A 288,358-nucleotide genomic window follows, 5' to 3' on the forward strand; every position below is an offset into this window, starting at 1 on the left:
CTACACGAAGTAGAGCTGCTTGCTGGACTCACCCATGTGAATGGTGCCTGCTGAAATTCAATCCAGGTCCCTGCCAGATGCAGAGCAACGTTGTCCCTCCATGTGAGTGGTAGTAGAAGTTGTCAAGTCCTTCTTTTACTCAAAAATAGCATGGAGGGTGTTGTTCCAGCTCTTATTGAGGCTTGATGCTAGCACCATAACCACTTGGCCAAAGGCTGGGGGCTGAAGTACTGGTGTTTGACATTGTACTTGAGGCTCCTGCTGGGGCAACTTGTTCTCTATGATGGGTGAGAATTAAGTTGCATTCAGTGACACACTGAGAGAGATTTACAAGAGCACATGGTTGAAATCTTGTCACCAAGTCATAAGCAAAGACTTGATCTCTAATGGGTGCTGAATTTCACAGTTTGTGTAGTTCAAGTCTGTCTTTTCCTATGTCACGTGCTTCATGGAGGGTGTCTTATGGGCTTAACTTCTGCTTCATCAACCCAAGGTTATACAAATCCCTGCCTAACTGCAGATGACCATGATGTTTTTTCAGTTACCTCAAACCTCATTGAAGCACCACAGACATTTTCAAAATCAAACTGATGTCCAAAGTCAGAAGAGATGTAGAGCAAAAAAAAGTCTGATGAACCTTCTGTGCTAGGTGCACAGTGTGCCCTTGCATAGGGGGTTCCCACAGACCAGCCAGAAGACCTGACTGCCAACGGATGAGTGTTGAGCTTGGCAAGAATTAGAGAGGCGCCTGGATTTCATCCTAGCATTAGTGAAGCAAGACTGACTAGAAAGTTCAGTTTGGACAGCCTTGACAGAGTGCAATGTTTTTATAGTAAGGCTGTTGGTAAAATTTACTGGGGACTCATGTTTACACCCTTGAAATCATTGATGTGCTTAAAAGCCCTAAGGAACAGGGACCTCTGTCCTTTCACCTCCCTTCAGTGAGGGCAGTGCTCACTTATTTGAGGATAGCTTGGAGGTGCCTATCAGATAGGAGAGGTTCACCTCTCCCATTTCTCTGAAGAGTACTTCTTCACAACTAGTAACTGAGCTACACAGTAGCCATGCGGGACTGATATATAAGCTCTAGCTGAGCCTGGTACAGGGAGGGGCAGAAAGCCTGTGATCACACAGCCAAGCTTTGGGAGGGCCAGTTGGAGAACCAGACTATCCTTGGCTCTTGAAGTTGTTTTTGTGGTATCTCCAGGCAGATGAGTTTGCTTTGCCCTTGCAAAGATGGGAAAGAAGGGGTGTGAATGTATTACTGCAGCTGATGAGCTCTGTAGTTCAGGGGGGTGTTGCACCGGTCATGCAGCTCTTCCTCCTCTGCAGGAGCCACCAGGGCCAGCCCCTGCCTGCCCAAAATCTACCTTCTGCCTTTAGCTCCACTGGTTGAGGCAAACCTTTCTTGTCTGTCTGGTGGTGTTTTGTCAGTGTCTTTTGCAATGATAGGGAGATTAATAGACACTTTACACATGTGGTTAGAGGCAAATGGCTCTGCTCTGTGCCTGGCTGGCCTCAGCCTCTGAAGAGGCACATATGTGCAAGAGGCAGCTGAAAACAGCTTTCTCTGAGCTGACCTTCAGGGATCCTTAATCCCTGATGGGCATGCCTGCCTCCCCTGAGCATCGGGCTTTCAGCAGGCTTTGACCCAAAGGAGTCAGGGTGAAGTATCTGGGCTGTTTACTCCCTTAGACTGAGTGTGTGTGCCCCTGTGCACATGTGCAGGGGCAAGTGCTGCCACAACCACCCGTGTTTTGGAGCTGAGGTGCCAGACCATGGCAGAGGCAGGATGCTGTGCAGGGAGATCAAAGAGGAGAGCTGAAATTAAAAGGTGACTAGTAGTGGGTGAAAAATCCTTGAATTACAGTTTGAAGTTTGCTCCTTTCTTTCAAATCTGAGCACTGTTTAGGACATGCATAAGCCATATGTTAAAGGTGTTAAAGGGATGAATGTGGAGCACATGTGTCTGCCTGAGCCATTACCCAGGGGTGAACTGACTGGAGGGAAGGATAAGCACACTGGCAGCTCCTGAGAACGAGACATCAGCCACTTTGCTTAGGTTGCTGTAGGGGACTGTCTGTACACAGGAGTTTGGATTATTTTCTCCTATTGATTCAACTCCCAGAGCAAAATATCACCTCCCATAATAAATGGTCCAGTAACCATTACAGTTTTAGAGGCAAAACTTGAAGCTTACCAATATCTTTTGTGAAAGATAAGCAGGCTCTGTTATCAATTTATGGGGAAAGTGAATAGAGAAATCCCTGAATGATTGTCCCCCTGGCCTCAATATATCTTCTGGGAAGAACTTTCTAAAGCTTGAGAACTAAGGCTGCAGAAGAGACATAAACCAGGCCTCGTGATTTATTTATCTTTCACAAGACAACATTGCTAGACAACATTGCTGCTTCATTTTTTTTCTGCTACAGATCTTCTTTATTTTAATAGGATTATTAAGCGTTGACATTTAAGCAGACACAATCAATATTACATTTCCAATTCAGGATAATAAAAAACATGCACAGTAGAAAGAAGGAAATAAAGCTGGTGATGCCTTAGTGTTCCTGTGCTGTAAGTAGGGAGTATTACTGTATTGGAAGAGCTGCCGTCTGTTGCTGTCTTCTGTTCACGATGCTAGGGAGAGGTTTCAAGGGGAGCTGGGGATTTGGTACAGCTGTAGCACGTATTCACTCAAAGAATTTGGGGCACTTGATGGGAAGACAAAGAAGAAATGTTTTCCATCAGGGTTAACAGAGAGAGACTGGCTTCACTTGCTACAGCTCATTATAGTAAGTTATCAATGACAAATCACGTATGGCTGTGAGAGCCAGGGTGCTCTTTTCACCTTTTCCTTCTCATTTAATGAAAACAAGTGGTTGATCAAATGCTGGCACCATGAGCCAAGACAAGCAATGCTGATGGCTATGGTGCTGGTTGGGTTTCTTTGGGTTTAGGTCTTTTGCAGAGGATGTTGCACAGTGGTGCAAAGAGCTGTGCTGCCTCTTAGACAAGTGTAGCGTGACTGCTGCGGCACTGCCCCAGCTCCCCAGCCACCAAGTCTGGTGCCAGCATCACCCCATCCTGCTTGGTGCTGCAGTGTGAAATGTGCCCCCAGCCCTGTTTAATTTGCCTGCCCCTGGGAGGGAGGAAATTTGGCTTCAAACCCTAGGTTTCTGCTTAGTCAGGCTGTGAACCATTTTGTAATAGCTTCAGTCTTGGCATCCCAGGAAAGATTTACAATAAGCCTTTCCTTAACGTTTGGTTTCACTTGCCCTTTTGAGCTAAGGTCAAGATCAGAGAGTGGGTAAACAGTTTTCCAACTTGCAGACACCCAGCTGCCCTGTCCTCCAACTCCACCTCTGCAGCTAAACAACACTTTATCAAAGCATTTCTTCTTTCTGTGCCTTTTTTTCAAGCCATTAAGGAAAATACCTATATTTAAGGTAAAGCACTGTGACTATTCCTCAGTGCCATATGTATCATGCAGGCTGTACAAACCTGTGTTGTGGTGTTTTCTGAATCAAGTGTGTGACATCTGGAATGCAGGAGGGCTTTCTTATCCCAAGCTTGCTTTAACTTTGACAGACAGAGTTTATTGCTCCAACAGTCAATTATTCTCCCTGCTAGAAATGTCTCATTTTTCTGTTGTAGAGGATTCTGCTAGACGAAACGGTCAATAGGCACTGGAAATCTTTCCCCCTGTAAATACTAAAGTTCATGACTGGGTCACCTTTTGGTCTTCAGTTAACTAAGTTATTTGTGCTGAGCTTTGCTGGTCTTCTGTTGTAAGGAAGTCAGGTTTTTCCTAACCATTTTTGTACATCTTTTCCTGAAACCTTGTCTGCTTTTACTTTTTGGGGGCAGCGGAGTTGGCAGCGCTGAAAGTCTTGTCAGTGCCGTGTGAGGATGGCAATGCTATGTTCCTGCTCTTCAACATTGCCCAGCTAAGTGGGGGAAATAGCCTGGTCAACCAGCCAGCTACTGCTCCAGGAACTCACGTTATTGAAAGCAAAGTAGTATGCTATGATCCAGACTCATGAGATAACAGCCAAGAACAAATAGGTCTCGTTGCTTGACCTTACTGTGTTTGAGCCAGGAGAAATTAAACAATCCTGGTCCTTCTAAATTTCAGGTCATGGAGGATGCATGAGGAACTTTCTGAAAATATACTTTAAAGCAAAAACAATAGGAAAAGAGAACTTTTAACTTTCTGAAGGAGCACATAATAGTAAGATGGATGTGTCCCTATCATGACCTGAGCCCCCAAGGAGTGGAACAGGTTGGCCCTGGTATCTCTAACCCAGTCCCTGTGACACGGACTCCCAGCACAGTCCTCAAGGAGCTCCTACACACAGAGCTGTGCTTGGCTCCAGGCTGCTGCTCCCAAGTCTTGCACTGGGGCTGCTCCTACAAGGAAGCCTGAAAGTGGTCACAAAGCTCTATGTTTTCGGATTGAGATGATGATACACTTAAAGTCTTTAGCCTACTGAGCAAGAAAACCTTGAGGGGATACCTTTGGTGTTTCATAGTCTTATTGTCAGAAAAGTAATAAATTTGAGATTTTCTTCCCCTTCTAAACTGGATTGTTGCTGTGGACAAGTCTCTTAATTTTCTATATCTCCAGTGAGATTCTATCGTGTGTCTCCTAGTTGTGACTCTGGTTATTTTCATATTCTCTCTCCACCTAACATTCATGCATGGCTGCTTATTATTATAAAGTATTTGTTCAACTTTGCTGGCGATTATATGAACAAATTGCCTAGTGATGTATTGACTTTGTGTTTGTCTCTGACAATGCCCCAACACCCCTTTGCCTAACACACTCCTCTTCCAGACAAGAAGACAGTGACTGAATACCATGCATGTGAAGAACTCTGACATTTCCTTACTCACTCAACCCCAGATGTTCTTTTCCCAGGCCTCATATTCAAGCCTTCATTAGAAATTAGAGAGAAATGCTTTACTGTGGCTGCTGGCTTGGCTGCTTTTCTAGTTCAGAAAGAATCTCCTATATTCACAGGTCCTTTTTTCTTTTTCTTTTTCTTTTTTTTTAAATATTGCTCTAGAAACTTGTATTATCTTCCTTAACAGTGCAGAAAAATATCCACATGTGCATAATATTTTAGAGCTTCTTTGTAGTGTGTTAATCCCTGAGCCTAAAAAAAACCATCTCTTGGTCCCAGTCTTATTTTTAATAGGATAGCAAACTAAGAGGATACATGAGGATTATTCTAATCTCACCCTGGAGCTCCTTCCAGCACTACTGTCTATCTGGGACCCATTATTGAACTGCCTTCTCCAGTGCTCTAGAAAAGATGTGCTTATCTTGATTTAACAAGTAATGATAGAGAAAGTAAGCCTGAGCTGTCATGCTTTAGAAAGAAGAGATTAGCTAATTGATTGTGGGGGAAAAAAAAAAAATATTAGGCTGGAGCTAAACACCCTTTGGGTGCTGTCTCCTCCTCACTTTCTTCTTTAGTACCTTGAGAATATGTTTGTACACTGGGGCTGTGTGTGTATTAAACACAATCAATTACTTCTCCAAAGCACGTGCAATGGACTGCTCGAGGTGAGCTATCCTCATCTCACAGCTCTGCTTGAGCAGTCTATTGCATGTGCTTAGGAAAAGCAATGAATCTGGTAAAGGGTCTAGAGCTCAAGCCTTATAGGAGCAGCTGTGGGAACTGGATTTGTTTCACCTGGAGAAGAGGAGGCTGAGGGGAGACCTCATAGCTCTCTACAGCTACCTGAAAGGAGGTTGTAGTGAGGTGGGTCTTTGTCTCTTCTTCCAAGTAACAAGTGATAGGTTGAGAGCAAATAGCCTCAAGTCTGTGCCACAGGAGGTTTAGATTGGACAGTAGGAAAAATTTCTTCACTGAGAGGGTTCTCAAGCATTGGAACAGGCTGCCCAGGGAAGTGCTGGAGTCGCCATCCCTGGAGGTATTTAAAAGATGTGTAGGTGTGGTGCTTAGGGACATGGTTCAGTGGTGGACTTGGCAGCGCTGGGTTAACAGTGGGACTTGACCTTAAGGGTCTTTTCCAAGCTGAATGATTCTATGATTCCTTGCTGTGTCGGAGGTTTTTGCACACAAAGCCTAGCTGCCTCTCTATTCTTCAAAACTCGGACAGCTGGGGTCTTAGGGAGAGCATGTCCCAGGAAGAAACAGGGCTAATTTCTGGTGAGATTCATTGTTTGCAGGTGGTGGGAGGCCAGTCCGCCTGGAGGTGGCAGTGTCCTAGCAAGCATGTGTGAAACTGGTCCTTGGGACACTACATGCACTCTCTCCTACCTCTCCTCATGGCCATGAGGGTGTGTGAGAGCATGACTTCGAACCTCAGATAGTGCTGTAGCCAGTATGCAGTCATACTTCCCTTCCCTTAACCCTTTTCTATGGGTGAGGGACTGAGGGAGGGTGGGCAGGAAGGATTTGGTTGCACAGCAAGACTGGCTGAGTCAAGCCAGGGCTCAAGCACAGGTTTTACCTGTCTGTACAGCTCACTGTATTTTATTTCTCTCCCTTTCACACTGAAAATAGCTACATTTCACTGTGAGACTCTAGTCTTGGATGCATCTTTAGACTGTTTCCAGAAGGCATCACAGAATTTGCCAAGCAGAGGAATTGCTGCTGTTGACAGAACAGTAATAGTCACACACATGGTTTCTCCTTTCCTCTCCTCCCCTCCCCATCTGCCCCCCTGCTCCAGAACGAAATTTATAAAATCTTGCACACTGCACAGAATGCAAACAGACATTGGGCTAGTTAAAAACATACTTCTCTTTATTTGAAAGCTTTCTCTCCACAGATAAAAGGCAGCCGATACATTGCATAGTCCACTTTTTCTTTTTAGTATGCTTATTATTCAGCATGTCTGAGAAAAGGAATGATTACTAGCTCTAACTTCCCACAACAAACAGTGAAGTTAATGGAATAATAAATTAAAGTAGTAGTAGTCCATATATTGTAAAAAATAAATGTTAACAGATACAAATATGACATGAATGATGACTAATTCAGTTTCCCTTCTCCTTGGGAGTTCAGTGTCTTATTAGAGTGGTTGCATAAGTTGAGTTTTTATTAAAATGCAGCAGTTCTCTGAAGCTGTGAAACACAAACCACAGGTTTGTGGTTTTTTTTTTTAATTGAATGGGAATGTCTTCAAGAAACCTTTCTAGTGAGAATGAGGGTGCTGTTCTGCAATGGCTGGTTACTATCGCTGTTGTTGAGTCCTTGCTGCTGCAAGGAGGCAGACTTTGCGCTTCAGCTGTGCCTGATCCTGGCTCTAAGGCACTTAATAGTTGGTGAGCCCTACTTACAGTGCAGGCACTAGTTACTCAAAGGACAAAACTCCACCCACCCCTCAGTGTGTGGGAGAGGTGGGGGTATGTAACCTTAGCATACTGGCCCTCATCTCTGGGAGTGTCCTCATCATCCTGTATAAATGGTCATTTCTGGAAACTCAGTACCTGTGGTGTTAAGCCACAAGGAGCTTCTACAGGTCTTAAGGAAACAGCTATAAGAGACTTATTTTGTCAGTGTGCTTTCTTTTCTGTTTACTTGATTCACACGGGTTTCCATGAGTGCTTTCTGGCTGACAGTTGTCCCCAGGCAGCCAGGCTACGTGTGCCCAGCCAGGGTTTCCCAGGGAATGCCGGTCCAGTGCGAGGGCTGAATGTCAGGATACCACAGGCTGCTGCCTGTGTTTGTTGGGCTGCCTTGAGCTGGAGACAAATGGCTTGCCAATCTACCTCGGGCAGTTCTAGAAAGCACCAAATCTACTATGGGGAGGTAGGTATTGAACAGGGACTGTCCAAAAAAGCTTGGAGAAAGAAACTTGTCAAATAGAGCAGCAGCAGAGCAGCAGGAGATCTCCATTTGACACTGGTGATGGGAATAGAGTAGCAGAACCCATGCACGGTGGAGATCCAAGTTTACTGCAACACGGATGCTGGCCCATACATTACACAATGAGAAAAGTCAACCGTGTTCTGAATTACAGGGTTGTAATTCCACCCTGAGGATCCGATGACTACAGAAACCACCTGAACTCTGCTCCCCAGTTTGACAACTGTATGTGCCTGGATGCAATTACAACCTTTTTTTTTTTTCCTTTCTTCTTATGTATTTAACATTGAGGTAGAAGTTTCAACTACTGTTAAGAAAATGAACAGAATCTTAGTGGGCGAGTAGTCCCATGACCTTCAAAGTTTGCAAAAACCTTCACAATGTGGTTATAAAATGAGTAATTGAAGTAGCAGGAAAAAAAAGTAATTCTAAAAAAAGTCAGAAAAATAGTATTAGAAAGTACAGTACTGAGTTGCAAGTCATTTCCTTCACCTATTGGCTTAAAAAATTTTCTTTTTTAAATTCTACCTCAGCAACAAATGGCAGAAGCAGAATTTTTTATGACACCAGCAATATATTGGTATCCAAGTAAGGGTATACAATGAATTCCTAAAAGCATTAACTGTTTTGAATAATGATCTAAATATAGTTCATTTACATTAGTTGGCTTCAGTTAAGCATTGCTTTTATTTCCTATAAAAATACATGTTTAAGTATATGTATATATACATGTATGTGTCTCTGGCAAAAAAAAATCTGCACTCTTTCTGAAGTTTATAAGGAAGATCAAAGTAATATAATAGTAGCAATAAACTTTACAAGGAGACTTAAATGACTTATTATTCATACAATATTTAAATACAAGGAACACAAATCACCAACATAGTCATTTTTTGTGCCTTACAACCCCTTCAATGCTAAAGCATACCTAAACGGAGAGAGGTAAACTACTGCTACAGGGGCTGCTGTTAGTTACCTCCACTGTACTCAATACCACAGAGTAAATGAGGTCCAAATTTCACTTGAAAGAACTTGGGTTAGTTTGAATTTCATCCTATTGATTTAATTATTGACAGGAATGCAAAAATACATTCAGTGTAGGAAAGCTGTTAAAAGCCAAAGGAAAAAAAGTTCTTATTAGTCTTACAGCTATTTTTCAAGAAATACTAGATGTTCCAGATTTAACACTACATTTTTAAATCAGGAAAAAAAATAATCCATGAGTAAGGAAGACAGATACTGTTTACGAGTCTTCAAGGAGAACATTTCACTGACATTAGAGGCAACTTTGCAGACTCACTTGGAATGTATCAATTTGTAATCTACACATTTACAGGGGCTGCTCTGCTCTGAAAGCTGTTTCCCAATCTGTGCCAAAACTTGTGAGGCTGTGTAGAGTATTTCTGATGATAGACCTCCAGGCTCTGTTTCTCCATAATTGATTTAGTTATTAGTTATGCAGGGAGAGAAGAGATCCCTGAGGCTTGGTAAAACAGTATTCAGTTACTAATAGCAGCCCTTTGCGAATTAATGTCATCCTACCAGCTCTTTCTGCTCATTATTCCTTCAAGTCTTGTTTTCCTGGACACCAGCTGTCACAGGGGAAGTCTCCAGCCTTTTCTTCTCCTGCCTCCCTGGCTGGCTGAAGTTGCACCAGCACGGTCTGGAGTGTCTCCTTCACCACCTGGATCTCCCTCTGCAGAGCCTGTGCAAGCTTTATTAAGGAATAAATCTATAGGTGATTGGCAGTCCCTTTTCTCTTTCCAAGTTATTAAATAAATTTTTGTTCTGCTGCTCACAACAGATGGCTATGGCTATCTAATTGTAGCTTCAAGTTCTTCCAAATTATTTGGATTAAATATTAATACATTTCTCACTTGCTTTCAAAAAAAAAAAAAAAAACCCAGGCAAGCTGAAGTTCTCAAGTAGCATTATTTAGCACTTTAAAAAAGGGAGGGGATGGGGGATACTGCTTGGATGCTGTTCTCATAGGAAGGAGATGAAGAAATTGTACCAGAGAGGCAGCAGCACTAGCTGCAAGTTCCCTGCTGGAGGGAGGACACAGACCTGGGTGGATCAGATCCCAGGTGAAGGCAACAGAGAAGCAGGAGCAGTCTGAGACATAAACCAAGTGATCACAGCTCGCAATGTGTGCAATGTAAGGTGGGGTGGGAATCTAGGTAAGTAGCAAAATTAGCTCATAGCAGAGAAAGTGTTTCTGCTCTATTTACTTACCTCCAGAAGACTTTAATCTTAGCTGAATTATCAGTATAATTATAGCACAGGAAACACAAAGGTATATGAGGCTCCACAGTGAATGCTTTGAACAAGCTGAAAAGCAAAGAGATTAGCGGTAGCAAGGTCATGCTATCGTGCATTAAAAGGAAAGAGGCCACCTGAAAAGCATCTGATAATTCAGTAAAAATACTTCATTTGATTAAGAAAGAGTTTTCCACATTTTATTTGCCATTGTCTGGTTCAGGTTTCCTGCAAGGCACTCAGGAAGAAAAAGATGGCTAATAGCTCACCCTCCTAAGAGACCTTCTACACTCCTCTTTCCCCAGCTCAGGTAGTGGCAGCAAGAATATGAGGGGGTGCAGAAGTGAACAGACTGGAGAGATGAAGGTAGGACATGTACAGAGATAGGGGCAACTGCTAGGCACGCACAAGTTTTTAAGTGGCTGGGCTTCCTAGGCAGTACAGCTTTTTGTTCTGACAACTAGTCCCTCCTGGAAATAAGCACAGTTTGTTCTACCAATACAATTTGCCTTTCTGCTGATAATCTGTCAGTGAGACTATCCACTGTTGAATCAAGTGCAAGGACTGGGTGTAGCTCAGTGAGACAACCAACCTTATCTTCTCTTCCATAGCTTACACTACACATGGAGAGCAAAGCAAGCACAAGACAAGTCAGAGCCCACTGAAGCTCTGAAACAACAACCAAGTCTACGTGAACTAGCCCTAGGGCCCACCGAATCCACAGTGAGGCCCTCCTGTACAGGTATGGTGAAGGGCAAGGACCCCCAAGTGGGTCAAGGGAGAGTGAAACAAGTTCATTTCTAGCAGTAGTTCATCAAATGATCTCTGAGAGCGCCAGAAACCCACTTCAAGGGAAATAAAACAGGCTGACACTGAAACAACTCAATTTCAAAAATACAACACACAGGAAGGATAATGCACAAGGACAGGCTTTATCCTTTACAGAGCTCATCCATTATGAAATGTTGTTCTACTCGACCCTGATGTCAATGCAATGTCAAGAAAAAAAAGACACCCTCAGGTTATGTGACTGTAAAAAGTGAGCTGCTAGTTTTTCAAAACTGACTAGAGAGGACCATGGGAAGGCTATACAAATCACCACTATTTCAGGCACAGTTATGCCTTTGAAAAGCCTTTTGGCTGCTTTTGATTCTGTTATCAGTTCATCAAGATTTCATCTTTGTGTATTTACATACATTTACCATGATGTTTTACTCTTAATACATTCACCAGGAATATTCATGCCTACTTCTAATTTCTGGACAGCTCAATTTAAAGGGATTATATTTCTAATTACAAGTAATAACAGTACACAAAATTTCTCCTATCCTAGGACCTAAAAGCACTGTACAAGGACAAATTAATTATGCTTTGCATCTTCTCTGAAGTAAGAAACATTATTATCCTCTTAAAAGCAGTCCTGGACTGTCCACCCCTCTGCAATTTAATCACAAGGCTCTGCTGAAAACCTAACTGGTACAACAGAAATTCTTCAGTTTATGAACACCATGAAGCCTCTGAAATTTAATTACTTCTGATGCACAGTTTCTGACTACATGCTGTTATTTGTAATATCCCAAGAGATTACAAAATTCTTTTCAGGTAGAGAGAAAAAGCAAAATGGAAACATTTCACTGTAGAGGAGAAATTTTGAAGGATGGAGGAAAATGAAAACGATGGGGAAAGAAACTCTTAACCACAGAAAGATGGAGCAACAAGAAAGATGACTGCATAGTTTATCTACAGCAAGTTTTCAATAACCTCATTAATAATACCACAACCAGCTATAGACCAGTAAGTGTCCAACGAGCCTTTACGGCCAGGCAAAATACATGGTATATGGCTGAGCATGGAATCTCTAGCCATGTACAGAGGTTATGTCTGGGCAAACAGCTTCACCCATTTTAAAAGTGAAAAAAACTTAGTTTTGCATGGGTCTAGGTGCAAATGTGTCCTTCATGCTTAAATTCTCTATCCAGTGCTGCAGATATTGAGCCAGTATCAAAGGCAGGAGACAAAACAAGTTTCAGCTAGGATCATTTTCCAGTCCTGCTGACTTCCTGCGAAAACCTGGCAAAATCTCCTCAAAGCCTCATAAGCAGTAAATTACTTGGGAACAGGGTGGTCAAACACTGGAACATGTTGCACAGAAAGGCTGTGGAGTCACTGTACTTGGAGATATTCAAAATCTGACTGGACATGATCCTGGGCAACCTGCTCTAGGTGACCCTGCTTGAGCAGGGAGTTGGACCAGATAATCTCAAGGGGTTACTTCAAACTAAATGATTCTATGATCCTGCTATGTGCCAAAGGACCAGAGAAGAGGGAAGACCATTCAGTGCTAATTTGGAATGACATGGGGTTTGGCCTTTTAGAAGTGCACTCTTGGGAGTGAAGTAAAGACACTGAGCAAGTCCCTACTGCTCCTATATGAGGCCTGTATGGTCTCACAGCAGGAGAGCAAAACAGCCTTTGGAAGTCCATCACTTCTCCTTAAAAAACACAGGTGTGCTTGTCGTACTGAAACCAGATTAGGAATTTCCCATTTCCCCGCTCCATTACTGTCTCCCTCCTTCACATCCATGAATGTGTTTCTACAAACTAACATAATACCCCTCCCACATAAAAATCAAAATACTCCCCCCAAAAACTCTAAAAAAAAACCAACAGAATGACTGCAACAATTTGAAAAGTGGATCACTTCAGTGGTCTGGATATCAGCTGTTTCCAAATCACTTGTTCCAGCAGAAAATGGAAGGCAAAGAAGCTGCAGCACATGGGTGCAAATACACTGACCTACCTCCATCACAGCACAAACAATACAAGTGGAACCACGTTCTCTCAAAGTGACACACACTGGGAAGGGCTAACTCTCCTGTCATCTGAAATGAAATCAGAGAGGGCACCATTGCCACCTCTCACTTTTGTGGGATCCCAGAATTTCTTACAGGTTCATCCAGGGTGAGATTCCTCGGTGAGGTACAGTCAGGACTAAACTCCACACTCCTGATTCTGACAAAAACCTACGCTGATGTAAAGCAACACTTGTGTAACAGCCTGCCATATGATAAAGGTGAAGGTTTTTCAAAGTGACCTGCAATACCTAACGAATGTTTAGGCACAATATTCTATTTTCAAAATAACCATTTAAAATGCCCATTTTAGGGCAAGGAATGGAGATTGCTTTTATAATAATAGTCCAGCCAGGTTTTCTTCCAACAAAAGCATTTTCACCAAGAGGAACTATTACATGCATTCAGATTGTCTATCAAAATGTAACTGCTAATTAAGAACAAAAATGACTGTGAAATTGCAATATAGGCTCCATTTAATTTTACTGGAAATTCCAGGCCTTTACTGTCAGGAAAGTAATACCTCTCATCAGCTCTGTAGACACCAGAATGAGTCACTTCTTGTCCTTTGGTTTTTTCAATTAATGATGTGGACTGTTTTCATACACTCACCAATGATTAACTATAATTGAATGTTTTGTGGGTTTACTTGGTTATACTACATAGAATTTAGCAAATACATCATAGTACTACAAAGGAGCTCTTCCCCACCCCTTATTTGATGCTTTTTGTACAAAAGTACAGTTTACTGTTTGTTGTGAAAGGCTTCCATAATAAATGAGAATCTCATGTGGGTTGTGCTTATACTCCAGACCAAAAACTATCACCGATTTCTCCTTTGTTCAAGTGGTGCTGGCAACTGTGACAAGCAGCATGGTTCATTTAAGTGTGCTATACCATCAAAACATAGAATAAAAACAATGACATCTGGGATTTTTCTTCTAATACAAACTTAATTATTAATCAAAGCTATGACACACACTAAACATTGGCAAATGGCTCGAGAGCGTCATTGGAATTTGGAGAGGAATTTATTTTTCTCAGTGGAGTCTTTAAAAGTCTTTTAATAATCAGATGACAGGACTAATTTACATCTCTGCAGCCTCCGGTTAGATTTTTGACCTAATACAGTTTGTAACATTCGTGTGTAAGGCAGTTCTTTGAGGGATGAGGAGAAGGGCAAAAATAATCAGTTAACAAGAGTCTGAAAAATTCATCCTGCTTTCATTGCAATTCCAGATCTTTAAGCTCCTGCTCTCAGAGTTCTACAGATTTTTAAGGAAGACTGCATAATTGTCCAATATTTGGGATAAGAAATTGTGTTATTTCAAACCAAATAAACTATCGAGCAAACAATAGATCAATTTATTAATAATAAATTCTTCTACTGAAGCCAATTATTGGCACCAATCTCAGTGCTAGTTCCTGCAATATAAGAAAGTTACCAACGAGCGAAAGTTTATTTTATAGGCCCTAAGCAGTTTTTATTTAAAAACCCCACAATCTACAGGTCTATATCACTATGGTAGCTATTTTTCTTATTCCTTTTCGAAGTATAGCACAGAGACACACATACCAGATGGTAACATTTTATGCACATTGATATGATCTGGACTACCTCTGAAATACCAACTGAATGTTAATGAGGGGTAGCTGAATTGCTGAACCGCTTCACTGTATGTCCCTATGTTTTAAACATGGTTTCTTATTTTGTGACTGATGGTCTTGCTAGGACCAGGATATCACACAGTGTGCATTTCTGTATTTAGATAACGTGAGCTGAATTTTACTGACAGAGGAAACTAGATCTGTATCAGACCACTGTGGCTTAGAACAAGCTCACAACCCTTCTCAAACTTTCAGTGATTAGATTTTGTTTTTTCAACTACTCTTGCAGTTTCAACAGCTACAAAGAAATATGCACTCTCCACAGAAATTACAAATACTACTATCATACACACGTGTGTATTTTCTTCAGGAATCAAAAAATCAGTTTTTCAGCTTATTTCACCTTACCTAGTAAACTGTAACTATGATCAGACCTCTTTGGTTTGAATATGAACTTAAGTCCACTGCAAAGAACTCGTAACTCCAACCTTCAGTGTTCTATTTGGGTCAATCAGAAAAGCTCATTTGAGAGACCATATACGTCAGGGAGGAAGGAATTAGATGCTCTGCACACACTCAAGACACACACAACCATATAGCTCTGAAAAGAATGCTCACAAAGAGCATCGGGGAAACACAACTGCAACTGAGCACATATGCTGTAAGTATAATTAAAAAAATATTGCAAACTGGCCTATGGTAAATACAAGAAAATAACCTTTCTGTTCATTGAAATGCTTAGAAAGAAAGATTTGAAGTAGTAACAAATTAGTGACTGGATTTCTTCCCTCCCAACCCCCTTAAAGTTTATTATTCTGATACCTTTAAAGAAACCAAGTTTTTAGAATAGCAATTTTACAATGAGCTGGCAATAGATGCCAAATTACCTAAACCACAGTGATATTTCCACACATTCCATTTATTATCCTTTCTCTAAACTCTCTTGCAGGACTGCCTGCCTCAGCTCAGGAGGAACTGAATCCTTTCTAGTACCATCATCATCTCAACTTACCTTCAGGTGTCTGTAAGGGCTTCTCTGCTAATCTCTCCAACCTCAATTTATTCATCTTTCTTCATTACCTTGTCGCCTGCTGCCTCTTCTCCATTAAAATTTAACCAGCTAAGTACTCTCATCTTCCTTAGCCGCACTGGTTCTTACTCTCTTTCCCCTTTCTTAGAAAAACAAAATCCCTTTTATGATACATTTTTCAATGAAAGTTACAAATAAAACAATACTCTGTGCTCTTAAATTTTGAAAAATGTCCACAGATGTAGACCCAACGAATGCCTCAAAGGTTAAGCAATCTTCAATCAGATACTGAATGACAGATGAAGCACAGAAAGAGATGAGGGTGTTTTATAAGACAACATCTCATCTGGTGACTTGCACTACAGTGTTAGAGGCAGATTAAATTGCATAGGATGCCACATAATGCATCCCCTGCCCATTTTTTTCAAAGGAAAAAAACCAAATTAAAGCAACAATATACACAGTTTAAGTCATTGATGTATCATTTAATTTAGCTAAATCATGGTGGGAAATGCAGGATGTTTGTATCCATGCAACATTTCGTGCACTAGGTATTTACTTATATGAGCATCACAAACAAAAGGATTTTGACAGTAGAATAAAGGCTTTTCAGTGCCTAATCTCAATTTGCAAAGAACTAACTTCTGTTTAAATCAATTAATGCTGGATCAGACCCAGTGAAAATGCACTGTAGGAAAACTTGCTACAGCAAGAACAGTCACTTCAACAAGACAATCAGTTCTCCCCCTCTTAATGTATTCAATCTACATTAAGAACTAGTATTCCATGTGAATCTGAAAGGCGAGTATTTCACATACATGCTTACACAGATTGATACATACCTATAACTATATCAAAAAGGATATGAATAACTCCTTCGTCAACTCTGCAGGCAGAAGTTTGCAACTGATCTTCCAGATGCACCAATTTCTCACTTATTGCTTCACATTTTTCTCCCAACTCTGCAGAAAATATGAAGAACTCCTACAGAAAGTTGAAAAAGAAAGGAGGCATGTTTGCTGCTGACTGCACTTTTCTGCATCAAATTTGCATCAAATTAAGGGGAAAATAAAACATTAGTAGGGGATATGATATTTTGCAGCGCTAAGACAGTGCCTGAAAGCAAATTCCCATTAGAGAGACAAAAAGTTGTTACAATATAATAAATTAGAGATTTATATAACATGGAATGAGCTTGTGGTCTCACTATTTCCCAGCAGAAAAAGAGTCATCATCTCACTTTCAACAGAGGATTAAAGGGGTGTGAAGACTGAACTGCTCTCCCTCTTCCCTGTTGTCTCACCACAGCAGGGGAGGGAAATCTCATGTTGACTACACCATTTAGGTTCCTAAATTTCAAGTTATTCATGTAAATATGATTTACACTTCTAGGCCACTTAAATATTTCAAGAAGCATCACTTTTGGTATCTCTTATAAACACAAAATGTACCTACTTTTTTGAGGAAAAAATCTGGCTAGAATACTTAGGGACTTTGCGCAACAGATCAGAGAAAATGCATCAAAGCCTTAGACGTTACAAGATGAAACTACACATTTTTACTGTATTATCATGAAACAAGACTAAATTTTCAAAACTAATGCTTCTCTACTTAGAACTTAAACAGACAAATATTTTTTCTATTTTAAACTATTACATCAGTTACAAAGTCCTTCCCATAAGTTTGTCTGCTTTCAGATATATTGCACAAGGGTAATTTGTATATTTTATATTTTGTATTGAGTACTTCTTTCAGAAAGGACCTAAATAAGCAGCAAATATGAGAGGAAGAGGGGGGGGAAAAAAATTCAATGAATTTCTGCAGCACTGAGACAAGCCTCTCCTCTCCCTTCCAAGGCATCATAGTTCTGTCTACAGTGAATGACAGAGATTATCTATTAAAAAAAAGATTATGGTACCAAGATGAAGTTCTGCATGAGCCATGTTGAAAAACTTGGGAGTCATTTATCAGCTGGAATCCAGAAAATTGGATTTTCTCTAGACCTAGTCTATGGGCTTGTCCATAAAGCCAGCTGTACATGTGGCCATATACAATCTTGAGAAAGTTTTTCTGCTTTAAAAAAGTACTTGTAGTCCTTCGCACTGCTCTGTTGCTGTAATAGCAGCCATCAGTGGTTGTTTAAGAGAAATCAAGCATTCAATCAAAGACCTTTCAAAAGAAATCCTACTAATGCTTGTTGGAACACTGCCCATTGTGAAACAATCTGATTTTTTGGTAAACGCATTTACCAGACGTCAGTTCTGTGCTATCCTTACACTTTGCATCACATCGTGCACACACAGAGTCAAATGTCAGAAGAGCTCTGCTTGCTGGCACATCCTCTGTTACAGCACAAAGCTTTGACCTTTCTGCTTTCCTACATCTTCTGCCAGACATGGGTATCCAGCAGGTCGCACGGGTATGCAACCAGCTGCATTTTGAATCCTGGACAAGGGAGCTGGTTAAGAGAAGTCACATTGCAAATGCCCAGAGCTGAGAAAGAGAAGCACAACATGAGAACCAGCTGGCTGAGTCCCTGGCTCTGTGCACAAGACCTGAGCAGCCATCTGCAGTCATTACCAAACATCAGAATTTACAGCAGTGCTCCACAGAATTTATAGACATAAAAATGACCCATTGTTTTTAAAATAAGAACGGGGAGAAGGTACACATTGTCCCTAGGGCAACCAGGAACATCCTTCTCTCAAGACCAGGAACAGGATATGAGGAACAAGTCTTCCATCCAGCTGCTAAATCACTATTCAGTACACCAGCAGGACTCCATATGCTGTCAGGGAGTGGGATAACCCAGGCAATTTATATCAATAGAAAGCTCTTAGGGAATCATTCTGTGATACATGTGCAAGAACAGATGACAGTTGTCTAAAAGAACTTGCGTCTTGGGCTAGAGAAATCAGTAAATTACAAAAACCTAGTATTCTGAAAGCACACCTAAAATTACAACCACCTAGAGACAGCACCACCTCTGAATGCTGATTTTTCTCTAATAGTTAATTACACGTAAGAAAATCAGGGCTTCACATAAACATCATATCATACACGAGAAAACAAGGCAAAAAACATTCAGTGCTATACAATCATCGAACAGTTAATTTAGGAAGAACAGCTTTTAATTAATGCACTAACTCCTAAGTATTGCTCTAACAAACAAAAGCCATAAGTGAAGTTTTCAAACCAGACTTTTTCTACAGACTGTGTACTTTGACAAAGTAAATTAGTCCTGTATGGATCCTGAAGAACTGCTATCTTATAGGGACACATAAAAAGAAGATTCTTGCTCTTATAATATCAAGATATTGAGTACTTTAGTCTCATCCAGTCACTACTTTTATCAAGAGCTGTTACTATATGAGATTTTGGATCACATCCATGCTGGCAAGAAGGATGATACGTCTAGGCCTGATTTGAAATTACTACAGTTACTACAGACAGCAAAATAAAAAAAAAAAAAGTACATGTCAGAGTACACTCCTGAACACCTGTGACATTAAGTATATTTAAATACAAAAAGCATTATAAAGACATGCATTACAGCAGGGTATCCCTTTCTTTTTTAGGGTACTGTTAATGTCAGGAACATTTATCCAGATAATTGGTCACCCAATTAGCACTATCATCAGTTGCTGTAAGAGAAGATCCATTTCCTCCACTTTAAAACTGCCCTCACGTTTCCTGTCTCATATATGCAAATACAAGGAGTTCATCGGGCAGCTCATCTAAACGATGCCCACTGGCTGGACTTGCGTGGCCCTGCTGTGAAGATCCACAGCGGAAAATTTTTCCCTATTCACTGTGTCAGTGAATGTACAGGGCAAAACCAGCCATTCAGACCTATCCCCTCACTGAATGTCAGATGGGTTGAAAGATGCTGGAGACAGCATTTAGATACTTGGTTGGCAAAACAGGCTCCAAGTTGCAAGCATGGCCTAGCTCTAACATGTTCAGATCCTGAAAACCTGAGATAAAATATAACTGCAGCTTGAAATCCACAGTCACAGTGCAGCTGGATGACTACACTTCTTGGTGTACTGCTACATCATCTGATTTCACCTTTGAGGACTTCTTTTCCCTTTCAAAATAAAAGTTTACAGCCAAATAATGAAAGGTCCCAGGAAGGACAGAAGGAAGGAATCCAGTGAACAAGCCCCCAAGACTCTAGGACTTCAGATGAACGCTCATTCTGTAGCAAAGACATCTCATGGTGCTTTGCATCAGCACTAACCTGTATTTTGGGGTTCTAAACTTTGGCTAGTAGCTTCTACCCCACTGCAATTACAGGCAAGGACTTCATTGGTGCATTGGTCTCGCACTAAAAATAAGAGACTATAGTTTTAAACTCACTGGCTCCAATTCCTCTGTCAACTGAATACTCAAGATTCCCACTTAAGTAAAATGTCCATTCTATCTCATGGGAAAAAATAGAGCGTATTCTTCCTGAATGATCACATTTTGAGTATGTAATGAATTGTCTAAAAAAGTAACAAAAATCCTGTTTACTTTGGAAATTAAGATAAACAAACAATGAGTACTAGGAAAATGTGCCTAATGCAGAATTTTTACAACAAAATGGGAAGGCAGGGAAATCTGAGCAAGTAAAAATTGGATCAAACTTGTTTAGGTCTTTAAAGACTTGAAATCCATTTAACTGTAACTATATGCCTATGGTTGCACTACAGTGTAAAACAGCTCCATCAGGGAGGGGTTATATTCTATTAATCTTAAACTCCTAATAGGTATTTTGCAGTTTAATTCCTCTTTAATACAGCAGTAAGAGTGTATGGATAAACTATTTTTGCACCTACATGACACAGCTGCCTTTTTAGTTGAAATGAGAAGTTCCTCCATAGTATAGACAAGCATCATCTCTCAGGAACTTAATTCCAGGTGTCACCTGAAGAATGCAGGAGGGTCATCATATAAATTAAGGTTTTCCAGAACACACACACACATATATATATATATATATATATATATATATATACACACATGACCTTTCTTACTTTGGATTGGAAAGATGTGGTTGTGCAGAGAACTCTCTTAGTTTAACATCAAGAAGAGTTACAAATGAAATGGAAAAAAAAAATATACTGCTCTAAAAAAATACACAAGAATAATTCTAAATACTCAACCAATTCCACAGCTTCTGCTCCCAGGCCCTCAATTTAAAAAAGAGTTGGATAACCCAGAGAAATAGATATGAAAGATTTCTCTCAGTGCCTTTCACGCCTTGTAACGTCACTGGTATCATTTTTATTTTACATTTGTCTATGTAGGCAGGGAAACTGCTGCCAGTGACACACAAACTATTCAGAACAGCTCCCAGTTGGAAAGTGCCACTTTACACTGATCAACAACATCTCTGAGAGGAGAGTGGACTCTGCCTCCAGCTCAACATATTAATAAAATACAACTCATCCAAGCTTGTAGGTTATGTCAATACTACAAGCTATTGTAATTCTTAAGACTTCTTCAGTTATTTTTGCACTAACAGCACTTTTAGGAAGCAGCTAGGAGAGGTTGCAGGAGTCAGAAAAGAGCTGAGATGCAATATTGCTTTATGGATTTCTCTGTGAACAGGGGATGTATCTGGTTGGGATTTTTTTTTTTTTTTTTTTCTCTCTAAACCCTTAGGTGAAAACAGCACAAGTATGGGTGCGCTTTGTTATTTTTTTAAGGTGAAATTCTTCTGCCTTCTCATGCAAAGTAGAAATTCTCATTCTCTCCCAGAGATGTGAGAATCTGATGCAAGAAACAGGAAGAACAATGTCCCAGCTGATGCACAGCTGGAGCATCAGCATACTGAATTAAGAGCAGAGGGAATAGCTTCCCTTCAGTCTTCTGCATTTAATTTTACCCTTTTACAAGTCATTTTAGTCAACTACGAGCAACAGCTTCTCAACAGCATTAGTCAAGGAAAATGTTTGATCAGCTTTTCCGGTGCAAACACCTTCTGTGCTCTCTTGGATTTCTAGTTCAGCAATTTTACATAGAAAATAAGTGTTGTAGTATGTCCTGGTTTCGGCTGGGATAGAGTTTATTTTCTTCCTAGTAGCTGGTGCAGTGCTGTGTTTTGGATTTAGTGTGAGAATAACGCTGATAACACACTGATGTTTTAGTTGTTGCTAAGTAGCGCTCATCCTAAGTCAAGGATTTTTCAGTTCCCATGCTCTGGGAAGATGTGTACAAGAAGCTGGGGGGAGCATGGCCTGGACAGCTGACCCAAACTAGCCAAAGCGATATTCCATACCATAGGATGTCATGCCCAGTATAAAAACTGGGGGCAGTTGGCTGGGGCAGGGGGCGGATCACTGCTCAGGCATCAGTCAGCCAGTGGTGAGCAATTGCATTGTGCATCATTTGTCATTTCTTGGGGTTAATTTCTCTCTTTGTTATATTCCTTTTCATTACTATTATTTTATTATTATTGCTTTATTTTAGCTATTAAACTGTTCTTAACCCATGAGTTTTACTTTTTTTTCAATTCTCCTCCCCATCCCACTGGGAGTGGGGAGCAGTGAGTGAGCAGATGTGTGGTGTTTAGTTGCTGGCTGGGATTAAACCATGACAAGTAGCTAGATTAATCTAACCCTGTTAGGGATTAGAGTTGCTATTAGAGTCTTTGGTGGTTGTGCTGAGAAGCAGGACGCCCAGCTATATCCTTAAAATTTATTCTTCCTACAGAGGAATTTTTGTAAAAAGGCATTGCCTTACTTCCAACTAGCAGTATCATAACCTCAATAAGATAAAAGCCTTAGAAGACCTTCTGCAGAACATCAAACACAGATTTCTTTCACCTGTACTAAATCCTCTCTCTCCTCCAATAGCTAAAATCTCTCAAACTAACATAAATAACAACTATGAAACGTTGCCCTTGAAGACAAATACTTCACATTATGACACAAGGTTTAGAACAGTGACTTATTGTTGGCAGAAGTGCTGCATGCTTACCCTCACCCCTTGCAGAAGGTAATGGGAATTGTGAGGACTTGAAACTCCAGAATGTCAGGCCAGGGCATCTCTTAAATAATTTCTGGAAACAAAATACAACCATTTGTATGTTTGTCCTGCTTGAGTAGATGCTTTGGTCACATGCAGGTTAAGTGCACATGCCCTCAGATAATGAGCTACACAGCCACAAAGTGTCCCAAGTGCAGGTGGAGGAAGCATTTGCCCTTGCTCTGCGTCCCAGATTTCCTGCCCCATGTGCGTTGTCCTGGGCAGGTGTTATAGACAAGAAAGGCAAAGTGGACACAGAGAACAGGCCTAATCTCTCACTCTGAAAATAACGCATGTTACTCACGACCAACACCATCATTGCAAGCCTATACAGGAGGCAACTAGGGAACACCAAAGTCCACTCCGTGACTTGCAGTGCGATCAAGCTGTCTACACAGCTCTTAGCAGCTGACAGGGATTTTGTGGTTCTGGTTGCAGGGTAGAGCCTCTTCCAGTGCTAACCTGCCCTTGCAGTAAGCAAATTTTCCTACTGCAAACTTCCTTTGCTACAAACCAAGACAGTTACATTTCATTTTACCCTTGTATAGCACACAATGATAACTAATAATTGTCCTCTCTATCATTATTTGTTATGTGATTGAAGACTTTGACTTTCAACCAGACTAGGATTTCTAAACCTTTCATTTCTATTCCTTTCCTTCTTTTCTTCAGTGTGTTCCTGTCGTCTACAGAGTGAGGTGCCCAGACCAGTACCATAGTCCTCTGGAGGCTTTGACATTCTCAGCTAAGCACAGTAATTATTTCTGTCTTACAACTGACATTCCCATTAATGAGGCTGCAAATGACATTTGCTCTTTCTTGCAATAGGATGAAGGTAATGAATCCCACTCTATTTGTAGTCCACTATAACCCTAGATTCTGCTTCTGCAGTATTGTCATCTTAGCTGCTATTTACCATCTGTATACATAAATCCAACTTTTTTTCTTCTTTAAATGTAATTTGCACCTGTCTTTTAACATATCACATCTTATTGATTTCAGGCTATTCTTTCAATCTATCAAGAGCATTTGGAATTCTAATCCTAATTGAAATTATGTTGACTGGCACATAAACTCCTGGCCTACCTCCTTTTAAAAAGCAAATACCAAGTCTGCCTTTTACTGATCCCCTGGGACTTCAAGCTTCCTCCAGGAGTTTTCAAAGAAGCTTGTTAATGGTTTAGAGATTGTTTTTCTTGGCTCCTATGCACTCAGAAGAAATTTCATCAGTCTAGCCTGACTTGAGTACATCTCACTTGCCACAGGATCCTTTACTGTGTTGGTCTCTTGCTACCTTGTTTTGAATATTAACAGCACTACATATGTGGACATAGTTTGTCACTTTTAGAAAGATCAAAAGCAAAGAAAATAAGGGAAAAAAAATATTCCTACCCTCTGCTGTCATTTCATTATTTTCTCATTCACCTTTCTTACTAGAAGGCACATATGCTTTCTTTTTCCTATCCCTTACAAACAGCTTATCCCTGAACTCCATTGCCATGTTGCAGGTCTTTTGATTACAGTAGCTTAGTGTGTTCAGTGGTCTTGCTGGTTCACTGTTACGCTGTACAGTGCCCTTTTAGGTTTATCCTTAGGAATATTTTTGCCCTTTCTTTTTCAAAATTCTTTAGGGCCACTGAAGAGTTGGTGACATAGATATGTAGTCTATTACTGCATTTTCTCTTTTCTGTACCAAAAGAAGATGGTGCTGGACTATAAACACGTCTTCTGAAGGGTACCAATGATCATCTGCTGATTCCTCCTCCTACAGAGTTTGTCCCTCAGAAACACCTGTTGCTTCCCTGATTTTGTTTAGGTGAGGTTTGTTTTTTTTTTTTCACGGACGTCGTTATCCACCTTTTCTCAGAAGATGGATTCAGGTTGTTTCCCAATTATTTTTGCCCTTATCACCTTCCACTTAGAGACTGCTAGCCTGTTCCATCAGCCTGTCTATAAATATTTAGGAGACCATAGCACTACAGTACGCTCCTCAGTTTCTCCTATGCAACAATTCAGACAAAGCTTTCCAGACAGCTGTTTTGCAACTGTGACCTACCTTCTCCCCACCATCACACGCTTTTCCCACATTCCCTTTTCTTTCACTGATCCCCTCCCCTCCTCTGCAGGGATACAACAACACACAGGAGTGTTAAATGACTCATCAAAACTACAGCCTGATGTTGGCAATTCTTCCCCTCATGTATCTTCCATTACAGCTATGGAGGACCATCCTTGGAAAAGCATCTGTGGAGGAATAGAGCTTTCCACTGCCTTCCAGCACCCTGCTGTGGTCTGGGTGACAGCAGTCTTCCCATTTTCATCTCTAGTAGACTGAAGATCTTCCCCAAGTGCAGACTTCCTAAAATGAGTACACACTACTGCACTGGCTCATTTAATTAAACTGGGACAATTCCAGTTCCTGCTGTGGAAGGATGAGGCTCTTTACTGACTTACCAATAAAAATTCACAGTGGGCCAGGAGCTGGAAATGAAACAAAAGCACCAAACTGTTTCCTAGTATCCCCCCCCTGCTGTGCTAGGAGTCAGCGTAGCTGGGTATCATTTATAGGTGGTTCCTAGTATTGTTCACTCCGATCTCTGCTCCCGAGTCACTAAGATGCAACAATCTGGAATGACTAACAGGGTGCTCTCCTGCAGGCAGAGAGGAGACTGACAAGAGTGGATTATGGGACCAGAGCATCAAAGGAACATTTAGGCAAAGCCTTGACATGGTGCAGGGTGCTGACAGTTTCATAGAGCTTTTATAGAGCTGTCTACAAGTCAACATCAATCCAGCTGTGGCAGTGTGGTAGAGCCTGGCTTTCTACCAAATTTCCGTTTCCTTTATTTGTATTGTTGCTCTCTATTCTCTTTATGCCTTTTCCCCCTTAAAACTTCAAAAGGACAAAGTTCCTCTACTTGCAAGGACACTAAGATATTAAGCTCTCAGTGAATACTTCTACAGTGGCTGCCCTCTATGCCTGTGAGCTCTGGTGTGTTTGTAAACCCAGCACAGACATCGCACTCGCATCACACCCTGGGCACATCTCCTCTTAAGTAAAAGAACAACTTCAGTCAAGGGCTGGGCTGTGCTACAGCTTTCAGTGCAGGTCACTGCTGGACACAAACATGCAGTTCTGCTCTCATTCGCTTTGGTCCAGACCACACGTAATTTTTAGTTTCCAGCAAATATTCTGCTGTCTTGGAAGCTATCACTACCAACGTGCCCTCAATATTTTGCCCTGCTAGCAGTAGGGCTTTTTGCTACTTTTATCCCATGGGACTACCTGCCCCTGTTTCATGTCATCTGCAGACACAAGCACCTGGACAGTTTTGCTTTAATTCACAGCAAAGTTCACTGATAAGAAAGGCTATTTGCATTTTCTGCAAAGTTCACCTTCACTCTCAAGGCTTCCTGTTTATTATTTATGCTGAACTCACACACAGCCAAACAGTCTTATCCTAGGCACGCTCTCATGTCACAGTCTCCTTCCACACAAGGTCAACAACCTGAGTTTGTCTTGCAGTTAGATTATTTTTCCTAGAGCATTCCAGCTGCTCCACAGTCTTTGGATTCATTGGTGGGAATCCAAAGAAATGCCTCATCTGAACATTCATCCCAAATGGCAATTTCTATTTATTTACTTATTTGCTTGGCTGAGCACTTGTCACTTGTACTTGACAGGTGGCATGTATGCTATTATGGAAGGTGAACTGGGGGTTGCTTACCTGTGCAATTAATTTGGTGGCTGGGCACGACGCTTGGATACTAAACTTCCTTAATATGTAAGTTGTAACCCAAGGCATACCAATATAAAAATGGACCAGACTGAATCAGTACAGTTCTTAGAACCGGTATAACGCTCCTTACACATATATTACCTAAACTCTTAGTTTATATGTAGACAGATTTTGGTATGTAAGCAGATTTTTCTCATCACTTACTCTCACAGGAAATGCATCTCATGTTATTCAAGTATCCTAGAGTTTTTTAAATATATAGACTAGGATCTGACATTTGTATTTATGAAAGCAGTGTAAAGTGACAAACACCCAGATTTTTATTCAGATTAAATTCCTATTACCCTGTATTATGCTGCAGTATGCTTTTATTCTTCAAAAGTATTCAAACGTATTTTTAGCGGTACACAAGGAAGCAAGTAAAGCATCATGATTTCGTTCCATTCCTAAGCATCATTACAGTGCTACAGTGAGGCTGGCTAAATATTATTGGTCCTACTTTTCCTCAATATACTCATCCTGTTGTTCGTATGTATGAAAAGCACTAGCACAGCATTTAACTATAAATCCCCCGAAATACACAGCAAGTTTGCCATTACCTTCAACTGAAAAAAAAAGAATGGGCCCACTCTAGTTGTGCCTGTGTTGCTTTTCTAAGTACTTGAACACTCTCTAGCAATTTTTACGCAAAGGTCATACTATAAAAACAAGTGTCATTAGTTCTAATTGAGACCCAGAAAAATCTGTACAATATCACCACTTTATACTGCCTAGAAAACACTTACCTCAGATAAATGACCCTCTGCTCCAAATGAAATGTCTTCCATAACCTGTTAGAGACAATTTATTAAGTATATGATAGATACGTGCTATATAAACAGTGAGATTTCAATGGAACTTATAAAAACAATATAGCACATTAAAAAGTTATATAAGCTGAACAATTACATCATTTTGCTTCATACGCACAAAACATTTCAATTGCATTTATAATGGAGCAGTGGCAGCCGCCCAATATTTGAAGCTAAATTTGAATAGACTTTATTAAAGCCTGCCTTTGGCTTCCCAGTTAAAACCCACAAGGAATACTGCCTCTAAAGCTATGGATTGAAACAAACTCTTCTATCAAGCTCTTGTGGATCTATACACCATTCAAGAGTCTACAGAATTTTTTCTGGCACAAACCCTGCAAGTGATTTCTTCTGCAAGAAGAAACATGAGAACCCACTGATGCTTTGTATTGGTAACACATGCTAACTATAGTCAGTACCTCTTCCAAAACTGGCTTAATCTGCAAAGTCTATAAGAAATTAGCCAACATTTCATTGATTGGCTGAGGAGCAAAGAAATTTAATGTTAACAGTATTGGAAAATCATCAATACTTATCACACATAACAGTATTGATAACCTTTAAATACACTGAGATCGGGATATTGCTTTGGTAGGGTAATAGGGATCACAAGCATGTACATAGATATCTATACATATAAAATAAAGAGCAAAATCATTACTCTGCCATAAGATCATTATTATTAGTGGGTAATATTTTCAGTAATCTATCTGAAAAAAGATTGGTTAGATTTCTTTTAGCTGCAATATTAATTTCCTGATTATATTTTTACTGAAAAACACACGTAAGCATTAAGCTTAGTGAAATGCTATGATTCCTAGCTAAAGCGTTGACATTTTTACCAGTAGATACTACACAACAGTATCACATGCAGCTAAGGGGCATCTTACTGCACAACGTGTGTGACTGTACAACGATGATCTGATCACTGTGTACAAGCCAACTGCTTGTTGCTACAGAAATCCTTTCCAGCTTGGATCAATACAAAAAAACACTCAAATGGTGACTTTCACTGATGCTTAATGCTGACATTTAAATGGAAGGTTAAAGTTTTCAAATTATATTAGAAGCTCCACAAATACAACATTTAATTAAAACTCAAATGCATGCACAGTTTATTTAGCTTTCTAAAGGCTTTGTCCTTCACACATTGCATATTTGCCTCCTGGACCACAGGCTATCTCAATGCACAGTAATGAGTTACAGCCTGCTAACAGAGGCTTTCTTGGTGCTTGCTATCGCTAAATTCTGAAAAATGTTGTGTCGTATCCTGTGAAGACTTCTTTTTAATGACAGACACCACATTAGATATTAATTATTATTTTTTCATGATTCTCCACTTAGTATCACTTAGAACATTCAGTATCTTTAAAAAAGTTAACCAAATGAAGGCTTTGCAATTATAGAACATCCTCCCAGCACCAGAGTGCTCTACAAAAGACCCTGAAACACCGCCCCAGATGGCAAAGCCGAAGTATACAGAGGTTAGGAAAAGACAGCAGCCCTTACTCTTCCCCCTGGTCTCTGCTCCTTTTATGGTGAAAAACTGAGAAGTGATCTACAAAGAATTCTGATGGGATAACTACCAAAAATGCAGACTTACAAAAGGTAACACTACTGAGTTTTGCTTTTTACCTCGTAACTTTAGTCACCTCAATTTTCTTGAAATCTAGTAGGTATTTCTTTCCTTCATAGTGATTAAGAGGGAGCACTGCACAGCATGTCAGACAGCAAAAGAAGAAGAAAAAAGGATAGGTCAGGAACTGAAGCCTGCAGGTGCACACATACTCATGTTCATCATGATACTTGGTGTGAGGGAGCTCCCAGCACACACACATCTCTGTTTATTAGTTATCACTGGTGTTTCTGGTGTTGTAAAAAGGTTTTGTTTACACATGCATTATCAACAAGCAAAAAATAAAGCCAGATATCATAAGGAGTGAAACAAGCAGGTGTTAGTGTCTGAAAAGAAATGAAATGTTATTGTATATTTTTAAACTATGCAATAATGATCACAGTGACTTCCACCTCATTCACATGTCACCTGGGCAAAATAATTTGCAGTCAATTTAAAAGCATGGGCATTTCTGGGATGAAAAGTAGAACACATATTTAATTCCCCAGAGACCTGAGAGAAAATCAAGCCCAAATAGCCATGGAAAGACAAACTAGAACTGCAATGATGGGGCACCCTATTTTCATCAAAATAAAAAAATGTAAGATCACAGGATGATTTTTACTGGCCTCAATTCAGTTAGTTTTGACCAAAAAATTAGTAGTGATGTTTCAACAAGATGAGCTACCAAAGCATGTGAGTGTCTTCCCTGGTTCACAGTCAGTGTTACAAAGGAAACCTGATTTACCCCATTATTTTGGGATGCCACAATCAACCACATAAACTGGGGAAAAAAAAAAATCTGCACTGTCTTAGAAAACACAGTTATGAAGACTATAAAGTAACTGTTGACAGTTCATAAACCTGTGCTCACACAAGACAGTAAAATATCTGAACTTTCAAAGAATTTATACCTTATATATTTTATACCAGAACTTGTCATATTTTATGATCTAGTGAGGATATTTAACTAAAAATGAAAAATGGCTCCTCTGCAAAGCAGTATCTGAGAGTCTAAGTGAAGAGTTCTTCCCATTCATCTGCTTTCCTTTTCTTACTATTGTTGTGTTTCCTATTCGTTTCTTTGTCTTCTAGTGAAACTAGAATGGTAAGATACAGTTATATGCAAGAAAACTGTATTTATAGTTACAGCAGCAAAACCAATACTAACTCCACAGTAATACTTAGCCAGATATGGCATGATAAGTAACTGGAGAGCTTCATTTATAGCATTTGCCCATGAAACAACTCAGTCACCTGGGAATGAAATGTACCTTCCAAGGCGAATATGCGCATATGGTATTATTACCCTTTGCTATACCGTTTTGAAGCAAGTAATTCAGTAACCTCTCCACACAGAGAATGCCACTCTTTCCTTCTACTTTGGTGACCAACAGTGCTCTCTAGAAATTCCCCAATGGGGAACAGAAGTGACACAGTTGAAGAGAATAGTCATTCCAGAAACATAACAACCATATCAAGCTACTCCTTTCACAGGGACACCACAGCCTTGTTAAATAATATCAAATCAAGTATTTTGACAAATACATGCTTTTCTATTAGGTATCCCCACTTGCTGATACATGGCTATAAAAACGTTCACTACTAATGGACAACAGTAAGTTTTTCCATGAAAGCACATGGATGGCTACATTGGAGACTAAAAGCCACACCACTTTTTTTTTTTTTTGCCACAAATGCTAAATTATCTTTAAATAATAAAAAAATACCATATAACAGAGCATTTAAACGCTACAGAAGGGTTTTGTGTTTCAATTAAGTTCATTTACAAATCCAGACATTCTCTCTTGCACTTCAACATGTTCAAAACTAGCAGTTAGCATGATTCGTAAGTAATATGTCAGGCTTTTTGTTTGTTTTCCTATTCTGCCTTGTGATGAACTACTAGATGATGTTAGGAAATGTTATGCTATAGCTCTTCTCTAAAAGTTTGGATAGTGACTGTCATTTCTACTGTGATCCTACCAGCTTTACTATCTAAAGTGTACTCATTTGGGTAAAACTTCTAAACCGCATAACAAGTCAAAAATCCCAGCTCCTGAAAGTATAAAAGCAAGCAGACCAACCCTAATTCCAGAACCAGAATACAGGCTATATGTTGGGGTTTTTTTATGGTTGCAATGAGTTGCAGTCATCACTGATACACAACTTCGCATCAACAGTCAAGGCTGTAGGCAGCACGAGTAACCCATGATAAAACATAGCTGTGTTGCTCAGCTCCTCCTAAAAGCTGGAAAATGAATGAACGTTCTTATACTAACACAACTCTTCTTTTTTTCGTTCAAGTTTGTCAGTCCTAGGAGCGCTGTGGGAATAGATGCAGGAGTACCTCCACAGGTACTTCACTAATGGGCACTTTCACATTTATATTTACACATCAGCTTCTGATTGGATTTTGGCATGTTCTCAAAATGGAGTTTGTTCAGGATACCAGGATAGGCCAGATCCCAGGCAAAGGCATTTACACCACGAAGTTTAAGCACCTAAATGAAGAGCTGAAGTTAGAGGGATAGTCTCTGTAAGTTCCCTCTACGGTTGATAGAGGAGAGACAGAGAGGAAATCATGCAAAGGCAAGTTCAAAAGGAGGAGCTTAATGGAAGCACTGCAAATACGCTTTCCTCTTCCATTAAACACATGGGGAACCTGTCCCTCACGAGTCCTGTATCTCTCTCCAGCTGCCTAGGTGTCATTCTAGAATAGCAATGATGATTTCCAGGGAAACAATCTGGACTTGCAGGGGTGAAAACGGTGGTCATCTACAGCACAAGTCTCAAGGAGTGCTACAATGCAGGCGGGTGGAAGAGGGGGAAAAAAAAAAAAATTCAAAGCCGCAGCTGACCGTTTACAATAAAAATGCTCTCTATGCGGAGTCACATAAACCATTTTCCCTAGGAAAAGGCTGCAAGTATTATTGAAGCCCATCTTAAAACCAGAATCTTCTAACAAGAGGAGATTTTACAGTAAGGTAAGGGCCTACTTTCTGCTAAGTCTCAGCCAGTATAAATGCAAAATTAGGCATCACCTTTCAATGTTAATTTTTGTCAACCAAATTCTAAGGTAATAAAACTGACAACTCCTGCTGTAGGGTCTTCTTGTTTCAGTAGTGCTGCTGGGGATGAAGCTTTTTAACAGCTTGTTTACCTTGGCAGTGCAGTTAAAAGATTATTCGGTAGCTGCACATTTTTCAAGCAAGGATGGCATTCCAGCACAGAACATGAAAACTTAAAAGAAATCTGTCAAACCTTTTAAGCCTCATGATTTTTTTCCTCTTTTTAATATTTGTTGGATGCTGAAAGCCTACCAGCATCTGAGCTAGGAAGCCTTCGACCATTTCACTAGTGGAGGAAAGCTTACTCTCTCCCTGCTTCAGCTAACAGATTCAGGGTAACAGGTCAGCAGAACTAACTCAGAGTGAAACTCGTCAGTGAGATGAGGAACAGATGACAACTTGTGTTAAATACTTAATAATTTTTCATTTAAGTCCTCATGTACATTCTGTATTTATAGCCTGAATAATTTCCATATTTTAAAAAGACTGATGGTGAAAGGAAAAAGGGTTGAAGGGCTTCTGAGAATCTAATAAACTACTTTATTCATGTCCCAGATCAGTGGCCAGATGTTAAGTTCATACTTAACCTGCCCTGCTGACCCGTCACCCAGATTCAACTCTTTCTCTCAAAAGAAAAAACAGCAGCATCACTTGAAATGCAGCTGTAAAATATTTCAGATACCTCTTTTAGCTCGCTGTGTTTTGGGCAAGGAACAGTGCCCCAGTCTGTACCCTTCAGACCTCCTTTTCTTTTTTCAGAATCAGACGGGCCATCAGTGGTTGTCTCCATGTCATCCATTTGGTCCTCCTCTTCCTCAAAAACACAGCAACTGGTTTCTTTCAGTTGAAACCCTCGGATCAACAGCTGACAGGCCTCCAAGTCAGCTTCCCACACTCTTTGGAGCAGCTGGCTCCTGCAGCTGAAATAAAAGCCAAAAGAAAATAAAACAGCAGTTCAGGGAGAATAGTTGCTATTTCAAGTAACTTTTGGGGTGACTGCTTATTATTAGATAGGAAAATAAAAACAATAAAAAAACAACAGCAGCTAAAATACTTCCACAGAGATAACACAAGCTATTTCAAACTGGAAAGCAGTCAAATTATGGCCCTACTGCAAAGCTGATGCTATTAAAAAAAATAAAAATCTTTGTGACAAGATGCTGCTTCCAAATGTACGGCGTACACTGGCTACATGTGACCTTCTCCTGATCTTGTCCAGGGGGTCTTGTGATCACAACCAGAGCTTCCTTCATGCTATCAGTACACGTCTATCATCCTAAAAGCAGTCATGGGGTTTTCCTGATTTTGATGTAGAAGATCATGTATGAACAATCACACTATTTACTGCATTAAATCAACTCTAATTTTTAGAAAATAGGTACACCAAATTTCATGTTAGACTGAAATATACTTGCTTCAATTCTGGTGAGTCAGATTAAACTACAACATTCTTCCTTTCCTTCAGTCATACTTTTGAGTGTTGTGCTTATCTCTCACTAATGTGCTTTGTTTTTTTTTTTTTCCTACTTCATTATCCCACCATAGAAAAAACAAAAGTATTAGGAAATTCAAGATACGAAACTTCTTCAAACTTTTAACCCATTGATCATCTCTCAGAGATATGCATGTACGTTACAAATACTGCTCCTGAGATCTGTCTAATAGATATTTTCACCTGAAGTAAATGGGAATTCTAGGCATAGATAGATTTTCAGAACAAGACACTAAACGCTAACATCACACTGCTCATAAGAGATGTGGTCACATCTCCATTTAATACATGTTGTTTCTAAGGAACCAAAAGATTAGGTTGCCTGCTAAAATACAGCATATCAATGGCAGAGCCTGGGATGGGGCTCAGAAGCACCAGTTCCCAAGGCAATACACATTTCCAGACAGTTTTGAATGCTAATATCTAACAATCGCAATACTTTTTTCACAGTGCTTTTCGAATGCTATCATTTACTATATAATTGTAAGCAATTATAAGTGACTAAAAAAAGGAAAATAACTATTTGACTTTAACTTTTCTGACTAAATTAAATACCATCTTATCTTTTATTCTAAATGAAGGACAAAGGAGCTCCACTGCCCACAATGAATTCATTAATCTAACAAAGGCACATTTTTAACTCTACAAACTCTACAAGATGCCAAGCTGTAACATTCACAGAGCAACAGTTTAAGACTGAGAGCAAAATTAAGCTCCAGAAGCTACTTATCTGTGCTTCGAGTCAGTATATATGTTTATTCAATGCAGAATGCAGCATGAGGTCCACAAATTGGCCTCCCCCAGGGAGTTCAGAGTATCACTAATTAGAAAGGGAAAAAATCACCACTGGATTACATCTCTGTGTTCCATCCAGGTAGTATTTCACTTACCAAGCCAGAAAAATAAAATACTCCCCACTGTTTCTCTACTTGTCAGTCACATCATCATAGTTACAGGCTAAACATTTCCCTGCAGACATACATAAGCCCATTTACTGGCTTTTTAAAAATGTTTTTTGCAGCTATATATGGCCTATTATTAAAGGCTCAGAAAATACACTGGAGACCTAAATCATAATTTCCAGTGGATAGCTTGTTTTGGCTATTCAATTTAATGAAGAACTTTATTGACAAAACTAGGGCAGAGACAGTGATGTATGTAGTATTTACAGTGGAGAAGATGAATAGCATACATAAAAGTACAGCTCAATATTGCCTGGGCTGCTGTTATTCAGCCATGACTCAGTTCATCGGTCAACATGCTTTTGATTGCATCTAAGTTTTACACCCAGTTTAGCGATCAGCAGTTACTGAACACACCGCTAATAGCTTGCTTTTGTTTCAAGGACTTGTTTTATCACTGTATCTGTAAAACTCTGATACATCTTGAAGTAAGATATTACGCTGAACTTTTCAACTGAAATCAGAGAATGCACATATACTTGGATATTCTGAACATACTAAGCCCAAGGACTCCACATCTTTCAGTCTGTATTTTGATATTCAGTGCCTAGAAGCATTTTTCAAACACACTTTTTGAACAAAAATTACTTGAAAGCTACAAATAGCTCACACAGAAACACATACCAAGTAATTACTAAGAATTATGTTGTCCCCAGCACGTAAAAATCTATAGCTTTTACATCAGGTGGAAAATCAAGCTCAACTGAATTTCAGAGTTTGGTTTCTTCATGTTCAATCACACTAAAAATGCATTTGCAGTCTCCATGAAGCCAAAAGCATATGGGTGCCTGTACTGAACACAGTGAATTTTAACAGGTATGCAACTTTTCAAAATGACAGAATGAGATTGGATCAGATTTTGTATTATTCCTACACTTATAAATATTTCACAATGAATCAAGCTCTAGATGTTACACGCCTCTCTGTACACTACTATCAAAGCGGCATATGTGGGAAGCTCAATAGAGATGGCAGGAACAATGTGCTGGAACAATCCATCAACCACTTATATACACCCAGCAGCAAAGCATACCTTAATCACCTACTGACTGTGAAATTACAAGTGCCAGAGTGCTCATGAGTCCAAAACACCAGGCTTCGCACCAACACCAGATTACAATGATGGTCCTTTTCTCAGAAAGACTTTTAAGTTTAAAACAAGTAACAAGAGCCCCTACAGACAAGGATGTTCAAAGAAACAGTGAGACAACAGTGGACCGAACATGGCACATTAGTTACAGGACAACAGTTTAATTACTTACATCAGTAACTAATTAGTCTAATCACTGTCGAGCACACTGACGTATCACAGTGAATGATCATTTTAAGGACTTGCAGGCCAATGAAACAGGTCAGTGGATATCGAAGATCTCCATCCTTCCATAAAGGAATCATACAAGAAAGGAAAAGATGCTACTGTAAAGTATAAAAACGTAACAAGCAAGTGATTGATACCAACATGGTTTAACATCTGTAGATGGAAGTCAGTCTTTTGATACAAAAAAAACCCTAATGAGTAGGTAGTAAAAGATTGTGCACAGCCTTGACATCAAAGGCTAGTAGTTATGTTTGGTGTGACAGGGCAGAGGGAACCAATGGAGAAATGCAAACAAAGTGAAATGATCAGAAACATGGAATTAAAAAAAAACAAAACAAAACAACCAAAACCAGTCATAGCAGTGGCAACAGCACTTTGAATAGATGAGAGCAGGGCAAGAGTGCTTTTGTCAAGTCATTGCCAGGGAAATGGATGTTGAAGCAAGTGAGATGCAAAACTCAACCTGAGTAATTTTTTAGCTGGATGGATAGCTGGGACAGGTTTTATCTCAAGGATACTATGCAGAAAGAATCTACAAGAGCCGGCCTAAGTTGACTTGAAGCATGGCTGAGATATCCACAGCAACACAAAAGGACGCAGGAGGGAGAAATTGGATTAGGTCAAATTGATGATGATGAAGGAGCTGTCAGAGAAACAGAGCTGTTTATGGACAGGAGGAAATGAATGTGGAACAGGGAGGTTTATCCTTGAGTTCTCTTCATAAAGTGGCAATTGAAATTGTAATTGCAGATGCCTTTACCAAGTCTCAAGTAGTTTTCTAGGAAACAACACAGGAGACCAGAGGGTACAAGGAAACTAGAGGATATTTTCAATCTACATGTTACGTTGGGTGAAATTCATGTCAAGGGTCGTATCCAGCAAGGATTCTCTCTCTCTTCCTTGAAGTCCAAAGAACATTGCTTCTCTGTCTTTTCACAAGATTCCCAGAGATATCAATGGGGGCTCTCTATGTGGCTCTCAGCACAACATTATTCTAAAGCTATTTATAGTGCTAACTGAAACTATGAGAACATGACTTTCCTATTGAGGGCTCTGCATACATACAAAAGGCACATTCAGTTCCTTAACATTACAGCCTAAATGAAAACATGCCCATGTAAAAATAGGCCAAAGATTTTATATTAAACCCTATTTAAAACAAAACAAAATGTCCCCCAAAATCTCCTCAAAAGCAAACCAAAATCAACATCTCATAATCTCTAGTTTTTAGGAATGCCCCTTGGTGAGTGAATTGTTAAAAGTGGTTTATAACACCCTGAGGTCAACACTGTGTTTTGATAGAAGATGTTGCTTATTTTAAGGGAAATCTCTGCAAGAAGGTACATCTTGAAAGCCAAGAGAGTGAGGCTAAAGCTAAAAGGCTACATAGTAAGACTTCTATTTAGAAACTGCATAAACAAAAACTAACTTACGAGGGGAGATTAACCATCACTAAGAAGAAATACTCTAGACAACTTCCTTCTAATAGTGTGGCTCACTAAGGTGTAGATTCAGGAAAGCACGTACTTACCTTTCCCAGTACCTGGCACATGTTAACACTGCATTCACTGACCCTGAAGTCAGTCTTCTCTGACAAGAAAGCAAATGAAATGCAACAGAAATAGTCTGGCAGGAACAGGGATTTTCATTACAATTAAAGTGATTGGAAAGTTGAGGCTCGCAGAAAACGGCAAAGTGAATCGAAAGACTTTGCTCTATATCCCCATTCTTTGTTGATCTACTGCACAAGCCAGGGAAAGTTTCTCTGTATTTTGGTCAGTCACTCTTATCTATATTTTGCACCACAGGGAAGGAACTAGCTCTTCTTACTCTACATTTAGCTATGTCTTTGTTGCCTTTTCTTAAGGCAACAGCCATGCAGTGAACAAAGGAAGCAAGTAAAGGAAAGTATGGAGTAATAATACTTAAAGCAGGAAACTATATTGCTTTACTGTTAGCAGAAATTCACCCCTCTGATTTGTTTTATCGTGTTAATTCACAGTCATGCATTAATAGCCCTTCTTACATTTAACAAGTGTTTACTACTTCAGGAATATGCTTTGCTTCTCTCCTTCATAAAAAAAGGTTTCCAGCCTGATCAGTTCTTGATCTCTAACCTTAGCTGTTATATTTTAAGATGCCTACAACCTATCTGTTGAACTACAATATTCCTACCAGAGGTCAAATAAGCCTGTGTTCCCCACCTGGTTGGTGTTCAATAGTAGACTGATAAGGGAGAAGGCACAGCTAGTTCTCACCAGTTCACAGCTCTCGGCTGATGACATAAAAGAGAAAAGAAAGAAGGTGCAAGAAGGACAAAGAAAACCAGGATTCTGCCCAAACAGCAAAACTTTTTTTTTCCTTTGCCTGTGCACTTTTCTAAATATCTGAAATCAAAACCTTTTGGGTATTTTATCTTGCAAGTCTCCCTAATCCTATAAACCCCTTCACACAACCTCAATTTCACAATTCAATTCTTTGCATTGTAACTCTTCTCTCCAATCTCCTCAGGAGCCAAAAATCTCATGAATTGACTTCGTATTGTTCCGATCATGTGGTTGTTGTCCCCCAGTGCGGGAGACATTGTTCCTACTCCCTTATTTTAAAGCTCACTGACAACACTTGTTTGCTGTTCAGCACTATTATTGCACTTCTCCACATAAAAACAAAACTCACTTCTAGAAGGTCAAGAGACTCCACACTCCCCTGTCCGATGACAACCTGCTCTAACATCTACCTTGGAGACTATAGAACTCCTACTGAAGCTTGCAGTACTTTTCTCTGGCACAAGAAATTTGTTTCTCTGACCTTGCCTTCTCCCTTACAAAACATACAATAATATCTAGAAAACAACAAATAGCTGACCCTCTTTAAACATGATGTTTGACCTACTGGAAAATACTCTGGACCAGAACCACATGAGCCCAAAAAAGCAATCACAGTCCCCATCTAACTTCTAGACTCCTACATATTCAACACCTGAAAATTGCTCTGGGCAGACTTTTGTAGTATCTAATTTTACAAGTCATAGACAAGTCCTCTGCACAACAGTCCTATCCACAAGACATCCAGCACACCCAGACAGGACATGATAATGCAGCACAGAGATGTGGATGCTACTTTCATGCAGCTGGAAGAATGGGTGATAGCAGTGGCTCTGCTTTCTACAGCACCCCAGGAACAGAGGCAAGCGTGCAGAAAGGGCCAGATTTGAGGAAACTGGTAAGCAGAGCCCCCAGCCCTCAATGTGGTGGCTCTAGCATCCTCCTCTCCTCTCCTCATGGATGTAGCAGGGCAGCCTATACCTGGAGGTGTGGTTGGTAGAGGACCTTGAGCTAGGTCTCCTGTGTCTTTGTTGAGTGATCTAACCTCTGCAATACTGCTAGGGAACATGCACCACAGTCTTTTAAGTTGTGTTGGGATTAGGAGCTATCGCTTCTTGGCTTTGTGAGCAAAAAGAAGAACAACAGTTCAATTCCTTCCTTGCCCACCAAAGTTTGGACCAGTCCTAGTGGAGAACCCCAAATACGAGCAGACACCTGCTTATCTGAGATACTTAACACTGTAAGACACCCTAGGCCCAGTATAAAACATACAGAATGGAACTGAAACGTAACAAAATTGCTTTGGAAAGAAAAATGCCACACTGGAATACAACCACTCAAATGCTGCACAGTCTTGCTCAGACTGATGTTGCCTGTTGTATGGACCTTGCTTCTTTTACATCTCTTTTTGCCCCTGGCCAAACTTTCACTCCAGGGACACTGTATTTCTGCAGGTCTCACAACAGGGACCATATCCACAGGTCTTTATACTCCTTTCAGCTGGAAACTTTTCTTCTCTGCTTCTATTTTCTCCCCGTCTCTGTGCTGTTACCTAGCAGGTAACACTGCCATTTTATAACTTGTTGTAGCTCCAGGTAGTGTCTTTAGATGAAGATCCTATGAAAGACCATGCACAGAACAAGCATATGCTGCACTATAGAATTAACTAGCTGAGAACATCTAAATTACATGTTATGTTCATGTATTATGTTCTATTTGTAAACAATTCTAATTGTACTGTTTTATCCTTGTGTGAAAGGCTTCATAGCGTGTGAAGATGGATGTACGGATGGATGTGAAGATGTATGTGAAGGAAGTAAGACGTTTTAACTGTATAAACACATTCCTTTTAACATAACGGTAGTGACATTGAAGCAAAATCAAGGTACCATATAACTTATGTATTTCACAGTGCTACAGAATGAGGGACAGAGTTTTCAAAAGTGCGTACTGAATTATCTGCACAGGGTAAACAAAGGGGAGCTGGAGCGTAGGCAGTTTCCTACTTCGGATTTGTAGCTGAACGATTTCTATCAGCAGCTGAGACATGTTATTGAGAATACAGCCTTTGGTGCAGAAGGCAAGACAAACTGTGCTTTAGGAGGGAAGGCTGGAAGGAAACCACTGCTCGGGACCAAATGCAAGTTTGACCAGCATATCTGATCTCCTTCCAGAATTCCATTTTACTCTCTAGTTCTGCAGATTTTGGTTGAACGAGCATTATGTTTTAGAGCAGTAACTGTATGGTAACAAAGTGATGAACCAGACGTAAGTTGTACCCTCTCCCATAAATTCTACTATCCCTGCTTCCCCAAAGAAAATCTAAATTATATGTAATGTGACAAAATATTTCTTATGTGAAGAGTCATTACATTCTCACATTAATGTTTTAAATCAGTTTAGGGCATTTTGTACATATGCATAATGAGGTTACATGACCAATTCTATAAATTGTATAATTAAAAAAATGGATAAATGCATTCTATTATGACGGATGGATTCTAAAATTCCTAAGGAATTTTCTTAGACTTTTCAAATGAATTAACTTTATAAAATATTTCTTAAAAAATTCCTTCCCATTAAGACATTTAGAATTTTTTTTACAGAAAGAGGCTAACAGCAACAAATAAGAAATAACATCCATGTAAAAATACATGGCCCGTCAAAGTGATCTCAGTAAACAGAAAAACATAAATATCCGACGATATTTTCTACCAAATGTTTTAAAAAAAAAAATGAAGCCTCCCAGCTATGCTCGTTATCCACAAATTCTCCCACTCAATAAAATATTACCTAATGCATCCAGGATACTGAAAGATTAGAATCTAAACTGAAATCTAAAAGCAATCTGCTAAGAATCATGGCATCTTTCCCTCGCCCATAGAAAAAAAAAAACTGGTATCAGCATCTTAAAGACAGAACTATCACCTTGTATTTTATATGAAATATATGCACTTTATGTCTAATTTTCTTTCCTGAAAGGCCCATTCAAAACAAGGAGGAAGAACAATTTTTCTAGTGCTTAAAACCAATAATGGACATTTGATTAGTGCTATTAAAAAACAAGATACCACACAATACCAAACAATATTTTTGTCATTTTCTCTTCGATCGTCCAGCCATTTATTTTACCCGGCACAAAACTTTAATCACAGCCTGTCATCTCTCTATCAATATTCAACAACACCATGTTATACTTAAATTATCTCCACTGGAAGCACAAAATGATAGACTGCTGCAGCTGATGGTTTTCACTTTGATTCTTAATGCAAGGTGGATGCGGGAATAGGATCGACATGTTGAACACAGGAAATTAAGTAATTTACAAGGGAAGAAGGAAGGCACCTTGTAGTAAGAATTTACTACTCAATTTTGTCCCTACATTTACTGTACAGTTTATTTTTACTATATTACCTAATCTATAATGTAAAAATTTACTACCTGCTTTCAGGGCTATTTATTTCTCTTTAAAAAAAGGAATAGAGTAATGGTCCTTTGCCCCTACCTCCATTGAAACATCTATTATAAATAATCTATTCAAAGAGTAAAATACTTAACTTTGATAGATGAGAAGAAAGCTACCAGGGAATTCTTCTTATTAAGCAGACCACATAAAGACAGCTTCTCAACCCTAGTTTATCATTCACCTCATTCATAATCTGATAAAGCACCTTCAAGTTTGGTACTAACTCTGATAACTCAGTCTGTATCCTGCTTGCCTTTGGCTCAATAACAGCAAAGCCCCACAATGTCATTGAAGAGTTGGGGGTTTTTTTGACTAGATGGGAATTGCTGGAATGAGATAATTTTCTTGCACTATTTACTATTTGATTCCCAAATCAGAGTAAAAGGAGAGGCAGGAATTAGGCCCTGATTTTGGAAAGCATGCTTTCAGGATCTATGTATTCATCTAAGCTCTGTTCAAACAGTTGAGGTGCTGCATAACCCTAAATACATTCATGATTCAACTTCTAGTGACTTCCACTGAAACTGAAGCAATTCGGTGGCTTTCAAAGTCACAGTCAGTTCTAATCCAAGAAAATACATTTGTTTCCAAAAGGACGCCAGGAAGAAAGCGCAGCATTTGCATTGAGGCCACATTCTCAGCTGCCACAAATCAGTACTGCTGCTATACCAGCAATGGCTATTTACACCAAGAGAAGAATCCATTCTTACTGCAAAGCAATTAGCATAATGAGCCTGATCTCTTACTGTTTATTACAGACTCTGACCATAAGTGCTAGGAAGCATATAGAAGGACTTTACAATTCTCCTATCATTTTTATTCACCTCTGTTCTCCAATACAAACCTCAACAGTTTATAATATATTCCCCTCTCTGAAAGGATAATAGATTTAGACTTTCAGTGTCAAGTGAATTTGGGAATGTGAATCATCCTGTGTATTACTGACCAAGCAGGAGTTAAGCATCCATAACAATTAAAAACAACAGGACAAAGAAATGCCCTTTTAGAAGAGATACAATTGGAAAAGATGATACATTGTCATCATGTGGAAACCTATCTTGAAATTCAACCTTTGTAACCAGGAAGACACACCTGGAAAAATGAGAGTGCTGGCCAAATACTGATGTCAATAGCTGCATGCTTACGGAGTTCCTCTGAAACGTCCGAGGGCATGATAGGACCCACTGTTGTTGCAGGACCAAATAAGGTCAGGAGCCAAATCCTGTTCTGGCTCAAAACCAGCAAGAGCAGGGTCCCCAGATCCTCCCTGGTTGGACCCTGTTAGCTTCAAAGAACCCTGCGCTGCTGCTGACAGCACACTTTAAAGTGCTGGGGCCTGTGTGTCTTCCCAAACCGGCAGAGCACGTTCCCAGCAGTAAGTACATTAAGTAATGAATGCTTCCAAATGCTAGAGGGAAAGACTGTCCCAGCTGCATGCAATATAGAGCTATCCTACATCTTCATACTCGTGCTATGGAGGTGGTGATACTTCATTTATTTTCTACTTGTTTAATTATCATGATGCTTGTATCTAATTGGCCAGTCAGGACTTTGTGCAAAGTATTGTCCAGAGGACAAGAGGATTTAGCAGCACTGCTGGACAGTAGGCAGATGATGTCAGATGTCCATCCTCATCTTCCTTGATTGTTCTACACCCATTACTACTGTTGATAGCAATCCTGCTCAAGAGAGATGACAAAGCTTCTGAGAAATGCACAAACTGGTTTGAAGTTTCCTCAGGGGTACACTCAAAAACAGTGGCAGCAGGAAAATACACATCCACCTCTGAACAATTTTCTTGCCAAGTCCAGAAGGGATCAGGTCTTTCTCACCATGTGTATTCACCTACGTGCAGACACCAAGGGGACCTGGTAGAGCAAAAGCTTAATGCCATGGACACAGAGGTGACAAACAGCTTTTGCACATCCCTCCCTCCCCTCACTGTCATTATCTCCATGACCAAGGTTGAGGTTTGCATGAAATCAGCTCAGAGACACAGCAACAGTAGGGCAGAGCCAGGCAAGGCACAGGTGATGCTGATGGGCAAAGAGGAGCACTTTGAAGAGTTTACAGCCATGATGCACTCCCCTTTTTCTCAGTAAAAATAAAAGACATGGAAAAGTCCCACAAAACTACTGGAAACAATCTTCTGCTTAAGCAGATGTCTTTTTATCAAATTTTCCCAAACTCAGTCCCTAGAGCGCCTCTCTCCTGACACTATGCTCTTACTAAATATCTGCACATAACGCTAACACCTCCTGTTGTTCATTTTCTCTATTATCTGGATGGGACAATGAAACCACTGTCCTTTAGCTTGACAGAGTATCCAAAGGTAACTCCTCAGCAGCTCCAGCACACTGCAAATGCAACCTCATGTTGATGATCTCAGACCTTATCTTCAAATAACCTCTGAAAACCATAGGGTGAGGCCAGTGGCTCAACACTCTGAAGCGCAACGGAGCTATGAGATATTTCTATCTCACAAAGCATTTTGCACAGGAAATGGAAAACTATGAAAAGCAAATGACCGAAACTCATTGTATCAGCCTCCCCTTCATTAATGCAAACATACATTACCATAGATATCTACAAGAAAAATTGTACAGGCTTCCAGGTCAAAAAGCCATGCAGCCTACTCTTAGTGAAGAGGAAGCCAGTATGACTGATGTCAGCCATGTTAGACATTCATCATTCACAAAATGGGATCCTCTCTGTATTCACAAGTATCACTGGTTAAGAAACAAAAAAAATTTACGAATGTGAATTTAAAACTCTTAATAAAATTCATGTAACTCAATCAAATAGAAAGAGATGAGAAAACAGGGAAAAGCACAAGTAGGGGGGGAGGAAAACATTACTCCTGCTCCAAAATAGGGATATCTCAGCAGCAAAGTGATGTAGAATTACTTATTCTTGATGAGGCAAGAGTTTGCAGTGGAGAGGACTACCGTGACATTAATGAGTTTCAGCAAAGTATTGAACCCTAGCTTTGCAGGCATGACTGACCAGCACAGGAACAATGTAGTGTAAGAAAAAGGCATACAGAATAAGAAATGATCCTAACAAAATCCACAATTACTAACCTGCTAGAGAAGCTGTGAACTTTCAGCACATTTTCTTTTTAAGCAAGGACAATACTTTCTGTTTTTAGAAGGGGAGACCCAGCCTTGCCCTCTGATGATTTTTGCTATGCTAAGTATAAAATGAATGGAAGACAAAGAGCCTGGAGGGAAGCAGGGGGAGGCAGGCAAGCTTTTCCCTGAATAAGCGGCAAAATCCCCTGTCACCTTGTCTTTGCCAATGCTGCACACTAACTACTGAAGTTAATTCAGTAACTTTGAAAAAGCCCTAGCCTGGATGAAGCCTGAATTAATATGGACAGAGAGTTACTAAAGGCTGTGTGATCATATGCTTCACTTTTTCTAAAGCTTTAAGAGAAACTGGAAACTAGCTCCAAATCTGACCTCTTTTTTTTTTTTTCTAGAACTATCTAGTTTCAATGCTGAGACTAGATTTAAAAAGAACAGTGCTTTCCCCTACTTCTTATAAAACAGCACAGTCACGTGCCGCAGTTCCCTTACCTCCCAATTAAAAAGGAAAAAAAGAAATCAGTATTTGTGACCCAGCATCCCTGAACAGGCAAAATGCCAAAAAAAGAAAAAAAGACAACAATTGCTATGCTTGTAATTCTTGTGTCCTTCTTCACTTCTTACCATCTCATACAGAAGCCAAACAGTCATAAAAAAATGTTCAGGGCACAATATATACCAAATATACATTAGTGCAATACTAAGTCTCTACTAGGACTTAAAGTGGAAAAGTACATTTTGTATTATGTCCCCTTCTCCCAGACAACTGTTGGACCCAAAAGCCTCCCCCCATCACATTCCTCCCTTTGTGCAAAAATCTCCCTCCACACTTCAGCCAGCAGATTGTTCCTCGGGAATTAAAACAAAGTCCTCCTTGCCTTGCAGCAAGCATTCATTTTATCACTGCAGACTCAGAAGATCCTTGCTACTGCCACAAAAGACATCAATGCAATTATCTCCTATCTTGTGGGGGCAACAGAAGCAACAGGGTTGGTTGGTTGGTTTGTTTACATTTTCTCACTTGGTGGAAGAAGCAGATTGCATTCTTCGCCCTCCTCCATTTTTACTGCTTGTGCAATGTGCATTTCATCTATAGATGGGTGTAAGTATTAGTTCAGCCAGTGCTGCAAGATGCAAGTTACAGGCTGGGAACCAAGAGTTGCATCCTGGCCCGAGACAGGAGTTTGTCTGTCAAAGGATATCCACTAGCACATGGCACCAGATCACCCTGAAGATGAAATGTGCATTATGCTGCAGAGACATGATTACAAACTCTGATCTACTGCACTTCCAGAGAGATGATTTCAGCTTCCACCCCCTGTGGGCATTGGCTACACTTTCCACATCCAGAAACAAAAGGAATAGAAAAGATTCTCCCCTTTCCTCCAGACCCAGTTAATCCAGGCTAATCCATTACCATGAAGCAATACCATAAAATTTCTGGTGAGATTATTTAAATTTAAATTTACTAAGACCTTCCAAGATACTATACTGTCAGGACATCACAGACATTTTTAAATATATTGCAAGTGATTGTGAAGACAATAAGAACATTGAGTGAGAACCTGCATTGTGGTCATGCAGTCTAAGATATCTTGAAAAATAATCTACCATGTTTTAAAGGCAAGAATAGGTTTTCTGTGAATCAAGTGCTTTCTTATATTCCTACTACCTAACTCCAGCCCTCCCATGATATACAGAGAGGAGATACACACAAATAGGTGTGCTAAGGAATAAAACTGGAAACAAAAGAAAGGTAAGAATAAAATTTACAAAGCTGAAATGAGACAAGTGGAAAGAAGGGAGACAGAGAAGCCACAATAAAGGAAAGACCAGGAGGAGAAGCAAGAAGCCCCCTCTCTAAGAACGCCAACTTCAAGAAAGAATAATTAAAAGAACAGCAAACAAGAAAGCACACAAACATTTAACTTAAAGCAGAGGAAAAGAAAGAAATAGTCATTTTTTCTTCTTTGTTAACTCGAGTCACCATTGTGGAAATTACATTTCCAAACTACTGAAAAAGAGGATGTATCTCCCAAATAAGGCTGGGCCAATGCAGCAACCAAATAATCACCTGTAATTTATTAACTAGCACACTTAGCAGTTTTCTTTTCATTATTCACAGCTCCTTTTATTCACAAATATTTGGGCAAGTAAACTTCCCTCACCACAATACTATCAAAACAAAAGATCAGTGGGATCTTGCCAATTTTTCCCTCCCGTATAGAAATCTATTCAAAAATGGTATTTTTATTCACAAGTTCCTATGTTCTTGTTACCAGTTAGACAGCTGAAGTGATAATCCTTCAATTCATGATATCATAACCTTTCCACAGCAAAGTGCTATGACATAAGTTTCTCTTTTCAGGCTGGAAAACAATAACAGGAAAAAGTGAGTCTTTTTAGAAACAATAATCCTGTTTTCATGACAGTCTCTCACGTAGACTGAAGAATAAGGTAACTGAAACAAAGAAAATGTATTGTTCACAACAAGAACTGATTCTCCAAAGCAAACTGTTTGATCGTCCTCACATGGGTTTGGTGACACTGCAATGCTTTTTCAACATTCCTGAAACCAGACAAGTTTTTTGTTGGCAGTGGTGGTTGAAGGCTTCTTGGGAAGCCATCAGTATGATAAAACTACACAGCATGTTCAAAAGAGTCTGTTTTACTCTAAAGGACAGCAAACCATGGTTGAGGCAGAATGGCTTCAGATGTCACAGAAGCGTGCAAAACTTTCTTCCAGTTTTGCAAATCTGATAAGTTATTTACTATATCCAGTGGCATCAACTTCTAACCTTGTTCCTAATTTTCAGTATTTAAGAAAAATCACACCAGGCCTAGTCCTGTAGCCCATTGTTGCAAGCGCAAGCAACACAAGTGATTTCACTGCCATCCAAGGGCACTTCTTCAGGGATCACTCATAAGCAACAGCTTGAAGTCACAGGCAAACACCCCTATATAATCAGTTATATTAAAAAGAAGAAATATCCCAATACAGACAGGAACAGTAGAGAAATAGTAACCAGATGAGAGTGCGCTATGCATCCGCAAGGACACACAGCACTTTTGACATGCTCTAAGACCATCTTAGATCAGCTTTAAGACCATCAGCCATATGAAACACTGTCCCTTCAGTGTGCCATGCTATTCAGAGCGTTCATACCCAGCTCTGCTCCCAAAAACATTTCTGAAACGTAGTATGCTATAAAGGAGACTCAAGACACGTGGTATGTAAGCTAACAGGACAAATAATAAGAGAAAAGATCAACTGTTTTAAGACTGTTCATGTTCACATAAACTGGAATGCAATGTGGTGGCAATGTGGTGGCAATTAATCCTGACTTGTCCTCTTATGGCATGGGACCCTCAGGGCTTTGGCCATCTTGTCTGAAGGGATGGAGCTCAGAGAAGATGACATGTTGAAATGCATTAAAAACTCTGCCTGCATGAGAAAACCACAAGTTTCTGATAAAGAATGCATGCATGCATTAGCAGTCTGAGCAAACAGGTTGCGGTCACATTGGTTCTGAACTAGTCAAGTGCTATTTGATTGAAAGCCTCAAAAAAAATAATCACAAATATATGATATCAACTAATACACTCCTTGGGTTCGCTTTCTGCTTCTTCAGTAAATGCAAGTTGCCCTAATCACAGACAAGCCCCTTCACACCTCAGCGAACAAGGAGCCATGCAGGTGAGCACACCTTACACCAGAGTAAGACTCCACAACATTTCCTGTACTGTGCATCCATGAGTTGAAAAAAGCCACCATTAATGTGAAAACAAACATTGTTGAACAGAAAATGAAATAAGACAAACAGCGAAAGAGAGTCAATTAAAGAAGAAAGGTTTCGCATACATTTGCAAAGTTACCAGGTGCTGTATCATTCAACAATAGCAAAGCACAGTCGTTGCAATATTACATCTTGCTAGCAGACGTACTTATTCATTTCCCCATTCTTGCAGAATAGCATAGAAAATAGCTCAATAAAACACCTCTGTGTAATTGTCACCAGTTATTCTTGAACAATATTATTCCTCCAAAATAATTTCATGAGTCCTATCTGAGAATTAGAAAATGCCACTAAAAAGCCCCATTTTTGTGATGAATGGAAGTCACAGCATAATCTTTTGAGGCCTGGAGAACAATGCAATCACATTAAATTCCCTCAGCTCAAGAAATGTCATCTTTACATCGGCTAGTACAAAAAAAATTGCTTCCAGCCTGAGGCAGTTATGATAAGGGATTTAGAAGCCATCACCGTGTGGGCCATGAGACATAAAGGAATGCATCACTGCATATGAAATGTCTGCTGCTCACAATTTCAGAGCTAATGTTCTCACAGCTGTGTATTACTTAGACCAGCTGGGAAGAAGAAAGGGACTAAATGAGTCACTAGAAGGATCCAGTATTTTGTCTAACCTGCATTTAACACTCCTGCAGCAGAACCGTTGGTAAGCAAAGTAAGATCAGATAATTATCCAGCAAGGAACGTAGCTGCGTGCTCTCTTGGAAGCACAGTAAAAAACACATAGTCTTGAGGCGAGCTAGGCAAAGATGGCATTTCAGTCCCATCTGTGCACTCCTAAGATACTACCAGCAGCTGAAACAGCCCTCAGTGCAACTGAGGCAGGTCACAGGTTACACAAAATTACCGCAGACCATCTGGCACTCCCAAGCATACCTGCGCTGCTGCATGTAGGAGGGAAAAGGTTCTGGAAAGCCTTATTCAGCAGCCTTAGCACAGCAGTTCTCCTCTAGCAGACACAATGACATACAGGACACAAACCGCCCAAGATGAAATCTTACCCTTACAGAAGATAAGCCACAGAGGGTCATTAAAGTGTTCAATATTTGCAAGCTTGTACTTGTAGGCTCACATACCACAGCCTGCTCTTCAACAGCAGAGTCTCAGACTTCAAACAGGGTTCTGGTGGGTGTGGGAGGCTAAAAAGCTCCAGTTGGATGCAAGGACCTCATCTCACTACAGAAATTCATTACAGTTGAGAAATGTTTAAATGCCTAATTAATTGCTTAATTAGTGATGAGGGTAGGTCCTTCTGGGGTTTCTGCTGCCTTGGGGGTTCAATTCTCCATGACAGGTCTGACTCTTACCTTCTGAGTGCTGGCAGAAGGATGAACGATGGTCACTGAATATCATCTGTATCATTAATTGCTCAGGCTATGGTTCAGGCTTAACTTTCATGTTAACATGCAACACTACTCAGGAAATATTTGCTATGCCAAAAAAAAAAACAGTTCTTAGGGCAAATGTCAAATCATTCACAGCATACGAAAGCAAAATCTTCAGACGACACTCTCTTCTAACAATTCCACCACATTTACTCCATCTGCTTAAGAGTGCAAACTTTCGCAGATCACCAGTTTCTAATAAGTTTCACAAGGGCAATGTATTCCAAATATGTTTCCATCAATACCTAGCAGATGGACACTTGAAAAATAAAAGCATTGTTATTTTATCCTAAATCTTATGAAGCTGATTTGCACCATTTATTCAATCTTAGTTTTCTTTGTTATAAATAAATACTAAAAAAGAAAAATTATAGAAAGAAAAGTTTATTGTTTAAAACAAAAAATGGCTTATTTCCCTCTGCTACTGCAAGAATAGCACAGTAGTGTCTCTAAAAGTAAGACTGAGCTGAAAGAATGAAAGCCTCTTGCTGCATGTTTCAGTGACGTAACGGAATTTGTGGTTTTGCACAGCCCTTTATAAGATAACTATTTACTGGGGAACATCTACTAGCTTCTGCAAGGGCAAGGATCTGAAAGATAATTTTTTTTTTTTTTTTTTTAATTTTACCTTGTTCCACACATTTGTTTTCATTTCTTCAGCTATCAAATACAGTTCTCACACAGATCAATCTTTCTACACACATGCAGTCTCACAACCCCCCCTCTGCAATGGAAAGGAAATAGACTGAAGCTAGGGCAGAGATTTAATGAGATACAGGGCGCATATAAAATGTGACAGATGCACAATTGCTTATGTCACATGACTTTCATTGAGATATGTAAAAGCTAGAAATAACTCAGAAGATGAATTCATGCAGAAATACATATCAAAGCTTTCTTAGCCATTTAAAAGGCATATGATCTTTTTGCTGTCTTCAAAAACAAGTGAGTACTTACAAACCCCAAATCTAGACTTGGATTCCCACATCTCAGTACCTAAACAAATGTAACTTGGTACTCTCCCTCCATCTCCATTGATTTCAAAGGGGTTTATTGGTACTCCACACACTTTGCAAAATCTGTCCACTTCTATTTAAGTATTTACTTAGGAGACAGCATTTAAGCATGAAATCCCAACCCAAACCTTCTGCTCTTATGGCTTTATAGCACTCTATCCTGGGCTCAATTCATGACCCTCAACCATTTACATGACTTAAGCTCACTTATGGCAGAACTTGGTGGTTCTTGAAAGAGTTGGATTGTTGAAGCCCACTTTAGTCATAGTAATGATAAAAAGCCCCAGAAGAACCTTCACTTGGAGTGGAAAGAAGTGAGATGAAGAAACACACTTTCTGTGGAAGAACAAGGGTCCCACGAGAAGATGCTCAGCTGACTTTCAATGAGCTAGATCAGACTATTGTAAACTTCTGTACAATCCCTCTTCAATGGCTCATAATGAGCTGAAGTTACCTAAGCAAAACTTCTTGCACTTCAGATATTCATACAGACAGATGTCTTCACTGAACACAGTTTCATTATCCTAACTGACCACTTTCGCACATCTCCTGTTTACTAACAAAAGCTAAGCCAAAAGGTAAGCATTTGTCTACCATGGAAGTGACAGCAATGGTATTTACAATCTCAAAAGAGCAGCTAAGGATTGAATGTTCAAACTCTAGGACTGGCTTGATGTATACTGGTGACTGGAAAAGAGACAGCCTGCAGGATCATTAAACATGCTATTTACTTATTCTTTTCTTGAAGGATACTGTCCTCAACAACTGTCAATCCACTGCTCAGAATAAGGAAAAACGAAAAAACAATGTCTTGTAACCTATATATTTAATGGGTGGTTAGTCATCTTCGGGGTGAAATTATTAGATACCGAACATAATTTCTTTTTTGTCAATGCATATTTTCCCTTTGTTTTCTATAAGTGCAAAGCTATTAAAAGAGTATTGTTCTTAATCAAACAGATTAACATTCTATTAAGCTGCTTGAGAACAGATACATTTTGTAGGCTGCAGTCAAAATCATTGCATTTGTTTTTTTCCAAAAAAAAAACCAAAACAAAACAAAAAACAACAAACCAACAAGAGACTCCAGTGAGTAAGTTGGGTTCTCTCCCCCCCCCAAAAAAAGAACAAAACAAAACAACAAAATCACGAGAGGAATATTTCCAAACTTCTCTTAAGAAAATAAATAAAAGAGAAAGGGGGGGGGGGGGGGGGGGGGGAACAACGACACACGACCATTTTAATTTATAAAATTAATACTTTAACTTTAATCTTCATTAAAGCTGTTTTGGTCTGAGTTTTCTTCATTAACTCTCTTCTACTATAACAGTGGTCAAAAATTACATTTCTAACAGTTCTACCTTATTTTGAAGCTATACCTTAAATTGAAGCATTTTGAATCTAGGTTGTTTCTATTTGAAATATTAGCTAGTAAAATGATATGTTTCATCTGGATAAAAACTTTAGAAGTTTATTTTAATTCATGCTGCACAGTCTTGATCCTCTACTGGTTTCAAAGGCATCCAAAAATTGCATCCATAAGCCAGAAGCAAATTTTACTTCTGTCTACAATGCAAATGTAAAACAAACTTTAAACTTTCCTCAGAGAGCCCTTCTTTAGGTTATAAGATATAAAAAGTAATCTGAGCATCTATATGAAGACCTAAAAAAAAGAGAAACAGTCTCTTAAGTTTAAGTCTTTAAGAGGGAAGAGGGGAAAAAAAGTGCCTCTTAGGCTCTTGCTTATTTTTTTTAATTACTGAAGCTGTAAAGCAGGTGGAGTTAATTACTTAAAGTCCAAAGAACCTTTAAAAAACAGGCACCTATAACCACTTTATTAGCATAAAAGAAAAAAGATTTTAAAGATGTAGTATCTTAAGAATATCTTTCTGGTAAAACCATTAAAGATTTTCTCTTCCCACCAATATTAAAGGAAAGCTCTTAATTACTTGTGATAAACTATTTTTAGAATAATACCATTTGTACATATTGCAAAACTGTCACTGGTTCAGGACTGAATCTTCACCATCTGGGGGCTTGGCCAGCACTGCAGTGGGTTTTAGGGGGGGAGTTTTTTGTTGGATTTAGATGGTGATTTTTAAGTGGTTTTGCTGTTGTGGCTTTTTTGTTGGGTTTTGGGGTTTTTTTTTAATTCTTAAGGGCAGGAAGGGAAATTTTAGAAGCTTGACAACACCACAACAGTCTGTTAGAGACAGAGAAGCTAACTGCAGGCTCTGAAGAGCATGTTAAATGCACCAGTAAGACTGAAACAATACACTTGGACTTCATCATCTGAAAGAATAAGCCCCTGGGTTGTAACAGCTCACACTGAAGGATATTAAGACAATGACAAGAGAAGGGGAAGTACAGCAGCCATATACCTTTAAACTATCTGCTATCAAAGCATGTGCTGATAGGTTGGGAAGAATGCTTGTCTCAACAGCAAAGCTTTGAAGCCTGTAGCATGGTTGCAATAGAGAACCTAGACTGACACAGGCCCAGGTCTATGTGGTACTGAGGAAGTCAACCCTTGCATACAAAAGCAACGAATTATATTACAATATTCGACAACTCTTAAATCTGCTAAAGGATGTTTGAAATGATCAATGACTGTTCATTAAAAAATGCTTTCAAAATACAAAGCAGTGCCAAAAAGAGGCTTTAACTTTTAATACCTCCCCTGAAATGATACTCCCCACAGAAGCAGGATGAATACCAGCAGTTCAGCATGGAAAGTTCTCCTACAAATAGCAGGAAGAGGGGAAAAAAGCACACTGCAAGCTTATTAACAACACCTATCAAGGCACACAAAAATGTGTTCCAATTTAAGACACTGGTGCAGAAAAGTCCAGGTAGGCAACTCAAAAATTATACAGAAAGGCATAAACAAACTAAAACAAGCCACAACTGCAAATCCTAGCTGATAAATTCTCGGAAGAAGAAAGAAGTCTACACAGATTCTCCAAGTATTTAATTGTTAAACAGAAATTTACTTCTTTCTGGAAGCCTGGTATGTCAGTTAAATCCATACAGCCTAGAAGCATCAATACATGTTGTTATACCTCATATTTTATTTTTTAACAAAGAGTATGATTTTCAAAAAGATAACCCACAGAAAGTTCTTAAGACTTCTCTTACACTTATGGGTTGGGGTATATCATAGAATGGTTTTGGTTGGAAGTGACCTTAAAGATCACCTAGTTCCAACCCCCCTGCCATGGGCAGGGACACCTTCCACCAGACCAGGTTGCTCAAAGCCCCAACCAGCCTGGTCTTGGACACTGCCAGGGAGGGGGCATCCCCTATGGAGTATAAATGTTATTAAGCGGGGGTTAGGCAGGACACAGACACATAGCTTGATCTTCAAGGTCTGTTTCCATATTTTTCACTCATCTCTCTAAATTACTTTTAAATTTAAGAGTTATGCAAAATAAGTACTTCTGTATTCAAAAGTATGAGTGAGCAAACCTAAAGATGTAGAACCCTCTCTTTATCAATACCACAAAAAATAATGAGGGCAACAAGTTTATCTATTATACCTGCTTAGTAATAGAAAAGGAAGGGATGCTAATTTGGTGGGCTGCATTTTATCAAGTCACAGACTCCAATTACTTCCTATGAAGTCTTTTTCTGACATAAATATACAAGGCAAAGTCCACTATCATAGAAGATTCCATTACAGCAGCAGAGCAAAATTTACTAACTTTATTTCAAGGAACAGCCTAAAACTTGAGGGTGATCTAGAGCCCCCTTCACACAGCAAAAGAAGGAAATATAAATGCCAGCATTCGGTTAAAAAAGAAAAAAAAGAAAGACAAAAATAAGCATATTCTGCATGAGGATTCAGTTCTTAAAATATCTCCATTGTTGTCTTGGTTTATATTTGCTTTTCACAATCCCCCAAAATGGTATTCTTTCAAAACTGTTATATAGAGTCATTACTTTAAAAATGCCCAGAATTCTGGTAAGGGATCTCTTGGCTCTGCTCAGAGTTGTTTTTTTTCCATAGGAACAGGGCGGTAATTGTTTCAGTCACCTACCACATCCCCAATACTTCAGGGCTTCTGAGTGTTCAAGAGCTCACACCACAGACTACAGCACCTGCAGGCAGAGCTGGAGCAATGCACGCCAAGCACAGGCACACTCTCTTTTCTCTGGCTGTACCACCACTGCTCCAAAGAAGTTCTACACACAGCAATTCTTTCTTTTACCTGCATCCATTGGCAGGATTGTGGCAAAGCTTCTGAACATAGCCATGAACAGAGATCTTAACAATAACGCATATGGGATTTCCCACTTTGAACTATTTTCGGTATTATTCTAATGCAAGTTCCAAAACATTCCGTAACACTCTTATGCATGTCAATCTGCATTAACAAGCATTTTAAGCTTTCAGAGGTTTCCATGCTATCAACCTTACCTATGTAGTTTATCCTCCAGCATCTCCATGTACTTTTCAGCATTTTCTTTTACACTGGTCACTGCAAAATAAAAGTTTGGTAATGGTATAACTATACAGTTTGTTGGTTTGTTTGTTGGGGTTTTTTTGTTTTAACCAGCTCATCTCTTACCCATAAATCTTCCATATATCAGTTAGAAATGAAAATTCTATTAATCATTTCCACATTCAAATCACAGTGTGGGTGTCTTTCCCCTTTTTTCTTGAAAGTCTATTGTATCTGTATCACATTAATGTATCTAGTAATTAATGCATTAACCTCTTGGTCGTGCCAGAAAAATGGTGAGACTAACAAAGGCACAATTTCTAGAAGTTTCCTCTTGACACAAAAAAAAACCCAAACCCCAACCAATGAAAATATCCTCCCCAAAATCCCAGAAAACCCCCAAAAAACACCACACAAAAAAGGACAGGAAACCCACACACCTAGGTCCTCCCCGTTACCTTCAGGAGAAGAAAGCAAGCCTAACAAATTATTCAGTCCATGTACAAGAGTCCTTTAAAATGTTATGAGTCTTGTATCAAATTTCTCCTGGCAAAACTGAAACACTGCAAAATGGAAAGAATTACCACTCATGATTGTTATGAGATTTGAGGAAGTTTTTTGTAGTTTGATGTTTTGGGGTTTTCTGTTTGTTTTTAAACTTGGGACCTAGATATTGCCTGCATATGAGTCCCTACAACTTAGTGACTCACAAAAAACTCCAATAAACTACTTACCATAACACACAATAGTAAAGCCATTCTTTTTGATGACCCTTGGTACTCCATCATGTGTATGAATGAGTGAAAAGGTAAACCTCCTCGAGGAAAATGGAGGCTTTTAGAGAATAATCATTTTCACATTATAACCTTGGTTTTCCCCTCACTAAGAGGTGCTTGTCAACTCCAAGTCTAGTAGGTCTGATAATCAGCTGGTCACTCTTAAACTTTTAACTCATTGTTCATTGATTAAATATGTATTTCACTCAAAGATGCATCACTTTTTACGGGCAAAGCTTGCTACATGGATCAGGTACCCTGTGAAGTTGCCCACCCATCTCCCTCTATTTTCCCTATAATACAATGCCTCCAAGCACAGCTTACACATATGAAGCTTTTCACATATTTCTCACTTTCCTCTTACTTTTTGTATTTTTATTTCTTCACAAAGTAGAATGTCACACACTAAAGCCTAATCTGAAAACTCAGCATTAACTAAATCAGCTGTGCTAAAGTTGTGTTCACACACACATGCAAACACACAAGAGTTCACTAACTGAAACCACTTAGGTAATACCATTAGCAGCAAGCCTCAGGATCAATGTAACATCAACTGTCTGCAGAAGGTGGTGTTCACCTGCTCACACAGCAGTCAAATCACCAAAGCAGTCTGCATCCCAATAGCAAATTCAGGGCACATTTTGCAAAGCTGATTTCCTTTTGGGTTTTGTTTGTTTGTTTGTTTTATGAGAGAGTTTATCGGATTAGCAAGGAAAAAAAACAAACCCAAACCAAACAAAAAAAACAAAACCCACCACAACCCTAGTACTCTGGAAAGCATCACAATTTTGTCTATAACATCTTTAATCCAGGTTCACCATCAGAACAGGTTCTGCAACACAACATATTGAGCCAGCAGGATCCTGGAAGATTATATTGTACATAGGCAACTGCATTTGTTTATAGATTCACAGACTCATCTCACCATTAGAAGAGTGCTAGTGAATGTTATGCAAGAGGTTATATAAGGATTTTTGCAATGGCGCTGGAGACTAAATAAATTTCCCTAGCTTGTAGCCATTCTGTTCATTGTTTCCATACCATGCTTTTATGCCTATGCTTCCTGTGGAACTGCGGAGAGTCTGAAAGACTGCAAGTCTTCTTTTAATGACACACTACAGCTTTATATAAACTACCACCACTTTTTCCAAACTCCTTATCCGTCAATCCCCAATGCACTGACCTGAGGTTCAGCACATGCTTTGATAGCAAATAGTTTAAAGGTGTATGGCTGCTGTACTTCCCCTTCTCTTGCCGTTGTCCTAATATCCTTCAACATGAGCTGTTACAACTCAGGCACTTATTCTTTCAGATAATGAAGTCAGCAGATACTATTAATTTTTGGAAAGGGACGAGAAGAGGTAAAGAATCTGTTTCACACTCACTTTGTTTCTAACTGATATAGTGACTTCTTATGTTACATGAAAGATAAACCTTGCTTTCAATTTCTCCTGCTGTGCTTGTCACTTTTTAATTGTGTATGATCTGATAGAGTAATTCACACTTTCACAGTTCAGTCCTGCCCCTACATGCAATTTTACAATGCCCTTGAAGCACACAGCTTAATATATCAGCATTATTCAATGACAAAAAGTAATGGACAAGAATACACCACTAGTCAAAAGTAGGTCAGTAAAAAGCTAACACTCATTTGGAAATCACCTCACATCACTAAACCCTACTCTCTCCTGTCAAATGTTTTAACTACATTAAAAGAAATGCAAACTTTGCTGCTGAAAGAGAAAGCTCCCCAGACTAGCTTTGTCTCCTTGTCTTCTTCTGCATGTAATTGAAAGAGCTGTGACCTGGAGATTTTGCTGGGAGGAAAACACTGCTTAAATGGAGGTTACTTTCCTCATAACAAACTGCAAGCAGCACTGCAACAAGTACTTTCAGCCATTTAGATCATCCATTTGAAACAGAAGACAAGCAACAAATTAGCGGATTTTTTGTTCAAATTTAATGAATCTATTCACCATCACTTCAAAGCAAAAAAACACAAACAGGAAGTTGTGCGTGCCTTCAATCTAGTTCAGAAAGTACTAGACGACAAAGAAAAAGAAGTAGTAATAATAATTTATGAGATTCTTTTCTTCATAAACATGCCAAATGGTTTATTTTTACATTTAAGTGAATGGGATTGCTTTTTTCATCAGTTCTCTGGGGATTTACATGCTTAGCGCATCTTGGCCTTGAGGGGAGTTATTAAAATAAAGAAGTATAAATACTCACAGAAGATCAGACACCAGGGTATTTGCTAAGATTAAAAATAGACTTTTTTGTGAAGCCTTAATTGAAGAAAAGTGATTCAGCATTTCTTTCTCTTATTTTACCATATGGGTTTTTTTCTCCTTACAGCAGCAAAGTCCAGTCTTGGAATCAGTCCCGGTCAGACAGAGCTGAGGGGCAGCGATGAGCTCCTGCAGTGGCCTTTCAGTTGTTACAGAGAATAAATCTGCCATTTTATAAGCTGCATAAATATCTTCCAATAATTAACCTACACAGTGTTCTTTTAAAATAACACCACATGTAAGTTTCTCATCTGAAAGCAGCCCCACTGAGGTAACGTTATTTCTACTACTTAAAAACATTATTTGAGCCTGCACATGAAGGTGTATCATTTTATTCTTCAGTCTTGGTCCTCACAAATTGAGCTTATAAAAGACCTATGGACTACAACATACGCTTTGGATTCTAGGATTAAAATTTTCAAGAACTTTCTAAAACTGAGCATCTGACTGGAGACATCTTGAACCCAGTGTCCATATGAAAACTCCAGATGTAGATGCTGGGCACCTCAGAAGAATAAGTTTTCAAAATTTAATTAGGTGCCTCAAAAAATTGGTAGCCACTATCACAGCAGTTTCTAAGTGCTAGCCTACAGGTCTGTAGTTCTCTACCAGACAAGTGATCCACACCTTGCGTTCCAGGGATACAAAGTCCAAAGTAAGTATTTTGCCTTCCACTCTAAAAGGCTTTTTTTTTTTTTCCTTTTCTTTTTTTAGGGGATGTAGGTGGAGAGTGGGGGTGAATAGTGACACACATTTTTTTTTACACAAAATTAAAGGTTGTAACAGCAGCAATGGCTGCTAGCAGATCCAGACCCAGCATGAAAAGAACTGCCAAACATTATCTGCCTGCAGAACAAACCTGAAGACTATACAATTAGCCTCTCCGATCCGCAAGCATGACATTCCTTCTCAAATACTTCATTAGGCAGGCAGAGCAAAAATCCCACTGGCTTCAATGAGATTTTTGCCTTACTTAAGGCTCAAGGATGAGATTTGGCTCTTAAGAATGATATAAAAATAGAAGTAACTGCATGGACATGCGCTGATCCACCTGGGGTAAACTCTGAGGGCAAAATTAGGTGTGAACAAGGTTGACAGGTTGTTTGTCCTGTCACTATTCTATTTTTTAAATGCAGAAATTATTATTATCGCTAAGAAAAAAGCAAAAGCAGAATGTGACTAGTTGAAAGTATCTGATCTTTTCTGTCGTGGAAGATGTGCTGCATTAATGTGTGAAGTTGGGATCTGAAAAAGTGCAGAATGGCTTCAATATATTTAAAGGTTAACTTGAAAAGCCAGTCAAACTTCAGAGACAATATCTCAGCTGCTCAACTACATGTCAAGATGATTTATCAAGGACCGGTAACAAGATTTTGGATTACAGAATGGTAAGGCATTTCGCATCTTGCAGACAGACAGGGGAAAAATCCAAAGAACAAGCTCTGTGCAAAAAAAACAATGGCCCCTCTCCAGTGCATTATTCCCAGGGAACTCAAGTAGGAAGAACAGAAAAGGCCAGGATTAGAGAGGAAAATAGATGCCTTGATAAAGACGTGCAAATACTCCAAAAAAAGCTAACACTCAGGGATAAGTCAATCAACCAAATTCTATGCTGGTTCACAACTGTCTTCCAGTAGAGAAGTAAATACAGAGATACATAGTTACTACCTGCCTTTTCCAGAAATTGTGGTGTGTTCTAAGGAGCGCGCTAATCCTCTAAATATCACTGCTGAACAGCACAAAATTAGCCTGAGGAAATACAGCCACCAGAGATGAGGTGGCCAAAATTTAAGAGTAGTTGAAATGGATTGGCTATTTTGTGATTAGGAAGACTACATAAAGGTAAACTAGTAATTAACACCTATGAAATTAAAGTCACATATTTAAAGACATAACCCAATCTTACTTGATTGAGCTGACGATACTATCTACCTAATTGGAGATGATTCTACAACTCAACCACAAGGTTTTTTCCTCCTTCTGAAAACAGCTGGCCTAGAGAACAGGATACTGTCCTGCTACACAAATGCAAAGCTGTGTTTTGTGGTGACATGCCACCAGCAGGTAGTTCAAGCACAGCAGTTCTGCTGAGACTGAGTTACATGAATGAAGCAGGGCTGCTCTATACGGGGCTACTAGACAACCTCAATCCCTCTGGACAGAAGAGAGTCTGCAGCAATTGCTGGGTGATTTGGTTATGCTGATCTCATCATAATACCATCCCACAAGAGGACAGGGGGCTTTCAGGGATCTGCATTTCAGAGGGATACAGTATGCTGCATCTTGTCTATATGATGATCTCCACCATCAGCTTCAGCTGCCTCTCCAGCACTAAATGGTCAACTGCTCTGATACCATAGGACAACTCTTCTGATACACAGAAACAAAGGTTCTAGCTTGAACATCATTGGCTTAAAATACTTTGCTCTCTCTTACATTTAAAATCTTATACTATACTGCCACTTCATACCCTCAACCTTTGTAAAAATACAGGAAGTAATAAAAATATATGAATAAAGAAAAAAAAACCTGGCAGAACACAGGCCAGCATAGCATTTTCCCACTTATGCTTCAGTGAAACAGGAAGAGGAAAAGTACAGAGTGAACAATTCATCTTCCTCAGGAAGTTCCCTTTGGGGTTGTTGATACAGAAGGTCTACTGTTAACTTTCTCTCAAACATGTGGGTACATCCTGAACAGGAGGAAGCATACGGTCTAACCTCTAGACATGCTGGGAGTGGGTGGGCACTGCAATACCCAAGACAACCAGCTTCCTCTCTTTAGGAGACCCCATAAAGGACAAGTACCAGCTCACTTGGAGAGACAGCAGCATTTTACACACAGCAGAAGCAGGCGAAGAACGTGTGCCATCTGCTTATGTCTCTGCCTACAAGGCTCTCAACATATTTACAGCTGGCTTAATTTGTAGGCCTTGATGCACAATGAATTTGAGCATGCAATGAGTCAAGTGATACCTTGTCTTTGATGTAAAAAATTACAGCTAAACATACATAGTATATAGAAAATATTGATTTTAATAAAGAAGCCACATCCTGCCCTCAAGTTATCTGTCAGGGCAGATAAAAGGTATAGAAAATCTCCGCATGAACAGAACTTTGACAAAGAAAAAAACCAGAAAACTAGATCTTATAAAGGGAAATGACAGGAGGTGCCAGCAGCTCTGCCTATAACAACTTACAATTCTGTCTCTCTAGGCATGACATAAAAGGTTTGCAGAGCAGAAAAGCGGGGGGGAACCACCCTAAGGCACATTTGAAAAACAGACATTCCCAGAATTTACCTCCTGAACCTTCTCCATTGTATGTGGTACTTTTCATCCAAAGAGGCAGGTGACCCTTCAAGTTCTGTGGTGATTAAATTGCCTAAATTGAAGAGAATTACAATACTTTCTAACCTCATTTCAGATTTCTGTAATGTCTGGTGAGCCTGACACACACTGGTTCCTCCTGTACTACATGTGGGAGACAGCAGGGGGAAGGAAGAAAATAGGTTTTAAATACTTTCAGTAAATAATCTACCTTTTTTTAAAAAATCAGCTGAAATTTTACAAATTGTTTTATCCTGTAGTATCAAAGCAAGCGTACTGCTTCTGAATTAAAGGGTTGGTAGGTAAAATGTTGGTCCAGCAGTGACCAGAGCACTGAAGTTACATGACAACAGGCCTGCCTTAACACTTTAAGAGACTATATAAAGTGTAGGGAGGAAAGTGATTAGTGCAAGACCACCCACCTGTCCAGCCACAGGTCTGGAAGCAGCCTCCAGGCCTCCACATACCACTGCAGTAACCACAGGCCGGGTGCAGACCCTCTGTCACAGGTTTGGTTACTTTTCTGCAAACGATTCAAAAGCTACAAAAGTTTGGGGTGCACCAGATGGAGCTTTAAATTGGCTGAAGACCTGGAGAAAACCATTCCTACTTCTTCACACACTTGGTACCGGATGGCAATATTCTCACTTAAACTCAAACTATCTCTCTGCTGACATAAATAAGCCACCTTCCCCCAGAAAGGTTTTCTTCATTAGACAAGTTTTACTTTATTTAAAATGAGTTAAGAGCTGGAACAAATTTTAGCTCCAGAGTGACTGCACAGCAAGGATGCTGGAGATCCACACTGAGAACAACCTCAGGGGACAGAAGCTCCTGAATTTTCCTACAGGCAAGGCAAGGGTTGAGTTTCACTCTCCCACAGCATCACATGGATAGGACTCTCCTGTTTTGCTAGCTTCTCCGCAGCCACCCAAGTCACCATTTACGTAGAACATTACACAATTTATCAATGTACCTTAGCAGTGAAAGTATCATATCCTTTCCAAACACCATGAGGAAAGTTTCCTTTCACTTTCCATTCTTATTTCCCTTCCTTTCTTCACTGAGCAACTGGGAAGAAATGAAGGGGAAAGTGAAGGGGGAGAGAGCAATCTGTTTATACTTTCTTCAGATTTTCTCTTACCTGGTTTTCCTCTCTGCCTGTTTGCAGCCTATTACCTCAGTCCTCTGCTGACCATCTGTTCAGACACCCCACCCCACACTCCCCCCACAAAAAACTCAAATATTTTCTTTTTTCTCATTTCTTCTCACAAAGCAAAGCCTGAACATCAAGGAGAGCCATGTGTCCAGCTTGCCCTCTGCGGATTGTCAGCAGTCACAAGAGATCATCTGGAAACCATTACACAAGCTAACAAGGCAACCAGACTCAACATGTGCATAGGCACCAAAAGAGTTCAAACTTGTTACTCGAATTGCCGCAAGTTTTTCCTGAAAGTAAGGTTTATTTTAACACTGCTAGATAAAAGAAAAAGACCCAGGATAATCCATTTATATAGCCATCCAAGACAAACAACAGAGAACAATTAGGCTTTATGCTGGGACTAAGCTCCATGAAAATAACTGACATCACCTAACACCCATATTATGAAAAGTAGGAGCAGTTCAAACTTTTTTTATCTGAGGAGACAAACTATAAGACAAGTGAACAGGATACCTTAGGGCTAATAGGGATGATCCACAGACCATCAGACATATGTCACAGCCAGTCAGCAACATTAAGGCTTCTAAACTATACAGTAGCTGGTTTAAGTTCTCCCACAGTGGCTGTTGTGCTCAACTTTCAAGTATTACATTTTAGTCCCTAAATTGCAACCAAAAAATTATATTAAATGAGTAACCCACTCTGGCCTTTTAATTTAAGGTCATAAAGATGGTCAAAGATTTCTTTGAATCACTCTAACCTCTCCAGAAATTCTTTTCCAAAAGGACTCTGCAAAATTTCATGCTAGTCTTAATATTGCTAATTATCTTTTCTCCAGCTCAACATGTTGGCTAGTCAGGCTATACAAATTAGCAAGAACCCAGGCACCTACAGGCAGTCAGCCCTCAGAAGGTAAAATATATTTTGCACTTCAGCAAATACAATTATATATGCAGAAGATGTTAGTGCTCAAAACTTCGTTATGGAACAGAAACACAGCACTGCAACACAGCCAACCAAAAAAAAACAAACCACCAAGAAAAAAAAGTATTTACTCCCAAATGCTGCCATAGAATCTGGCTACTAAAAGAGATGAAAGGGAAAGCCAAGTACAAGCATAAGAGCTCTGAAAAGCAACACAAAAAGAAAAAAGAAGTGTTAAAAAAAGGCCAGTGTAACCACTGACAAAGGAAAATAACACACACTTATCTTCACTCCAGTAGAACAAATGGCTGCTAAGACATCAGTCCTTCAGATTATTTTAAAGAAAGAAAAGCAGAGCTCAAAGGTATATACTGAAGGTTAGAAGCAATACAAATTGCAATAACGACGAGAAAGAGGAATATTCAGCATTGCAAGCTATTTTTTAACAACCTTGAAATAACACCAAATAAAGCAGTGACTTCCTGTACCAATGCCTACAAATGATAACTGCAAATAGCGCTAACTTGCGTTTTTGCACTGCTGTTCTCTCCAAGGATCTAGAACACATCTTCAAACTGCAGAGAAGCAGCAATTTTGAAAAACAGCTGACAATGAGCAGTGATACAGAGAAGCAAAGTGACCCACACTGTCCCGTCCACTGTTGTTTTCAGAAACCCTTTGTAAACTACTTGGTCACTGTTGGCTATATCAGGCATCTTTTCTGCAATGCAATTACAGGGCTTCTAAGAAAAATTGTGAAGCTGCCCAGCTGAGAGGCTGAGCAGAACCTGTTCCGTAGCCATTCCAGGCACAAGGAGTAAAGCAGACAGCCTTAATATATAGTTTTCCTTAATCCCTAGTAATCTTCACCCTGGCTGCCTCCTCCTCCTGGCACTATGCAACCTGCACACAACTGCTTATGAGTTTCATTAAACCCATTACTAATATTTGGCTATACTTGACATATCAATGTAAACATGATGCTTTATGACCATGAACATACAGTGATGCCTTAAAATTGTCTCTGCTATTAACGTACAAAGCTGGAGCAGAGATTTACAGAATGTAACTGGGAAAATTCCAGCAGCTGAGCAAAACAGGTGTAGCTACAAGAATGTATATGCACTAAGTGCTCATACTAATCCTGAGTGCCCAAAAGGGCAGAGTCACAGACACAAGTGCACACTGTTGAGTGGGCAGACATTTTTTGAACTGCTTTCAAAACAAGATCATTAATTTCATTGGCTGACTTAAACATATTACTTACACTATAAAATCTTTGTTAGCTTACTTATTAACTTTCTACCGCAAAACTCTACTACACTAGAGCTCTTAAAAGCCACAGCTTTAATCTCTCCAAGTTAAGGTGGTCGCAATGAAGGGGTAAGATTTTCCATGAGATGATAAAGTACATTCTATAAATGAGTTGCACACAACACTTTCAATCGCACAACAAACCAGGGATTCCAACGACATACAACGGAAGACAAAACCTACTGCATTGCAGATTACCATGTAATTTCCACCTGTGTTACTCAGTATTTCTTATCTTTTTTCCTTGATACCTTCTTCTGTCACTAGAGCCAGACATAAATCTGCATCTTCCCCTTATCTGGATAAACTATAAAATATCTGAGCTCCCTGTAACCATTTTTTTTTTTTGGCAAAAAAAGACTTAATTCATACTTTGCTTAGAGAGATGATGAAAAAAGCAGCCTTATTACTAGTTCAAAATCTCTTTCTAGATTGAAGCACAGTTGCAGCATCAGTAGAAAATCTTTTATTTGAAGTAAACCCTAAGACCTCTGTTTCAGTAATGTCCATAAAAGAAGGGAATTAAAGACCTCGCCCTCTGCAAGAGTCCCAGCATTGCTATACTGTAAGTAGGATGAGTGGATTCATTCTTCAAAGTAGCACAATGCTTTAATGCAGTGGGGTTTTTTGTTTTTAAATTTTTTGTTCTCACTGAAAATAACCATTTCTGGTGGAGTTGACACTTTGTCTTGACTTTTGACTATGATTTTATTTTTTTGTACATTTCACCCTAGCTGTCTCCCTCCCCTACTCCCAAGTCTACATGTTTGTGTCTATTTTCTCCTTCATTCTTTTTCCTTTCTATTCTGCTGCCTTTCAAATTCCTCTTTTTCAGTTCTTGTCAGCTTTGCTCTTTCACTTGAGCTTTAAATCATTCATTACCACAGGGAATTTTACTTCTGGTTTTGCTCTCCATACCAAACCTGCAGTGCTTAAATTACTGCCAGAAAAGAAAACTTTTAGCACAATCTAATAAGGACTCCTAAGTTGGCAGTTTGTGGACACTTCACTGGTCATAACTGGTGATGTTGAAATAACTTCCCAAGGGCTGATGTAGAATCTTTCTTAAGAACAGTAGCTTAATTTAAGCTTTTCTAATACCAAATATTCTTTAGGTATGAATTCACATGCTAAGTTGATCTAATCTTCATGAACCAAATTATTTTTTGAGTGGCACCTGGAAAGTGTTAATTTCTTAAGTTTTGAAGCCATGAACTAGAAGTCCAACTCTGGTGAAAGTAAAGGTCCAAATCTTCAGGACATCTCAAAACCCATAGCAACAGCAATATTATGAGGCTGCTCAAAAATGTACAAAATTAGGATTTTATGCCTCATCTCTCAACCTTCTCACTAAGGTGCAAGAGCAGCAGTAACTCTTACTTCTTCTGGCCACTCTCAGGAGAAACTAATCAGCTCTTCAGACCACATCCACCCGTTTCTTATCACTCCTTCATGGAAAAGATGTCCAGGTAGATGGAATTGTCTGCAAGCCACCAGGTGGACCACACCAAGTTTCAGCTGTGATGCCTAGGGAATGACATTTTCCACCAGTCCTACAGCCTGAACATAGAGAGGATGACTTGAGTTTCCAGCTCAGTTATCTGGTCTAATTATTGGGCAGTTAGCAGTACAAAAGAGAAGTCTGGCCAGGAACAGACTGGAGTAGTGCCAGAAAGAGAAGTGGACGGAGTCAAATATGGGAAAAAAAAAGTCATAATAAAGAGAAGGTTGGAAAGTCCTGCTGGAAAAACCGAGCCCAAGGGGAACTCCATTCGTTTGAGCTGGTCTATAACTGATAAGCAAATTACAGCCCACTTTCTAGGGCACTCTGCTCAAGTCTGAGTAGAGCCAAGTGCTACAAAGCACCAGATTGGACAAAATTTTTTCAACTGAGCTGCCTCTTTGCTTGTCTGAGTGACTGATATGTCAGTTGAACAGTTAGAGTGGTTTGCCTGTCTTTTTTTTCCTCCCTAATTGAATTTTAAAGGCTGGATGAAAATGCCCACAGTCTAATAGAAATGGACTTGTACCAGCCTGCATGTTTATGCAAAGTTGAAGAACATTCAACAGCTTTCTGAACTTAAAGGTCTCCCATAGATTATGCTGCTCATATCAGGTCAAGTTGCAGAAACGAGAAATGCTCACACAGCAATGCTTCCACAGCGTTGGATTGCAAGATGCTTTTTCAAAGTGCTGTTTGCGCATTTTAGCCACGAAACTTCCAGTGATATCAGTAGGAGTCACACAGCTAAATCCCCAAGCAACACTTTTGGAAGATGACTTCTATTTAAAAGAGGATTAGAAGAAAATACTTCTTACACCATTTTCCACGTAACACTGTAAGTCTTAAATTCGGAGAAATATAGAATCATTTGGGGAAAATACATGATTCACTGGGTATCAATTTTTCCATCCAATTAGGTTGGGCAGCTATGCTGAGTGTTGCTTCCCCCTCCCTTTCCACAGAGTGTATACATTAAACACAAGTTAAGACTTCTGGGTTTTCAACTTTGTTGATTTTACATTCCTTTTGGGATTTAAAGCACTATTTTGTTTAATTATTTTTCCTCTACTCATCCACAGTATTGAATGACAGCAATAATGAGCTCAGAATCATTGTACAAATCCCAGTAGGAACCATTCATAGTTTGCTAATAGGACATTATATTTGCATTACCAAGTTCAGTTCAAAGCACGTTGTGTAAATTAGCTCTGAGGGTTACTACCATGAATCTAAAACCAGAACATCAGGTCAATTAGCACAGCTCTAAAGCACATTAGTTTGGGTGAAAACATAAGGGGTATGATTAAAATTCTAGCAAATCCTCTCCCTTCTTGGGCTAAGTGCCTCTCAAAAGAAGTCTGGCTTCACTTCTGGGAGAAACCAGAATGCCTCAGCTCACAGTAGTGTGGTCTGATGCCCGTGACCCTGATGCCTGATAAGCAATACTGGTCTGTTCTAAAGAGGGAGGCAAAATTAACTTACAGGAGGTGCTGAAATCCTCAGAATCCCACAGAGACACTTTCTTCCCCATCCAAATTAAAAGAACAGGTGAGTTTGAGGATGACTTGGAGTATCTGGGAATTTAACATAGAATATATTCCTTACATGAAATGCAACTAACACAGAAGCGCTGTTTCATTGGTACCAGAGAGATAAACCTAGCACCACCAAGCCCACAGCTACAGACCAAAAAGTCATAGTTTAATAATGAGAGGAGGCCCAACAAATTAAGGCAGGGAGTGCCCAGTATCTAGTACTGTAGGACTGCTGACTTTTGGGCAAACACCATGCTTACATATACACCCACTATATGTATATACACACACACATACTACTATGGAAGCAGTTAATGAACTTAAACTTCAGAGACCACATGCAGCATCTTTCGATCAAACTGCTGGAACAGAAGCATACAGATACAACAGGAGAAGGGGTATCCTAATGAAGTTCTATCTGATGAAGCCAAAGAATGTCAAATAAAAATAAAAGAAAAGGTCAAAGGATATTATTTTGGTCAAGTCAGTTGATTGGTCTAAACCCTCTAGTCAATTCAGGTTAGTCTTATCAAACCATCAAGTCAGCACAGTATATGGGCTATATCTCTGCCCAGCCAAAGATTCATTCCTTAAGATTAATTCCTTGGATCATTTTGTGTTTGGCTTCTGAAATTTTAGCTAAACAACTGCCTTATAAAGCTGCTTATTCTGTAAATTCTAACCCGTAATACACCATTATTCTCTGCAGAAACATACTTGAAATAACGGCTAAATGACTTCGAAAACTATGTAATCTTAAACCAAATGATGTGATTATAGATCACACAAAAGAAACCATTCAATGGACAGGTTTTGCAGTCAACTGTATAAAAATGGTCATTCCTCATATGCTAACACAGATACAGCTGTGACACAGAGGAGGATTTCATTATTAATATTTATAATTCCTTTCTTTGTACTGCATACAAACCCATTTGGCAACTACCTATTTGATCTATAGGGGCTGAACTCCCCAAAACTTCTGACAAGCCCTGGAAGAAATGACTGTGATATAGGCAGAACCAAGTAGAAATGCATTTAAAAAAAAAAAAAACCAACAACAACAACAACAACCACCTGGAAAATTAATTTGGATGTTTGACTGAAGTTCTTCTGAGAAATGCTTCCATGTCCATGAACATGACCAGTTAAATAGCTGTAATCTCCTGGTGGATGAAGTGGTAAGAATGAAAGGATTTGTATGAAACATTGGGCATGCTTTTGGGGAGAAAATAGCACACAAATACATAACAGATTCTACCCCACCTGCAACACAAACTGATGTGTGAAACAGAAAAAAGGCTTTTAGTGAATTATAAATAGCTGGCAAGGACTCATGAATACTCAGCTGGGTAAAAAATGCTTTATATGGAAGATAGTAACACATGAAAGATCAGAAAAAAATATGTAAACTGAAAGAAAATTAATATATTGTCAGACTACAAACAAACAAAAGGTGTATTTCAGAAAGTAGGCACTAAAAGATGCTTACTATCGCATGAACACTCAGCAGCAAAACCAGATGAGCTAGAGAGCCCAGCAAAGTAAAAGCTATTTGGTATAATAAGTGCTTCTGAAACCAGGTAGAGTAACATAAATCAATAGACTGCTTATTATATCTACCTATTTAGTAGCACAGGAAGGCTTAGATTAGCCTTAGAAGGATTAGGTTACAAGCATAAACGAATTTGCAGAGGCAGGGAAGCAACACATTACTGCAAGATTCAGTAGGATCTACTGTGAAGAAAATTCTGTCTTTAAAGTATTATTCAGCTGAATTTGAATTCTCCAAATTTTTTTAAATCATGAGTTATTTTCTTTCCCTATTTCAATTACACCTGGTCATTTCAATTTGCTGTTCTTTTCCATTGGGTTCTTGATGGCTAATGCTTATTCAATCACATTTTATATCCATTAAAGAGGCAGAGAAACTGCCAAACATTTTATTGGGGGTGGGGAGGAGGCTTTCCGTCATTCTGCATTTCCATATCCCCACAGAAACACCAATCAGAAGTTTCTCTTTAACATATACAGACACACAAATGCATGGGAACGTGTGTCAGACTCTTCTTCAAGATGCACTCCAGGTCAGGGCAAGCATGGGGCGAGGCGGGGGGAAGCTTCTTTGCTTTCTCTCGGTTTCACATGAGACTGTCAGTCTGCTATCACTTCCCTAATGAGTGGTATAACTATTATTCTTAATTGTGCATTATTCCAATTTTCATCATTTTTAGAACTAAATTACCCAAAGAGAAAGGAGATGTCCAAAGGGGAACCATTCCCTAACAAAATGCATTTGAGTAGTAGCAATTAAATACTCCCTTTCTAAAAAGTTGTGAGGCAGAATTGCTTAATAAGGATTGATTTCAAATGATCCCAAAGAACATCAGATTTCTTTTAAGATCTTAATTCTCCCTGGTCTTCCCCAGAAGATGCTTAAACAGGGCACAACACTGCAATCAGCAGTAGGAAGCAAGCACTGCTTCACTAAAGTGGAGCATGTCAGCAAAGGAAAATACAGCTGCCTAATCTTCATTTCTGACACCGCATCTCTGCTCACAGAACCATAGAATGGCCAGCCTTAGAAGGGACCTCTGGAGATCATCCAGTCCAACCCCACTGGCTAAAGTAGGTTCACCTACAGCAGGTCACACAGGACTGCATCCAGGCAGGTTTGACTATCTCCAGGGAAGGAGACTCCACAACCTCCCTGGGCAGCCTGTTCCAGTGCTCCGTCACCCTCAGAGTAAAGAAATTTTTCCTCATGTTCAGGTGGATCTTCCTGTGCTCCAGTCTGTGCCTGTTGCCTCTGTCACTGGGCTCAAAATATATTCTTGTGGAAAGTTCTGTGACATTTGACAGCTACAATTCTTTGAAAAGCATTAACATATTGATTTTTTTTTTTTTTTTAAACAGAGTTTTGAACACTCGTTCTCCCACCAGATTGGACAATCTGTAAAGTTATTCGCCAGCTGAACTGTCAAATAGACACCAGGGGTCCAGGTCTGGTCATTTTGACACTTCAATTCCTACTGCCTGAAGTTACCACCTCCTCCTTCTGGGAGTTCTACTCAAAACTTTTTCCGTCCTGCCTTCAGTAACTACTGTAGTCATCCATTTTCTACTTGGAAAACATTAATTTCTCGTTCATGGTTCAGAACCAGGAGCATACTATGCAGCAGACACCCCAGGGAATGGTCTCCAGCTGTGAACACCCTGGCAGGACTGGAAGCCTACAGAGAGTGAACAGTGCCACCTTCTGACCCACTGCCCTGAGCTCCAGGGGCATGCCAGCCTTCTGCAGTCAGCCAGGCATGTAACGACTTATCCAGATTCAGATGGCATGACAGACCTGCTGAGCTTGCACGGTGCAAGGAGGAGCGGAGAGGTAGACAAAAGAAGGAGAATGGAAAGAAACCCTTGCATAACCACTTCTGTCACCCTGCCAGAAAAAGCACCTTGCAGTCCACTAAGAATCATCTTTGATTAACCTTTTATCTCCTGGCCTCCTTAGCTGAGAAATTAGCAGCAAAGACATTAAATGACATTGGATTTCTTGTATTTGATTTGTACTGTTTTGAGACTTCATCAGTTCTGAAGGGTGTTAATGCAATCTGCTTTCTACTAGAAAATGGGAAATAAGACACTCATCTGATTTATAACAAGAATAAGAGTCATTATCCTACTTTGTCAATTATTTGAAGAATAATTGTTGCTTTGACCTAGCCTGCCCAAGAAACAGACTCTGCAGTTTCAGTGTTTACCTATAATGCATCTTTTATTTACAGTGATTTCTAGGAAAGGAATACTACTTGTAAGTACATTTTTATGATGGACTTCAGCTTTCGCTGAGGGAGATTTCATCCTTAGAAACAACACAACAATGTAAAGGTTCTTTAGACACAGGAAAAATATACAGGCACCCTAATAGGCTATAAATCCTTTCCACAGACTTCTTCTGGTTTTTTAAGACTCTTAAATTATCTCTAGTGATGTGGACTGGGTAATCATGGCATTCCAGATGTGGAGGAAGGGACCAGATGGACAACAGAGGAAAAAAAAATCCTTCACTATTCAAAAAGGTCTATTTCAGGAAAAAATTCTTACAAAAAGCACGGAGGCAGCAATGTACTTTGGCTACCACGATGGGAACCCTAGCTGATGGGAACCACAACTATTTCAGATCAAGGATCTTCAGAGTTAAGTGGCAGCTTGTATGTCTGGACTGTATTTAAGGGCAAACCTCTGCCTCTTGATAAGTGTGCTTTGTCCACAGCAACTGCTGAAACAAAGCGAGGATTCTCATTTTTGCCTAAAACAGTGAGTGGATGAAATGTCTTCTGCACTGGCCAGGATAGTTAATAGAAGACACGTTTGGGAATTATCTCCTGGCAAAAAGAGAGCAGCTCTCAGGCTGCTCAGGCTTCTGCCCAGGATCGGACAATCTCTACCCAGCAGCCTCCAGATGATAGCTGCACGTTACTTCCTCCATGAGGAATTTCCTGTGCCAAGGAACTGCTCAGTGCCCTGCCTTTAACTGAGCACCATTCGCTGGATCCCAAAAACTAAGTGATGTTCTTCATGGAAAGAGGAACTGTTTCACCATTTCACAGTTATGTGAACAGACCCAGAAAGACATGGGTACTGCATCAGCCGAGAGAATATGAGGCAGAGACAGAAGCTGAATCCAACTGTCCAACTTCTCAGTTTGTTGCTCCAAACTGCACGCTGCTTTAACAGACCCACAGCCTGTTAAACACAAACAAAATTAAGGCTGTATCTGGTGTTTCATTTCTAAAAGCATTACTGAGGTGAAACCAAATCCCACCCCTCAGCTATAAAAGAGGGTATGCTGCATCTTGCCAATGCCCATTTCACCACAGGTGATGGGCCAGATCATCATGTCACCTGACGGACCAGAATGATTCAGAAGCTCAGTGGGGATATCCTTGATACCAGAAATGGTCAGTGTTCAGGGAGATTGCTTTCCAGCCTCCTGCGTAGGGATACACCACCCCTCATCAAAGGAGACCTGAGACACGTCAACAGTTTGTAGAGGGCAGGGCACCCTAGGTGGCAGATCTGCTGACTGACTGTGATCGACAGGGCCTACCAAGGGGGCCCTCAAAATCAGCTGGTACATACCACAGAAACAAACTCTCACACCTCTCACCCTCTCAGCAGGGCTCTGCTTCTGACCTGCTTTTTTTCTCATTTTTTCCCTACTTCCATTCACCCTTCTTCAAAAGACTGTTAACAAAGGTATTTTGTCTATCTGCAGTCACAGCTTTAAGTATCTGCATCAACTGTCTATGTTCCTATAGTGTTAGTGTCAGCATTCACCTTAACCCAGAAACCTCATGCAGAACATTTGCAGCTAAGGTTGGCTGGTAAGGAAGGCAGCCTTCAGGGAAGGAGGCATGTCAAGGCATATCGTAGCACACATATCTCTGCTGAAGACAGAGGGGTTAGGAGGCATCAGGGTGCTTCATTTTGAATCTGATAGCTGTTAGAAGAGAAGGAGGAAGACAGAAAAACAGAAATGGGAAGATCCCCTGGCACAAAACAAACTTCTCTGTTCTGCATGAACATTAAGGTCTCTGTGTCTTTGAAAGAACAGCTGATACAAATAATTTCAGCAAAAACCCATTTTAGCTGCATTACTTAATATGATTCCAGCTCAACACTACCATCCCCTCAGATACTTAAATGGCCAACACATACAAAGGCCAGTCTCAGTGTGAACAGCTGTTTCTAGCGCTGCATCAGCACAATTTATCATAGGCAAGTTATTTTCCACACGGCATAACAGGGAACCCAATCCAAGCACAAGTCAAATGATATTCTAATGCAACACTTTTGTTTAGGTTTCTTCCTATTGCTATCATTTTCACATTTCCCTTATAATTTTAATGGAAATTCTTCTGCCCCCAAGTACAATGTTTTCAGACTTTCTAGTAGAAGTAATCAAGAAATTAAAAGAGATCCCTCAAAAAGCCCCTTGAAAAACTTATTTCTGTTCTGATCAGCTTTAGCTAAGTTGAAATATTTATTGATTTATCAGTGGAACAAAGAGATAAAAAGAAAAACCGATCACCCTCAAGAATCCATGCAACACAAAACACAAAGAGTAGGGGGGACCCACCTTGGCAGAAGCGTCTTCATAACAGATTTGTCTTAAAAGACCACAAACCAAGTTTGTGATACAAGTTTCAAGCCCTTCTGTGTTATCTAGGTGTGATATTTCTGTCTCATAAGACAGAAAGCCCTCTCCTTCCAGAGAAGGCATGTGCATACTTGGAGAAATGAAGAAAAAAAAAAAATCACCTATCCCATTACTCACCCTGACATTAACTTTTAGTAAGTTATGTTACTAATTCTCTCACAGACAGTGTTCGACTTTGAATCCTTTTTCCTGGTCAACTGCTGAGATCAGCACCTCTCAGCACTTCCAGCTCTTGGGGAGCAAAACTACAATTCCAAGACCTCCCTTTAATTGCTATTCCTGAGCAATTAAACCTTTTCTCCAATAATAATGGATTTTGAGTTCAACCACCTCCCACAGCACTCAGCATTGTTCCTAAAACTCTGCTTCAAAACAGCCCCAAAACATCAGCATACTGCTTAAAAATAATGACAATTAAAGACAGCATCCTTTTTAAATTGTTGTCAGGAACAAGAAGCAAAACTCTGAATTTCTAAAGAAAGAAAATCTTTTCATTCCAGGATTTAAAAGGACTCTCTTATCTCTTCCATGAACATTGTATCAGATTTGACACAGAGAACGCCAGAACAAATTACCAACGGGGTGAGGCATTGCAGATTGAATCAAAGAGTTCAAATAGACAGTGCTCACAGTACTGCCACTGGAAAAAAGCAACAAAATCTCTTTGCCTCAATCACAGCTCCTTTGTCCACCTGCATAAAACTCCCAGAAAGAGTCTGGAAGCCTACTGCTTCAACTCCTGATGAGCATTCATGGTTCACAGCAGGTAACTGGCACAAGAAGATGAACAGGGATAGAGCAAAGGGTCAGAGGGTTGAACTCTTAATGACAACCTGTATGGAAGGGGAAGTCAAATACAAAATATAGTGGTTCTGAGGCCCAACTGGGATACACAGAATTGGCTCAAATGAGATAGCAAAGCCATGGCAATAGTTTTATTGTATAATACCCTTCATGCTACTCTCATACAAATAATCACAGATTGATTTAGGTTTATAATAATTTTAAGAAGTAGGAAGTCACCATTTTCTTCACTGAATAATACTGTTCTCTAATGAAACTTAAAAATGTATGAGTCTCAATAGCATTAATATGTTTTTCTGAAAGAGCAGCACTATTCTATAAATACTACCTTTACTTCTTAAAGATTTGTTTTAAGTTAAGCAATAAAACAGTTCAAATATAAATTATTTTTCCATTTAAATGTTTTGGAAGCATTCAGAAAAAGCACAAAACAAAGAAAAAATTTCAGGTCAAGTGAGGATAACTTTATCCTTCTTACTGATAAACAAGCATTTGCACATGTTGCCTCAGACTGCATTTTTATCTAGTTAACACAAACAGCTTTGATATGGGAATTAGGGACAAAAAAAATCATCGCTTGCTAATCTCTTGATTGTTTTCAATTGAGATAAACTGAAAACTGTGATGGGCAGTTTCAAAACACTGCCATTTACTTGTAGAAAACAGACCCATTTCCATCTCAAAATATTCCTAAAGTTGCACTTAAGCAAAGAGTATTTGATAAAGCTTGTTAGAGACCACATTTAAAGAAAAAAAAATGGTATTGGAGTACAGACACACACACAAATAATATCACAGTAATGATTTAAAAGCAAGGCTACTTCAAAGAAGCCAGATTATTCTTCAAGAAAATAAGAAGTTTATCAATCAGATTTTCTCTTCCTAATCAAGTCATTCACTGTTCTGGACACTACTAACAGATCAATTTAGCTCAGCAGTAGAGGTACATCAATCTGAATTAAATATTTTCGTGAGTTCAAATCACCTTGTTTGGACTCAGGCCACTCCAGACTTGGAACACAGGAAAGTGCTTCCACAAAAAACTTTATCAATCTGAAGACAGCACTTCAGGGATTTTAGGTTTTAAAGCTCCCTCTGTATAGTCCTAGAGCCATGAGATTGGGATAAACATGGTGCTAACCTGTGTGCTTTCTGACACCACATGCCATGTTGACCTCATTCAACTTCAAGATTTCCGGCTGGAGCTGGTGGGGTCAGAAAATGGAATTTGCACCTTTGTAACAGACTGACCGTGATAACAAGGCAGTGCGAAGGACAGCGTACATCTTTCACTGAGATGGACTATTTCATTAGCCTGCAGTCAGAGGCAGAGGTGAGCTGGTTGGTTTTACTGACCTCAGATACACAAACTGCTCTGAGCACTGTCGGTAGCTGCTGTCCTCAATCCTTCAGCAGCATAAGACTAATGGATCACCATGGTATGCTCACATCTAGGGCACAGGAAAAAGAAAAGGAGAGGCCTGATTTACATACCTCTGGAAGGCAAAGAAAGTGAATGAAATGTGACAATACCTGCTACACTTAGTGAGAAGCCACCTGACTTCACACACGCTTTTATAACATGTCACTGACTGGCCCTGCATTGCTGGACAATGTCCCTTTGGACTTTTTTTTCCTCTCCTGCCCCCTTTTCCTGGTTTGGGTTTTTTTGGGTTTTGGTTTGTTTTGTTTTTTAAAGCCAACACTAGTATTAGAACAAACCAAAGACATAAGAACACATTCTGGGACATATGGGTAACGATTGACCTACTCCTACTATTTGTCCCACCACCCCTTCACAAGGAGCTTACTCTGTGAGAGGCCTACAACTGGGCTGTACAGAGAGTCCTATCCATCCTTACTGATCAGGGGGGATTTTTGGGGTAGGGGTGAACCTCAGCAACTTTCCAGCACTGTCTGCCAACTTTTCCCAGGAACTCGCTGTACTGTCAGAGCACCTCACATCCAACAATCACCCGGGGTCAGACCAGAAAAATGCAGACACATGTGAGTGGTGCAACATCAGGCAGCAAAGAACAGCTGAAATTCCTCTAGGGAGCATTTTCTGCAGAAAGCCATAGAAAGTTTGTGAGTTTACCTATAAGGAGTGTTAGGGGAAAACCACAGCAGAAAGCACCCTGACTGAAAGAGAATAGCCTGGCCGTGAGAGGAGGCCAAGCAGCACGAACCGACCATCTGATAGACCTGAAGGACAAAGAAAACCAAAGAATAGAATAAAGAGAGCTTTATTTTTTGCAGTCACAGTTGTGATTGCAAATGATTAGGCAAGCACAGTGCTTCGAATCACAAGCATAATATTGTGTACCAAGCGTTCTCCAATCACACCATTTGGACATGAAACAGGGTTTGTCTTAATGCTGCCCTTTAATACCAGCAAGAAAACGCTACATGTTTACAAAGTGAAAAATGGGTCCTGACAGAATAGAAGATGGAATACGCCAACACAGGCAGCATATAGATGAAGTCTTGTTGTAAAACACTGGCTGCCTGGAAAACCATATAACTATTTTTGAAATATAAATTCAAAGTCAGTATTGAAAGAAAATCAGAATTTCCAGTTCACTGTTTTAGAGCCCTCAGAATCCTCTAGTCCTAGTCAAGAGACAAAATGTGAGCTCTTTCTTGCTATGTTACAGAAAATTAATGATGCAAGTTTGAACCATTCACTCTATACTATAAGAATCTAAGTAGAGAGTAAAACTGACCAAAACAAAGAAACTCACCAACGTTACCATGCAACACCTCAGAGCTAAGCAAAAACCTTCCTCGCACAACTGAAATTAAACAATCTCTCTCCTTTATTGGTGATCCTTGTACTAAAAAAGAATTGTCTCAAGTTTATCAGTGTGGAAGGATGTCGGGGAGGTTTTTACCAACACTCTACGCTTCTCGGTTACTCAATTCTTCTGAATCCTAATACTGACTGAAGGAGATCCAATTAGTACAAAATTCAAATTTCTTTCTTTGTAGTTATACAGGCCATAAAATCCATTGCTTTCAGGCACATTTTTACACATGCATGAGTGAAATGCCGCCACTTTATCCTCCTTATAGTTCTTTTTCCTTAGTTACAGTTGTGGCATCAATAGCCAAGCTACAAGAGTCGAATTTTCACTCAATTCTAAGACAATCCACATTTTTTCTGTAAAAGAGCTCTATAGTTTTAGTCCAGTTGTAATAATTATTATGCAAATCCCTCAACTCCGCATGGTTACTCAGCCTTAGAACTCATTACAGATTCATTAGAAACACAGTTGCTCCATCTTCTTTCAGATACGTTGAAATTTAATAATTACCATGAACTAGTGGATAATGCTGCAATATGAACATCATACTCATCACAAAGCTCTTGTGGTGGTGCACAGGATTCTTTCATGCTTAATTTGTTATTAATCATACTTTAGATTATAGTCACTGTTGTGGGTTTTTTAAAACACTGAAAAAATTCTTTTGGAAAAAAACAGTCTGCATCATGTTCAAAGCAATTCCCACTCTGCTTGCACATTTTACCAAAAATATTAAAGACGAGCAGAAATTAATTACTATTTACAAAGACTGAAGTGTCAGACTACCTTTTTTTTTTTTTTTAATGAGACACTGAAAAGTTCAGAAGAGAGTAAGGCAACCAAGGGTTAGCGCAAGAGGGCAGACCGCTTGAAAGGGGGCAACATCAGCAGCTGTGGTAGTTACTTCTCTCAGATGCTGAGGTGAGGGAAGCAATCAGGATGCAGGACTGACAGGATGAAATGCAATACTACAACATCGTGCCTGGATTTACAGAGGTAAGAATTATGTACCAACCTAAACAAACAGGAAGTACCTCCAAGATATTTAAGCACAAAAGTAAACTAAGACATCTCAAAAGTATAAAAAGTTATAATTTGTGTGCTCCGATGCAGTTCAACCCTGGAAAAGTTTCAAGTTTCATTATTTTTTAGGTTATTACTGACTATTAACATTACCGCCTGCAGCAACAGTTAAATCTCAAAGGTAAATAAGGAGTGGGCAATTCAAACAAATGTTCATAGTAAAATTGGTGACTTGATACAGTCTTTAAAAATGGAGGGGATTTTAATCAGGCAATATTGACAGTGATGAACAACAAAGATGAAAAACACATTCCTGCTGTGGACATGAATTCTGCTTAACTAACTAATGTAATCAAACACTTAAAAAGTCTTCACACTGGAGCTGCACGTAATCTCCCAGGAGAGAAGCAGGGAAATTTCCCCTTAACATAAGGGAAACACCAAAAGGTTAAAAAAAAAAGTGTGTTACTATTCTATACTTCACTGCCACCAAGGCAGGCAAATGCAATGATGGGCTTCACCTACCACATAGGTTGAACCCCCGAAACAGCTTCATTTGTAGCGATCCCTTTTGTTGTTCCAGATAAACAAAGAAGATACCACAAAATGTACCAAAAACCATTATCACAGCAAACTGGAGAAGAATAAAAGCAACCACGGGCAAGTTCACTGCAGAATGCTGACCACAACTCAAGCTTGAAGATTATATAATGAACTTCTGCAAAACTTCACAGCAAGGCAATAGAAATACGCTGAAGACTGGGGAAAAAGGAAGAGGGAGGAAAGCAGGATGATTTAATTTACCACTTTTTGTGTGAGAGAAGTAACCTGTACTTGTTCACTGAAGGATAACTCAATCTATGCCAAGCTGTGCAACAAGGGAATGAAAGTAAAAAAATCCTATCACTGTTGTCTAAGCATGACAGAACTAAGGATGAAAACAAAGCATTCAAAAAAAGAAAGCCAAGATATACATACAAACTGACATCCATCTTCTTTTGTGGAATAAACAAGGGAGGGTCTGCAAAAAACTGATTGGGGCATGATCAATACATTCATATCCACATATGCTGCAACAAGCATCCCAAGAGTAGTTCTCCCAGTAACTTAGCGAAGCATGTTTTTCATTAACGATGCAGTTCTAATCCCCTCCTCCTTTAATTTCCCAAAAGAGATTCAATAAAGCAACTTCATCTGAAATACGCCATCTAGAACGACTAAAAAGGGTACACTAAAAACAAACTGAAATTGCAGTGCAGAGGCTGATCTGACCATTAAATGTAAAGCATGAGAAGATAATTGATACATCCATTTTGAAGTGATAGCAAAGCAGTCACCAGCGTATTAGAAGTCACTTGATTGCCCAACTACTGTAACAGTAAAAGACCTATCAGATGTGAAACAAATATTCCATTGACATCTCCCTGACATTGTTTCTCTTCAGGAGCGATTGATTTGAACATGCTTCCCTAAGCCACATATTGAGTAGTTAAAACTCGCAGCACAAGTCTTCAAGTTACAGTCAGGGAGAGAAAAGCATGGGAAAAAATTCAAGTATGAAACCCTCTTCCACAAAATAAGTTAGACTTCAGTGTTTAACAGGAAGCTTGATCTGTTTAGAAACAGCCTCCTACAGATCATGACAGTTACTCTTTTAAGAGATCATTTTGCAAGTCCTGATTTTTAATTTCTTATGGAATTAACTGACTGTAATTGGTCATTTACCTTCTGAAGTCACCATGCTTCATTTATAATGGTATTGATATTTCCACTACACCACTCTTCAGTATCACAGACTAGAATTCAGCAAGGGAATAAGCAGAAGGGATCACCAAACTTCAATAGAACCATAAGATCCATTTTGCCACAAAAGTCATTTAAGTTATCAAAAATAAAAGAATTACACAGTTTGCCTCTCCTGGAACACTACAAAATCATCATATGATAATTCAAATGGTATAATAACAAAAGAGGAAGGAGAAAAAATAATTACATACTTATTTTTCAATACAATGCTAACAACCTTTTCAGACTTGGAAAGCTTCTGAAATATCAGTTGTCATCATCCGGAGAAGTGATGTTGTAATTATCCCAAATCCCAAAAGTCCCCATTTCTTAATTATAAGAACAGCCTGCTTGCCCAGAAGAACAAAGGAGAAAGCAGGGACTGGTACTTGAAGGAAGCCTCAAAGTCATTCCAACCATCAAAGTGTTTAAAACAGTTATTCAAAGGGACAGAAGTGAAATGTAGCAATTAAAGGAATGAAAACCAAGGTTAAGATTTTCCACAGGATGCCTTATTCTCATTTTAAGTGACACAGGTACAAGGGAGTCTAACTTCCACTAACATCCAGAGAGATACTCAGTAGTGCCAAAATGGTTCAGCATATATGACTTCAGCTTCCAAATCATACTGGACCTTTTGAAAGCCATAACCTCTTTGCTCAGTCACTAAGGCATGCTTTTGTAGAACATCCCTAACTGGAAGAAAACTCTCCCTAGCATAGGAGATGTGGTTGTGGTTAAGACAAACCTTCACCTCTCCCTCTTCCTCTCTCTACCTCCACCACCATAGCTATTTTGTTTTGCCATGTAGTTTAACTGGTTTTATTGAGAATACAGTAACTTTAATCATTCCTGGAGACATTCAAGATCAGGCTTGATGGCGCTCTGGGCAACCTGATCTAGCTAAAGATGTCCCTGCTCACTGCAGGGGGGTTGGACCAGATGACCTTTGGGAGTCCCTTCCAGCCCAGTGCATTCTATGGTTCTAGGACTCCATGATAATTCCCAAGAGAGGTAAAGACAAGCCTTGTGCAGTGTACCCTGATATCAAAGTCCTATGCCTTATGTTGAAAGTGTCCTCTTTACAGAGGATGTTTTTCTACACTATAATTTTAATTTATTCCATAATTGCTGCAGTAATTTGTAGATAGGACGTTAGAGTATTCACATAAAAAAAAATCTATCTTAGCAAAAATGATAGACAGTGCTGACTCATAGTTGGCAAGAATGGAAGACATTCAAAAGTAATTTACCAGTCCTTTGTACTGTAAGTTTTCGTGATGTTTCAGTAGAGATTAATGGGCAAAGGTTTTGCTTTAAAAACAAACTTGAAAAATATTTTCAAGAAAAAGTCTAGGGAAAACCAACTTTTTGCAAAGTAATTCTCTATGTTATTATTTATTGTTTCTAGTATTTGTTTGATGTTTTAAAAACATGTAAGTGTTAAACTGGAAGTAATTAAGGACTTATAAAACCTGTAGCACGGAAACCTTGCAGAAAGCCTTTTATGCAAGTGATTTTACACAATACCTTGTTAGGTCTTTCTAACCAAGAGGAATCAGTTCACAGCAAAACACAAAGGACTCATTTCAAACATTTTCATCTCTTCTAAAATATAACCTACTCCACAAGCTCTCTGAGGATACAGAATATATCATCCTGGTAATTTGTTGGTGGTCTAAACCACTCAACATGCCTCGAAGTTCACTAACCTTTGAGTCTCACCATCAGCTAAAGCCTCACGGGTTTTAGTATCCCTGTTTCGGCAACAGCACGATGCTCAAATTCTATCTCAGGTATCAGGCTAGTCAAAATGTTCGCTGCTCATTAGAGAGTAAAAAGAGATCACCAGGAAATATTACTGTCTATCCGTTTGGTTAGAAGACAAAGAGGACTGGCAGTAAAACTAGGCTCCCTTTCCTTCCCTGGCAGTCTGGATATTATCCAACAAAGTGAAAGTCGTCTGTCTGTCCCTCCAAGTGATAACCAAAATTAAATACTGCCTATACTTTAAAGGACAACCACCTTTGCTTAGGATTTTGGAAAAAATAAATAATAATTTTTTAAAAAGATAAAAAAATCACTTTGTCCTGTCTTCAGGAGAGGGTGACAGGCTATGAACTCAAATGGAAAGAAACATTTCCCTGGAAGTCTGGGCTAAATACCTAAGCTCTGGAGAGACACGACACTGAGGACTCATCTCTCTCCTTAGCCTTTTCTCTGACTAGCTCTAAGCAATTGCTGCAGATCCCCGTCCAAGGCACTAATTCTCCCCAAGCACTGTATAGGATGCCCACACACATGATAGCATGCCGTACCACACACTGGAGGGTCTAGCATCTAGAAGCCAGCAATCTGCCTTGCAGCATCCAGTTCTTTCAGATCAAGTCCTCAGTAACTTATTAAAGACCAGTAGGAAAAGCCACATTAGGTTGTCTGTGAGAGATATTAAGAGAGCATTTGCCTGGCACCCGCTAAGGGCAAAGTCAGACTAAATGATGTAACAGTTTCTCCTGGCCTCAGCCATGTGTAAAAGGATCTTTATCTCAGAGGGGCTGAGAGACTAATTAATTTGTGCTTTTAAAAAAACCTTCAGAAACCTTGAAGAACGATGCTAGTCTGCTTGCAAAGCCTTCATTCTTCTTCAGTTAATTTAATACAGACTCCTTTTCCCTTAGCAGTTATCAGTGTATCCTCCAGTAAGATACACTGGATAAAGCAAGGAAGTAGAAAACACTTTGCAGTTAAAGGCTGATGGTCGTGTACAGGGGCACTGGCCTGAAGCACACGGCCAGGACAGGCTGCACTTCCGTGGCCTCTTCTCCCTCCCCGTTGCCCTTCTATCTTCTGCGACACAGCGGATACGAACCACAGCTGTAATTCCCTCAACGCACCTTAAAATAATGAGGGTTTACTGCAGGAGCACTCTTTCTTTATCCTTCCCAAGGCCTCATATCCTGATTGCAACCCCTCACTCTTTTCCAGTGTGAGGATTTATTTATTTTAATCAGAAGCAAATAAGGCATACCTACAGAGCACCGGTTCTTCTAGTTGCCACTTCCCCAGGGACATCTCCACTGCCAATATATTCAATTTGGTGTTAATAAACCATAATGAGTCAGCAGAAACCACTCCTATCCCAACCATTCCCCCCCACCCCCCTCGACGGGGCCAACAGATGTTCAAAGGAGAGATCAGCAGCGGGGCACTGCCAATTACCTCGTTGTTATTTTAACCTCACTTGTCTCTTCAGCTTTTAACTGTCTACATTATAAAGGGGGATAAAAGAAACAAATCTTTTCGGTGAATACAGTTCATCCCTGCAGAGATAGAAATCTAGACGATCCCATTCACACTTGCACGGAAAAACATAAATAACATCACTTTATCACCTGAAATGATACAAAGCCATTGTCATCTGAATCATTTGGTCTCCTGTTTGCTACACAATACAGCACAATAAAGCTCAAGGGGTTTTGTCCACATTTGCAGATGCATCAACTCCGGGAGCAGAGAGCTGAAAGTCCCCCTCCGCCAAGCTCTGGCACAGGCACATATGAAATACTGCATTTAGCTCTGGACACCTCCATTACTAGAAAGATAACACATTAGAGAGTGTTATTAGAGAAACAACAAAAATGATAAGTGGAGACTGAAGAGATTGATTACATCAAGAAATTAAAAGTTAACTGCATAAAGGAACAACTTTCTGGGGCACACAGTAACAGCCTGTAAATATTTGAAGGATACGTACACCAATAGTGAAAATGAATTATGTAGGCTGGCAAAAACCAGATACAATTAGGAATAACAAGATGAAATTAAGAAAGGTCTAAGTCTCGAGAAAAAAAGAAGGGTAATAGAAGGCAGGCTTTGAGAAGTCTATCGCCTGGATGACTTAATAGGTCTTTTGTATCTCTACCTCCTGTAACTCCATGATAATAATGATGGAGCGAAAGAAAAGACTCAACGTATGAAATCCAATTAATTCCTTGCCAGTAGGCAAACCATCTTTATCAGATATTTTGGCTTAGCAATAAGCTTAAGCTTGACATGATAGATCCTACCTGTCAGTTATTCAGATGTAGCTTTTTGTAAAGTCTTCGGGGAAGCCGAGAGTATTTTTATACTTTCATTAAAACATAGACTACATCCATCAAAGGAGGAAGCTGTATTAAAAAGATCTGTGGCATTTTCAGACTAATCTGTGCATCCGACTGGTGCCATATTTAGCATTATCTAATCTGTTTTGTGCATCTAACAGACTGCAAACCCTTTGGGGCAGAAATCCCATCCTCCTCTTTCTTTGTATTACACAGCACCGAGTGTGTATTGATAGCGCTCAACAAATAACAGCCAGTTCCAAGGGAGGGAAGAAGTCTGTGCTAGCACACACTGTGCAGTGTTATTTTCAACGGATGAACCCTTACATTAGTAATGGAGCTGGGAGTCTTCACATACATTCCAGTAGAATAACTCCTACTTCTCTCAGGAAGAAAGAGAACTTTGCAAACACAGAAAATGCCTCTGAACACTCAAAAAAAAAAAAAAAATCTATCATTTGGATAGGTACGGAAGTTGGCAGGAAGCAGTGACAAAGAGGATACAAACTATTTAGAAAAGGAAGAAAAAAATAAATTAAATAGAAAGTAAAATTTACACTTGTGAGGAAGGGCTCTCTTTAAAGACACATACAGACAATTTGTATGCTCCATGACACCATCTTTAAAAGCACAGTCAGACATCAATTCTCAAATTCCCGTATCAGTGTACTTCCTATTTCAAAAGCAATTGTTTCATCCAGAGCTTACACTGTTTATTGACACTACTTTGGCTCATGCAAAACTCTTGTAGAGGCAGGTCCCATCTGAGGAGCCAATGAATCTGCTCTCCATTTTAGTATCTGCCAAAGTTAATTTTTGAAAGAGGATATAGGGACATATATAGTTACAGGTCAATATGTTGCCCTTTAAGGTGTTCTGAACTGAAACATAACAAGACACAGGCTATTTAGAAGATCAGTGGGAGCAAGTTATTGCTGGCAGCCTGCATGGCACACCTGGATACTCCTTTGACAACTCCTTTTAATATTTAATATTTCATCCACATATTAATCTATTACAGACTCCTCATGGTTATAAACTCCAGCTTGGAATCATGTACACTCTACTCCCTTACTATCTTGAACATTTGTTTTTGGGCAGAGATGCTGCCTGTGCTGCTCTTAGAAGAACTTTCTTCTGAGAAGCAATGCCAGTGCCAAATGAAATACTGATGGCCAAGGAAGGGACAGGTTTTAGAGAGATGCTTTGTTTTATGAACAATCCTAGTTAAGCGTATGAAGCATCTGTTGTGTACTGCTCCCTGTACACAAAATGGATATTCAGGAAAATAATTTACATTAAAGTAGTATGGTGAGGGAGATGAACACTCCTACCTCATTTGCCACAGCCTTCAAATGCTGTGCGCATTTACAGAGTTGCTAACTTCAGAAACGTTTGCACTGCAGCTTCCCTTTCCAAGGATAACATTAGCTAGAAGAGTTTAAAATACCTATTCAGAAAACTGCATTTCTCTGGCTCAGTTTCATAATCCTTAATACTCGATCAGATGAATCACAGGTTTTGATGGAAAACTTGGGACTCTTTCTGTTCATAGACATTTATTTTTCCTGTCAAATTTTCATTTAGTATGAGAACTACACTTTTTAAAAGAAATATTGCAAGACTTCACTGAGATCAAAAAAGACGTTTTTTACTCACTTTTCATTAAATGATGAATGATCCAAGATTTAAAAAAAACCAAACCAACCACTCTCTAAAAAGCTATTGGAAGCAATACATGGAAATAAGATGTAAATCTTATTTTTGTAATCACTTATGTCATTAAACAGCCTAAATTCTATTCCAAGTCAACTGGATTTCAGCACTTGGGATAATTTACTCCACTGTACAAGCCAAACAAAGGGAGACTCTCAAGACACACAATAGTATCCCAAGCTAGCTTGCTGCCAGCTTCACCACCTCAGCTGTCAAGCAACACTTGCAGGCAGATACATTTTTTGGAACTCCTAAAAGTCAGGGGCAAAACCAACCACAATGACAGATAGATTTCGTAATACTGGTGAGAAACAAGCTCTAAATAAAGAAGTATAGGAGAATTTGTCATCTCAAGTGATTTTAAGTATTTTTAATACTATTTGTCCAACATCAGCTAGAAATTCCACCTACAGTGGTTACATGGCTGCCAGAAAAATTAGAAACCCAGCTGAACATGAACAACTTCTAACCTTGCATTCAGTTTTGTCAAACCTAATTGAACCTTTCACATTGCCCTGCAACTGACTTGGACATCTGTGGTAACAACCACTCAGAAAGCTACAGAGTAGCTGATCTTCTAAATAATTTTAACTAAAAAGAAAATTAATGTCACCCCTTCCAACATTATTTTAAATATTTACCTACACTGCTGTTATCTTTTGAGAGGTTTTGGGAAGGATTTATTTTAGGGTCTGAATTGCACTGAAACAAAAAACTTTTAGCATAGCGCTACCGCAGTGACAAGTAAGGGCATTAACTGCAACAAATCCCAACAAACAAATCTGAGATTGGTATTGCACTGGAAAGCCTATCCTTGCAAGATTCCCAAAGCATTTGTTGTTTCTTTCTTTAGAAATCAGTTAAAGACCCAAAGAGGATCATCAGTGTCTGAACGCGTTGATTATCGGGAGAAAGAAGTGACAAAAGAAGCAGGGAGCAAAGATGGGTGAAGGAAAAGAGAAGTGGCAGCAATTGCGTAAGGTGTTAGATACTACAGACAACATACAACAGAGAAGTTCTCCCTGTGAAGGTCAATATCTTGTTGCTTTCAATTCACGACCTTTTAGAATTAAACAAGGAAACTGAATGTTGCTTGTGGCTCTCTGGTTTGGAGCTCAAAGGACAGCCCTGCGCCCACCACACTGGAACTGTCTGAAAACCAACGTGCAACAGCTGGATTTAACATGAACTCAGTTTTATGATGAGGGAACCTAAACCAAAACCTACTCCAAAACCTACTCGTGGTAGAAGAATGTAGTGACCAGCAGCATGGAAAAGAGATGCTATCTGTTGGTATACACATGCTCTTGCAAAAACTAGAAGACATACCAGAGGCTGAGGGAAACCAATGAGACCCACACAGTGCCTACAACCCCCACCCCTCCCCAATACTAGTGTTTTGACAGCCCCAGAGACCCTCTGCACACAATTTAGCCCTTCCAAGTTCTGAGTTATGACACCACCTTCACAGCTAAAGTGACAAAAAGCCAAAAATTCCTTAATGTTTCAATGGAGTCCTCTAGGCAAAACCAATGAACACTAATAAGCATTTTCCACAAGATTTTGCAGCCCTTCAAACTTATCGTGAAGATCAAACCATCATTTTTAGTTTGACTATAACTTTACAATTTAATGTTTTGTATGCACTACTACATTACATGCTAAGATAGTTTATAAGACACATTAGTTATTTGCCATAAGCTCTGGACACTCAAACTCCTCCTCAAAAGCATTTTTGTCATAAAGTCTTTCAAGAGAAGAAGTTTAACTATAATCTGAATTCCAGAAATCTCTGTAAATAGTTTCACAGCTTTATTCTCATCCATATCTGACAGCAAAAGCAGTAACACAACTCTTGGAATGACTTTCATAAATCTTTACACAAAACTAACCACTTGGGCGAAGTACGAAAGAGCGCTGTCTTCCAAGCAGCTTCCATGGGAACTTTGCTTTGCATCATGGTCCTCAGGAATTAAACCCAGCTGAAACAGGGACTGTAACACAGTAACCTGCTTACCAAGGAGTTTTCACAAGAGACTACCAACCTCTTTTCATATCACCCTCTAGCATTTCCATCCCATTAATACCCAACTCCCTCATTTCACACTGACAACAGAAGTTGCCATCATCTCCATACAAATCCATAGCCAAGTGTTTTGGGGGGGTGGCACTGCAATTGAGGGTTGATTTTGTGGTGGGGTTTTTTTTTTGGTTACTAAACTGATCTTCACGTGTACTCTGTGCCCAGAGTACAACATTCAAAATTGAGATACAGAAGGAGAAATCCTGGTTTCTATGATCCTGGTAGAAATCTCCCTATTTGTCATCAGTCCATAAGCACACGTACAGAAAGCCCTGCTGAAGTGCCCGTTTCCCTTGTGAAAGACAACTTAGCTAAATCTGCAGAATTGGGTTCTGGAAAAAAAAAAAAAAAAACAAACACAAACAACAAAACCAGTTTTGCATGGTATTGCTACATCAATAATTGCACTCTGAACAGACAAAACTACTTGCATGTATACAGGCAGGCATGTGGATGTACGCTTTCCAGTTGCCACCCGTAACAACACAAATTTGGCTTCATATTCCTACCCTTGTCCAGACTCAGTGTGAACTGCAGACACCAGGGCACAGCAGAGTAGACATTTTGGACACGCTAGATTAACTGTATGCATGCACAGACATCAAATGAGTACACTTGTAGCAGCCTTTTAAGGACAATCGCCTAAATTAATTTCTTTCCTCCTAGATAACCTTTCTGGAAGACAAAGACATGTCCCAGCATACACAGACCAAACAAATTGTACTGAGCCAAACAGAGCTGTACCCAAAACAACAGAAAAAAGGCTTGATGAGAAGTCCTATATAAAAGAGACTTAAATAACTTGTGACATGTCACACACACCCCTGGGAAGAGAAATTGATGACTGCAAGGCTTTGGGTGGACTCTCCTGCCCACCATTTTGAAATTCTCTTACCCAATTATTTCCAGGATAGTTGGGTAATGATGACTTAACTCTCAAGAGGTATTCTCATTCTTTCCTTAGTTGTTATTTTAATTGTGCATAAAATGGGTTTGAAAACCTTGCATTCATTTGAACTATCCACATTCCATCTTATACCAGATGTTCTTCTCCAAATAAAAACAACAAAGTAGTCCAGAGAGCAATGCAATCCAACTACAAGCCCAATGGCAAGTTTTCCCATTTTCCATACAATAAAATCAGTAAAGTGAACTCAAAAAAAAAAAAAAGGAAAAACCCATCTAGGAAAGTGTGAATTTCATCTTATTGCTAAACAAATGGCTAAACACTACTCCTGAAAGGAAAATGGCTGCATACCTCAACATAACAAATCATATTCTGAAACAGTAATTCCCCTGCAACATTTGTATTGATTCTCACAGATAATAATATCTCCCCCTAAAATATATTTCACATTGTCTTCACTCCATTGATCAGGACTGTTTTATAAATGTTTCGATCAGTCTGATGAGGCTTTTAGCTACACATGCGCATCCTGCAATTTTATTGAGCTCCAAAAAACACACAGGTAGTTTATACTAAATACAAAGAATCCATGATTTTTTTTTTTACAGGCTGTTTCCTTCTGTATATCCACTACCTTGCTTAGAATATGCTACACTAGATTTACCCAGCAATATTCAGTCATTTGTGTCTTCTACAAGAGAGTAACTGTATTGAAAAGGAAGGTTTTTCCCAACACATATTTTATATGTTTGGCAAATTGCTGATATTTTTAGGTTCCCTGTTGATGCAGATCTGGATAACTTTTTCATCCTAGCACACTGTCACTCAGGTCTAGTTCAGAGCAATGGATAACACATCAACTCTTACTAATATAATAAGTCTGACTATATATGAGCATGGTATGTTGCATAGGCATACCGAGATACAAGTGAGCAAGAACACTGATGAAAACTGGAATTGTATTTATAACATAGATCCTAAAAATCAAAAGTTTGTATTAAGGTAAGTAGTCAAGAGACAGACATTTGAGGGCTATTAAAATTATTAACAACGTATGTCATCTTAATGGATTACAAAGATGTTAAATCTGACACTCTAAAGTCAGTGTATATACACATCACAACATGAGCATTGGTACTCACAGTTACAGTATCCCCCTGATTCCATCTCACTATTCCAACAAACCTAAATCCTGACTTTCAGGGAACAAGCCTAAGAAAGAATTCAAGTGCCATGTTTATAACACAGTGCTAGTTCTCATGTGCAATTCCCATCAAGGTATAAAATACCACGACAGGTGTTGAGCTGTAGGAAAGTGGACAGCAACCAACAACTCTGAAATTCACTGTGAGCAGACCCATCCTGAAGATGGAAATCAAGACACAGAAGGGCCTGCCTTTCATTAGCAATTACTTGAAGCATTCAGCTGCCCTTCTGAAACTAAGCACCATGTTACGAACCAGATAAACTCTCTTAGCAAGCTCAAATCCCACAAGCAACAAAGAAAAATGGTGCTTCCTCCTCTATCAGTAACAATTATCACCAACAGAAGGATAATTTCAGGCACACAGTGGCTACACAGAAACAATCTACAGCAGTGCCAATGCATCCGCTTGCTTCCTCCCTGTACTGACATTTGAGGAGATTCACCCCCTATGAAAAAGCACTTCATGCAGCTCAATCACTCATTACTATACAGACATTTTAAAATTGCCTTCGTTACATGTCACAGCATCACCAGCACTGACCAGGGATAATAATTCCATTTCAAAGCAGCATTCTAATATTTTGAAGTTAGGTCAAACAACGTGCAGACTCATCTGGTCACTGTTTCAAGAAACACTGATTCTCTTCAAGTGTCTGTTTACAAGTGAGGAGGTGGATCCATCCACCCCAGGAAATCTGGTGCAGAGACAAGGCGGGCTAGAGGCTCAGCACAATCTCTCTACTCCACCACCTCATTCTGTGATGCAATCAGTATAAAAGATTCCTCTGAATCAAGCCACACATGGACCTGCCCACGGATATCCCATTTCCCAGACCACTGTATTTACTGTCTGTTTTGCATCCTTTGCTTGAAGTTTTAGTCAGAAGTCTCAGCAAAACATTCTGTAATGCTTCAACAAATCAAAAAGCTTCGCAAAGTTTTTACAAAAAGTCTTCTCAGCAGTTCTACCTATCACACAGCCTGTACACACACTTTTCCATTCAGCAACTAAAAGAGAAAATGCCCCACTTCTCAGTACTCTGTTTATGAGCAGGTATATAAGAAATGTAGAATATCATTATTACACTATGCAGCAGTAGGAGGAGCACAAAATACATGTGTGGTACACTCCCTCTGTGCTCCTATGATAATTTTAAGAGTGTATTATTAGTGTGATTAACAAGGTGCAGTTCAGTCACATCACTTGAGCAGCACACACAAGGTCTGTGAGCATACCTGTGCGTGACATTTTCCCACCGAATTATGTAAGTTGGTCTTTTCCTGTTTTGGAATTAACTCTTTGCCTGCAAGTGCAACTTGAACAAGATTTTGAGTTTATGAGGCATCCTCCTCCATGTGAAACAGCTCCAGCTCTTCCATACTGCACTATTACTTTAAAAATTTACCATCAGAAAAGGTGCCAACATAATATCCTAATTTAAATGGTTATTTTCCCCCTTGTTAAATCATCAAGTGTTTTGAATACAGCACCAGGGTATAATAGAATGTGAATAAGTAATAAAAGACAAAGAAGTGGATTTAAATAAAATATTCCCTATTACCATTCTTAATTCTTATCTATTGTTAAGACGACAGCCATCTGGACTATTACAGCAAGGTGTGCATTCAAGAAGAACCCAGATAGCAAAACGCAACCCAAAACCCAGAAGAACAACCTTAAATCAGGTTTGAAGAGGACACCCCGGCTACCAAGGAACAGTGCAAGCTACTGCTTCATCCTGTTCCGGCCCGCCTTTTGCTGGGCGCAAGGCCGACGACCAAAAGGCGAGGGTAGAATTCTGCGGGACGCTGTTGCGGAGGGTCTCCGGCCAACAGGCCCCCCCCCCCCCCCCCCCGCAGCCGTGTCTCCCGCGGCAATGCCGCCCCCTGGCGGTGCCCGGCCGGCACAGGCGGCTCCCGGCCCCCGAAGGCTATCATTACTTTAATTGCAGATTAATTACAGTCTTTCACCAAGGGCAAAAGGAACATTTGGAGGCAGCATGAATAGTATTGTGTGGAAAATACATAACGTTAAAAAGCTGCGCGTTTTTTAATGTAAAATTTGGCATTTGCTGCCTTAATGAGCACAGCGCTCGCCTCTCGCAGTGCGAAACCCTGCAGTAAGGCGTCTCTCTCTTGGGTACAAGAACAGCCACCCCTTAACCCACACACCAAACAAAATTCAGCGAACACGAGGCTTTTCTCTAAATTAAATCATTCGTGAAAATACTTTATATTGAAATTAATTCTTTCCCAAATGAGCCTGGCCAATCATGTTACACTAACTGTAATAATATTTATGGGATATTTGTAAGAACATCAAACTTTTAAATGGATCCAATTCAGAAGTAATGGAAACAACAGCGCAGAGTGGCCATTGATTGCAAGCAATAAATCATACAAATTGCATAATTACAACTTCCCATGGCTCCAGAGACAGTTTGCACTAAGAAAAGCAATGAATGATACAGCGGGATGAGTTTTATAACCCCTAAAAGGAGAAAGCTCTAGTAGGGTAGTCAGGACACAGAGGCGATAGCACAGTCCCTCCTCCAAAACATGTTCAGCTACAGGGGACCCACCACTCTCATCCCTGTCTTGTGGGTCAGGGGAGTCAGAGAGGGGGATTCAAATCTGAGACAGGAGAAATTGAATCCAGCTATTGCACACTGAGATAGCACTCTAATCATCAGGCTGCAGATCTCCCACCTCTTCTGCACCGGGGAAAAAAAAAAAAACAGAAAAAAAAAAAATACTTCTCCTGATCCTGGAGGTTTGCAAGGGGAGGAGACTTAAGCTTTGCTTTTGGCTGAAGAAAACATTTCATGCATTACTAAATCAAGAGCTTCTTCCAATCTATAACACCTTCTCTTCAAATGTATCCTCAGTTTTTGTGCCTCCTCCCTGCCCCCACTTAAAATCTTCCACTGAAGCTTTTTTTTTCCTCTCCCTCAATTTTCCAGTTCATTAAACAAAATGAAAAATAAATTATTTGCAGTACCCAAATCACAGCTGCCCCCTCAGGACAACGGAGGAACAGCCCCTACCCTTTTTCTTCTTACCACACCCTGTCAGGCAGGGAAGCGCCTTCTCGGTGCTCTGAGAACACAGGCACCAAGCAAGTGGCAAAACAAGAACTGGCATACGGCTTCTCGTAATACTCAGTTAAGCTGGCGCAGCTGATGATACAAGACTCCAGTGAATGCTACAACAGTTTAACTTCACGTTACTTTCTCTCCGCTAGCAAATTGCTCCCGTTTTCCAACCAATTTACAGCCCACGTACCTACTCTGCCATTACAACTGTTTACAGTAAATCAGGTTTGCCTGTGATTGTTGAAGCAATAATGCTCAGCAAAGGGGGCAGCAAGAACATATTTCAACCCAATAAAATAAATGACAGCAGATTAAGCTCTCTTTTAAAGAATGCCTTATCAAAACCCACACAGACTGTCATTTCTCAGAGGTGGGGGGGGATGGTTACCGAAGCTGGGAAGAGTTAAAGAGCTTGCTGTCACTCACACATAGTGTGCCAAAATAACAAAAATAACGTGTGAAGAAAGCAATCACCTACTGTAGGAATGGGTAACAAAAGCTAAATGAGTTTTGCCTCGCTAGTGACCTTTGACTGCTAGACAGTCAGATAACTTTTCCTACCTCACCTCTCATTCTTGGACAGCAACTCTTCTATTACTATGCTTTTTACAACATTAAAAGCTCACAATACTCAGACTCCCTGAAGAATACCCTAGGTACTGAATCAGAATTCTTCATTAAACAATCATTTTAAGTACGTTGTTTCCAGAAATATATCTTTTTGCCTTTTTAAACTTTACAGCTAATGTAATTTCCAGAAATATCTTGGGTATATAAGTTTATCACCAGTTCTACTGTTCAGCAGCAAAACACCATGGAGGAAACAAAGCCAGAAAGAATCACAGAATGTGGGGGCTGGAAGAGACCTCAGGAGATCATCCAGTCCAACCCCCCTGCTAAAGCAGGTTCACCTACAGCAGGTCACATAGGACTGCATCCAGACAGGCTTGGAATACCTCCAGGGAAGCAGACTACACAACCTCTCTGGGCAGCCTGTTCCAGCGCTCTGCCACCCTCAGAACAAAGTAAAAAAAAAAAAGAAAAAATAATAATAACAAAAAAATAAATAATAGTTCCAAAGTCAAGTCATCTTGGGCTCCCTGATGCTTAACATAGCAGAAATATTCCTCTGTGGGATCATCACACTCTGCCTTGAGAGCTTAGTACTTCTTCACAGATCAACGTGGTCCTTCTTCTAAAGGGGAACTGAAAGAACAGATGGGAGCCTGGAAAACACTGTTGAAGGAAACACACATTTGCGATGTACAATGGCACAACTAAGCCAGGGTTAGCCAGCCACAAACCCTTTAAGCACCACATTGAACAGGGATAATGGGCAGGGTAAGAAAAACAGCAGGTCATGATAAAGGAACTGTGCAACAGTGTATGTCCACCTGAGAGTTGCACAGAGTATTGTCTCTGTCCCAGTACTTTGAGTGAAGGCACTTCATCACAGCAGCCACCTGTTCTTGGACAGAAACGGACCTGGTATCATAGAGCAGTACTTAAACAGAGATGGGTCTCCTCCTGCTTTGAGAATTTCAGATAACGTTGCTGCTTGGAGGGAGGAGTGAAATACCATTGGTTAGTCCCTGCTGGTTTACATGGCACAAATTGTAAAATACAGCCTAAGAAATTCCTTGGGATAGCAAGAAGGTGGTACGTATACAGGAGAAAGAAGCAGAACTAGCTTCCCATTTGGCTTATTCTCGTCCATTAAACTCATAGGCTGGAAAAATACTTGTCAGCAAGTACTGGCAATTTTTAGAGCAACCATCTAACTACAAGTCCACAGATCACACAAGTGGAATGAAGAATCTTTCTGTAACTCAGGTTTGCTACACATGGACTGAAACAAGGAACCAGCCTGCCATGTTTTGTAAAAAGAATAATGTTAAGCATTAAGTGTGGAAAGCTTATTTAAACTAGGGAAAAATAAAGATAATAAAAATAATTTACAGAATAGAAAATTAAATTAACAGCAAAGTCTGTCCATGCAGCTTACTTCAGGAACCATTTGCACCAGAAAAACTATTAGAAATGAGAGAGTGGCACAATAAATTAAATTAAATTATTTCGCACATACACAGATACAAGTAAAAAGACTACAGAAAATGCAAAAGGTTTGAACAGAGACGAGGAAAGATAAAAGATAAGTAAAGGAAAAATACATGTCAACCGGACTTAGGAAGATGAAGGCTTACAATGAAGTAAACATGTAACAAAAGTAGGAACAATTAAGGGGGGGAGGAAAAGTTGTTTACAACTTAATGCTCATATTTTAGAGGTTAAAACTTTTTCTGTTGCAGAGATGCATGGCATTTGTCAGAGATGGTGAAGTATTAAAGCACGTGCTTTGCACAATACAATGCTAGAAAGAGTGTATAAAATAAACGCAGGAATGCCAAGGACAACAGACTCTGAGGTTCAGAACTTTTAAAACAATGCCCAAAATCCAAGAGAATTTTAAAAAACAGATATTTTCTTACTACTTTACATTTCTTTGAAAGGTATAACAGGATGCCTTGTACCCTACCTAGGGGGACACTATAGAAGCAGAACTAACTAACAAATGTATACCCTGATGGTTCTCCGCTACAGCTCAGCATTTTAGCACTGTGACAAAGTACTCTAACACAGGAAAAGATCCTGGTATTTTATCCTGCAAAACTGTGAACACATCTTCCATTTAGACCAGTGAATATTGGTTTTCAAGGTCAGGCAGACAGCTTGTAAAATGCTCTACGCTTTTAGTGTTCTGTGTTTTCCTGCAGTCTCCATTTCCCTAACCAATCCACTCATAACACTACTTAAGTAACCTCAGCAGGGATCACCATAAGAGGCAAAATGCAAGCAGCATAAGAATGAGATAACACCTACATACTCTGCCTTTGAGGAATTAAACAAGTCAGAGAAGACTTGGACACGGCAGCTTCTTTCAAGAATAAATAAATCAAGTGGAGAGAGTGGTCTTGGTGAATTGTGCACTGCCCTGGAAAAGGTGTGAAATTGTGCTCCACGTGATTAGGAGCTCAGATGAACACAACTTCAATGAATCATTCAATTGTAAGAAAACAATTTCATATAGCATAAGCTGGACAAGAAAATAAACCATGCAGAGATTGAAAAAAGTATTGGGAGCTAGTAAATTAAAAAGGAAAAAAGGGGGAAGGAAGAGAACCGGGAGTTACTGCAGAACCCAGTGAATTCTATCACTAATAGAAAATGTTAGTAACGTTCTTCATTGGGCTTCATTCATCTAAAAAAAATACCAAAATAGGAATAGCTTCTCTAGTTATCATTATATTGATGAAACAACACTTCTAGAGCACAAGTCTTAAGAGATTATTGCATTCACTGATCTGCAAAACATAAGCAGTAAGATTTCTCTGAATTTATTCCAGCCGGAACTAGGTATAAAAAACCCCAAACAGTTACTGGGAATTTACAACAATCTTTGCTAAACTCTGGCAAAAGCTAATTGCCCTGTCAGTTAATAGGTGAATGGCATTTTTTTAATCTGAAGTTGTCAAGCTTCAATTGCTAGCCATTAGAATTGATCACTTCTGCTTTTGTCTATCACCATAATGTTCTTTCCACTATCAAGTTCTGGTCTCTGAGCAGGCTGTTGCAGATTGCCAGCAAATGATCTCAGACTTCTGTTCATTAAGCTGAGCAGATGCACTAAGCACCGTGAGCCTTCCATGACTAGGCCTGTCTCCCAACCCTTTAATCTCCCACGACTGCTCTACAAATTCTCTTTAATTTTTCAAAGTACTGACTTCATTCCATCATTGAGCACTATCTATGACATTCCAAAAGATTTGAAACTGAAATACTGAAAAAAACAACTTACAAGTTTTATCTTTTGTCGACAGTAGGGAAACAGCTACTCAAAATGAAAAAAAAAAAAAAAAAAAAAAAAGGGGTTTGGTTTTGTAACTTAAAAAAATGAGAAAAACTAGTTCAAATGACAACATAAAATTTCTTTTCTTCCACTGCTGTCAAAACCAATTCTGTGATCAGTGCAAATACACTCACATTTCACTAGAGACAAACTCCAGGCAATGGAGAATGCTCCTACCTACCAGAACAAAAGTACAATATTGTTTCCAGCTGCCTGTGATGGCAGAACAAAGAGGGCTCATACCTGCAATTGGTTTTAACCAGCACCATTGGCAAAAACTACTCAAGATACACGGGCTTTACTTTTCAATTTTCTCTGCAACCCTACTGCAGACAGACTGTAGGCAAAATCTTTTTGAATATTGGCCAATTCGCTCATGAAGCGTCTTCAGGCTACGATACTGACACACCACCCATGCTTTTTTGGGCTGGAGAAAGACTAAGCCAAGTACTTGCAGAAACTGTTGAAAGCTCTGTTCAGCACCAGAAAGTTGCAGGAATAGTTGTGTCCCTCTCTAGAGTTTTGTTATTTTTAAGTTTTCCCAAGACTGTCATTACTTAGCACAGAAAGCACACGGAGAAAAAAAAAAGAGCTAAGCTAATAGTCCCATCTATGCCTCTGTTAACACCACCTAGGTTGCTAAAAATGACAATACCATTTTGGATATCTCAGCGAGTGTTTAAGGCCAGTTTAGAGGGCATCTCTCCCACTGGAATAACATCCTCCCACCTGAGAATGTGGCTGACCCCTTCATAAGCTAATGAACGACTGTATGTTACACTGGTACTTAAACAGCTTTTTTCACAGGTACTGAACAGAGGGAATAAACTTCATACCAGGGTTTTAACATTTTTTTGCAGGGAGATACAAATTTTTATTAGAATTAGATTAGAATTAACAAGAACATTTAGATACCCACAAGGCTGTATACTGGAAACACATTTCATTCAGGTCAATCTTTCACTGCTGTAACAAAAATAAATGTTGGAAATGCTACCATTGCAAATGCTCTGACTTGTAAAAAAAAAAAAATATTTTTCCCCTAACTACAGAGAAACACTGTCCTAAAATTAAAAAAAAAAAAATTGCAAAAGTCAAAGGGCTATAAGTTCACTGAATTAGAATTAAAATAATTAGCTTTTAGCTTAAAAACTACAAAACAGCTCTTTCTTCTTTATTAGGATAGGCCTACTAACTGCAAAATGTGTAATTTTGTGATAAAACTGAAGGATTTCTTAGTTAAAAGAATTTCTGACCAATTTCCACTCTTTCTTATGTGGACAGCACTTCCATCAAAGTAAGGGCACCCGCGTCCATGCGTCTCAGATCAGAAACAGACGCTGCAGCTTCAATATAGCAGAATACCAGAAGTGAAACCCTCAACTCTGCTGAAACTGGAAGCAAAACTCTTACTGATATCAATGGATCAGAATTTCTGCTTCCATATATTTTCAAAATTCTCTCTGAAACAAAACATTCAAAATCAAGAATACAAGAGATTTGCAATTCTTCCAGTTCTCTGCAGGATTCAGTATTTTCCAAAGGTTCTTAAAGTCAAGCTCACAGGAGACATGGCTGGTGCCTATTTGCTTTTCTCTGACACACAGAACAGATAATTTTTCTCTATATAATGCTTTAGAATACAAGAACTGGGAGAAAAAAAAAATAGTAGGAAAATGTTACAATGACTTCTGATCTAGATATAGGATTGTCTACCTGCACAAAAATACACGTAGTTTCAGCCTGCCATTTCCAGCTTGCATTGTTAATTATATTTCAATGCACCTCACTAGATAAGAGGTATAATCCAGCCAAAAGTGTATAAAGGTTGTAGTCCAAATTATGCAATGTGTCTTCCAGCTGATAATTCCAACAGGTAATGAACTGTTTAATCTTATGCAGCTTGGCAAACACTGCCTGTTAATCTGAGCCAAAGCCTTCAACATGCACATCAAACCAAACAGATCTTCCACAAAGATGATGACAATCTTCTTTTCAGTCGGTATCGTTGAAAGTTTTAATTGTATTCTGTCTACTACAATATTTTTGTATAAAGAAATAAACAAGGGTTCAAACACAACAACGACAAAAGAATAGTCTTTCAAATATCCAGTTTGATGTATTTCTCACATGTCTTTCATGACCTCAGCCTATCAGTTGAAATCTGGCAGGTAATCAGAAATAGCACCTGCTGCACATGGACCACAGATTCTGCGCAATTATAAGTGACAAAACCTCTGGTCTTATACTATAGCCTGCTACTACCATCTCCCGTGCTTAAGCATTGAGTCCGCAGACCGCAGACCTTAAAACAAAATTGTAACAGAAGCAGTCATTACATCCACTCCTCATACAAGGAAACCATAACACAAATCAACTGAAACATGAGCAAACTCTCTCTGTTCTTGCTCCAGAGAGAAGAGAAATCAAACTGAAGGATACAGAGTTCCAGCTCCTGACTTCAGGCATTAGCAATTCCTTGGTTTTCTGCCTTTTACTCCAGTTCATGTCTCCAAGGACAGAGAGAGGAAGGAAATTCTTGGATGAAAACTTTCAATTCCTGAACAGGAGATACAAGGTACTTAACTCTGCTCTAAATAAAAAGATTTCCATTCCCTCAGAGTAATCAGTTTGGATTTAATGGAAGTACAGAAAAAGACAAAAAGCTTAGAGAAAAAAAAAACTAAGAATCGTAAATACATTTTCTCTGGGGATCCATAGTCAGAACAAATAATCTCTTTCTTCCATTTAAATTCTCTGTATTTCCACTTTCGTATCTTGGTAAAAGGTGTGAATTGGAAGAGGTTTTCTATTGTAAAGTCTTCTCTAGGATAATGCATGCAGCATTAAAATAATTTTGGAGACAAAAACAGGTGTTCTAGAGAGGACTACAATTTCTTTTTCTGGTTTTATCATCAGATATTTTACCTCCCTCATCTTTCAATAAATATTTTCCATTACTCCAGATCTGGTTATACTTCTGCATATCCATGGGTATAAAGCCCGCAGCACGCTTGGAACCCTGTGGTGATTCAAGTAACAAACTATACAGCAGATGGGCATTTCATTCATTTTAAATATATAATTATTAAGTGAAAAGTCAGTTGAAGATGATAACATCCCTATTTTACAATATTTTAATTACAGAAACCTTCATTTAGCTTGTATCTTTACTACTGTATTTGCATATACATCAAAGAAGATGTTAAGCCAGTAACAAGAAAGAATGAGGCAGAAAAGATCTGACTACTCTGCATCTGGCAATCAACAGGAACAAAAACGGGGAAAAAACCCTCGCATTTCATGGGGGACATCTTGTATTCCAAATAGAATGGTATCCCAGGGGTTTCTTTCACTTAGATGTTCGTATTCCTAGATGCTGTATCTCAATATTGCCCAGTCAATATCAAAGCAAAGATGAAAGGTAATGTCTCAGAAAATTATCTGACTTTTCATTCAGTCATTGAGGTGACTTTACCATCAATGTAAGAAGGCACAATTCCTTACAAATTGCATGCACTTATACAGGCATAGAATTAGACTTGTATATTGTAACTCAAGAACACTGCTAAAACCCTTGAATGAAAACTTTTGGGTGGAAATGTATTAATGTGCCAAGGTTTTGAATGAAAATATATACATCTGAAAAAATACCTGTAACTAAAAAGTTAAACAGTATCTTCATTCTCTCGTTCTGCTGCAGCATAATCCTGTTCTAAGACACAGATTTTCACATCAGATGACCTAAACCAACATTTTCTTGCTTACAGCTAAAAAAAAAAAAATCAAATCAAATCCAAAACACTAACTGAATGTAAAATGCTGTACTATTTTTATCTTCAATCTGCAGAAAGCCTAAATCTTTGGAAGGGTAACTGCCTGATTGGTTTCACTGAAGTGCTACTTGAAAACAAACTGACACTATTCCTTAAATATCCTATCTATCTCTACACTTATCCTCAAAAGAAAGTGAGGCAAAGCATCCTAAAGAGTCCTTTACACATTTCCTGGACCTGCAAGTATCATGCCATGTTAACAGGAACAATGTCCAAAGACTCAAGAAAAGAAAGCAAAACCCTGCTGTATGACTGAGAATAAAAACCAAAATGAATGTACCTATTAATAAAGAAACCTGCAAATGCTAGGCCAACTATTTACTGACATTTCCAATAAAAATTCAGGTTTTTAATAGGCCAAATACTGTTTTCATACTTCCAACCTGTTAATGTTTTAGGATCAGGATGTCAAATACACGCTATAATCCCATCCAACAGGTCCTGACCAAACACATACAAGCACGACCTATATGAAATGGCAGAACGACGAGAACCACAAAACCAATTACCTTATTGTCTCAGTTACCTCACCTGTGAGACAAGAAAAGCAGTGTTTACTTTTCTTTGAAAAGTAATTCGATAAGTAATTCTGTTAAGTGTAACTACATACGTCAGCAGTTTTCTTAGACCTCTTCTGAGCACCTCACCGTCCTCAGACAGGCTCCTCCTTTCTGCCTGCCTCTGAGCAGCTCCAGACAGACACAGGTCTATCTTTCTGCCAAAACCAGAATTTTTTTAATACAACATGCAGAAACAGCAGCTGTACACCATCAGGAAAAAGAGAGTTTCAACAATTAACAACAGAAAGTTCAATAGCATGACAGTAGTATCTCCTTAAACTCCAGAAGATGTTTGTTGGTCATCACCAGTGCTAGTGTCAAGAAAAAGTAGTTAGAATCGTGTACGGGAATGTGTTCCATCTGTCTGATGAGCAGAAGACACTTGTTTTCTTTTTTAATCCTAGCTTTCTGGCATCTTAGCATCTCATTCCTTCTGAAACTAGCTGTAGTCATTAAAAAAAAAACAACTGTGAAAGTTCAATCTAGGCCCCGTATCTCAGAAGATGCAGCTGCAGAATTAGAATCTAATGAAGAATGATTAAAATTGGTTGTATACACTTCTAAATTTATTCAAAATTCACTCATCTGTGTTGCTTCATATTTATCCTGTTGCAACACAATCAGCTGAAGCAGCTGAACTAAAAAGCGGAGTAATGCAGAAATGTAGAGCAGAGATGGCAAACCAGGAATAACTGGATATTACACACACCCCAGAAGTTTAGTGCACTGCGTATATAGCTGGCAGTAGCATTTCAGATGTAAAGGAAGAAGTTGCCTAGCATACAATCAGAACTTTCTGCTTGCTTGCTTGCTTGTATGTACACCAGCACAGTAAAGTGTGCGTGTTGCATTACAGGGTTAAGGTTGCCCATCTCTCTCTCAGTGCAGCAGAAGGCTGATCAGTAACACTTCGCACTGTTGGATTGCACTTTCATGATTCTAACAGAGCCACTCTATATTTCTGTGGCACTACAACGTAGGAAACCTGCTTATCCTAGCTAAAGATGAGATCATAATTTTCCTGAAAAGAGGCAACATAAGACTTCAGACCAAGCTTTATTTCTTGCATCTGGTACATCATCATCTCTATGACTGCAAAACAGCACCAGGTCATTTCAGGAGTTGTTATTCTGTGTGTAATTAGGTCATACTGCTGTCTACAAAGAAAAAGTATTACGCAGGTATAAAAACCATTTCAATACAGTTAATACCATCAGATCTCAGAAGAAAGAGATAGAAGAAATGCTCACCTTTGAGCATCAACAGAGAAATGGCCTGATCAAAAGATGCCCACAGATACCAGTGGGCTTTGAACCAAGCTGCTGTGTCAGTTCAAGCTGCCTGAACACGTTTCCTATTTCCTGCATTACAGATATTTGCATCTAATTATACAGAAGAGGGAGATTAAATTTAATATCTCCATTGCATTTATATAAACTAAACATCTATTCTCCAAGTGAAAATAATAAAGTATTTTACATATTTAAATGAACAATACCAGACAAGATGACCTTTATAATCACGATTATAAGAAACACAATTACAAGTGACTCAAGACATATGGCAAACTTAATTATGCTGTAACAGACTGGTTTCAAATCTTTTCAATCCTGATAAAAATTGATGTCTAAAATAAAAATTATTACAAATTTTAGTTATAGGAAATGCTTAGAACTTATTCTTTAGATGTTACTAAATTCTACAGATAATATTTATCAAAAAAGGCAATTCCGTAACACAAAAAACCCTCAGCTACTTACAATTAAATATTATTTAACAGAGATGATGTTACTAAAGAATGAGTTTACTTATTTCATATAGATTTTGTGGAAGCATGACACAGAATTAAAGCCATTAATCCAAACTTGATCCTCAAAGCTTGATAACAATTTGAAATGCAGTGACTACCATTACAGAATTATAAGACCAAAAGATGTATGTGGGTATACTTAACCTGAAAGATCCCAGGTGCTTTAAAAATGAGCCAAGAAAATGAGAATCACAAATGCTCACAATCAATGAAATGCAGACAAGCATGCAATATGCATAACAGTACGAGTCCAAGCAAATGCAGAAATACCAATTTTTCAAACGAAACAGCAGAGAGAATACTGATGAGCAGAGTGCAATTACTCATGCTGTATTTGGCCACGACAACACAAAAGGAGCTCTGCAAGCTTTGGCTTCTTGGTTTTTTTGTTGTGGTTGGTTTTTTCCTTTTCTTTTATTACATTGACCTGGCTTTTACATGCTGCCTGACAGAAGGCTACTGAGCACTACTTTGGAGCATCGGTTGAATGTCAGCTCAGAATAAAGGATGCTACCAGCTGCAGTGTCAGTCCTGTTCCTGCATCACCACCGAGGGTTTTATGCTTTCTGTGAAAGCTAAGCAGAGTGAATGCTGGCTATATCCGACAAGATCACTGTTTAAATAGAGATGGCCATAGACATAAGCAATAAGCTGTTCCATTTCACTACTCACTTGAATGACAACAAGCATTTCACATGGGTATGACATGCAGAACATAATGACCTTGCACAAATTATAAGTGGACACACAATGAGACTCAGAACAGCTTCTTCCTCATGGAAGCCCATCTGTTACACACTATGTGGTTCTCGTTTAATGATTTATTTAAACAGAAGCAATCAAAAGGTTCAGCTTTTCAGTTTAGAATCAGATAATCACTCAGACACAGGATGAACTGTGGAAACAATATGGAAAGTCTATTTGGTGAAGAAAAACCATCACTGAGGAAAAAAAAAAAAAATCACCACCCGAAAAGTCAGTAAAGCAAAACACTGAATCATTTTTGTCATGTCATAGGCAGAAATTGAGTTGGTATTTTTTTAAATAATTAAAAGTGGTATAAAGTTTTTAATAATCTTTAGACATTTTCAAAAAGCATTAGAAAAATCAGTTACGAAGAGAAACACAGAAGCTTTTGTTTAACAGCTATTATTAAAAGCAAATATTTAAACAAAAAAAACACACACACACAAAAAAGAAAGGTTTCCCAGTGGGGAAGCACATTGCATGTGCTTCTATTATCAGACTTCCAGTGCTGAATCTGTCAGAATAGAAATGTGTCTTTGAAAGAGAATAAAAATGCTTTGCAGTAAATGCTCATTAACACTTTAGTAAATCACACCCTATACAATCGTATATGAAGTACAGAACCTGCTTTTCATAAACATTCCAGTATGCAAAACCAGTATTACTTTAAGCAGCACCACTAGTGATTTCTGCTGTCCACATGATATTAAGCTTTAGACTAATTAATTGCATTCCTCCATAAGGGCAAAATATGCAGCTTTTTGAACAATGACTGTAAAAAGACCAGAAGAATTTTTGTTATTCTTCAAAATACATTCTGAACATATTTTATTCTTAAGTAGCTAAGCCAAAACATACTTTTTTTTTTAAAAAAAAAAAAAAGGCAAATTAAAAAAATGGACTTGGATAGGTATCTTTTCTGTTAGAGGACAAAAAGCTATAAGATACTCTGTGCAGGCGTGCAGAGCATGTGCATCAAACAAGAGAAAGAAAAACTGAGTGTGAAAGCAAATTCTAGCTTCCTAAGAAACACCTCTGCTACATCTAATTAATTATTTAATAAATATATCTGTTCAATTGTACAAAGCTTCACCCTACAAGCAGGCTGGTAAGAGCTTTAGGACTTACACAAGCCATTTCTAAGACAATAAAACTCAATGATGTCAGTGAGAGTTGAGCAGAAGAGACTGAAGTCTCAGCCTCCAAATAATAGTTTTAAAAAAAAAAGGGTTAAAAAGCTATTTTGATGTGCATGATAGCCTTTATTTTATATTTCCTCTAGAAATTAATTCAGTACAGAAATTCTACTTAGGACAACTTGGCAAGCACAATCTAGCAATTAGATCACGAAATGCAGTCCCCCCAGTTTTGTGCATACATACATTATTTACCAGGAGATGCTTTCCCAAAAGTGTAATAGGGGCAGAAAATGGCTGAGTACAGCCAGAAAAGGAATTCAGCAAATGAGGCACGAAAACCTGCCTGTCAGTACTGGTAATGAGGAAACAGAGACAAGAGGGTAGGTTTCATTTCCAGCCCTGGGTTACAAATGCCAATCAACCCAGGATGGGATTTATAAGCAAAGTCCAGCAGTTCAGCAGACAGGCGAGTAACTAAGATTCACTTGTTTGAAACATGGGTTTGGTCGGTTTGGGCTCCAAAGCAATTCTCTTCCTTACCATAACAGAACCTTCCGACTTTATAAGGCAGATCTGCTCAGCAGTAAAGCACAAGATCTTCAGCGATTTTCCCAGAACCGTTATGTGTTCAGCTATAGAAACACCTGCAGTCTGGAAGAATGTAAACCTCACACACAGTATCACTTGATTTCAAATCTGTTTATTGCAAGTGATAATTCAACCATGACTGATACTAGAATAACCAGGAAACTCTGCTTCCATCGCCATTTCAGATAAAATTATATGACCTCCATGTCCCCATCTTTCCTATCTATAAAATGGCAGTAACAATTGATCACTTTTACAGAAGTATTCTGATGCCCTCAGAAGAAAGTTACTGTCTAAAGGGCAAATCAGTACTATTCATCCTAAAATTTTAGTCAATAGCATTACTTGTCAATGTTTCTATTATCCAATGGGAAAAACATATTTTTGAGCATCTCTAAAAATATGAAAGGATTTTTGTCAAATCTCCTTTACAGGGAGCACTGACAGCTCTCAGCACAGTAAGCCAAGCCTGATTTTTGCACTACATCTGCAATATCTTTTATACTTGGGCAGCTGGCACAAAGTGAGAAAATTCATTAACATGCTAATGATGTGTCCTATTTAAAATTCCAGCTCTGATTATTGTGTGATTAAGTCTCTTCCCTTGACGTCTGCTTCCTTATATCTGCATTACTGTGAGAAATCAACAATAGGTGATCAATTTATACACAAGAGAAAGACAAACATACACACATATTTTAGCATTTCAATTTCTTTGTTTAATATTTTCCAGAGAAAGTGGTATTATCTTCAGCTAACAAAAAAAAAAAAAAAAGTTTTCAGGAAGTTCACAGGCACAAAAGGTAACAGTTCAAGCGCCAGATGACATAAAAGAGCCATGTATAGGAATACCTGCACAGAAGGTTTAAAGCTGCTATATTAAAAAAAGAGAGAATGCTCCTGATTCAGAGAAAGAAGATTATCATCCCCTGGAAAGAACACGAAAGCAAGAATGAGGGGAGACAACAGCTCCATTCAATCCAACTACCTTTTCTGGAGAAAAATGAAGCATCTCCTTTCTACACTGAAAGACATAAACCCACTAATTTATCTAAACTAGCATAAACCTTCAAAAGACAAGAAGACTAAGGGACCTCTTTCTCTATGTTACTTTCTGTAACCTGCGTTTAGTTTGCACACGGACACCTATCTCATGAAGAGTTGAGCCAAAGTGTAGCACAACTGTGCCTCAAGGAGGAATCCCAGGTACATCCCTACTGCATGTCGGGACACGGATCAGCCCGCCCAGCCCAGATCATTTTTGCTGTTTAAGTTAGCGTGGCTAATTTGGCCTGAGGGCTCCTTAATGAACTCTGGGCAGACAGATAGTAAAAAAAAAAATTTAAAAAAAAAAAAAAAGCTGGAGGACAGTAACATCCTCAGTTAGCAGCGTTAGATGGAGAAAGGATTCCTCTCCCTGGCTCGTATCTATAGGGGGAGAAGTCAAACTAACCAGAAATGGGCTGCACCAAGCAAGGGAACCAACCACTCACATTAATTTAACCCACAGCACAGAGTCCATGCTACACTACTAGCTCAAGAAGCAGAAGCATTTTAGAAGCCCTCTTCCTGCCAGACTACACTCTCTCAAAATCACAGTGTCACCAACAGCAACGGGTTAACGCATTCCCCATCACCAGCCTCATCCCTCTGCTGCATCCCTTATGCCAGTGCCAGCACTCCCACCACATGCTGGTGGGTCTCCCGGGTGCACTAACATCCTGCTTGCATCAGATTTCTGGTCAGCACTGAGCTGGGATGGGGCAGGAGCAGGAGGAAAAGGCAAAACCACTCATCTCAGCAGCAACATGGATTTTACTGGTTTAAATGAACCACAAAGCCTGAGACTGTGCAGTAAGTCAGCTCGACTACCCCGATGCAAATCGCACCTTTCACAGTGCAGACAAAGCCAACGCAATTATCTCTAGTTATGTTGAACAACAGCAAAACCAAATTGTAACAAAATTGTATTCCAATTGTTCACGCTTTATTCCCCAAACATGAAAGTACTGTACAAAACAACAACTGGTTCGTAAAAGTGGATGCCATCTTTAAGATACAATCTGTTTAAAAGCCTTTCAGAAAGCTTTTATTCAATTAAATGTGTTGGTATCAAACTCATACTAGTGTTCTCAAACCTCAGTGAGTTTCCATTTGTTAAAGGAGAAAACGGTTTAGATTACATGCAAGGGGGCAGGGAAGTGGAAAAGGGGAGATCTCAGATTTCAATTTCTGTATCTCTGACTAGTATGTGTCTGATAAGAGTTTTATTTTACACAAGGATAAATTTCTCCTTACACCTACAGAATCACAATAAATTAAAAGAACAATCCACATGGTAAACACCCAGTGTTTTGCAATTTATTGTCATAAATTGTAGAATAGGAAAGGTCAGACCAAAAAGACACCTCATTACAGCTACATAAATGCAAAAGGGAAAAAAAGAATCTATGAACTGTAGCCAATTCTCTTGCTTCAGCAAATCTTGCACAGGTTTTGTTTAAAACCCCGCTGAAGAAAAATACAAATGAGAAGTACATGCGTATTGTAGTAAGTTTAATTGTCCTAGAAACAAAGGAGCAACAAAATGGACAGATAAGGAGGTCAGAATCCCCTTCAACTCACTTGCAAATCCAAGCAATGAGGAAGGATTCCCTGATGTGGCTTTGAATCACACTGCTTACATAGCAATGCACTATGGGGAGTAATTTTTTAAATTTTTAACCATCTAGATTCCAAGAAAGTTATTATCTAGTAGGGTGAGTGTATATATTCCTCCATGCATCTTCAAAATATTTTCTTAGACATATTCCATTGGCTACAAAACTGTTTATAGAGGTAACTATAGTAACTGTACATGCATAGTCAATTGAATGTTATTCTGCCTTTTCATTTAATCAAGCAGCATGGCTATCTCTTAACTTCAGGGGAGGGTAGAACAGACAAGAGGATAAGCCAAGTCTATGAATGACTTTGCTATTTTGTTGTCAGTAGGTTTCCCAGTAATTGCATAGAACATCCCCAGTTCCACCATGACACTACAATCCAAGCACCCTGCTTATAGTTGTATGTGGGCTGGGTTTGGCAAGCTGTTTAACTCCCCCCTCCCAGCATAAATTTACAAAGAGAACTCTTGCCTTCAGAGCCAGGCATTCCTTGCACCTCATACGTTCAGACTCATCACAAAATACGGGTTTTATATATGTATATATATACATGTATATATATACACACACAAAGAAAATTTAGTTATATATACTAAATACGGTTCTATTGTCACAGCCAACTGCTTTCTACTGCTTCCACGTAAAAAGACTACATATGTTTTGCTGTATGTAAATAAATGCACAGTATCATCATCACTATTACAAAAATGGGCTTAGAAAAGAAAGTTTTTGAGAACTGGGCTACGATATACCTCCAAAAGCTGTAAATTGCTGGGATGTCACTTCTCCCCCCTCAACCTCCCCCACCTCCAGTGGAAACAGCTGAGAGCATATTTAGCATATTGCTTACCTAGGTCCTGGATAAACTTTCCTCAGAAAAATCATCAAACCCAGTAGAATTCTGGGTGCTCGTGACAGAGCAAAAGCTGTTAACAGCCTGTGAACTACTTACCAAAGGCAGCCTCTCCTTGTTCAAGCTCTTGTTTCAGTCTGCTGTAATCACCTTTAATTCTCTCTAATTTTCGGACATTTTTGGCACTCAGAACCAACAGTTCATTGAGAAGTCCTTCCAGCCCCTCCTTCTCATATGTTAATGATCTTATTTCTTCTGTCAGATCCTTCGCAGTACCAAAATTACTTCCTGCATGTTTGGGGGGGGGGCAGGGGGAAGAGGGAAGAAAGAAAATGAAGCAGACACTTACAACATCAGCAGGTTACACAGCAAACAAGGGAAATTAAGCAACTATACTTCCAAACAGCAACTGAAAGACCAACTTTGGAAAAAATAAAATGCTTCACAAGCATCCATTTCATTAACATACTGCAAAAAGAATCATAATTGTAGCACATTTAACCTCATACACACAGAAACAGTCTTTTTTTAATGGATATAATTTACATTTTTTGAGAAAACCTTTTCCTAAGGGCCACACTTCAGAAAATGTCATACTGTATTTCGTTAATCATCACGGTGTGATCTGTCAGAGCATTTTCTTATTTTGGAGGATACTTCAACTTACAATACTTCTGAAATAGGTGCTATCAGTCTGCTAGACCCTGAAGTACTTCCTCCTTGAACAAACCAGCACTATGCTGTGGTTCATAACAAGCACCAGAAGGTTGTTTATAAATGACACACTGCATTTCTCAAATGGCATGCACCCCATGCAAAGACCATCAAGAGATGTTCTTCCAAGAGAACATATTTAAAAGTCAAAACTCTCCACTTCTGCCTCTCCCTGAAGCATGAAACCTCAAAGACAGAATACCTCAGTATCAGTTTTTAAAAATGGCTCTTTTGGACAGGGATCCAGAGTCAAAAGTTCAATTTCCAACCGGTTTACAGTGTAGCCTAGTAACATTTGCCCACTTAACCTTTCTGAAAACCATTTTTATAAGAACCTGGAGAGGAATGTTTCCTTAGTTCACAGGGAAGTCTTAAGTATAAATGCATGATGACAGATGCTCAGCTACTAAGTAATTTTAAAGTCGCAGCAGAGTAACTATTGCAAAGCTACATTTATACAGCTGTATCCATGTCTTCTCAATGATTCAGCTACTTGGGGGGGGGGGGGGGTGTAGAAGAATCCACAAAACCCCCACTGCAATCTAAAGAATACCCGACAAAAATCGTTTCCATGTACATTTGCCCAATACAAGACAAAAGATCTCTAGCATTAGATCTAAAGTCTAGCATCATCCTAACTTAAGAAAAATTTGGTGGTATGATCTAGCAAGTAAAGGCACTTAGAAAATTTAGCCTTGAAGCAAATATTAACGTAAAGCACATCCAGTCACACGTGTAAGATGTCTCATCAGCTTCTGAAGTATGTGCAATGACTTTAGACTCCAGAAGTAACTCTCTATAATACCACCAGTATTACTCGGATATATAGGTGTCCTTCGGCCTTTTTTTTTTTTCCCCAGGAATATAATAAACTGTTGCTTATAAACTTTCTCATTTATCTGTTATGTATTTTAGAAAATTAAGACATAATCCAAACCATCATATCCACATCAGAGTATCCTAAATTGTGGCATTACATCCTTTTTACCTGGTGTCTTAAAAGCATTAGTCACAATTTCTTAAACAGGAATGGTCTGGCTGCTGTTCAGTTCTTTCAGGCCAGGGAAGCAAGAACAGGACACAAGTGTTTACAGTGGTCAGAAGATGGCAAACCACTGCCAGCCACTGAGAGTGGATCCAATCCTCCAGAGTAGAAGAGTGAATGGAAGCACTTACAGCAAATAATTACAACCACCCTCCTGGAAGAAAGATGCTGCTGCAAACTCAAGTGGTTTTACGAGGACAGGTGTGCCAAAAGGAGACTGCACTTGCCAAATTTTTTGAAAAATCAGGTTTAAAGACTGAACATTGCAAAGTGTGGTAGCCTTGTTTGTGGTTTGTTTTGGGTTGCTTTTTTAAATTTAGTCTTAAGGCTATGGTAGTTTCAGTAAACACCTTTTCGTTGGTTAAAGCTGTCCTTTTTTGTTTCTTTTTAAGAGTTCAAAACTTCCTTATTTCTAATTCTCAGTTAAAACCCTGTTTGCCAATTCTGTCTTACAAAGAATTATACAATTAAATAACTATAAATACGCTTAACAAATAGTAGGATCTTATGGCTTACCAGTGCATTTATTGGGAAACAACAGCACAAATTTTATTATCTTAATCTGTCACAGGTTTCCAAATGGGCAAAACACAGCAACAAGATAAGCAGGACAAAACCACTGGGAAAATTGTGGATATTCAGATGCTTCTAAGGCAACAAGACTTACAATTAAATAGTGCACCTTTATTCACCTGAACTCATATCAAGCATCAAAGCACAAGAGCCTTAATAAAACATGAAGGCAAGAGATTCTTCATTAGAATCTGGAGCCTGCTTTTACATTTCAGAAGACAGCAAGGAAAAAGGTATGATATTACGTATGAAAGTTTTATACATACTGAATGGATCTTAATTCCCAGAGGGGAAGTTTATATCAAAGCTGAGGCTATGAGAAAATGGCATCAGATACATGCCCAAAAGCCACAACAAAACTGCCTGATGCAACTCCCCATGACAGCAGAAATGTCTGGAAGTCTGCAGTGAAAATCCTGAAGAGAGTATACAAACTCAAGCATCACAACTGCCATCAGTGAGCTCCTGACCTCAATCACAGCAACCAAAATAACTGCTTTCTAAATGCCATAAGAAGGTTGATTTTAAATATGTAATCCTAGCTGTCAGCATTAAAAAACATGCCCTCCTGGGGTTTATTGTTTGTTAAGAGACAAAGTCACATTGGATGCTGTAGAAACACTGTGAAGACGTGTCAAAATATTTTATTCTGCTAATACCCTGAAAATGTAGAAATTCCTCTTTTTGGTGATAAAATAATTATTTTGCCTAAGTGAACACAATAACTGTTACTTTGTCAACCACTCAGAGCTATGTTTTATATAGCCGTACTGCTGGAAGAGTTCTAGTTGGGTGACATTAGATAAATAAAGTTAGTCCTCATGAGGTTCAAGAAGACCAACTGCAAGGTCACGCACCCGGGCCGGGGTAATCCTCATAAACAATACAAGCTGGGGATGATGTGACAGAGAGCAGCCCTGCTGAGAAGAACTTGGGGGTGCTGGTGGATAAAAAGCTGGATACGAACCAACAATGCGCACTTGCAGCCCAGAAGGCCAACCGCATCCTGGACTGTATCAAGAGAAGTACGGCCAGCAGATTGAGAGGTGATTCTCCCCCTCTACACCACTCTGGTGAGACCCCACTTGCAGTGCTGCATCCAGATCTGAAGCCCTCAGTACAAGAAGGGCATGGACCTGTTGGAGCGGGTCCAGGAAGGCCACAAAAATGATCAGGGGGCTGGAGCACCTCCCCTCTGAAGACAGGCTGAGAGAGTTGGGGTTGTTCAGTCTGGAGAAGAGAAGGCTCCGGAGAGACCTTACAGCGGCCTTCCAGTGCTTAAAGGGGGCCTGCAGGAAAGGTGGGGAGGGACTCTTTATAAGGGCACATAGTGACAGGACGAGGGGCGATGGTTTTAAACTAGAAATGGGTAGATTTAGATTGGATATTAGGAAGAAGTTCTTTACCATAAGGGTGGTGAAGCACTGGAACAGTTTGCCCAGAGAAGTGATGGAGGCCCCATCCCTGAAGACATTCAAGATCAGGCATGATGGGGCTCTGGGCAACCTGATCTGGCTAAAGATGTTCCTGCTCGCTGCAGGGGGTTGGGACTAGATGACCTTTGGGGGTCCCTTCCAGCCCAGTGCATTCTATGATTCTTCCCAGGAAACTCAAAAGTCACCGAAGCTAATAGGACTGCTCACTCAGAAAAGGAATAATAGTCTAAGCTATTATATGTCCAAAAGCTGAGCTTCTGGTCTAAATCAAGACATGGGAAAGGGATTCTCTGAAGGGGACTGAAGGTTGAAATGCCACTTTTCCCATCCTTCCTCCTGTCTCACAGTGATGCTTGCTAGTGATGGGCAATTTTAGCCACTGCATACATGTTCATATGAACACACTGGACACAAACTGGCACACCAAATGGGGAAACCCACAAGTTTAGAAAACTGTTTATAAATGTCCAGGCTACAAAGTCTGTTGCTCTATCAGAATCTTAAATCTAGTCCATTTCAAATTTAAATAAATACATGGAATCAACATTGCTTGGATAAAGCAGGGAGGAGGGGAAGGGGAAGAATAACCATGTGAAGTAAAATTGGGATTACAACAAAATCTGAAACCATTCACATGAACTTGGCCAAACTGACTATACTTCGACAGGTACAACACTGAAAAGTTATACTTTCACATTCCAGCTAATGCAAACTAGCCAGTGCTCTGAACAGGTCGCATAACATGCTTGCAGTACACTGTCATAAGGAGCTGAGTAGGTACACTTCACTTTGAGGGGCTGAACATTGCCATTATCTCAAGAGACAGCAACAAAAACCCAGTTTAAACTTCCTCCTTAATCTTGCTCTCTGGGGCTCTCTCCTCACACGCATTCTTCATAACCCACTCTTTACAGATAGTGACATCAGGTAAGCTCCAGCGGCTTGATGTGAATGCCAAAAATACCAGCCAAATCAAGCTAAAAAACCCACATCAGAAAAATTAAAAAAAAAAAAAATATCCCCAGGCAAAAAGTGGCTATATAACTGCTTTTACTCACTGTGAACATAAGGAATATATTTACATTATTTTCTTCTCTTCCCAAAATTTTACTTGTATGGCTACAGATAAATAGTACTCTGCATATCAACTATTTTCTCTATATAGTTACATGCCACAAACTCATGTCCATTGTAACAGCTCACTATCAGAATTCACTATATGGTGCAGATTGTTGCCCATTTAGTAGCCTCAAACTAACATATAATTATTTTGATACCATTTGCCAGCAACAAATTTTATTTCAAATCTGCCCCATTTTGTAAAAACCATCAAATGTGTTATTATTTAAGCTTTGTTAAGTACTGCCCCTTCAAAATACAAAAGACAAAGTTAACGACACACAACTTTTTAACCCCCATTTTTTCCCATATTTATGCCAGATATTACACACAGTCATAGTTTCCATTATTCATACTTGAAGCAGAAAGGTGCGTCCCATCCCTACTGAAACTACGTGCACTGTAGTACAGGCAAAGGAGTGATTTTTGCATAACAGTAAAGCATACATTCTGGACATTGCCTTGAATGTAGGAAAGAATAGATTGGTCACTATTTACCATTATACCTTTAAGAAGATATAAGAAAGTGAAAATTTATATTTTAGCTCAGGGCATTTGCCCCCATGGTATTTATCAATGGCACTGGAATTCGAGGCTGAAAATCCTCCAGTTGGTGATTAATGAGAATACAAACTGATTCCCACACCAGAAAAGAAACTGAAGAAAATAGATATCATTCAGAGGCTCGCAATGGAAAGAGAAAAAGCTAAAAACATGACAGAAATGTAAGATTTTGGAAGCACTGCCAGTGCATTTGCACCTCTGAGAAAACAAATAGCAAATGAGGGACAGTCTACCACCTCCTGAAACATTTTACAGAATTCCAGCATATTTGAATCACAATTATTGTTTTTAAGCAATAACACATGCCAACATTTTTATGAAGCATAATGCAACTAAGTGATTGATGTGATCCTGAAAGGTAAAGTAAAAAAATCCATCTAGAAGCAGGTGAGAGACCCCACAGACATATATTTGGAGGAGGAATTCTCTGCCACAGAAAGCCTCTTGTACCTGGACTGACTCAGTCACCACGGAGCAATCCAGTAATTGAAAAAAAAAAACCAAAAACAAACCCACAACACAAAAACACAAAGAAATGGGTCAAAAAACCCCAAAACAATAAAATTTTAAATCAGCAATAGCAACTCAAAGGCTCAAGTGAAAATTCTTAATGAGAAAAGGCAGAAAAACCCTGAAGAAAAAGGCAAAAGTTTGGAAGATGGCAATGCTGAGACACAGCCTGTTCCAAGGAGCAACTGCTACTGGAGACTGCTGGGCCACCAGATGCTCTCAAGTGCCTGCACTGGGGGTGACAAGTACAGGCCAGGAGCACTTTAGTCCCAGCCATTTATTATGTGCACTAGCCAGTAAATGGTTGTTGCAAGTCACGTATAATTCGTTTTCAACATGGTAAAGGATGCCCAACTGAAAGTGACTTCAAGGCTCAAGGGTCACCCAATAGCACCGACATGTGTGCACACAGGCTTCCCTACATAATCACTTCTCCCTCCCTCATAGCTTTCATTCACCTTATGCCTTTCAATCTTCGGTTCTTTTATGTCTCCCTTCTTTTGCCTTTGCCTCCACTCACTACCACTACCAGTGGAGAGGAAGGGGCATGCTGAGAGTAGGAAAACAGCCCAGACCTGCTCTCCATGATCTTAAGGGCTGCATGAAATCACCACCATCCTTTTTTTCCAACCAAGCCAGGAAAGAAAGCCAGAAAAGGATCAGGGAGCAAAATACTCAAGCCACCTAGGTTTAGGCACCAAAAGTGCATGCACTGAAGTTCAGAGGTTTGTCATCTTGGCTCCCTGAACAGTCAGTGGAAAGAGAGACATCAACACCACCTTCCAGACTGCACAGAGGTTTTCTCGTGTACCCTTCAGACCACAGTACAAACTTTCCATGGGGCAAGAGTGCCTTCCCTTCACAGCTCTCCCCATCTAACGTTTCTCCTTTGAGCACAAAACCCCAGAAAAGGAACTGCCAAAGAGATTACTCAACCCTCTCTCCCCCTCCAGGGATGGCAGCTTAAGTAACAGGGGAGAAAAAGAGTAAGTTGTTACATGACTGACTGACTTTTGCAAAAGAAGCAATGATTTTCTGCTGTCTGGTCACATATAATGCTGGAACTTCACCTACAACAAATTATCCTTGAAGTTCACTGAAAGCCAGTAACATCCAGCAGTCTCATTTGGAAATGAGATAAAAAGACAAGTAGCATAGCTGTCTACAGTCTGTGTGACTGTTTGAGAGCTTGTTTTGGGGGCTCACTGGCATTATTTTGTAAATGAGTTAACAGGCTCACCAAAAAGTACATCACTTGCAGCGATACATGGTAGTAAATTTTACTTCATGGAGCATAAAGAGACCACTGCGGGAAGACATGCCAATACACAGCATTGTATGCTGGAGCCAGACGTTACAATACAGGTATAAAAAAGAGTTAATCTCAGTATGCCTCTGAGCCATCAACCCAGACCACTGCTAGACGCAAGAATGTGGAGAACCAGTTATGTCATCTGACAAGACACAGACCTCTATCGGACTCCCATTTATCAAAAAACTAAGCCTTCATAAGAAGGCACAAAGAGACATTGGTATTTTTGCCTCTAAGACTAGCTGAGTTCTCCCAACTGTTACAAACAACAGTTCTCACAAACAAAAAAGATTAAAAAAAAAAAACAAAAACAAAAACAAAAAAAAACCACAACAACAAAAAACCAGGAGCACCATCACCTTCCAATGAAAGACAAATCAAGAGCTGTATGGCTGTATGTAGCATGTCTGGGGAAAATCTCAACATCATGTCAAGAATGCCCATACATATTTCTTCATGAAATGGCAGAATACAGCACAAGCATGAAAAGAGGAAATCCACATCAGCAAAACACACAAACGTATGGCTGACAATGTCCTTCAGCCCGCACTGGCATCTTTCAGCCTGACTGTTCATTCCCAACAGGATGACATACTCATTCCCAACAGGAATGCTCAGCACCAAAGCTGGAAAGCTGGGGCTTTTTTGTTACAGTTGCTTTCTGAACTTGCCCTAAATGAGCAAAGAGCAGTCAAAGAGGCAACAGTTCTAGCATTAAGTCTTGTGAGAATACAGTAACTAGTCATGCTATTTATAAACTACACTTCTACGTTGACATAAGGAAAACAGCCTTTTTGTTGTACTGCTGGAAGTCATCCCAAAACAGTATTTCCAACTAACTCCCAGTTGCAGGTATTCAATGAAACAGAGACAGTGCTAATTATAGGATGATGACACACTATCTTTTACTAGTATAGACAGTTTTAAGATCAGAATTAATTTTTTTTAACTACTTACAAGTCACCTCATTCTAACTTCTGTGTTTGGCTCTAATTTGTATTTGCAAAGACATCAGGAAAATTAGTGACATGCATCTCTGATAACTACATAATTAATTCAGTATTTCATTCACATCTGCTCAGTTAGCCACTTTCTGGCTATCTAGTCCCATGCTATCACACATTCTCAAGAGGAAAAAAAAAATCATATAAAATCTGTGAAGACATTGTAAAATATATCAAACAACAACTTCTATTCAAATATAGGAAACAGACGAAACAATGACTAAAAATTCATTTTAGTTTACATCTCTCTCCTATTCCCAAATTATTTTCTTACTAAGGACAAAATGAGAAACACACCATTTCTCACTTGTGATTTGCTTTCCTGCAAAGCAGCCCAAAATAGGAAAAGAAATTTTAATAATATTTATACAGTTACATTCACACTTGCTTACATATAGTCCTAATTGAATTTTCTTACTGTTTTAGGATTATTTCATCTGCCATTTACTCCCTTCAAAAATTTCAGGCTAAATAGACACACAATGCTAACAGAAAGAAGAGAGTATCATGTACTGCCATGTTCTTCCCATAACTGATGACAAAATTTTTATAAGCATGTTAAGAGCTACTGTAAGAAGCAACTGTTGTAATCACATGCGGGTTTCTAAGCACCGACACTGAGGTGTTTTGCTTTAATAAAAAACCCCTACTAGATGCTAAACCAGAAGATTTCATTTATAAGTATTTACAAATGTGTATGTCAACAGTAACATCTCATGCAATCAGGAGTACTTGTTAGCTATAATTAGCTAAAGCTACTGACTTAAAAACCATGAACAATATAAGATTCTACTAATTATGTTTGGAGAAAAATTCTGGACTAGCATCTCAGGAGTATTAACTGCAAGTTATTTATCACAACAGGCAAATGACAATCAGAAGCAAGAGAGCTGTTGGCATAAAGGATCTGAATTGTAACTGTTAATAGAAATACCTCTTGAACATTTAAGTATCATAGAATCATAGAATACCAGGTTGGAAGGGACCTCAAGGATTGTCTGGTCCAACCTCGCTTGGGAAAAGCACGGTCTAGAAAAGTATGGGCTCTTTTTTTTTTTTTCATATGAAATCTCACTGGGATTTAATTACTGTATTTATTCTACGGCCTTCAATAATCCAAAGATTCACAAACCTTCTTTCTCTCCTCCAAATTTAATTTTACACTACTTCTAACGTCAAAATAATAGGAAGGAGAGACATTTACATATGTAGCATTGTTTCATGTCTTTACAGTATCATTTATTATACAGTCTTAAAATCCAAGGTGTTGTACTGACAAGACTAATAGAATTTTTATGCTTACACTGCATTTATTATGGTATTTTCCTCTCAAAACAAGATCAGCTATATTCTTACATTTTCTGATGCAAATACACCAATACCGTAAATCAACGTATTTGGAACAGAAAGTACAGTTCACATGGAAGATGAATGTTGTCTAAAGCTATCAAGGTAGCTATTAAAGGCTAAGGCATATATCATGCTTTCCAAGTCACCACATCATTAAGTCATCATACATAAGCTCTGAAAACTAATGTATCACTTAACTATATTCTTAAGCTCATCTAACTTAACTTTTGGATACATGAATCCAGATGTGCACAACTGCATTCAGTTACCTTTTTGTTTGATACTGTTCCAAAATCACTTAACTCTGCTTCCTCAAGGAAAATGCTACATTAAACATAAATGATGCAACATCTGCTTAGAGAAAAACGGTTCTCAGTATCCATTAATACTGTTGTTTGAAGAAATTTTTTGAATGAATGATCTAACTGCTACAGTAAAAAAAGCAGAAATAACAGACACTTATCCCTGCCTGATGCTTCCAGACTAAATGAAAACCTCTAACTATGACCAAACTTCATTATTACTGCATATTTATATATACACTGTAATTCTATCTGAATTTCATGCTATTCCAAGGCTATCCTTAATTAATTGCTTATTACACAACTGAAGATTCTTCCACCTTCTAATGATTTAATATATTCAGGCTGTTCATTAACATTCTGTTAGCTGCCTCAGAGTTCAGGGGATACATACATACAGTACCTCGCTTAAATCTTAACCAGTGTGTAAAAGGTTAAGACCTACTTCTTAACTATGCCTTATTTAAGAGGTGTCATTCATTTATGCCTAGCACAGGAATACACAGAAACTGAATAATTCAGCCTTCTCTACATTATCCACTGCTCACTGTTTTTGCTTTGTTAAGTAAAAAAAAAAAAAAAAAAAAAAAAAAAAAAGGCTATTTTTATCTCTTCCTTCCTCTTTCCTCTTCTGCATTTACTAAATCTTGTCTTCCTGACTTGCTTCTCTGCTAGCATCAACTCATTCTGCATCCTGGCTTTTCTGATTTTATCACTTCATGCTGCAAGACTAAAATATTTCCTTTTTTTTTTTTCTTTTACACTTTCAGGTCTTCAGAGAGCTATTTTTTTTTTATTCCTATCTTTTCCCTGTATCCTCTACATTTAACATAAACAAGTGCCATCACATCGGCTAAATGTATCCAATGTCTTACAATGAGGTAAAGAAATTACAGTATCCACTGTCACAAAATTACCTTTTGTCCTTGATTTTCAACCACTTCCCTCCAGAATTTTGCTTTAGTAAGAACTTAGGATTGTACCATTCACAGTCATTAAAGTTCCCTGAAGTAAGAGTTTTTCAGAGTAAGAATAGAAAGAGTGCTTCTTATCAGCACTAAGAAATAACACTGATACTTCTTAAAAAAACATAGAAAGGCAATCATAGTCACAAGTACTGTGAAAACAGTTTACAGAAACATCAGCACTAAATTGTCTTTTGAATTCATTCGTGAAACAACCCATTTTAAGAGCTAGCAAGTATAAAATATTGTTATGAAAGTTTTGGAAATCATCCTCAAGTTGTCATTTACTCTCTCAAAGTGTCAGACTGAGGTACATCTTCTCTGGTCACTTGCACGTCCAGTTTACAGGCTCTTTTGTTCTCAAGAAAGTCAAAAAATGGCTGGGGAAAACTTTGCCCCCATTCCTGAAAGCAAGAAAATTACCTACATTCAAACAGCCCACAGGCTTCAAGAAGGTCAGCTTACCTCTCACAGATGGACACAAAGAAATAGAGAGGGTTTCCATTTTGTAAAGGTGCTATGAGAAGCAAGGAATGTGAGTGTGCACAGCACCGATACAAGATCTGGTCCTCAATTTCCTTTAGGTAGCTTGACGTTACTCACTTCTGGCAAACAGACCACATGACACTGCACAAGCTTTCATTTTAAAATAATTTGTGTGTGCCAGTAGTACATTTCTTGTACTAATTGAGAAGGTAAATCACCAAAAGATAGCTACAACATGTTGCCTTGACACGTATTAAAAACCCTCTAGTCTTTCTTTACTTGTAACACTGGAAAATTCCTTGTACCCAAGTCTACATTCCCTCCTATTCAGCTTCCCCTCTGAGGCAGGTGTCTAGCAAAGAGACATCTACTTACACATCCACAAACAATTTGCTGAATTAGAAAACCCACTTCTTCAAACTTAAGAGACAGAACGGTGCTTTGCTGTTTTTCCTTAGTAAACAGTGTAGTAATCCCAAAGTAAGTGGCATGTAAATCTGTCATGTATCAGACTCTATAATCACATTTCAATGTTTTACTTGTTGTAGATAACAATCACAAGTACTCCGAGGACCGAATTTGTCTTTTGCTGCCAACATTAGTTGTTTAATGATCTGAACAGGAGAAGCTGCCAATTATTGTATTCCATTTTAAAATGTCATTTAAAGCCACACTTGTAATTATTATACCTTCGTTGTGAATTTATGCTCTTAGCTACAGAGCTCTAGGTATTTAACTCATAAGGTCCAGGAACAGCTATTGATAATTATTTATCAACTTCACCTATGGAAAAATATCATGTTCTTTCTATGTTTCCTGCCTACCACACAGCATCTGCTTCGCCAGTAGTTTCCCAGCCATGGAGAGGGGCACGAAGTACCTTGCACAAGACATGACACAGCCTGGTTCTGCCGGACTTGCCATGAATTCAAGGGATCTAGAAAAGTGCACATCAATGACTTTTCCTAAGAAGTCTCAGCTATGAAAAGGTCAACTGCTCTAACACACCACTCATCAATATTAGTACTTCTCATCACTTAAAACTTACCTGAAACAGCCAGCATTTTCGCTTCAAGTAGAGCTGGTAGCTGAGTCTCAATATCACTCACTTTCCTCCTCAAAGTACTGCAGAGTTTCTGACTCGTACAAACCTAGATTGAGGCAGACAGCCATGATATGTAATTCATTCATGTAAGAGTATAAGGCTTCAAATGTTCTTGGTTTACAGACACGACATAACATCCTACAGCAAAGTGAAGAAGCTTAATAAAAAGTGATGTCTTTACATAAATAACCAACATGAATAAAAATTTCCAGGCTTTGACATACATTCTATTATAAAAATAGGGAATGGTATTAGCATTAGCTACCTGCATGAGAGGGGGCATGTTTCACTACTAGATACTAAGGCTACACATCGGAGAAAGTCCATCTTATAAATTCTTATGTACAATTTCAGCATTAACAGTGATGCCTGGAGTGGAGCAAAAACAAGCCAACATTTGGAGTTTATGATGTCATAACACAGAATGTACAGAGATTTTTATACAATATACACCATGCTGCACATCTTAACTCAAAAAAAGGCAAAGCAGCCATCATTAATTCTCTACACAGGCAATAAATAAGGCTATACCCACTCAATACTGTACTTTGTTTCACAATCAGCAGACACAGCTGACTAGGGTTCAGTTTTCTGACTTTTCCTCTCTCTGTTTTACCTTTTTAAGTAGAAGTTCTTTCAGCAATGAATCAGGACTGGTATTAAAAACATGGAGAAAGACAGGAGAAACAAAAAGGAAGTTCAACTGTTTCTGTATTTTACATTTAAGTGTACATTACCACCTCAAAAGGACCATATACAGCATATGCAATTCATACAACTCCCACATATTCAAAAATGTTGGTTCTTACTCCATATTGCATCATTTGTAAAGGAAAGCAAAATGATCAAGCAGAAAAACCCCTCATCAAGCTAAGGCAAATCTCTAGTTCTGAAGGCAGACATCAAACACTTGCTTAAAATTATAGCTGACATTTGAGAAAACATTGCATTCACTGGGACCGAGGGTAAAGCAAGAGTCAAGAGAGACACAGGCTAGTTGTGAAGAGATGAGATGTGAAATGAAATCTCCAGAGGAAAGTTTCCCTGCCCTCCTTGACTTATTTTCCCCGCCTCTCAAAAACAAGTGCATGTACCATGCTTATTAAGAGAAGCACAGCTATCACTTCACTTTTTAAGAGCAAAAGCTTTACAGTTCTAATGGCTCATCTGTTTGTAGAATTAAAGTATAATAATTCAGACATGACACTAACTGTAAATCCTTTTAAATGGGCAATAACCTCTTGCTTTAGCTGAGAGCATGTTAACCATAAATGGGTCATATTTTTTTCTTGAATCAACAGAACTATCCTCCAAGCAGTAACTGTTGTGATCTAAAGACTTCAGAGTCTTCCTATTAATTTAAAACCACATATATCTCATCATTTCTGCACCTATTATAATTTTTCAATTCCCAGATATTTCACTTTGTTTCAGCAGCCCCTTCTAAGTGACTTGCCTACTAATTCACTTAAAATGTTTTTAAAAACTCAAACCTGTCAGAGGTGAATAAACATGCCCAGAGAACCCAAAGGCCATTTCTGTCTCACATCTCCAAATAAATCTTAAAGTTTTTAATGACTTCTTTCTAAGCAGCGTTCTCTCTTTAGGGGTACTGAATGGCTCAGTGAATTGCAATTAGATGGGGAATCTTTCAGCTCCAGGAAAACTGCACGAATATATCCCATGCTGGTAGTAACTTAAAATCATTACCAGTAGACAGCTGTTTAGCAATTACGCAAAATAAGCTGGGAGGTTTCCAGTGAACACTGTCCACTTTGTAAGCACTACTGTCAGAGTGAAGCTCACTGGCACTCTTTATTAACGGACCAAATGCAGGGACCAGGGACTAAAAGGCAGTTCCTCTAGCTTGCAGAGATGATTCTTCTGCAACAACAGATAAGTACCAAGCTTCTGCTACTATCTATGTCACGTGTATTCTGTAGATAAATGAACAACATTAATCTTCATTGCTATCATACAGCATAGTTTGACAAAACTAAATGAGTGACTGGGAGAGGCAAAATAATGTAGCACCTTCTAAACTAACAGCACTGCTTCTGCCTTACATCAGTGCTACTCTAGAAGCTCCAATTCTTTTCATTTTTTCTAATTCTTTTATCTTAATAACAGCTACCATTATTCATTACAGTAGTATATTCAGCCACAGAGGAAAGGTTATTCCCTAGCTAACAAAGACAATGAACATTCGCAAAGCCAGCGTCCTCCTTTGCTCCCAGGGAATGCACCATCCTCCCCTAACCAGTCGGATCGCAAGCGTCTGTGCCTGTGGCCCCAGCAACGCCCTTTCCCTGTTGCCAGTGACCAGCTCTGCTGCAGTCCACGGACCAATGAGCTCCAAGTCTAAAAAACACTCCCTTTCATTTTCAGGGAAGTTCTTTACAGCCAAATATTACTGTATCTATATAAAAATCCTCTTCAGTGGTTTGTGGGGGTTTTTAAGCAGACGTTCAAATAACAGGCTTTTGTTTAGGAATGTACCTTACAAATCTGTGTTCAGACACATAAACACTACTCAAAAAAGCAGTCTATCTGAAACCAATAGGATGCTAGTTATTAAAGATATGTGGAATCAAGATGAAAGGCAGCAAAATATCAAAAGCAGATTTGCCCATTGTCATCCTCTTCCATCTTTCCAGCATATGATGTTAACGGAAAGCACAGAAACAGGGACAAGGACACTGACTAAAGCACTGAAATTTACTCCTCCTCCAACAATGTCCACAAAAAATAAGTTTTGAGTAACCTTCACATTTCTTTACAACAGCACCTTGGAAAAGATAAAGAAATCCTCTTCATGCTGCCTGAAGAAAAAGCACAGCCCACCTGGATCTCCCATACAGCACAATCTTGCCTTTAGCAAAAGCAGATATTAATTTCTGAAGGAAGGTGGTGGATAAGGGAGATTGTTCCTTTCATTAACGGTCTAATCTCAGCTTTTGCATTCTCAGCTGAAAAGAATACAGATGAGACAGGAAAGGCCATATAAATACTAGCAGCACATGGAGGGGAAAAGATCACCTTTGACAAAGTAGTGTTTTCCTCATACAATGAAAAGGTTTAAAAGACCAGCTTCAGTCAGTTTGAGAAGAAAATAATAGTATGAGTTGATCTGAATAAATAAAATAAATTATTTGGAGAAGTCTGATTACGTGCTTCCTATTTATCTTCTCAAATAAAAGCCATCACATAGGAATGGAATGAAATTAAATATTTTATCTATTAAATACTTAAAGAAACAAACAGGCTGTGGAATTCTACCTCGCAGACTTTTCAACTGTTACTCAATGTTTCAGCTCTTATTGTAAAAGTCTGTAGATGCTATGGTTGTAAAACTTCAAGAGGCACACGTTTTCAGGGGAGAAGGCAAAATCTGCAACTTATGTTTTAGCTTGCAGATAGGTTGAAACAAGACAATCTGAGGTACGAAACATCTCATTCATTTTAATAGATGAGCTATAGGTCAGTTACAATCTTTTCCTAGATACCTTATTCATAGTAATTTAAAAAATACAGGGGGGAGCATCATGTTGTAACGGTCTATGCTAATTTTTCCCAAAATGCATGCAATAAGCAAGCAATAGAGGAGAAAAAGCTCAAAATAAAGTAGGAGAGAATGAGGGAGGGGTATTGAGATGTAGTCTTTAAATGGTCTTTTTAACAGTGCAAGCTAAAAGTGTTGGTCAAGATCACTAGGAAAAATAGATTATAAAGGATAAAGTTTTCACTAATATCGATGAGTGCTATTAGGAAAAGAACATGAAAAAAAATTATTTCAGAGCATAAATTCATTTCTAATCAAAACCCAGAAATATTTTCCACTCCCTGATTCATGTAGACCTATACGAATTAGCTACAACAAACGGACCTTTTTTCCTAAAGCACTCCTGGAGCAAAGATGCTCACCAAGCTATTCTGAAATTAAACAAAAACTTTAGTATTCTCTTTTTTGGAAGGAGGCCATGAGAAATAAGAAAATTAAAGGAATAGTATTAACATCTCTGGTTAGAAACAAAATGTATGCTGTTAAATATGCCACATCACTCCTCTTTGTATTTTTTAAGGGGGGTGAGAATTAGATTGCTAGTTTATTATTAGTGAAAGTGTAGGGAAAAGAGATGCTTCACTTATGCTCTTCCTTCACACCAATGAAACCAGTCAGCTAGGAAAGTAAGATGCTCTGTATTAAGAATGAAAAAATTCACGTGTGACTAGAGTTCACTTTCATTTCAAGAAGCTGAGGAGTCTGTTCCTAAATGGAGACCAGTAAGACGACTGATAACTAGTAAACATGAGCCGAGAAACAATAGATTCCTCCATCTGCTTCCTTAAGCATAATCTCTGTGGCCTGTACAAACAGAAAAGTTGGGCGTTTTTTTTGAAGTCTATGTTTAAAAATATTTACATGCAAAATCTGTTTAGAAGAAACACCAAAAAATCAACTTTCTAAAACACAGACAATCTATTAAGATGCAAGCTATTATCTGCTTCTCTAAATACTCTGAAGAACTAAAAACTGACGTGTACTTACTTTGGCAGTAGTTTCTTTAATGGATGCGGTGAACGACTGTTCTTTTTCCTGAAGGCTAGAAGGGATTAAAATAAAATAGAGTTGACCTTCTCTGCTCATCACGGTCTGCTACCCAAGACACATTTTCATATGGAACCACATAGGCTTTAAGATGACTCATACTAACACAAAAGAGCCAATACCAAGTTAAAATCTGTGTATTTTGGTTTCAGTGTTGCTAGTGACTAACCAACATTTTTTCCACCCAATTTCTACCCACTGAATCCTGTTTGTTTGCAAAACTGTTTGGACGTTAGCTTTACAGTTCTTAATTAACGAGCTTACATGCATTTTACTTACCACCTGAAACATAATTATGATTATTTGTGAAACCACAATATCTTAGAAGTTACCAGCAGTGTCCAGGACCAGTACTTTGCTAGGCTACCATCCAAATACCTAACACAAAGGCATTTCTGACACAAAGAGTTTGCAGTTAACTATCCTCTTATAACCCAATTTCCCACTCTGCCAGGAAAAGTTCAGCTGCAGTCACTTGTTCTCATGGTAATTTTATATGAAATATCACTACTCAGTTTGTTTAGTTTGATAAAACCCTCCAAAATATTGGTACCAAATTGATTCAACAGTGGGCTGAAATTGAGGCATCATCAATGCTGATATGAACAAACTCGATTTTCTTCCACATATAAAACCAGGCAGGTTTACTACCTGGATATTACCAAACCTAATGTAAACCGGTGCCTTCGGTGCTTGTAAATAAATTCGCAAGTTACATTTTTAACATAAAGTTCAAAAATCCAAGTCAAATCAAACATTATGAGTTAGTATAGAGATTATTTTTGCAACATTAATACTTCCCTCCCTCCTACTTCACAGGCATACACTTTTATACAGTATTCAATTACTTTATCACAAGCTATTTTCCTTTCCATAAGAAAAGAAAATAGCTTCAATTCAGTGTACACAACAGTCAGCACTCCCCACCAGCAGCATTTCAATTCTTCCTTTTAGCTGCGTTGTAAAAATTGTACTTCTTTCACAACCTACCACTGATGTTCTTTCCAAATAAAGAACTATTAATTTATTTCTGAGCTTTTCTTTAGTGTTCAGCACTGAAGTATCCAATCATCTCAGAAACATCAACGGATTTATTTCAATGATACTCTTGCAAGATAAGGCAGCACTGTATTCATTTTACAGGTGGAAGAGACTCAAGTCACTGTTATTCAGAAAGCACGTTAAGACTGAGTGCCCATTACGACCTGCACACAGTCCCTGTTGCCTACCTCTGTGCATTTCAGTTTTCTTTTGAGAACTTGCTCCTTCATATTTTCCAAGTGCAGCACTTAGTCCCGTTTCAAGAGTCAGCATTTATGTAAGTCTGAACCCCACAGCACACAAAGTTGGACCTGCACTCAGTGACTGACCACCTACAGAAAGGCTGGCTGGACCATCTTGCCCAGCTGCACACAGGAGTGAGACAGCCTCAGAGGCAGAATTCAGCTGTCCCATGCATCATTTAATTGCATTAATGAGACAGCTATTTGCATTGCTTTCTCTAATGCCCTGCTTCATGGAGCGCGTACCTTTTCAATCTACGGCCCAGCAAGGCCAGTCACCTCATCACCAACACAGCACGCGGGGGTCCCTCCAGCTCCAGATAAGGCAGTCCCCTCAGAAATAGCTCATGACAGCGTAAGCCAATGCCTGGGTAAGGCAACAAAAAAATACAGCTGGCTAGCTACATAAAAGTGGTTTAACAACATTTCCCACATAGCAGTGTCCAATTTCTCCCTTTTCTACAGCAGTACACAGGCAAAACACAAAATATTACATGTGCAATGATGCCATTATTGGCTTCCTGCCTGCCTCTGGGCATGCCAGAGGGAATGAACTATTTAGCCATTTCTTTTCTCAGGCTTTGGAGCTCCCAGTGACTTTCAGCATCTCCCAGAATCAGCATCTGAGTTGGTCAGGTTATGTAAAAAAGAGCTGGGCTTTGTGTACAGATGTCAATGGGGAGCAGCAAGGCTGCGGTGTGTAATTGAATGAATAATGGGTGACCGACCCAGTTGTTCTGAAACTGCCTTATAAAATTCAACTCTAAAGACCCAGGCCATAATAAAACGTAAAGTGCAGTTATAGCCAGAAGAACAACAGTATAAAGATGGCACCTCTATTTAACAAATCTCTTCCATGTGCTTTTCTCTTATCTGTTTACTTTCTTCACAGAAAGCCCCCAGGTTCACGTGTTTCACCTCTCTGCAGAACTCAAACAGCTAACAGGAAGAAAGATCAATTTTTAATTTATTTTCAAACCATTGATCCAAAACAGCATTACAAACTAAGACCCAGTTGTAGAGACTGTATTGCTAACAAGGATGCACAAGCCCATGCAGACTTTCAGGTCCAGGTGCTGAGTGGGAAAATATACTTTATATTTTCCCACTTTATACCCAGATTTCCTCTTTATGAGCATCTATCAAGTCACCAAAAAATAAATAAGGAATCTCACACTGTCATTTCAATGACAGCAGAACTATAGTTTTAAGAGAATCTGAGACACACCAATAAAGAATATAATTAGTAAATCATCTTTTTGACTCAAGCTAGCAATAGCCACCTTAACCACAGACTCGAATCTAAAGAAGTCTTTTGTTACAGCTACAGCGTCATGCAGACTCTTACAAGTGTATTTGTATTATTTATGGCATGAATTTCACCGTAGCATCCTGTTTCAAATCCTTGTGAGCCTTCAGAGTGGTACTGTAGAAATCCATTATACCTTTTAGAGATTAGTCCGCCATACGAGTCACACGCAGCAATCAAAACTATGTACGAACCAGCCATAGCTACCAACTATGACCAGTTTTAACTAAGTTTATTCCAGAGCTGTTTTCTTCTACCACAAAACATCATCATGGAGAAGCCACTCACAAGCTTTCCAATTAACTGACAAGCTAATGACCCGCAAGACAAACCAGGCAGTCAATACCAATTCATTCTACAGACAAAGGGCTTTAACGGCCATGATCTGTTACTTGTGACTTGAACCAGAAATAGTATTTTCTTTTCCCACCACTCTGGAGCATCATATTTCACTTTAAGAGGGGTATTCTGTCTGCTTCAAAGTTGCTTTACTTATTACTACCAGGGAAAATGGCTTTAAAAAAAGCTCCTTGGAATAACACTAAGTTCTTGCCTGGGAAGACGTCCATAGTTTTGGCTCATTGCTATTCTTCTCTAGCACAACAGCTAATCAAGAATTTGACTGCTTGTCCTCAGTGTCTCTCAAATCTATTATAAGGAGCATTTAGAAGTTACTTCTCAAATTCAATATAAGCTAACTCCATCACAGAAAAAGCAAAGTTCTTGACCCAGCTGATAGAAGGACTATAATAAGACAGGAATTCAATTAACGCAAATTTAACTGACTAAATGCAGAAAAAGTTAAGTTTTTAACACTTGCAGAACTGACAGCAATCTATACATTATGTGTAATTTCTTCATTCACATAGATAGCCATCTAGGCCTATCATTTAAATGGCTTGCAATGGATTTACACACATTAGGATCCATAAGGAGGGAGAGAAGAAAAGGAATGTAGACTTGTTACTTCCTAGGGCCTCATTGTATATAAGCTAGACCAGAACAGGAAAGCAGGAGCTGAGGAATAACCCTTTCTGGATGATGAGTGAAGTAATACTTTGGCAAAATATGGACTTCAGCTGGAAAACTGCAGGAGGATGTGGGAATGCTGCGTACTCAGAAGCTGAGACTGACTTGGCATGTAATAACAGACTATGGGAAAAATTTTAAGATCCAAATACTTCAAGCAAGCCAGTGCCTTTTAAGTATTTCCTTTTAGTGACCTTAAAGAAAAATAGGTACTGAGTATGTTGAATTGTAATAACAGTTGCTGACACGATGATGTTCATAATCAGGAATGGTGTGCTGGCAAAATAAAGCAAGCCAGTTCAATGTAACAGGGGACAAAAGGAAGACTGGGAATCAAGTGGTCTAGTTCACACAATACTCACTATCACAGGCTTCCCACATGACCACAGAGGACATTAAATGTCACAATATAACAGATATGTTTAAAAGGAATATTTTAAAGAATATTCTGAGAAGTTAGGATTTACACGCAGGAATTACAGATACTATGGAAGCTGCTTTGTTCAGAGGAAGGCTGACTAACACAATACTGGGAAGAATGGCTTTCTACTAAAGGAAGGCATGTTTCTGAATGTCCTTCCTTCCACTTTGCTAGTATGCTTCCCTTTGCATACCAAGCTATTGTGTACTTATGTTTTGCTTCCTAAGAAAAAATTCAAAGAATGAAAATGGGCAAAAGGCAAGTCATGCTGTTCTCTACATTCAAGATATATAAATATACATACTACTTAAACAGAAACAGTTCCTCTATTAATGACAAAACATATTACAGTGACAAAGAAAGGAGTCAGAATGCAGTTTTCATAACTACACAATAGAATATACCACACACATGGTACTAGTGTAAAATAAATTTTAAAATTCTGTACTGGAAATTCTTATTTTCATAGAGAAACTAAGCAGCCATCTCTGATTTCTGTCTGAAGAGACTGAAGGACAAAAGGACGCCCCTTTAACAGCATATATTCTTCCTTACGTTACTGTCACTTAAAAGATTATTCTCGATCCCGTTATTTCACTATCTCCACACCACAATACATGTAGTGCTTAAGCAAAAAGCACTTTCATTTCTTTAAAACTAAGCACAAATCAGAACAAGTTAAAATTATCCTTATTTGAATTTCTAATTCAAGAGCAATGGCCTAGAAGCCCATGCTCAGATTGAATGCATATGAGAAAGCGTGTTGGGTTGAACCCTCAATTCATATGAATATCTATTCATTCCCTCCTAGATAAAATTATTATTATTAAAGAGTATTCTGTTGACTATCTGCAAATTTAAACAGTTTACAGTATGTTTGAATTTGGTCCAGATTAATGAGACTGCCTGCAAAGGACAACCTCATTCTACTGGTCACAGCCTGCAGACAGCATGACTTTTTCCAACTTTAAGTCTAACATGATTCCTTCTCTGGTTCTGAAGTCACAATAAGCTGTACTGTCTTAGAAGATGAAAATATATACACCAAGCTCTACACCTGTAATCTTGGTTTCAACAGCAAACAAGATGACCTTCCAAAAAAGCCTTTGTCCAGTCCTTTGCAAAAGAAATCAGAAGTGCTACTTGGGGAACATTCGGTGTAAACATCTGCTATAGCCTACATCAAGGAAAAAAATCCAACAAAAATCCAACAAAAAACTTATGTCTAGGGACTTCACTGGGCCTCTAAGGAAGAAATTCACAATACAAAATCAAATCAAACAGTCAGTAACTTTCTTGTACTTTTACAGTTCCCTTGATGTGCATATCTCAGAAAGCTTTGAAGACAAACCAGAAAAAAAAAAGGCTTTTGAACAAAACTATACTTAACAAGAGGCAGATTTAAGTTAGACATGTACAACTAGGACTAAAAGAAAAAATAAAAAACTTTCTTGTACCCAAAGTTTTCTCGAGTAAAATGAACAGATGCATTATTATAGTTACCATGTGCAGTTTTTTACCAGAACAAGACCTGCAAGGGTGTTGCCAGTCCTACGCTTCTGCTCAATTAAGAACTTTCAGAGCTAGATTACATTAAATGCACTAAGGTGAAACAGCACTTTTTCTTTTTAAACTCTCCACCACAAAGTTTGATTCTACCTGATCAAGGAAGACATTGGATAACAACATATTCATTCCATGTGATCTGTGCCTAAGCCTGGCAGGGCTACATATCTGGGTATTACCATATCAGGAAAGCAATTTTTCAGTCAAGCACATAAGCTCCTTTTCATCTTCGTGCAGTGATCCATGGGACTTCAAACAATGAGATTTTCATAGTAGCATATCTCCGTGTTGGGAAGCAAAATCATCCTTTAAATGTAAGTCAGAGTTTTCCAAACAAACTCCAATTTTTCCTTAGATAATGCAGCCCACAGAAAACTTCTATAAGATGACAGAGCTGGGTAAACAATTATAAACCCACATGATTTCTGCTGAACCAATGTGGTGAAAATCCAATTTCTCTATCTAAACCTGCCAGTGCTCTTGAGGCATGGACTTTAACACTAAATAGGAGACAAAAGTTGTGTTTAATTCATACTGAAAATGAAGTTTGTGGCAGTTGCAAGTAGTCACCTGAATTAGAAGTAAAATGCAAAGTGTCACCTTGGAAAGCTTCCAACCTCAAAAATTAATCTGATCTGAGGCAAAAATTATCAGGAGATATACTTTAAGGTACAGGAGCATTGGACCTTCTGTATACTTTAATCTACAGAGTTCTCCAAGGAATATGAATGAGAACCCAAAATTAGGCACCTAGCTCTAAACCATCAGAGAGCTAATTTTGCTCCAGCAATTTGCTGCTCTTCCAGTTAGCATCTGCAGAGCAGTATTTCTTCATTGTTGCTTTGTGTCAAGGATTGCTTCAATACATGCGCTCCCCCACTCAGAATTCATCAAAAGGCAGAACCAGAAGTACGCTTTCCCAACGTCATTGTATAACCTTCGCTTACCAATAAGGTTTCCCCTTGACTCATGGGTTGCTGGGTGACTGCACTTGTCTTTGTCAACTCTTGGGAGAGTTGTATCTATACAAAGTGGACTATAACAACGCATCAACCTGCCCAGAAGCTTTTATACGTGCACACACACACGAACTCTAAACTGAGATGTCCCTTATTGCTGCAGTGCTGTCAGACACTAGCCCCAGTTATGGGAGGCTTGCAGAAAAATCAGATGACACTTCACAATTTTTTGTAAGAATGTTTAATAAGATTTATTTTTTTTTAATGCCCACAATAGGAGGACTGTGGCAGCACCTCAGTCTGCATAGTATGGTAGCTCTTTTTTAGTTTGGGGTTTTTGTTTTTTCTGGGGGTTTTTTTGGTGGTTTGGGGTTTTTTTGTTTGTTTATTTTTTAAGATAAAATCACTCCAACAGAAACAATCCATTCACAGTCACTTGAAGATACTGCTGGCATCTCTAATGATGATTCCTAGCTGAATTTTCATTGCCATGTCTTGAGAAATCTTCTGGTCCTATAACACACCATTCAGAGAGCCAAACTGGCCATTTGTTTCAACCAACCACTTTATTTCCCACCACTCTTCTGTCAGCTGCTACTGCAGAGCGGTTGTGGCAGTTGTTGCTCCAGCTGCTACCTGAAAGAGGAGCATCAGACTGAAAACCAAGGCACAATCAAACAGCTATCTGCAGCAGCAGTTCACCACATTCAAATGCTTTCCCCAGATTTTCCGATATGTCAAGAGACCCCCATTCTTCTGCTACATCTGTCTGGAGTGCACAAAAACTAGAGCTTGCCCACAGCAGCTGCAATTATTCTCCTAAGAATAACATCCATTGTACTTCACTGACTGAAAGGGTAAGTCCCTGGATATTATTGTTAGCTGCTTATTATATACAAACAAATACAGTACTATACATTGAGTGGGACAGCTGGTCATTTTTCCCTAAAGAGAAATATATAAATCTCATCGTACATATACCCAGAGGAATCAGCACATATGTGGCCTGGACTTTATAGGCTGCTACATCCCAATGGATTCTGTTCAGGCGAAGCAGGGGGAACCAGATGCTTAGCAGGGGGAACCAGATGCTTAGCAGGGAAAAACAGATTCCTCATCACACTGCACATATGGGTACTTAAGCGGGTGGTACTCATCTTTCTGCTGGGACTTCTTCCTTCTGTAATGCTGCTTGGGAGGACAAAAACTGCCTCTAAGACTGCTCCTAAACACTTCAGGTTGCTAGCAGTGGCTCTAGCCTCCAAGATGGAAGACTTGCTCTTTCCTTTCCCTGCTGTGTTTCCAACCCCTCCTTTCCAAGGAAGGCCAGTGCCTACAGCATGGGAGCAGGCTTCACAGAAGCCCTTTTTCCTCCCTACAACAGCGGTCCCCACCAGTCCCAGCAGGATCAGAGTCACTATGAACTGCTGAGCCACAGAACAAAAAAATCTGCTCAGACACACGCAATTTGATCAAGAAGTTCTCTGTCACAATTTCACAGTCTGGCAACTCTTGTCCAATGACTTTTGTCTGCACCTTTGCAGCAAGCAAATTCACTTCACGTGCTGAAGCACAGTCATCGTATAGCACGCTAGGCTTTAAGTACACCATTTCTTCTAGAGTTGCTCCCACAAGTGAGAAAGAAACAAACCCACTTGCCCAAGGAGTCTACCCTTCAATCCTAGGCAGAGAACAAATGAATTAAATTAATCCCAGGTAGACAAACTGGAGAGGAAAACATCTACCTATCCACAAAAAGAAAGCTGAGCCTCCTAATCAGTCAGATCACAAAGGAAGAGGCAGACCTCTTCTTTCACCTATGACTTGTCTTAGCCTCTCACAAAAGCCTGCAGCCAAGTTCTTTGAGAAAGCCAAGATGATGGCCTCCTCAAAGCACAAACCCAGCCACGGGATTAGCTGAAAATGAGATGATCTTACTATCAAAGCTCGGGTTGGGTTACGACATTCAAAATGAAATTTGGATTTTCCCCTCAAAAAGCCCCTTGTGGCAGAGGAAGCTGGCTGTACGGCCAGTTGCTCCGAAGGCAGGAGGTCTGGGGAATTTCCAGGGCAGAGTCCTCCCTAGGTGCCAGGGAATATCCTCTCTGGCTCTGCTCCTCTTCTGCAAGCCCACTGCTGCAGGCTTTGTGAAGCTGTAGCACACAGAATAAAATGGATCAACAGATCATTTAACAAAAGAACTACAATTAAAAAAACAGGGCACCATAACATCTTTGTTATACCCAGGCTTATAGCAGCAGCACTGGTATCGGATATGTTTTAAGAACCCCATAATTAGATTTAGGTTCACCTCAGGTAGTGCAGACACATGCTTCCTACCACAGAGAACAGTTACCACACAGAACAGTTTTCAAATGCTGTGTTAAGCTTTAAAAAAATCAGAGCAGCAAGAAAGGGCCCTAAATCAAGGCAGTAAGGCAAATACTCAGTGACCTGTGCATTGTCCCGTGTCATGGAAGATGATTTATCACTGACAAATTAAGTAAACACAAACAGGCCAAGGGCTGGGGGGGAACTGAAGCTATCAAAAGCCTTGAAGACTCCATGCCTAGAGCATACAACTGGGACAGAAGTGAACAACAGGGAGAGCAGTTTCTGGGGCTGTGTCGCACTGTTTTTTCAATCCCTGCAGACCTGCAAAGCTAAAATAATTGAACCGTTGAAGTGACTGAGAGCTCTCCTCTTCACTCCTCTTACTTGGTGAGGAAACCCTAGCTGTGATGGCCACTACACAAGTTTATCTGTTTTGTCTGTGCATCTGACAGCTCAAGATGCTCATTTCATCATGCATATTTATGAGGGAAACAAAGAGGGAAAAGGTCTCTTCTCTCATTTAGCTGTTTTACTCATTTGCATTCCTTTTTAATATTACCCTTTCCCTGGACTTTTGACATTTTACAGCAATATCATGTGGACAGATAGTGTGGCGTGGGTGTGAAAGAGTGAGAGATTTTTAAGAAGGGGAAAAAGAAGAAAGATTGCCATACAAAGCAAGGAACAGTACAGAGGATGGAGCCCAGAAGCTTTATCCTCTCATGAAGCACAGGAGCAGGAATCTTACACAGACAGGACACATATGCACACAACCACGCATGCTTACAACACCATCGGTGAAATGTAACTGTACCTGGGAAGGCAAGTGGCTATCACGTAAGGACAACTGATGGCAGGAGGGGGAAAGTCTGGTCAGATGGACAGAAAAGCTTTCTGCCAAGGGAGTACCACAGGATTGCTGATGTTCTCCCAGGGCAGAGACATGATGATGCAGTGTGTGAAAAGTCACCCACCAAGTGAAAGACACAGAATTAAATTAAGTTGCATAAGAAGGTGAAAGCAACAGCGACTTGCTGAAAACAGCTCCATGTATACGCAGTCCCACGACCAGGTAAAACCTCCCCAGCACCAAATGAGGCCAGAAGTTACATAGTGATGCAATGTGCTTAGGGGTCTACTAAAACCATCGGGGTCCTCATGGTCCAACTCATAACACAGCATAGGAGTCTCTCCTGAAAGACACCCAGGAAGACTTTTTTTTTTTTAAAAAAAAAGTTTAGATTATTTTGCCGCTAACCTACCTACCAGCATCACTTTCTACTTGTAATTAAGCACTGCTAATGTTGTGAAATCAGGAAAAAGTGCAGACAAAAAAAAAAAAAAAAAATCTTCAAACAACCCAAAAATCTAAGTAGTAAACCCAGAAGTAAAGATTCTGTATCCAGCATTAAAAGTACAATTCAGTTCTCTGGTGTCCCACACACAGGCCTGGCAAACAGTCAGGAACATTAGCAGCCTGTGCACTGTCACAGAAACTTTTTGATGCTATAAAAGTAATTTCATCTCTCTGCTCTTTGTATTTGTGCTACTCTTCTATTCCCAGTGGATATTTTTGATATGTGTGCATATTCACAGAAATAGCCAAAGAAAACGTCAAACCACATATTTAAAATGGACTTTCCTGGATAGACTGCATGTTATCTAGCAAACCACAAGTATCTTTTTGAAAGCATAGGGTGCAATTTGTTTTGCTTCTTCTAAATACAATCTTTTAAAGTGAAGATCTTTGTTGAAAGGCTGATGTAAATAAACACGACTGCATTCAGACTTCTTAGCTTGCTAACAGCTAATGTGACTAGAAATTTCATGTGGACATACACTTTGAAGAGCAACAAAAAGTGTACAAAGCAGTCTCTCCTAATAACACTACCTGACAGCCCATTCTGAATGGCACTTAGGAACCTAAGCTAATAGGTGAAAGTATAAGTCTTTTTACCCAACTCTTCTCAAGTAAACCAACTTCTCTTAAAAAAACCCACCTTTTCTGGCTTTATCAGGTTTTGGCCTCAACTGAAGTTGTTGAATGCTTTGAGTATATTCCAGCTAGGAAGATTTTCAACCCCCTGGACATTAATATTCCACTTTGAAATAATCTTCGTCAGATGAGCTGCAAGCATCATTCAAGCAGAGTGAACCGGTTGCATAAAACTTCAAGTTCAGTTCCTTGTGCCACTGGCCACGACAGTACTATAATAGCTAATATACAGAACAGAGAATTTCACTATCTTCAGAAGATCCCACACACCCACTGTGGAACAAATTCCTCTGAATTAAAAATTGTTCCATGGAAAAAGTGGAAGAAAAGGTGGAGTATTCAAATATTTTGAAAGATATTTAACTGGATTTCTTTCTTTCAACCAGCGTTCAGTGCCCAGATGGAACTCTGCAAGTTGTTTTAAGGATGATGTGCTGTACAGTCACATGCATCTGATGATATGGATAAAATCAAAAGAGAAAATGCTAAGTGAAACTAAATATGAACAGAAATATAACAGACTTCCCCAGTTTCAATTGTGAAATGAAACAAAACAAAACAAAAGAAACAGCAAGTACTGAAGAGAGTAAGTCAAATAATCAACATGGTCTTATTTCATAATTAGAAGATTCAAGTTAACACTAGTTAAAAACATATATTCCTGAAATGGTGTCCTCTTCAGTAGAGGATAGAGAAATAATATATTTTGCTACCTTTTGCAATCTCCAAGAGAAAGTATTTCACACTGAAACACTCAGACTAATTTTCCTCTGATTTCAGTATGTCATCTTTAGTTAAAACATGTGTTGTAGTATACACAACACCAGCTGCTTCCACCTTTTAAATACATCTCCATGCAAACCCGCATAAATGAAGTGAGCTTTTGCACTGCAATTTCCTTGTTTTATAATAATGATTATACCTTTTAGCTCACCAAGGGCAATTAGGCCTGTCTGGAGGAGCAAAATGACCACATTCTGTGGTCTCAACCTCGATGAGAATCTCTGTCAAAACACAAGCTAACCTATTTCTTTGCACATTAACCGGCCAGGTTTTAACTCTGCTTCCAACAGACCTCAAGAAAGGTCCCAGGGTAACGTGTCTAACATTGTTCAATTCTTCTCAAATCATACTATAGTTACTGACAAAGGCTTTCTGTTTTCAAAAAGTCCACCACATACCAAAGATAAACAGACCAAACAAAGGATTATTGATCTTCCTGAAAATAACAGCATTTGACAAGAACATAAGCTTAGAAACAATGCTCAGCCCAATGTTACATTGACTTGCTCTCTTGCTTCTGCACACTTCTATCTGGGCAATTATTCTTCATTTCAGATGTTCTCTCACGTTCCCTGAAGTTTACTTTAAGTTTCTATTTAATAGCATTTAGACCAAGAAAAGCAAAATAATTTGTATTTTATAGCGAGCTGCAAGCCACTCAATACGATTCATTATAGCACAGACTGTCTTAAGAGATGCTTCACATCAGCCCTGTGTTATTCCAGTGCTGAATGCAATTCACGTACCCAACAAATAATTACCCAACAAATAATTATGCAAAAGCACATTATAGTGTGTACACTATACACACTGACTAGCACAATACAGTTAGAATAAATACATAGTATCTTGCAACCTAATAGCCAGGAGCTTGCAATTTAGAGCCCATCAATATTGAACGACTTTCTACACAAGCACTGATCTTTAGTATGTGTGCATGAGCAATAGCTTTATTTCTCACACAGATAGCCCTAACTTTAGAAGACTTCAATGTTTTTTTTTCTCTACAATGACTTATAAAATCAAATGTACATTTCCAGAAAAATCTCTTTCACATTAAATATCCCAAGACTTTGGAATTTGAAACTAATATGCTGAACTGGCTTCATCAAGTATTTCAACCTCTTACCTAATATACAATTGCCTTTTACAAGAAGTACTGATTTAGGATAAGCCAATGCAAGTTGCAACAATTGAAATTCTGGCTAGATAAGAGACAAAAAAAAAAAGTTCACAGCAACGGTGGTGAAATGTAGGATGCCTAGCAAGGCTGCAAAATCTCCATCCTTGGGGATATGCAAAACTCAGACAGATGGGGCCCTGAGCAACCTGATCTCACTTGGAAATTGTGGCCCTGCTTTAAGCAGGAGTTTGACAAGATGACCTCCTAAATTATTCTATAATTGTATGACAACATAGGGGATGCCCATAGGCACACAAGAAGTATATTCACACCAGATGTCTTACTATCTGCTTGCTGCTTTTTCATTTTTTAGACATAAGATCCCTGTACCTGAGGAATGATGGACTGCACAGCTTTAAAAGGAAGACACCCATCACTTTGTTCATTTTAACAGTGAGCCAAACACTCACTCTTAAATAACTGCAACCATTGCAGCAGCATTTTCCTCCTCTCAGCCCTCCTGGATACCCAGCCCCCCCCGAAAGCAAGAAGTGTTACAGAACTCGTGCTGGAAATGTGCCCGCTGACCATCACGTAAGCACAGCTCTGGGATACTTTCAGCTACCTAAAGTAGCAAGTGGTTTGGGGGAAGAGATTTGAGAACCAAAAGCAAGGAAGGGGCCACATGATAAAGTCAAGCGTCTGAGTCACACAGCTGGACCGGAGAGTTCAGTCTGTGCTCCCAAGACAGCTTGTGCATTTTTCAATAGAGCAGCAGACACAGCATATACAACACTTGTGCACATTTTGAATGGGATGTACCAGACCAAGAAGCCACATGTAGAGAAAGCACTTACGGGACGTTTTTAATTCAGAGAGAGCCACCGTCTCCTGCAGAGAGGAGAGAAGCTGCTGAATAGACAGTGAGCGGCACCTTGCTTCTTTGAAAGGCTGCATCAGTCATGTTGTGACACGTTCCTACCAGCTCACTTTGCTTTTAAGTTGGGAAGAAGAAAATAAAAAAAAAACCCTAGCACTTCATTGATGGACAGTTGCCAACACCCTCAAGAACTATGACCATCAGGTCAGTCTCTCATCTCAGCTGAGTGCTAGAACCATTAACCCTCTCCACTTTCACTCTCCCAGAGTTTGGTCTCCTCTTGCCTATTAGCCTTCTGGCCTTTTGCCAGATGTCTGCTTTTACATTCCTGGATACATTAAGGCCCAGCTTAAGAACTCTTATGGAACATGCTCCCTGCCAGGACACTGAAAAATCAGCAATGTGAGAGGAAAAAAAAAAAAAAAATCTGAATATTCTTTTGTAAACAAATGCAAAAGTAAGAGGAAACTCAAATCAAAGCACTGGTTCTCACACAGACTGCTTGAGACCTTTTATTCCCCCATCTTGGAAACATAGGTGTAAGACACTATTAAAACTAACCAAATTTAATTCAAGAAACTATTTCCCATAACCTAATTTAAAATTCTAAACAACCTCAAAAGAGAGGAATATGTCCTCTACAAAATGTTCTGCTGACTTAAAAAAAAAAAAAATCTGTATAAATTAGCACACATAAGCAGCAATTTCTCATGAATGTTAATACAACCAAACTAAATCCAATAAACATGAAGGGAGAAAAAAAAATGCAAGCAACACAGTTATTGCTTATCTGGAAGAAATGCAAGTTAGGATAAACAGGAATTTTATTTTGTCCTGGTGACAGAGCAGCAGTAACACTTTCAAAGTTCCATCACCCATGTCCCACTGACTGCCAGTACGGTTTAGACCCTCAGCACTTCTGTTGCTTTTGTAAATAAAGACGAGGTTATTTCCAAAATGTTTCCAAAAGTAGCTACTTTTCTATTTAAAGAAACAATATGTTACGCATTTAACCACAGGTGTCCCAAAAGTCTTCAAGCTGCATCCCCTTCCCCACTACCTCAAGTCTACTGTCTGAGCTTAACAGTCACCACATCGGACTTTATTATGATTAGAAGTTCATTGAGGAAAGAAGCATCTCTAATATTTATTTGGATGGTGCCTAAGAGACACTTTCAGGCTGTAAGAAACATGTAATTGCTACATTACCAAGCTGGGGAAAAAATTCTACTAGTTAACAAGAAATAGTTTAAACTGATGATAGGTATTAACAGGTAATGGATACATATGCTTTCTTTAAGCAGCAACTTACCATAAAGAAGTACTAAGTACAAGAGCTTCAAATAACTACCAAGTCTTCCTTCCTGAGGAAGTATATTAATATTAGAACTTCAAAACTGTTCTTAGAAAATTTTAAAGTGTCTGAATCCAGCTAATTAGCTAGCACAATTACAAGGAAATCAACTGACAGCCTATTCAATGGTACATTGGGGAAGATACAAGACTACATCACCGACAACATATTGAAATTTAAATACCTCTTTATTGTCCCTGGAAGATCCAGACTGAATGGAATTTGATAGGAGGATGCTAAAGCATCATCCACAGCCTTGCCTATTTCCTGTAGTTCTCTCAAAGAAACACAGCCAAGTAAAGCAGTCAATTCACAGTCCTGTGACTGAATAAGTCTATCTTGTTCTTCAATTTCTCGTCTTAGCTGTTGATCTTTTGCTTCTAATATGGCCAGTCTTGCTCGGAGGTCTTCAATTTCTTTCTGCACAGAACAGAAACCTGAGTTTACTATGAACCCTGTTAAAGAAATCCCTCTGCCCCTAGAAAAACTCAGTACAAGTCTCAGAAGTAGCATGAATCAAGGTTGTCCAATTTAGAACAACATTAAACAAGAAGATATTCTTTTGTTGCCACACAAAAATTCTGGCATCTGTTGTATTTAGAAACTCTAGTGCTTCCACAGTCTGAAACTCCCCACCACCTCCATTTCAACAATAAATTTCAGGTTCCTCTTCCAACACCAACTGTCAATCACCTTTTACCTTTAAAACACAGGGGTATTTCCCAAGTTTAAAACTTCCCAAAAAACCCCAAAAATCTCAGTACAAGCATGACAACAGAATCTTGCTACAGACAGGCAGCTAAAGTGATCAACCATCTATCCGTCATCCTGCAGAACATCCCTGCAATGGTTCCTCTAGGCTTCCAATCCAACACCAGGCACAGGATGCAAGTGGTGAATTACTGACTACCTGGCCAGTCCTTTTGATTAACAATATTTAATTTTAATTAAAAGCACAAAATCCCTCGACTTCAAATGACCACAGCTTCAACCTCAGGTGCACTCGTCTTGCCAGAAGTTCAAACCCCATACATGATGATACTGACGTTTCTTGCAAGACCATGTTCTAATTTTTCCTTGAAAACCCAACAGATACCTTGCACCCAAGGAAGGACCACTTCGTGAAGGAGTCTGGGTTGCTGAGTTAATAAAGTTATTTAATATACGGCCCTTGGCTCATTTGTCCCAGGATTTGAAAAGTGAGTAAAAACAAAACAAAACACCCCACAAAAAAAAAAAAAAAAAAATCAAAGGAGAATAACTTGCTATCAAAGCACTTGAATGCCATACTGGAGAATTTGATTCTATTCCTACATTTACTACAGTCTCTGTGAAACTTTGCAAACCACTTAAACTGTTATCTCCACACACAGCCACAGACTGAATGTTCACCATATTCCATACAATCAATAAGAGGGGTCCCTGAAGTGCTGTCTACAGACTCTCAACAGAAATCAAAGCTCATAATTCCATGCTCTGACTATTCAGTACAGCTAGAAAGAAAAATGAAAAAACACACCCCTTTTTCAGGCAAATAACTAGGCATTACAAAACTGACATTAGAAATGACCATATAGCTTTTATGGCAATTCATTTCTTCATTCTCTATCTGTAAAATAGCAACAAGAATACCTCTTCACCCAAAGAGATGTTACAGAGATAAAATTAAGTGGTTTTGAATCACTCAGATGCCATGTTGATTAATGTTGTAAAGAGAGCCCATTCACAAATTAATAAATCTGCATCCAAAAAGAGGGTTTGAGTGGCATACAGTAGAAGGGTTCTGGGACTGAATACTGAGTAGTGAAGATAAAATGGGATTCTGAGTATCTGAACCAGCACTTTGCATCTTCAGCAACGTATGCAGCAGGGATCCAGGAAAAAAAGGCATGCTCACATAATTGAAGATTTTCATAAAACATACATACTATGCACAGATAACAGACTTCGGTATTTCTTTGCTTTCCGAGTGCTTCACTTCCAAATCTTAACATTCTTTTAATGTTTTCAATACAATTTAAGTGAAGTTTAGTTCACTAATGCTCATTTTGTCAAGAAACATGCTTTCAGGTCTGCTGCACTGCAGCAAGCTCCCCGAGTATCACTTAAAAAAAGAAGAAACAGTCCTTGCATGTTAAAAGGTAGACTGGCTCAAAAACTACAACTTATATTAGCGCTGCACACTAGATTCATCAATTATTTTCCTCCTTTTTTGGTTTCAAATTTAGCGACAAGAGAACACAGTGGCCCATGTTTCAACCCACAGGCATTTGTCAAGGACAGAAAGGTCAGCAGGTCAAAAACATCAGTTTTGTTTCTTTCGGTCTCAAATTAGGCTTTTAGCGCACACAAAGGACAATTCTGTCTCTGTGTTACTGGTTTGGGAATACTGCCAAAATCTTAATAGGCCCTACTTAATACAAAGACCTTCATATTCTGTGAAAATGCAGTAATTGCCATCACTGCAATAAGCAACCTACATGTGAACAGAAAGGCAGATGAACAGAATTTGGTTTTACAAACACACTTTTAGTACCGAAATGTTTTTACAACACAAATAGATATCAGAAGCACACAATCTGCATTCACAGAGAGAAAGCTGTTCTGCTTGGGAATAGTTCACAGGCGTTCTTGGAAGAATGGAAATTTTAGTCAGTAAACTGGAATTCTCATGCGTTCTTTTCCAGAAATGCCAAGAAGCCTTTAATGTGCTCTTGGTCAGCCTCTGGGGACAGATAAAAAAGACTTAAAGTCTCAGCATGGAGCAGCAGATACTATTCAGCTCACTAAATACAAGATGGGAGTTTTACTTTGCAGATTTGAGTTTAAACTGAGATTTCTAACACGACAGCTAATCAGTACTGATTGTAAACCTCCAGCTTCACTTAGGGGCCAGTGTTCTCCATGAAGTACAGGTTACAGTAGAAACATTAATATGTAAATTTTAGATACTGTCACAGGCTCTCAAATCCCTGAAGACAAACACAGAATCAACAGGAGAGAGGGTAGAAGGAAAAGGAAAGTAAAGTAGGGCTGAGAAAAAACAAAACAAAACAAAAAAAAATAAAACCACCACACACACATTAATAATGATGATTTCAGATCATGTGAGATTTTGGGCAGGAGCAATCCTTAAGGGATGCTAGGAGCCAAACATCACAGGTCAGCCTTCTCTAGAACCTCAAATTCATGATAACTTTGATCAAATGCTCATAAATAGCATGCCTATAAAAAGATGTGGCTAATTTGTCCCTAGTATAACTACATAGGAACAAAGATTCACCCGGAGCAAGGATAAAAACATTAGCTGGTGTGGAGTCTGAAGTACAGCCGTTTTCAGTTGAATATCTTGAGCTGGCTGGCTGGATGTCTAGATTATCAAAAATAGTTTTCTGATAACGTTGAATTACAGAGTGTCGTCTCTTACATATAGAAGAAATAAAATCTAAACAATACAAACAGAATGACTAGGATAGAAAAGACATTTCTTCAACTAAGTAAGATTTTGCAATGGCCATCTAATATGCTTTTGTCTATCTCCTTCTGGTTTTCACATATCTATATTTTTATGTGTATACAAACACAGAGATGATTACACTGTCAGATCCACCAAAGGAAGAAAAGCATCAGAAATAATGAGATTTCAATACAAGACCACAGAAGAAAGAAAACTGGACCCACTAGCTCTCTAAGATGTCACATTGCTGAGAGTAATTGCCAAGGTTTAAAAGGAGGTGGACCAAAGACTTGCATTAGACAGTAAACTGATATTTTAGAAGGACAGTGAAAAGAAAGAGCTAAATTTTGCTTACAAGGCTTGCAGATTTAAAATTGGACAGAAGCCATCTTAAAAACATTCCATTTGCCAAATTACCACATTGTGACATCACGTGTCAGCAAAAAGTTATTGTTGGCAAATGCTGACCGCTCCTTATGAAATGCATCAATCACCTTTCAGGAACAAAAGCTGGTAAATCATGTATTTATAGTCAATTCTAAACAGAAATGGATGTAAACTTTTTGTCTTCGAATAAAAACTTCTGAAGATCAGTGAAATATTAAAATGGGAAATTAGAACATAAAGAGAACAATTAAAAAGATAATGAGGAAAGTTAAAGCACGCACACAAGCCACTGAGCCTTCCAGTTCTGCTTCTCTGTAATGAGATTAACACAACTCCTGTGGCTGCCATCTCCAATCATCACTTAGATTATCAACTGGACTACAGCCAAGGCTCTAATTGCTGCACAGAAGCAAAGTCACTATTACAATAAATTTATTTAATTCTGTGTGACAGCTTACAAGCTTTTCTCCACACAGCACTGGTTCTGATAGACAACTTTGCAGTCCTGTTACCTGTAACCATTTCTTTTCTTGAAAAAGCTGGTTTCGTTTTGTGGCTGAAACCTGAATCCTCTCCTGGTAAGCGGATCTCAAAAGTTTTTGTTCATTTTCATGCCAAAGCTGGGTTTCTTCATGTCTAGTCCTTTGAAAGAAAATGACAAAAGCTAGAAATTAGCATTATCACTGAGTATTGACAACTCAAAGATTAAGTAGATCAGAATGCTACACGTTACCTTCAGAATGATTATGTCTTAAACCGATACAGTTAGGGAACAAGAGATTTTTCCTTGGCATGTCATCCTTTATTATCTCAAACATTTACAATGTTTTTACAACACGCTGAAGGAGGAAAAAGGAAAACTTGTATAGCTTCAGGCTTCCCCCAGCTTTTTCATATTTCAGAAATTTATCCATCACTGCCTTGGAAAAGACAAAACTAAGGCATGTAATTTCTATCAATACAGAGAAAAATCTCTCTTAGACAGAAGTTTAGAAACTTGCCAAAGCCATTTTTGCAGCTTCTGTCAGCTTTTGGAGACTACGTTAGAGATCATCTGGAGTGTTTGCTCCACAATGCCAAATTTCACTTCTCTCTTGCACAGCGAGTTCTTTTAAAATTGCAGTCAGTGGGATTCCTCACAGTGGTCGGTACAATCCTCAGCTGTAAATCTTTCCATGATTGGACCTCAAGGTAATCAGTGCATTACATTAAGTGTCAAGTCTATAATCAGCCTCTCAAAATGCACCTGCAAACAATGCAAACCTATTTTGTCTTGCATGTTCCTGCATAAGGGCATGCACACTTGCAAGGCCAATTGCATTTCTGTGTCCATCTCTATAGACAAGTGCATGTATTTCCACATAACAGGTACAGATGCACTTCAACATCTTGTTTAAAAAAAAATACTGTCTCAAACAAAGAATGTTTTTGAAACATGATTTTCCATCATAATCTTGCACAGTAAACACACCCATGCCACATACAAAACATGCATCACAAGTCTAGTTTAAGCATGATTAACCACACAATTAGGATCTCCATGCACAGCTGTTTATCAAGTGTGTAGAAAAAGAGGTTCCTGTCTCCTCTGCAGGACCATCAGAAGATACACATGCTTTACTCCCTGTTTATGGGCTGAAAAAGGTATTGTCCAAACACCCATATTACGAGGTGCTAGGCCATCACTGCGTACGTGCCTTAGAATAATTATAGATTGCTGTGGCTCCAACCAACCACACTTCCCAGCAGCTCTGAAGCCTTCTTCTTTTACTAAAAGCTGCATCTTTCTGAGAGGTGGATGCAATAGAAATTTCTGAGTGGCTAGTCAAAGTTCAGGAAACACTCCATGATAAACATAGGTTATTCTCAGAACCTCCTCAGAAATCCCATGTATATCTGCCTACTTGGTACTGAGGAAACAGAAACAAGATCTCTCTGATCTCACCAAACCTGGATGATTGCACAAACAGAGTGTTGTTCCCAACCTAAACATAACCAAACCTGGCTCCTACCACCTGTCCCCAATATCCTGTGTCACCACCGAATGTATTAATCTAAAAATTCATCTCATAATTTAATCAAGTAAAACAAAACCGGGGTATGAGTTTCAGTCTCATGTATTAAACAAATAACCTGCCACACACACTTTTCATTTTAAAAGTTCTTTATTTGCAAACAGATGAGTCTGGCTTAACTACAGTAAAACTGCAATGACGTGGTCTTCTGGGACTAGTCTGATCATGTTTTTAATTTTTCCAGGTGAAAAAAAGAAATCTTGGGTATATTGGCTTTGTTCCAATTCAAAATTAAAATGAAAACTGAAGTCTACAAATTTTCCTTAAAGAAATGGTTAAATTTTCCATCCTGTACTATATAAAAAAAACTGTTGGAACAGAAAAGTTTTAAACCCTTCTACTGAAGACAAAGCATACACTTGCTGCATCAACAAGAGAGTCAGACCACAGACAAAGCCGTGTGAAAGGCTACAAGAATCAAGTGAGAAAAAGAAAGGGTGTTACAGCAACAGTCAAACTCAAGCTTAAAGAAATGACATAAGACAGAAAAGAGGATATTCATCTGACCCTGAAGAATGGCACTGCTCTCAGACCTGTGCAAAGAGAAGTGTTACAGATATAATAACCAAAAGAACAGGAATAGTTTTATAAATGTATATATTATATATGTGAGATATATATTTTACGTATAAAAATATTATATATACATTATCTAGGGGGGAAAAATAAGCATACTATGTATTTCAAGGATGATTTAGTGACTCAATTTTTATGACACTGAAGACAACACCACCTCTAAAGCCAAAATCACCATTACAAATTAAAGCATAGAGCAAACATGTCTGAACGACAAAACCACAGAATGTTGTATCCTTATCTTTAAGGCATGGTAAACCAGCTTCTTAGGGCCTCAGAAGGCAGAAGGAAACAGCTTCACAAGGGCGTACAGTTTTTTTTTAAACCTGCTTCATTACTAAATACTAAGAAACTAAAAATACCCTTAAAACTCTCAAATTTTTGAAATAAAATCCTATTATCTGTGTTGATTTTTATCTAATTTTCATGTATATCAAAAATTACACCCAAAGGTATTGACTAGCATGTTGCAGCCTCTATATGTACAAGCTGCCAGAAAACAAAAGGTTTTTCTTCTTTTGTTTGTGCTAGCGCATTTGAGAATACCTCCCAATGCCTATGAAGAATCCTCTTACTTCTAAAAACAGTAACTAGTAGCATAGTTAAAGACCGACCTAGAAATAGAGACAAGTTTTTCTTCCTAAGCTAAATACCTCCCTTGGGTCATCTAACACATCTCACATTCCCCCAATCTTTGAAGCTGTTATCCCTTCAAGAGAAGGCTGAGAATTTATTTTTGTGACTTTGTACAGTGCTGAGCACATTACTGCCACCAATAAGGGATGCATAAAAGGAAGCTCCCAAAGCATATCAAAAAAGAATCTGTTTTTACTTTATATTTCAATACCCTTTCATTGCCTGAAAAGGAGCATCAGAATTAACTCCACAGGGAACCATTGCTCAAGCTGCCTTGCTGTTGTATGCTCAAGCTGCCGTGTCAAGGATTCAATCCCCTTCCCACTCAACAACAGTGAGAAAAGTTCCATTTAATTCACCAGTTCATCATGATCAATGTTTTTCATCACAACTCTGAAAGAATTGCAGAAAGAAAAAAACGGGGGGGGGGGGGGGGAAGCAAGATTTTCATAAACAAGCGCCATACTGATATGTAATAAGGTCCTTAAAACTCTTTATTAAAATTATTCATAAATTGGAGTATGCATTTTGAGAAAAACACAAGCGCCATTTTACATAATAAGGAATCAAGAAAACTTACCAATGATCAGCAGCCCAGCGCAATGCTGCTTGAACTTGGGTAACAAACCTGTCCAAAAAACTGCTAATTGAAGGATGCCTTGAAGGAAGCTGAAATTTTAAAGCATTTTTCTCTTTCTCCAGTTCTTCCAGTTTTCGTCTAAATTTATCAGCTAGAAATTAAATTAAAAAGAAAAAGTTACTGAAGAATGACCAAAAGGTTCCATTTTACCTGAAGAAGAAAAAAGGTCAATCAACAAAAAGTAAAATCCATCTCACAGATGGTTCTCCCCCTTTTGATAAAATGCATTGTTCTGTTTTGCTAAAGGATGAATTACTAAGACTACAATGGAAAACATCAGATAACCAGGATGCCAAGCTACTTCTATGACAAGGACAAAACTGCAGGCTTCCCAGCACTTTCACAGAGTTTTAATTTGGTAAGGCTCCAAAGAATTGGCTCAAAGTTATCATTGTGCTCTTTTCCTAGAGTAACAGCTCTGAATTCAATTCTGAGAAAACTTACTCTTCACTGCTCCAGTTTTAAAACAATCTTAGATAGCAGTTATACATTTGAAGTCTGATCTTTTAAAAAATTGCATTGTTATTAGGTCAAGAACTGAAGAATCATATATGACAACTCAGCAACATATTTCAGCAGAAAATGCATGTGCAATTATAGCAATTAAACAATTATCCTATTCTATACTCTCCTGAATTATGCTTACTTTATCATCCAACAAAAAGATTTACTTTAAACTTTAAACAAACATAAAAGTGGTCCTTAAAAGGGTGCTCTACCATAATTCTATAAATTTCTTGGACTAAACACTTTGCCATGTAAGTTAGTTCTTTGATTTCTTTCCCCGTGTAGAAAACAAAGGAACATAGTTCCAATCACAAATTATTATTTCTGGTATGTGCATTCTCTGCTCTCTATAGTGCCAGTATACTAGCCAAATCACATACACATATGACAGATTACAAGCCTGCCTGGTCCAAGCCAGAACACCTTTGATGATACATTAGTCAAATCAGAGAGTTTTGAGCTAGCCCACAAATGGAAAACCTTTACAGTTCAGTACTTTCCTCATGACCTCACAGCCTACAATTTCACATGACAGCATTCCTTACCCTCTAACAGTTTCAATATGACATGTTACTATCAGAATAAGATACACCTGTGCATGCTTTTTATGGCTTATTTTCTTTCTTTATCCTCAGAAGGGCTTTAAGAAGAGGAGTCGTTTACATTTGCTGGTTTAGTGAAATAATCCATTTTTACAATAATCAATCATTAGTATTGATCTCCCTTCTGCCTCTGTGCCAATGGGGTGGAATAAAGACACCGAACATACTAATGAGACTAGATCTTCTCCCTGGGCCAGCAGACTGTTCCAGGGTAGTTAAACTCACGTTGTTAGGGTGCAAAATGCTGCCAGAATGCTCTAGCTGAAATGATCAACACCCAAGTTACTGCCTTGCCCCAAAAACCGCATGTACACATGTGCATATTCTTCCTGCAAAGGAGAAACACTTTTTCAGCAGTGGAGGTAAACAACATCTGCTGTGCATTTCTCAGGGATCAGAGCTGATCAGATTTGTCCTATCCCTGTCACCACAAGGAAACTGGAATGTGGGCCCAGATGAGACTTCAGAACCCAGACTTTGGCCAGAAAAACATATCAGTATTCGCATTTCACGTGGAATTTCAAACACTGCCACCAAAAATATCACTGTTACAAACAGAGAAGTAAGGGCTGGATTTTGACCAACGACCACTGAACTCCAAAACACGTGGAAACACCTCCTTTTACTCAAACCATTCACCACTGGGCTTCCTCTGTTAGCTGAGTGAGAGTTGTGGCAACCTTCTACAGCCATTTAACGACATTGTCCTTCGACATAATTATGCTCACACTGTGTTTGTGCATCCAATTGTTTCATCGTTCTACTCCTACTCATTCTGGCCTTAGAAACAGGCTATTTTGGGAAGGAAAACAGATGAGGGGATCATCCACACGCCAATTCACACTCTCATTAATTCTTGGCTGCATCCTGCTGTATATGTTCCAGCCTACATAGTATTCAATTAGTTTTTACTAACAGACGTTTCTAAATAATTTGTTCCACTGGCATTTTTTAAGTACTACTGCTGGCCATATCTGCTTGTTACCTCTCAGCACTAAATGTTTTTTTTTATCCTTTCAGCACTGCGGTTAGGGGTTACATCTCAAAACACTCCAGCACCACTGAGCTGAACACCACAGTAGTCTGCTCTCAGGCTCCTCTCCTGGAAAGGAGACCCCTCAGTTTGACCTGGTTGATGTCTTTAGTGGGTGGAGAGACCAAGGCACCTCAGTACCAGCTGCAGAGCAGGGAACCATGCAAATAAGGCTCATCTCAGTCCAGCTTTTAGTGCTGCAGCTCAAGAGCCATCTGGATCAAGCAGAAGTAATGGAAGTGATCAGAAGTCTAGCAAACAGGACACGTGAAAAAAAATGCAGTAAGCAGGGTTCCTTGATCTAGTGGAGATAAAGACTGAGGGGTGTACCATTCCAGTACCACTGCATACCAGGGAGCTGCAAAGAAAGCAGTAATACAATCAATGCTTTTCAGCTCACCACAGAACTTCAGTCCTCAAACTCAAACCTGAGTTGCAGCAAAGGAGATGAAAAACATTAGATATAGTAAAGCACTAAAACTGAATGCTTGGGACAGACAGGAAATCTCCACCAGTGTTGGTTTTCAGGTCAGACAAACATCTCTCAGGAATAGCCCTGGCATAGTTTTTAAGGTTGAGGCCAGCAAGATCAAACATGTTCTCCTGAGAGCCCTTCCCACCATCATCTTCTAGGATTTTTCAACCAAGAAGCAGACACAGAAGGCCTTTGCTATTCTAAGCCACCAGACTCAAGGACACCACTTTCTTTTACCTTCATTTTAGTCTTTTAACATTTCACAGAATCCCAGAGCTCACCGATGGACTAAGACACCAAAAGAAACCACACACACAGATACCTACATCACACACAAAGGCTTTATACTTTGTTGCTCTGTCCCATACTTCACCTCAAAACAAGACAGTTAACACCTATCTTACATGCAAAAAGCAATGCCCCTGTTTGATGAAGTTCTTAAATGAAGGAACTTTAATGTATGTATTCAATACCTACTGTTATACAGCCAAGCATTTGGAATAAGGCTTGATTCTCTTTACCATCCTTTTGTTTCACTATATTCTGTTGCTAGCTTGCTGCCTTGCAGCAGTCTTACAAACATGCTAGATGAAGCTTCTACTTCAGTACAAACAGCAAAAGTTAACACTTAGATTACCCTCCATCCCAATCTGTTACCACCTGGTACATTTCAGACATCCCACTTAAAGCCAACCCAGAGTACAGGCCTGGAAGATGCTGACTAACTGCTGTTCTCAATTAAACAGACATCAGTCAGAGAATTGTACTGTCTCTAAAGATCACACTTCATAACAGCTTTGAGCAAAGAAAGCAATTTCTGTAATTTTTAAATGACCATATCAGAACATCTGGCTACTTCTCTACTTTTTACATATTCGGATATTGGTTTTATTCCCTTGAAGACAAGGTCACTATCTGAACTATTTATCACAATTTAAAAATCATTTAAGAAAATCATCAGAACCTACATTCTGCATATATTTCTGTTTAAGTCTTTGCTGATAGGTGCAAGATGATCAATCATACTATTCTAGAAATTGTTGGACATTAAGAAAGTGTTTCTTCAGCTAGTTCAACTAGATAAGGCGATTCGATCCTGCCCCACAATCCTGTAAACAACCCCCTCCTTTCTCTCACTTCCCCCAAAAATCTGAAGACCTAAACCAGGATTTGTGTAGGGTTTACATGCATAAGTCACACATTTCAGCCCTAAAAATCTTTTTCTTACCTGCTAGATACTTCCAGCGCCAGGTAACCTCCCCAGCCCTCACTTTCTTAAAAACGTAAAGATTCCAGGACAACTGAAGTGTTTTTGTATACTCAGCATCAAAGATATTGTTACCTATTTTGTATGAACTAAAGTCGTCCCAGGTTCAGATCCAAAGACCCCTCCAGCAGCCTGTCACTGACCACACACAGTAGTGGGCCTTTAGAGAGGAGACTAAGAATGAGGGTGCAAATGCCCCTTTTATCTTGATACTGTTCCTGAACCTCTAATGTCTGTCAGCTGAAAGACTTCTTGAGCAAGACACTACTCCTAGATCACTTCACATCCACCAGAAACTTCTCTTTTCTCACACTATCTACACTTTTGGTCTCCAAAATATACTATTACAGAAAATTTCAAAATGGAATTACGAATTAAACACATCTGATGATCTTATTCGGTGGGTGTTTTTTGTTTGTTTGTTTACTGTAAATAAAACAAAACATTCTTTCACTTTCCCTGCACATTAATAACTTATATATCATCATGTTCAAATTACACCACCCATTTTCCAGGACAGAGAGACTTATATTAGCTAAAGCAATGCTACAAAGGCTAGAAAGTGAGGAGTCCAATACAGAGCTTAAACACGTGACTGAAACGTAGCTAGAGAACAGACTAGTAAGCAAGGTGCCTACAGCCCTATTACTGGCATTGGCCTCCTGCAAAATTACTTGCAGGAGGACACGTAGATCAACTAATACCCAAACACGGCACATAAAGACATACACTGTCATAAGAACTGTAGTCATTACAAAGTAAATGCATACTCCAGTTGCTTTAATTTAAGGATAAAATAATTAACCATTTAACAGTACCAAAAAGATACACAGTAGAACAGATTCAATCCCTTGCAAGTTCTAACATCCTAGATATGTGTAAAAGGGAGCTTCAGATTACATTTGGATAGTTGAGCAGCTTACCATGTGCTGTCCAGTCACTGGTACACTGCAAAACCTTTTCTACTTTCCATTAAGCCCTGCATATGGAAACCAGCAAGATAAATCCAGTGCAGAGTCAAACTGCACACCCAGGCAAGGCTGGCTCCAAGAAGGCCTGGGGCTAGGGACAGCCACTAGAATAGCCTGCTGAAGCAACGGGAGCAGCACCTGTACCCCAGAGCTATGCCTACCGTATGACTACATGGACTAAAACCAGATCTGCAGAGTAAAGCAGTTCAGTACTGCGTTCCCAACATCTGCAGTTCAGAGGGTCTTTCTTAAGACTAGGTTTAGTGTAGTCCCATGGACCAAAGGTCAGTTAGTAGTTGCAGCCCCTCAGGTACGCCTCTAGAGCACATCTTCAGATGTTGTTCCACCTGAAAGAAAACCAGTCCATGCACTCCAAGACTGCTCTACAATGCAAAGCAAAGCACAGCACAGTAAATGGGACAATTGGGAGATTCCCTTCAGAGGCTCGCACACCTAATCTGAATTAAAAAGTGATTTAGGTCAGCGTCCTTGGAATACTTACAACAGTCAGTGGAAAAAGTAGCTCCTGGAAAGGCCAATAAGCAGAGGCTAAAGCTTTCCAGGCAAGGCTATAACCCCCTGGGTACCACAGCCAAACGTTCATATTCAGTTCATGAAAGGCTAGAGCATAACAGAACAAAATGCAAATGAAATTATGCTGCTTACCCACATTTAATTTTTTCCATTCCAACCAAAAAGGCAACTTGGTGAAATTCAGCATACCAGCTATGCTCCTGAATTATCAAGACTACCTTGAGGAATAGCTGAGCAAACCAAACTCCTGGCTGTTGAACACCCTTTGGAGTTGGAAGCAACTGCTACAGCATTCACCCTAAAGCAAGAAAGACAAAATCTGTAGAGAGGACTACAACTCCATAATTCTTTGTTTTGTGTGTATTCCTCAGTTATTTGGCACTCTTAGTACAGCTGACAAACCCTTCTAATTCCTGCTTTACCCTACTGAGATGCTAGATTGACATTTGCCTCCAATTCTGGTGCTATTTAAAGTTAGAAGACCAGTAACCTGAAGGGTACAAGAGAATAGGTCTCCTGTATTCCCAGCCAGACGCAAGGCATCAGAGTAGCCAAGATGCAGTGATGACCTGACATCACGTTTGATGCCACAAGCTTACCCTGCTGCAGGCAACATCAGCTGCCTGCCAACTCTCCACTCTTTTTTCTTTCCTAGCAACGAGACACCAGTATAGATAAATCAAGTAGGGGAGGAAAGGGAAGAAAACCTGGTACTCAAAATAGTCCCTGCAAGAGAAGCAATGGAGAACAGTGTCTGAAGGATTTCTTACAAGTACTGCTCAGGCAAGCTCTCCATTTCCCCCCCGTCAGTCCATACCAGTTACAAGGCAGGAAATTGCTGCCTCCTGAAAACATATATTACATTTCAGAATCAAATGTACTGAACATCAGTGTTGCAGCAGAGTTAGGAAGTCTGAAAGCTTTAAAAAGTACAAGAACATTTCAGCTTTATACTTCTCACAAAAAAAAGTGTGACACAGTGGCATATATTGATTTTCCCCCTCTAATTCATACTGAATTTAAGAGCATTTATTTAGGCTTTGAACAAAAAGCTAAATTCTCAGAAGTTTCACAGATGCTTCCCCCAAAGCACAACACCAAGTTTCCCACCTACAGTTTACATCAACACTGAAAAGTCATGCTGTATACGAAACCTTCCCCAAAGGGCACTAGCACAAGCCTAGTGTAGACTTTCAGCATAAATTTTGACCAGTGCTGCTATGGATGTTCTACGAAATAGGGGCAACACCACAGACAGATTACCACTCAGATCTGTAACATGTTCTCTGCCTCTTAGTAGTAACAGTTAAATGGAGGGGTAACTTATGGGCACTAGCCATAGGCCTCAGTGGATTTTGTGAGGCTGTAGGTATAGTTACCTTCAGTGTCAGCAGGAAGATGAGCAAGAAGCCACAAAGCCAGAAAGGTTCTTCCAGCATGCCTCTGGGAAAGGAGGGGGATGAGAGCCCAGCAGGAAATGTCAGAGTCCTGACTTGGGTGATTAATCTCTTAAGTTACTTGGCCAGCATTAGAAAAACTTTGCTCTTCCATGTTTCTTATTCTCACCTGCAATGATGTAGGCTGAACTATTCTCACAGCCGTTCTTTCTGAGCTGAGCTTAAGGCACATCAGAACTATCTGGACAAACCTACACCACAATTTCCTGTAACATGATTATGCTGCAAGCAAAGTAGTTTTTATTTGGCACCGTCATCTCACAGAGAAGCCTCCAACAGAGGCCAGAACCCAATTGTACTAGGTTCAGAAAACAGGGAAAAAAAAAAATCCTACTCCAATAAATTTACAATCAACAAAACAAATTATAGCCAAAAAGACAAACAGAGAGGACAAAGCACTAGACACACAGTGTGGCTGAAAAAGATTCACAATACTTTCAGTGTACCAGAGGCAGCTTAATCTCCACTGCTCTTAATCTGATACTTCGGAAAAGCATTCAGTTTTTACAATAGTTTGTATAGTAACGTTTGTAATAGTAAGATCTTTGTAAGCATTTTATATTACAGCATAAACTAGCCACTTCCATAATTTTCTAAACGCTGGAGTAATTACATTTTTTTATAGAGTGCTTAACATGCATAACAGTTGCTGAAATTGTGGATGGTTTTCTGCTTGTGACAACCTCTTACTCATCTTTATAACGGCACTAAAATAAAGCTACAATTCTATACAGTGTCTATCCCATACAGTCCTTATCTTCAGATTTGCTGCATTTGTAAATTCCTCCAAACAACACAAGGGTTTTAATGAATAGGGATTTTTGGAGACATCATTTCTGTTTTAGTCAAAACAAACGGTGCCCTGTTGACTGTTTGCTTTTCATATTCTTTTGTAAACAGCAAATTTCCAATGAAACCACTAGATTGCCTACATTTCCAATATGACTTTACAGTAAAAATTATTTACAATAACATCAAAAGATACATTAAAGGAAAAAACAAGCTGATTGCTGGTGCACTTTATTTGATATCAACATTATTTTGTAAGCAGTGCTGACAGTACTGTCACTACATATAAAATTGTACAGAAATGAAGAAAAACATGTACCACTGATTCCAGGCTGAATCTGCATTTTTTAAAAAGTAAGACTATGCAGCACAATGGCATAGATCCCTATTCTGAATTAAATTCCACTCTTAAAAAGATCCCTGAAGACAAGGAAGCTAGCAGAAATCAATGCAAAGCTCCTTGGTTTGCAATACACTTGCTTCTTTTATCGGAGATGGTAAAGGAAGAGCTTTGGTAAAGGTTTCCAATCAGCACAGTTCACATGCATGAACAACTGTCAGCTACGTATTAATGTTGACTGAGGACAATTCAACCCCAGTTCACGTCCCTTTCCTTGCTCCAGGAATCTCTAAACCAACACCTGTCTGTCTTCACTGCCTCTGTATAAATGCCATGGGTTGATTAAGAGACAGACCAATTAACAGTGAAACAATGTAATACTTTACAACTAATTGCATTATATTGCGAGACACCAGCCATTTTTATAAAGTAAGTTCTAAATAATCTAACAAGAAATTAAAAAGTGTGGTGGACTGTAACTGGGCTTTTATATCAAGGATTTTAGGACTAGAGACCCAGTCAGATTACGTTGAGATTTTTTTTGTACAAGGCTCTACTTAAGCACATATTGTGAATCTAAAGTACTTTGTTCCAGCTGTCAAACAAAGAAAAGGCTCCTTTGTTATCGCCTAACCTGAATATATTGAGAATACCATCCTAAAGCACACCATTCAAAGGATTTTATTTTTTTAATGACAGAAGTCCAAAACTACTGTAGATAATATAAGAAGTATTCTGCAAAGGTTTATCTTCACACTTTTAAAAGCCATACTGTAAAAATGCACAACAAAGCAGCACAAAGTCTAGGCTAAAAACCATCAATGAGTAGCTGTAGAGTTGCTTTAAGTTGAAGTTAGAAAGAAAACAACACAGATTTTAAAATGTGGCGTATATTATATTGTGCAGTGTTCCCCAAGGACATGGGGGAAGAAACATACATGAAGAAACCAGCTTGCAATTCTGCTTAAGCTACCAGCTACAGATCTGCACCACCAAAACCAAAATGCAATTAGACAACATTACCTTATCCTTCTGTGACAAGGCACACTGCTAAAAATTCTTTCTTATAGAATAGATATTACACATGGAGAACTATAAAGAGAATATAAACACGTGCACACAACCCCAACCTGATTGCTCTGAAAACTGCAGTGGGGAACTCTACAAGGAAACTCGAAGCTTTGCTCTAGAAACAAAAGAAGTTAAAAGATAAAGGAAATATTTGTGGTAGCTGAGATGAAAACAGTACATCCATTAATTACGGATGAGTACCTGAATGCCAGAATTTTGCTTTTAGTTAAAATCTTTTTTCTTCCTCTCTTGCTCCCTGCATTCCCCTTTGTGAGTTCCCACAATAGTGCTCAATGTTTTCTCATATTCCAGGTCTCCACTCTCATATTTAGTAGTCTAATCCCGAACACATATATCTCATTTTCCTCTTTCATTGTTCTTTCTTTATCCCCAGTGCTCTTCAAGAATTAAAACCATACCCTCAAATTAAGCTATACCCTTCCCAAGCACTCTGGATCAGTAGATGCAAAGCCAGAAACTGTTTTAAAACTACTAAAGATGCTAGCTTAGTTCAGCCTAGCCATATTTCCAGTTTCCACCATCCATCACTGTTCTACACTCAAAAGTTATGCTGTTCTACTTCATTCAGAAAAGGCTACATTCTAAGAAAGCAAGCAGTAAGAGAGAAGAGTTTACAACATTTGTAATTTGTTCTCAGACTATTTTGCCTGCTGCGAGTCAAAAATCAATTCACAAATTTTAAAATTTCTTGGAGTCATAGAATAGTTTGGGTTGGAAGGGATCTCTAAAGGCCATCTAGTCCAAACCCCCTGCAGTGAGCAGACACATCTTTAGCTGGATCAGGTAGTTCAGAGCCTCATCCAACCTGACCTTGAATGTTTTGAGGGATGGGGCATCTACCACCTCTCTGGGCAAACTGTTCCAGTGTTTCACCACTCTCATCATATAAATTTCCTCCTTATATCTAGTCAGATCCAATAATTTCCACCAGCTCAAGTAATCTGAATTCAATGGCAAAGGAAATCATTTAAACATAGAATAGTTGCTGACTGTTAATATCTCATGACTTATTTCCTGCCCTTCCCTTTGAACTTGGCCTCACGAACCAATTCCCCCTCCTCAGTAACTCACAGGCACACTTACACACCAGTTTGTCCCTACTCTGTTTCTCTGCCCCTTTATCCTCTTCCCTTCTCATTCCCTCTACTTCTGCTATCTTCTTCTGTCTCCTTTCTTCCCTGAAAGTGATTTGGGTTCCTCCTGGATTTCTGCTGGACTTCAAATTACACTGCCAGGTTTACACAGAGGCCTCCATCAAAACTCCCTTTTCCCTCACTACACTCCAGACTGCAAACAAAGGTTAGAATAAAGTTAACTTTTGGTGGGGCACAGAGACACAAAACCAGACAAAATAAAGCTTTTTCGTTATTTGATCTACTCATGCTGTTCATTTGGCTTACATACACAAATACTGAGCTCTTGCCCCTTTCCTAACTACTGTCTTCAACATTGTTTTTGCAAGACTGCTTTTGGTACCAAAGCATACATTGGGTAAACACAAAACAATTTAAATAATTGTGGGCAGTGACAACTGCAGTTAGATCCTGCAACTCTGGCTGGCAAAAAAAAAAAAAAAAAAAAATATAGACTATCAAACATAAAAGCTGCAAACCCCCTTTATTTTTTTCCTGGAAACTGTATCTCAAGCATACTTTGTCCAATTGATCCCCACTTTCAAAATATTCACTGTTTCCTGACATTCCCAAAATGGCACCAAATTCTGTAAAAAATTCAGAAAGTTTGCGGGGTTCAGAGCACCGTGCAAAGTAGAAACGGGCTTTTGCACTGAACTGGAACAAAGCCGCATCTCACTGCAATAACCTCAGAGGAAGCACTTCCTCCACTATGAAGTCATACCTCATGTCAGTAGTTTTGCACTGGTGTAACATATTGCACTGCAAGGCACCACCTTCCGCCAAAGCACTGCCCTGAAACACTCCCGCTCCCTTCGCACATGTTACAGACCTTGCACTACCTACTTACTGTTGTGAACTGTTCGACTGCATGAAAACGAGAAGACCTTCCCTTGACCAGCACAAGCAGTCCTTACTTTTAAGTACTTTTTAGGTCTTGCAAAACAGATTCTTACCCATTATGTTGCTGAGCAGTTACCCTTTCACAAGCAGCATAGACCAGCTGCCTACCAGCAAACAAAGGGCCCAGGAATCCCTCTCAGATAATGATTCTGGACTGGAAGTGATATACTTTCATGGACTCCTGTTCATTTAGACTCATCTAAAAAATCTCTGAAAAACCCAACCTTGCAGGTTCTTATTCTAAAAATTACTTTGGTTTGCTGAGCTATTTCACCTTTCATGGCCTGCAGGTCTCTGTTACAGAAGATCAGCAGATATAACAGCTTCCCTTGAAACAGTAGCTGTGTGTTCTGCAAGTGAGGAACGAAGCCTTGAAAAACTCAGATTTCCACCACAGCACAGTCATTTCTAAATGATCCAGTCCATATGGTAGGACAATAGGGTGCAAAGCAGAGCTGCCAACAACTCAGGGGCACCACACCTCTATATCTATACCAACGCATCATGGTAGTGGTAGAGTCAATACATACACCGCATTCAATCAGTTATGGAGCCTTCCAGACAGAAAGGTGACAATTTTGATGGGCTTAATCTTGGATTTGCCCAAAGGAAACAAGTACAAGGCAAGCAGCCACCCACACTATGTTCCTCCTGACACAGAGGAAACATACAGACAACTCACTCAAAAGTCAGCTATCCTACAAACACAGTGTTCTAAGAGTATCTCAAAATTCTCTGTTTTCCCACCCTCATCCATCCACCAGCATTTGTACAGAATTTCTTGTAGAATTATCAACAGCTTGAAAGTATTATAGCAAGAAAACCAACAGTAAAGAGTTGTTTGATTTCCGCGTAGGGAGCTCACAAAACAATCTATCCATCCGCTCTGTGTTGGAAAGACTGAAGTGAACACATGAAAGGAATTAACATACAATACCTCACCAACATAGGTGGATTTTCCTTATTGCTGGTTCCCATAAGGTGCTCAAATCACTGAATGCTAACCAAAACATCACAGGATCCCGCAAATTTTAAGCATAACATTAGAAAAAAACTAAAGAAAAAAACAGCAGTAGTTACAGGCATAATCCAAACAGTGCATTTAGAAAGAGCAATTTTTTTTTAGTCCACAGTTTCTTTTTATGTATTTACACATACGTTCATTTTCAGGACAAAAAAAAAGCAGTAGGGATATACAGCACGGTTTTGTGGAAAGGATTCTGCCCATGGCTGTACCAAGTGACTTCAACTCACAATCTGCCTATTCTCTTATAAGCACCAATTCTACAGTGCTGCATTACATAATCTCAAATGAATAACCCCATTTCTTTCAGCTTCTAGGTCCTCTGTCTGTAAAAATGTAGATAGTAACAATTGCTCCATAGGGGCATTATTAGGCTTAATTAACACCCGTGTGAGATCTTCAGATAAAAGGATTGCTGTAATTACACAATCTGAACTGTTTCTTGCATAAGAAACCTTGTATTATTCCTTTCATAATTTGACCTTTTCTTAAAAGTTAGTGCCCTTTTGTTCTTTTACAGGACTCTGTTCCCTATAAAAGACTACTATCTCCTGGAGTCACCTCTAAATTTTCTAATTTCAAAAGCAGATAAAGCCCAGCCTCTCTTTCCTATTTGAACAAAAGGGATCCTGAAGTCTTTTTTAAAAATCATTGTCCCCCTACCTTCCTCCCTTTCACACCCACACACTTTTTTCACATTTAAAATATTCTCATCCTGGCTCTGCAACTGTCCCCACTGCGCTGTCCCAGCACAGAGCTCCTGGAAGTGTTTCGGGCATAAGAATTATCCCTCAGGCACACAAGGCAGCAGGCAGGGCTGCACAGGAGGTTGGCAGAGGTCAGTGGGGAGTAGACCAAAAGGCTCTTCAGGCAAGTTCCACAGCCCTTTGACTCCACTTATGTCCCCATTCAGCAAAGCAGTTACGACTGAGACAACATCCCACCGACGACTAAGCGCAGTCAGAGGCCTGGCTGGATTAAATTCACACAGGAACAGCAGAGCCCAGCCAAATGACAGCCACTGCAAAGAAGCTTGACCTCCTCCAGCATACAGATGTCCAACATACATCTCACATGTCCAACCCGAGTGGAGCGCAGCAGTGCCAAGGCACCTTCACTGGTCTCCATGCTTCACACTACTAGACTTTAAAATTTTACATACAGGCTTACTGCCTTCTTCCAGCCTGAGCCCATGAAGTTTCACTGCCTCCAGCAGCCTGTCACTCCACCTGCTCATCAGAGCCTCCTCAGACTGGAAATTAAAGCTGCCAGACCAGTATCTGTGTTGACGAGAGCCAGGAGGGAAGAGGAAAGAGTAGCAGAGTGGGACTCTGATGGGACTTGGCCTGCAAAGGCAAGGGCAAGGGCAGGACCACCTGCTAGATCCAAGCTCGAGGAGAGAGGTTTGGCTACTGCCACACTCTCCTGAAGGGGTTCAGAAAAGCAGGTGCGCCAGAAAGGATGAGGGATTTGCCTTTTTGACATGAACCCACATACAAAAGACAGGACATCTTTCAAGTGTGATCCTGCTGTAGGCCCCAGAACTGCAGCTCACCGGATGCAGGTTCTGCTTCCAGCCTTGCAGCTGAACTATCTACACATCTCCTGCAAGCATGTAAAATATATGCATTAAAGCCTACTATCTTCTGTAGCACGTGTTAACTACAAACTAAAACAATCCAAGAAATAAGTTTTTATTAGCATAAAGCTTCACAATAACTAATCTCTGCTTTCTTGAGTTACAATTAAATACTATTGCTACAGTGAACCTTGCCATGAATTTCAATCCATGCCAATACACTCAAAACACCTGTTTTACCATAGCAAAATAAACATTTCTATCCAGCCTCCCACCTTGACTGTCCAGTAGCATCCTCCTCCGTTGAAACTGTTTGAGCAGATTGTCTTTGAAATAACAAGTAAGGATTACATTAATGTGTCTAAACAACAACCTCTAAACCAATTTTTTTTTTCCCTTACAAATACCTCCTGCAAATGCAACAGGAAATAGTTGAGCTGCTTTCCCCTCCCACACCCATTCAGCTCCTTTTTACTTTACCTCAACTGGACGGCTTGAGAAGAACTGTGGTAAAATACGTAGATCAGACAGATGGTATTTGCTGCTCTTTTATCAATCCTGCTGCTCAATAGTTTTAAAAAGCCACAACAATTCATTACTTGAACAGTCTCAGATAGATCTTGGGTTCCACTACAACTTTGTCTTATCCATTTTGTAAGTGGAATTAGTTTATCTACAGGAAGTATCAGAACCTTCAACCAGGGCAGAAAGAGATACTGGATTATAACGAGACACCCGACATAACTGACTTTTGTTCTTTGCTTTTAAATTTCTCCTCAAAAAGCACAATCCTCTCCCAGCTTTATTTCAACAGATCTGAAGACCAGCTGACGTCTGTGCTTCCTGGCTGGAGCAGTGACAGTTTGGCCCTCCTTTATGGTTCACTTCACACTATCCATTCTCACCCTAGCATGTGCTCACAGCTCCCCATTCCTCCCCACAGCCATAACTTCTCTCTTCCAAGAATTGTATCTGACCATTATTTAATAAATTAACTAATAACCAAAGAAGCTACTCATACATATATATATATATATCTCCATCTTTGGGGGGAGTGTATATATATATACATATATACACACACATCCTCCCATACTCTTGAGAGACATGACTTCCTTGTCATATACTGAAAACTGTTTATCTGACTTTTATTCCTCTTCCTTTTACGGACAGAGGTGTTAAGACAAGAAGCAAGGTTCAAATACAGAAAACCACTGTTATTTGGTTACAGAATAACAAAGAGAGGGGAAAAAAGGTAAAACAATAGATTTGACTCAAATATCATTATTTGACGATTGTTTTGCTAGAATCTCAGTTAATCTATGTTCAAATTGCAATTTAGGCAGCAGTCATTTCTAAGCAAGATGTTCCTTAGTGATGGAAGATATGAATATAACTTATGTTATTTATTAGAGGCTCCACATTTCAACACATATCTTCTTCCAAACAATAAGCTCCTGTCAAGTTAGTGGTCCCTCAGATCTGTCAACTGCAACTCATTTGGTGCTACAGGACAAGCCAACACATTGCATAAAGGTCAAGTGGAAAAATGTCCCTTCCACTACATCAATGTCATAAATTGGTAAAGGTCACTCCATCCAATAATTGCTACTACAGAAAATAACTTTGTTGTCATCTACATGATAGCAAAAATAAAAAAGGCAGTTCAAACCCTTCATCTTTTTTTCAAGGTATCTTTCAGGTCCCTTCCAACCCAAACCATTCTATGATTCTACATGACAAACCAACACTACTGTCATTTTCTTGCAGCCTATACAGTGTAATGAGAACAGCTTAACCTACAGGCTCTACAGCTTTCACAAGTACATCAATTATAATACACAAAATTACACAAGGACAACTTTTCCATAAAAACATGAAAATTAAAATCTCAACATTTATTGGTAGTAACACTTACAAGTCTGAAGTTCCAATCACGATAGGAGCTCAAAGGGCTTTACAGTTACAAACTCTGATGACTCTGGTATGGCAAGTGATGATATACACATTTTACAGACAGCTCATCTGAAGCAGAGTGAAGTAGCTTGGCTACAGTTAAAATAGCGAGAAGCAAATATGATCACATAAACAACCAAAAGAAAATCTGATGTACTTTTTTTATCTCCCTGTTCCTGCTTAATAATTCATTCTCTCTCATCAAAACTTTTATCTGCTCCTCCAACAATTATCACTCTATCATTTGGAACATCACAGTGTGTTGTAAAATGCGAAATTAATGTGTACAAACACAGAAGTTAACATTAGGCCACTTTAACACTGAAGCTGAAATCCTAAGGCTAAGTGAGCAACAACCCACCTTACACAGACACACAACCCTCATCACCCAAGGAAGCCTGGGTTGTGTTGCGCAATGAGAGAAGGGGAAAGAAGATGTTTGGGTTCACCTCATCTCACTACAACAATCCAAAAGAGAATCATATAAAACCCCGTGTACTCTCAGTCTCCATTATTAATGAAAGATTAAAAATTGAACACTAATGCATAAGATTCAGATCCTGTATCAAGACAAGTTTGAAAGAAATTTTGCAGTTACTGGGAAGAGTAGTAGAAAGATTTTACACACTGGACCCTAAAAGCAAAAAAACCCAAGGACCTTTCCCACCATAGCGCGCCATCAATGCTATGATTACAAGCACCGGGCTCCTGGATTTGTTGCTGCTTAGGTCTTACTACATTTCCCAGGTGCCAGCTGAATATAACTAAAAACTGTGTGCATCCTACGCAAGCTTTAGATTAAATCAAATGAAATAACTTTTTGTTAAAGAAACAAAAAGCTAACCAGAGATAGCTGCAACTCTGTCCCTAAGACACAGAATAAACATTAACTACCTGAATGTCTCCAGAATGAGGCTAATATAATTGTAACATCATCAATGTTAATAACAGAATCAGGCCATCCTGTCAATCAGTACAGTAAGAGATACAGTACAGATATCTGAAGCCACACACCTGTCTTTCAAAGCATTATGCTCCATTAAAAAAAAGATCTGGCATAGCATGGTAACACACAGCTCCTTTCATAGATTTTCATTTCCACAGGGACGGGGAGGCTGGAAGCTGGCCAAGGGACAGGGTGGCACCCTTCACAGACCTCTTCACTGCCACTTCAGCTGCCACATGCGAGAATGGGAGTGATGTTTGTTTTACCCTCTGGCACATTTCCTAAGTGTGTCAAACTCAACTAGTTATTCAAAGGTACTCAGTAACAACACTATCAAGACCTTAGAAAGCCATAACAGAATTGCAGGTTTCTTCAGTGACAAGCACTATGAACGATGGCAGCGCTGCAATGTTAGGTTGCAAGCAGCTGCAGTAAAGCGCATCCAGAAGGAAACAAAATCAGTCTCGAAGAACTTTATTTCCAAGCTGTTCAGTAACAGACAAGAAATACCATTTTAGTGTTTTACTTTTAAGTTAACAAAGCACTGTGTTGACGAATGCCCATTGAGATGTGGATGCTTTCACTGCAACAGCATTAACACAATGCATTAGAACCCCCCCATTCTGGAGAATGTTATGCAAGTTTACTTGGAAACTTCATCAAATGGATGCATTACTGTGTGAATAAAATTTGCCCTTGGCCAGCTGTCTCCTTCCTGAAGAGTTGAAAGCTTAAAAATCCATAATTTAAATATAAAGAATCTGATAACCACTGAAGTCTGTGGGATTCTCAGGTGTGCAGCCTGTTTGCAGGCTGGAGTGGTTATACGAGCCTAAGTTGCAGAAGAAAAATGTTTGATTTTTTTTTTTTATATAAAGGACTCAGAAAAAAGTTTACAGATGATACCTTATACCTTTCCAAGCACAATCCAGCAGCACATAAGTACATACGACAAAACATGTGCGTATTACACCAGCAGAAGAAACAAAAACAGTCTTGAAGTGACAAGAATTGTCAGACTAGATCAGACTCACGTCCATCCAGCACAGGATCCTGCCTGCAGCAGTGACAACTGGATGTTTCAACATTTCAAAGGGTGGAGACAAAGGCCTACAGGGGCAGCCTGCCAGACTCTGGAACACTGCACATGCTTCTGGTGCTGGGAAATCCAACAGATCTCTCCAGCAGGTTCCAGGAATTACTAGGCTGCCATACCTTACACTTAATGAAATTATGCTGTGATGAACATTAAGAAACAAATCCTCAAACAAAATTCCACTGTGCTAAGTTTCCAAAATCTTCTCCAGAAATACTTTTTTTAAACAGATTTAAGCAGAAGGTGCAATCAGGTACAATAGGTAATGTGTCAAATACATGAAAGAGTATAATAAAAAATGCAACAAAGTATTTGCATGAAGTTTCAAAGAAAGTAAAAGTCTGACTTACTCTTTCAGAAAACTCCTACAGTATTTCCTGCTGTACCACTACCTTGTCTCCTACATTATATTCCTGTTACTGAGCTTTAATGATGATCAAAAGCCCGTTTTATTTTTTCAAACAAATTCTACAGAGGTTCTCCCTGATGCTGCAAAATCTGCACTGTCATCATTCTAACTTATATTCACCTTCTTCTTCCACTGTTATTAGATAAAAGAATTAACATAAAACTCCCAAAAAGTTAGAAATAAAAATCTTTTATAAGTAGCAAAAATATCTCTTGTCCAATTCAGACACTCCTGGTCACTCCATCCAGTTTCACAAATCTTCATTTGGGAATCAAGCAAACCACCATTTGTCCTTATACTTAACCTGACTCTTTAAATTACTGATTTTTCTAAAGAAAGAATTAAGATATTTAGATATTAAGATACCCTCTAGCACCATGGCTTCTTCTGCTTTCTCAGCTTGGCTTTATTTTCTTCACATATAAACAAGACTTTGGCTTGTTTACCTAAATCCATTAACAATGAGCCCTAGCTGTGAAACAAGTACAGATTTCCACAAATTCTGGCAAAAAGGATTGGAACAGGACTGAAATCTTGTTGGTGGCTGGCCACGAGGCTCTCATCAGGGCAGAGTGTGAAGCTCACTCAATGTGGTTAGAGCAAGTGGCAATTCCAGCTGAACCCCAGACCTGCAGTCACAACAGGACTACGGAAGCAATCAGACCACCAGCAGCTTTAGTTACAGGCAGCGACTAGGAAAGGAAGAAACAAAGATATACGTGAGCTTCAGGAACCAGGTTGGCAGAGATGTCCCACAGTAGCTCAATACAAGTGCTCCACTCCCAATGGTAAAGGTAGCCTGGGAATTCTCTGGAGATATCGAGGCCACAAACAGGGATTCCACGGGACCAATAGAAACAAAGAAAGAGGAAGGAAAGAAAGGAACAGTGATGCAAATGGTTAAGAAGGTGCAAATGTTGCCAGCTGCAGTAGGAAGTATGGCAGAAAACACAAAAGATGACAACTGCAGGCAGTGGGCAGAGAGGTTTCAAGGAATGTGCTTTGAGGTGAGAGACTAGGCTGTGAAGTAACAGAAGGCAGCAAGAAAGCTAATAGAAAAGTAGAGTATTTGAAGCCAGATATTTAATGCATCCTCCAGCATCTCTTGGGGAAAAAAAAAAAAAAAAAAAAAAAAAAAAGAGAAAGCAAAAAGTGTATGATCCAATGTAAATATTTGCGCTTTTTTAAAAAAAAAAAAAAAAAAAAAAAAACAAACCACACAATCCCACTATTCAAAAATTGGAAGGTCTGACAAGACCAAAGACAAAAGGTATAGGCAAAGAGCAAGCCAAAAGTACAATCCTATTCTCTCACCTCTCACTCCTAGCAGATGAGGACAGAAAAAGGTAAGTTGAGCCCAACCTCTTTCCATTATTTCTTGCTGCCAGAATTCTTCTGCAACCACACATAGGAGCCTGAAGCCTCAGGAAGGGACAGGGAACTTTGTTATGAGCAGAGGATGGTCTTGCAGAATCTGACCCAAAGCACTCACAGCCAGCAGAAAAACAACACGCAGAATCACACACGGTCACCACCCGAATCCTTTTTACTAGTTTCCAGAGGGCACAGATTCAAACGACCATCATCTAATTTTGATGCAAGTAGATACACTGCACGAAGTTCCCTCCCATACTGAAAAGCATAGTGGCTTGACCTCCAGCTCCTTTCATACATGCACTGTTGTTCCTCTGGCTCCTGGGGGGCTGCTGCAAATAAAGGAATGCAGGGAAACACCACCTGCTAAGAAAAGCTCAACAGCTTTCTAGTCTGGTGAAAATTAACTCATTGAGAGAAAGGGACAAGGAAGGTGCACCTTGTCATCACACTCCTAATCTTGACTTCAGATTACAGGGTGACTATTTTGTACCAGTTCGGAGCCTGCAGCCCAGAGGACAGTTACAACCACAGAAATACAGCACAGCAGCAGGCTGATAATAGCCACTACAACCCCCAGGAGACAACAATTAGCAAGTGAGGAGGAAATTCAAGCCCTGCTCACCAAGTGACAAGCAGAAACAGCAGCAGCACAGGCTAGCAAAGCCTGCTGGCTGAATAAATACATAAAAGCACAGGAGAGCAAGAACCTGTAACTCAGGGGAAGAGATAAAAGACACTTGACCAGCATCTTTCTAAAACACCAAGGAGGGAAGAAAAGTTACTTCTAGGAGATATCCTAATGTTGTAAGATGAAGGCATGGGAATAGAGGACATCAGAGTGGGATACATGAGAAAGCAAGCTGCTTGCCTTACAGTGACTAAAGTTCCTCATATCATCCTGCGCACGCAATATGCACTTTTCTTCATTTACAGTTCCCATGCCTGAAAAACTGGAAAACTTCACTTTTAAAACAGTATCTGCTGCGGATGAATTTGTACAGTAGGAGCCCTGGCAACTCCTCGTAGCCAAAGTTAAGGCAGTAAAGAAGTCGTCATTTGTTAGCCTTTTTGCCAGAAAGGAACCCCAAGCAACTTATTTCTGAATGAACAAGCACAAAACCCCAGAGTACAGAACCCACCCAGGGACAGCAGTTCTGACAGATCCATATTTCCCACTGGGATTACCTGGTAATTAACACTCTCTTTTTCACTATCGTCACTCCCAAAGATTTCAGTAGTAAGCAGCTGCTTTTGCTTGGAAGCAGCTGAGCAATAAGGAAGGAAGGATGTTTAAATATCAATGGAAAACCAAGCATGGTTAGAGCATCACCTGCACAAAGACCATGCACAGGCATTACGGCACTGAACACATCATAATACTGCTAAACATATCCCAAATCTACAGGATGTTTCTCAAACAGGTATTTGAGATTGAACTGGCCTCCTCACTGATAGGAAGAGGCAGGACAGTCATCAATTTTGTGAGAGTTAGCAGTAATGAAATACTCATTCAATTTTTTGACCTTACCCTGAGCTCCCAAGAAGAACATTCTTTGACTAGGAATAAGCACTGCCACAGCTTCATCCCAACCTTCAAAAGAAATCTGCAGCAGTTAGTTAATCTTAGCTGATCAGAATATTAACTTCAAGGAAGATACAGCTTCCCTCTATCTCTCTTCTGCAAGTTGGTTTGGGTTGTTGCTTTAAACCCCTTTGCATAGAAGGGGTGATTGGTATTTTTTGTGACCTTTAGCTGGCCCCAGTATCTTCTGTCTACTTGCTTGTAAGCTGATAGGTTTGTGCGCTACACATCACTTCGAAAAAAGACCTCCAACTGTCAAGAGTCAATTGGCCTGCAGATGAGAACTGAAAAAAAAAAAATAAATCTAGTATTTCATACTGTTCTCTCAATTTTTTCCAAAGGTTATCCAGTGTACTTTGGTATAGGTAGCCATTCTGGTTGCCTACCAGGGCTGTATAAATGCTTTGTTTGCCTTCCCAAAGGTACTTCAAGAAATCCTGAAACATGGTAACACTTAACAATATTTCTTTTAGGTAGACTTTGAAGATATTAGGAACAACACGTACCATTGCATTATACAACTGATAAATCTTGAATATTAAAAATGGGCTTTGGTAATTTTAAGGCAGGCATACAATACATCCATTTGTAATGGATGGGGAAAAAGAAATTAAAATAATATTAAAAAGCATGAGAAAGACCAGGTTCCTTAGAACTAATAGGTATCAACTATAGATACCTGAAGAACCACTCAAACAACAACTCTTTAGATCTTCCTACAGACAAAGAAATATGAACCCCAGAGGTATCTCCCTTGCATGAAAGAAATTAAAAACTTGGCAAAGAACACCCCAGCTTCTAGTACCCCTGCTCCAGCAGGTACACAAGCCACAGACCTGCCCACATCTGTTACAGAAACAAATAACTTGCGTAAGCACAGAGAACAACAGGAGCACGCTGAACTCCGAAGTGGGGAACTGGGAGCACCAGAGTTCCCTTTCCTAACAGCAATAGTGGAAAGGCTAACTCTAAGGAAAGGGAGAGCCGGGAAAGCTTTAAGGAGCATAGAGGGGTAAGCTTCTCTGAAGCACTAATTTTCCATCGCTCCTAACTTCTGAAATAAAAATTGATTTTGTAGGCAACCATTCAGTTTGTTATTAGTTGCTCTTAACAGCATTCACTCTGAACGACAATTACAGACACTTCACAAGAAAGTTTCTATTAAGCAATTATACCCTATAAAATTAAAGCAGCGAAAAAAAGGCTTCTAGACAAATTAAAGCAGGCACAGCATGTGAGGCAGACTTGGTCTCTAACTCCAGAGACACAGGAGACATGATGCTCTTGCTTGCACACAAGGGAGGCCAGGAAATGTGGCTGACACCACTAATACCACAGTCCCTACAGAAGCATACATGTAGGTACAAGAAACCTCTCGCCATAGGCTTGTTGAAGTCAGAGTCAAAGTTTTCTTCCTTCGACCCAGGGGATGCTTGTCCAGCAGAAACAGGCCCGTTGCGTTATCCCCCCAGACGACTCCAGCCCTGACATGATCTATGCCTCCTGTAGCTATCATATAACTGAGCTCTGGCTTGGGTAGGAATGGAATTCATTCTTTTCCTCATCTGAGCAAAAGCAGCATTTTTCAAGACACTTGAACAAGCCAAAAAAAAAAGCTTGATTTCACGTTTTTTGACAGAACAAGTAATTTTTTTTTCCTGCAATCAGCAACTAAGTGTGCCACAAGAGAAGAAACTAAGTCAAATACAGCTCAGCTGCTTTGCTGCCCACGCCATTTCTGAGTAACTCCTGTTTGTTTACACTGGGGAGGCATTAGCCATTCACACACAGACATGCAACCTTGCCTTCTCCTTGCTTGATTTAAAAGGAAAGGGCTTTTTTTCCCTTCCGCCCCCCCACCCCCACCCCCCGAGAGAAGTAATAGCAATCAAATAGTTTTGCTGAGCACATAAAGCTGCCCCTAAAAAATATTCAGACCGAATGGGTCAGTCAATACAGCACCTATAGGTAAGCAGAGCCTAAGTATTTTGAAAGCAGGGGGAAGGAAGAGAGAAGCACTTCTTGCATACAACAGGCAGGTTCAGCCAACAAGCAAAGTGGCACACAAATGAAAAAAATTAAGACATTTGATAATAGCACAAATACAGTGCATGGCATGGGGAATAAAGATTATTTGTTCCTCTGCCAGATTTCTCTCCTCTTCCTTATTTGGAACTGCATGATTGTTTTTGAAAATGTCCAAAAGAAGAAATATAAGTGTCATTCAAATGAATTAATAGCATCCTACTGGATCCTGTGTATTCCTCCTTACAAGTCCTGGGAGTTACAGGTGGAAAAAAAAAGCATCTGAGACAGGAAATACAAAACTCAGAAGACTTATCCACAGGCAGACATGAACAGACTTGTGACAGCAGAATAATTAATATCAGAAAGCTATTCTAGTAGTAGTGCTTCTGCAGACACAGTGCTCTGAAACAAAATTAAATTTTAATTCCGGAATAATTCTACTTCAGATTTTTTTTTTTTTTTTCTCCCAAAAAAAGTATTTCTCATTCTTTCTCCTCCTCAGCATCTTCAGTGTTTCTTTCCCTGGAAGGTCTTGTCATTTTATAGAATATTATGAAAAATTTTTCCTTTTTAAAACACTCATACATCTTGACTCTTCTTGCCCTAGGTCCAGTAGAATAGGTGACATGGCATGACTGGAACCTCTTTGTACAGAAGTCCTCACTGTTTTCACTCTTGTTATTAGCTAGACGGCACCAGAATAACCAGTTGTTGAAGTCTGCCTGTGACTGGGATGATTCCAGCCTTTGCTCACAAGCATTTTCTCCAGCAAGGAAAGATCATAATTAAAATATTTCAAACCAACACCTCCAGAACTTCAATATGAATTTGGGTTTGATTTTGATTACTGCTGTGCGCTTAAAAGAGCTTTTTTGTTTTATTCCTGTTGTTTGTTCTTTGAAAGGACAGAACAGCAGATTCTTTATGAACCTGGGCAACAAAGCATGACATCTGGCCTATGAATATAGAGCAGCAGATACTGCTTGTACACATTTGGAGAAGGTCAGGATCAGTGTAGCACCCTTAAGTCACCAGAGCTACTTTCTTAAACCTGTAAACACAAGACTTCAGTAGAATTACTAATCCGCTATTGAGCTTTCTGCTTCCAGTTCACCAGTTTGACTCTTGCTCAGATTAAGGACTGAGAAATTGTTCCCCTTGAATGAGGATTTTTCAGCAATAAACCCCACTAGTAGGCTTTGCAGACAGCAGGAACCTTTTCTCTTTGTATTCCTATATGCTTATCATTAAGAGAGTCATTTAATTTCAGATGACTCCTACTGAGAAAGTTCTTGCTATCACTCAGTATTCATACTGAAAAGAGCACAGCTTCAGCCCAGCGCAGAGCAGCAACCAAAAGACATTCCAGTACAACACCAGAGTATTTGCCAGTACTAGGAGTCACCCATACCCTTGAAACTGAGCAGGTAAAGGTCAAAATATGAAAAAAGGTTAAGAAAAAAGCCAATCTTTGTTTAGTAAAATCCAATTGTACTGACGACTCCTTACAACTCAACTTCATCCCTTCCCTTCCTGAAGTCTAGCTGTGACATCTCCTCACAATTTAGACCTCATTTAGAGGTGGAAATAAATTGCCACCTCCATCCAGTGCTGAGCTATATATAGGACTTCGCTCAACTTACAGATTTAAACTTGATGTTAAACCATGCTTCCTGGCCAAAGAATTTCCTCTCCTCCCATAATCCTAAGAGATGCTCAAATCCTACCACCTTCTCCAGTGCACGCATGTCTACAGACCTATAGCTCTCACCCAGACCCCCTCTCTTCCCTTTGCTAATGAGGGCCTTGATGCTCAAATCTACCCCAAGTTTACCTCAATGTCAGACCCAACAAAAGCATGATCAAACCACTCAATGCAGTACCACAGACTGAGAAGACTGTGCATTCACATACTAATGGTTTGTAAGATTATTCAGAAGAAACCAAACATGGTTTATGTTGTACTGTAAGACCTTACTGCCTTTGCCATTTCTCTCCATTATTTTAGCATTCTGTTAGCAATTATTCAATATTCTGCTCCACAAGCTGTCATGAGTCTCACAGATGAAATGGCTCTGGTGAGCAGCAATTTTTTCCCGTAAGAACTGATGTAACGCAGCGGGTGTGCAAGCAGGGACTTGAATACATACAATTCAAGTTCACAGGGACTGTATACATGTTGTGGAAGATGGGGATGCACAACGGGAACATCAGTATGGTCAGCTGAAAGAAATGCTCGCTTTTTGGAAAGGATTGCCATTCATAAAGCTCTCAACTGCTTCACCTGAGACTGAAGGCTTTATGCAAGACTTCTACTAGAAGCGTTCTTGTTGCCTCCTTCTGAATGGTTACATTTTCACGACCTTTCTGAAATGATTCAGAATAAAGTCAGTTAAGGGTGAAGGACAGAAAAGCACAATGCTGGGTATGCAGTCTCACAGCTCAAGCAGAAGAGAACTCTCAGACCAGCAATCTGTTCCAGAAAGCATCTCCTCCACCCAATGAGGCTGATGGTCCTCTTTCTGCAACTCTGCCATATCATCTACACTGTCCCTGTGAATTTATACTGTATGTCTGAAGCCGAGAAAACCCCCCTTTTATTATTTTTATGGGGGAAAAAAAAAAAAGTTTTGCTATCCATCACCATTGCTAAATGACATACTGTTTGGGAATATATCCTCAGTGGATAACATGGTACGTCTGTACATTTTAGAGGGCTGCCTTACATTTTTCCTGAAAAATTAATTATGTATTAGTGAAATTCTTATCTCAAGCCATAAACAAAGGGGACCTGACATGAAGAGAGGAAAGTTTCACTGGTGAAATATGAAAACAGTGAACCACCCTTAACATTTCCTTAATTAAAAAAAGATACATGAAAGCATTTCATACACATTTGTCAACAAAGGAAAAATTCACTTACAGGTTATATAGTTCAGGGGTTTTTTAACCACACACTTTACTTGAAAACTATAAAACTCTTAGGACTAAAAATAATTTACTCCAAAAGCAGATAAAGTAGAATTAAATTCAAGAATCAGGCTGATACACACATAGTTGTTCGTATGTCTTTTTCTGATGCCACAATTCATTTCAAAATATGTACAACTCTAGAAGTGACAGATCGTTGGTATGACTGCATGGCTGACTTCCACCTGATGATAAAGCCACACCATTGAGTGATACCACAGTTTCCACCTGTGCTTTCAGAAGAAATCCAGTAGCAAAATTATGTACCCTTAATCTACAACCGTTTTCAGGATACTTTTTCAAATTTAAATGGTCTTACTACTAAACAATCAACTTTATCTTCAAAAAGTGTTTTCCAAGACATCTGCTAGCTGAAAACAAAACTGGAAAAGTAGTTTCCCCAGCACTTGCTATACCCGAAAACTTTGTCTGCCAATAATAATTCATCCAAAATTCTCCAAAAATATTTAATTCCAGCAACATTTCTCTTACTGTTATTCATATGCACAACGGGAAATTGCAAACTACTTGCTTTTGAATTTCCTGTTTTCTAATACATGATCAGTATTTCTTTTTCATAAAAAGAACCCCCTCCTAGCTAGTGATTTTAGTTATCTATGTGTTCTCTTAGTTATTCAGATGTAATGAAGTAGGTAAAACTTGTAACTTACTTGATATTATCGATTATCAACAACTGCAAAGTACCAAGCTGACATTTTTAGAGAAGCAACTGTCATTCTCACTGTGAAGTTTCAATGGTAAGCACGGAGTCCACTATTTTGTAAACCAAAGCTAGAACCGGCTTTTCTCCTCATATACATCACAATGCCACACCATTGCTTATAATGCATTTTACCACAACAGCATGAAATAGGTAGCACAAGGCTTGTCCTGCTAACTAGTCAGCCAGATCAACTATTTAAGCTGGAACAATAAGACAAACTTTGAGGTATATAAGCCCTTCCTCAAGCTGGTGTGTCCAAAAGCTTGTCTGATTATGGTCAGACTCCTAAAGATATTTCCCAATGACAAACCTTGTCTGGAAGTCATAATGGCCCTACAAAATACCACCCTGAGAAATCACTGTATTTAACTCCACGAAGTCAACAACCTGTGCCTATAGCCCAAAACTAATCTTATCTGACTGCTTCGCAACACAACAGGAAAGAAACAAGGAAAAGTTTCCCACATCTTTTGCACAATCCTAGAGCTAGACAAAAATGTTGTAAACCACATTTTTTTCAAGAGTGCTTATTAAGTATTGAAGTTAAATTGTTACACATGTCAAACTGAAGCCTCTATCTCTGTGTGCTTTCACTTAGTATGCTTCACGTACACTGGCTTTTCAGGATACATCAGTTAGTACCTCCTTGCAACATGCCTTTTGAAAGTTTCTTCAGGCAGAGGCAGAAACTGGAAACGAGATTGTCTGGAATTTAGTTATTGGAATTCTAGATCTTAGGTCAGGTGCACCTATTTCAAGTTTAGCGTTGGATATTAGGACAGCATAGAAATATTTCAGGTGCAGCACATAATGAAAAAAATAAATCTGGTAGAGACCCACTCACTTATAAGCAGGTCTTGTTGAGACCACTAATCCCAGGTGGTCCAGTCTACAACACTGTCCCTGACACTTTGGTGAAATGCAACAGTTGCTTTGTGTGGTGCCATGGCACATATAACCGCAAACTGGTTTTGCTCTTTACTTCCACTGACGCAGTTTCTCAAGAAGTTGAATGAACCCTGGACAGCTTCTAGCAACCCAAACACTAAAGCCTTTTCTCCAAAACACGGTTTCTCCAGTAAGCTCTCATTAGCAGGGAGACATACAGAGGCACTTGGGAATGCCAGAGGTGTGCATGAACGAACACCCACAAATAAGTCAGATGCACAGTACATTCTGCAACGACCTAATCAAAAAGGCTGTACATCTTCATTTGTATTTGGTTCCAATACCATGTCTGAAATATGCCTCTGACTCACAGCACCCCAACTTTGCTTTCTGTTCAAATTTGCCATACATCAAACCAATCCAACTTCCTCTACTTTTTCACGCTTTAAAAACCTCAGTGAGCATGGAGATGTCCCAATCACTTCCCATTCCTCAAATCAAAACCTACCAGGAACCCTGGCTAGTATTGGACTGGTAGGATGGTATCCTAACCCAAACAGCAAAAGTTTAAAACTGACATTACCTGGCATCAGTTTGGACACTGCCACTGTCAGCATTTCCTACAGACTCAGTAACTCTTTGTTCAAAGCATGTTACTGTACAACAGTGCTAGGAATTTGAAAATTCTCCTCTTCACCTTTTTGATTAACATTCATTGCCACAACGCTATCACTGTCCTAAAAGGACTGAAGTTGTCCATGAAACAGTACATTTGCTGCTTTTACCTCCCACGGGCTAAAGATAAGAAAGGAATGCACAAAAGCTTGTATATGCTGAAGGCAGGCCAGGGAAGCATTGGAGAGGGCAGATGTGCCTGCAGAACTATGAATGCACCCCAGCACAAGCAGTTGGGTCTGGGCATGTGGACAGGGAGGACAGGAGGGAAACCTCAGGAGAAAGGAGAAGCCAATTAACTTGAGGCAATCCCACTTTGCAGAGGAGTTTGGCAGGTGATGGAAGGTCTGCAGAGATCTCCAATAAAAGCATCCTATTAAGGAATTCAACCAGAGACATCACACAGCAATCAGCAAGGAACGTTACCAGTTCCCCACACAGGACTCACACTGGAAGACTTTGTTTGCTTTCAAACGGCATTCACAGTCATTCAGCATCTTTTTAATCCCCAATTACTTAGAAGTTGCATTACCATGCCATCTAGAAGTTTCTATCCGTGTCCAGTCATTTATTAAGCAGACACTAATTAAAAAGAACACAGGGCCCCCCATTCCCTTAAAATATTTATGTCCTAAGTGTAAGACAAGGCCAGCAAAATCGGTTTCTAGTTGCTGTTGAATTAATAGTCATACTGTCTCCAGCGGTCACATTGCAAACGAAAGACAATTTTCTTATCTGGAGTTAATATTTCTAAAGAGCAAGGGAAAGAGAAGTCTGTCCTGAATACAAAATCGGGCTGCAAGATTTTGCAAGTGCAAAGTAAGCAGATGGGCTGGGTAGCAGGAGAGCTGTGTCACTCAATGCGTACTGTCCAGATAGCACATCAACACTTCTCCCGAGTTACACCCATCAGAGCTCTATGCTGCAAACTGCAATTCAGCAAGTAAGCTCTTAAATTATCCATAATCGCTTATTTTGTTCGTATATTTTCGTTGCTTGTTTGTTTGTAAAAGACTAGCCAGGATGTCTGGGAACAGTTTGGCTGCATGATGGACTGAGAAACAGAGCCTGACTATCATAGGAGGGGTAGCCCGCAGTGTCAGTTTTAGACAGCAGATGGCCGGGAGTAGACAAAGCTTCCAAGCACATGGTATGCCAAAACTTCAGCAATTTCATTTTTGTCAAGCAGCTTCCAGAAACACAAGATGTGGCTGAACCTCTTCACGCTGGCCAAGACTTAAATAAGAGAGCATAGCAGAATCCCATAAAATACTACTGCTTCCTTAAAATACTTAGACTGCAGTCTAAGCAAGATACTGCATGACTACAGCAGCTTCCTCTCCAATATTGGCCAAGGAATTCAAGATGCAGAAAACATGACTGCATTTTCAATGTGTGGGCATAAGCAGACCACAGCAAGATCCTGTTCTATCTCAAAAACACACCTTGACATGCCGGAAGCTGAACAATAGGGCTAAAATGAGGATTCACATCAAAAGCATTTCAAGAAGTTGCTGAAGATGCATGTGCTACACATGTAATGAGTAAATACAACAAGCAAAAGTACCAGAAATGTATACCAGACCTCCCTCTCATAAACATTAGCCATTATTATATTATTCTATTATGAAGAAAAAGGCCTGACAGTTTTCCAGCTGTCTATGTGACAGCGAGATAAGAAGTTTCATACCTTGAAATTGTGACTGGCTCAACTCCTGTCCCAATTTTGTGATAAAAAAAAAAGAAAAAAAAATCAATAGCAACTGGATAAGCCCAATATAGACTGCATAAAAAGAAACGGTAATTTTGTCACGGCTGTTAGTAGACAGAAGCCAAGACCAAGCATTTGAACGACAGCATCTTGGTCCAGTTTCAGCTACCATCAAACAATAAATGGATATGGATGAAAAGAGTTCTATCTTTTCAGTTCAGATTGGTGTCTTCAACAAACACAAAGATGGAAAAGTTACAAAGCTTCTGCTGCCTCTTTTGTTGCAAGGAAAATTAGGTCTAATTTATACTTCACATAGGCACTTATTTTCCTTAACCACCCAAACCCTTTTGTGGAGGTTATTTGAGTTTGTCAGAGAAAGACAGGATAAATAAGATCCATGCAAGGAACATTTGGTGTTAGGAATTTGTACAAGCTCTTCTCTCCATCCTCTTAATAGCTTTACTGGAAAGTTATAAAAATGAAAAATTAAACACATTTTTGGTTTACTTACCCACAGATTTCATGAAGCTTCTACAAGCTTGTGATGGAACAAGACTCCAACAGCACAGCACAACAGAAAGCCCTATTTGTCCACCCCAAAGCCATTTCCAACTCAATGGCCTGCAACCGCAAGTTACAAGCTTACAGTTAAGTCTCCAGTGTCACAGAAGCTCTGCTCCTCTAGTGTCCACCACCTTTTATCAAGAGCCTCTAGACACAGAGCTTCACTCGATACAGAGCTTCACTCAATACACAGCTAGGTTTAAGGATTTTATTTCCACAGGTATGTGCCATCCTGAAACAAGTACAATCCCAAGTAACATGAAAGTTATTTCCAGATATGGCTTCTCTCAAATTCCTTCCTAAGAAGCTAACTTGCCTTCATTTCTGTGTCCTGTTGTAACAACCATCTGTGAAGCAAGCATTTTAGTTCAAAATAATAGTAGTAAAGCAGAGGTTCTATCCAACCCTCATTTGCAAATAGTTCTTTCAGAAAAAAGAAAAAGGAAAAAAAGAAGAAAAAAAACCAAAACACACCACCCACCTGCTTGAAGATCAAATTGGTTCAAATGTTTGAGAGCTGTGGCTAGAAAGAGCCCTTTAAATTGGAAAAATATTTTTCCAATTTGAACCACAAAAAGAAATTTGGAAAGACCAAACGACTACACATCTGGCCAGGAGCTTGGGGTTATTGCATAACTCAACATTTGCAAGTATCAGCATAAGAAGTGGTCAAGACCTCCCTCTGAATACCATTTAACAAATTACATTTTCAAATCAGATATTACTTAGTATTCTACTCCATTGTTTTCTCTCTCTGCAGTTGCCTTAAAACAAATAGCTGGTTCAAGGGAGCAACAGCACCTCTTCTAGTGTAAATATACAGGAGGATAACTGCTACGAAGTCTTTCGTTTCCCTTCCGACACTTGTGATTAATGGAAAATGTGCAAAACAAGACCCCAACTCCTACACAGCACAGGGTTCTGTCCTTGATGCCCTTGTAGATCCTGACACACAGAAAGGACAATTGGTATGAAAAGGCCTCAAAGAGCAGGAGCAAAGAGGAAAAAAAAAAGAAAACCTACAAACACTGTTTTTCTACAGAGCGCACAGTGCACAAGTCCATGGCAGCTCACCAATTCATACAGCTCAAGCTTTGGGACCTCAGCTGAATAAGTGAAGGTTCACATGATGTTAAAAGTATCTACAGCATGAATTTTCATTGCCAAGATAGGATAGGTTTTGCCATGACAAGCGTAAATGTTTCTATATTCTAGCTGCAATGTTGGACTGATGAGTAGTTGCTCTGATCTACTCAATCACCTTCACTGGAGAACTCCAACTCTAAACACAATTCAATTGCACAGGTAGGTACCACTCCCTACCAGTTGCAAGCAGTGAATTGATGCTTACATTCCTGCAGACAGGAATTTAACAACAAAACAAAACAAAAAAAAAAAATCAGTAGTTCTGCAGAAACTTATTTCTGAGTAACAAGACGGCATGTGAGCCAGTAGTGGAGTTCAGCAGCAAGACTCCTGACAGTTACCAATCCATTTTCCCCTTGCACCAGGCAAGGTTGAGGAGTTCAAGAAGCAAAGAACAGCAAAAGGGTTTTAGAATGTTTGGGCAATAGATTTGTACTGAGCAAAATACACTTGCTTGCACAGCATGCACAACTCCCACAGACACAAAAATATGCTGCTTTGTTTTTTTTACCTCCTGTATTCAGGAGTGTGTTTAACCTTGGAGCTGTCAAGCCCCATCATGAATAATGAGCCATGACAACATTCCAAGTGATCCTTGGAGAACAGACCAATTTTCACTATATGCTACGCAAGGCAAAACACTTATATTCCCACGGTACTGTACCTGCTTTGAAAATATACAGTAATGTGGCCATCAAGAGGGGATCACAAGTAAATACAGAAAAAATAAGCTACTTCCTAATATTTCCTCACCTACAAACACAGACTGAGGAATAAACCATGTAACATCCTAATGGTTCCTATTTAAGATTAAACCAAGACTGAGAAGGAGCTTTGTCTTACTGAACTTCACACAAATGTTTCACAGCTAACAAACATCTGTGTTTGAAACAATCCACAGTGGCTACAGTATGAAGCAGAAGGCTCTACAGATGTCACAGCACCACGCTTGGTGACCTCTAGCATGAAGATGGGACAGGAGGGTGGCCTCTGCCCCAAGCGGCCCTCTGAAGCCCTCAGAACAAACATACCCCACCCCTCCCAAACACAGCACTGCCAGAAAGTATAGAAAGAAACTGTAGTTTCTTGAATGACTGATTGAAGCTCCTCTACACCAACACACTAACCATGCCAAGGCAGGTCCTTAACAAGGCACAGCACAGGTAAACAAGCAATGGCAAAAGGTATTTCTGCTGTGCATCTCCCAAGCTCAAGGGGAGTAGGAAAACAGAGCAAAAAGATTCATTCAAAGGAATGAAAAACTAGGAAGAAACAAGACAAAGATTTAATAGGCATTCAACTCTCTCCTAAATAACGGAGGGTTGTGGTTCCAAACATCTCTAAAAAAAAAAAAAAAAAAAAAAAAAACCACCAACGCCACCTGTTCAGGAAATAAATGCTAATTCATTAACATGAACCTGGAAAACACCCATGTTCTCTAACAGACCAAGCAGCAAGCATCTGTTCGATGTTTGGGCAAAGAGGAAAAATAAACACATCCTTATTCCTAACCGGTTTGCACCAAGGTATTTGTTCATGGCTTTGTAGTGGGAAAAACTTGCCTTTGACCATTTCCTAGACTCCTTGCCACAACCAAAACCAGTGCCTCACTTTCCCTCCTCTGTAGGGGCACCACTTTACTTACGCTTCAGCTTCAAAAGTTACTATAAACTATGGGAGCTTTCAAAAAAGCTCTGGAGAGCAGGAAAGCAGCAACGTCAGACAGGAGATGCTTGCATTTCCTTAAGTTGCCACATTTGCAGTGTCAGACAGCAGAAATCAGTCCTGAGCACTTTAAGGAGTTTTAAGTGCTAATACATCTCCCTCCCACTGAACTGCTGTTAAAAACCGAGCCCCCTCCTGCAAGACTGGATGGCTTTTAGAGAACCAAAGTCAGAAAATCTCTTGAGTTCTCGTCTATGGTTGAAGCTGGAAAAGAGCCTCTACCACTGAAGCAATAACATAGTCACACACGATAATGTATTTATTGAGACTTTAGTTTTCCATTTGGGTGTATAGCCACCCATACCCCTCCTCCACCTGCTCTCCTTCCCCTCTACTCACCTCTTCCACATATAGGGCATTTTGCAGCTACTCACATCATACTAGATCTCCCTCCCCCTGCAGCACTCCCAAATCAGCAAGACCTCTACTGTCACCACTCACAGCACTACCACAATCTCTGGTTCAAAACAGTTCTGCTCTTAACAGAGGACTCGCTCAAAGTTGTCCCCCAAATCACAGGGACAATAATTTTCTTTTTGGCATTATAGTTAAAATGTCCTCAGCCTTCCGCACACACCGTGTCAGTTTCTCCCACTCCCTGATAATATATTTCCATTTATGCCCCACATCACAGCTCTGCACGCTTAGCAATTCCATTCCCTGCTAGCAATATTTGGCAATAAGATCCCTTTAAAGGCGGCTAATTACAGATTTCACTTGAGCAGAAATTGGTACTGGGCCAATTTGTAAGCTCTTTAATAAGCTTTCAAACTTCACTTCTTGCCAGGCAAGACTTTATTGTGCACCAGGAGCAGTGACGTAGCTCTAAAAGCAAAGGTGGAAAGCTTGCCACTGCAAGAGCAGAAGGGAAGGTCACAGCTTTAATTCTTCTTGCAGCACTGCACCTTCTCCATGTGAGTCTTTTCCTGGAGATATGCTGCCTGTGTCTAACAAAAGAAAAATTAAGGGCCAGTTCAGATACCATGAAAATAATGAAAAGTAGTCACAAAAAAACCCTGTCTGACAGTTGTATCAGAAGAAGAACAAAGACCAGTATGACAGAAAGCAGGTCAAGGACTCAAAAATTAGTAACTGATAAAATTAAGGATGCAGGGTCACGTGCACACATAGAGCATGGCATTTTCTGAGAACATCTCTCTAAAAATAGATTTACAGTTTTGAAAAGGATGGAGGAACCCAAGGCAAGGTCTTCTCAAGCACCTCAGTATCTAGTCCCATAACAGGACAAATGTTTTCTGCCTACGTACACTAGACTTAGCACAGAAAACAGCAATCCCACCTGTGGATGTTCCTCTCCACCTTTGTACTGCTGCCACTTTTGCTCTCTGTAAGTTGTACCCGCAACAGCTAGTAAAATCACATTTCAGCCAGACCATTTTTCTGAGGGGAATTAATGCAAGACTCTGGAAACCACTCTCTGTGCTGCCTGCCTGATAACTAGGGTGGAAACTGAAGAGGGTAATTAATAAAATGACAATCAACAGAAAGATGGTCCTGTTTTGAAGATACAGGACTAGCACCCAGGAAAAGTACACCAGAACTTTCTGTGCAAGGTTATACAATTTTCCACTGTGGTCAATGACTATGTGGCATCACATACAGATATCACGTCTGATAGGCTAAAATACTGCCGTTGGAGTGGCTGACTGACAAAAGAATCCCAGCTAGAATCTGTGGGAACCACATGCACTGAGTACACAGCTGTTAGGAAGTCTCCAACTGGGAACTCAACCCACAGGCATTTAAAGAAGAGTTATGAGTGTTACATATGTAAAGCATACACATCAATAATGTCTATTTGACAGATTAAACCCATTAATATCTACAACATCCTCAGCTTTTAACATACCTAAAGGTTTTCCCCAATGGGAGATGCCACACCAAAACAATGACTTGTGACAGTAGCAGATTTCTCTCCTATATATAGGCAAGCCTTTAAGTGGCCAACAGGACACTCTTGCAAAAGAGCTACACACCTACTCTCTAGACACTACTAAAACACATTTTAATTGTCTTGGGGGACACCTTTGGGGGCCAGAAAACAGAGTCATAGTATAACTGAAAACCTTCACACACTAGTTTTGAAAGGCAAACCAGAAGTCTTGACCACTGCCCAACCCCTAAAAGCTGAGAATAAGGAAGTGGCAGGAAAGGAACAACCTTTTTCCAGCCTTATTCTCTGACGTACCCCTGCAGATTTTACGGAAACATTTGCAGAGCTTCCCAACTGAAGACAGATCTAGCTGGAAGAATTTAATCTAGAACCTCAAGACTATCAAAATATGAGTACCTGAACACAGACTACCATAACAGGAAACAACAGGAAACTCGAGATGTGTGTTAATAGATGCTTTCATTATCAACACGTGCACACACAGAGCTTATCCTAAGTGCCAAGGCATTTGAAAGGTAAAGCACTGTTCAAATACGAGTATTTGCCAGCAGCTGTATCACCACCATATTCTCTAGCTGGTTTTGGTTCAACTCAGTGGACATGAAGTTAATCCCACAGGACAGTATCATTCACTTTTATAACAGCTACTGACTTAATTTGTGTGTTTGAGCCCTGCTGTAGTCATGACTAAATGTGGCAAGCAACAAATCACACACTGTCAGCAGCCAGTGCCTTGCCTTTCTCCTTTCAAAGCTTTCATTCATTTCTGCATTTTTTGAAGTCATGCTGTTTCAAAACAGCTGATCCAGATGGTGGATATTTGGATTTCAACCTTCCCACATGGTGATGTGGCTCAAGAAAATAAAAACTGTTGCTACCTGCTGCTGACCTACTTCTTTCTTTAATTTGTTTCCTGCCATACAACAGAACAATACAGTTCATTGAACTAGTCTTCCACATCTACCCAACACTATGTAGCAAATATAAAATAAAATTAATAGAGGAAGGAAAACAAACAAAAAAAGGCAACAAGATCCAGTGGGGGGGCAGGGGTAGGTGGAAGCAATTCTCACCTCTATCATAGTCATCTTCTTCTATTGCTTTTTCCTGAAGCCTCTGAAGCCGTAAGATCAAGGATTTTATCTATGCAAAGAGAAAAAAGTTCATTATGAAGAAGCTGCATTTAAAAATATTTAGACTATTAACCTCTACATAATATAAATTTAATGGACTACTACATCCCTACAATGTCCCAATTTTGAGAATCAAGCCCAACATTTAAGTGGACAGACCTATCTAGAAGTCAGCTGAACTGCAGCTACTTGAGCCAAGCACGTCTTTAGACCAAACAGAGAACAACAAACAATATTTCTTGAAACACAAAAGAGATCATGTGATCGCAGAATATTTGTCACCCTTTAGATAAATCAAAGCAAGGATTATTAGAGAATTCTGTCAGCATGACATCTACTCCTGATCATAGTGTACTCAACAGTGTGTTCTTGAACCCATTCTAACAAATTTTTACCTATATGAGTTTTGCACAGAACAAATCCAGAATTTCCGTATGCAAACTACATTTTCTTCTGTAAGTAAAAAGAAGTACAGTATGAATATTTTGGAACAGGTATACTCATTTTATGGCATACAAATCTGTGTTCAGATGCAGCCAATGAAGTTTCATCAAAATACAATTTAGTCTCATCTATATAACGTTGACATCTGCATTTTCAGAAACGTTCGCACTGCAAATGCCAGATGTGGAAAAAAAAGCAAAACACCAAGAATACATATACCACGTACAGAACGCCCTTTCACACCCAAAAAGAAACTCTAACCATAATAAAGTTTTATTTCAAAAGTTACTACTCCTCTTTGTTAACATGAAGTGTCTAGACCAAAGTTCTAAATTTACTGAAAATATGTAAGGCTAGGCATGTGTTCAAAGGTCATTACAATTTTTTACTGCTAGAAGAATTTGGTTGGAAGGCAGGCAGTCCTCTCCTCATTGCCATGCCAGCCACCACCCAACATGGCTACAGTTACAAGATTGAAAAGTGTTTTCTTCTTATCAAATTTATACATGACCTGTACCAAACAAGCCATTATCGACACTGAAAAAGGTAAGCCTGGAAAAAGTAGCATATATTCTCATAGCCCAAAGCCTGAAAGTGCTTGGGAAAGTGTTTTCCAGCACAAGAAAATCCATACTTTAGATATTCTGCATTTACAAAAGGTTTCACTCCTCCCTGAAACTCTTTTGTATTTAAATCCCTATATTTAAACTCCAAATTGCATAAAGAAAAATAGGTACAGCCAGTCAACAACTTAATAGAAACACTCAGTTATCATGTCTACACAATCAACACACAAATTAGGCAAGACATTACATTAATAGTATCCCTTCTAAATATGGTATGTGAAAGTGGACTAGTCAGAAAAGGACTATAAAAAATAAAGCCAGAAAATAATTTAAAAATGCTTGATTAATAGTAGGCTATAGGATGCCCCAGAGGAAAAACAAAACCAAACAAAAAGCAACATTGTATATACTCCCTTTACTCCCTTTTCCTCAAGGCTTTATTTTATTTTGTTTTTCACACCCCAAAACTCCAACCTTTTTTTTCTCTGAGGCTGGTGAGAAACATGTAACATATTGAAGGGAGGAGCACTGAATCCTCAATGTAATTTATTTTCTGTATTTTATGCCATACTTTTGATAGAGTTTTAAAGAAGCGGGCAGCAGGAATGATTCAAATGACACTTTTTTCATATAGATGATGTACAACAACCATCTATACCGAGAGCGCAGCTTTGCTGCTGGTTGCAGTGTTTATTCCATCTTGCGCTCACAGTGGCAGGTCATTTAAAGTCTGCTTGGGTACCACAGCCCAGGCATGCCCACGGCAAACTGACGGGCGCAGTAAAGTGCCTTCTATTTGCAGGCTCGTAAGATGTTTGGAGCTCAGCTAATCAAAGAGCTGCTTCAATGTGGCATGTCCTATATCTGTATCATGTGATGACCACCTTTTTTTTTAACAAGTAAAGAAAAATCATAATTTTAACAACTTTGGTATTGTCTCCTTTTCTTGACTGCAGTCGCCTTTGTTCCTCTGAAAAGTTTGAGACTTGCTCGTTGTCATTACAATAGGAAAGTGCTTCAAATTAAACATACACAACTGGCTAACCAAGGGCAAAGACATCTGAGGGCACAAATCCCCAATTGTCCATTCAATGAATTAATGAATACAGAAATTAAAGAGAGCAATGTTTCTTTTATGCCTATCAAATAAGCACACTGAAAAGACAGAAAAATAATTTCCTATTTTGACTACGTTATATATTCCCAAATTTGCAGCGAATTAACTTCCCAAACCATCCCAGACTATGGGCACGTTGTCATTCCAGGCATGAAGACAAAGAAACTGCTCCATGTCAATGTGTGTGAAGTCTATAAATAAGAGAACCTAGTTGCATAAGAGTCCTATATGCATCATCTATGAAAAGTAAATATTAGAGAGCAGTGTAAGCCCAGGTCAGATGTCATGGACAGCAAAGTAAGAATAAAAGTTTGCACAATCATGCTATCTGGGTGAGACAGAAGGTCAAGAAAGTCTCCCCAGAGCAGGCTGTTTCATTGGGCCTAAAGACAATACAGTGCATCTCAGCAGGTATGTCTGAGCTGAGAAGTCACAAGAACCTGGGTTTCTGAAAGGCACCCTAGAAACTCAGGGCACTAGTGAGACACTAAAAAACAACCAACAACAACAACAAAAAAGCCAGAAAACACCAGAAAAGCCCACCACCCACTTAGTGCTTCTTGAACAAATTTGTGAAATTCATTGTGTCCACATTAATCTCTGGATTACTGCCTCCTGCACGCACAATAAAGCCAATACATGGCTCCTTACTGAAATTAAGCTCAGAATGGTTTCCCTCCGATGCCCACTCTGCCATCCCAAAAACAGTGTAATAAAACATGACTGATCCTTCTTAAAGTTTCCCCACTCCTCTTCCACAAAGAACACAGTGAATGAGACTGCCTGTATATGTGGTAGGTATACACGTGTGTACACACATGTGCAAAAAGAAAGACTCCTGATTCAACAGCCCAGTACTTCTCTGGGGTGGAAGAGAAAAAAAAAAAGCTTCAATTCCCAGTTGGAGTTAAGAGCAGGGACCTGACCCCCATTTTTCTTCATGTGAGGAGAGTACCCATCTTTTAGACTACAGCTACTTTCATACAGGTGTCTCACTCCAAGAACTCTTTGGCTAAGCTTACACATTTCCAATTACAAGATTCAGTGTTGTTAAATCATGGTGCTTCAAGAAAAGAGTTCTTACTACCCCCAAATTTTGTACTACATACACTCATAACTGCAGGTAAAACAGTCACCTGTGAAAGAAAACAGTATTTGTTGAATTCAGAAACTGATGTGTAACATTAGAAATGAGAGGATCAGTTTCAGCAGAAGACAGGAATAGGGTACTGCAATAACATCACCTTTTTCTTTCTTGAAGAATCAAAAGGAAAACAAAAGTGGTTCTCTCACTTTTATCATGCAGAGTGCTGCTGTAAACCTCTTTGGGTATTAATGGCATTTGCGGCATTTTTTCCAACTCCTACACCAACTTTGACTTTGGCACGATAAATACAAATGTTCTGAGGGCCAGAGGAAGGAATCAAAGATGAAGTGAGATTACAAACCTTTAATGTACTGCGGTTGCCAAGCAGGCAGTTCTGTAGCACTGGTTCGTATTTTTTCATCAAAGTATCCCAGTTATGGTCACTAACAGTAAAGCTACTTTCATAGCCTGAGGTGACAGAAGAGCCAGCAGATGCTGCATCCGAGGAATCTGTAGAATATGAAAATGTTGCATCTGTATCCGAGAGAGAGATAGTCTCGCAGTCCTGTATTTTATCATTCACTGTGGTCTCATTTTCATACCCCAAATCCTCGTCAGGCCTGGAGAAGCAATGCAAAGCTACCAAACGCTCATGAGTTTGTGCCATCTCTTCTGGCTTTTGCAGATTTCCTGCAGTGCTGGGATACTGAACATATTCAGCTTTGACTGTTGACTTGCCTTCAGCATCACTTACTCCAGAGGCCGAGTTCAGGGAGAGCTGTATGAAGCTGAAACATGAACTAAAGCTATCGTGTGCACCAACAGAACGAGAAACATCTCTGTTTTGATATTCACAGTTGTTATTCACTTCTGTCTGATCCAAAGCACACACGTTTGAGGGCTTGCTCACTTTAGCACTGGGGCTTTTCTGCTGTGTAGAGCATACAGCAGAAACATCTCCTTTGCTTGTTGCTGCAGCAGGGTGAACTGCATTTTCTGCCCATGGATTCTTGCAACACGAAAGATTTTTGTGGCGTCCTGGCATATTTCCAGTACTGGCCAACATTGTTGCCCCATTAGCAGGAACTATGACACTACTCGCTGCACTACAAGGTACAAATTCAAAGTTATTTTGGCATTGTCCACATAGAGAGCAGTTCTCAAAGTTTCCACAATGCTGCCTGCCATGTTTGAGCTCTTCCGGGCTGAACGGTTTGCAGGCACCCAGGGACTGAAACTCTATCTGTCGCTGAGCTTCTGGCCTCATGTATCCAGGTCTTATTGCCAGTTTCTTCTTACGAAGAGAGCCTGCAGGCATTAAGTGCTCCTGACCATCTGGGGGAAGGAAAAAAAAGTCATTAAAGCATTTCAGCATTTTTCTATGCTTAACATATTGTAGCCTCTGAAAATAATTGTTTCAGGAATTTCAAACAGCGCATCACTTTCCATTTCAACAGAACAAAGGCACTGACCATCCTGCAGATAGAGGAGAGAGGTGTTGCCAGAGAACACTGTGTGTATTCACTCACTTTCTAAAGAGTTTGCACCTGCTTTTAAGTCAACTCACTAACATAATCACATCCATCAGCACACAAACCTGGATACAATGAATCACATCATTTTCCCTATTCATAGCATCACTCTGTGCTGCTTCATTCTGAATTTGCTTAGCAGCACGCTAAAGCACAGACCTTATTTCAGTCTCTCTGATCCAGAATGATTCTCAGACTTACAAGCACATCTAGGATATGACTGAATCTGCATCAAAAAGACAAGAACCATACCCAGAAAGAAATTTTGTGCATAATCTGTTGTTGCTTGTGTCCAGTTTCTTGTGTTCATACCCATGTTTTATTAGTACAAGCAAGTGATTCAGATTCTGCTTCCAGAACAGATGCGACTCTAACACTCTGTAGCTGCAGATGTCAGTCTAATGAGATATTTTGTAAGCTGTCATTTAGATTTACTGTACTACCTTTTGCCCAAAATGTAAAGTTAAAGTTTTGTATGCAGGACCATCAGACCTAGAAAACTAATGCCACCATATGTTTGGTAGCATTATTGCAGTATTAATATCATTAAGAAAAGGCCTCTCAATAGCTCAAGTTCCCCACATATACCTTACTTACATAGATAAAGATATAAATTTACTGTTTGCAGAGCAGGCTAGAAAGAATCAAGATAAAAAACACAATGAACATTAAAGTGGGAGATCAGAATGTGGTATCCTGTCTTTGTTTTCTGTACATTTCTATTAAAAAAAATATGGGTGAAAGATTACGTGGAGACTACTTTCAGTTTCTTATGGATTTACTGCTAGTCAAAAGTTATTCCATTCATCTATCCTGCACACAATCAATGGGAATACAAGCTCTGCACCATCATCCATTTTGTAACACAAAAACATATTGACCAGACCTATTTGCCAGAATCACCTTTCAAAGGGATTTAACAACTAACTGAATTACACCCTAGATCAGCTGCCCTCTACTCACTGAAACAGAACCAATTGCCAGAATCTCAGGTCTTAGAAGCATTTTCATCACCCAGACCAAGCTCTTCCAAAACCACAAGTTTCAGGGGGTTTTCTTTATATGCAGTTTATTTAACACTCATCTCTAATCACAATTCTTTGTCAATTTTTACATTCATAGATGTCCATATAATTTAAACTCCTCACACAAATCTCATATACACCTCACTACAATGACATCCTATATAAAAATTAAAGCATTAGACCTGAAACATCCCAGGAGACAACATTCACTACAGTGTCTCCAAATAACCTTCAGCAAAAGCAATTTATACATTTTCCACATACTAGAATAGTGGCACATCTCACCCTAGGACTGCAGTTAAGCTGCTGTATTCTGCTTCATATCACCATAAATTAGAATACCCCAGCTGTCTCTCACATTCTCTTTCGTCAGAGGAAAAAACATCACAGAAATCAGAAATAAAAAAAGGTCACAGAGTCCATCAGCCTGTCTACTATAAAAAGACAGTGAAATGCTGAACTGGGAGTAATTTAATAGAAGTGTTAACAAATAGGAAATGCTCTTGGAGTAAGGGAACAAAAATTGAACAAAATGTTCTTTAGAATGTAATTCTTTTAGTTTATATAGAATTTAATTTTTAGTTTATATACAAAATAACAGTCTAACTTTGTCTTCAGCAAAAGAAATCAGTCACACATAAAAGAGTCATTTCTAAGAGTGGATATACTTTATCGTCCCTTACAAAGGCTAGTCACAGACCTCATCTGTGAAAATGGAAAAGGTTCTTTGGTTTAATTAAAATCAGTTTAAATATTGATCTCACTACATCACTATGAATTTCTAAAGCAGACAGATAATTACAGCTCTTTAAACACCAAATTTAAACTAAGCTAATGTAAGTGAGGTTTAAATTGGCCAAAACATTAGATATTTGCACCAAGTGAACTGGATGCAATTCTAAAAATCATTGGAGCCAAAGTGGTACAACTCCAGTATCCTGAACTCGCCCACACAAAACCCACACATCTCTGCACTCCTCCCAACATTTGCAGGTAACCCTCTAGACAGGTTTACCATTCATGTCTTTTACAGACTCCAGGTCTGCCTCCTGGCGAGTCCAGCAGAAACAAGTCCCTCACCTGGCTACCAGAGCAGCATCACTGCCTGAATTATACCCAAGCCACCAGCCATTCAGAGGGTGTTACGAGGAGAGGGATGCACCTGAGCACAAGGCAGAGGAGTGGATGGATACAGAGGTGGGACCAGCACTTCAATACAAACACCTACGCCTTCCCCAAAGGATAAGGGAGAGAGGAGGAGGCCACAGCCTGACCCCCAGCTCCAGCTAGAGAGCAGTCGCAGTGCCCTCAGCCATCACAAAATCCAGCCAGGATGTTACTATGGCTTTGGGTATACTGCTTGTGCACTGTTTACCCTTCTGTCATGTCCTTTTTCATCATGTATCTGAAATTTAGTTACAAAGACTTCATTTTTCTGCATAGCCTTCCAACCATAGCTTGCTTTGTCTGAACATCAGACACAAAAACTACACTGAACCAATTCAGCAAGTTTGCTAAAACAAGACAAGCCTCAAATTTTTCTTATAATTCCCTCAGCTTCAAGTACATCAACTAACTGATGGCGATTAACTACAAGACTATCAAAACAGTACCTTGGAACACTGTGAAACAACTGAAGGTAATTAAAACCCCCTACATTATAGTTTGTCATTCACTGTATGAGATATGCACTTAGAGAAAAGTCACAAATGGAAGAAGGGCCTTTCAACTGTTGTATTAAAAATCAACTTTTAAAAAATGTTACAACCCTAGAAGATGATGCAACATATGTCAGATTACGTGCAAATTCCTTCAAATACAAATTATGAAAGCCCAGAAATAACTTAATTATAACAGCTCTTTCACCACAACAAGCTTTCCTGATGACCAACATTTCATAAAAACTAACGGCTCAGAGCCAGAGCACAGGGGGAGAGAGGGGAAAAAATAAGTCTATTGCTGTAAAGCAAGGCATGACCAACAATGCTGTTCACATCTTCATTGCACCAATAAGATGAAAGAGGGAGAGGTGAAGTCAAAGAGGGTTTTCCACTGATAGAGCACTTTCTCTTGTACCCAGTCTGATGCTAAAGGACAGCAGAACAGTTATCTAATTTATTTCAGATAATCAGTCTTTGTTTTCAGTCACAAAAGTGGCAGTGCAATTTTTTGATCAAATGCCTTAGCGGCATCTGTGGACAGACAGCTGTAACTACGTTACGTTTCTGTAAAGTCCACTAGGATTTTCTAGATCAGCACAGAAACTCTGAACCAATTATCTCCCCACCCCTGCTTTAAACACATCACGCAGAATGCTTGCAGACTCATTAAGTTTTCCTTGAAAGTAAGTGAGAAATTAGTTTTAAAGAGAGCTTGATTATCCAAATACACCTATATTACATATGGTTGATTTTTATCGGAATAACAAATTCACCTTCAGAGCATTTGTGGGTGGTTAACTGTGGTGTGGAGGAAAAGATACTTGGTCATATTTAAAGCCAACTATCAAAGCACTGCTCCAAGCAATTTCTGCAGTACGGCTTCTGTTAAGGAAGCCTTAAGCATCTGCATTAAACTGTATGCAAACAAAGAGAGTGAGTTGAAAATACTTATTATTTAAAAACAGAGACATACAAAAGTTTAACCTAGCAGTAACAAAAATGAACTACTCTGGGGTTAATCAATCTGACATGACAATAACCATTACTGTTCAGTTCCTACATCATAAAAATATGTAAAATGTTGCAGGTTCCTAATCAGTTATATTTTGACTTATTTGCTGAATTTCAAAGATACCACTAACATTCAAAATAAGATGGCACTGATCTCAACACAAGCCAGCTTTCAACGAAAGTTACTTTTGAATAAAGATTTTTATAACTCTTAAAATGCAAAGGTCTCATTTAGCTTTTTCATCTTATTGAATGTTGACCATACTTTGATCTATCTAGCATTTTATAAAGCATATCTATAGAAGACAAGCAATGGCTGAGCTATGTTATATTTGATACCATTTACAAATTATTTCCTCACCAAGGGTTCCTGGCATTTCTAAGGTTGCAGGCTGGAGCTATTCAACTGTTAAAATTCCAAGACGTCATGTATAAAATATTCTCTGAAATCATTAAATGCATGTTAGTTTCTATTCTTCATTAAAAAACACTTAAGAGTTGGGCATTTTAGAAGCCAGAGTGGCCTTCCTTAGCCAGTGTTTAAATAATTATATTTTTATTGACACAGTCCCATAATGCACGTCATTGAGTTGTTACATTTGAGCCACTTAACCTCCTTAACGCAACAACTCCTTTTAAGCCATTTGATGAAATTGCAGCACCTCTCTCTAGAGTAAGAATCACATTAGCTGTTACCAGTTTCAATATGCCCATCAACTTTTTTTCCTCTGAAGAAAAAAGTATTTTAAACTTGGTTCTGCCTTAACACTATGAAAGAAAAAAAAAAACACTACTGAAAAGTAAGCTGGTAAATATCAAACACTTCCCATGTCAGTAAGATTCACCTATTCAGTCATGGGGAATAAGAGAAGCACCCTTTCCTTAATTACATATTATAATTATGTTCGATACTACTAACACTTTAAGACACATCTGCATCCATCAGTATTCAGCAGTGCATTGACTATGCACAAAAGCAGGCTTTTTACTCAAGCAAGTGCTGTGCTCAATCAGGGCCTAAGGCACATTGATGTGACAAAAAGAACGGAAATATGCCTTTCTGATCTTTTGAAATTTAAAAATATAATAAGAATCCAGCTTGAGAAAGCATGCAGTTACACTGTGAAGGCATATTTGGTAACTAACCAACACCCTATGGCTGGCAACCTGAGACCCAAGGCTTGGCTATTACAGAAAATTGCATTCCTCCAGGCTGAATGAAAGTTACACCACCCAACATCTCCACTGTGGTGTTACAAGGAAACTCATTTTGTTGGCCAGAAAAGCAAGTGGCCAAATTCACCCTTGAACAGCCAGGTGACTCTGTGCTGTCTCAATAAAGCAGAACCACTTAGATAGCATGATACTGTCAAAAAATGACATTTCTGCTCTTTTCCTTTCATTTTCATGCAGTCAGCTACTGTTACAGAAATCCCATGAAAAAAAAAAAAAAAAGCCAGGGAAGCCCAAGACCTTTGTGATAAACTTCAGTGTAATCTTGCTACAGACACTCATCACACATCTCATTTTCCGGCTGTTACTACATCTCACATTCAAAATTCATCTCTGGTTGATGAGCCTCAATCCCATCAGTCTCCAAACCTACTTATACAGCTCATTCGTTTTTCACCCAACCCACTCCTATCAGCCTAGGCTAGCTGGAACTGCCAAACTCACATAATCAACTGCCTAACACTTACCTTTTCAGGCTTCCCAGTCACCACTTACCCCACACCCAGCTCCGTGATCCATCCCGTGGACCACTGGATGGGCAATGAAACACACTGGGGAAGAACAGAGGCAGGTCTGGCAAAACAAGCCAGTACCAGCACTGCGCGCTTCCAGTACAGTCAATAACAGAAGACGCTTCCCCACAAACACCCAGTCCACTCTGTTTTAACTCTATAATTCTTTTTAACTTATAGTTAAATAATTGAGAATAATTTATCTGCTTGCCAGAGGGAGAGGACACACAAGCTGCAAGCCTACAAAGAATACTCAGAGTAGAGACCCGATGCTTGTTTTGGAGTTCTTAAGACTTGTGGTTTCTCTTCCAAGGAAAAAAACTTTTGTTCCCAGTTTGAGTGCAAAAGTCTGTAGAGGCAGTCCATGCAAATGTCTCAAGTGGACAGAACACCCTGGTTCTTTCAGTCAAGATCTGAAAACAGCTTTAAATATTACATAGAAATTGGGGAGCAAGGATTTTGCATATCAACTGTGAAGTTTGGTTAGATCCTAAATTTAATTTGCAAACAACACTTAATGGGTTTACAGTAATATCCCACAAAAATATTTCAGCAAACATGCATGTAACTATGAAATTAGTACACAGCAGTCCTTTTCAAGGATGGTCTATTTAACACACCACACTTCTCTTTCATCACTCTGTCTACGGAATGACAGCGTGGATTCCCACTACTTCTGCTCAGTCAGATCATCTACAGCAAGACTCTAATATAAAACTCATCAGGGGGGAGGGAAGGGAGGAATAAAAAAAGAAAAAAAATAGAGACTGAAGTGTGAGAGCACATTGACAGCAGTCAATTTCTAATTCAAGCACAGTTTGAGTGCTCCAGCTTGGAGATTTGAATTTTTAATTTCACCAAGAGAGTAGGTTCCAAATTAAGCATCTGATGCACAGTCAGTCTGAAACCAGAATTGAGTTTACTGAAATAGAAAGTAATTTTCTCTTAACAGCTCAGTAGCGATCATATATAATGAAAATAAAACAACGCAGCAGTTCCTATATTGCCAAGGGTGAGGAGTCAGAATGCTCTTAGCTTTACAATTTAATATCAAAGTCCCAGGACAAATGCTCCTCCTTTGCCTGCTGAAGGAAGTTTACCTTACAGCCCCAGTCAGGCTGTCAGGATGCGATGTCAATGCTGTCTAGACAACAAAGGAGAAGGAACGGAGCTCCAGACATCAGGAAAGCTGAGCAATAACTTCCCACAAAATGCACAGCATCCCAGGATGCAGCTTAAATACAAGATACTGCAAAAGCCACGCATGTAAGCCAACTGCAGCTATAGCAATGCATGGGACAGAACCCGTCTATAGCGAGGAGGCAGGCAAACAAGCAGTGCTTGTCCCTCACCCTGCTCCCCTGAAAAGAAAATCTCAGGATTTTGCATGAGCCCCTGCAACTTTTTATGCTCCCATAAAATTTCTGTACTCAGGTATCCTCTGGTCTTTGCAGCAGTGATTGTGTGGATTGTGCTTTTGCTGCCTGACAATAAATTGCCACTCACTGTGGAGAGATGAAGATTGTCAGCTGAACCCACAAGGCACAGACCGCAGCACTGCTCTCCTATCCTCAGCAGCTACACAGACAACTTCAGTTAACGGACGTCCTTGCTAAAGGCCAGCAGACTACCGCGCTTCACCAGTCTGTAAGTGTTACAGCCCGCACGGGGCCAACCTTCGTGCTCCAGCAAGCTCAGTGCAGTTCCCTTAGAGACCTACACTGGTAAGCAGGAAAGATGTACATGATATCCCTTTTGAGATCTTCGATGAGAATACGGCTCAACCTTTACAACCCTTACCCAAGGCTGTAGACAGACAAAACAGAAGTTGAAAGTTTGTTTTATTTGGCCTGAGAACACAAAAGTGAAGACATCAGCTATACCCTTTTCCTCTAGCATGGAGGAGAAAAGTAGATGATTCAGATGAAATTCTGATATTATCTTATGAACAAGCTATGGAAGAAGTACTACAGCAGATATTGCTGAAACTACAGCAGAATACTAACCATGGGCAAGAACACCTCTTCTAGCAGAAATCACAGTTCTTTCTAAAAATGTAGGACAGAAGTCACTCTGCCTAGTTAGATATCTGAAAAAAAAAATCAACAACAACAACAGAAAATTAACATTCCAGGAAAGAATATAGTTTCTCTTTAGAAGGTTACTGGACTGAATTACAGAATTTAGCAGATGTGCCAGCACAGGGCAACAATAGCAATCAATACAGAGGATGAGAAGACCTTGAGAAAGAGCTGGAGAGCACTCAGAGGTGACACGCACCAGCACGAGACAGCTAGCAGTCCATACCTCCCCAGATAAGAGCCCTGGCATTAGAAGACAAACTTGCTATTTCCTACGCACACCACCAGGTATTGCAGGAACACTGCCTCCGTAACCAGACTCCCAGTGTGACAACTCACACAAGAGCTAAGTGACTGACTATGTGACTCCAGGCAGGAGCTGAGAGTTACCCCATGCACCTCACATTATGACTGGAGACTAAAGACTCAACAGGACCAAAGCCCTGTCTTCATGCATACTCAAAAGCCATGCCCACTACAGGCAGACAAGGATCAGGGGATACAGTCAAGCAGCAGCCACTCAGACCCCAGGCTGAGCAAGGACATCATCAACACCAACAGATCTACTTTATCATTGACTCATTTTTGTCTCCATCCCAACTCTGCTGATACCAACACCGCACACTTTCCACTGCTCCCACCAAACCCTGCCTTCTTTTCCGCTAACTTCCATTGCATTTCTCTTCTCGGTCCCCAATTAGTTCTCACAAACCAATTTCTCATTTCTCTTCAAGTATGTGAAAGAGACAGTTGAATCAGAAATCTTTCCAGTTGTTGCTCTGGACCTTTGACCAAACTCTGCATGGGTCACACTTAAAGCTAAACAGCCCAAAGTGACAACCATCCACAAAGCTCCCAAACAATGTTCAAATCCACATTGAGATGCTCTATTTCCCAGTATCACTCCTCAATACCACCTCTTTGGTCCTTTTCGGTTTATCCTTTTTGTCATGACCCTGACATGCACGAGCCTCCTCCAGAATTCCCCTCACAACAGCAAACAAGCATACCTCAACTTACCTCCAAAAATCCCTCTCACACGAGTTTCCAGGCTCTCCAGCTCCCCAGTCCCCACAGATCACCCCACCCCTTCCCAGGTGGAGAGCCTTCCTGCTTCACACTCCCCGCCAGCAGGGCTCAGAAGTTTCTAGGCTTCTCCAGGTGCCTTTAAAAGGAGCCCAACCTCACTTCAGCTGTATCCACTGATTCCTTTGCATAGCTCCAGGTACTTAGCCTTTTGGCTACCAGGACCTCAGACAGTTCTCAGGGCTCCTCTTACCCCTTTCACAGCACACACACAGTTTGTACAAGCATCTAAACCAAACCTCACTCTAAAGGCGCACTGGCTTCATTCATCCCCTTTGAGACATCTCAATGAAAATACTCTTGTAAGAGCTTCTTTCCCGTGACTGTAAATCACTGCTATTCACATCTAGGAAATCAAGACAATTACCTGCCACAATTTACTCTGACAGTCTCCCTGGGCTAACATATATTAGCTAATAATACAGGTTACGCTCATTAACATATGCCTATGATGCTCAACAAAAGCACGTATTTTTGCCAGAGGTTTTTTTAACATACTTCTGTCACATGCTATTTGTAATTCACTTAAGTATTTCTACTTAAGTACAAGGCCAGAGGATCCGTCACCTTTAGTTGAACCTTACCTGTTTGCTTTATCATCCAAGTATATTAAAGCACAGTATTAATTCTCCAAGAAATACCCTAACATGAGATAGCTTGCAGATGTTTCTTGGATACCAAGGACTCTGATACTGTAATGACACAAAGTCTTAAGCAAAATACTTCAAGTTAAAAAATAATGAGAAGTGAACTCAAAAATCAGACTGACCTTTCAAAAATATTCTCTATATTAGAAGAAGATTGTCTTGAATAAGACAATGAAGCAGTTTTTCAGGTCAACATATTCTGGATTCAGCTTAGCATTTTAAATAGACGAAAACAGTGCAGATTGTACCATATGGTGTTAAACACACACCTGAGAAGATCTGCTTCAGTATGAAAAATTTTGGCAGAAGAAAACTTTGAGTGTCGTTCAAATTATTTTCCAGATAAATATAGACCGTTAACTCATTATTTCCAATACTTTTTAAAAATTTATTTATTACTTGCTTTAGAAAACACAAATTCAGGATTAGCAGGGTCCCGTGCAAGTTAGCTCACATTTGCCTATCCCTTTCAGTTGTACAGGACAGGCCCCTGGGCAGTACTAACGTAGCAGCCGCAGGGGATTTCCTCCTCTGCTTCTTTCAGGTTTACACATAGTACTTCCGACAAGTTTTATTATTAAAAAGTAGCAGACAGAACAGCTGTAGCTTCCTTTCAAGGAAAGCAGTGCGTTTTCAGAGACATTTGATCTCATCGGTCCTGAGGTACAGCAGTAATCTGATGCATCGGTTTGTGGTTAAAGCAGACCCCGTGAGAAGCTACACAACTTGGATAAGTTGCAAAGCATGCCCAGGGCAGAACTAAGGACTCACACAGGACTCCTGAAAGACAGCTAGAAAAAAAAAGCATTTTCACTATAAGAATATACCTAAGGCTTCGTACCTTGAGAACTCCAGTCTTCATTGCAAAGATCAGTGATTTTAAAAGCAGCATTCAAACAGAATTTTAACATAACACTCTCAAAACTATCAAACCTTGGAGTCACAGGTCCCCGAGACAGATCCTGCAATAATGCTATTCCGTGTGGGATTCTGCATAGTGAAGTTTCATTGGAAACTTCAGGTTTAACTTAACATTTTCACCAGAAATCTGAAGCAAATACAAACACCATATTTAGATGATTCTTTAACTTATCTATAACATGACTTGCACCTGCCTACATTTTTGTACTCCAAATCTAAACAAGTCCATACCAATCCACGGATCAGATATAGGAAAATATATTTATAAGATATCTGTGTCAAGTAAGTTTACTAGCATAGTGCATAGACAGTAGTAGTTCATTGACGGGCTCCTTTAATTCCTGAGGGAAACAGTGCTACCTGCAAGCTGGAAGTCTTGTAAATCCGCTCCTGACTAGGGGGAAAAGGAAAATACACAGGATTTTGAAGGTACTTGTGAAAGTTTCACAACCTAAAAAGCATCCTCTCCCTCCAACCCTCAGTGAGCAGGAACATCTTGCATGAATAGCCTTAGAAAAACTCAGACGTGCCAATAAAACGGAGAGATACTGAGAAGACACACGGATTTTCATTTCTGTACAATGAAAGTGTCATAGTGCTTTACTGAACAAAAACATACAAAATGTCTTTAACTTAAATTACCTTAAAGTCTGAGTCATAAGCAAGGACTTCTGTACCAGAGTAAGCCATGAAGGCAGAACTAAGGACATCTTTAAGGTTAGAATGCCCTCTTTGGGTATAAAGATATACTGGCAGCAACAGTAAATTTCAGCAAATACAGTGCTATAGGAAGGAAAGTAAAACAAAGAATGCCAAGTGTGCTACCCTAAAACTTTTAAAGATGTTATAAATGGCATCTGATTACTCTCTATAGCAACAAGGTTCCTAAGATGCTACATACTAATAGTGAGGATAAAAGCAATCCATACACAGCAGCATACAGGGGTAGGACAAGAAAGAGATGGGCATAACTTAAAATGAGGTTCACACTGGATAAAAAGAAAAACTTTTTCACTCTGAGGGCAGCCAAGCAGTGGAGCAGGCTGCCCAGAAAGGTTGTGCAGTGCTTGGAGGTTTTCAAGACCCAACAGGATAAAGCCCTGAGCAACCAGACACAACCTCAGTCAGCCCTGCTTTGAGCAGGGAGTTGGACCAGAAACCTCCTGAGGTGCCCTCCAACCCAAACTATCCTATCATACCATACCTCTAAGTTTTATATACACATCTCAGGATTTGCAGTATTCCACTACAAAAATACACAACAGAAGTTCACAAGCTTCATCTGTGAAGATGCATCCAACTTGACAAGAAGGCAATTCATTGATTTAACTCCACAAAGGAGTCACAAGGAGGTTCGTAAACAATAGTTGCATCACATCCTGGAAGCTGGAAACAGATGACTTTCTATGAACAAAATTAAGAATAAAGTTCAGTACTTGAAATAAATAGGTCCTCAACCAGCATTTAAGCATCCAATAACCATACACACAGAGAAATCACAAGCTTCAGTGATGGTCAGTGCTCAAGCAAGACCGACACAGTAAAGCATAACAACACAGGAACTCCTATTGTTCCACAGCAGCAGACCTTTAGTAGTTAGCTGGTGATTAAATGACACTCATGAGCATCACTTACATGTCACTTTGATCTACTGCAGCTATTTCACGAAATGTTTATTACTGAGGCTTGTTTATCGGCTGTGCAAACATTGGAGAGCATTCCTCACAAAGCATTATTCAGTTTGCTATATTAAAAATTATTTTGATACTTTTTCCCAGGCTGCTTGCCAATTGGAGAACAAGATGGAGCCATCTGTGAGACTGTAAGTGTCTGAAGATGTTTGCCTTTCAAAAACATACCACCTTAAATGGTGCCAAGGGCATTACACACACACAAAAAAAAAACCAACAATCCTACAAAAATCATCTCACATCACCTCTGAACAGCTGCAACAAAACCTTCCTCTCACACAAATTTCCTGGCAAAGGAAGGAGGAAGACCACCTCTGCCCAGGGAATACTGCTTCTATCCAATCCAGTCCACGAAGTCTAATTACAACATGGGCACAGAAAAAGGCAAACCTGGAAACTCCACCACACAGCTGTATAAAGCAGCCATAACCATGCCAGAGGTGTATGTGCTCTATACAACTGAGTGCACAAATACATTTATTTCTATATCTCCTCTTCTCTTTCTTAGTTCTATTCAGAATTTGAGGGATTTCTGGGGCTGGTGTCTGTCTTCTTCCACTACTTTACAATGTTGGTGCTTAAAATACATACACAGGCTGCTACACAGAATTCCTTAGAATAGCCTTAAGCTGTCCTCTGCAATTTTATTATTATTAATATTACTACTGCTATTATTATTCCCTACTTTTTAAAGTAAAATCCTCATTTTCAAAAATTCTCTTACATTTTATATCATGATTTTCAAGTCATTAGAGATCATTTTTAGACAGCTAACATGTAGAACAATTGCTCCTAAGAAGAAACGTGGAAGAAAGACAGCAATCTCATGTACTTCTCATATGGCTTCCACTGAACACACTGGCCTTTCAATATTAAAACCACAGTCAGTCTAAACTTGCTAGGGCCACACTTAATGCCTAGGCGAAGCACACAGTTTCACTAAGACCTGGCAGTGCAGAAAGCAGTAACATAAGTGTGTGTGTCCAGATCCAGTAAAAAGATCTGGACCCTCATCAAGAAATTCAGTGCCACACCAAGCTCACCAGAAATACAGCAGAAGTTTCACAACACACTGTTATCACTAGTTATAATGAAGCTAAATTATTTTTAAATTATATTAAATTAATTTAGAAAGTGAATGACATAAGTATACACAGCCTATTCAACCCAAAGATGAAAAGACCTTACCAACCACGCTCTAAGGGATAAACAGAAGGCCCTGAAGAACAATAGGGCAAGCCAGCAGATTCCACAAAGGGCAATCAGAAGTCCTAAGGATTGTTCTACACAAAATGGCAACACTGGTTACTAGTTCCCAGTCCTATTTCATACAGAAAAAGACGATAACAAATGTATTTCTGAAAAACTAAGCATCGTAACTCGAGGCAAGCAGAGAACACCTTCTTGGCTAACTTAAACGGTTCCTAACTTGGCCCTGGAGTAGATGAACCCATGGAAAATTCTGTCATAGGCAAAAGTTGGCACTGTAGCACGAAAATTCTCATTCTGCTAAAAGAACAAATACCCTACCACTAGCACTCGCTGCATACAAAACAACAAACAGGAGCTGGTCTTTTCATACCTTACAGCAACCCAAGGCCCCCGACAAAGCAGGATTCTTCCCCTCACCTGCATTGTCACAGGAAGCAGCCAGCCTGCACTGATGCACTGCTCAGAGGGAACCAGTAACAGGAGCAGCTCTTCTCACGGCCAAGTCTGTACAAGACCCTGGCAGACCACCAGCATGGGAACACTGCAGCACCTGTCTCACCATGACCATGTTCAGGTTTCCCAGGGAAAGAGGAAATGCAATACCTGTTGTTTATTAACTAGTTTGGGAGCAAACTGCACAGAGGATCAGCTGCGCTGCTGCTGCACTCCAGGCAACAGAGACCAGGCCCTTCTCACACAATTTCAGCGAGGGTGTCCTCAAGATTTTCGCTGCTCTAAGAGAATAAAAATCTACTGCTGTTCTAAACAAGGGCTCCGGCAGGACAGGAGCAAAGTTTCAGCACGGTGTCCTGCCAAAATGTGCCACCACAGTGACAGCACAGCCTGGGACTGTCCAGGGTGTCTGAGAGAACCTCATACCCCTAAGACTCCACACCTCTGCCGACGCACAGGTGTCAGCACCCTTTCCCTATCACTCTCACCAGGGACATGGCAACCACAAAGATGTTAAAATTAAGGAAATCTTGCTACAGCAATGTAAAACACCACCAAATTCAGCAGCTGTCTGTCCTGTTCTCCAAAGACTGGCGTGCCTATCACTCTTCAAGAGTGGAGCTGGGAACACAACACATCCACAGCTCAGCTCCCATTGACCACAGCCTGAGCTGTTAGTGCAAATACTGACAGGTTAATGCACTGCTCTGTAAATGGGAACAGCCAACCCCCGCAAACAGCCATGCTGCCTAGTCCCCCATCACCTGGGTCTCTACAGGCTGTTAGCAACAGGAAGCATCTGGACCTTAGTGCAGCACATGAAACTCAACCTCCTCCCTGGCTCAGTAACCATCCCTGGCCAAAACCCTGACAGAGAAGGGAAAACTTCTCCTCAAAACCATGCTCTCCAACAACAGGGGGAAAACAAGCCCTTCCTGATATGATCAGCTTAGCCCTCGCAACAAAAAGTCTGGTATTTATGGGGCTGAGGCTGCCTGGATTTACCACACCAAACAGGCTTGGTGATGCTCCTTCCTTGGAACCTTGGGGTGTTTCCCTCAAGTAAAACATTTGCGTGTCCGGGAAGGGGAACAACCAGACCACAAGAATTAGAAGGCCATAACATAAGAAAAAAAGCCTGCGGTGTTAAGCATTTGGCCTTGCAAGTAGTCTCCACCAGAACCACTCCAGGTTCCAGTATATCTGCAGTAGTGATAATCCATAAAACCAAGCTGATCTGTCAGTGGAAAGGACACTTACCATTGTATCACTAAAGATGGGAAACAGTATCCCACTAAAACAGCAGGAAAGCAGTTTACTAGCAGCAAAAAACTGCCCTTCCACTTTCCAAGCCCTCTGGAAACTTTATGGCTTTCCAAAAACAAAACAAAAAGACCCTAAGAATGGTTTCCCCTTTAATGCTCAAAACATACTTTTCAGACCCAAAGGCCTGACCGCCAGTTTCAACTCAAAGTTCTGCCAGATGGATAAGCTGAGCTAAGGACTACTCTGGTCACTCCATCCATCAGCAAAGTCATGAGGCCATTGTCAAACTCCATTATCTACAGGCTCATTGAAAATATCACTATAATTTGATTCTAATTTTCCATCATTATTATTACAGAGAAAAGCTACACCAGTGCCACATGCCTCACCTTACACAGATTTGAAGACTAGCAAAACAATTCAGAAAATCTAATGATACCAACTCCCAGTTCCTGCCTCCCCCACAGACAGTAACTCTTTCTTTCTTACTCAGTTTTACAATACTCACTATCAACCTCTCGACTTTTCGCTCCACGGGCTGCCTCAAAGCCACTCTACTAAGAGATTTTCCCCTGTAACAGTTTCCTGCCCCACTGACCTCTCAGTCCAGCAAAAGGAACCTTTCAATCAGAGCCCACTGAACCCCTCCAACCAACCAAGTCTTCTGCCATTGTAGAGAACAGGGAAAAGTTCACACACGTAACATTCATTCCGCTCTTAGTGTCAAGAGGCCACTTCTCCCACACAGCTCTTTTCCAAGGCAATTTTATCAACTGTGAGTAAATACACTGTGTTTAGCAAATTACTGTTACACCTGCAGTTCTGCCTCAGGTGCTGTCTGATCCGATCTGTAACTACAGGTAATGCATACACCTTTGAAACAAAAGGTTTCAGCTAAGCACTATTAAGAAAATGCATTTTCCACTTTCCATCCCTAATTCTGAGTCCACAGATGTTTATGTAGTAAATATTCACTTTTCAAGGCAAAATCTAAATTTTTTTTTTACATTTGTTAGAAATAAACTTATTGACAGAAGGCAAAAAGAGCAGCATAACTAGACAATTTACTCTGACACCAGGGTCACACAACTAAATACACCTATTTGTAAGGCTGCAAGAGAGGAAAGAAAGGGAGGAGGGGGTGAGAAAGAATAGAAAGTGCCACCGATCATACTCATTAGGCAGCAGGGTCCCAATTAGTAATTTATCACACAGAGATAATAAGAGATGTGCTGGAAGGAAAGAAGCGTGGCTATAAGATGAAGGAGGGTCTGAAACAGAGAGCGCAGCACTGTACAGTATGCACAAAGAGGAGGCAGAATCCAAATTCTGTGTGCCCCAAAGGAATTACACTGAACAAAGAAACCCTACTGGAGGCAAACACGTGATCTCACCCCTCTGCCTGCAGACTTCAGATTAGTCATTAAGCCACTTTACATTCTCAGCATCAATAAATAGGGAACTAACTCCACATCAATAGCTAATTCAATTTCCATACAGAAAACTCATGTTTAACAAACAAAATATGCTGATAGTGGATCTTGGCTTCCACAGCAGCAGTAGCTAGGAGGCTCGTTTCTCCCTGAAAGCATTTTTCAGGTGAGCAGTTAATTGAATCTATGCCTACATGCTAAAAGAGAAGAAAAAAGAAAATTAAATGGAGTGTTAAATAGTTAACATTAACAGAATTAAGTAAACACCTCCAAATAAGGATACTACCATGCTTAACATAGGCACAGTAGCCTTTCTCCAGCACCAGAGGGCCAAGTTTTTCTTCATGTGATTGCTGATTTACAAAGGGCACATTCATCCCAAATACATAAGGGTTTTGCAGCAATTTTCATTCAAGAATATTGAATAGTATTACAACATACCCTGGGCTCAATCCTAATCTAAGTGACACAGCATGAAAGGGCTGCTCTGCAGAAAAAGACACAAGATGCTAAGGATGAACTTGGAAATCACTATGGCAACTCCACAGGTTCCTTTCCGTTCACCTTCCAGGCCGACACTCCAAGGTGAGAAAACCCCTTTCCACTGAAGTCATTAATATGCATTATGGCCAAAACTAGAAAAAGCCACAGCCTGTCTGCCACTCAATTAGAAAAGAGGTTTGCTCGAGGAAACCCAACACTAAAATGAAAAAAAAATCATAACTCCCGAGGAGCGCTCAGGAGGTGTTACACACTCCAGTAAATCTCATTTGAAAGGTCAGGTGGTTCAGTAGCTGTCAGAGGCCCAAGTTACGGTGAGAAAAAAAAGCCTAACCGAGTGTGCCTAATTTGTGAACAAAGTCAGAATTAACCTTTAGGGTTTCCCCTTTTGTGAGCACAAAACATTGTTTGCAGTGCTTTCTGTCTTCCTGTTCGTCACAATTAATTTATCCTGGTGCTAATAAATCCTCTTTTCTTACACAGCCCTACTACAATTCCAGCAGCAGCAGCTTAGGCCCAAACTTTTGACTTCACTTTACTGAAGAGAACAAAGGCTGACTTATCTAAATTTAACGAGAGAGGAAGCCAGTAGCAATACAATACTCGTCTCTGACCACTCTTTAGAGTGCTGCTGCACTGTAATCACCAGTATTGTGTATGAGAACACATTATTTTCACTGTCCGATCTCAAAGAACTATATAGAAAATCGATAACTTTGATAGTATAAGCGCTGGGAAGTAAGAAAAAAAGACATAGTTGGACATGGTCTTAAGCATACAAAACACTGTTCATAAGCATTTGGGGGTTCATTTACATTCCCTCAACCCACCATGCCCACAACATTTTAAGCAGCCACAAATCTCTAGACTCAGCTTTTTCTTTTTAAATCAATTATTAAACATCCCTACTTTTCAGTTTCATAAGTGCCTAAAAGCTCTATCAATAGTAAAAGCCTACTGTAGCTTCAACTGGAAAACCACTGTCAATGACTTCCTAGAATGAACCACAACTTTAACTTCAGCAATGACATGGGGGAATACCCATGAAACATAATTAAAGGCACTTTAGTCCTCAAACAACAAGAAAAGTTTAATAAAGTAGAACTTCTTGCATTTTCATGAGTTACTGTAAGGCCAATTGCAAATTAGCAAGTAAATGAAAAAACATGAAAGGACAAAACCAGAGATAATGCATCCCAGTGTACCTTGCTCAATTCTTTGAAAACTCTCATTTGCTTTTAATTATCAGTAGCACTTGCTGGTATATATTCTGCAACATATTTTATAAAAGATTAGTGTGGATTACCAAAACATGAATGAGCTGTTTTCTACTAAACCATTGGCACGGATAACTGAAGTGTTTGCAGAAAGTCTTGCTTGACTAATGGAGCTTGGAGAACACGTATCCCCAACAACCCAAAAGTCAGCAGACACACCCAGCGAGCCTTTCTTCCCCAGCTCTCCTGGGAAAGGTGAAGTGTTGGGTTGTTTTTTTTTTTCCCCACAATTTCCCTACGGCTCCAGCATTTCACCAACACCACTGACAGTAACGCAGGCAGCCCTAGCTTCGGCTGGGTGATGGCTGCTCCTCTGAGGTAGGAGGAGGGCAGCTCATCCACACTAGAGGTCACAGTATTGTAAAACTCAAGTTACTCATAAAAGTATATAGACATAGCTCTGCTGTTAAGATGGCAGGTTTTTTTCTTCCTTTAAGCCAAGTTTGGAGGTATTATATGGGTGACTTTTATAAGAGCACCGTTACTTCCCCTCTTTGTAGTTGGTTATTTTTTAAAAAAATAAATAAGTTCTACATCTTTGTATCAATATAACTGCTTTCACATTGGCTGAAGTGAAATTGAAGGATTTTTTGGAGTTAAAAAACCCGATATTTCAATGTTGTAAGTTTCTTAGACTACGTTTACTGTGAAATAAACGCCGCGGACTTAAAAAAAAAAAAAAAAACAAAAAAACAAAAAAAAACCCACCACCAAAAGTCCTAAAACTTTCAGACTGCAAAATGAAAAATCCCCCCTTACTCCACGCAACTCCCACCATGAAGAGCTGCCTGCCCTCCCAACCTGAACACAGCGCCGAGCCAAACCACCCGGCCCCCCTCCAGCCGGGAGAAGCGCTGCCCGCCCCGGCCCCGTTAGGGCTCAGCCTCGCTCCCCCACGCCCGCTGCTCGTTCACGGGCTTCGCTCGGCGCCTCACACCCCTTCCAGCTCTCCAGCCGGGCACCTACCCCGCCGGCCCGGCGGCATGAGGAGGGGAGGATAACGGCGGCCGCCGTTTTCCAACCCCCCTCACGCCACCGGGCCGGCCCGCCCTCCCCCTCAGCAGCCGCGGGGCCCTCAGGCCGCCCCCGCTCACCTGAGCTCGCCGCCTGCCCCCCGCCGCCGCGGCGCCGCCTGTCGGTACCGCCCGGCCGGGGCTGCGGCCGCCACATGCCGGCCTTACCCCCCCCAACCACCCCACCCTTGCCCCTCACCGGGGCGGAAAGCGGCGGTGGCGCCGGCCACTCCCAGCCGGGGGCGGGCCGCAGGCAGCTCCGCCGCCCGGAGGGAAGGAGAGGGCCGCGGGCGGGCCCGGTCTTGCGGGTCGCGGAGGGGCGGTGTTGGCAGGGTTGTTCTTAACGCAGAGGCCCGGGAGCGAAGCCGTGCACAGGCCCAGAAAGCAGCGGTTCTTCGGGTCAAGGCGGGTCCTTGCCCGTGCAGCGGTTTCGGGCTGTCCGGTCTCTGTTCCCCCAGGTCTGCAGGACACCGGCGATAGGTTAGGAGGGAAGACAAGGCAATTACGGTCCCCCTCCCCAACTGCATCAGCCTGAAGGGACCAGCACACCAGGAGAGCTGCCTCTGCCACACATACAGAGGTGTTCAACATGCCTCTTGAGCATCCTGGGGAGCTGCAGTCCCAGCAGTCAAGGGGATATCATCATGTGCCTCTATTTAGCCTGTACCCAGGGCTAAACTACAACTTCTATCACCTGACAACCCCTCACCAGCCAGGGAGGAGAGTTGGGGAAAAAAAAGCACAGACCTATGGGTAGAAGTAAGAACAGATTTTAGTGAGATAACACCAATTCCTGCAGAGTTATACTGCACCAAATAACTATCCAGTCCTCAAGAGAAACCTCACAGAAGTGCTCCCTCCTCAGACAAACTTCCCCCTTTATAATGACCATGACATTAGGGTATGGGCTACACCTGTACCTAACTCAGGTCAGCTGCCCTGGCTGGCTTGAGCCTGCATAGCATGGCTGGCCTGTGATTCTATCCCAGCCAAACCAGGACACCATACCAAATATACATATCAAATAAATTATTGGGAAACGATTTGTTTTCAAATTTAGCTGTACTGTGCATTGGGGTCTTACAGCCATCATGTGACTATTCATGAGCCCTACTCTGGCACTGAGTTGCATGTCAATACTTGCTGAATCCAGCAAGGCGTGTGTACAGTTAGATAATATGGTATCCATTGGCTTTAAGCAGCCAATGCTCCATATGTATTTTCATAACTTTTGTATGTCTTCACATCTCTCAATGTCAAAACCAGAGCTTTTCCATGTTGTTGCAAGGTGCTATCATACATATGTACAGGTTTTGGCTGGGATAGAGGTGATTTTCTTCGTGGTAGCTCGTATGGGGCTCTGTTTTAGATTTGTGACCGGTGTTGATAACACAGGGATGTTTTAGTTACATCTGAGAAGTGCTTACACTGGCCTCAAGGCCTTTTTTCTTCTCGCACTGTCCTGCCAGCAAGGAGGCTGGGGCTACACAAGAAGCTAGGAGAGGACACAACTGGGACAGCTGACCCCAACGACCAAAGGGATATCCCAGACCGTATGTCTATGTGTCATCATGCCCAGCAGTAAAGGTTGGGGGAAAGAAGGAGGAAGGGAGGACATTCAAAGTTAATGGCGTTTGTCTCTCCAAGTAACCATTACGCATGGTGGAGCTCTGCTTTCCTGGGAATGGCTAAACACCTGCCTGCCGATGGGAAGTAGGAAATTAATTCCTTAATTCACTTTGCTTGCACACACAGCTTTTCCTTTACCTATTAAACTGTCTATATCTCAACCCACAAGGTTTCTCAGTTTTACCTTTCTGATTCGCTCCCCCATCCCACCACAGGGTGAGTGAGCAAATAACTGCATGGGGCTTAGCTGCATACCAGAGTTCACCCGGAACAACAGATAGCAAATAATTTCAAGTCCTTTTTCTAAGATCACTGTACCTTTCCTGAGGCTGTCCCCTTGAACTTACATATCATTGCAACATTTCTGCTAAAATCCCCTCTGCTCTTCTGTGTTTTAGATAATTTTAGTCCTCCATCATTTCCCATGTATCTTCTCCTCACTAGTTAACACATGCATCACCTTTTGCTATCCCTAGTGTTTCTCTACAGACAGTCAGTTTTATTTCTATCAACACCCATAATTACAAGCTTTATTTAAGCTTATGACTGTCCACTGACTACAGCTGTTTATTAACTTCTCTAAAGTAGTACCTGCTTCAATCATGGATCATCTTATCCACTATGTTAGCCATGTACCTGAAATCAGCATTTTTCAATATTACCTCCATCCAGGGAAGTTTGCATAACATTCAGAAAATTTGCTTAAAAAAAGCCCAGGTTTATCTAGTAGCTGACAGCTTACTGGTGTTCTCTGGTTTCAGTCCATTTATAAAGAAATACAGGACATGCTAAGGGAGTTTTGACCTCACGTTCCGATCTGTGCCCTTCCTGACTTGTGAGAGAAGATAGCGAGCAGCTGTGCCTCTCATGCCAAAAATAGCCATGCATCCTTCTTGTTCTTCCTTTAGCCTTGCCGTAGTGGGTCTGATTCAGATGATGTCAGCGCTAGCTCCCATCAGTCAGAGAGAAATTTGTTGTAAAAGGGCAGCTGTATCGGTGTGGACAAAGGGCCCATCTAGCACAGCCTTGCCTCCAGCTCAAACCCAAGGCGGTTGCCTCAGCAAGAGCGAGAACAAGGGAGCACACACAACACTTCCCCTTTGGACTCTCCCACCCTCTGACCGATGTCTGCTTGTGTGTTTCCTCAGCTCAGCTCAGTTTGTCAAGTCAGTAACCCCGCAGTGGCTCTCACGCTCTCCAAGAGCTTGCCTGCCTCCCCTTGAGCCCATTTCAGCTTTTGGCCCACACAGCATCCACAGGTGAGGGGTTCCCTATGTCTCACCTGTTGCACAAGGCACCAGCTCCTGGTGCTTGCTCTGAGCCTGGCTATGGCCAGCTGCCTTTGAGAGCCGCCAGATTGTTGTGCATGAAGAAACAGATTTTTCCCAATGTGTCCATGCCTCTGATGATTTCCATATGTGTTATCACATCATGTGATCCCTTTTCCAAACTGCGTGGTGCTAAGCTACCCAGGCTGACCTTGTACAGAAGCTGCTGGAAACCTTTGATTATTTTTCTTGCCTCCCTCTAAATTTTTTCTATTTCTGCTTTTTGGGATGAGGGGGCTAAATAAGGGGCAGGTTAGTTCTGGATTTCTACGGTGGCATCTTCATGCTTCCTGTTGTGTTCTATGTTTCTTTACCAATAGTCTGTAACGTTTAATTTTTTTTTTTCTGACTGCTTACACACACTTAGCTGATATTTTTTGATACATAACTAATCCCACAGTTTCCTTCACAGTGGCAGTGATCTCAGAGCTTTTCATCTTATACGAGAGGCTAGGATTGTTCTTACTGGTAGGTGGTGATTCAATTTATACACAGTGAATTTCACCTGTTGTTTGATTGTCCAGTAATTCAGCCTCACAAGGTCCTTCAGCAGCTCTTTGCAGCCAGTCCTTGTTCATGCTGCCTCAAATAACTCAGCGTCAGCAGCAGACTTGTGTCAGCTGCTTATATGTTGAACAGCAGAGGTTCTAGAGACACTAATCAGTCCAAAGCTACGAAAAAGGTAACTATTCTCATATTCAAAAGAAGCACAGCGTGATCTGTACTCAGAAAGAAGCCCTGTTAATGGGTTCTTTGCATTCGCTCTGAATCTACTCCAAGAGTTAACGTTTATCCCAAACTTCAACACTTCTGCTTCAGGTCACTTTGCGTTACCTCATGTGTACTCATATCAATGAGTATGTTTAACAAAAAAGTCCCACCACAACAGAATACTCAGCAGACTGTAATCTGTAATTTGTTACCTCACTAGATAATCAGCAGTATGTGTGAATATGCGTATATGCGTGTGTGTATATATGTGTGTGTATATAGAGAGAGATATAACATGGCAATCTGTTCCTTTATCAAGAGAGGAGCTGCTTTTGGACAGTCACGCTTGTTCTGTTGTCAGACCATTGGAAAGGATCTGGAGGGAGATGGTAGATAGTTTCTAGAGAGAACTTTAAGTATACCTGGAGAAAAAGGTGCAGGAAGCAGATAGTCTTCTGAAGCAAATACTAGTAGGTGAGAATAGTATTCTTGGGTTTTAACGCTGTTTGAATTGGGCCCTCCACGGAAGGTCTGATCCAAATGACATCCAGAGCTCACAAAGAAATCCATCCACCTACAGTTTGCCCTAATGCACTTTTGGGCAGTACTTAGGTGTTTAAAGTGAGATGAATGGTGTAAAAATTACACAGAAGAGCATACCTAACAGCAGATACTATATGGCTGTCTTCTCTGTTAGATTAGACAGGAGCGAGCTGGAAGGTTTTGCTGTTTCTTAATTTTCAGTTTTCATTATGATGGCATATACAGGCACAGCTGCCAAAAGAAATGGTCCTGCCTGCTCCCTCCACTACTTCTGCAGTTGTGCCTTCCTTCCCTTCCCCCATGCTACTGCCTGCTTTGTTCTGGCAAGAGCATTTCTCTGGCTCTACAGTAAACTGGGAACAGATGTGGATCTAAACCTTTTTGTTTTTTTTTCACCAAAAACCTTTCTCCAGTTGGAAGTGATAGCAAAACTACAGCATTACATGCTACATCAGAAATCCTACCAAATTTTAACAATCCCTCCTGTGTACTGAAGGCAGTGCTGCTGCCTCTTTCCTTCTCAAACAACTTCCTGAGCCCCGATGCCAGCTCAAAATTACCCCCTCTGTTTTCCACTCCTCGGCTTGGCCTCTCTGCTTCTCATTGTCTACACATAGCTGCTTCTTTGTGTGGTACCTTCGCTTCCAATTGACATCAGTGTATGAGAGCTCCCCCCTGCACCTGCTGCCGTAGTGAACAGATTTCCTGTAGCTCTGTCCCTTATGACCTCTGGTTCGTCTCATAGCTCAGCTGCAAACTCTGCTTTTCTTCTCCTTGCATTCATCTTTGTTTTTTACTCTCTACCCCATCACTGCTACACCAGAGACCTTTTCTATTTCAGTAGTAAATAATGTACTCACCAAAACATGCTGCTGAAGGGAAGCCAAATCTACTTGCAAATTCGAGTCAAATTCAGAAGAAAAAAAAATTTGCCCAGCATAAAAATGAGGAAAGCCCAAACATATTAGACTTACTTATTTTGATCTCCCCAGGATCAAGACATCTTGATCTTTTTATACTAGGCTCATATGTGGCACTGCACCATATATCACAGAGCAGAAGAGTAAATAACCATCATAGTCATGTCCTCATGTTCTAATACAGATTTTCTCAAGCCGTTCTTCTCTTCGTCTCTCCTTCAGTTTAAAAAACCATTTACATGGCACCTTTTGAAGCACGGCTTCAGCATGGACTAGGGAAGCTGCAATGAGGTGGGAGGCCAGGAGGGGGTGGCTAGTGCAGAGCCGCAGCAGCACGGGCTGGCACAGACCAGAGTGAGATGGAGGCTGTGCCCGTGGGGAGGTAGGGCACCCAGCCAAGCTGCCATATCTCACCAGAAGACTCAGGACAAGGGATGACGATAACCACGGCTGGCCGGGAGGCTGGGAGATGGCAGCTCAGCTCAGTGGTGTGCTGGGGCCACGGGCTCCTGCTCCCCACATTGCTGCCCTCTGCAGCAGCCACAACCTGGCCAATAGTTTTTCATTGTCTGGTCCTTCTGGAGCTACAACCTCTGAGCTGCTTCCTTTTCACCTGCACACCCTCACGGCTCAGCTCACCACCTTTTCTTTCCCCTCAGTAACATCTTTTGCAGGGAAAACTAACACTTTCTTCCACTTCTCCTTCATTTTCACTTTAAATGTCCAAAACCAGAAGAACTCATTTCACTTTCAGTCATGAAGTTCATCCCCAAAGGGTTGTTTTCCATCAAAAAACAGTAAAAGTAAGGCCATTTTGGGTTAGTCTGCAAAGAACTTTTAAGTATATATATTTTTAGCTCATCCACAGAACTGAAGCAAAATTTTTTTGCAGAGCTTTAATCAGTGCTTAGCTTAGATATACTATCATGCCCTATTCAAAATGAGACATTCTAAATTTGATTGTCTTTAGTTAACTCTATGGGTACTTACAGTAACTCTGGAACATGCTTTGTGATGTGATTAGCATGGAAATAATCTTCATTATAGATAAGTAAATAAAATAAATCGCAGTGCTTAATGTAAAAGGTAAAAGTCCCAGTCCCAGTTATTAAGCCACAGAACTCCTAGAGACTTCAGGTAAGCCAGGATTTTGTTTAAAAAAATTCAACAGCTTTTTAAAACAAACTCATGCAAATCTGAAAGGAACTGATGAGACTTTAATGTGAATGTTGTTACAGGTGAATACATCCCACTTTCCAGAACCATCTTTTTCGTTGTTCATCTACAGCTGTAATGGAGAAGCTGCTCGACTTTACTGGCATCGTTTTCTGATCCTGTTCCAACAACAGTGACTCAACTGGTGTCAGGGTAGACTTCAAAACAAGAGTACAGCTGATAGCTCATTACCACTCAGTTCAAAATATTTATGGGATTAAGAGTCATACATTATAGATAACTCAAAAATATTTGAAGTCCTAATCCAGTGGATATACGAATCAAAAGAGTTAAGCCTTTGGATGTTTATTTTGATTGAATGCCTTCCTATAAATTTAAATCAGTGAAGAAATGAATTAGCTTCCCTAGAGGCACCTGATCACTAGCAAACAAGCTGAGGATTCATATTGCTGCTCTCCAGGATTTAAAAATGGATTTTAGGGACCTTTACTCATAGTAGTGTGGACCAGCTGTAATTCTAAATCAGCAGATCAACTAAGAACAAAACTGGGAGAAGTGAAAGCAGGAGCATTAGTGGTTTAAAAAGCAGAATAAGCATATTTTTCTCAGCAACTATCCTTTTTACCATACTAACCCCCCCAAATCCCATGGTAAACAACCATTCCTGAATTCATCTTTTACATCTGGATACAGAATTATTTTCTATTGAACTATCATTATTGTGTTGGGATTTTTTCATGACACATTTGCATTTGGATTTGAACTTGTCATGATTTGGCTGTAACATTCATTCTAACAGACCTTACCCCTTTAAAATGTCCTCTTACCCATAAGGTGATCATTGTATTCATCCATTTTCCTGTGTGGAGTGGATCACACAGAGGGGAAGATCTGGGGTCTGGGCAGTCACAGTGACTCTGGCACAGAGTCCCACACAGATACCTCCCACCTTCACAGAGCTGTAGCAACAGCTTGACCCATCCTGCAGCACTGGGACACAGCTGCTCTTCCCGGCTCTCCCACACTCCTGCCAGTCCCCAGCTAACTGCACCAGTGCTATCAAATGACCTGCTGGTGCTGTGATGCAGGGGGAAATGGTGGCTGAGGAATGATCCAGTGACTTGCCCACAGCTGGTCAACACGGTGGGTGTCCTGGGTTGTACAGGGCTCCTCAGAGCTGCTCACATACCCAGCCACCCAGAGCATTCGAACATGTTAGCTTTGGCAATGAGGTACTGCTGCATTTGTTATTCCCATTTTCATGCCAGTGTACTTCATATGTGTAGGAGTATTTAAATGACGTATTAAGCACAAATACAAGATTTTAAGTGCAAACTTGTAAAGGATTTTTCTTGACAGACAGGGAACTGCATGCCAGAAAGCCCAGTGCATTGGGTCTCCAGCTGGAGGCTGGGGTCTAGTTTCAAATTCAACTTGATACACATATGCCTGTGCTGAGACTGTCCTTGGCATTTACATCAGGAACTGCAGGTTACCCTCTGATTGCGTGTAGCTGCATTACCAGTAACTGCAGGGGATTTTTCCTGCTCTGTTGAAACAACTCTTCTGTTACCTGCAGAGCTTGCAGAGCAGCTGAGGTACTTGCTAACACGGGAAGACTGAAGCATTTAGTGAAGGGAGTGCACACTGTGCCTAACTCTGAGCTTGTGGCATATCCAGCAGTCCTCAGACACAGGATTGAGCAGGGCCTTGAGAGCCTTTGTGTCATCCTTCCCTCTCCCGAAGGAGGAGTCACACATCTGGCATCTAACATGCTGTAAGTGACTGTTAGGTGATTGAATCCCACCCTGGGGTTTTACCCCAGTGTAGGTGTTTATAACCCTAGGTGGTGAAGGCTGATAACTTCTTCCTTTGAATAAAGTGAATAAAGTAAATAAAGTGAACTCTAGAGCAGCTGATGAAGGGCCTTTTTTTTTTTCTGGTTCTTGAATTATATCTGTGACTCTTTGATGTGCCAGCAGAAAATTCTTCAGTGCTTTCTTTCAGTGGGAACACTCCAGCAGGATATGTATTCCAACAACAGTTTCACGTGGGCCTTTTGATCGCTACCCGCTTCTCACCAATTGTGTATCCAAAGACAGTCAACACCTTTTCTCCCATCACACTGGGAGCTCCTACTCAGTTGCTTCTCTGTCCTGACCTCTCCAAGTCACTGCTTACCCTCTGAAATTCACCTCCTGTAAGTACAACATCTGTTCCTGCTTTTTAGATGTATAATTTACCTAGATATCATAGGAATGTACTAGGATATCACTTGCCTGGATGGGCTCTCTATTGAGCAATTCTGGCCACTTAGGTGACTCTTCATTATTATTTGCCACCTGGCCAGTATTTGCACTATCTAATTTCTTAGCAGAAATGTGAGTCTCCTTCTCTGGAGACGGTCAAAACCCGCCTGGATGCATTCCTGTGTGATCTACCCTAGGTGGTCCTGCTCTGGCAGGGGGGTTGGACTAGACGATCTTTCGAGGTCTCTTCCAACACCTAACATTCTGTGATCCTGTGATTTACTCTCAGATCTTGATAAAAAGTTGAACAGCAATAAGTCTTATACTGCTCAGTGCAGACTTCACCACAGACACTCCCATTCCTTAACAGTTGTCCTTGGACAACATGAGAAGGATCCTGTCATTAGCACAGCCTGACCTTCTGGGGTTGGGCCAGGACCCAACAGCCACCTAACCCAAACACTGTCAGAGACTTCCTTGGCCAAGACCTGTGACTGGGGAGGGAGCAGGCAACTCAGGCCAACCAATTTCTTAATATTCATTACACCCTCCCAAGCTTCCAAAGGACTAGAAAGCACCTGAGATATCTTCATAAATCCCAAATACCATCCTCCTGCTTTCTTATTCTTTGTCATCACCAGCAGATGGAACAGCTACATTGAGTAGTAAGCCTGGCCCATCACTAAGATTTCTCTCTACCTAAGATTTCTAAAACATACCCTTATTAGTCTTCCTAGTAGTTTGCTTCACATCCTCACTACTGTAGTGCTTGCCTGAGAATGTGTGGATGGGCAACATAGCAAGCATCCAGGCATTTCTGAGGCAACAGGAAAAAACGTACTCTCTTCTGTGACCTTCACACTCCTGCTTGTTCACAGGTATTTTTCTGACTGTGCTAAGCCAAGAGCCAGTCCTGCTACTGGTACTGTTGTTTCTGTCTGATTAGAATCATAAAGGAAATATTTCACTGGTTGGTGATACAAACCACACATAACAATTCTGGGAATCCTGGTTGTCAAAAATAGACTTACTTTTTAAGAAATAAACCATGTGAATTAAAAAGCCTCCTCATTTTATTCTCCAAATCAGGAAATGCCATGAGGTGACACAAAGATTTTAATTTGTTAATGCCTGGAAAGAGGAAAGCTGGTTACATTTCGGACACCGACAGATAATACCTTTGCCAGAGGATGTTATTACAGTTTTAGGCTAAATATATAATATAAATAACCTGTCTTCTGCCGTACAAAAAAATATGTACTGGCTGGAAGCAATTATTGTGAGATAATACACGGAAGTTTGCCAGCTGGGCTTGTTAGGTTTTCTAACTCTACATTTATAATTTACATTAGTGCTAGCACTATCTCCTAGCACAGCCAATGCTCTATTGCTCTATTTATGAACCTACTTTACGTATCACTGGTAAAATTATAGGGCTGAAGGAAACCATACAGTGAACTAATCTAAACCAAGTCCTTAGAAGAGATTAATTTCCATTCAGGAAATAAGCACCGCCTTTAAACGGACCACATTCAATATGAGTGAATTATTATTCCAATTATTTGGCCAGCTTCACAACTTGCCAGTGGCTTCATGCCAGCATTTTACATAACAGGCTAATAAAAATTCAATTAGCAAAGCCACCAGGTCCGCTGCACACAGAATGGCAGTCAGGGGCCAGAGAGCAAGCCGTACCGGCCGCTGCCACAACAGCCACCTGGTCAGATACAAGGCCAAGGAATTACACTTTTCTGTTACATCATGTCCTGTGGTCAGTCGGAAAAGACCAAAAACACTCCCAAGAGATATTTGGGCCCAGTGGACCCACTTTTCCCTCTGCCAGTGACCTGCGGAGAAGGGTTAAGCGTGGGAAAGAGTGTCCTGCTGAGCCTGCCCTGGGGACAAGGGACCTTCATGGTGAGAGCAGTGCTCCATTCCGCACCCACAAGTCTTTAAAAGGGAAGTGAGGGCAGAGGTGCACAGGGATGGGGAGGGAGCACATAACTTTGACAAATTTTTGCATTCCTGTATCAGCAAGAAATAAAAGCAATGATCCAGGCTGGAGGTGAAATCCTAGGAAAGCCAGTGACAAAATCTCGCGGGCAGGTTGTAGGACTGGATTTCTACAAAGAAAATAGACCTTTACCATACTGTCAGCTTGTCAGCAACCTCACTACACAACAGAGCATGCCTACAGAGAAGCTCTGGGAGGGCTGTTATAATGTCAGCTGTATTTTCTTGATCTGATCACAGAGAACTGGAAAAACCTCTTTGGAAACAAATGTCTGGATGGAGATAAAGCTGCATTTGCGGTTCATGGTTCCTATGTGATTTGCTGTTGAAAAGGCTAAACGTGGCTCCATTCAAAATGTTGACATTAGCCCCTGGGAGACATTTTCCCAGCGAAACAAAAGCTGTGGAAAACTGTGTAGACGCCTGCTTTTAAATGGTTGGGTGAGAATGAAAGTTTTGCTTCCCTTTTCACTTTTATTTCCTTATTCTTTAGATGATACTTATTTTTAGAGCAAAAATATTCACTTGGCTTACTGAAGTTGGACCAAATGCTTTGTCTGTAGCACAGAGACAGGACTTCGGAGTGGGGGAAAATTTTTGCAAGGCTCTGTCAGCAAGTCTGCTGCTGTGCTGTGGATGTGACGTGCTGACTGTCAGGGTGTGGGCAGAAGTCTGGCACCTGGGAGGGCAATGTTGATTAGAGGGAAGATGCTCTGATGTGTGCTCCCCATCCATCTGACATGTGCCAAAAGTCTGTGCAAAAGCAGGATTTGCGCTAAATAACTTTTGGCCCCCAGTTCAAAGCTCGTAAGTTAGGATATTTGTCTGTCTTACTGACAGCCCGTGGCAGTCTTCACGAAGTCTTTTGACAGCCTTAAAAACTGAGTCACCTTCTGGAGGCTCCTGTCTCTCCCCATTGACTACAGAGGGAGTCAAGGAAGGTCACCTTCCTCAATCGAGTGCCCCAAGCCATGGGAGATGACTCTGGGCCTTATAAATAGCCACACAAACAGAGCTGCTGTGATTCAGCCCTTGTGAAAATGATCAGAAGGGGAGAAAGTGTTGCATATGGTTTGGCAGAAAGCAAGAGGGAAAAGCAAGAGGAATAGGGAAGTTAAAGAGGAAAAGGGCAAAAAATGGAAAGAAATTAAGATGAGTGGTAAGAGAGAAAGCAACTGTTAAAGGGAAATAACAAAGAGACTAAGGGGGAAAAAGTGTCTGAGAGAAGAGATCAAGCAGAAGGAAGTCAAAAGCAGACAAGCGAGAAGCTTGAGCATCACATGGAGAAGCCCTTGTCTCCAGACCCTGACAAAGGAGCAGCTGCTGCCTGTGGCTGCAGGAGTCACTGCCTCAGCCACCCCCGGGGCTGGAGGGAGCCCTGCATGAAGGACACTGCAGCTTGCTCCGTCAGGGCCGCTCCTGCGATGGCCCCTTCTGCCGTTCCTGTTAGCAGAAATTTAGTACTTGGAAGTCAGCAGCCAGAGAATGAAATAGTCTTTTCCTCATGAGAAAGGTACAACACTCTTTAATGGACACAGGGCAGGGTTTCTGGTGCGTGGTACAAGCAGAAGGAATTTTTCAGTTTTCTGTTTTCGTTCTCTTTCAGACACCAGAAAATTGGCAAATTATTGTGGGCTTTTTCCTTGCTCTGCTGCCAAAATTATCACAGCATGACCAAGGCAAGGTGAGCACAGAGAAACCTCCAAACATATTCTATGGGTGCTAGGAATCTCTGGAAATGCTTTTGGTTTAATTCTTAAATGTCTTTCGTACCTACCATGTACTTGGAAATTTATACGAATGTGTATGTTATGCAAATCCAGTGATTAAAAATCACTTACTAGTTCATAACGGTAAATATACTGCTGACTGCCAAAGTTAAGTATGGTTAATAAAAAAGAATGTAGGAGACATTAGCCAGTGTAATTGCTTTAATAGAGTCTATTATCTTTAATGGAGTTTTTTCAAATACGCAAACACGTACACACACAGAAGATACCAAATTAGAAATAAAACTCTACTAGAGCCAAGCCCGAACTTAACTATTAAGACCATTGGCAAAAGGACAGCACTCGCAACTGGATTACGAAGTACTGTAAAATGTAGTGAGGTCCATTTTCTCTTTGAGAAACCTTGCTGATCACTGTTTAATACTGTGAGGAAGTGTGGCCTGAAGGGTGAGCCGGCACATCTGGGATGCGAGCATCCAGACTGCGGTCACATGGCGCTGCAGTATAACATGCCACAGAGCTACAGCGAGAGGCTAAGGGAGGCAGAGAGGAAATTCTCACAATTGCTTATTTCCCCACGCTGCATTAAGCGACTGAATAATCACGGGCCACAGCTGAATTATAGGAGTGAGTCACAGAGTTCAAAACAAAAGCATCCACTAATTGTTTCATGGAAGAGTTTCAGGGAAGTCTGAAGAAGGATTTTGTAGGATATTCTTTTACTCATTGTGAGCTTTGTAGTCTTTTGTAGCAAAGCCAGCCGTTCTGATCTGAGAGTTTATTTTACGACTCATGGCCCAAGGCGGGCTGTGTTCCAGGGCAGGGCATCCCTCATGGGCAGCGTTTTCAGCTGTGAGCCTGGAACAGCTTTGAAGCTGTCGAGAAGGAGCTCTCAGACACCACCTGATGGCAAACAGGAGGAGGGAATAAACGGCCTTATCCCTTGTCTAGCTGTCCCATCCGCTCTGTGCAAATGTTTTGGTCAGTTTGGTTAACATTTGTTCACCCACTTTTCAGGGGTTCAAGGCAAGAAGATGATACTGCAATTATTATTTGACAAATATCCCTAGCTCAAAGCCTCTGGACTTAGATAAGATGTCTCAATGATCAGCCCCTGAGCCTTGCTCAGGGGGCTGTAGAGCTGGATACAAGATGGGGAAGAGCTCCTGGCTTCTGGTGCAGGTTTACTTTATGTGGGCTGGATGTTAGATCCTGGGTGATGAATGGAAAAGAACGGGGGTCTGGGAGGCATGTGTACCCAGGGCCGTGCTTTGCCACAGTCTGTGTCCTTATCCTAAGTGCGTAGTGGAGTGTCAGCTCCCTTTCCTTCATGTAAGGACAATTCGTCAGGGTTCTTGTGATGCTGAGACACCCTGGTCATGGGCACTGAGGATGTATGTGAGAGGGACGAGTGCAGTCATAGGCCCAGGGGTTGCACAAACGGCTGGGAACACGCTGCAGGTTAGAAGGAGGGGCACAAGGGCATTCAGCTACTGGCAGATCGCTCTGGCAAGGGGGTCAGTGAAGGTGGGGATGGCTCCCACAGTGCTTATTGCTGCAGGGTTACAAGGAGACTGCAAGTTTATGGCTGTGGGAGTGCCTTGTGGCTGTGCTTTTGCCCTTCCCTACCCCTCACTGACCACCACCGCCAGCAAGCTGCTGCAGTAGGGTCACACACAACCTGCTTGCTTTTACGGTGCTTTGGCCTATGTCTCGGACAACGAGTCAGTTTGTTACTCCTTCTGGGTAACTCGAGAAATGCTCTAACCTCTGATTTGCCTGATTTGCGTCTTGTCCCTCTCCCACTGCTTCACCTCTGCTTGTGCTCCAGGTAATCGGGATCCAATTTCCAGGGCCCAGGAATGCAGTAAACAGTCCAGGATCCGACATGCACTAGCAGTATAGAAGCCTCTTTGCCAAAAATTTGTCTTAGTGCACACTGGGTTACCATGTACTCATTTCTCTAGGTAACTCAGATTCTTGGTCTCCAGTCACTGCTCAGGTAGGCCTGAGCTTTTCCTTCCTCCTGTTCTCTGTCCTCTGAAGCATGAAGTCTTCTCTTATTCTTGCCACCAACTTTCTGCTTCTGGTTCCATAAACCTGCCTAAGACAGAAAGGGATCACAGCCTACCTGCTGGACTGCTGTTTTCTGAGCTAAGACCTATTCAGTGTCTCAGTAGGCTTCCTTGCAAATCAAAGGTAACCAAGGCTCAGTGACTTATTGGTCTGGAGTCATGTTCTTTTCAAATTTCAGTCTCAACCTGGAGAAAAAAGAACATCAACAGAGAAAGCAGGTGAATCAAAATGGGATTTGTAGTTTGATAGAGAAAAGACCTGGGAAGGCAGATTCACTTGTCGGAAGCTCCGTTGGCTGGTTCAGAGGCAGGCAGGAAAGTCTTTATGCAGATACAGTGGTTTCTTCCCATTGAGATGATATGGGCACGAAAGATTTAATGACCAAGGGCTAATTTCACCCTTGATCTTTTCTGAGTGAAGAGATTAAACAGTGGCTGCTTCTGGACCTGTCCTCTTCTCAAGTCTCCCTTGTGGGGAAAGGTCCCTGCTGTTGGCAGGAGCTGGGCTCATTGGCACTTTTCTTCTATCTGAATTTTTATAAAAAATGAAGGCAAACTTTTGCCATGGCCAAAAATGTGGAAAATTTAACAGGCTGTGAAGGTGAACAAAAATTAGAAAATCTTGAGAAAAAAATGGAAATTGTCCCTGTTTTTACACTTGGATTTAATCCAAAATCCATTTGGAGTAAAAGTACTTGCCAAATTATTATCAGAAAAGTGTGAGTTAGCAAAGAGATCTGCCAGGATTCAGAAGGAGCACAAGCTAGTGGAATATTATCACATTTTGGGACCATTCACTAGAATAGTAACACTTATGGTCTTATATTTAAAACAACAGCTTGGTCTCAGCTGCCTAAAAAAACTCATTGCATTACTGCCAAGTCATTAGCTTACAAAGCTCCAGGCCCTGTCTATACACAAGCCTGACATCAGTTTAACTAAAATCACTATTTAATCCATTTAGAGCAATCAGCACAACCCTTTTTTGGGTAACCAAATTAACCTAAATCAATACAAGCCTGTTACAGAGGCAAATGATTTAAGGACATTGACATCAAAAACCTGTGTAAGCTCAAGAGCTGTGAGTTTTGTGGTGAGGCAAGAGCTCAGGTCAAGCCTGGGGGATGCTGTGATGGTCCGGTTTGTGACATAGAGCTGTGCCTGAAGGATGTCCAGCAGCAGCTTTGCGTTGAGGTGCCCATGTGGTCTCTCCTGCGTGTTGCTACATGCATCGTCTGGACGCCCACCACTTCACAGGGCTGTGCCCTGCTGTGTTTAGGATCTGTGGCCACCCTCACCCTGTCCTCTTCCTGGCCCCGAGCCCTGTGTGAGAAACCCAACTGGTTTGCTGGGGGAGCTTGAGGTGAAAAGCATAAGACACAGCTGGCTCTGGTAGAAAGTGTTTGGCCTCAATGATCCAGGAAACCTCGATTAAACCCTATTCTGCTGTGCTGAAACACATGAGAGCGTAAGTATGGTCACAGCAGTTTATGCCAGTGTCCTCCCTCCCCATGTTTGCGGCTGCCTCTGCATAAATAGGCCTCTCAGGAGACCTCCTGCATCCCCCTCCTGGGAAGGAGAAGGAAAACACCAGCAGCAGGAGCTGCCCATTTCAGCAGCACAGGCCATTTTCCACCGTGTGTTCATGGTCCTGGGGGCTGTGGCTGTGGGGGCTGCCCAGCTGTGCAGCACTCGCCGACAGTGGGGCAGGGGGGCAAAGCTCCCCAAAGGACAACCCTCCAGCTGAAAGCAATGCTCACCTGAAAGGAGCCTGGGCCCAAAAGGGGCTCAGGACCTTCCTCAGTTCAGTTCAGTTTGTTGAGCCAGGAACCCGCAGTGGCTCTCATGCTCTCCCAGTGCTTGCCCAGCCTCCCCTTGAGCCCATTTCAGCTTTTGGTACACACAGCATCCATGGGTGACAGGTTCCCCAGGTCTCCATCCACTGCGCGAGGCACCAGCTCCTGGTGCTTGCTCTGAGCCCAGCTATGGCCAGCTGCAGTGTCTGATCCTTCTCTTGGCAGAGGCAATGAGCGGTTGGTTGCTCCATACCACCTTCTGTATGGCACACATAACTCTGTAGACCTCTATTATACCCTCCCTAAAGTCATTGTTTTCCAGGCTGAAGGATTCCAGCCCACTGGACTTCCACAATTTCCTTTCACAGAGAAACTGTTCCCTACCTTTGGTCATCCTTTCTGCCCTTCTCTGGACCTTTTCCAGTTTTGCTATATCCTTTTTGAGATAAGAGATCAGAGTCACACTCAAAAGCAGGTGACCCAGGGATTCATATGGTGACATTTATACAGCATATCCTTGTATTTATTTCTAGTCCTTTCCTAACAATTCCTAACATTTGACTGTCTTTTTTGCTCACTGACAAGCATTGAGTTGATACTTTAATGGAAAAAATCTCAATATTTTGATTTTGAAGGGAATGCACAGAGATTATTTTTCCCTATGTGTATCACTTCACATCTACCTACACTCAATGTGTCTCCCCATCCTGTCACTCTGCAGTCTCATAATGCTCTTCTGCATTTTTTCAGTCAACTGTTGTCTTTACTATAGTGGATATCTGACCATGAGCAAACTCTCTCACCTCACAGTTCACCTCCTCTTTACAGTTATGCTCCATACGTGTGCACAGGGCAGCAGGGAGAGAAATGCACAGGAAATAAGGCAAAAATGTAAGTATATACTCACATACCAGTTATTCTGTTTTCAGGTGCTGCATCAGCAAACCCCCATGGTAACACCCTACAGCAAAACGCAATTCTGAAAAGCAAAGGAGACCAGAATCAGAAAAGCAGCAGGGTCACAGGCCAGCCAGGGAAGGGCTGCCGAAGTGTGGAGACACCATTGTAGCTGCCTAAATCCGGGGTCTTCCTGCTGCCCAGAGGGAGCACTAAGTTCAGCTCAGAGCTCCTGATGACTTCAGGGACAGCTTTGACCTGAGGCAGAGCTGGAAGATGTAGCTGCTGAGTTTTGGCAGGTGAGGGAATGCCACCAACTTCCCTGCCAGAGCTAGGGATTCCAAAGTGTCTTTACTGAAGACGCCAGTTGGAATCTCACCTGAGTTTACCCAAAAGACTAAGAGGACTCCAACTCTCTCCTGCCTTTGTACACAGTGCAAGTTGGGTCCTATACATTCAGAGGTTCATATGAAATCTCAGCCTTTGTCAAGCTGAGGCGGAAAAAGACGGAAATCCCTCTGAAACCTGTGATCTTCCACAGGCAACGGAACTGCTCTAAAACAAACTAGCATCTCCTTCCTCCTGTGGCTGTAATCCAGAAAGCAGTTTACATTAATGGGGTATCTGGCCCCCAGCTAAGCTACAAAAAGCCAAAGATGCTCAGATATGACTGTGACAACATAACATAAAGCAGGGCTAATTTTGTACTGCAGAGTGCCTAGGCAGTGACAGAGGTCTGCAGCCACATGTCCAGACACACCAGCCTTGCCCAGTCGTTGCCAGCATGCCAGTCCCACCTCCCTGGAGCTGGGCGTAACACAAGCAGGAACTGTGGGTGTAAGAACAGGAGCTCTGCGCTGTACAATGGCTTTCAGTCCCAGCGTGGGTATTGCATGGAAGGTACTCAGTAATAAACAGGGCCTGTGGGAGAAGGACCTTTAAGTTACCCTTGAGTGACTTTTAGAAGAATAAATAAATCTCCGTGGTGACAGTGCCACCACTTCTAAGTCTATTGAAGTAATTTTATAACTCAATGTTATCGGTGCCTTTCCACTGGGGCAATCCAAGTGACAACTCTGGTTGTGTTATCCCCTTTAAAAGCCCACTGCGGCATTTCATCATCCCTCTGCTGTGGTGCACGCCAGGTCTCTCCTGGCCCAGGACACCCCTGAGCAGCACAGGGCAAGGGAGAGCTGACGGAGCGGGACGAGAGGGATCAACCCACCTTTAGCATCAACTGGGCAACGTCCCAGGGCTTAAACACCAACCCCAGCCCTGCTCTGTTCATGGAGCACGGCACAGCCACTTCTTTTGTGCTACAGACTGTCTCTTGTGGGTTTGAAGCCATGTGCACTTTCTACCTGAGGGTTTTCTGTGGCCACCGCAGTCACGGCAGGGAAGTACACGGGCACATTCACACAGGCAGAAGCATTTGATTTTATACCAGGAGTTCAACTGGTAAAAAAGGCTTGCATTTTCTTGTATGGGTAGCATGATTATAATATAAATTAAGGAATTTAGGACTCCAGTCTACGAATCCTTTGTTGGACTGCTACTTCTTAAAAGTACTAGTTCAAAGAAGAGTATTTGTATAATTCAGATGTCTGCAAGAACACGTTTAGTCAAAGTTTCTCATGGCTTTTTATCTATTCGTCTTCACCACACACACATACGATGAGATATAAAGTAAACATATGCTATTCCCTGGTATTTCCAAAATTTCCACATAGTAGAAGGTGCTGAGTATAATTTATTACTATCAGAGGCCTGCCTAACTCTAAAAATGAAGCTTACACCGCACCACTTATAATTGTGTTATAAGAACGTCAAGAGAAAACAACAAATAACTTGTAATTCAAAACCCTCCAAAAGTTTCGTTTGAGTATTTCTAGAGCTGGACACTAGGTGGCAGAAAAAATATATGTTCTCTAGTATCTGACCGACGCGCACCCTTTCAGTAAGAAGGCGGGCCCAGAGACATACAGCAGTCAGCATGTATCTAAGATAAATCGAAAGCTTACAGCTGCCCTGCTTTTCCTGATCAGTTCCCACAGAGCACAGGCCCTGTAAGGTTGGGTTTAAACCTTTTATGTTCTTTACAATGAGCGTTACAATTTAGTCACCAGCTCGGGTCTCTCACCACAAATGCCCATGGCTCCCCTTTCCCCATACAACACGTTTTTAAAGTGGGACCCAGGCAAACTGTAGCCCAAAACTTAACAGATTATAGAAGGTTTTACAAAGAGGTAAGAATCTCAGACTAGCCCAAACAAGTGATTTAGGACCATCGGTAACTGCAGGTTGGTAGGACACTGTGAAGGCAGCTCCAATTGAGAAACAGGAATTTAAATCATTTTGCTAATTCTTGCTTTGCTCCTGTGAAGCAGCATTCCTCCAACCACCTACCAACAGGGAGCCACCACAGGTAAAGGCTGGGTTGAAAAGCCTGGAAAAAAGGCCTGGGAAGGTGGCAAAAGGAAACATTTCGCACCACCCGGCCGGGCTGGGGTGTCAGCAGCACAAAGGCACAGGCAGCTCCGCACACAGGGAAGGATCGGGAGAAGTGGTTCCACTGGGGAAGCAGCACACAACAAGCTTTTCGGAAGGCCGGGTGGAGGGTTTGCACTGGCACCGCTGGGCCGTGGAAGTAGGGCTGGAAGTTGGAAGAGCTGCATCTGAGTGCACGCTCCTGACCGATCTGCTCTGTGACCTTACGCTGCTTCATCTGGCACCTTTCCCCTCCCAGCCCTGGCATCTCCTGTCTGTCCCCTTCGGTGTGAGGTATGCAAAGCAAAACCTACCGACCAACAGCCCTTCCTGCAAGGAGAGCAACAACCCCGCTCCCTACTAAAATGAGACTGCCAGCGCTTAACAACATTCCTGTGACAGCGGAACACTCAGGACTGTCTATTCAAGTGCATCCTTTGCCCGTCTGGTTCCTGTCCCCAAGCCTGCAAAAGCTGGGCTATTTCCAGGTCAGTTTTGTCAGGTCTTCTTGCTGGGGCCATCAGAGGAGAGGACCTTGAGGAAGAATTAAATGGAAGTGGTAGGACCCTTCTGGAGTAAAAGGGACTTGCAAGCCTGCAGGAAAGCACAAGGCTGTGGGAGAAGCGCCCAAAGATAGATGATGTCCCATGAAACTTGTAGCCAAGAAACAGTTTATGGTGAGCTCAAGAAGCCATCATCTGACCTGTTGTGGCAGTGGAGGAGAAGGGTATACACAACAGCTTCTTTCTTTGGGAGGAATGAACATCTGCATATGAAAACAACACCACTAGGGGGAAAAAAAAAAAAAAAAAAAAGGAACAGAAAAGAGGATGAACCCACACGTCACTGGTCTGCAAAATACAATAGCGGAGGCTCAGAGTTCAGCGCCCCTGGGTGGCTGGAGAGACACCAGAGCCAGCCTGCCCTGTCTGTGGGAGGAGCCGAGAAAGAAGTCATCAGATCACTTTTGGCCAGTGTTCAGGGAGGCACTGACTGGCTCCAGAAGAAGTCATAGGCAAAGTCACTTCTGCTACATTCTGCAAATAGGCCTTTCAAAGGGATAACGGGTCAGGTAAAAAGAGGTAGAGTTGGGAAATAATACTCCTCAAAGACAACCTTCCTCAGAAGTGGAGAAGAAACTTCTTTCATGTTTGTAGGCAACTTACCTTGGCTCGCGATGACTGCAAACCTCAGAATAACTGAGGCTTGCTCACCTGCAAAAGCAACATGAGATCTGCCCACCCATCCATCCTGACACATGGCACCATGGCTGCCGTAGGACATACGCACCAGGCCTTAACCGAGTGCGGGAGTACCAGACCTCTCCCCTCACAGCCAGAGCACTCTTTCCAAATCTGGAGGCGCAGGTAGACAAACCTACCTAAGAAACCAAGTGATTCTTCTTCCTGCACGGAGACATTTTACCCCAAGATTCCAGCTAAACACGGAAAGGACCGAACCATGGAATGGACATGGGCAATGGCTCAAAAGAACGGTACAGCCTAAGAAAGGATAAATAAAGGGAAGAAACAGAGAGGGGGTTGGAGCAGCAACGACAGCGAAATGGACACGTAAGCAGCACACAAGGGGAAAACAGTGGTCGCCGTAAGCATTCCTTTATGTTAAAAACTATCTAACCATGTCTCTAACAGTTGCAAAAGGTGGTAGTTTGCACATCAAGGTTTGTGGCTACCAGTACAGGAGTGAAGGAATGTGCATGGGAAGTTGGGTGGTATGGGAACTAAGAGCTTCTTGTTGATTTGCGACAGCACGGCTGGAAGCCTGAAAACCCTGCTTGGTCCAGGACTTGCAGGTTCTCAGCTGCTCAGAAAATCAAGTTCCCTTATTTATGACCCAAGGTTAGACAGATGCTTTGGGGACCTTGTGGTCATTTTTAATTCAGTTTCTACAGTCAACTCCAAGTCTCTTTTATAGCTGAGTCACCTGGTTTTGAAGTGTTGTTTCTAACAGGGCTCTCTTCCTGTCCCACGTCCTCCCCAGTCCCACCTCACTCAGACGTGCGCTCGCTGTCCTGCAGCTCAGCCTGCTCTTCCTCCATGCTGTCCTGCTCCTTGCCACTCTTCCTCACTTTGTCTCTACCTCACTTCCTTCCATTTTGCCTCTCCACTGCCTTCGCCCTTCCCAACTAACCCTTTACAGGCACACTCCAGACTTGCTGAAGTTTTGACGAGTTTCTTTTCTGAAATGGGAAGCGGTAAACCAACCTACCACCACACACAGTCTTCTGGTAAAAATCCTGTCACTTCATCTCTCCCCCACTTTCTACCATCTTCCTTTTGTTTGTCTTGGCTACTCTTTTGCCTTCTCTTAAATTGCAAACGCTTTGAGGGCACTGCCAGAATCCGGTCCATAGAATTCCATAAGGCACCTAATATGCCAAGTGTTATAAAGGGTTCTATTTTCATTTTTTTGCTTTTGATTTTCAATAAACTCACTGAAAATCCCAGTAAGCAGGACTCTGAGTAGACAGACATACACGTCCTGTCAACAGGAAGTTTCACTTGCATAACTTCTCTGGCAGTTCTGTAAAGCTAAATGCGGTTGGGTTTATTTTCCTCACTGCAAATTAATAGTCAGGACAGAAGTGAACCCGTAAAAAAAAAACATTTCTGAGAAACGAGATTCTAGAAAAGCAGATGATTTTTAGCACGCAGAGCTGCCCTCGTGAAACATCTGCTATGACGTAGTCCTGTTCTGGCCGTAGACCAAGCGTATCAATAGCTCCACAGAGTAATGGGATAAGAAATGGGAAAATTGCCATTGCTTGTTTAGCAGCTTGTTTTGCTGATAAATGTCTGTCACTTTTCAAATAGCTACAGTGTAATTGTTTTTTGGGGAAAATATTTCCTTGAGCAGGAGGTCTGCAGGCCATTAGCTATTTCCCATCTGTGCTGGTGTTTTAATACACCACACACACACTTTGCTCCCTATTAGAAATTACTCATTGCTTTTGATTATGGGCAGGCAGCCTGAAGCTTAGAAATCACGTCTGCCATTAACAAGTTTTCTCTTGCCTTACCGAAAATTTAAATCTCAAAATCATTAAAATCAATATGTATTTTTTGAAATAACCTCTGCTTAAAAGACTGCTAGGAAAAAAGTACTCTTTTTAGACATCTGTAATTTCAAAATAATGAATTACTGTACAGAAGCAGGAGCTGTTTGACTAAAGCAGTGGCCACTGTGTCCTCCTTCCATGGCTAGAGGCAGAATGTCACTTGGCCAAGCACTGCCACGTGCTGGAGTTCATCTCACCCCTTTTCAAACTGTGCCATGAAAATTTTTAAATTCCACCTGATAGCTGCTAGGACAGACAAGAGACAGATCTCTGTTTAATATCACACAATATCTCTAATAATACCTGCTTTCGCTTCACACAGATACACTCAACAAGCAATTACTTGCAGCAAAGACACAGAACTATAATCTTACCTGCATCAACTGAAATACTAGATGCATACATTTCTGGGGAAAAAGAAAAAACAAAACCCTTCCTTATTAATAAGTATCCTTCTCCTTTCTTTCCCCTCCTCCCCTCAGAAAAAAAGCAGCAAAAAAACAAGGAGAGATGTAAAAACGTGGGTACCGTTGCAGCTTTATTTCAGCGATAAAACTTGTTTTGTCACCTGAATCCTTTGCATTTTTTTCAAAGCAAGAGGGTCACATGAAGTTTTTATCCTAACTAGTTTTTAGACTTCATAGAATAAAGTTCAGCGAGAAAGAGAAAAGAGATTCAGGATTAGAAAGGGCCCCTCAAAGTACAAACACAGGAATGGAGCGAAACTTCCAAGTGAAGTCCTGCACAGTGGGAAACTCGCACCGTTATTTACCGCTGGGACCGACGGGCAAAAGGACCAACGTACAGGCAGTGACTGCTTTTTGGTATTTATTGTAAAAAACTGTATTAAACAATAGGAAAAAAAGCCACTCCTTGTTCAACCCACCACATATTGCTTTATGTGGAAACAATGGAAAAATGTGACAGAAATGTATTTACCCATTCCTATCCATGTATCAGATGATCCCAGCTACTCAGGACACGCTCATGGGAAAAATATTGGCACTATCACAGCATATGGAAGTGGAAATAAAAAACATGCAGTATTTTCAATTGCAGTTGGGAGGCCTATTTCCTGGAGTCTAAAGATCATGCTGTTTTATCTGTTTTCCTTTAGCATAATGTACATTAGCAGACTTTCATAACTCCAGACACCAGCAGAAAGCCCTGATTTTTTGCCAATGGTGACATACCCACGTCTAAGATAAATGTGGAAGTCAGAATGTCTGCCTTATTTCTGTTAGCAATTTCCTTTCCATAGGAACATGCACATGATACAGTTCCTGCTAACACATATTTAAAGCTTGGCTAGCCCTTTTACACTTACACCAGTTCAACCCCACTGGAGGTCCTCAGGGCAGCACAAACAACGGAGAACAGACTTCCAGCACCACACCGCATTTGTTTTGGCCAAAACCTGCTTGTCCTAACACAAAATTATTCATGTTAAACATACTTGGTAGGTCTTCTGCTTTTGCCTACAAACAGAATAATAACAGATTCTGCATTAAACTGTACTACAAAAAAATGTAAGCCAATACATTCCACAGTTTGGGGTTTTTTTTGTGGATTTTCGAGCTCATGTCAAAGCTGTGAGGTACCTGTGTCAACGTGAAAAGAGCTCAGTTTAAACACAGCCTCAAAATAATGCACAGCAGTATTTACCTGGTGCAATTAGCTTCATTATCAATTGGTGAAAAATTGACTTAACTTCAGTTTCATGCTCTAAAGCATTAATCAGAGAAAATTTAAATTACATGGCACCTTTGAGACTACCTCAGTTTCAAGTCAAGGGATGAACCCACACATACATGGGTGCATTGGTTTAGGTGTGGCATGAGTATAGAACCTGAATACTCAGAAAATGGGTCAGCAGAAACCTCTGGATAATGCTAAATAACAACACCTAACCATTTTGGTTTTCCACTGCTGTGCTTGCTGAAAACTGGTAACAGCAACCACAACAGTTTGAGGCGACTCACACAACTGACAGCCACTGGTGTAGAGGGCAGTGGAAATTTGGGTCATTCTGAAAGAAGATACAATAGAGCAACACAGGAAATCCCACACCAAGAGGACAGTCAAACATTTGCTCTCTTGCACGTCATAAAAAGTATTTTTGGTTACAAATTACCACTGCAAACAATCTTCTCGTAGATAAAACTAAAAAAAGTCTCTACCTAAAAATCTTTGAGAAGGGTCAAAACCCCACAAACCCTAACTAAAAAGCTGTCTCTAAGTCCTCTTCCCTTCTGAGTTGCAACAGTCTCCTTATTTTAAGAAAGGCCCTCCTCTTGGTCAATCAATTCCGTTTTGGTGGAGAACACATCAGCCAGCATGTGCTTTGGGATTTCAGATCCCCGTACTTTTAACGTGTAGCAGGCATTCTCTACTTTTGCCAGACTCTGTTTCAAGGTATACAGCTTCTTAGATACTTCATAAGGTCCAGTGTTGCCGATGAAAGTAAAACCATCATAAATCTGACGTAAGAACTGGCTCAGTTCAAAGGGTGTGTCTATGTCACCATTTCCAACACTGCTGATGCACAGTCGCATCAGCTCTCCAGTTAGATCAGCCACTCCCAGCAGGTAATCTACGGGTGTTACCTTCAGGCTCCAGGTGTGCGGTTGTTTATCATGGGAATTGGAGGTCTGAGGACAGAACAGAACAAAGTCCAGTACAAAGAACTATGAAAAAAGCAGTCTATAATGGTTCAAACACACATTAACTTATCTAATGTAACCAGTAACTGAAAATATTTTGGAAAACAAAATTACATGGCACTTCCACACAGACCAATTTCATAAGTGCTGATCTCCTTCCAGCATATCGGAAGGTATGAAAGCATCACTTCCACTTGAGATCTGATTTCCATTCTAGCAAGCACGAGAAACATACCCTGCTTCTACCATCTCTGTTTGCAAACAGAATTATCACGTCTTTGTACCAACGTTTATTTGCAGTTGCCTTTTTTTTTTTTGGCTAACAAATTTCAGCTTAATAGATTTAAATTTTTCCTAAATGGTCTGTCCAAAGCAATCGAGAATCAAAGAGTCTGCATTACGAACAAATCATATAATTTTGTAATAGTACGTTGAATTTCACAGTATATTTTCTACAAAAAGCTGATAGGTATAGTTCTCTCAGATCTGTTTTATATCAACTGAACTTATTTAAACAGCTAAAAAATACTTCATGAAGAAAACTCATCACAAAGTTACAAGTTTGCTCCTATATCCAAGTTTCCAATACTTTTTATTGCCAAAATACTGGTAACATGGAAGACAACACAGGTTTCTTTCCGTTCCTTTGTTCCCGTAACATGCTATCCACCCAAATTCACAAATCTGGTCAGAGGCGTGTATACAGGGGTTAACAGCTTCACAGTTTTAACAAACAAGTGTACCACAATGGATTTTGTCTCTGGTAAGAACAGATGAACTTAAGCTAAAAACTTGGCTTCTTTGTAAACATCTTACCAAGAGAACAAAGAAAGAATAAGAAGTGCTTTATAGCAGAATCTCTTCACAGAGGCAGACTCAGGAATTCACCTAAAGCAGCAGTGCTGTGCATTACTGTGCACTGCATGTGCATTTCTGTACACTCCTACAAAATCGCCTTTTGCCCCCTATCAACAATGAAACTGTGCCCAGTTCACTGTGGTCAGTGGCAGTAGTTTGTCCTTATGAAAAAGTTCAATTTAGGGCAGGGTAGGAGCACGGACAGCTCAAAAGACAGCAGATAAGAGTTATTAGGGCTAAGGTATGACGGGACACAAGCTTGTGCTCTGAGGGGAAACATCAAGACCAGCTCCAGGGAAGTTACAAATGACCAAGCTAAGACGTATGTAGTGCATTTAACCCAAGCTGAATACAGTGCCTCCTGTAACTAGTCCAGCACCAGCAGTAAGATTTCATTCATGGAGTTCATCCTGCCTTGGATTCATTTGTTTCCGCCAGCTTTTGCTACATCACCATACACCAGCAGGCATTACAGGCACTCCCAGCCACCAAAAATCCCTCCTCTGAATTTGTTTGCCAGTATTTCACTATCTTGGATCTTTCCCCCTACCAGAAGGAGTTCAGTTTGCTCTGAACAAAAAGGATGTGAAATTTATAAACTTGCATCCCACGGATTTAGTTCACTGCTTGCCAGAATAAAAAGCATGTTTTGAACAAGTGAGTCAAAGCCCACACGTGTATCTAATACCATTCCACTAACTTGCCTTATTTAATCAGATGCCAAAAATGTGACTAAGACTACTCATTGCATTTCCATCCCAGAAATGTTTGTCACACGAGGAAAGAAAACCTTTTACCGTGTTTGTTGTTTCTTCTCTGTCTTCTGCTGTAAATATTAGTTGTTTGTTGATCTCTTCAACACTAATCAAAGATCGTGTTTTGATAAAATATTGAAATGAGACTGCCTCGACATATTCTTGAAGTCCTGCAAAAATAGCAGAAGAGTTAAGCTAATGATTCAAACTTTCCAGCAATGATCCATGCTCACAGATTTTTTTTTTTAGAAATCTTTTGAGACTATTTTAAGGTTACTAGCAAAAAGTGAACACTAAGATAATCCAGAAATAGCATTGAAACATAATTTAACATAGCATGTCTCTGAAGTACGAAAACCAGACCAAGAACACAGCAGATAAGCATTTTCAAGTTTTTATTCCAACTGTATTTTTCATTCCAAACCTTCTGTAATCTCAGTATAAAGCATCGTGTTACTCTTAGAAACATACTGAACAGCAGTTCCCCACAATGTCCCTCAGGGGTCCGTACTGGGACCAGCATTGTTTAATATCTTCATCAATGACACAGTTAGTGGGATCAAGTGCACTCTCAGAAAGTTTGCAGATGACACCAAGCTGAGTGGTGCAGTTGTCACACCTGAGGGACGGGAGGCCATCCAGAGAGACCTGGACAGGCTGGAGAAGTGGGCCCGCGTGAACCTCATGAGGTTCAACAAGGCCAAGTGCAAGGTCCTACACCTGGGTCAGGGCAATCCCTGCTATCAGTACAGGCTGGGGGATGAGTGGATCGAGAGCAGCCCTGCAGAGGAGGACTTGGGGGTGCTGGTGGATGAAAAGCTGGACATGAGCCAGCGATGTGCACTCACAGCCCAGAAAGCCAACTGCATCCTGCGCTGCATTAAGACAACTGTGGCCAGCAGGCTGAGGGAGGGGATTCTCACCCTCTGCTCCGCTCTGGTGAGACCCCACCTGCAGTGCTGCGTCCAGCTCTGGGGCTCTCAGCACAAGAAGGACATGGACCTGTTGGAGCGAGTCCAGAAGAGGGCCATGAAGATGATCAGGGGGCTGGAGCACCTCCTCTATCAGGACAGGCTGAGAGAGCTGGCGTTGTTCAGCCTGGAGAAGAGAAGGCTCCAGGGAGACCTTATAGCGGCCTTCCAGTGCTTAAAGGGGGCTTCTAAGAAATATGGGGGACAGATTTTTTAGCAGGGCCTGTTGCAACAGGACAAGGTGTAATGGTTTTAAACTAAAAGAAGGCAGATTTAGACTAGATATAAGGAAGACACTTTTTACAAGGAGGGTGGTGAAACACTGGAACAGTTTGCCCAGAGAGGTGGTAGAAGCCCCATCCCTGGAAACATTCAAGGTCAGGCTGGACAGGGCTCTGAGCTCACTGCATGGGGGCTGGACTAGATGACCTTTAGAAGTCCCCTACAACCCGAACCATTCTATGCTAATGGAGCTTTTAAAATACGGTATTTGTATGATGGAGAGTGCAGATTACTATTTCACAAGTTCACAAAGACACAGGACACAATGCAGAGAAAAAAGACTGCAGACAAATCAAAAGCAAGGACATCTACCAAAAAAAAAAGAAGCTTCCTTTGTTTCACCTTATCAGCAACAGTAGATACTCGTTTAAAACCGAATTTCCCAGTTCTCTGTTTTGTGGGAATTAGTGAACAGGCTCCTTCAACCATGCAGGTTAGGTGAAATTCATGTTCAGGACAAAGCACCTGTTGTTACAAATCACTCCAGACAAAAAAAAACAAAACAAAACACCCCACCAAACACAACACCCACACACAAAAAAACAAACCAGAGCTGTGATGTTCATTATATTCCTCTTACTGAACAACAGCTCTGTTCAAAAGAACTTATACTCTAAAAACAAAGCATGCAGGGGGACAAAAGGAGTTCGTCTGTTGGCAAGGAAATAAAAGATGGGATAACAAATGTAGCTTGTACCTGATTTGTATGCCATCTGCAGCCACCTGCCACAATTACCTTTCACTACCTACTTAGCAGATGGTGATTTTCTGTATGCATTATAGCAAAGGTGAGATCTAAAAAAGCACTTGAGTGTTCAGAGAACAATTTCACAGCTTCTGTCAGTTTTCCCTTACGTGCAGCGAGCAGATTTGAGGAAAAGTTCACAAGCAGAAAGCTTAAGTTCGCATTGTCAGTGAAAAAAAAAAAAAAAAGCAGAAACAAAGCTGGAACAAACAGCCATAGCAGGACTAAGCTAAAAAGAGTTTTGAAGGCAACATCAATGCATGCGTATATCTGACCTATGCACAGAGAAAGCACCAAAGGAGGACGCTACAGGAACTGTAACATGACAGAGATGGCTTTAGCAGAGCCAGTCTAAGCCATTTTAGGGGGATGGTTTCACTTTAAGAGATGCAAAGAGGTGGCACTGCTGCTGTATCACGCTGCAAGAAGCCCAGAATTAGACAATAGTTTTGCCAGTGCATAAAGTGAGAAAATGTGGAAGTACCCAAGGCTACCAGAAGTAGAATCCTGGTTCCATTAGAATAATCTTTAAATCCTCAACTGACGTCCACAGGGCCAGGACCTCAGCCTATGGAGATATGCAGGAAGCAGAAAATTTAGACTTCATCTGGATCAAAGAAAAAGTCTAAATCAAAAAGAAGAGAACATAGATTTGAATAAGATGAGGGCAGAAATACCCCCGAAAAGCTAGAGGTAACCTCAAGGGAAAATTCAGTTGTAGAACGCTTCCCACATTACAATCACAAAGGCGTGATGAGTGACCTGCATTTTTTCCTTTAAAATATGTACTTGCAAGGTGAGCAGAGGCAATTCAGAATTGCAATTCAGTCTGCACCTGTCTATGCCTCTGTATAGCAGCACTGGGAAAAGCAGAATAAACATCCAGCAATCAAAGCCACACTCAGCACTGCTGTTCACAAACCAGAACACACACAGGGAGCTGCAAGGCCAATTAAATACAATAATTTAATCAATTGAATTCAGGTAAAGCATTCTGGGCACAAGCAATAGAAGAATACTAGATAAAAGCTACTCAGGATCTTCTAAGATAAATAACTTCAGAAGCTGCAGAGAGGTGGATTTCATCACCCACTCTTTTCCTGACTTACCCTCTGATGTAACACGGCCAGTAATCCCTTACGAAATTTTGGCTTTTTCTGTGGATAAGCTGTAAGCTACCGGATACAGCAGCACTCAACATGACAACATCTGTGAGAATCTCTCTCTGCTATCTGTGGAGAAGACTATCACGTATGAAGAATCAACCTGGCATTTTCCCAAGTTCTCAGAGAGATCAAATCAGGTCTCAAACTTTTGGGTAAACAGCTTTCTCAATCAACTGTAACTTCTGGTTTCAGCTCACTTCGCTTTACCACTCCACACATGTTTTCCAGGATAACAGTTTGGCTCCTCCATTCATTTATTTTTATGTATTTTTTCATATAGGCACACTTATATGTATGTATACAGGCATACATTTTTGCTTCCTCCGGCTGTCCCACCCTAGCTGACATGTTCCACTCTTCTCCTCACTCCTTCCACTTAACGTCACCATGTGAATGTTGCGCACAGAGTCTGGTTTGTCATTTACTGTCACTGTTTCACAATTAGGGAATTTATCTCCCACTACTTACAAGTAAGCCTTACAAAACCTCATTTAAAGTTGTTACCATTACAAATAGACTGGTTACAAATCCTGGTAACAATTACTTTGCAAAAAATATGAATATTTGACTTTTTTTTTCTTTTTAAAGTCCTTCTTCCAGAAGTAGCTATAACATGACACTTCAGTGACCCAAGACCTTGAAATAAGGTGTTTCCATGTGCAGGTAGAAGGATGTTTAAACATGTTATGTTTAGCTTAATGGTAGGACATCCGCTATTTTCAGCAAATAATCCCCAAGGTGAAAAACCCCATCCCATTTCACTACACCATCCAACAATACCTTTCCCCTTATGCTCATTTTGGATTTATTCCAAAATTGGCTTATTTACAGATTGAGCTGCCAGTAACGGAATAGTTTGTAAGACTGCCTTTTATGTCTTTTTTGTTTTCTAGGACATGGACCAAAAATCCCAATTAAAAGCACTGTATTATTTCTACCAGCACTTCTTAAAATTACAGATGTAAAGTAACAAAATGCTTAAGTATTTTGATGTTTTATTACATTTACTCTATACAAATACCTTGTACTAGTGACAAGTTACACTGACCAAGTATAACAGCTTCTTTCTATATTTTGAAAATTTATTTTCTTCACAACAACTATAAAGTTACACTGAGATATCTACTGAGCATATATTATCTATAAAGGAGATTTTGCGCCTGAAAGCTTGTGCACTTTTTTTTGCCAGCTATATATCAGCCGATATTCAAGACATTGATCCTCATCTACACATGCAACCTCTGAGAAAGAACTGTTAGGCAGTTTCTCTAGGAAACTTAGCAAGAAATCAGATTTCTTCAAAAAACCAAGTCATTGGAGCACTCAATCCAAGAGTCAAATGAATGCATAGGGGGTAGGAAAATGTAGTTCTGTTTTAAAAATGAGTAAAGAATAGAAATTCCTTAATTGCAGGAGTCAGGTTAGGGTAAAGAGAATCTAATTCCACTCAAGACGTACATGCATGCATGCACAGAAATTTAACACAGAATGACAGATCAAACAAGAAGTGAAAGTTTCCTTGTAAAATTTCGTTTACTTAATTTTCTCCTTTAAAAATCTGTTCAACAGTTAAAAAAATGGGTTAAAACGGATTTCATGTCTTTAAGAACTGAAAGTTAGACAATGCCAATGCTACCTGCCACCTTCCTGAATATGCTGCTTCTCTCCCTATTTCTTCTCAAACTCATTTTCCTTCTATCCCTTTGTCCTCTTCCTTTCCTCTTTCTCTGTACCTTTTTGTTCACTGAGCAGCCTGTGCTGATTGGTTAGGACACAAGCAGATGACAGTTTGTGTTCTCTTTCCCAGCTCCTCCCCTAAACCATGCAGCAGGAGTCACAGGACAATAGCAGCCACTAGAAAGATGGAAGAAAAACATATACAGCAAGTTTCTTCAAAGATCACTGAATGAAGGGTGGGGCACATTATTTACAGGGCGAGTCATGTGAAACTACCCACTTGTAAATTCATTACAAAATCAAAACAGCACAGCCACAGCTCTATCCTACCATCATGTTTAGGCTGGCAAGACAATTCCCATAAAAAAATAACAAACAAACAAACAAAACACCCCAAAATAAACCCCACACAACCCCCCACAACTCAGAAAAGAAAAGGAGTCATATTCTTGTGGACATCCCGAAGACAAAAACCAAAGTTAAACTGGAGAGCCCTTATTACTACACTCTGCAGAATATGGGGAGGGTGGCAGACTTCCATAAGCCTACTGATCAACAAAGGGGTGAACTGGTGAAATAAGCAAATAATTAACCAGGTACATCAACTGAAATAAGTACAAGCAATAAATTTAAAAGTATTAATACACAAATAAAAACATTTTGCTTCCGAGTCAGCATCCTATTAAAATGAAACTGACAATTCACACCTCAGTCTTTTCCATTTCTCTGCAGACTTGGCAATGATTCCTTAGATTCACAGGTCTCTTTCCACGCACAAGTGATAAAAACTTCAGTAATTAAACTAAAACTAAGGCTGTGAAACAATCCAACTGCTTTGTTGATTGTAAGCGTGAAGTCAAAGGTTAGTTTTATAGCAGTTCACTGTAAGGAGCACAAAGCCAGCTATCCTCAGAGACAGGCATGCTTTGGACATCCTGTTGTGAAAATGGCTTAAAAGAATAATTCCACTCAGGGATGGATTTTATAAAATAAGACTAACTAATAAATACAAATAAAAGCACTAGAACAAATGTCCATAAAAGCCTACAGATTAGGACCAAAAAAAAAAATCCATTTGTATTCACTGAGTAACACTTCAAAAGCTGAGTCATTATGGCAGGTAGGGCTACGAGTAGTCTGAATTTTTAAGGGAACTGAGGAGAGAAAAAACACAGCTAAGTCCACGTCCACATCCACATAAACAAACTGCTCCATTTTATCAACCCAGTTTTGAAATTACTTCAGTAATCAGTACAAACCCAGATGTGAATATTTGTCAGAAAAACTTAAGTAACCTTGAAATGATTACTAATAGAATATAAATAAAGAATGTATATTACATCTAGCAATGATTTGTCTAAACTGGTTTACTATTATAGCAATAATTAAATTGATGCAAATTTCTCATATTAAGCCCTGAACGCTTTGTTGATCAGTCATTTGCTACTTGATACATCTATGACCACCAAGAAATTCTGTTGCCTCCTAGATGCATGTGCTAAAGTGATGTATTCCAGATACTGAAGTGTTAATGTTGTTTACACTTTGTTTAAAGTTGAATACACACCAACTCTGGGGAAAAGGTAATCCCAAGATTAGTCTGTTTTCCCAATAACTACAGAAACAAATATAGGTTCCCTATTTAATAGGCACAGGTGCCTGGGAGAGTTAAATTATTTGCCCAACCACACACAAAAACCCTGCAGAAAACTGCAAAGAATATTTTAATCTCCCATTGTGGAGAACAGTTTAATCAAGCCTTTTTGTTATTGTTACTAGAAACGTGTACATATGACAGATGCTAGGTTTTTTGCACATGACTCATCGTGGATGAGAAATTCACATGCTTTCATTTCACTCCTACTTGTAGACCTGAGAGATGTAGCATGGTTACATTTGTAACCAAGTGTTTTGTTCTGAAGGGTTGGGCTTTTTTTTTTATGTTTATTTCTCCCAAAAAATGTATTAGTGCTGAAGAGCAGCCAATGTTCTACACAAGTTCTTAAAACAAACAAAAAAAAACCCAAACTATACACGTGACAAGTAGTCTTCCTGATCTCTCCAACTACCTCCAATTGCCTTGATAACTGATACAGAGTTTTAAAAGTCATTCAGTTAGATGGCGAGTTTTACACTGCTAACAGCCTTGAGAGCAAATGTTCAAGATACCAAAGAAAGGAAGCTCTGACTCAGCCAGGATGTTCAATAAAGAAAGGAAGAGCACCTAACACAACACAGCTTCTTCAGTTCAAACCCCAGTGAAAGTTCTCCTCAAGATGATGTTGTTTCCATGCAACAGCCCCAACTCACTTGCACGTCAGAAGCACCAATGGTGGCCATTTATCCTCTTAAATATAGGTCTGGTTAGATGATGAAAAATGTACATCACCACTCACCAACCCATACCCCTCACCACAGGACTGTAAAACAAAAACCCAACCATGGTGCACTATACTAGCTGTTTCCTGGAATGGAGTTCCTCTATGACACATTCTCCTGTGTGATTTTAAACAAACAAACAAAAAACATCCACAGATTTTTCTTGGTCTCCTCTCATGTTTCACCTGCAAAGGCTGGAGAGCTCTGGTCTGTGAATGACTGGTGTTAACAGCTGTAGGGTGAAAAAAAAACCTCCTGGGCCAGAGCACAAGGTCTCCTCCATTTGCTAGCTATGAAACTGAATTAAAAGACAAACTATATCACCAGTTTCAGACTGCCATGTAAATAACTGCAGTATTTGCCATAATAGTACTGCGGGACTTCAGGGCAGTTGGGTCTGAAGTTAGAACTAGGAGAGGATGATCTTTCTTTGGCCCGATCCACAGCACGCATCTTCAAAAGGCTGTATATAGCTCCTGTCACAGACTTAGGCTGCCCTCAACGTCTCCTGCTGAATTTAGGGCTTATGCGCAACTCAACAGCTCACTCAGGGATCAGCTGGTAATCAGTGCTCACAGAGTGCACGCCCTGTTGGGTCATGTCTGAAATTCACTTTCCCAGGTTTGTTTTAAGTTTTTGTGTATGGACATACCAACCCTGCAGCAGACAGTAAGAAGCGAGAGGCTTTGCAGTTGCTGATTTTTCACTTTCCCTGGAAGAACACAGAAAAAATCAGATCTGATAAATATTGGCTTATTCCACGCAAATTCTGTTAATTTTCCAGTATAATCAGGAAACCTTGTTTCCATTTCTGGCATTTTACCTCTCACCCACAACAGCAAAGAGATTAACTTTAATTCTTCAGTTACATCCTGTTCCTGTGTTATTACGTTTTCTCACCATCTTGCAGAAACCTGATTGCTTCCTTCACGGATAGCTTTCCTTTCAAGTTTTAGGTGTATTCAAGCCTTTTCCTGGGTGAGATATTTACAATTCATGATACCTTTCTCATGCAGTAAAAAAACCTTTTCCTTTGCATGGCCAATATACGATTAAATATGCCACCAATTTTTATTACAGTTTTTAAACTTTAAGAAGAAAATGTCCTACTTCTACTGTTCCTGATGTGCAGCATAGTTCTTTACCTTGGTATTATTTCAGAAATACACAGATGCCTACAAATATAAAAATAGCTAGCAGAGCTCAAGTACAAAATGTTCTTTCCATATTATGAGTGAAAAAGTTAAAAACAAAGAAACAGGTAACACAGAAATCATTACGTGGATAGCTCCGTCAGGTTGTGTTCTATTCTGAATCCTTCATACAACACCAAAAACCCCAATATTACTTAAATAATCAATAACCTAAACCTGGCCTGCTCGGGTGGACTTCACCCATCTCCAAAGCATTTCTCACAACATCGTGTCTCGTGGTCCTACATACTGTAGTTAAAAAACAGTATTCTAGCACAAGTATTTCCTTTTCATCCACGCAGACTTAACTGACTTTGTCCAATCCAGCAATGAAGTTTGTTGCAGTATGATTACAAGTCTAAAGTGACTCTAAACGGCATAAGGCAGAACACAGAAATAAGGTCCAATATAGCATTCTCTCAGAACACAAATCGTGCCTGCAGAAGACAAATTATGTGTTAGACTGCATCAGTGCTGAACTTTTACACAGAGTTTCCCACATCATCAGCAGCAGAAGCAGTCACAGAGCAATACTTTTCACAAGGTGCTGACATTTCACAGCCTCGTCATCTAATCCTGTTGAAAGCAAGTGCAGACATGATAAAGAGCTAATAAGCTTCTCCGTGCACACCGCTCCGCTCACCACTGCTGGTGGCACAGGCACACACCAAACAGAAGATCAGCCAACAATGCCCTAGTTGCACCTACTCCATGCCACACTAAGAAAGAAGCCCCAGAAGAATCAGGGGCTCCTCGTTCCATATTTTGTCTCATGTACGGCTATCAGCTGTGAAGATAATACCACAGCTATACTCGCTCCAAGCACAATCTAACAACCTCATTGTAAAAGCATCAACATGCAGTTGGAATGATCACTCCAAGGGGTTTTTCAGTCAAGCTGCCCTACAGAAAATAGTTTAACACCTCAAAAGCCTTACAATTCTCAGCCCTTATTGTTAAGGGACAAAAAAAAAAATGAGTAAGTCTTCAAATAGCTAAAGATTTCATTTAACAAAATCATGTTAAAAAGGTACTCCATTCAATCCCACACAATGCCAACCTATCAAGTAACTATTAGTTTCCCTTTGCATGACAAGTTTTACATTTATGCAGAGCAGCTTTAGAACATGCTTAGAATAATTCCAGAAGTCCTAACATGTTGCAGAGCACCCTCTGTCTTGTTTTAAGGCTTGCACAGGTCTTGCCTATATACTATTGAAATTTTCCTTCATATTTTAGAGTTAAATATATATATAAAAATACTCAAACACACACATATTCATATATAAAATCCTGAAAGTTTTCTTCCTCCACTTCATAAATTGATACAACCTTTTTCAGTCCTTTTCTTGAACAGTGTCTCACAACAATTTTAAAGAAACAGTACACATTTCCTCACAGGATATATAAGGTATACACTGCAAAGTGGGGCAAAGGAGCAGGAATTCTATATTACAAATAGTAAAGCTTTAAAAATATCAACAAAGCGGAACATTCTAACATAACAAATGAAGAACTCTACATTAAAAAAAGACTTCATTATTTCAGTATCTCTTTGTTTGCTTATTTAATCATCCCCTGGGACAATCTGTACTGTTAAGAAACGTGTAGAAAACAGTCATCAGTTTTTGTTGTTATTCAATTAGTGCTATACTCAGTGTTTGAGCTCATGCAAGTGTCCTTTGGGGAAACGTCCTGCGTGCCATTAGCACTATTCTTAATGAGGGAAGGCATGAAACTCCTTTAGTGCTCTGCCAGAATTGTTTTATCTTCAAGTCAAAAGAACAACTGCTTGGAGTAACCCCAAAAAAAGCATTTAACAATTGCAAGTGGCAAACAATACTCCCAAGCATTATACTCATAGCATTCTTCTATTTATAGGCTAACAGTTATTATACTCCAGTTATTATACTGAATAAAATTTGTATTAGGCAGCTTTATTATGCAGAGAGTCATGACTGCCCAGTTAGGGCTGCTACGATGGTTTCCATTATAAGTCCAGTTTCGATCCCTTTTACTCTTTCTGTGAGAGGTAGGGTGGGGAACAGGAGGATGTTTCATGTTTGGTTTCAAGACAAAGGAGAATATTTTTAGGAAGTTTGAGGTTAATTGGACATGCTGCTTTTGAGATATGGGACATAGGCGTTTCTTTACTCTTTTTTTGAAGAAAAAAGCAGTTTAATGGCAATGGGTTTGTTCATAAAAAGCTTTTTAACTAGTTCTCCAGAATTTCCTTAAAATATGAAATCAGAATTGAAAACTAGGTGAAAGGAAGGTCAAGACTTTCAGCTCTAGGAAATATTTAAAGACAAAAGATCTAGCACTTTTCCTAGCCTCATTTATTTTCAAAAAGGTATGCAAGCTTTTTCCACTGTGAAAAAAGCAAAGCGACAATTGAAGAATGCTAGACTTAAAAAAAAAACCCAAAACTAAAAGAAACATCTTTAACTCTTACCACTTCCCTCCCAATTACAGTTCTTCATAAACAGTGGGAGGCAGGGGGAATAGAACCATAGAATGCACTGGGCTGGAAGGGACCCCCAAAGGTCATCTAGTCCCAACCCCCTGCAGCGAGCAGGGACATCTTTAGCCAGATCAGGTTGCCCAGAGCCCCATCACACCTGATCTTGAATGTCTCCAGGGATGGGGCCTCCACCATCTCTCTGGGCAAACTGTTCCAGTGCTTTACCACCCTTATGGTAAAGAACTTCTTCCTAATATCCAATCTAAATCTACCCATTTCTAGTTTAAAACCATTGCCCCCCATCCTAACACTATGTGCCCTTGTAAACAGTCCCTCCCCACCTTTCCTGCAGGCCCCCTTTAAGCACTGGAAGGCCGCTGTAAGGTCTCCCCGGAGCCTTCTCTTCTCCAGGCTGAACAACCCCAACTCTCTCAGCCTGTCTTCAGAGGGGAGGTGCTCCAGACCCATGATCATTTTCATGGCCCACCTCTGGACCCACTCCAACAGGTCCATGCCCTTCTTGTATTGAGGGCTCCAGAGCTGGATGCAATAAAGCATTCCCTCTCACGGTTCTCTTTATCTAACTATCCCCACATTCTTCATGTGTCTAGGTTTTCTATCTCAGCTTCATAATCAAGAGCTACAAGTCTTTAAGCCTGCATATTCCTTTTTTTGCCATCCCAATAACTAACTGGAGAGTAGATGATTTCATGAACAAGGTAAGAGTAAAGCTCTGGCTAAACTTTGCATTTCACACTTGTCATACACATGAGGTCATTTCAACAATGCCTAAAAGCATGCCCCATCTTCTCAGTGATACACATGTACATTCTAACATGTGCCCTTATAAAACATGCACAATGGACATAAGCTGGCATGAACTCCCCTCACAGAGGAGCATCATGTAGAAGAGCTAGAATTAAAGTAGATGCTGTGGATGACCTACAGAAATAGAATGGATTTTATACACAGACTTCTTAATGAGGCAAGAACTACCTAATTACAGAAACAACAGGGAGATCCCAGTTGTAACTCCAGAAATGCAATGGGGGTCTACTTACTTCTGTCTTCTAGTTCTGTCCACAAAACTGGAGAGTTCAGGCACTTGTTTGAGAGACTGCACACCTGATTGCTGGAAAGACGGACAGCAGAGCCTACTTCTCTCTCCCCCGCCTTATTATTTAGTGTACCAATACCTCTTTGTCATCCTTTCTTTTTACCTAGAGAAGTCAATAAAATTCATTCTCTTCAGTTGTCTTAAGACTGTAGTAAGAAAATGCTTTAATTCTACAACAATCTCACTCCAAATCCCATAGATGTATTAGGGATGTGCTGTTATATATAAAACTGTGTGCCGTTCTGGGCACCACCATTTAAGAAGGATATGAAGGTCCCTGAACGCATCCAGAGGGGGGTAACAAAGCTGGTGGAAGGGCTGGAAGGAACATCCTATGAGAAGTGGCTAAGGACTCTGGTTTGTCTAGCTTGGAGAGGAGGCAGCTGAGGAGCGACCTCATTGCTTTCTACAGACTCCTGAGGAGGGGAAGCCGAGAGGGAGGTGCTGAGCTCTTCTCCCTGGTATCCAGTGATAAGACGCGTGGGAATGGTTCAAAGCTGGGCCAGGGAAGGTTTAGACTGGACATTAGGAAGCATTTCTTTACTGAGAGGGTGGTCAAACACCGGAACAGGCTTCCTAGAGAGGCAGTCAGTGCCCCAAGCCTGTCAGTGTTTCAGAGGCATTTGGACAACGCCCTTAACAACATGCTTTAACTTTTAGTCAGCCCTGAAGTGGTCGGGCGGTTGGATGAGATGATCATTGTAGGTTCCTTCCAACTGATTTAGTCTATTCCATTCTATTCTAAAAAGCTTTGCAGCTGTGGACACATGTAGCAGGCCCCTAACTTCCTCTACTAGACATCTATAGTAATTTGGCCTGTTCTACAATGGACAAATACATCTTAGTCATTTTAAGAGGCTGAGATTTAAAACACTGGGGAAAAGTTTTAGAGACACTGAATTGTTTCTGATAGCATGTTTTCCAAAGAGTTTATTTGGGTCCATTTTGATTTAGGCAAGTCAGAAATCGATTATGCAGAAGAACCAGTGTAGCTGTGTATTTAACAAATACACAAAGCAAACCTGAACAGAAATTTTTTCATTAATTTCTTTATTTTCAGGTTGCTATGGCTAGCTTAAGTTTACATCTCTCTCATACATAAAAAAAAAACGACCACCTAATTTTTCAGGTTGGAAAATATGTATTTTTTTAAAAATAAAACCAGCAATTTTTTTTCACTCAGAGGAAAGAACGTGGAAGTAGAAACCCCGTCAGGTTTGCTCACTTGCTTTGTAAGACATGGATACACACAGAAGTTATCGTGCGGCAAGTTTCCATGTGTCTGCCATATAGGCATACTCTATTACATCTGAGATGAATGCAAGCTAATTCCAGGCAAGGTGCCCCTCAGTGAAAACAGAAGGAGGTATGCCTCTTTGAATTTACCCACACACAAAGCCACATACCATGGAAATAGAGACAATTCAGGTGAAGCAGCTGATGCAGGGTAACTGGTTTACCCCGTAACAATTTTGCTCACATGGCAAGGCTAATAGCTTGTATCGTGAGGTCTCACAAAGACTCATGAGGTAGCAGACCTCAAATGCTGTTGTTATATAGACAGCATTGTATTACTCACATAGGACTACAAACTTCAGGGGTTATTAAGACAAGGTTTACAAGTCTCAGCGAAGCTTTTACAATTTTTGTCCGTAAAACTTAATGCAAGAATTTTCAGCTTTTATAAGCAGTATTTAAAGTGAAAATCCAAACACATTTTTAGCATGTCAAGACACTCATAATATACTTGGACTAGCGTTGTTCACAGTTTGAGGACATCTGTAGTGTCAGAGTTTTGAATTATCTCTTTCTTTTCATTGCCTCGTTACAGTACTAAGCTATAAATAGCAGCAAGACACACACAGATTAAGTGGCTCTAAGAGTAACTACTTATATTTAATTTGAACAACCCAATGCACCACAGGTAAGAGGACTGTGGAATTGAATTAAGAGCCATTGAAGACTAGCATGGCAAGCTCCTTCTGGTTCAGAACTGCCAAACTGAGCTCTCGCTTAGGAGCTGTCTCACTCTTAAACTTAAGTTTGTGTAAGACATAAGTACAAGTTAACCTGTGCACTGTTTGTCTTGTAAATTACATAGATGTTATTTGCTGCTCGTTTAGCAAATCAATCATATGGACATTTTTAAACAACTAAACCATTCAGGGCCGATCTTCAGCTCTCCTCAGCTGAGGAAGTCTTGCCTGAACAAGGAAAGAGATACAGGATTCCAACAAGTTTGAAACACGATTGATAAACACAAGACACTTATGCCATGACCAAGACGTCAAAGAAGCAGTTACATATTTTACTTGTGTGTTGCCACAAACAAGGCATAACAATTTTAGGTAAAATTCAGATTGTCAGCAAAGATTCAGTAAAGAAATACGATTTGATAGCAAAAGTCACGAAAGCCCTAGGACTTAGTATCTCAAAGCTATTAGTAAAGACTGCTATTTAAAGAGAGGAGCTGAAAAAGATGTGATTGAAATGGATACAAACTCTGATTTAATGCTTGTAACACAGAGGCAGACACACATCCTGAGTCTTTAGAAGAAAGAAAATGCTAATCTAAGGGTTTTAACTCGTGAACTTTAGCAACTCAAAATGGGATCATTTCACAAGACAGTCATTCCTGCTCTCCTCCCAGAAATTCTAACCCTTCAGGTGGGGTAAATGAGTGCGTTGCACATACTCCTCTCAGCCAGAGAAGACCAGCCAGCACATTCATTAGAACTACTCCCAACTTCAGTTTAAGTCAGGATCCAAATTTTTCCAGTTGTAGTTGCCCATTTAAATCTTCATTTAACTGCAATGATAAAACGACTGTAGGGCAATAGCCTCTCTAATACCAGAGCTAACTTTACTAACAACAAAGATTAACCCAAGTCCTGATTTATAACCCTGTAAATGCAAGAAATTCAGACCGTGTGGCATGAAGAGGAACCAATGCTACATAAAGAGAAACTCATCTTAGTGCAAAATAGCATACTTTCCCTATTTTAAAATAATTTACCTGGAGATATAGCTCTGTGGAACTGATACATGTCTTCTCCAATCAGTTCTTGTGCAACCTGCTTAATTCTCCGTCGGACAGCGTCTAGCTTGACCTCAGATTCATTTAATATTTCTTCCCCGTTGGGAGCACTGCAATGATAAAACAGAAACTGAAAGAGCAGCTTTACAAACACAAGCAAACAGTTAAAAAAATATTACATGTTTTCTACTAACCAATACTTTTTCAATTGCTTCAGGAAAAAGAAAAGCCAATATTGGAATGAGAAACAGTTTAACTTTCATTGATATCTATTGCAGATTCTGAAATTCTGTAGATTTTTACCATGAAAATAGTGAACCAGCCAAACAAAGTTCTGGCAGCACGATGTGTATTCCAGACTATAATCTTACTTATTGCTTAAGTAAGAACAATGAGAAACACGTGCAAAGGCTTCAAGAAAGCATTCCGGAAAACTACCAGTATTTGCAGAAGTCCTTCAACCTCTTAAAAAAAAAAAAAACAACACCCAAACAAAACAGTATTTTACAATACATTACAGTATTGCAACACACAATATATGATCTACTATAGGAGAGGTGCCTGAGGACTGGAGGAAAGCCAGTATCACTGCAGCCTTCAAAAAGGGCAAGAAAAAAAGGGCAAGCAGGAAGACTCGGGAAACTACAGACCAGTCAGCCTCGCCTCCATCTCTGGAAAGGTGATGGAACAGGTCGTTCTGCATGTCATCTCTAAGCATGTGGAGGAAAAGGTTATCAGAAGTGGTCAACATGGATTCACCAAGGTGAAATCATGCCTGACCAACCCAATAGCCTTCTATGACGGCATGACGGGCTGGGTGAACAAGGGGAAAGCAGCAGATGTTGTCTACCTCGACTTCAGCAAGGCTTTTGACACTGTCTCCCATGACATCCTCATAGGCAAGCTTAGGAAGTGTGGGACAGACGAGTGGACAGTGAGGTGGATTGAGAACTGGCTGAAGGACAGAGCTCAGAGGGTTGTGATGAGTGGTGCTAAGTCCAGCTGGAGGCCTGTGGCTAGTGGTGTTCCCCAGGCATCAGTACTGGGTACGGTGTTATTCAATATATTCCTCAATGACCTGGATGAAGGGACAGAGTGCACCCTCAGCAAGTTTGCTGATGATACTAAACTGAGAGGAGTGGCTGACACGCCAGAAGGCTGTGCTGCCATTCAGCGAGACCTGGACAGGCTGGAGAGCTGGGCAGAGAGGAACCTAATGAGGTTCAATAAGGGCAAGTGTAGGGTCCTGCACCTGGGGAGGAATAATCCCATGCACTAGGACAGGCTGGGGGTTGACCTGCTGGAGAGCAGCTCTGCGGAGAAGGACTTGGGAGTTGTGGTAGACAACAAGTTGACCATGAGCCAGCAATGTGCCCTTGTGGCCAAGAAGGCCAATGGCATCCTGGGGTGTATCAAGAAGAGTGCGGCCAGAAAGTTGAGGGAGATTCTCCTCCCCCTCTACTCTGTCCTGGTGAGGCCACATCTGGAGTGCTGTGTCCAGTTCTGGGCTCCCCAATTCAAGAGGGGCAAGGAACTACTGGAGAAAGAGTCCAGCGGAGGGGTACTAAGATGATTAGGGGACTCGAGCATCTCCCCGATGAGGAGAGGCTGAGAGACCTGGGGCTCTTTAGCCTGGAGAAGAGAAGGCTGAGAGGGGACCTTATCGATGCTTATCAATATCTAAAGGGCAGGTGTCAAGAGGATGGGGCCAGGCTCTTCTCAGTGGTGCCCAGCGACAGGACAAGGGGCAACGGGCACAAACTGGAGCACAGGAAGTTCCACCTCAACATGAGGAAAAACTTCTTTACCCTGAGGGTGGCAGAGCCCTGGAACAGGCTGTCCAGGGAGGCTGTGGAGTCTCCTTCCCTGGACATATTCAAAACCCACCTGGATGCAGTCCTGTGTGACCTGCTCTAGGCAAACCTGTTCTGACAGGGGGGTTGGACTAGATGATCTCCAGAGGTCCCTTCCAACCCCGACCATTCTGTGATCCTGTGATACTTCCACATGTGAATTTTTTTTTACAAAGTAATTGTGGACTATGCTATTCAGGAATAGTTGAAATATCAGATTCACAACCACAATATATAGTTGGCATTTAAAGTTCAGTTTACCTAATTTCCTTTAAACCTTCCCCTCTCCCACCCCCAAATAATCCATGTGATATGTTAGTTTACAATCTATTTAAGGAACTCCTGATAGACTGGTCTCAAGAAAACATTTAAAACCAAACAGATTTCTGAAAGTAAAGCCACAATAATATCAAACAGCAAAAGAAAAGGTAATAACAATACATCATAGAAAGCTTCCACTCTCACAAAAACAGCAATGTCTTACAAAAGAGGAATCTAAAATTCAGAGTAGAGAGGAGTTTGTTGTTGTTGTTCTTTCCTCTACCAGTTCCTAGCTATCTAGCTCCTGCCGTGGGAGCAGCTATTTACAGTCAAGGTTGCAGCAGTTCCTAGAATTATCACAATGACTCTTTGCAGAGACCAAGTTAAAATAGGGCAACTTCATAATTCCCTATTTATAACTGTTACTACTATGGTAACTATAAATAGTTACTACTACAGCAGAGATACATTGATAGGTAATGAAAAATAAATTAAATAAAAAATAAAATAAATGGGAAGAGCTGATACATTAGTAATATGTAAGACCAATGTTTAACACATACAGTAAACATTTTACGCAACATGCTATTCAAATTTTCCTGTTATTCTTCTAGTTTGTCTGTGGCTTCCAAAGATTGCTTGAAGGCTCATGAGAAAACAAAACATGTAGAAGCTAAAAACTTCACACAAAAGTCTCTTAGGCAGCAGTATGAATTAAAGTAAACAGAACGCAGGTTGTCACCTCTTTGCATTGATGACCTAGGGTGGGGCTGAAAAAAAAAAAAACAGTGAAGTAACTGCAGAGGCAACTAACCTGAAGGAAGGGCACATGCTCTTCTCTCCCAGCTTGCTGAAAGCCGGGAAGCTCTCATCTGCTCTTATACCCAACCACTCTGATCCTGTTTAATACGTCAATAAAATGAACTGAGAAACCTGAACGAGCATCTGAGTGTGCTCACATCCACACTAAAGGATGTTTATGGGAAATTAATTAAATTCCTCTCAACAGAACATTGCAGCTATTAATCACAAATACTGCAAGGCAGCTTCTTGGATTCTGTGAACACTTTCATGCTCAATGTGACTCACCTGGTAAACCTGTGGAGCAGAAATATTGTTCGCTTGCTTTCGATAGTTATATCGCGACTGAGCTTCACAAGCCGTTCGTATTTGTCATGCCTGGTGTCAAGCTCCAGCTGAAATGCTGCAGAGTCAATCATTACAGTAACAAGCGTGGTTATCACACGTATACAGCATAAGGGGAGAGCAGAGAGCCTGTGCTACAGTAACTGCTCACGGGCCCTAGGCCCACCAGCCTTCTCCCCAGTGTGCCTTTTCCCAAGGTGGGCAGCGCAGCTGCTCCTACATGGGGCACGGCTGGAGAGGCCACCACTGCCCACCACCAGCCAGAGCTGCAAAATTCATCATTAATACTACTTTTGTATAATAGGTCAGGTTTAAATATACATCAGCCCAAACAATTTCAAGGTAAAGTACTTGTTCCAACTAGTAAAATCTATTCTGCAGCACTGTTGTTCAGGAAACTGACTTCAAATTTCACCCAAATTCAGCAAGATAAAGTAAAAAATAAAACCCTACAATCATTAGTAAGTAAGATTCACCAGTCTCTAAAACAAAATCAACAAACAAAGAAAAGGCATTTGACTTAAGGCACATGTTAAAAATGCACCATTTAGCAAGAAGAAAGGTGGCATTCCACATCCCAACTAGATTTGGCCAAAAATCAAGTATTTTAATATCCCTAAGAACTAGAAGTACTAAAGCAAAGTGAGATCAACTACATAAAAAGATTTCTGAGTTACTGACGTAAATTATCTCTGTCTTACTACAATGAACACGGAGAAGAGAGGATATGTATCTGGTTAGCACAGTCAAACATTATGAATGTTTCACAGATAACATTAACATTTTATATACCATTATTCCACTAAATAAACCATTAATGAATACTTCTAAGAAATCTAACGTTTCCTGCGTAACCGTCTGAGGTGTTCAAGTGTCCCTGCAAGAAAATTATGAAAGTAAGCTAAGAGGTTACATTTTTAAAGAGTCTGACAAGTTAATATTCCTTTAGAAAAGCAAAGCAGTTTGCTGACAATTTTGTAGCTTTTGTAGCAAAGTTACAAAAACCCAGTATTTCTCATCGCCTTGGTAAAAACTTGGTTCCTCTTATTTTGTTCTGTTCTCCTCAATCTTCTTATGGAACTCTAAGATAAGTCACAAATGCTCCTACCGCTCTTCTATATCTTTCACATGCCTGATTGGTGTGTCTTCCAAATTCTAAGTCAAGTCCACCACTGAATTATCATCAAGAAGAAATTTTCCCTTGGATCATAGTGATAGGAACTTGAAGGAGGGTGAATGGTACTTTGTATATCACAGCCGTATATGACATTTCCAATGACCATTTACAAACATCATCTACCAGGAAATTCACTATTCTGAAGATCTACAATATTAGCAATGCCCCATGTTTCTTCTGGACAGTTGTGGCTTTTAGACTTTTACATTAGATTTTAAACCCGTTAGGGACCACTAGGAAGTGTTTTGTGACCTGAAGACAGACATGGACAAATACAGTTCTCTTTAGCCTAAAAGGATGCAAGAAAACCTACCATACTGTTGCTTAAAATTGCAAAGGATTAGAACTCGGGGGATTCTCCAGGCTAACATGTTGAGACCACACAGCCATTTCCTCCACACACTCCATTTTAATGTCTTATCTATCACCAAAAGTAAAGACTCAGAATCTATTGATTTTGGCGGTGCAGAATCAGACCATTAAAAATGACACTTAATAAATCTTAATCTTACAAAGCAAGATACTATCTACTCTCTGTATCACTGAGCTGTCATATTTAAAGTGTATCAAGCAGAAAAGGCATAACCGATAATCCTTGGGTTTTGATTAATTATTATCACAGCAGACAATTTCTCATTAATTTTTTAGAAATCTTTGGTGCCAACAGATAACTATGTCAATTCAAGTACAATATTTTTCCAAAGAGTTGAAAAAAGTGAAATGTGTTTTAACCATTTCATTTCACACATTAAGTTCTTTAGATTCAGGCAACGCACATAGAAATAGTGTACCACTCCAGTTCACCTTACACAGCCCGCTCAATTATAAGCCATCTGGAGCACACCTTTTCTTAAGACTTGTGCCTGACATGGAGACAAAGACCACCAGTGTCTCCGTCTGGGGCTTCTAAACACTAGTGTGATACTAAGAGTGGATCCTTGAAAAGCTGAATAAACCGTGGCCCTTGTATCCTTTCTGAAATTAACCAAACACCACTGACTGTGTCTCACAGGAAAGGAGGGAAACAAGGGTTGTTATGAACTTGAATCAATGGTAACCTTATGACAAACTGATATGCTTAAGGGTGAAAAACTAAAGTTGAAAATACAGCTGCACTACTCAATTCAAGCACAAGTGTACGTGCGTTATTCAATTCAAAAGTTATGGGGTCAAAGCTAATCATCAGCCGAGCTGACTTACACAGAAAAAAAAAGAAATATCTGTTTTAAAGAAAGCAAGGAAATTATATGATGTTGAAGTCATCATCTATAACAGCCATTCAGCTCTTACTTCTTCACCCTCCTTAGCTTCATAAAAAGTAGGTGGGATGAGGAAAATTTTACAGCAAGAATTAATCTGTTCCCCATATCACATCTTCCTTCTTCTGTCAAGGCTTTTCATTTCTGAAGCTCAACTTTGCTTTCTTAGGGCTTGTCTAACAAGAAAGTTCAATTAAATTTTCTGAAGTTTAAATCTGTTTTTGTGCAAAATCCTAGAAAAACAATTTGGTTGTAGGGAAGTTTACACTTGCTTATTCAAAGAAACAGAAATATAAGCTAATTTTTAAAAGGCACTCAAACTGAAGTAGCTGTCTATGTACAGGTCTGTATTAGTTAGCTACACTCTTATTTTTAAAAAGTGCACGTATAAACGGCTACCAACTCGCAAATCAATGCATCCAGATTTACACTGAAGTAGCTTAGTCAGCCATGCACCAGAGCTATGGTCAACAGCTAACAGCCTTCTCAGTCTCCCCAAGGCAGCCGTCTCTTCCTGTTGTCGCCATGGCTCAGATTTTGCATTACACCTCTGCAGTTCTTACAGTTTTCTGCCACCTAAGGGCCTGGTCGCCCTTTGTCTGGCTGAACACTTACACAGTCTGCTTAGCATCAGGTTCAGCACAAGCTGGGTGGGGAGGGGGAACAAGTAGGATGAAGAAGGGAGCAAGTCCTGAGTCAGGTGGAGCTATGTGAAATCCCACTCGCAGGACTTCACTGCACAAAAAGCAAAACACCAAGCTCTAAATGCACGAAGCACGAGTTCAACCAGTTTCAAGTTCCTCCCTCAGGGAAAGACGGTTTATTCCATCACTAAATACTAGGAATTTCCTAACAATTTCTACACCACGCATCTTCATAATCTGGCTTTCCACATGCTTACTTACATTTAAAAGATGTCATCAAAGCTGAAGATGGATTAACATTCTCTTTTTCCTCTCTTCTTTGACCATGTGGAAAATTGTCATGCTTTCGTTTTCTGAACCCACCTGACCCTATTAATAGAAGATACATCCAAAAAAAATTAGTTAAAAATAAAGTACTTTTGCCAGAGCATAAGCAGCATCAGAATGCTGTCTGCAGAGCATTCCTGACTGTAGCCATATTTTACAGGACACAATAAGGTAACTGGATGAACCTTATTACCAACTGACATCCTCTCATTAGCATGCTACTTCTTCCATCACATTCCTAGCGAAAGCTAGAAAAAATCATACCAATTTCAATGGATGAGTGTAGCAGGATCCTAAGACTTGGTGTTTTTTTTTTAATAAGGTCTTCACACACCTTTCTGTAAGGGAATGGCTGCAGGGAAATCCTTGCCTGAGCAAGGGCCTACAGGATTAGCTTTTTCCCCCCCATCCCCCTTCCTTTCTTTTCTTTTTTTGAAATGGCTTTAAATATTCAGCTTGACACGAGTCATCAAAACTACAAGTTTTTCATTACTGTAATTATTTATGTCATGGGACTTCAGTAATCAGAAAAAGAAGCATGGCATAATTCAAGTAGACTACCATGACCCAGGTATGCAGGTTTAGCTCCTGCAGCGTAGCATCTTAGGTCCTTAAACTCTGCCCATTAACCAGTTTCTTCTCTTTTCACCCCGCTATAGCCATTTCCCTTCAACCAGCCTTATATGCCTCTTCCTTGGCCTCCCTTGTCAAACGCTCACCCAGAACTCATCTCGTTCAGACTGTTTCACTACTGATTTACACCGTGTACCATTTCTTCCTGTTGTCCTTCCTTCACCTGGGACTAACTCATTGGGCCCTTCCTGTCTTAACCATTCCTCCCTCTTGCTACCTCCTTTTTATGAATATATGGAGTTCTCTCAATTTCCTTAAAAGAAGAGCAAAAGGAAGCTACTTAAAAGTTACAGACGAACACTAGATTTTAAAATGTTTCCGTTTAATTGTTTATTATCCCAAACCAAAACCAGAAGTGGGTGTAGTTACTTTCTAAAAAAGGAAACTGAAAATCATTTTTTTCTTCTTTTCTGTTAGGACACGAGTTCAGGGTTTTGTTTTTCCTGTAGCAGTCGAAAACACCACAAACACAACCCCTGAAATAGTGCACAGAATTAAACTCTCCACAGTATTCCCAAAGTTGGGAACATCGTAGTGACTTACAGGAAAAAACAGGCCCTCCTGAAGTGGGGGGAAGAGAGACATAGAGAAGAGGTTCTACTAAACAACCAACAACTTGAATATCAGGAAACCACCGACTACAATAACAGTAACTCATCCCCAATTATAAAAAAATTAAAAAGCCAGCCTCCTTGTTGCAGAGCCTTCCTTCTGGCTGGAAGGCAGGTCTGCGCGACTGCCTGGGCTAAGCCAGCACACAGCCCGCAGAGCGGGCGCTGCGTTCGGGGAAGTCGGTCACCGCTCCGAGCACTCTACGGGCCCAACGCACGCTCCGCTGTTGCTTTTTCATCACCGAGGACGAAGGTTTCTAAAACTGCTTCACAGCCGTGTCTGTGAAGCCAAAGTGAGAAGGCGGTAACGCCTCCCAGGAAATGCTCTCTCTCAGCGTGAGGGCAGAGTTTAGTGCCTCCGCCGAAGGGAACCGCCGTCTCGGGGCACAGCTCACACCTCCGCCCCCTCCCCGCTGCAGGGCCTCCCTCCCCGCGCCCTCGCCAGCTCCGACTCCTCACGCTTTGCCTCCTGCCGGCTCAGGGAGCTGAACCGGCCCCACGCAGCCACCGGCCCCGGTCACCTGCGGCCGGACCTCGCCTCGGCGGCAGGCGGCGCACGGCCGCATGCCCCGAGAGGCGCCCGCCCGTAGCCCTGCGCGCCAGGTGACGGCGGGAGGCTCCGCTCCAGCGGGGAGACGGCACCAAGCCTCGGGGGGCCGCGGTACGCGCCTCGCTCCGGCGGGGGCCGCAGCCGCGCACCGGGAAGCCGCCGGCTCCGACCGACGCCGGGCCGGGGGGGGGGAAGGGGGGGGGGGGGGGGGAGAGAGGTGCGCGCCGCCGCCGTCACCTTCCTTGCCGCTCATCTCGGCGCCGCCGCCAGCCAGGCCGCGTCCCCCCGGCAACCCGCTTGCGCGCCGCCAGGGCCCCGCCGCACCGCCCCCACGGCGCCACGGGAGGGGCGCCCTCGGCGGTGCCTGACGGGACGGCGGCCCACAGGCGGAGTGCGCCGGCCCGTCGCCCGCGGCGTGGCAGGCGCGGTGCGGAGCTGCGGCGGCGCGGAGGGTGATATGAGGCCTTGCTGCCCGCGAAATCGGGGTAGCGCCAAGAGCCGGGCTGTGCTTCCGAGCAGGCCGCTCGGTGGGCAGCTAGTCTGCCACCCCGCCGTGGGGCCTCTCGCTCCCGCGGCACCACGGGACATGTAGTGCTGGGGCGGAGGTGGCGGTGCTGTCGGGCCGGGCAGCTCCGCCAGCCGCCGGCGGGGAAGCCACGCTGAGACCTGCCCGGCCCCTGCCCGCTGACAGGCGGCGTGTTCCGCCCCCGCGGAGGGGGCGGCGGCGGTGTTGGTCCCATCGACTTTCCTCAGCCTGGACCCGCAGAAAGCGGCTGTCATGTCACCTTCCCCTCACCCCACTTCCTTCCCTCTCAGGCCGTCTCCCCGCTCTCTGTCTCCTTACTGCCCCTGTCTTCCCTGGCATATCAGGACCATGGCGCTTGCCTTCCACGCGAGGTGAATCGCAGCACGTCAACAGCCCGCGGCAGCCGGCACCGAGCGCTGCGTTACTCCTCTTGGTGCCCGGCGGGGACAGGGCCCCACAGCCCCCGGCTAGGAGGTGTAGCAGGTGAAGGAGGCCAGAGGGGTTGCTAACTGACAGTGAGACAGGGCCTGGAAACTGGAGACACTAACTGTACACCAAAACGATGACTGATAGTGAAGCCACCTGATACCTGGAAAAGAAACGCGAGAAGCAGCAGATGTAGCTGCTGCGATGGGAGGTAGTGGCCACAGCAGAAGAATAGAGGTCCCTGGCCTGCAGGCAGGGAGAAAGGGACATGAGGGGACTGTGGATTGCTAATCTGACCTGGTTTGGGACCACTTAATTCCTGAATCAGGTTACTTGAGCCTATGTTTTGTCACGCCTGGAATAGTGTTTGCTAGGGATTTAGTATGAGTTAATTAATAGGAGATATCACAGGATTGAGCAAAAGGGAGATGGATGTACACAGTGAATATCTCCCTGCACAGAGGGCATTTGGTGACACTTGAGTTCTTATAGTGATGAGCTACAAAAAGTCTGCTTGCCCCACTGGATTACTCGTATTTTTCTTTCCTACACACGCATCCTAATGTGTTCCTCCAACGTGTTTTAAAAAGGGATGGGTGTTGCAAGTCCCCAGACCAAAAGTTTTGCAAATCATGAGCTTGTTGCTCTGCTGCTAGATTCCTTTCTTGTCACAGCTGTTGCCTGTTTCAGTAGCTGGATTCCCAAGGAAATAAAGCCCATATGAACACAAAGGCGGAGTGCTCACAGCCTTTGTCTGTGGGTGTGCATGTGTGTCTGTCCTTCCTCCCCACCCTTAATAATTTTTTAATCTGTTGGTCAATTGGTCAATCTGATTTGACAGAGGGAAAGAGCCTCCAGGAGTGATTATAAACATCCTGACTAGGGAAAAAAATTTGGGTGGAACTTGCACCTTACTAGAAACCAGATAAGCCCAGCTGTGAGATGTGAATGCTTCAGAGTCTGAAGACAGAGCTCAGCCTTTTGGAGTTCTTGAGTTCTTTCAGAGCAGGGACACCAGCCCTGGCTCAGGGCTTTCATTTTCAGCTATTAGCAAACTTGAATACCAGGTGAATCTGTCAACAGATTCAGGAGGACAATAGATCACCTAAGTCAGATACTAGAGGAGTAAAGCTTTGACAGTAAGCTTTAAACAGTCTTTAGGCAGCCAAGTAGGATTTGCTAAAACCTGGTATTTCCAAATATTTAGAACACATGACTGTGTTGTGCAGTGTTCCAAACTATTCAGAAGTGTAACATAAAACCTCTCTCCAATTTCCTAATCTAAGAAAACAGATGTTAATCACATCTGAAAAACAGAGTACAAAGAGGATCCCAGCAGAACTTCCTCAGGCCTGATCAGCATATTGAGTTATGCAAGAGCGTGATTGCTGCCCTACCAGCTGTACAGGAGCTTTCTGCTTTCTATGTAGCAAAATCAGAACATGAAATGATTTGTGTCGGTGTTGCACATGTTTAAGCACGGCCTTTTGTTTTAGAAGATGCACAAAACTGCTTTTGGAAACAACATGCCTTTTTTTAACTGTTCTATTTCCCTGTTGTCGGCAGCTATTTGGACAAAAAGCAGAGTGCTTTTGGTTGTGTTGATGTCGCAGGATAGCGGAAAGAGTGCTGGCATTCGAATGTTTCCCAGCGGTGGAGAATTTTCAGCCAGTTGTGGGGAGTGGAGGTTTGGTCTTCCACTGATTTCTGTTGGACTCGGTGACACTTTGCATGTGCCTAGAGATTCTCCACAGCTTGACGACCCTGAGATGTTGTTGTGAATAAGAACTGGGGTTTTTTTCTGAGGCAATCCATTTAAAAGAGGCAGTGTTCAACTTCTTTGGCAACAGGCTGTTTGCAATATCTTTCCCTTTCTTCTAGCTGACAATTATACCTTTCCCCCTCTCCTTACAGTTATGTTTTCTTTATGCCTGAAGAGAATGGCACCTGTACCTGCACAAGTGTGAAGGAGGAATAGCAACATTTTGAGGGAGTAAATGATAACAGAAAGGAGGTGCAAGGATTTTGGGTAGGGCAAAAAGCCCAAATGTACCAACAGCAAACCAATGAAGTTTTCTCAGAGATTTAAGGTCATACTGAGGTTTTACATATGACTGTGCTCTGGATCCTAAGACAAGGTTGGTAGTTTAGCCTTCATATGGAAAAAAAGTTGTTTTTTAGGACTCACAGTTGTGAGGACAGAGCATGAGTAGGTGGACAAGGTATGACCTGTGCCTTTCTGAGTGGGCAAACCATCTGAAAACAACCACTGTAGGAGGTAGGAACTTCTTAATTCATTTTATCCCTGAAGTCTGCTGCTTTGGGCAATGACCTACTTAATAACACTCCTACACAGTGAGGCTTTTGCTCTGCTGCGGTATTGTCAGCAGAGACCACCTTGAAATGATGCTCAAGGGAGTGGAGAATGAATCTTTCCTTCTCTGGAAAAGCCTCAGTACAATATCGACTCAGCTGAACAGTGTGAAGGGCAGACATAGGAGTGGCGGCAGGTCCAAGTCAAGGACCACACTAGTGAAGCTGCTTCAACACCTACAGCTTCAAGTAATGGAGTTGTTCAGAGGTAGGGCCCAAGTGATTTGGCAGACACGTGAAATCACCGTACCTTTTTGCCCTCAGTCATTCCAATGTAGCTCTTTGGAAACTGTTTAAGATCCCTGGGTTTACTGGCAGAGCTCACAGTGTACTCTTCATGGACCCACATGGCTTGTATAGCTTTAGGGACAAATGCTATCTTCACAATGTCCTCCCATGTTTAAATAAACAGCCTGGGAATGTCTCCTGAAGTCTCTGATAAAGCAATAGCACTATGGATAGTTAGAGCTGGAATTATCTCTGCGTATCCTTTTGGTTTTCATTTCATCTCATGACGTAATGTACTCTTAGAGCAAGGTTGTGAGGTTGCCTTGGAGATGGAAGGCTTAACCATGGAGCTATCTGTCATACTGAAGGGTTCACATTAGCCAATATAACTGTGAATGCTTTCAACAAACAATCGAGTGAAGTGAAGTGACAAAAAGCTTATGAAATGGTCACAGGGGAATTGCATAAACTGGGGTCAGATGTTCAATTTGAGCTTGTTACATGACCGAGGAGTTTTGCAGCTGGTTGACGAAAGGAAGCGGGAGGTCATCTGGTCTCTAGTTGTTATAACAACAACCTGTTATGTTTCTCAGGCAACAGAGATGCCCATAGTCTTTTGGCACCATGGATAGGGAAGATGATTTCCTCTTTTCCTGGAATAGTGTTTGCAAGCTGTAAACGTTTTTCAGCTGGTGGAATTTGGGATTTCTCTTGGAAGTGGCAGGATCCTCCCAAGTGCTGATACACCACGGTGCAGGCTTTGAGCAGGAAGACTTTGGCAATGCACCATTGATTTAGCCGACCTGTAAATGAGTGAGTGAAAAAGAGAAGGACAGAGAGAACCTACAATTTTGCTGCAACATTCAGCTGGGGGAAAAAAAAGGGACCCAACTGTGCATTGCCTTTATTCCTAATGTTTAGTTTATATCTTCCAATGGAAAACTGGCAAGTGACCGGCTATGAATAATGTACCCATGGGGAAAGTTTGTTTCTAAACATGAACAGTTGGTGCCTGGCTTATGTCTGGGTGGGTGTGCTGGCTATTTCATAAAGATTTCATTCTGCTGAGGCAACCACATGAAAGAATTACTTTGGAAGAATTCAAGGTGAGAGTATCTTTATTCTGCATCTGCATCAACACCACCACCCTTAATGCCGTAGAAGCGAAGTGCAGAGACTAACCTTTCTCCCTCATCTCTCCCATGCACCTCTCTGTGCCTGAGCCCATTGCAAATTATACCTGAAGTTATATGATCCTTTTGATTTCTAGCTATTTCGGCCCACTCATTGAAATGCTGGGCTTTTCTGCCATAGTGGCAGGATAAAGAAAACGTACGGGCTACAGTCATAGTTTGTTGTAGTTTGGGAAAATGTGCTGTTGGAGTAAGAGCTGCAAGCAAAGCAAAACCAAAACATTTCCTTCAGCTAGGGGAAACACAAAAGTGAGGGAGATTAAAGGTGCAGTTTCATCAGAAATGGTAAATCCATTTGCATAACAGCAGAATTTGCTTTTTTTTTTTGTACACATACCTGTCTCTCATCTGAACTCTAGCAACCTTGAAGAGTCTCAGATGCTCTTCCATACCTACAACCCTCAGTACCCCCTGGATAAGCAGTGCCAAGTACATATTCTTCTTCACCCTCTTGGTCTTCTTCAATGCTGCCATTTAGAGGTAATGACTCTTAGCAAAGGCTTAATCTGATTCATGTTCAGTTAACCCTCTGCAAGAAGGAGTCTGAGAATGCTGTTTGTGTCTATGTCTGAGAGAGGCAAAACTATTACATTATATATGGAAAACCCTCATTCATGCCAATGTAAATCAAGAATAATTCTGTTTAAATTGGGTGCCACTGAGATGACTATCAGGTCTTGAGAATTCCCAATGTACAGAATATTTTATGCTGCGGTATAGGTAGGGCCAAAAAAACACAGCAAGGCTCAGGTAGTTAGAGAAATGCCTTCCTAACAATTCCCACCAAAACATTCTGTTAAAAAGCAGTTAAGGTTGCTCTAGGGCAAAACACACCCACACAAGAAATGACAGGTTAGGGGAACCTTCTTTGCATAAACTATCATGCACGCCTCATATTAACCACTCCCAGCGACAGACTCCAAACCCCAACAAGAAGCTTCCCTTGTTCTGTGGGATAAAGAAACAAACTAAATACCCATCCCTCCTACACACTTCAGTGCAAAACCCTCTGGCTTCTGCAACACTAACATTAGCGACTGGCATATGTGTAGAGGCTGTGGTGATTAGGGGAAAAAAATGGAGCTTAACAAGTGCCCCCCTGAGCATACACTCTGCTGGTACTGCTGGTCTTGGGGACCTTCTTTCACTTGGTCAGATGGTGTTTTCTCTGTGGTTGACCACTCCATTTAGTAGACCCCTTCCACAACGCAGAGCTGAAGAGCCATCTGTTGCTTTTTATTAGATTGGAGAATGAGCTATTTGATATATTTACACCAGAGTAAATCTGGTTCCTTTGCTGCAAAAATAGCTACACCCACACCAGATATTTGTATCGGACTTCTAGATGTTTTATGCCCAGCTGGGCCAGCAGAGATTTTATATGAAAGTGGTCTTGTCACGCAACACTAGGGGGATCCTGGGCAGAATGATGACGGCACTAAGTTGTAGTTACAATTAAAGCTTTATTTTTTAACAGAATTTTATGATCAGCATAGCATACAATTTCATGACCAGAGTAGCACAGGGGTTTTATAATCAGAATCAGTGTATCACAATTTTATGAGTAGCGGAGCACAAAATTTGTAGCACAGGTTAGCTTACAGTTCCAAATCACCTGGACCCTTTGCAGATTGCATCAAATCTTGATACTTGGCTTGCAGTATCAATATAACAATCATAATATAGACTTGAAACATGTGAAAGAATATAAGTCACTCACTCAATGCTTGGAGCAAGCAGATGATGGTGGAGGTATCCCTGACCACTGGGGGATCATGGGTTTTGCTGTCCAGTAGCAGTTGTGGTCCAAGTCTCACTTAGGACTTTTAAGTGCTTGATTTTATAGACAGTGCTCTGCTGCACTTCCCTGTTCTGTGATGGTGTCATCACAACCTGGTTGGCTGGTGCCTGGTACCTTCAAGGCTGATAAGGAGGTGAGTAGTCAGCCCGGTGCCCAGCAACATTGAGGCTAATCGGGAGGGGGAGAAGAAATCTGCCTTGTGTGCAGAACCTTCCAGGCCCAATGAGGAGGTGAAAAGGGACTGATACATGACCAGCTTGGTCACAGAGAGTGGTCATTTGCCTTATAAAATGGCATTAGTTATGCTAACCATATTATGAGGGGTCAGGAGCAGGGGTACCAGTTACAGGTTTGCATTGAAGAAGCCTTTTCTTCAAGGTGTATTGGTGGTCTTCCATCTGCCTTCCCACATAGCTTTATACCTTGCCACACCTAGCTCCGACTTTCATCCAAGTTTCTTCTGCTCCACAGGGTCATGGTGACTGGTACTAACCAGGTTTCACCTTGTTGTTTCAATGTTAACACAGAGTTAGTTCTGCTTTTTTGTACCCAGGTGCTCTAGGAACAACATTTTGGCATCACACTAACAGACTTTATCCACTACCTCTGTGCCACAGGGGGCTTATGAGCCCTCTCATACTCTGCAGAAAGATAAAGATGTGTTGGTCCAGGCACAGAAACCAGAAGGTTTATGTTGGGCCTCAGCGGAGGGTTTTGATGCAGCTTCTATACTGAGCTGCATGAAAACAAAGAATTAAAAACAAGTAGATGAAGTACAGTAGTGCTACAGACCTTTGTCCATTGAAAATGATCTGTAAAAGACTTTGTCAAGAGGTATTAGTCTAAGAATGTAATTTTGTGTCGGGGGTGATGACCTTGAAGATGCTGAGGATGGTAAGACTGAAAACCTCCTCACTAAAGCTTCTGTACACATCCCAATGCTTTGACCTGGTCATAGTTGTTACTTGACCAGGGGGTCTTCAAAATTCTGGTCCTGCTCTCCCTGGCTGCTGTGCTATGTGATAAGCTCTAACCTGGAAAACTGAAGTCATAAGAAAACTGTGCTCATTACAGACTAAACATTTTATAGTTCTGTCACAGTGCAAAGGCCCCACAGAGCAAACTAATAAAGGTTTGATATACATTTATAACCTCACCTTTAAAAAGTCAGCATGAAGTTTTTATTTTCCTGTCCTCCAGGAAAATCTATTTATATCAACAAATCCCAGAGAATCATTTAGAAGACTGTAATAAATGAAACATTAATCCTAATGCCTTTTTAATGCTAAATGCCTTTATTAATGGCTTCTAACTTTACCACAGGCTATGTAAAGGTAATACACAATATAGAGTAAGCATGGAACAGGAGGCTTTTGAGGCTACCTATACATGACAGGCACGTCTCTACTCACTGGTCTAAGAATATGATATCCAAATGGGTGGAATTTTTCTTTTTTTCCATGACAAGAATACATCCCATATGGAAGTCATCAGCATCAATGCTAAGCTTCTCTGTAAGCTCTTTTGAACCACCATTATTAAAAATACATTACATATACACCTGTACAAGTTGAAGTCTTGGAAGAACATGTCTATTCCCCAGAAATCAAAGTGCTTTCAGTGCGGATGCCTGCAGGGGACAGTGATCATAAAGCAGCCAGAGAGCAAAAGGAATGCTGAGATTTCAGAGACTGCATGATTACCCACAGCTGTACAAACAGTACAGTGGAGAATTGACCTTGGCCATGTTTTGAGAGTGCCAGATAACCAGGTCCTTCAACAAGCCCTGTTTCAACATGAAAAGGAAAGAAGAGACGGTGGCCCTGAGGAACGTGAGGAAACACAGTAATGACTAAAGCAGCAACATCACAAGTCAGCAACTTGAACATCTTCAAGGGACTGGTCTGGGATAGAATTGGTTGGTGATGACAGACATCTGCCTTATGTACCTGGCAGCATGAGAAGTGGATTAGACTGGATATATGACAGCAATATTTCAAGTACAAGTAGACAGCACCCTTCAAAACATGAATAACCGTGCCTTAACTATCCCATAAATACCCATTGCAGTGAAATTTTAGCCTGTTTGAAGGGAATTTGAAATAGAATTTAGAAGGCAGGAAGTGTTTTGGTGTATTTCTGAATCCATAGGGTCATGGCTATGTATTCCCAGCTTATTAGTGCCTGTATCCTCCTGTATAAAGAAAACTTGGGGGGGTGGCATACTAGCAAGTAATTGCAATGCTCATCTCGCTGACCTCCCCTTCACATTGCAAATAGGTATTTTCTTTGCTATTTCCTCACATGACTGGGGAACACACCCTCCAACACCAAGATCACTTGCAAAAGTGCAAACACTATCACTGGGCTGGCCATCAGCATCCCCTCTAACTCTTATCTTGGGCTGTGCCCCACTAAGGTTGTTAAATTAGACGCCTAACCTCAGGGCGGGGGGGTAGGGGATGGAGGGTGTAATCTCTCTCCCCATGATGGATGAAACACAGTGGATCAGCTAACTGATAGAGAGCTCACTAAATATTAGGCCCATGAACCACAGCAGCCTGATGTAGGGTGAAAACTAGAAATGAACTTCCTCCAGAATCTCCCACAACTCAGAGCAGGCTGTGGAGATGATCCTTAGAATGGTTGTGGCAAACAGCTTGAGGATTGGAGGAAACCTTATCTTTGCTGTGCTGGAAAACTGAGCATTACACAATACTTGTTTTTCTCACCATGTGAATTCTGCCCTTGCAATTTGTAAATCCTCAGGCATACATGTGTTCAGTGCCATCCAGCATCTTGGTAACTAGAGAATAAACAAGAGATATTTGGAAAGATTGTGAAGATCACCGTAAAGAACACTGCTGTAGTTCTGAAATTACAAGAGTCCCCTAAACAAGAAAAAAAAAAAAAAAAAAAAAGATGGCAGAAAGGAGATAGAAAAGGATCAGAAGGTGAAGGTCACTATTCTGTCACTCAGTCAGTAGTGGAGGATTCCCCTCCTAGCACAGGGAATATGAATGTGCTTCCCTGTTAAGGCTTCACCTATAGCTGCTGCCAGCTTGGCAGGGAAAGCATCTCTCTGACGAAAACAAATTCTTGTGTTCCCCTGACATTGAGTTGCTCCTGCAACACTGCAGCTCTCAAAGAACCTGAGTGACTCCAAAGAGAAACACTGCATTTACCCTGGCTGTTTTGCTCTCCCCTTTCAAACACGAATTTTATATTCTACAGTCAGCCAAGCAACTCTTTGCAAATTTTACAACCAGTTCTCCCCAGAGCCTGAAGGCATAAAGCATTCACACAGTGCACAAACTGAGAACTAAAGTATAAAATACATGAAAAATCATTAAGACTGTACAGAAGGTCCTGAATAAGGTCAGTGAATCTGACTACACCTTCAGGAGCGAGCACTCACCTGACTGGTAAATAAAGAGTTAAAAATAGACCATGTTAAAAGCTGATGAAGGCACAAGTAGGCATAGCATATTAGTTAGATCTGTCACACAAAAATCCCATATCTGATTTACAAGAAAGTGTATGGAACATGTCCTCACAGACACTGCCAACTGCATATTGAGACCTTTAGAACAAATTTAGAGGAATGAATAATTACAAATTACATGTAATGAGTAGGTGGGAAACAGGATAAGATGCAAAATGTGTCCTTCAAAACCAGATCATGCCAAACTAAGCAATTACCTTTCTTAGATGTGATAACTCAATCTCTTTGGCAGAGGAAGAATGGTAGGTCTCACCTATTGCACTTCAGTAAAGCATTTGAGACAGTGCCACTACTTAGGTGATTAAAAGGCAAACTGGAGAAGATTGAGAGTAGTAGGCAAATTGTAAAGCAGTGAGGAACTGCCTGAAGGGAAGAAGATAAGTAATGTTGGAAAGATGTTGTGCTGGAATGAGGGGGTTCCACAAAGACAGTCTTAGGGCTGTCAATATTTGTACTGACAGTTTGGATATTAAAAAAAAGGAGTGTTGTGAAACATGACTGTTGTGTGATGAAATCTGTCAACAGCAGAAAGCTGGAGGGTGTTGCTGGTACTCAAGAAGTTAGGGATATCACAGGCCAAGATCCCTGAGAAATGAAATTACACAAATAGAGTCAAACGCTGTAGTAAAAATAGGGCAGAAAAGAGATGGAAATTATGCTAATAGCATTGTAAAAAAGGCACTGGAGAAACTTCACCTGGAATACTGTATACAATTCCAGTTAGCTCTATTTTCAGAAAGCTCTCAAACTGGAACAGGTGCTATGAAGAAATGTCCAGGAAAATTATGGGGAATGGATAGCCTGTCCTGTAAAACACGGGAGGAATTTCAGCAAAGCAAAGGATGAGAGAGCTTAGAATTTCTCTCCATAAACACGATGGGGGGGCAGGAGGGAAAAAGATAAACTATTCAACTTGAAGGACAATCTGACCCAAAAATACTTGAGTGCAAACTGGCCATCAACAGACTGAGTCCTGAAATTAGCGGAAAATTCCTAGTTACTGGAGGCATGACCAAACAGGCTTCCCACAGAAAAAGACAGCAGCAGATGTTGCCGATTTTTGGTAGGAGGTGTATTTAGTTTCCAAAGAGCCTGTACCACATGTCTGTCTGCAGCAACCTGGGCCAGGTTCAGTGCTCCAAGGGATCAATCCCCATCTCTGTCCCCACTCCTGTCCTCAGAGCAGCTGCTGGTGATGCCCAGGAAGGTGTTCCTGGAGTCTGGTCTTACACAAGCGGTTGTCTCACGGGTTGCTCAGACTGGGAGGCAAATCTTTGAACCTCTGTCTCCCAGCCCACGAGGAAGATCACTCCCTTTTCTCACAGTGCTGCACAAAACACAAAATCATCTCTGTTTCTCCAGCTGCCCTGGGCATTGCTTAATACTTGCCAGTTTTCCAAAGGCGCTCTTCATTTTTATCTTAGGCCTGAGTTAAACAGCTCATTTCTCCACCAAGGCAACAGGGAACAAGCAGGCTCTGTGGCAGGCAGGTTGCAGAGCCCCCATGCAGCATTTCTGCCCCTGCCACTTCACTGCTGTCTGCCCTTGCCCCAGGGCTGCAGCGTGCCACGCTCTTGGCTGTGGCAGCATAAGTGTCTGTGGGGACTTATAAGAGCAAGGTCTGGCCAAAACACATGCACCAGTGCAGTTGCCAGGAAGGTGTACGCAGGCTCACAGGGATAGGAGGAGGAAGGGGAGGCATGCAGCTACTCTTGATTATCCATGTTGTGGCTACGCATCCATAGAGGGCCAGCCACCTTTCTCACCAGGGCAAAAAAAGGTGTATTTTGAAAAGTTTAACATGATCTTTTCCAGACCCAACTACTTTAAAAACAGTATGTTGACCGTGGTGGATGGCCAGGTGCTAAAGCACACCATAGAAGCACTCTTACGTATTTACGAGCTCCAAAGCCTGGTTCTTGGAAGAAGGGGCAGAGGAAAGCGTGGGTCAGGAAAGAGGAATGACCACCCACCAATTGTGCCAACACACCTGGAGCACCTCAGACCTCCAAAGCCATTGATCATCTCCCAGGGACTGACTTTCTACACGTGTTTGTAACAATGCACACTTTTACCTTCACTGCTTTGACATGCAGCTTCACGCTTCCCCCTCCAAGCTCGAGGCTGACCGCCAGGAAAATGTCCTTTGTCACCTTGGCACTGCTGGCCACGTCAGGTTTACTGAACCACCCACCTTTTTTCTTCAGCATGGTACTGGCCTTGCAATAACTGGCACTTTTCCAAATCCTCCTTGAAGCCACCCACATCTCTGCTCTCCCTCCTACTTGCTGGCAGTGGTTCTCTGTGGCCAGAGGAAGCAGTGGGTTCCTGCAGGGTGTCACCCCCGCCCCCTGGGAAAGCAGCGTCTGCTAGGAAAGTAAAAGCAGGCTGTTCCTTTGCACACGTTGGCATGAAGGAGGAGCACTGAACTTGTCCACCTGTGTAGCTCACATGGATATAAGCTCTGCTGGCACCAAGGAGTCCCGTGGCTTTGGAGAAGGGGATCTGGACAGTTTCTAGAGAAAGTGTTAACAGGGAACACACTGTGAGCAAGCTTGTGGAAGGCAGGGTATGTGGGACAGGGCTATATTTTAAATTCTCTGTTAGCACAGTACAATCCTGGCCTGAGCTCAGGGATCCTCAAAACTGTCCAATACCTATTCTAATGGTGAGAGCATTCAAAGGTAAACCTGTTCCTAGGCAGAGGGGACACACAATTGTCCCAATAAATAGTTCAGGAGTCTATCTTTAGAGCAGAGCTCTGGCACACAAGGAGAGAATTTGCTATTTCACCTGCTTCTTTGTATGTTGGCCCTGATGTCCCAGTCTGGCTGACCTTTCACTCGTATAAAACCTCCAGAGGGCTATTTTCATCCTAGTGTAAATTAGTGTAGCTTTGGGGTTGGCATCACAGAAGGTTCTCATCTCGTGGGGACTGTCCCAGCACAACCTTCCTCTGGAGCACACCTCTGGGCTGGAGATAACAGGATCTACTGTACATGCTGAGTGCTGTTGGCTGTAGCTGTGGCCCCCACCAGGGGAATCCTGAGCCAATCGTTTAGGATTTCCTCTTTCCCTTCCTTAAGAGTGGCCCCAAACAACTACTGGTAGCTTTCCTTCAGGCAGTGTTTCTGCCACCCTGCTCCCTCACTGCAGCTAGACTCCTCCCAGGTGAGGAGTGTAGCTTGTCTTCTGTGGTTGAGGAGGGAGGTGCCTGCAGAAAGCAATTTATCCCTCCTAAAATCTGAACTGTGCAGGAGGGAGCAGCCAGGACAACTGTGCTCCTGACACTGATGCTTCGTTTAGACACCTAAAACGAGGTGGAGATAAATCCACACCCTTCTGCTTCTCAGGCACTATGTTTCACAAGGAGAAGCATTGTAATTCTCCTCCTGCTTGTTGCTCTTAGCCACCATGCGTTAGGTAGGATGTTAGATAACGTATGTCCTCCCACGTTCTGGCAGAGCTCTTTCCCCCAAGTGGCATAAATGATGACTTTCATCTTGCCACACTAGATATTCAAGATCACTTAATGTAAAGGATGCATATTTTCATATCTGGCTGTGATCAATGAACAGTTCTTATCTACTGCAACCACTACCTGCAACACTGAGGGTTTGCATTTTGTTATGTAATGGTGTTGAAATGGCTATCTTTTGTAATCAATAGCCTGAGAGTCTGTCTCAGGAAGATTTGCATTGCTTGATCAACAGCAACAGTAGTCCAAGCCAACTTGATGAAAGGGACAGTTAATCCTAAAGTGCCAAGTAACTGGAATGTGCTCTGCTCTGGGGCAGGGGCATCACTCAGCTACGTGCATACAGCTGGGTATGGCTGGTGTAGCTGAAGCTGGTAGTTAGCCAGAGGTTTGGGGGTTGGTTGGTGGTTTGGGTTTTTTTCTTTTTAAGTAAGAAAAACATCCACAGTTGTTCCACAGGAAAAGAACAAGTAATCTACCCACATGCAATATATGCAGTTGTCCTTGTTTCCTCCTTGCTTACTTTCACCTTCTGCTAATGTGATTTGGGTGACAAGATTTTTCCAAATGCCAAATTAGGATAAACAGCAGTTGGGAGCAACAGATAAAGGGAAATGACCAGCAGGCTTTTAACAAGTGAGTAATAAGTGCATAGGGAAGATATACTGAAACACATAAACCTTGCAGTATTTCACAAAAGCTGACGAAGAAGGTTAAGTCAACCACACAGGTAGGGTTCTGTAGCTGTAGGGTGTCTGTGCTTCACTTCACACTCTCCCCTTCCCCTGGAGGCAGCTGCTGCTGAGATGGGACAGCTGAGCTGCATGTTAAGCAACTCCTAACCCACTGGAGTTTTCAATCTGTTAAAAAAAACTCCCCCTCACCCAAGCAGGGGAGTGAAAAGAAGCCCAAGGCGTGATTCTCCATGGAGGTAAAACACCCTAGGTGACACAGCCCCTGATGCCTGAGCAGGGTCATTTCCACATATGGACAGCAGTGTTTTGCACCTGCTTTGCACAGATGCCTGTGCTTGCTCAGTGTCCAGTGTGGCGAGGGACACACTCTGAATCACGTTCAATGCAAAGTCAGGTCCGAGCCGACCATGTATGTGAAACACCGGCCAGCAGCCAGCCTGTGAAGCAGGCTCTCCTCAACACTGATCCTGCAGGGCTGTACACACCCTGGCAATGGAACAATATCTCTAAAACGTGTCACAAACCTAGAGGAAACAGCAATGATGGTCAAAGGTAGTCACGTGAAACTCCATAGGTAGGCCATATTACCTGTGCTGCACTCAGTTGCATGCAAAACATCTGACTGACAAGTGCAAAGGCCTGAATGAAATGAATTTTAATATGTTACTGGCCTCTTAGGTGAGGTCCAGTCACTGACTGTACGCACTTTCCTAGGCTGCTTCTAGGAAAATATGAATTTTATGAAGCATGAAGAATTTTACGAAGAAAAATATGAAGTTAAACGGGTTGGCATTAATTGTAAGTGAAGGTACCAAAACATGCCAAGCCCATGTCTGGTGCTTGGTAGAGCAGATCCAGGGAATGCTGCACTTCAGGCACCTGGTTGGGTCTGTCCTGCCAAAGCCGTTTCTCTGGGCTTCCCAGCTGAGCCAGCAAAGCTGACTTTTGCCACTACAAGGATAAAAGGCCAGGATTGGGGCTAGCTCACACCACTCACAGGGAGACGGAAACAGCCAAGCTGGAACAGGGAGCTGGCAGAAGACCGTGGAGAGCTGGGTATGCTGTCCTACTACCACCACAGGAGGGGGAAATAGCAGAGGTGGGAGCAGGGACAGTAGTTTGCACCCTCCTATTCCAGCTTCCCAAGTGCTGCTGTAGCTAAAATACGTAGCAAAGCCACCACCATTCCAGCTGCTTACTTTGCCAATGGTGAGAGCCAAACTTGACTCAGGTTAGCAGTCCCTGTGTCTTGATGCCTCAATGCCCAGAAGCAGCTTAATTTCTCCTGATGAAAGGAAGATAGTGCTTTTATTTCTCTGTCAGGCTTAGAAAAGCCACAACACAGCAGAGCAGATAGAAGGAGAGCTCAAATAAGCCTCACAAAGTGGGAAGAGCTCAGGCTGAACGTGGGGCCAGGTGCCCAGGATGTCCCCAAGCTGTTCATTCGCAGGAAACCTAGCATGCCCCTCATGAGGCCACCTGAGCACTGGTGGCAACCAGAGCATGGGGCTGGGAAGTGGCATAGCTGAGAGGGATTAACACTGCTGTGCCCTACGTGCTGTAAGTTTCCACTGCTTATGTGTTGGGAGGGAGGGAGTTCCTCCTGCCTGGCACATGGCTGCCACCGCCTAGCCCGCACCTCAGCCCCACTTGGGTTCAGACAAGCCTTCACACAGATATATTTATCATGCTAAAAAAAGTTCTGGTTAACTGTTGTGTTGACTGTGATAGCGCCTAGCTGCGCTATCTAGGAGGGAAAAAGAGGCCACCTGGAGCTGCAAAAATCTTGTGAACCTGCAAAATAAGGAGGGCAGCACGCTGGTGGGAGGTTGGATACTTACTGGAGTGGCAGAATTCCTACAGCAATACAGAAATGACTCATTTTCATCCACAGTCCCTCCCCCAACCATAAAAAGAAAATATTTTACTTTTAAAATATTTCCTGGAATATGTGATTTTACTAGAAGTACACTTTACACTCTGGTTATGAAAGGGAATCCAGTCCAGTGGGACAAAATAATTCTTGGAAAAACTTTCAATGAAATCAAGAGTTACAACTGGACTGACTTTGGCATAAGAAGTCCTCAGGATATTGGTGGCTGCTGCAGTCATGTCTTTGTAGGCAGTCTGGATCTACTAGTTTTCCTAGTATAATAATTGCAGTAAGAACTGTGATGTTTTGTAACCAAACTAGTTTATACTGGCAAAAGGCCTACTTTGGATGATAGAGAGGTGACATATACTGCTAAATTTCTTCAAGTTCTTATTTGGGAATTGCTATTCTATTATAAAATGTCTTTATGCTGTCTGCACAATAGGTGGGGATGATAACTTCTGCATTGTTATAACAGTACCTTTTTCTAGCATAGACAAGTTAAAATGTCTAAACTTTTATATTTTGTGAAATACTAACATTAGAATATGGTTTGGGGAAGAAAGAAACTACTATCTTAAAACAAAATAAAGTACATTGTTGCCTTAGATTAGCCTGCAAGGCAAATTCTGTGTGACAATAAAGGAACAGAATTCACAAAAAAATCTAGAATATTTTCTTTATTTATTTTTATCAGGCTTGGGATCTTAATGTCCTAAGCTCTCTGTATAACCATCTGCATGAATCCAGAGCCTATATATGTCTCTGTTTTAATTTCTGAGTTAATCTTGCTTGCAGCATGCAGAGAAATTGAACAGTATTCTGTATGTGATACCACTTAGTGTCATAGCCATTTAGAAATGCAGTAGCACTGCGGTATCACTGCCTGGCCAGCCCAAGGGGCAGTGGGACACTAGCAGCCTTGCCATTGCCCGTTTGGACGTGGAGAGGTCTAAGGAGCTTTTGGGAAGCGGATGTTAATTGGGAGCATCTTCTGAAAGCAAAAGGTAGCAAGATAGAGAGCACAAAGTTGCAGGGATAAAATCTAAGTATGGAGCAGTATGGGGCATCTTGAAGGTAAGATTTCACCTTGTATTTTGTCACAGAGGAAATGGAGATAGGCTCAGAAGGCTTTGAAAGCAAAGACAAGCAGCTGTGATGGTTTAAAATTAGGGGAAACTCAATCTGTGCTTGTTGAGAGCAGGTTTACAGTATTTCCATATGTATAGTGTGTACCTTAGAAAAACTGCAGATCAGTGCCGTACTGTTCCTTAAAATAAGTTCCAGATAACTTGCACAACATCTCAGCATAGGTAGGAGAGCTGGTGAAGGAGAAAGAGTCTATGTAGGATCCTAGCAGGTGATCTACCAGGGAAGAAGGGGCTCTGGGCTACCTGAATGTGCAGATTGCTTCTGAGTGGCCCATCGTGGATTATACTAATGAAAATCAGGTTCTTTGGCCTAGAGCCTCACCTTGACAATCTGTTTGTTGAGGCAACTTGGAGATCACAGCAATTAGGTTGCAGATGGGAGGAATTTGCTTTGGGGGTGGAAGGACTATTCTGGCACCCTGCAGCCACCTTTCCCCAGGGCTCCCTGCTCTCTTGCCCATCATGGGAGTGGTGCATATCCTTGACGTGACAGCAATGGGGCCTTGGGACACCAGGAAAGGTGGTGCTGGAAAGAACAGACGCTGCCAGTGATTCAATGGCCATGGCAAGCCCTGAGGGGTGTGCAGCACTCAGGCGTGTCACAGCAGGAGGATGCCTCCAGCTGCTCCTTTCTGCAGCTACCTAGGGCGCAGCAAAATCGCTCCACCCGCTGTGCGTCTGCAAATAAGTCCATCTGCATGCATAAAGTACTATCATCAGCCACAATACAAATGGACCTGATTGGGTTGAGTACTTCTGCTACTGAGATAAGGATGTCAGTGGAAAGGGGTGACAAAACGGCAAGCAAAGAGAACAACTTTTGCAGCAGCACTATGAATAAATATCTGTGGGGCAACCGTATATGCACCTCACAACCAGAGAAAGGATGTTGTGGCAATCAGGGTATAAGAGAAGGAGAGTCTGGCACAGTTTTGGCTGTGAGGCTAGCTAAAAAAGACTATATGTTGTAGATATTATCGAAACAGTCTACAAGACTAAAAATAGCATGGATATACCAAGGTTTAAAAAGAGATCAGAACTGAAGCCTATGAAGATTGAGAAAGTCATATGAGATACAGAAAATCAGCATGAACTTCACAGCTTATAAAAGACACAGAAATGGAAATTAAATTATACTAACTCAGTGTATATATATATATATGTATACATATAGACACTAACTACCTACCTAGTCTCAACCTCCAGTCACCTGAGCCAAAACATGCAGACAGTTTTATTTACTGGTTTTTCATTTTTCCTGGGATATACAAACTGAAGGTCCTGCATGCGAGACCTCCCATGTTTCTTGTGTACGGACCATGTTTCTTGCTTGCACAGGCCTCGCTCTTCTGCCAGCACCTCAAGCATGTGCCTTGGTGGCTACCTCAAAAATTGCCTGGAGGACTGAGAAGGGGAGAAGCAAGAAACTGACTGTGTCTGGAGGAGCAGACTGTGCGTGAATCCCACTGCTTTCTGCAGGTCAGACACCTGCCTCAGGCTTTTAGGGTTTTGCAAAATATTTCATGCGCCACTTTCTCCTGCAGGTGGGTTAGGATGCCCACCAAATCAGGCTGTTGTCTTGGTCTTGAACAGGCAGGTGCCAAGGTTCCCAGAGAGCAGCAGCTCTGGCTATGAACAGGGACCAGCAGCTCACACCAGCAGCTGCCTTGCAAGTCTTGGCACCACGTGTAGCCAGCTGCCTGGGGGCATTTGGGACTTGAATTTTAGGCTCAGGACCCTTGGTTAAGCATATATCCTGCTCAGGTATTCCAATCTTTCATCTGATTTAACCCTTCATCCCTGCTCAGGGGTATTAAGGGTTTAATTCGGCATTTGCAACGGGACCCAGATAGCTGAAGAGCTTAAGGTGAAAGGACAAGGTAAGCAGCGAGGCTGCAAAGGTGAAAGGACAAGGTAAGCAGCGAGGCTGCAAGCAGAGGCTGATCCCTGTCCTGTCTGGGGGACAGTGTAGAGCCCTGTCATTCGTGCTGTGTGTTGCTGCAAGCACTGGACACGAGCTGGCTCAGCATGGTTTAGCCAGCCCCCCGCCCCGGAGGACGCCGTGCTCAGTCCTGGGAGAGACAAGGGCAGCCATGGGAGGAGCAAGCAGGCTGCTGGGGCAGCTGCAGCACCTCCTGGGGTGGCACGGGGAGAGGAAGGGAGGAAACAGCGCCTTTCAAAGCCCTGCTTGGGCAGTCATAGCCTGTATGCAGCCGTATGGCCACAACCAGGCTGGAGACCCAAGTCTTCTTCCAGCTGTGGTTGAAAGGTTAATGCCCCGATCTACCCCACGCTGGCATGTCACCATTCTCCTGCTAACCATGACTCCCCTCCCAGGGTTGTCAGCAAAACCACTTGTACATGCTTCCCTTGTCCCTCTGCAGTCGAAGTGAGCTGCGCTAGCTCAAGCAGTTGAAATGCAAGGTCTGCCTGCATCTAGTTCATTGCTAGTAAATAGGTCAAGGAAAGCTGGAGGGGGGTGTGGGTGCCTGAGTGCTGAGTGAGCCATAATCTCTTCAGCCAACAGACCTAGACTTTAAAGATTGGCTTATACACCTCTGTGGTGATTTGCCCCATGCACCCAGAAGCTAAGGCAGCTGATGATTGCTTTCCATGGCTCGTTGTGTTCAGTGTGAGCTACACCAAGAGGGCAAGTCTGGTCAGAAAAACTCCAGATGTGCCCAACCTTTTCTCATCCCCACATACTCCTTGACTGCCTCTTCCCAGCATTGGCAGTTACCTACAGCTAGCATACAGGTCCACTCGGGGGCAAGCAAAGCCACATCGTCCTATGCCAAGGGCACAGTCCCGGCCTGCTGGAATTAGGTATGAAAGCAGGGGGGTGCGGATGGTCCTGGCGATGCATGGCCTGGCGATGCATGGTGTGCATTCCTCTGCCTTGGCAGGGCAAGAGAGCGGTGCCACTGAGCTGCCTTCTCACACCAGCAATTTTCAAGCACCTAGTTGCTTGCAGCTAGGAATAAATTGTTTTGGTGATGCTTTAAACATTGGGATCTTGAGTGCTGGGCCCTGGCAATGTAAAGGAGAAGGACATGCTCTCCTCATACATGTAATACATGTCCTCTGGTGCGGATGGGTTTGGGGTTGAACTTATGAGAGCACAGAATTTGCGAGTTCTCACCTCTTCCTTCCTTCTCAAGCACTCTCAAACCAATATGCCGCACAGTCAAAACAAACCGCTTCCTTGCAAACGTCTATACTAACAAGTTTTATGTAATTCAAAACTGCAAAATCACTTTCTCCGGGTACCTTAGTGAGCAGCAGTGTGAGAAACTCCGACAAGGGATCCAAGGCAACCTAGCACTCACTTCTCTGGACAAGCGAGAACCTTATGCTCTCTAAATAAGATGATTATCAAGGGGGGTGTTTATGCCCATTCTTGTTTTGGGGGACTCTTCTTTCCCTTTGCTGCCATGACTCATAAAACTCGTTAAACCAGAGTATGCCTAGCAGGAGAACATTTAATTACATAGGAGTTGCAGGGTAGTGATGGAATTTATGTTTGACAGGCTGACAGCACGATGGCTTTATCTACAAAGCTGTTTAAATGCCTGTATAGCCGATTCCAACCATAAGGCTAGGCGAGCCATACCAGGCACCTAAACAGCATGGAGGAAGGTAAAATATGTACTAGGAGCAGGCTCAGCACACTGGTGGTTTGCATAAGCAGCCCGAAAACGTGCCTGTCATCACTGCGTCTGGGTCAACGTGTGGAAACATTATCTGGTAAACCAACAGCCTTGTACTGCACAGCGACCTAGATAGGAAATATGATGCAGGGAGAGAGAAGGTGAGACTGTGCACTGTTGTAACACATAGATCAGGTTATTTGCTGATGCTTTTATCTGGCTATAAGAGTTTAATAGTCAATAAACCACCTGGAAACAAGTTCTGGCCTCTCCCTCCCTTCTCAGGCACTCTCACATCAACACAGCGTACAGCCAGACCAATTTACGAACAATGCATTTCAGTACTTAGCAAAATATTAACAAAATATTCTGAAAACCACTGTACACAGCTACGTGCACACCACTTCAAGAGTACAGCCTTAAGGTTTCTGTGAAGCTGCTCAGACCAACATTGGAGTGACTACTCCTCTCTTGTGTGTGCAAACAGGTTTGTTTACTTGAAGAAAACTCTTTCCACTCTGATCTTTGAGATTGCAGTAGACAGTTCAGTTGAAGCAGGCTAGGATAGGCTAGGACGATTTTGCTTACTGGAATGAAAAAGCAAAGGGAAGGGTTTGGGAGCTAATGCATGCTACTGTTTGAAATCCCTTCCCACTTGTACATGTTTTGTCATGGCACATTTAAAAGCCATTCATATGACCAAGTAATTTGCCACCAGTTTTGGTTCTGTGTTTGGTTTTTTTTTTTTCTTGTAATTTACCTTTTAATTAGCACATATGTTCTAGCCCATCCAAGATCAGATTGTTCTGATTTTAAAACTCTACTTACTTTAGCATGCTGAAAGAAGTAAGTACTGTTCTGGCATGGAAAGCACATCTCCCGCACCTTTAAAGAAATTGTATCCGGATGACACTTTCAGGAAAGCAGAGGGATGATAATCTCGTAGGGAAATGGCTTAGTGTTCCTCTATTATCAACAAAATAAAGATTTCTCTTAACCGTGAAACTCTGCTGGCAGGAAGAAAAACATTTAAAGATTGTGTATCAAAGGTCTTTGAGATCAAATAATATCTATAGTTCAATGTGTTCAACATGCAGTCTGTGAGCAGGAAAATGGCTTGCTTTCATTTTTCATCCTTTAGACAGAATGTTGACTCTCAAATTAGCTTTGTTGGATTACTGTGCTGAGTTAAAATTAAGCCTCTATTTTATATTTTCAGATTTTTTCCCCAAAACAGGTAAAGGAGTATTCCTCTTTCAAATGTATAGTAACCAAGATTTTGATATTACCATGAGGCTGAGGTATCAGAAGTCAGAGTGAAATTTGCCTTTCTCAATCCCATTTTTAAAGTTATTTCTTTTGAAAATAATAAATGAAGCTTGACCTCAACAAAATTTTTGCCCCACATTTAAACTGTAGATAAATCTTGGAAAATACATGGTGGCTACATTTTGGAAGACAACACTTTTTAATCTGCTGTCACAATCAAGGGACCTATGTTAACGAAAATGGAGAGTGTTAGGACAGATTTTTCTAGCTTCTGTAACAGTCAGCTGGTTTTCTTCTATATTTACATATTTTTTAGAAACAAAGTTCCAAGTGTTTTGCCTTTGGGACTCACTCTAGCGTTATGTTTGGATTACTCTTGCATATTATCTCACTCATGACAGTCCATCATAGCAATTAAAAAATTTCTATGTGGTAAACAGTAATTCTTACAGCATTTATTGCTGTTTCCATTGATACCAGTGAAACCATTTCTCCATTCATTCTGGATGGTGAAAGATCTCTTCGGAGTGTCTCTTGACGAATTGAGGGAATATCAAGTATCTATCTATGTCATTTGCAGCTGACCATCACTGTGGCTGCATTTTCCACTCTGTCGGCAGTAGTTTCTGTGTAGGATCTAAGGTGATTTCTCCCTGCACACATGTTTTTGGGAAGAGCCTTCCACCTTAATTATTCTCCTCTCAACCTGTCCGCAGACCTCATCTCACATTCAAGGAGATCCCGACCCCCTTCCCGGTCCCACCACGCCACTCTGTAACTCTTCTTCTGCGGCCTCCATTGGAGCTTGGCACTCCCCTGCAGAACGGCATTGCAAAACCTCCGCAGGGATGAAGCCCTCCTCTATTTATAGAGCACTGAAGCTAGATGAAAGTTTCCAGAGAGCTCTCTGGAAGGGCTCCCATCTAGCTGCTCTGAAGGCTTACAAAGGGAAACAAGCTTGCTACCTTGCTTCATAGCTTTGCCCTGCATATAGCATTCACTAACCTTTGCAGTAAAATATACAGTGCACCAGGCAAGCATTTGATGTTATAAACTGGCATTTATGAACCTTTGAAGAAGTTTTCTTCCTGACATGCCGTGTCCGTATCTGGATTGTGAATGCAAAATCAGAGGCTTGGGGCAGATTCTCTAACATGAATCCACATTCTCGATTGATTTTTACCCTAGGTCTGCAATTCAGTGCTATCTTAAGAAAACAGAGAGGGAGAATTGCTTTTAGCTTCATGCTATAGTTTTTTCTTAAAAGATCCAGTCTCTTGAGGCTGATGATTTTAAATTGAAAATAAGGTTCCATTAACAAATGCACTGCTGAGCGTTGCTCCACAAAGATACGATTCAGCACTTCTTTTACTCATGTCACAAACGAAATATGGAATATTTCTTAAAATAGGGAAGAAATGGTCACCCTAGCTAAAATAAGGTAGGAGCCAGGCTGAGTAGGCAGAGTAGGCACATTCACAAACACATGAGCCTTTGTGTGTATATGAGCTAGCCATGTTTGGCCTCTCACATTGATAAGTTGCTGTTTATTTAAAAAGAAAAAAGGCAGCAAGCCCTTAACTACTTTTGCCCACAGCACATGGCTTTTATTGGAGGATATGTTTGCACAAGGCAGGAGCATTGCCTCCCACCCAAATTTCAATGTGTACCACTTGGTAAATAGGTGAGGACAGTCTCTATCCTCTGCCTATCCCCTCTATCTATATCACACAGTGAGGAAACTGTAATCTGAGGAACCCTTTTAGGAACATGTTTTTTAATGAAAACTCCTGGTCCCAGCATTAGACACAGTCTGAGGTTAACCCCCCACAAAAAACAACCAAACAACCAACAACAAAAAAAAGCCAAACACAACCAACAACAACACAAAAAAAGAGAGAATACTGCCAGGAGAAAATGTGAGCCTAATGAAACAGTAAGGAAAAAAAGTGAAATCTGCCTCCTGACAAGATAGGCATTATCATCTTCGATTGCACTGTGGGTGGATGAAGAATGTGTAAATTGCTTGCTGTCCTCTGTTTTCTGCTTCTGCATAAAAATGAAAGGCCATTTCTTCTAGTACCAATAAATGCCACCTTATCTCTAGGTCACTAATTAGCTAGCTGGGTGAGCAAGGAACAGGTTCAGAGGTAGCAATTCTAACAGTGACAAACTGATGCAGCATGATAGCAAGACTCAGATGCAACCCAGCCCTAATTACAGCTCTGTAGCACGTACTATCACTTCGAGAACAAACCAAAGATGTTAATAATTCATATTCAGCTGTGTGCTTACACAAACTCCTGGTAAGTTTAATATTCTGGGACTTAATATTTAGGTACTGCTTTGTAAAAGCTCTCCAGAGTACAATTCGAGCATTATGTTTTACTGGATTCATTAACAGCGTTGTGCCATCTGAATGTCCATTGAAAGAGATAAAACAGATAGTGTCAATTTAGATCATGCAGGGGGAAGTCAACAATTTTTCATGCTAATATAGGAATTTAAATTACTATATATCCACTACTAGCATTCCTGGTTTAGTAAATATCTGTTCTTGGTATAAGTCGCTTGGAAAGTTCTTTAAAACATGCTGAAATACCTTACTCTGGTATTAGACTAAGAGTATTTGCACAGAGGGTTGCGCTTATTAGCGTAGGAAACCAGAAGACATAGAACACCATCATAATGAGCGAGCATCAGTATCACAATTTTTAAGACCACATTTGTTCAGTTCTAAAATCTCAAGAGGTATTTTAATCAACAGAACCTTTCAACTACTAAAACCTGGGAAATAAAAAAACAAACCCAAAACAAAACCAAAAACAACTTATGAAACATAAGTCCCTGGCATGCTGTTCATAGAATCAACAGCCTAAAACACCTCTCCCCACATCCTTAGATAGCAGAATCAGCTGATGCTAGCCATTATCCTGTCTTGGTATAGAATATCCTGCACTTTGGATCTGCTGATTCTCTCAATACAGTTTCAAAAGGAAAGGCTTCTTTCTCAGTTAGGGAGAAAGTAGGAATGGGTCCTTATATAATAGGAAGTAAATAAGGGTGAAATTAACAGGACATGACTGAGTCAGCTTACCGTTCTGACTTGGGTGGTCCTCCTTTTCCCTCCCTGACTCCTGGCCCTGCGGGTCCACACCCTCTCTTGCACCACATCAAACCACTCGGTAAGCCGATCCAACCTGCTAATCCAACAGAAAACTATTCTCTTGAACTGACTCACCAAAGGGCTTGACAAGCGTGGTGCTACGGAGCATGCTGCTGGAGGGAGCAGAACCACCCCTTTTGGTGGGCAGCAACTCAACACCACGACTGAAACATACAGCAACAGAAGAAAGCATTGCAGAATGGCACAAGCGGAGCACTGAAGGCAAGCAGAAGGGCATGGAGTGAAAGCCTGTGTCTTCAGGAAGGATGGAAATGCAAGAAAAAGCATCACAAAGCCCTTGGGATGGGGGAGATGCTGAGGGAGGCAACAGGACATTGTATCCTGATACGCATCAGAGGGGTGCATGGTAACACACAGACACTGTCCTGGCAAAAAGGGGGACGGGGAGTGCAGGTGAACACAGTGCTGAGCTGGACTGCGTCCATCTAGATTGCGATGGCTCTTCAGGGTTCAGGCTCCCGATGCTTGTGTGCGAGTGCGTGTCTGTAGCTAGCCCTGGCAAAAGCGAGCTCTTCGGGACAGATGTGCTATCTTGATAGTTTAACAAAACATGAGCTATAATATTGTATCCCCATTGTTCAAGAAAAGGGGGAGGACACCATTGTTCATTTGGAAAACAAACAAAAATGAAGCCTGCCCCCATTCCTCTCAAGAAATTGCCTCATTGAAAAAAAATCAAACTCATAACTCTTTTTGAGGAGTAACACCTGGTCTTATCAGTTCAAAAACTCCCTGCTCTTATGTTTTCCTTCCTCTCTTAAATTACTGAGACATGTTTCTCCTTTCATAGCAGCAAATATTTTAAGCTCTCTGTTTTCTTAGAATCTCTCTTACTGGTACAACTGCCTCAATAAGAAAAAGAATTTAGAGGTATCAGAAATTGTGCCAGCCAGCTGGAGAAAAGAAACTGCATCTTCACCCAAAGATAAAATGTCCAGCCTTTCAACAAATACATCTTTATGGCTCCAGGAATGAGTCTGGCGTTCCTCTCTTGAGCTGTGGGTAATAATTGCTAAGGAATCAGGAAAAAAAAAGTGGAGATTGCAATTCATTAAATAGCAGGATACATTGTAATGCGTGAGCTGAGGTGCTCTCAAGCTTCCCAAACCACGGGGCACAGAGCAAACCGTCCTTCTTGCCCACGCCCCGGGGCATCCCTGTTCTCTTTTCCAAACACAAGGCCAGGCACTGGCAGAAGAGAGAACTACGTGCCTGGCAGCTGAAAGACGAGGAAAGAAAAAATATGATGTGCAATAAATCAGGTACGCGCAAAATAATCACGGCAGGCCACATCACCCTAACACTGCTCGGCATTGTTTCCACCTTGATGATCTTTCAGCATGTCACGATGCTGAATCATGATGACACAAGGGCAGGAAGCACATATCACATGCCAAGTGAAAAGGTCATGTTATGATTGTGGCCCTATGAAGTGCTGAAGAGACTTTCTTTAAGTTGAAGTCCCTTGTTCTCACACTGGAAGACTTGTCTGCACTGAAATCCAGAAAAGCTTCCGGAGCAGTTCAGATAAATTTGATCTACATATAGATAAAACCAGAATCCTTTTTTTTTTTTTTTCCCCAAAACTGCTTATCACTGTATCAGTGCATGGATTTCAAATAGTGTTTAAAAAATGTTCTTTAAAAGTAACTTGCTGTCCATAACTGGACTTTAAGCACCCTGAGGGCCTGCTGGCTTGCTTAAGTTAGAGGCCAAAAATGTACATAATTGTCAATCTTTAGCAAGACAGCGAGTTTTTTTCTAACCAAAGCCAGAAATACTCCCTCTGGAGAAACCTCACAAACAACGTGGAAAAAGCTTTTGAACTTTCCATGGTACAAAGTTTAAAATGAGGACAAAACTGGAATGAGTCAGTCTTGAGCTTTTTCTAAGCTCTGCTGCATTTCCACGGCTTTACAGATACAGACATCTGGTAGCAGCATTTTCAGTAAAAAGAAAAAAAAAAAAAAGGACATTGTCTTGTACTTTGGTGCGTAATTCATTTTTCTTGAAATACGAACACGATTATTAAAGTAGTCAAATATTTTAACGTGTATAAATCTCTCTGGATCAACCCTAACCATATTTTTGGTGTAATAAAAATAGGCTATATTCCCAGAGAAGCAAATGCACATCATTTCAGACAGATTCAGGGACAGCAAAACCACTTTTGTGTGAAGAGCCTGGAGGAATCCCACAATATTAAACACAAGTTTACACAAAGTAATTGAGAACACTTTTTCTTATAATTTAGCCCAACCCTTATAATCTCAGATTATTATAATGACAAGTTTTTCCTTTAAACATTACACCATTATGATATTCAGTGATAAATGACTAAATTATTCTGTTACTTCAATTTCAGCAAAAACTTTTAGGGAAACTCTACAACAGCATCAGCAAGCACTAAGCAGGATGGGCGGTGGCCCAGGGCACTGTCGATTATTTTCAAGGCTCTGAGCCTGATTCTCCGTTGGCCCAA

At 40.7% G+C, this 288,358-nt stretch overlaps 2 protein-coding genes across 2 annotated transcripts; both read right to left on the reverse strand.

The window, feature by feature from the left end:
- Window positions 1–9,405: 9,405 nt before the first annotated feature.
- On the reverse strand, window positions 9,406–191,413 carry DISC1 (DISC1 scaffold protein). Its single transcript, XM_086460403.1, has 14 exons — window positions 191,350–191,413; window positions 189,927–190,900; window positions 186,292–186,361; window positions 149,738–149,888; window positions 146,383–146,512; window positions 142,211–142,446; window positions 126,930–126,984; window positions 122,324–122,426; window positions 109,995–110,183; window positions 55,175–55,235; window positions 32,573–32,810; window positions 27,139–27,183; window positions 16,470–16,580; window positions 9,406–9,561 (listed from the first exon to the last, which is right to left on the reverse strand). Exons 1-14 carry the CDS (start codon window positions 191,411–191,413, stop codon window positions 9,406–9,408), a joined length of 2,583 nt encoding a protein of 860 aa, XP_086316529.1.
- Window positions 191,414–233,270: 41,857 nt separating this feature from the next.
- TSNAX (translin associated factor X) lies at window positions 233,271–260,785 on the reverse strand. The gene is made up of 6 exons (XM_086482352.1): window positions 260,759–260,785; window positions 258,662–258,769; window positions 255,264–255,378; window positions 252,040–252,170; window positions 237,072–237,199; window positions 233,271–235,404 (listed from the first exon to the last, which is right to left on the reverse strand). Exons 1-6 carry the CDS (start codon window positions 260,772–260,774, stop codon window positions 235,030–235,032), a joined length of 873 nt encoding a protein of 290 aa, XP_086338478.1. The 5' UTR covers window positions 260,775–260,785; the 3' UTR covers window positions 233,271–235,029.
- Window positions 260,786–288,358: the final 27,573 nt, after the last annotated feature.

The sequence above is a fragment of the Leptosomus discolor genome, chromosome 2, assembly GCF_034619465.1.
Source record: "Leptosomus discolor isolate bLepDis1 chromosome 2, bLepDis1.hap2, whole genome shotgun sequence".
Lineage (NCBI taxonomy): Eukaryota > Metazoa > Chordata > Aves > Leptosomiformes > Leptosomidae > Leptosomus > Leptosomus discolor.

What these genes read in the sequence shown, in the direction of transcription:
- DISC1 (XM_086460403.1), bottom strand. Translation starts at nt 191,413, where the DNA reads ATGGGTATGAACACAAGAAACTGGACACAAGCAACAACAGATTATGCA. An exon ending in TTAAAGAAACTACTGCCAAA is followed by an intron (nt 122,427 to 126,929) that starts GTAAGTACACGT and finishes GCCTCAATCTAG; the next exon opens with GTTTGTACGAGTCAGAAACT. An exon ending in ACAAGGAGAGGCTGCCTTTG is followed by an intron (nt 55,236 to 109,994) that starts GTAAGTAGTTCA and finishes TTTATTTTGCAG; the next exon opens with TGACCAGTGTAAAAGAAAAT.
- TSNAX (XM_086482352.1), bottom strand. An exon ending in TTTGATGACATCTTTTAAAT is followed by an intron (nt 255,379 to 258,661) that starts GTAAGTAAGCAT and finishes TTGACTCTGCAG; the next exon opens with CATTTCAGCTGGAGCTTGAC. An exon ending in CTGCTCCACAGGTTTACCAG is followed by an intron (nt 252,171 to 255,263) that starts GTGAGTCACATT and finishes TTATCATTGCAG; the next exon opens with TGCTCCCAACGGGGAAGAAA.